This window comes from Lynx canadensis, chromosome C1, assembly GCF_007474595.2.
Source record: "Lynx canadensis isolate LIC74 chromosome C1, mLynCan4.pri.v2, whole genome shotgun sequence".
Taxonomy (NCBI): Eukaryota; Metazoa; Chordata; class Mammalia; order Carnivora; family Felidae; genus Lynx; species Lynx canadensis.
The window spans coordinates 55,990,601-56,266,649 of record NC_044310.1 but is presented as its reverse complement, the minus strand read 5'-3'; the positions used below and the strand labels follow the sequence as shown (position 1 = coordinate 56,266,649).

At 40.4% G+C, this 276,049-nt stretch overlaps 1 protein-coding gene and 1 pseudogene across 3 annotated transcripts; one reads left to right on the top strand and one right to left on the bottom strand.

Annotated features, from left to right (window-relative positions):
* Window positions 1-143,022: 143,022 nt before the first annotated feature.
* Window positions 143,023-143,744, bottom strand: LOC115519732 (annotated as a pseudogene).
* Window positions 143,745-171,571: 27,827 nt separating this feature from the next.
* Window positions 171,572-273,027, top strand: WLS (Wnt ligand secretion mediator). Of its 3 annotated transcripts, XR_003970755.2 has the most exons (14): window positions 171,647-171,988; window positions 214,314-214,586; window positions 240,110-240,234; window positions 244,950-245,111; window positions 246,428-246,564; window positions 249,461-249,629; window positions 249,846-249,923; window positions 250,953-251,050; window positions 251,421-251,484; window positions 253,657-253,800; window positions 254,976-255,059; window positions 261,604-261,757; window positions 268,964-269,052; window positions 272,078-272,167. XR_003970755.2 is itself a non-coding variant. In XM_030324539.2 (13 exons), the coding sequence occupies exons 1-13, from the start codon at window positions 171,883-171,885 to the stop codon at window positions 272,185-272,187; spliced, it is 1,704 nt and encodes a 567-aa protein (XP_030180399.1). In that variant the 5' UTR covers window positions 171,647-171,882; the 3' UTR covers window positions 272,188-273,027. The 3 variants fall into 3 exon arrangements, 2 of the variants coding, with proteins under 2 accessions (XP_030180400.1, XP_030180399.1); XM_030324539.2 differs by lacking the exon at window positions 268,964-269,052 and having other exon boundaries at window positions 272,078-273,027; XM_030324540.2 differs by lacking the exons at window positions 249,846-249,923; window positions 268,964-269,052 and having other exon boundaries at window positions 171,572-171,988; window positions 272,078-273,027.
* The last annotated feature ends 3,022 nt before the right edge of the window (window positions 273,028-276,049 follow it).

The window sequence follows — 276,049 nt, the reverse complement described above, 5'->3', positions numbered from 1 at the left end:
CAGAATGGGGATCTAATTCAAAATATCATCTGTATCTATTAGACACACTGAACTACTACCTGGAGGTATTTCACAATTTCATCATTAGATTACTACACTCTTTTGGACGATATCCAAGAAGTAGACATAGAGGAAATATTTCCCAATTCATTCAGAGGCCAATATTACCTTATAGCAATTTTAGACCAAAACATCACAAGAAAACTACAGACTGGTATCACTTTTATTTTATATGAAAAAAATGATCAATAAAATACTAGCAAACCAAATTCAACAATTCATAAAAAGTACTGTATCCAGTGGTATTTATCCTAAAAATTCAAGGTTGGTTTAACATTCAAAAATCAATAAATGTTGCGTACCATATTAATAAAGGACAAAACCACAAGATCATCTCAGTAGATGCAGACATAGCATTTGGAAACATTTAATAACTATTCAAAAAAAGGAAAAATATTACAAATAAAAAAGAATTTGTTCATCTAGGCAAAGAACATCTATGAAAAATACACAGTTCACATTATGCTTTATGATGAAATACTGAACTTTCCCCTGCCCCAAGACCAGGAACAAAAGAAGGATGCCTGTTTTCCCCACTACTATTCAGCATTGTACTGGAGCTTTTAGCTGCAGCAATTAGGCAAGGAAAAGAAAAGATAAAAGAAAGACTAAAGCCATCTCTATTCACAGATGACATAATTTCACATCAAAAACTACTAGAATTCACATCAAAAACTATTAGAACTAATAAACAGCTCCGCTAAGTTGCAGGATACAAGATCAATATACAAAAATTGGTTGTCTTTCTATACACTACCCAAAATAAAATAAATCCACTTACAAAAATATCAAAGAGAATTAAATACTTAGAAATGGACTTAATAAAAGAAGTTTCAAGACTCGTACACAGAAACTACAAAATACACTTGAGGCAAATTAAGTAAATGGAAAAACATCCCATGTTCTTGGATTTGAAGGTTTAATATTGTTAAGATGGCAATATAATCCAAATTACCCTACAGATTCAATGCAATCTATATCAAAACTCCAGCTGCTTTTAATCAGAAATTAACAAACTGATCCTAAAATTCATATGGAAATGTAAAAGACCGAGAATAGCCAGAGCAATCTTGAAAAGAAAGAGCAAAGTGAAGGGCTCATATGCTCCCATTTCAAAACCACAGTAATGAAGACAGTATGGTACTAGCATAAGGATAGACATACAGATCAAAGGAACAAAACAGACAGTTCAGAAAACAACCCTCACATTTGGTCAAATGATTTTCAACAAAGGTACCAAGACAATTCAATGAGGAAAAAAATTGTTTTTTCAACAAATGGTGCTATGAAAACTGGATATCCACATATAAAAGAATGAAACTGGACCCTTACTTCACAACATATACAAAAATTAACTCAAAATTGATCATATAACTAGATGTAAATACTCAAACTTCAAAACCCCTAGAAGAAATCATAAGGGTAAATTATAACCTTGGATAAGGCAATAGTTTCTTAGATGTGATACCAAAAGCATAAACAACAACAGAAAAATATAAATTGGACTTCACAGATACTTTTTACATTTGTGCCTCAAGAATACTATCAAGAAAGTAAAAAGACAACCCATAGAATGGGAGAAAATATTTACCAAAATATATCTGATAGGAACTTGTATATGACATATAATAGAATATGTAGTATATATTCTAATAACATTCCTAGAAATATTAGTACTAGAAATATTGGTGAAATTTTATTCACTTGATTTCAAAGCTAGCTTTAACAAAAGCTTAACATATAAAAATTATATGCATAATTATGTCCATTTCTTACTATACTTTTCATACAATAGAGAATGCATAATACTTAACATCCTTTTGTAATCACATAATCTTGAAATTCAAAGGACTTGAGAAGTCATCCAAACTAGCCTTTATCTGAAGTATAAATCTTCTTTTCCACATTTTAGGTAAGGGATTATATAATCTCTGTTTCAATTCCCTGGTGAAAGGAACCCATTATTTCTGAGACAATAGGTACCATTTATTTACAGATCTATTTGTGAGAAAGTCTTTACTAATTAAACCTACTTACATTAACATTATAAACAATAACTCTCTTACCAAGAAGAACAACAGAAAAATCTTGCTTTGTTCCAAGAAAGCAGTGCTTCTGAATATTTTTATGTTAGCCTTAAATAATAGGTATACTCAAAACATATAAACCACAATAACAAAAACAGCATGGTAACAGAGAATCACTAAGATATTAAAGTTTTGTGGTCTTACAAGTTAAATGGCAGAACCATAATCCCTCAAACTAGAAATGTGTTTAGGGTCATGTGTGAGGCAAGTCAAATGGGGACACTTTTTTTTTCCTGACTTCAGTGGAAGTTCCCTTACAGCTAACAGATTTAGCATTTAAGAAAAACATTAGTAAATTAAGATTACAGTATAATACCTAGAGTTTACTTAAAGTTATAAGTAAGCCTTTACTCAACGTAAATGTTGAAGATAAAGTTTATTGTAAGATAGGTAATGCAAGCACTTTGGAAGGCTCTGTTGCTATCCATAAATCTGTAAGCAAGCCTCTTCACCTCTCTGGTCCCCAGTGCCCTCAGATCAGAAGGACTGGACTATATGACCTTTATGGTTTCTTCTAACTTTGAAAATTCTGTATAGGATGGTAGAGCCTAGGGATAATTAGTTCTTTATAGACTTAGATAGTAACATCCTCAGTATTTACTGATTATCTACTGTGTGCCAGACTCTGTTCCAAGGACAGTGGTGAAACAAAATAGACAAATATCCCTGACCTTATGGGGCTTACCTTCAAGTGGGTTAGGCTTACCTTCTAGTGGGTTAAGCAGATAATGAGCAGTAAGTAAAAATAAGTATGCTCAATAATGGTTAGTGTTGAGAAGAAAATAATAAAGAAGGAAGAGGTATATGAAATATTGGGAAGGTACCAAAAAACTTTCTTTGTCTTGGAGGGAATCAAAATTTTAGATATGATGGCTAGAAAAGGTCTTAAGGAGGTAAAAATTTTAGTCCCGTTGGAGGGAAGAATCTGCAGCGGAGTGAACTAGGGGAGTATGAAGATGAAGGCAGAGAGGACTTGAGGATTAGGAGGAGGTTGGTGAGATCATGTGGACTTTTGGATTGCAAGTAATTGAAGAGTTGTACACAGAAGTGTAAGGTGATCTGGTTTACATTTCAATAACATCTCTTAAGTAGCTCTTCTGAGACTTGACTGAAATAGAGCAGAGCTAAAAATAAGGGGGCTGTTAAGAAGCTACTGCAATACTCCAAGGGAGACAGGATGAAGGTTTAGACTAAAGAAGTGGTAATGGTAATGAAGAAGAAGTGGTGATGAAGGTGATAGAAGTGGAGGAATATTGGATATACTGTGAAGATAGAGCCAAAACCACTTTCTGACAGACTAGGCTCAGGGGAGAGAGTGAAGAATCCAAGATAACACCATAATCTTTGCCCTGATCACCTGGAGGGATAGAATTATCATGAATGGAAATATCAGCATGGGAAGCAGGTTTAGTGACAAATACTAAGAACAGTTTTTGACATGGTAAATTTGAAATGTCTATAGAGATCCCATGGTATGTCAAGTAAGCCACTGGTTATAAATTTCTGGAGTTGAGGGAAGTTCAGGACTGAAGATGTATTTGATAGTTATCACTTCGTAAATGGTATTTAAAGCCATGAAATTAAATGAGATCATCTAGGGAAGGGACAGAGATACGAGAAGAAAGAGTTTCAAAGACTGAGCTCTGGGGCACTCCAACATTTAGAAGTCAGAGAGATGAGAAGAGATTAAGAAAATAGAAAATGAGTAGACAGAAATATAGGAGAAAAAAACAAACAATATGGGTGTTTTGGAAGCAAAGTGTTTTAAAACAAGTGAGTAATCAACGGTGTCACATGCTGCAATAGGTCAAGTTAAAGGATTGAGAATTGACCTCATCTTCTCATCAAACTTAGCAATATGGGAGTCATTAATAGACTTTGTTAAGAGCAGTTTCTGCATTCTTCTGGGAAAAGATACTTTATTGGAATAGCTACAAGAAATAATGAAGAGACAACTGAAAATATAAAGCATATAACATACATTCAATAAGTTTCTCTGCAAAGGGTCAATGAGATAATAGTGGGGGTGGTTGGGACAGACTTATATCCAAAAAAATTTTTTTTAATTAGAGAAATTATAGCACACTTAAATACTAAGAACGATCTGGTAGAGAGGGAAACATGATGATTCAGTTGAAAGAAAGGAACTCTTCTGGGACAATGTCCTCGAATAGACCAGAAAAAAAATGGGGAAAAAGAACACATATACATTGGATAAGTTTAGGAAGTTTAGTATCTATACAAAAAACTATTATAATGAATAGTCATGTAGTTTAAGCAGAGTAAGACAGGAAGATGGAAGATCATAGATATAAGGTCAGAGGTCACATAAGGTCAAGTCATTTGGGGAGTAGGAGAAAATAGGAGATAGTGGGTGCAAAGTAGAATGTGTGCAATTGAGATTATAGAGAGTTTGCAGTAAAGGATAGGACATTAGGATGAATGACCAAGGAAGGGTGAAGGAGATTAAGCAATTTACAATACCAGAACAAATGTACAATCATCTAAATAAATATTGAATTTCCCCCCAAATTATGGCAAGGGAATTTGGGGTGGGAAAAGAGTTATCTAACAGATAAAATGTTCAAGGAATAAAGGTTAACAACCTAGGAAGCGCTAAAATGATTACATTAGGAGGGACAATGGATGGCAAAATCTGATAACAGGAGATTCCAGTGGGTGTTTTTTATGGAGGAGAAAGAGAAGATGGCCTGAAAATGCCAGGCTCCATGGTATGTATGAGGTGCTTGGGAAAGAAAGCATTCACCACTTGAAAAGGCTGCAGAGATGCAATGTTAAAAGGGTAGAGCCATGTTTTGATTATGGAAAAAGGAGAAGAGAAACCTCACAAATGAGACTGATAATAAAGAGGATTTAACTGATGATTCGCATAGAATTCTAGAGTTTTAGTACATGGAGCTAGAAAAGATGAGGACAGAAGAGGCAATGCCTAGAGTAGGACAGAGACCTGGGAGTACATGAACAGTGATAAAGGATATCATGACATTACTTCTGATGCACCAAAAGCACAAAGTTGTTGAGAGGTTATGCACGTTTAGGAGAGAAAGCAAAAACTGCTCAGGGCATCACACCTGGCCCCTACTGACAGAGATGAGGAGTCCTATAGAAGAGTAGTCTCAGTTAAGGACACTGACACTCGAGCTTTGTTGACGATGGCTGCAATGATGGTCTTACCAGACACTTTCTTGACCCCTACCAAAGACAGTCTGACATGGGAGTAATCTTACTTACTTAACTCACTCACTCACTTTCTCTATGTACTCACTTTCTATGCTCAATGCATCTTTCTATGCATTAATCCTAATAATTAGATCCTAATGATTATATATTCATGATTAAATAAAGTACTACTTCACTACAAATAAACTCGAGACAGTGAGAGGTTAATGAATTTGTCCAACAGCTGGTAAGTACCAAAAAACAAGATTTGTACAAAGGCAGTCTGGCTCCAGAGTCTATGAGTTTAGTCACACTATAAGTTGACATTTCAGATGATGAAAGAAATGATAAAATGTAATGACTTCCCTCAAGTCCACCTATTGACTGACAAAGCCAGAATTATAAGAGAGCACAGGACTCTGAGTAGCCCTTGCTTCTTTGACATCACCCATGTCTTCCCTGATAATGATGTTATTAAAACTGTATCTACTTATACCTTTCATTGCAGAGGTAGTTCTTAGTGCAGGACCATAGCCTGCTACGAGAAGAGAACTTGAAATTAGCATTTCTATCATCTTTCTTGGACTGCTCATGGAATCAAGACACTATTTAGAATTGCTTCTGTACTGTTGAGTGCTCGGGAAAACAATAAAACTCATCTTGTGGAAGCCAGTATTCAAAATATCTCACATCGATACCATAGCATAGTTTTTGCTGCCAAAACAACCACCAATGACCAGAGTTAACTTGGGTACAACTGCATGGGCAACTGTGGCCATCATAAAAGCCTGGGCTCTCAGCCTCTGGAAAGATCTTCTGCCTGCAAGGAGGATAGATTTTAAAAATGAATTACTCTATAAGGCCTATTCTAAGAAATCTTTGTGGGTATCACTGGGTCAAAGGCAAAGGAAGTGGAGAAAAGTAAAACAAAACAAAACTTAATGAAAAATAAATCATCATTAATAACAAAAACAAAAATAAAGAATGCACTAAATAAGGCTATGGGTTAGAGAAGACAATTTTTAAAAATCTCTATATAGGGCACCTGGATGGCTCCGTTGGTTAAGCATCTGACTTTGGCTCAGGTCATGGTCTCATGGTTGGTGAGATTGACCCCCATGTCGGGTTCTGTGCTGACAGCTCAGAGCCTGGAGCCTGCTTCAGATTCTGTGTCTCCCTCTCTCTCTGCCCCTCTCCCTTGCCCCTCCCTCAGTTGCCCGCTCTCTCTCTCTCAAAAATAAACATTAAAAAAAATCTCTGTATAATAGAGTATCATAGAAAGGAGGTCACTTAGGAGCCATCCCTGGAATGTGTAATATATAATTAACTTTAATCCAGTGACATAAATAACTATACCAATAATAAAACTGTTCTTCCTATGTGCCATGCTAAGGGATTTGCATAATTTTGCATGTTCCATCCTCCTAACAAGCTAGAAAGGTTGGCATTATTATTTTTATTTTCCAGCAGAAGAAACTGAAACTCAGAAAGGCTAAATAATTTCCCATTTACAAGGCTAGGGTTTGAATCTGAATCCATCCATTTCCAAATCTTGTGATCTTAACTTTCCTGAAGCATGAAGAACATTCTTCAGAGAGAAAAAAATAAAAAATTGAATATAACCATGTCACGATATATTTTTTGCTATTTTTACTATTAGTTAGGGACATATCTAATTCTTTCAGAGACTAAGTACCAAGATGACTTAGACACGATTTTATTGATGGAGCTAATAAAAAAAAGACCGAAATATAAATATTACCTCTGCTTTTGATAACTCCCTCTCAAAGAAATTAAACTGAGCTTCACACGGGCATGGAAATGTCTCCTCTGGTCATTGTTTATTTCCCATTCTAGCCACAAAGCTAGGTACACTGAAACCACTCAGTAAATATTTGTTGAAGGAAAGTATGCTAAAAGACTCCATGGGTGCCAAGTCAAAAAGTATCAGAAACACTTATTTTGCTGAAGTTTTAAATAGAAAATACAGAAAGCCTATTAACTAACCAGACCTAAGCCTTTTCTGACAGCAGCTTAAAAGTCCAAGGTGACATCCCCGTGAGAGACTTGCTACATGATGCTGTGGGGTGTGTTTGGGAGAAACAGAATCAGGATGTTTCTGTGACTACACAATTGACAAAGTTGTTCCCTGTACGAGATGCCGCCATTATTTGCTACAATTCCAATCAGATGTCTGGTAAAAGAAAAACACAAAATCACCCCTTTGTCTTAAATAATTTCTACCTCTGTTCTTACCACTGCCAACAGCTTTGAAAGTGCATGCCGAGTCTTCCCTCATGAACAAGGCTGTGCAAATCTGCATTCCTTTTCACGTAAACCATAGCAAAGCAACAGGAGAACAACAACAACAGTAACAACAACAACAACAAACTTCCTACCTACTTCATTTTAAATAAGATATATAAATATATTTTCAGGCTCCAAAAAAGCATAAGGCTATCGAAAGCAACTGGGATGGGGCATCAGGGAAAAAGTGAAAGAAGCAGCAGAATAGAAAGAGGTCTTGGTATTCAAAATATTACCATGGCTTGCATGGCAAGCACAAAGCTTGCAAAAATGAGGGAAAAAACTAAGGTAAGAAGGGCTGGCAACCTTAGGCCTCCAAGATTTATTTGCTAAAAATCAGCTAAAAAGGTAGGGCTACACACAGTCAAGCCACAGTTGTGGAAGCTATCTGTCTCTGAAGGAGCAGCAAAGAAGAGCAGCATTAGGGCACGAAGCTGGCATGCTACTTTGGCCCCTCTGCTGACCCTCCTCAAATACACAAAAATAAATCCCCCCAAAATTGCTGACCCAGGAAATTCCAACTCAGTAATTAATCCAACTCAACTAGGACTGCCATAACAAAGTACCACAAACTGGGTAGCTCAAAATAATAGAAATTTATTATCTCACTGTTCTGGAAACCAGAAGTCTGAAATCGAGATATCTATCACCAGGGCCAGCCTCCCTCTGACCTATGAAGGGAATCCTTCCTTGCATCTTCCTGGCTTCTGGTGGCCCCAGGCATTTCTTGGCTTCTGACACGATGACCCGTATCCTCAGTCTTCAGATGGCATTCTCCCTGTATATCTTTACATAAGCTTCCCTCTGTGTGTGTCTGTTTCTGTGTCCAAATTTCCCCTTTTATAAGGATACCAGTCACATTGAATTAGAACCCACTCTAATAACCTTATTTTAAAACCCTTGTAAAAACCCTATTTCCAAATAAGATCACATTCAGAGGTATTGGGGTTAGGATTTCAATACATCGGGTGAGGGGATACAATTCAATCCATAACAATGAATACTAAGAGGAGACTAGCACGACATCAATGAAAGAAAAAAAAGGTGAAAAGTGCAACAAAACTGCCAAGAAATGAAAAACTCAGCACAAAAGGTACCATGTAGTAAAACACAAGTAATAAGAAACACGTGAGATTTTTATGAAGAGCACTTTATAACGCTGCTAAAAGATGAGAAAAAAATCAAAGGAAAGCTAGAGGGCGCAATAAAGATAGAAAAAATTATAATAATGATTTTCTGTATGCCTCTGAGTCTCTGCCAAAGTAACAGACCCTCTAAATGGTGGAGGTAAATGGCTGCCTACGGTAATGACAACAATTCTCAGCTTCCCTTCTAGCTTTGTTAACTTCTGAACAATGGGACATGAGCAGAATATGAGATAAGGTGAGATCTTGCCCTTAATATTAAGAAAATAATATCTTCCCCTACCACTTTCTTCTTTGATACTAACTCCAATGAGGGCATGGTACAGAGACACTTTTGACCTTGCAGATTAGGCAAAAGGCTAGGCCTAGAGAAGGAACAAGATGGAAAGAGACTGAGTATAATGTTGAAACTCAGCTGCCCCAGCCTCAGGAGTCAGGCCAGCACCTGCAAACCCACCCTCTAAACTGGCACTGGTTGTCCCAGGCTCTAGGCAGGCCTGCCCCAGTGCCAGATCATTGCCTGAAGTCCCTCTAGGAACCCCAGGGTTATTTTTATATTCACAATGAATTATTTATACTTTCATGTAAGTATATGCTTATATGTACATATATATTCATGTGCTGTATAATGGGTGTATACATATATAAAAATATATATTTTTTTTCATAAAAAGGATCTCGAATACTAATAAAAATATTTTTAGACAGTTCAATAGTGGAATGGAGATTCAGTAGAGTTAAATCAGGGATGGTGCAGGAAATTTCGTAGCTCCGTCTTATTCTCAAAGTGACTTCATTTAAATTAATTTGAATTAACACATCCAACATTGAAAATTGCCAAAGTATTAATCAATCACTACATTATTCTACCTTTTCTTTTTGGTGCTTATCAAATGTTAAATTGATATTTTCAAAGATATAAACAACAAATGTAAATTGGCCCATCTGACAAACAAGATCAAGTATTATTTTCAATATTTTCAATATCAAGTACTGATCAAGTATTATTTTCAAATATATATATCAAGTATTATTTTCAAATAAAAGTAATTACTTTAAAATATAAACTCAAGATTCTTTTAAGTGTATGACCACTTTGATTCTAAGAAGACTAGGTACTATTTTGGAAAAATAAAGCCATTTTCTCCATTTTTGCTTGGCTAAGCCAAAATCATTTATAAACTACCATAAAGATTTAATTTTAAAAGAATGTTACAGTTACAATAATGAGCACTTTTTCCTATTTACCAAAAACTAAGCTTCAGATCTAAAAGAAATCATGATAGGAAGCAGAAAGATTGAAATTTATGGGCCGGAGAACATTGTCATGAACAACTAATTTTTTATTCAGGTTACGTTCAAGAAAGTAAGAGAACAATGTACAAGTGGATACTCTTTTCACTTGAACTTCTGGTACAAAACCCTTGTCCATATTTACTTTGCAACAAATTAAAATATTTTAACTTCACACTAGTCTTGATCCCCTTCCAAGTGGTCTTTTGTTCTCATAACACAATGAAATGTTAGGTCTAGCTATGTCATTCCACAATTAAAACTCTTCATGGTTTCTCACTGCATTGAGGATCAAGTACAAGAACTTCAAATATTCAGAATCTCACTCACAGCCTACCTCCATACTTCATTTCCAAAATTTAACTTCAGTGACATTATAATTCTTATAGTTTCCCTTATTGATCATGTCTTCTCTTGCCTCTTTGCTTTTGCTCATGCTGCCCCCCTTGCCTGGGAAGCTAAATTTCACCTATCCCTATGCATTTCCCTCATTACTTCTACTCATCCTTTAAAATTTAGCAAAAACATCAACTTCTCCAATAAGTCATTTGTGACTTACTCAACAAGGCATCCACACACACACACACACACACACACACACACACACACAAAACACACAACCTCTTATTAGATGAGTCTTTTCTTTGTCCCCACATGTACCATACACCTTTCTGCTAAAGCACTTACCTACTGTTTTATGATTGTTTCTCTGTCTTCTCCACTAGATTTTAAACTTTTTGAGAATAGGATGTGTGTTTTGTTTATCTTTGTGTGTCTGCAGCTAGCACAGTGCACGGTCCTTAATAAGGACTTAAATATTCATTGAATGAGTGAATAAATTAACAAGTGAATGAGGACCAAATTGCTACTTGTACCTATGAAGCAAAATATCCATAAAATTTCAAGTATAAGTTTCTTGACCTTAAATATCCACTTGACTATTTCCAAGGGCCAACTGTGTAAGCCACTTACAAGGCTATCCACTTCCTTCTCTAAACATAGACTCAGTCTCTATCTGCTATTCTCTTGTCATGAGAGTTGCTAATAGTAAATATTTCTGTATATTTTCAATGCTTAAAGGAACCCTTGGTTCCTAAGCAAGTGGTGTTAGAATACTACCAATAGCATCTAAGAAAATAAAAGGTTAAGGTTTAAACATCCTAAGAAGCAAATTGACTATCAGTATGATATTAGCCCTTTCTCATCGTGGTTATAGCTATAGCCTTCATGGTAGAACCATTCCAGAACTGTTACATTTTTCACTAGAACCAGTCAATGTCTAACCTCCCATGAAATATGAGCCCCAAATATTTTAGAGCAGGTGGTCCCCATGGGGGTGAAACAACCCCAGCGGGATTATGGAAATATGTGAGGCACAACTGGGTCATCATGAAGATGGAAAAGGGGACACACTGATGACATTTAAGCCAATCCAGTTTTCTAGCAATTTAAGGGACAATTTGATCAAAGAAGAATAACTCTGTACTCTTCACGATCAAAATCTTGACACTTAGGTGAGTTAAAAACTCATTAATGACGTTAGAGACCAGAACATAACTCAATCTTATAAGAAGTCTAGTATATTTTTTCTTGATTTTAATATACACGGAAATTTCTGGGAATATATGACCATCTGAGGGAAGATTATCCTTTATTGGATTGAAATTTTGACTGTCAATAATTTCATATGATTATGTCACCGGTGACAAAAGAGCTTTGAGTGTAGCTAGTGTTTGAGGAGCTGAATTTTTAATTGGCATTTTTATAAGAAAGAAACCCAGTCTCAGTATCCTCTTATGGATATCGACAAGCACAAATGGAGTTCATGACAGGGAAAAGTAGTAGATATGTTTAGTTAGACACATTCAGAGGGCCTTGGGTTAGGATTTGGGCTTTGATCTGATAGGATATGAAAACTCATTGTTGATTCTTCAACAAATGAAGAAGGTGCAGAAGAAACTGCAATGGAATCATCTTAATGTCTACATCTGCAAAACCTACCAATGATTTCATCTCCCCATGAGGTTAATTACTCAGCAGACTGTAAAGGAGTAAGGGTCAGGAGCCCTGGGTACTAGCCCTATTTTGCTTCTTATAAGCTATGTAATCTGAAATGAGTCACACAAAATGCTCTGACATGAAGTTTGTCCACAAAGTTGGAAGAATTATATCTGCCCTATCAACCCTCAAAGACTGTTGTAAGACATATAAGATAACACATATAAACATCTTTGGTAAATTGAAGAGAAGGATGTAAACATAAGGCGCTAACTCAAATAATATAACTTAAATTTCAGAGTAATAAATGTCTCAATTAGCAGTAAACTTTAAATACCAAAAACTTAATTAAAAAAAAACTACCGGAAAGTACCAAAGAAGTAAAGTCAAGTTTACTCCTGTTATTAAAAGCAACTTTTTGTTATCCACACAGGTTGCTTGGGAAACCACCGCAAGCAAATTACAAATCCCTTGACTGCCAGCTCTGCTCACAACCATCTCTCTCTCTCTCTCTCTCTCTCTCTCTCTCTCTCTCTCTCACACACACACACACACACACACACACACACACACACTTCACGTTATTTCCTTAACACAGACTCACTTCACAAAATGTTCCTAGGAGTGGTCCCAACGCATTTTGAGCAGAGAATCAAAAGGTTGAGGGAGCCCGCTGGAAAAAGGAAGAGCAAATAGGGCCATACAGTTATGTCAAGTTCACCCTGTCTCCTGTAGTCAGAAAAGGAACTTTCGTTTAATTGCAGGAATAGTGGCCATGAGGAAACACCAATCCTAAAACATAAACAACAATAAACAAAAGGTCATCCATTGAAGTATTTGTTTGGAAGCCATGATGGAAACGACAGCTCTTCAATGTGCCCAGATCATTCGCCATCTGAAAAAAGTTTTTGATTCTCAAAAAAAACTCTGCAAGGTAGCAAAGTAAATATTCTTTGTTTATTCAAACCTTTCATTCAGCTAATATTAATTGAGCAACCACTATGTTTTAATTACTGTCTAGACCAGTAGAGCCTTCTGTGATGATGGAAATGTTCTATCTTGTGTTGTCCAATAGTGTAACCACTGGCCACATATGGCTACTGAGCGTTTTAAATGTGGCTAGCATGTCTTATTAAGCTTGTTTATAAACAAGACAACCTAGGCTCAACAAGCATATTACCTGCTTTCATCAAAATCTCCTTTCTCTAACCCACCATTTCTTCTCAAGGGTCAAAGCACAGCACTGAAGCTACTCTCTTTGCCTTACTCTGATTTTTATGTGTCCTTGAGCATGGCAACCTTGCTCTAACTAGCTGAGAAAACTCTCCCTTTATACCCCTAAAAGAAGTGTGCCTGTCCCCTCAGGATAGATTTCTAGTTTCCAGATTCTGATTACATCAAGACTGGTTTGTCTCATCATCTACCAAACTCAATATTTCCAACGTGTTGCTGACCACACTCTGGAGAAATTTATAATATATCTAGACCAGTGAGGCATAAATCTCTAGAAACCAGGAAATCAGATTGTCCTAAAAAATTTCATCCTAGGATGAGGAGAAAGGGAAGCATGCTAAACTAAGAAAGGATCATATGATAGAATTTTAAAAATGAGCAAAGAGAAAAGAAAAATAAAAAAGGATTCTTTGCGCATGTTTTTCCTAATCCTTGTGAGGGTATATAACACTGGCAGTGATATAAATACTAACAGCTAACATTTATTGAACACTTACTATGTATCAGGCTCTATTCTAAGTACATGTATTACATCATTTAATCTTTCCCCAACGCCTATTTCACAGATGAGAAAATGGAGGCACAAAGATGTTGTGTGACTTGCCTAAGGTCTCACTTCTTGTTAAGATGGAAGCTAGGTTTGGATCAAGGCAGGCTGTCTGCAGTCTTCATTCTCACCCACCAGTATTCAGCAGCTGCCACTACTGTACTAATTCTACCTCTAGCTATTCTCCTCTTCCTCCCCTCCCTCCTCCTCCTTCTACTATATTATACTACTACTACTCCCTCTGCCTCATACTGGTTAAGAGCACAGTCTCTGAAGTCAGACTGACTAGGTTAGAAGTCTAACCTCAGTACTCACTACTATTGACTTGGCAAATTACTTAACTATTCTTTGCCTTGGTCTCATCCCTGAAATGAGGGTGACTGTAGTATCTACTTCATAGGATTATTCTGATTATTAAATAAAGTAACGTATATATAACATTTGGAACAGGTTCTGGCACACAGCAAGAAGTCAATATATGTTTTTGTGTTACCATCTCAGTTGGGGCAATTTACATAGTCATCTGAAAGTTTGTTTGCAGTTTATTTTAATGGCATCTGCTTCAATTATTTCCTAGAACACTGGATCGGGGAAAATCATTAATTCCTTATCCAACAGGCTTTGGGGGGCCCTCCAAAATAATATAGCCAATGAAACATTTAACTAATAACACTAGATTTATTAAACCAGTTGTTCTTACACCTCTCTAGAAACTCAAAATTCATGATGTGTCCAGCGTATTCAAACATACCCACCGGATATTCTTTAAATATCTATGATGATGATACATGATTCAGTATAATTTGCCTCTTAATTACCATGAAAAATTTTAACTTAAGCACTAAACAACGACCTTCTAGAGAAAGTGAATTTGTCTGACACAGGAAAGTGCAGTATTTTAAAGCAACTGGCATAGCACTCAGTGCAGCCTAATTTTTACTTTGAGCTGTTGAAGATTTAGATGCTGAAAGAAGTTTCCCACTGCAGAACACTCTCAAACCCTGGGAATGGGACTAATATTCACATCATAGCATTCTCTCTAATGGAACTTAACTTGAAATTCTCTTTCAACCATAAAAACCCTTAGTCCTCTTACATGGTTGATAAAATGAGGTTTAGAGGAACTAGTTCAGATTATCATTGAAAATATCAGCCTTAGGAGACAGAGTACTTTGTCCTCTTGTAGCTTAGCTTCACAAGAAAAAAAGTGCTCCTGAAAAGTGTATCTTACCCTCGCAGATGAGCAAAACTTGTTACAAGTGTCATTCCGCATTCTGGCTTGAATTCATGGAATCAACTTCTATCTGTTAACCAGCTCAACATCTACAAAAAGAGATATGATCTTATGCCTTCATAACTCAACTAATTTAAATGTCTTTATGATTTTTGCAGAAATTTAGTTATAGTTTTAAATTTATGGGTAATTTAATTTAGTTAACGTCTGCCTTTTCCACTGCCAACTAAGTTCATGTGTCACATAGTACGTACCCAGTGATCGCTTGCTGAATAAATTAATAGATGAATTAACAAACAATTTAAAAACTCATTGTATCCTCATATTCATTCATTTACCTAACAAATATATTTTAGTCACTCCAAAGGATACAAATCTTGGTAAAGCAATAAGCTAATGGCCAGACCCCTTGCTTTCTTACACTATCAAAAAATAGCAATCCTGTGCCTTCGAATTTTGGTACCTACATAACCACCAATTATAATAGCTATTATTTTTTAACATGGTGCCAGACAATGTACATGAATATTGGATTAAATTCTTATAATGACATTATGAAATAGATGTTATCATTGTAAGCATTTTATAGATAAACAGACCTAGTGAGTACATAATTTACTAAAGGTCAACAGTCTTAAGCGGCTGAAAGGAGATTCAAAATCAGGATCATTGAATGGTAAAAGCTGTTTGTGACTCCTGTGGTTTTTCAGTTTCATAAGCATTTACTCCTGCTTGATAAACCTTTCTGAACTTCTTCATCTCAAAGATTTATTTCTACCATTAATTATTCTCCACTTCCATAGAATCCTGGAACTAGGCAATCATAGATTTTCAAACATTTCTAACATTTTCTTTCGCCCATGTGTTTGAAATATACTAACAGAGTTTAAAGATAAAAATCACATTTCCACAGGAGCTATAAAATCCCATGAAATTGGAGTAAGCTTGAAAATATGTCAGACTTCTAGCTCAAGTCACTCTCTACCTGATTAAATACAAAAATTTATAAAAGGGATAATTATTCACTATCACTAAGCTTTAACTTTTGGTGCCACATTTTAAAACTAATCTAAATGCTTGGAATAAATGCACCATAATTTTTAGTGAAAATGATTACTCACTTGTCCAAGCAATTATCTAGAAATAAGTTTACTCTTTTTCCCTTACCAATTTAAGATCTAGATAAGACTCAAAATTTTGACATACCAGTCCATTTAGCTCTTTGGGGCTATATAAACAATCATCACATTCCACAGGATCTTCAGGTAGATATCCATAATTTAATGTAAGAAAAATATTTTAAACTAGTTGTAGGCTTCCTCTTCAATAGGTGCAAAATAGTCAATACCACCACTAACTCTAAATGCAACAAAATTAAGGTATGAACAGGAAAAACTACAATTCAAGACATCAAATTATAGGTAAAAATTTAAGCCTGTAGATTAGAAAATAATTACATTCTCATATACACACTATATATTGTGTGCATATTTTACATCAAGAAAAAAATCCTACCTGATCTTGGCATCAGAAAGAATTGTGTTTCTCTTGGGGTGCCTGGGTGGCTCATTTGGTTAAGCATCTAACTTTGGCTCAGGTCATTATCTCACGATTTGTGGGTTGGGCCCTGCGTTGGGTTCTATGCTGACAGCTCAGAGCCTGGAGCCTGCTTTGGATTCTGTGTCTTCCTCTCTCTCTGCCCCTCCCTACTCATGCTCTTTCTTTCTCTCAAAAATAAATTTAATAAATAAATAAACAAACAAACAAATAAATAAATAAAACATTTAAAAATAAATGAAAGAATTGTGTTTCTCTTGAACAGCTGGACTTTTTTTAATATTTATTAATTTTTGAGAGACAGAAAAAGACAGAGAATGAGTGAGGGAGGGGCAGATAGAGAGGGAGACACAGAATCTGAAGCAGGCTCCAGTCTCTGAGCTGTCAGCACAGAGCCCAACCCAGGGCTCAAACTGTAAGATTGTGATCTGAGTTGAATGAAGTTAGACGCTTAACCAACTGAGCCACCCAGGCGCCCCACAACTGGACCGTTTTTAACTTATGTGACTTGTAAAATTAATTTGAATTCCTTTTGCTGCTCGTTGTTAGAAAGGTTAGAATCAGGTTTGTGTCTCAGTTATTGGAAATATTTAAGATGTTGTGGTAAACGTCTATTATGGACTCATTGCTCATTCTATTTTATGTTCCTACCCTACCTCTCTGCCATCTTCTTTTTATTTCTTTTAATTTTAATTATTCCTTATTTGAAATAACTTAATAAACTGCCTTAAAATACTTTTTAAAAACAACCTATTTCTTTCTTTCCAATCTTTATATTTTTTTCTTGCTTATTTTTTTTAATATTTTAATGTTTATTCATTTTTGAGAGACAGAGTGTGAATGGGGGAGGGGCAAAGAGAGAAGGAGACACAGAATCCGTAGCAAGCTCTAGGCTCTGAGCTGTCAGCACAGAGCCTGACGTAGGGCTTGAACCCACAAACTGAGAGATCATGACCTGAGCCAAAGTTGGATGCTTAACCAACTAAGCCACCCAGGTTCTCCTTTTCTTGCTTTATTATGCTGGATAGAACCACCAGTATAAGGCTAAAGTAATATGAAACATTCTTATTTACAGCCTCAGAGTGGTGGCTTTAACAGGATTTTCTTTTGTTTGTTTGTTTTGGTAAATACTCTTTATCAGCTTAAGGATGTTCCCTTCTGTTTCAGGTTTCCTGAGAGTTTTTATTATAAATGGATATTGACTGTTATCAAATGATTTTTCTGTGTCTATCAACCTATGATGTATCTTCTATATTATGTTGATGTGAATTCCATTCATTGTACAAATTTGCATTATTGGAAATAAACTCATTATTGGAAATATTTCGAATATTGCATTATTGGCTGGTTTTACTATTCTTTTTATAAATTCCTGGATTTGGTGTCACAATATTTTATTTAGGATTTTTATATCTAGATCAATAAAAAAAGATTGACTTAAGGGGTTTTTGTTTGTTTGTTTGTTTATCAAGCTCTTGTCAGGTTTTGTTATGAAAGTTATACAAATCTTACCCAAAAAAAGTTGGGAAGTGTTCTTTTTTCCTCCATATTCTAGAAAAGCTTGTGTGACATGCATTATTTCTTCCTTTACCTATTTTGAAAAACTCATTGGTGATGCTATTTGAACTTGAAGTTTCCTCTACAGAAAGGTTAAAAATTTCTTTGCCATTTGTAGAATTCCTTGATTTTGTATTTCTTCCATTACTTTTGGTAAGTTTTATTTTCCTAGAAATTTGTCTATTGTATTAAAATTTTCAAATTTACTGACATGAATTTGTTCATAATGCATCTCTGTGATCTTTTCAATATCCCCTTTTTCATGCTCTCATTTTTTATAGCATCTCACCTTTTGTCTTGACAACTAATACCTGATATTTACCAATATTATTATTTTTTCAAAGAGACTATATTTTTACTCTATTGATTTTTCAATTATATACTTGTTTTCCATTTCAGTATATTCTGCTTTTATTATTTATTTTCTTTCTCTGGCTTATTGTGATTTCAGTTTGTTGGCATTTTTCTAACATCTTGGAACGACTGCTTAGACCATTGGTCTGTTCTTTGTATGATTTCAATCTTCTGGATTTTGTTTGAGATGCTCAGGGTCACATCCCTAAGCCAGGGTGATCACCCAAGTTATGGCCATTGCACAATGCCTGGGTGGCTCAGCTGGTTGAGTGTCTGACTCTTGATTTTGGCTGCAGTCATGATCTCACAGCTTCTGGGATCCTGCCCTGCCCAGGGCTCTGAACTGACAGCACAGAGCCTGCTTGGGATTGTCTTTCTCCCTCTTTCTCTGCCCCTCTCCTGCTTACATGCCCCCCTCTTTCAAAATAAATAAATGAACATTAAAAAACCCTGATCCTTCTTCATAATGCTAAGATTACAATTGCTCAGTGTCCACAAGAATAGCCTGCAATTTACCCTGGGTTTTGAATACCACCTTTTGAAAGCAACTAAGCTGTTTTTCATCTCCTTTCCTACCAGGAATGCAGAATGGCTCCTCCCAGTTCTTCCAAAGAGTTATCTTCTTTTGTAGCAGCTATTACTAAAGCTGGCCCTGATAGGAACAATTTTGTTTACAATTCTACATTCCTCAGTCAGGCTAGAAATGAAAGCAGCTCCTGCTACACAAAAACCATATACAACTGCTAAAGTGAATGAGAGAAACAAACAAAATATATTGTTTGTCTGGTCTTAAGATTATATTGTCATATTTACCTTCTAGGTCAAAGTCCGAAGATTCATCTTATGAAACAGTAATATAAAACTTCTAAAAACATGATAATTCCCAATGCTGGCAAGAATGTAATGAAACTGGTCCTCTCCTATATTTCTGGAAGAATTATAAATGGGCATACCCTTCATTAAAATAAGTTGACAGCAGGTATCAACTTTTCAAAGGCTATTCTTGTGAAGACTGAGCAATTATAATCTGAGAATTTTGAAGAAGGATCAGTTTTTTTTATTTCAATATTCATTTATTTTGAGAGAGAGAGAGAGCAAAAGCGAGTGAGCAGGCATGTGAGCAGGAGAGGGACAGAGAAAGAAGAGGAAGGAGAATCCCAAGCAGGTTCTGTATTTCCTTCTGGGAATAATTTGCAAAAATGTATCAAGAGAAATAAGAAAATTAATAACCCTTTTATTCAGTAATTTCACTGTTTAGTAATCTAGTCTTTAAAAAATTTGCCATATGAGGGGCACCTGGGTGGTTCAGACAGTTAAGCGTAGGACTTCAGCTCAGGTCATGATCTCACGGTTCATAGGTTCGAGCCCCACACTGGACTCTGTGCTGACAGCCCAGAGCTCGGAGCCTGCTTCATACTCTGTGTCTCCCTCTCTCTCTCTCTTTCTGCTCCTTCCCTGCCTGCACTCTGTCTCTCAAAAATAAATAAACATTAAAAAAAATTACCAAATAAGTTTATTATAGTAGAATATTAGTGATAACCTAAATTTTCAATAAAAGAAATGATTAAGAAAATTATAATACATTTATAAAAATTTAATGTTATGCAGCCATTGGTAATGACTATGAAGATAACCTAGCAATTTAGGAAAATGCAGATGATACTGATGTAAAGTATAGCATACAATTTACAAAGACCACATGCATATTCTGATTATAAATATGTACACATATGTATATGAAGAGAAGACCAGAAAGAAATGTGTCAGAATAATAGTGATGTTTTGTCAGTATTATGTGTCATTGTTTTCCCTTTATTTGAATTTTGATTTTGTTTTCAAAGTTACTGTGATACTTCTTTAAGAAAAATATGTACATTTTCAAAGGAAAGAAAAAAATTCAGACATTTAAATTTATTTTTAGGTAACAGTTCTATAAATGGAATGCAATACATTAGATTATTAAAAATATCATTTTCTAAATCCTACATAAAAAAAAACTTTTAATTTGGAAGTTTCCTATGGGATTTTTATTGAAGATTATGATGTTATGTTGTATATCATTCTACCACTATACTTCTCATCTGGAAAAATGTCTGCCTGAGAAGAGAATCAGACATAAACTAATAAGTTCCACAGAAGACTTCACTAAAGACTTATAAAATAAAAATCAATTTCTATTAAAAAATTTACAATTTGAATGCACCTGGGTGGCTCAGTAAGTTGAACATCAATTCTCGATATCAGTTCAGAGTCATGGGATCAAACTATAAAACTATAAGCTATAAAATTATATTCTAAATTTTAAAATATTAAAATACTTTTAACATATTACTAAAATAGAGGTTTTAAAAATGGGAACAGTCATAAATTTAAAGAAAAGTGATTAGTAACTTACATTTTTCCTTTGTTTAAAATAATCTCAAAATTAAATGTACTCAAATACATTCTTTTGAAAGAGAGAGAGAGTGCACAGCAGGGGAAAGGGATAGAGGGAGATAAAGAGAATCCCAACCAGGCTCCACACTCAGCATGGATCCCTATGCAAGGCTTGATCCCAAGACCCTGGGATCATGACGAGCCAAAATCAAGAGTCCGAGTGATGCTTAACTGACTGAGCCACCCAGGTGCCCCTGTATTTATATACATTTTAAAGCAACTGTAATGAGCGGCACCTGGGTGGCTCAGTTGGTAGACTGACTTCAACTCAGGTCATGATTTCACAGCTCATGAGTTCGAGACCCTGCATCAGGCTCTGTGCTGACAGCTCACAGCCTGGAGCCTGCTTCGGATTCTGTGTCTCCCTCTCTCTCTGTTCCTCCCCTGCTCATACTCTGTCTCTCCCTCTCTCAAAAATAATTAAACATTAAAGTAACTGTAATGAAAACTCCTAGTAAATCAACAATATGTGGAAACATCTTTAACTTAATAAAAGTCATCTATTACAAACTAGCAGGATACATTAACTGTAGAAGTATTCTAATAAAATCTAAGTCAGGAATACTATTACCATTAGTAGTTAATATTGCCTGACTGTGCTAGGAAATACAATAAAGAATGTTGAAAGAGGGGTGCCTGAGTGGCTCAACTGGTTAAACGTCCAACTCTTGATCTTGGCTAGGTCATGATCGTGAGATCAAGCCCCCCATCACACTCTGCAGGAAGGAGAGTACTTGTCCTATCAGATATCAAAACATACAACAAATCCATAGTAATTAAAACTGTGTAGTATTTGGGGCGCCTGGGTGGCTTGGTCGGTTAAGCGTCCGACTTCGGCTCAGGTCATGATCTCACGGTCCGTGAGTTCGAGCCTCGCGTCGGGCTCTGTGCTGACAGCTCAGAGCCTGGAGCCTGTTTCAGATTCTGTGTCTCCCTCTCTCTCTGCTCCTCCCCTGTTCATGCTCTGTCTCTGTCTCAAAAATAAATAAACGTTAAAAAAAAATTAAAAAAAAAAACTGTGTAGTATTCAATGATTGATAAACAAATGAATAGGGGAGCTAAATAGTTGGTCCAGAGATAGATCCATGCATGTATGATAGGTTAATATAAAATAAAAGTGGTATTTCAAATCAGTGGGAAAAGTTCTTATCTTTTGAGAAAAAAAAAAATGATGTCAGATTTCTATCTCCCATAAAACACAAAAATGAATTCCATATTGGAATAGGGGCTTTCTTACATATGACAAACTCTAGAAGTCAACGACCAGAAAAAGGACAAAGATTTGAGTGTGAAAAAAGCAACACTTCCATAGAAGAAAAACTCTATGAACGAGTTAAAATCCACATAGTATGATAGAAAATATTTGTAGAATATAACAAACCAGCAGTTAATATCCCAAATATATAAAAAGCTCCTATGAATCAATGAATAACAACCAAAATTAACTAATAGATAAACTGGCAAAAATATAACATATACTTCATAGGATTAAAAAAGTAAAGATGTCTAATAAAAATATGGAAATGATTTTTAATAATGGTAATAATACAAAAATCATAGTTAATATACCAGTAGGGGTTGTTCTTCACTTGGAAGCTTAGGAAAAAAAAGAACTAAAAATGTTCAGTGTTGGTGAAGATGGGAAGAAGTTGGCACTCTTCTTTACTAACGATGGGGTGTGTATTTGTACAATATTTTGGTGGACAGTCACAAATTATCTAGTAAAATTTGTTTTTTTTCTTTAATTTTATTTTTCATGGAGATATAACATATATGCTCTCAAGCATATAAAGTGCACTAATATTACTTATGCAATTCACTGATTTTTTACACATGTATAATATCACGTAATTACCACCAGCATTAAGATATGGTAACTCCTGTCATCACAGATTAGTTTCACCTATTCTTGAATTTCATGTAAAAGAAATCATATAGTTAGTATTCATTTGTGTCTGATTTCTTTCAATTACATGTCTAAAAAATTCATCCATATAGCTGAGTGTATCAGTAGTTCAAATTCTTTGTCAGTTTCCAGGTGATAAACATTTAGATTATTTCTAATTCAAGGTTGATAGGAATAAAGCTATTGTGAATGTTCTTGCGTATGTCTTTTGGTGGGCATATATCCTCATTGCTGCATGATTGCTGTGTCATAGAGGTGGAAGATCTTTAGCTTTAATGGATATTCCCAAACCATTTTCCAAAGTGTTGTATTAATTTATATTCTCACAAACAAGATATGAGAGTTCCACTTGCACCATATGCTTCCCAACATTTGTTATTGCCAGTCTTTTAATTTCAGCCATTCTCATGAGGATGTGATGGTATCTCCTTGTGGCTTTAATTTGCATTTCCCAGGTAGGTAATGATGTTAAGCACCATTTCATATGCATAACTGGTCATTTGCATACCCATTTTTTGTGAAGCACTTCTTTCTAATAAAATGTGAAATGCACATACATGAATGAACCCAGTCCTTCCACTTCCATAAGTCTATTCTCCAAAAATATTCACCCTATTTCTGCAAGAAATTTGTATATTGAAGCATTGCTTATCATACCAAAACACTGGAAATAATGACACATTTTGTTTAGGGAAACAGAAGAAACTGGGTAGCTATCTCTAACTAAAACTAAAGCTATTTCTGAATCAGAAATTGTTTCAAGACAAGAATATTTTGTTAGTTGAATCTTTAATATATCCGAGGGCACTGGGGTGGCTCAGTCCATTAAGCGTCTAACTTCAGCTCAGGTCATGATCTCGTGGGTCCGTGGGTTTGAGCTTCATGTCTGGCTCTGTGCTGACAGCTCAGAGCCTGGAGCCTGCTTCAAATTCTATGTCTCCCTCTCTCTCTCCCTCTCTCTCTTCCCTTCCCCTGTTCACACTCTGTCTCTCTCAAAAATAAACATTAAAAATTATTTTAATATATCCACATGCTTTTTGCTTCTATTTTAAGGAGAAAAGCCATACTAATAATGAGCAGGAAAATCTACTACACATGCTCAAACTTTTTATTCTAATCCTGGGTCTTCCTTCTGAGAACAGTCCAGCGCCTGACCTGAGTGGCTCCTCTCTTTGCCCTCACAGCACTCTCTGCTCCCCATGATCATTACTCTTACATTAATTGCTCTCCCCTACCCATACTATACACCTCTTTTAGGTAGGGATAAAAGCTGATTCATTTTGATATCATATCCTCCAGCACCTAGCACAATGCCATGATGGACACTAAATACATATCTGTTGAATAGAACTAAATCTGAGAATAACAAAAATAGCAAAAGCCTGGACAAACAGCCAATCTCAAAATGACTGGTTTGTAGATTGCTATTGATTGAAATTATAGGTCATTTTGCAATGAACTTGTCACAGAGTCAACTAGCTTCCATGATTTTTAATATACAAATTTTAATCCTCCTTGCCTTGCTGTTTAGTACAGGAATGAGGATGTGACCCAAATCTGAGACAACCAGTTATAGAATATCTCCATGGCTGGGATGCCTGGGTGGCTCAGTCAGTAAAGCATCTGACTCTTGATCTCAGGGTTGTGAGTTCCAGCCTTACATTGGGTGTGGAGTCCACTGAAATTAATAATAATAATAATAATAATAATAGTATTACTAATACTACTACTAATAATAATAATATCTCTGTGGCCATAGTGCTATGACATAAGATGACCTTGTTAGAGCAAAGCTCAGGACCCTTGTGGAAGAGACTTGCTCTCGCTCTGATGTGAACAAAAAGGCATGTAGCCCTGGTTACAGGAAATGGCCATCTAGCAACCATCCAGGCAAACAGCCTGAGAACAAAGACTAAAACCAAAATAGAAGAGAAATATAACCAGGTCCTTGATCAAATGCTTGTTGTCTACATTACCAGTGGAATTTTTCATTTTGTGAGGCAATACATTTCCTTTCTCACTTAAGCCACTTTGGGTTATATTTTCTGGGTTTTTTTGCAAATGAAATTATCTTAACTAATACAAACTCTAAGAAGTTTACTTTAGGGGTGCCTGGGTGGCTCTGTGAGTTAGGTATCTGACTTCAACTTAGGTCATGATCTCACAGCTCATGGGTTCGAGCCCCATGTCAGGTTCTCCACTCTCAGTGCAGAGCTCTCTTGGGATTCTCTCTCTCTCTCTCTCTCTCTCTCTCTCTCTGTCCCTCCCCGACTCTCTTGCTCTCTCAAAAATACATAAATTTTTTTTTAAAAAGTTTACTTCAAAATCAAAATATCTGACCATGGACTCTCTTCAGAGATATTTCAAAGGCTATCTCAGCTCCAAATCCATTATAAAGCATTCTCAGACAACTCCAGGAGACACTTTTATCACCATCCTATAACTCCAGAGTACCTCTTGTTTATACCTCTCATTTATAGACGTTACTCTTTTGTAACACCTATTATATTGTTATATCAGTCTTCTCTTATTTTTTTAATTTTTTAATGTTTATTTATTTTTGAGAGAGAGAGACAGAGAGAGACAGAGAGACAGCACAAGTGGGAAGGGACAGAGAGAAAGGAAGACACAGAATGTGAAGCAGGCTCCAGGCTCTGAGCTGTCAGCACAGAGCCCAGCGCGGGGCTCGAATTCGTGAACTGTGAGATCATGACCTGAGCTGAAGTCAGACTGACGCTTAACTGACTGAGCCACCCAGCCTCCCCCTCTTATTATTTTTGTATATTGCATTCTTAATAATTGAGCTCATTGACTATCCTTGTGTTTTCTACAATATTTTGCAGGCAGTAGATTGCTGATTAAATTCAATTAAAAGTTAAATAATTCTTTAAGTTTTCTGTATCAGTCAGAAAGATAGACCTATGGTGTTGAAGGAAAATGTCAAAGCCAAACTATTGAAAATGTATAAATGACAACAGCACTTGAAATCACTTTAAATGTTTGCACTAGGGACTTAACCTAATTCCACATATGACACAAAACACTTTTCCATGTTATAATATGTAACAGAATACTAATGCTTTACCTAGTGCTACATTTTAGAGAACACTATGTATATAATACAGTGCCAGGCACCTTCTCCTTCTTGCCTCAAAGACTTTGTGCTTGTCTACACTTATAATCTGGTTTATTATTGCTCATCTTTTAGGAATAGATTTCCCTGAATCTGTAGATTAAAGTAGATTTCTTAATTATAAATTCTCACTATATCTACATATTTTCTTCATTGGGTCTATTACATTTGCCATTATATAAATATCTATGTTTAAATCCATCTGTTCTGCTAGACTATAGCATACACCAGAAAAGGGGCCAGAGCCATTTTACTCTCCTGTGTATTCACATTGACTAGAATGTGACTGGAAAATCCTCAATGAATACCTGTAGAATGAATTAACATTGCAGGAGATAGTTGCAGATTAACAATAAGTCCTCAAGAACAGTCAATGTAACTGTGCCCCTCATCTCTGCTGTCTTTGGTAATCAGCCAAAACACAAGCTTCTTTAATCCACTATTCCCTTACATGCTATCTTTTCCATACTATCCTACACTCCTTCCTCACTTGTGATTCTTCTTCCCATAGCTGTCCTACTTCTCAGGGCTCTGCAGAATTCTTGAGTTCCTCCAACAATCCTTTTTATATTCCCAACCTAGTTAAACAATGTTCCTCTGCCTTCCTAGTCTTACCAGAAACTTGGAATCCCCTATGAGAATTTGTCTTCCCCTCAGCCCCCTCAAGGCTATTTTGTCAAACTCCAAGTACCACAGAGTCCAGGCAGCACATGAGGGTAGGGGAAAGGATGGTTCTTCTATATCCCATTCTTGGTTTCGGCTCAGGTCATGATCTCATGGTTCATGAATTTGAGCTCTGTCTTGTGTTCCATGTGGTCAGCGCAGAGCCTGCTTGGGATTCTCTGTCTTCTCTCTTTCTGCCCCTGCCCCCCCCCCTTTCTCAGAATAAATAAACTTTAAAAAAAAAAAGAGCACATTAAAAAAAATTTGAGCTAATGGTTAAGTGCTATAAAGTGGGGTAAGAGCAAGTCAGTGGCTGACAGTGGGTGGGCTATAATAGATAGGAGGGTCGTAAAAAGCCCCTTCAAGAAGATGATACTTGAGAAGAGATATCAATGAAGAAAGAAAAAGCCACCGGCAGAGAGAAGAGCAATGTTCCAGCTCCCAAGGCAGGAAGGTATCACTGTATTCCAGGGGCAGCAAAAAGAATGATGTAGGTGGAAGAGAGTGAGCAAGGCTGGAAATGGTAAACATGAAGTTGTGTAGGCAGTAGCCAGAATATGTAGGACCTTGTAGGAGTTTGGATTTTTTTCTAAGTGAGATGGGGAGTCACTTGGGGTTTTGACGAAGATAGTAACTTGATCTAATGGTTTTAAAACATTATTCTGGTAGCTGTGTAGAGAATAGTCCAAAGTGGGGCAAACATGAAACTGAGTGGCCAGACATGACACTCAGTACACCCAAGGATGTGATGATGGGCAAGAAAAAGATTTAGAGGCACAGAGGAGAGTGATGAAGAACATGGACTCCAGCAATTCTACCTGGGTTTGAACCCTGGCTCCCCCTATCTTATGCTGGGTGACCACAGGCAACAATTTGATGTCTCTGTGTTTCAATTTATTTGTATATAAAAATAGGGATAATAGGGGCACCTGGGTGGCTCAGTTGGTTAAGTGCCCAACTTCGCTCAGGTCATGATCTCACAGTTCGTAGGTTCAAGCCCCACGTCAGGCTCTGTACTGACAGCTCAGAGCCTGGAGCCTGCTTCAGATTCTGTGTCTCCCTCTCTCTCTGCCTCTTACCCACTCACGCTCTGTCTCTCTGTCTCTCTCAAAAGTAAATAAACATTAAAAAAAAATTAAATAGGTATAATAACACCTATTTACTTCCTAGTGTTGCTGCAAAGATTAAATAAGTTAATACATATTCAATACTTAGACCCAGTGCCTGGCACAGAATAAACCAGTATAAATTTTATCTATAAGCATTCACAGACCTGGGTGGAAATCACAGGTGTATCAAATGGCATTGGAATTGATCATTTACAAAAGCTACAGTGAGTGTTAGTACAAGGTGCTGAGGAAGCACATAGGAAGAGTTCCTACCTAGTCTTAGCACAGTGATTGGGCACACAGTAGGTGCACAAATAATTATTTACTGTGATCAAATCATATGGTCTTTTCTTTTTCAGATGGATCTTTTGGGTATTAACTTTAATTCCATAAAAATGCTATTTCTGGTACACAAGAGTGATTAATCTCTTGGTTTATTTGTTATAATAGAAGTCATTTTTACTTTTAAGTATTTTCATTAATATTTTCTCTTAAGATCTTATAAATTTATTTAAGCCTAGTTATTCTTCTAAGAAAAAAAATGTTACCCCTTGATAACAAATAGATAACACATAAGATACAACGGTCTCTCCACATTTCCAAGTTGTGACTGCACCAATGATTTATTAAATGGACCCGCCACCTTTGGCCTAAAAGCATCATTGCCTTCCCTAATTTATTAGCAATGAGTCACCACAGCTCAAGAACATCTTACAGATTAGAGATGGGAATAAAATGAACCAAAACAAATGGACTTGTAAGAAAATGTAGTGAATGACTCCGTGTCATTACTAAAATACCACCACAGGAGGGCCCAGTGTCTTTCCTTGAGTGCGATGTGTTCTCCAGAAGAAAGACCTTTAAGCCTTGTGACTCCCAAGGACAAGCACATAAAGGAGATGAATCACTTTCCAGTTTTCATCAGTGAATCATGGTTGAGATCACCACTACTTAATTTGGGCTTTTCAAATGTATGAGTCATCACACAAGCCCCTGCATTCTAAATTAGAATGAGAACAGATCTCGTGATGTTCAGGCAAGTAGCTCTAAGGGGTCTTTCTTCCTGGAAGCAGGGCAGTTTGACGGGGACTGGAAGAACGGGTGCAGCACATCGGATGTGTTCCAGCCAGCCAGCTCAGGCCCTACACTATCACAGCAGCTCTCTGGAAATCAGCCCAATTGAGTCACGTCCTGAAGTTAGAGGATAGCGAGAACTCTGCCAAGGGTATAAGTAGTGTGCATAATAGCTCTGCTAAAACCACATGATCCAGAGACACTGTCAGGCACGGGGATCCTACCAACATAGCTCAGGTGTTTCCTTCTTATATCAAAGATGTTAGCACTTACACTTATCTCCTCTAATACAAGTCACACTGTCATCCCGGGAGAGTTCCACAATCCCATGGATGACCTACTGGACTCCCCAGCCCCTGGCTTCTTTGACCTTCTTAGTGCTAATAACCTTCATCTCACATGTCCCTCTCCCACCTCTCATATCTCATACTCCCACGTCCACCGCAGATTGCTATAGTCTTACCATTACTTGGAACCCTTCCCTCTCATAAAGCTTGAATTCAAACACTCCACTCACTGCAACCTTCTGCCTCTCTCATTCAGATACTACCATTCTATTATTCAAACTCGTCATGACTTCCACACACCCTCCTCTGTCTCCCAATGTCAGCCCCTCTTGTCGTCACTTCCTTTCCAATAATAGTTGCCACAGCAGTAGTAATAGCAATAAGTAAGTAAGAGCAATTTACAAGAGTAGTGACTTTTTTGAGTCCTAAGCATCTCCTTGCCTTCCCATCATTTAATTCTCAGGGCTACTCTGTGAACTAGATGTTGAGGGCCTCAGTCAAGCCCTCCATGCTAAGCCCATTCATTCAAGTTCTTGAACTGAATATGTAGACACCGTTCATTATATTACAGTGCAACTGCACACACTAGATGCCTAGCCATCATTCTAAAATCTAGGACAACGTGGCAAGATGGCACTGGTGGCTTAGTGAGGAACTGTACCTGGAACCTATCCGACTAGATACAGGTTTGTAAAAGGAGGTTTCCTCAGCCTTATAAAGTAATTACACTGAAGTCTGGGTGTGACATATTTTAGAATATAAGAGACTTGGTAAGCCCCTATGCAGGGCTTCCTGCAACCTGGTAGGACCTCATCCTGGTGAAGTGAAACATGACCACCATCAACGTAGGCAGTTGTTCTGTGAAGAGCTAAGGAAACCTGAGAAGCTACACTCACCTCACAGATCTTGGGTGAGATACCTGAAAATCCTTTGCTTAGCATGTATCCTTTGCTCTGATAACATCTATATGTTTATGTGTCAGAGTTTGCCAAGCCTCCAGCCTGACTGTCTCCTAATGTATTACTACAGATAAATTATTATCCTGGTTTTACAGATAAATAGTATAGCTTCTTATCACTTCAGCCATTCTCTTGCCAACAATTTCAGCTCCCTTCCCCAATGGTAATTTCATTGCACCCACCTGTCCAAACCTCTATCCAGCTGAGATTTGCCTCCTGTGTCCTGTAGAACAATACAAGCAAGTTCCTACTTGACATTTCCCTTTGGCTATCTCACATACTCTTCAAACTCAGCATGTCCAAAACTGAGCTCATCTCCTCCTCAATACTGCTCCAACTTGTTGACTGGTGCAGCCAGTCACCTAACCTCAAAAGTCCAAAACCTGCACGCGAACCTTTCTTCTTCCCCTTCTTCATAGCCCAGTTCCAAGCAAACACATGCTGATCATTTAGTCTCTATTATCTCTCAAGGCCATGCACTCCTTTTCATTACCACCATCACTCAGTTCAGATACCTTTAGTCTGGAAATCTGGTCTGATCGCCCTGCAGTTTGGTCTGCTCCCTGTAATTCATCTCTATACCGCAAACAGTTTTTTCTAAAGGGAAAACCTGGTAACATCCTATGCTTAATACTTTAAATTGTTTTTCCCACCATTTTCAAGATAAAGTTCACATTAGTATACGAGACCCTTTGTAAGCGGTCTGTATTTACCTCTTCATCTCTCTCTAGTCACTTGCCCCTTGCATTCTAGCTCCAGATACACTGAAATACTTGTAGGTCTATCAATTGCTCTCACACCTTCAAGTATATTTTATATGTATTTCCTGTGCTCAAACACACACACACACACACACACACACACACACATACACACACACACCACACTCATATCTGCCTACCTGTATATGCATAAACATTATATCCCAATTTAGTTGTTACTTCCTTGCTCCTCAGATCTGAAGAATTTCCTATCACCACCTCACTCTCAGGTTGGGATTAAGTAATCCTCATATGCATTCCTGTATTACCCAATCATAATAGTTAATACATCATATTACCATTATATATTTCCTTATTTCCCTCATCCAACATAAAGTCCCTGAAGAGCCAGAAATATTTATTATTCAATCCTCAGTGTTAATCCAATGTCAAGTAGTGCATATAAGGTGCCCAGTGATCATTTGTAGAAGTGATTTGGTCTGAGATCTCAACTCTCTGAGAATACATACTATCCAGGTATATATACTCCTCACAGAATTTCCCAGAGGGATAAAGCATTAAGGAGCTTAAAACTAGAGTTACCCCTCTTTATTATGGGCTTTTAAAAAATTTTTAGAATCGTATGTAACCTATGAAAATTCATTTAATCAGTGACCTATGAGATTGTCCTATAAACCTCTGGCTAGGCTGATTTTATATGGTTTACTAAAAATGTGATCTCTTTGGCTTAACAGTGTGTGTGTATGCGTGTGTGTGTGTGTGTGTGTGTGTGTGTGTTTAATTATACACACATATACTCACATTATTTTTCTACTGGTGTGTAACAAATTACCACAAACATAACTGTAAACAACACAAATTTATATCTCACAATTTCCAGGGGTCAGGTGTCCAATACACTTTAGGTGGCCCTCTGTTGAGGTTCTCAGAGATTGTATGAAATCAAGACGTTAGCTTAGTTTCTCATGAGGAGGTTCTAGGGAAGAATCTGTTTCCTAGCCCATTCAGGTTGTTGGCAGAATCTAGTTCTTGTGGTTGTAGCACTAAAGTCTCCATCTTCTTATTGGGGGCTGTTGGCCAGGGGTCACTGTCAACTCCAGAGGTTTCTCACAATCCTCAACATGTGGCTCCCTCTGTCTTCAAGCCACCAATGGTAAGTTGAATTCTTCTCATGCTTTGAATCTCTGACTTCTGCTTCTCCGACCACTCAGAGAAAAACTTTCATCTTAAAAGGTTTATGTGATTAGGACAGGCGTACCTGGATACCCTCACTCTCTTAAGGTCAACTGATTAGTAACCTTAATTTCATCTGTAAAATCCCTATTCCTATGTAATAAAATCAGAAAGTAACACCAGAGGGCAGAGATCAAGGACTAACTTAGAATGCTGCCAGAATACTTAGAATACTGTCCAACTTTTCTTCTTCTTATGAGGACACCAGTCATTAGATTAGGGTCTATGCTAATCGTGACCTCATCTTAGCTTGATTATACTTCCAAATAAGGTCACATTCACAGATTTGAGGTAAACATGATTTTAGGGAGGAATTATTCAACCCATTATATTATTTATCCTCGCATGAATTTCACAGTTTCACGCCATTAAACAAAAGCAACACCCACAAATCTTTTTGAGGTATCTCTTCTCCGTCTCTGGTTTCTGCTCAGATGGCTGAGGGACAATACCCCTAGGTTTCTCAGACACCCTCTGGTTTGATTGATGGGAGCCCTGTATCACACCCTTAATCTCCTAGAAGAGTCTTATGTATGACTGAATACTTTGACCTATTGGCCTTTCTGTTGTTTTGACAAAAAGATGAATAATCACACAACCCTCTATACCATGTTTTCAGAAGCCACTTCTGACATTTAAAATCTTTTACCATCTGGAATGGTTGAAACTTTTCACAATTATCCAGACTTTTATGTTTACCAGGATTTTTTTTCCCTTCAAAATATTTCTTTTTTCAATTAAGGAGTGCACCTGTTGTGATGAGCAAAGTGTGATGTATGGAACTGTTGAATCACTATATTGTACACCTGAAACTAATATAACACATATGTGAGCTTACTAGAATTAAAATAAAAGCTTAACAAAAATTAAATTACTTCTTTTTTCTTAGATTTTAGTATAAGCAGCAAGAAGAAACAAACAAGCTCCTTCAACCCTTTGCTTGGAAATTTCCTTAGCTATTATATCCAAGTTGTCACAAAATTCTGCTTTTGACATAACTAGAGGCTACAATTTTTTCTAAGCTTTCTGCCACCACATAAGGATTTTCCTCCTTCCTCCAGTTCCAATAACATGCTTTGTACTTCCTTCTGAGTCCTCACCAGCAGTGTTCTCAAAGCCCAAGTTCCTAATAACAGTCTGTTCATGGTGATTTATGATTTCTCCAAAACAATTTAAGTTTTCACTATAATGCTCAATTCCTTCTGAACTTTCATCAGCTGCATCTTCAGTGTCCATGTTTCTGCTAACAGTCTGTTCAAGGCAATTTTAAGTCTCTCCTATCATATTCCTCAAAATTCTTCCAGCCTCCAGTTATTGCCTGATTCCAAAGCCACTTCCAGACTTCAGATATTTATTATTGTGGGGCAGACCTCACTTTCAGGTACTGGAAAATCTATATTACTCTTTTATTGTGACATAATTACCACAAACTTAGCAGCTGTAAAGAACCCACCCTTACCATCACACAGTTTCTGTGGGTCTGTAGTCTGGGTTAGACCTGTCTTAGCTATGACCTGTGCTTTAGCTACGTCCTCTGCTTAGGATCTCAAATACTGAAATCAAGATGTTGGCTAAGCTGGAGGCTCTGTATGAGAATTTGTTTTCAAGTTCATTCACGTTGTTAGAAGAATCCAGTTCTTTCTAGCTGTAAGACTGAGGTCTCCATTCACTTTCTGGCTGTTGGCTAGGAGTAACTTCCAACTCCTACATATCACTGACATTCTTTTTTTTAAAAAAAAATTATTTATTTTGAGAGAGAGAGAGGGAGAGTATGTGCGCGCAAGTGGGGGCAGAGAGAGGGAAGAAGAAAATCTCAAGTAGGTTCCAAGTTGTCAGTGCAGAGCCCAATGTGGGGCTCAATCTCAGGAACCATGAGATCATGACCTGAGCTGAAATCAAGAGTTGGATGCTAAACTGACTGAGTCACCCAGGCACCCCATCACTCAAATTCTTCAACTTGTGGATCTCTCCATCTTCAAGCCAGCAATGTTGGCTGGAATGTTGAATTCCTCTCATGTTTTGAATCTCTGACTTTTACTTCTTCAACTAGGGAAAGAAAACTTTGCTTTTAAAGGATTCCTATCATTAGGTTAGGCCCACACCTGAATAACGTCCTTATTTTAAGGTCAACTGATTAGTAACTTAACTACCTCTATAAAATTCCTTTTTCTAGGTAACATCACGTAATCACAAGAATAACCCCATCTTGGAATTCTGCCTATTACATATCTTTGCACTAAAAATACTCTAAAAACATATCAATAGTAGTGACTCTGAGTTTTCATTTCTTTCTGCTTTTTTATTTTGTACAATTAAAAAATATATGACTTTGCAATCAAGAAAAATGCAAAATGATACCACCATTAGTTTAATTAAATCACTGTGGCCTTATAAAATCTTGGAGTTATCTGCTCACCCATTTGTAACGACGACAAGCGCATGAAGTACTGATTACAAAGATTGCATGGCCAATTTTCAGAAAGCTGGTTCTGTTGCATTGTAAGCTTTTCCTACAAACACAAGTACACACACGCATTTCTAATAAAATAGTCTTCTTGCTGTTGAGAATAGGTAGTTTAAAGTTGTGCCTGTCTTCTCACTCTATCTACTTTTATAGCAAAAAAATCACAATGCTAAGGCCCCATTAGGTATAACCAACTAGCTGCTTCCAACTGAAATAGCAGAGCAGGATTGCATAATGCAGTTGGTTTTTAGCTTCCCCACTCACTCGCCAAATGTTTATGAACTCCCACTACATGCCAAGAACTCGGGTACAGAGTTACAGATGGTACACTCTGAACTCAAATGAAGAGTTCAAAATTTCTCATTTTGCCCAATAGGCAAGTTTCTCATTTTGCTTAAATATTTATACCTTAAATATTAACTACCACATTTTGGAAGGCATTTAAGACATTCTAAAAGTGTCTTCACAATTAAACAAAAAGACACCGGCAGTCTAACCACTGTTTATTTCCTACTTCTTAAAAAACTGAAGTTAAAAAAAAAATTTGGCAAATTGTAATTTTTCTTCCAACATGACCTTTGGTTGACATTCTCTGGGCTATTTTGACAAATAAGAATCTGGCAAAAGACCAAAGTTAGATACCTTTGAGGTCACATACCTTTACGATCACATCTCTTTGTCTTCATCATCTGTTGTTTGGGAACATACCGTAGTTACCCCCAAATGCCACTTTGAAAAAAATCTTCTTGGCTTAACCTTAGCCCAACCCAGCCAATCCTCCAAATCAACCCAGCAGCAATTCTGGCAGACCTTGGAGAAATGGAACACCAGGCTGTTGTTCATGGGCTGTTTCCACTGGAGCATACTACATTTTACAGGGGAAAGATGATTAGTCGTTTAGAAGGTCTACTCCTTGAGCAGTGAAATATTATAGTGCAGCCTGACATTTTAACATAACTTCAAAATTCTTGACTAAATAAATTCCTAAACTTTACATTCAGTTACTGTTCTCCACCTGCTTACAATTACTCATCCTGCACTGCAACTCTCCTGGCCAGAATTGGAGCAGGTGGGACAACAAAGAAAAACCCAAAGAAGTTCAATGGGTCCTGGAGCTGAGGACAGGTAAGGAGGAAGAGCCCAGACTGACAGTGGTTCTTTGTCTATTCCCCTTTTCGAGTTCCTCTGCCCCATTTAACTGTCTTCCACTAGCTTCCTTGCCTTTCCTCATTTAAGAGATCTTCCTGGCCACCATTAATTCTCAAATGCTGCCCAAACATCCCCAATTTTTCATCCTTCTGCTAACACTGGCCCTTCAGGTGCTAAACATGTTGTGCTTCTGAGGGCTCAAAGTTAAAAGTCACATTTTATCAAGTACCTTTTCGATGTCAGGCCCAGAATTAGGCCGTGGGTATCAGGAAGGGAACTAGACCCACTCTCTACCTTCAAGGCCATGGAAGAAACAGTCACACACACAAGGGTCTACACTGCATTAAGTTTTTATGTGAGAGCACTAAATGTGGATTTATCCTGAATTGATGCACTAAGGGAGGCTAAATTTTAACACCCTTCAATACTACCAAACCTAATCAGGTACAAGACAACAAAAATTTTCCAAAAATATCTGGGTGTGTGTTGAATTTGAGGTAGGACTGCTTTCCAGGGAACACTAACAGTGGAACAAGTATATTTCTAGAAGAGGTTTGTATGTTAGGAGAAAGGGAGATCAAGTTTGTGAAAGAGGTGCATTGTGGGAGGTTTCAGGACATGCTATGTATCTGTTTATCTCAGTAAATTCATTGCTCAGAGATAAGAAGGAAGTATGAAATGAGTTTGTTTCACAAATATGGGAGGCAGGACATGAATAAATGCATTTCTAAATGCTTATCTTGGCGAAGAGCAATGCAGTGTGGCCTCTTTGCAAGTCAATACGTAGAACCATAGAGAAAGAATTGGTGAGGCCTAAGGTCATCCTCTTCCCCAACATCGTTGTAAAGCATTTGGAAAAAAATATGATATTCCCTTGCAATGTTATAAAGACTGCTCTTTGTAACATTATTATATGTCCTTCCCATGGAAAGTTCTCCCCATTCAATCTTTTTTTCATTACTAGCAACCAAAGACACATATTTGCAACCTAATTCTAGGGTTGAAGGCCATGAACTTGAAAGACAATTTTCAAAGTTGCATGTTTCAACCTATAATAAAAATGTTTTTGAAAAATGGGCTAGAAATAGCACAGATCCCACAAAGGGTGTGGCAACCCAGGCCAACTGGGGGATACAGGAATAGGGTGAGAGGAAACTTCAAAGTTTCCTCTGGAGGCTGGTCTCTCTTCATTCTTCTTTTACTCATTCCTTGCTCATTAATGGAATATTTATTATGAGCCACTTTTCCTTCTCCATGCCGGTCACTGTACTATGTCCTGGGATGTAGAAATGAATCAACAGTTCAACTGAGCTCCTCAAGATACTCTTCATCTAAGTCTGAGAACAGGAAGGTACATGATAGAGTATCAATTAGAGTATAATAGAGTATAATAGAGGAAGACAAAAACCAGGACAGGCACCAAGCCCCAAGGCATACAAAGGAGAGTGTACCTCCTTCACTAAAGTGAAGGGAGTCAAAGAAAGCTTCTTGGAAGAAAGAACATTTGAGTTGAATCTTGACAGTATTAAAAGATTTTCCTACGTGGAAGAGAGACATGACAGAAGAGAGAAGTATATACAAAGGCCTAGAGATAGGACACCTCACAAAATGCTGGGAAACAAGAATAACTCAGAACAGCTCTCTTCTTTCCTACCATCTTTGTATCACTAATGATGATGGTGATGATTTTAACTTTCTCATAACTCAATTCAGGCTGGTTATGAACTTACATGTCCCACTGGGGGTCTACCAACTACCACAGAACTACCCTTGTGTATCAATTACCTCTTTGTACAGGCTTTGCTGCTCTTGAGGTTTGCTTCCACAGTGTATCTGTGGGCTGGTTGAAAGTGACCATCCAACACTGGGAAGGACCTACTGACCCTGGGTTTGCCCTTTGGTAAGCCAGAAGGAACAGAATTCTAGCCATCCTTGAGGTTGTCTAGCTATTATGTCTGCCTCCCAGATTCCCAGCAAAGACCAGGAGGCCACCATGGCTGGTGAGGAAGAGCTTGGAAACAGCTTTCTCTGGACATTGAGAAGGAAGGGCCTTTAAGTGCTGACCATGTCCTCAGGAGAGTGTAATTCCACATCACACCAGCAAGGAGTCATAAGAACAAGACTGTGTTTTGTTCAGTCAATGTGCCACAAATTCTCCAACTACAAAGAAAAAAGGAAGAAGAAATGTAATTTAAGTTCTTAGAAAGTAGGGCAAAATTTCATTACAACATTTTAAAGGCAAAACTAAACAAAGCCAGCACCTTGCCTAAGCATAATGCAGCATGACCTATGATTAAATTGACTCCTTGGCCTGCTTCTGTGCCAGGGCTATCATGTGCATTCTTATAGGCCATAGAAATGGCCAATATTGATATTAATCTGCTTGTTAATCATTAACTTATCTAAATTTATTTTTTTTATGTTTTAAACAGCTTTATTGACATATAATTTACACATCAGAAGTTTCACTGCCCCCCCCCTAAAATTTGCCTCAGATTAAACGTACTGTTCAATGATCTTCAGTAAAATTAAATTTAGAGTCATCGCCACAATCCCATTTTAGAACATTTCCATCACCCCAAAAAGATCCCTCATGCCTATTTGCAGCCAAACCACTTTTCCACTTCCAGCTTGAGGCAACCACTAATCTACTTGCTGTCTCTATAGGTTTGCCTTTTCTGGACATTTGGTATAAATGGAATCTATAACAATAGATCTTTTGCATCTGGCTTTTTCCAATCAGCATAATGTTTTTGAGGTTCATCCATGTTGTAGTGGGTATCAATAGTTCATACCGTTTTATTGCTGAATAATATTTCATTATATGGGCATTATGGACATATCACATTTTATCTATTATACTTTTGCCTTAAATTCTATTTTACTTGACATTATTAGAGCTACTATAACTTTTTAAAAAAATATATGTATTTTTTTTTTTAATTTTTTTTAAGTTTATTTATTTATTTTGAGAGAGAGTGAGAGAGAGAGCAGGGGAGTAGCAGAGAGATAGGGAGAGAGAATCCCAAGCAGGGTCCACAATGTCTGTGCAGAGCCCAACGTGGGTCTTGAACTCACAAACTGCGAGATCAGGTCTTGTGCTAAAATAGTCATATGCTTAACCAACTGAGCCACCCAGGTATCCCATGCCACTATAACGTTTTTATGGTTACTGCTTTCATGATACATACACACACAGGTACACATATGTATATGTATATACATATATATATACACATATATATATACATACATACACACATTTTTTAAATATTATATTTTTTAAAGTTCTAGATTTCCAGAAAATTTACAAAAATTGTAAAATACAGAGTTTCCACACAACTCACATTAATTTTCCCCTATTATTAACATCTTACATTGGTATGGTACATTTATTAAAATTAATAAACTAATACTGATACACTATTATTAATTAAAGTCCATTCTTTAATCAGATTTCCTCAGTTTTTCTTTGTCCTTTTCTGATTCAGAATCCCATCCAGGAGGCCACATTACATTTGCTTATCATGTCTACTCATTCTCCCCTTGACATGAGAGTTTCTCAGACTTTCCTTGTTTTTGATGACTTTAACATATCTGAGGCATCCTGGCCAGGTACTTTGTGTAATGTCCCTCCATTATTATGTTTTCCTTGTGATTAGACTTGGGTTATGCATTTGAGAGGAAAACCACAAAGGTAAAGTGCCATTTTCATCACATCTTATCAAGTATATATACTATCAATATGACTTATAACTGTTGATGTTGAGCTTGCTTAGCTGACTGAGGTAAGTGTTTGTCAGGTTTCTCTCCTGTAAAGTTACTCATTTTCCCTTCCTTTTCATACCATACTCTTTGTAAGAAAGTCACTATATACAGCCCAAACTTGGAATTCTTCTGCATGGGAGGTCTGTCTCTTCACCCCAGTTAATATTTATTCAATCACTTATTTGTATCAGTATGGACTCATGGATACCCATTTTATAATTTGGATTATGGCCCAATAGTATATTACAAATTTTGTTGCTTAAATTATTCCAGCTTTGGCCACTGGGAGTTCTTTCATTTAGTTCCTGTGTCCCTCAGATGTATGTCCAACACTGTGGGTGTCTGTTTATTAGCTTGCTTTTGAACACTTCCTTACTTTCTGACACTGTAGGATGATCCAGGCTCATTTTGTATATTTCCTGTCCTAGTCCTAGAATCAACTAGTTCTCCAAGAAGCCCTGGTTCCTTTTATTGGTGAATGTCATTAGAAACCAAAATCTGGGCACTAAGTGTGCTAATTGCTACTGGCCTGCTCAGATGACAGAGCAAGGAAATATACATGTATGTACTAACCTGCACACATACACATCTCTGTATATAAACATCTATATTGATATTAAGCCTAACATGAGTTCATACTAATGTCTCAAACTCTAGTCCATTTCCACTTGAATCCTTCTGGCCCTCTCCTTTTGTTTATCAAGGATACATACTGTGGACATGACTTATCATTGTAACAGTGAGACATCACCTAACAGCTGACTCCCATATCATGACATCAGTTTACTTACCTGTTCAATTCCAGAATAGCAGTATCAGAATTGTTAAGCTGTATGCCCATGGGAAATAACTTTATCAATTAGTGACAGTGCATATGCATAGTTTCTTTTGTCACTATTTACAGACTTCATTCATTTCCAAAGTTACTTAGGTCAGCACCTCTTACCCAAGCCCCTTCAGTGAGGTTGTTTTACACATTTTTAAGACATACAAGAGAGACAGTGTTGTCACATACTGGATTCAATCCTCGGATTCCTCTACCTCCTAAATGATTTTTTAATATTTGCATAATTGAAGTTCACTCTCTTGGCTCTAAAGTTTTGACAAATGCATAGTGTCCTATATCCACAATTATATTACCACACAAAATTCTTTCAACACCCTAAAAAATTTCCTGTACTTCATCTACTGGGACTTCCCCTGCACTCCTATCTCCTGTCAACTCTGATCTTTTTTACTGTCTCTAGTTTTCTCTTTTCCAGATTGTCATATATTAGAATCATAGAGTATGCAGCCTTTTAAAAATGGTTTATTTCACTTAGTATATGCATTTAAAATTTATCATGCCTTTTTATGGCTTCATGTCTTTTTATCACTGAATAATATTTCACTCCACAGTTTACCTATTCACCTATTAAAGGACATTTTGGTTGTTTTCAGCTTTTGGCCATTGTAAATACAGCTACTATAAACATTCATGTGCAGGTTTTTTGTGATATAAGGCTTCAGATCAGTTGGATAAATATCTAGGAGCACATTGCTGGCTCATAAGATAAGATTATGTTTAGCTTTATAAGAAACTGCCAAACTGTCTTCCAATGAGTCCGTTTCTATGTACCCACCAGCAATAAATGAGAGTTCCTATCGCATCCTTACCAGCAACAGGTGTTGTCAGTTTCCAATATATGTTTGTCAAATGCTTTTACTTTCAACATATTTGTTGAAATTTTATTCGGATTTATATCATGCATTTTTTGTATTTCTGTTCTTCTTTTATTGCTTTTATTGTATTTAATATTTTCTAGTGCACCACTTAAATTCATTTGTAGGATGCTGTTATGAACTAAATGTTTGTGTCCCCCTAATGTTCATATGTTGAAGCTCTAATCCTCACTATGATGGTATTTAGAGGTGGGGCCTTTGTAAGGTAATTAGGTTTAAATGAGGTCATGAGGAAGGGCCTCCATATTGGGATTCATACCCTTATAGGAAGAGGAAAAGAGACCAGAATACTTCCTCTCTGCCATGTGAGGACAAGCAGCCATCTGTAAGCCAGGAAGAAGGTTCTCATCAGGAACTCAATCTGCAAGTACCTTGATCTTGGACTTATTCTCCAAAACTGTGAGAAATAAGTATCTGTTGTTTAAGCTGTTCGGTAAAGGGTATTACAGCAGCTTGAGCGGAGTAATACAGATGTCTTTTACTATATACATATATAATATGTACATATTATATATATATATATATATATATATATATATATATATATATTAGTTATTTTCTGGCATTATTTCTTAAATATTTTTCTTCCTCTTTCTGTCCTCTACTTCTGAAACACTTATGTTGGATCATTTGTTGGTACTCCTCAGGTCTCTGAGACTCTGTTCATTTTTCTTTCTGTAATTTCTCATAATTCTTGATGTATCTTCACTTTCACTGATTCATTTTATTCTGCCAGCTGAAATTTGTTATTGAGCCCCTTTAGTGAAATTTTCATTTCAATTATTGTACTTTTCAATTCCAGAATTTGTTTGATTGTTTAAATAATCTGTATTTCTTTATTGATATCCTCTATTTGATTAATCACTATTATTTTTCTCTTTATTTTTTAAGGTACTGGTTCCTTTAAACATGCTCATAATAATTGCTTTGAAGTCTTCCTCTGCTAAGTTCAATATATGGCCCCCTCAGAGAAAGTTTCTATTGATTGCTTTTGTAGGAGAAACAAAAAATTTTACCTCTACTCTCTTAGAGTCTCCAGTTGGGCCTGAGAATTAAATTGATATAACACACATTAACAAGAGAAATACAAATTTATTTAATATTAGTTTTACATGACACAGGAGACTACATAGTGAAATAAAAACCCAAAGCAGTAATAAAACCTAAATGCTTATATACTGACTGCATTGAATGAAGGGTGGCAATTGTGGAAAAGCAATTAAAATAAATGATGAGAACAAAGGAATATTGAGAGTTATTTTAACAAGGTTACTTTGTAGAGGATTCTCCTGGTCTTGACTCCCACTTCTGGTGACAAGGACGTTTCTTTCCTCCTGATATAGGGAAGGCAGCTCTACTTTCTGCTTCCAGAAGGAAAAAGGGAAAACAGAGTTCCCTTCTTACACTCACTATTTTTTAAGTTCCTTTAACTCAAAAATAATCAATATGCCAAGACAACTTCTTTTGGGGTGGCATGTCCTAAACCCTTTATTTCCCCCATCTGAGAAATTCCCCCAAAGTTCCACATATTAAAAGCTGAGCTGTTGACTGTGCAGAGAAGAAATGAGTTAGTAACTGACTGGCAAGGAATCTTTAAAGGAAGAGTAGAACATAGATTGGAACAAGAATGAATAAGCAGAAAAGAAAAAAATCTAAGCACATTTCTCCATATTCCATTAAACCAGTCTCCCATCCTTGGGAATAGTCCAATCCAATTAAAAAAAAAATAGTTGAGCCTCATACATCTGATGGAGAGTGTTTATCTTGTCCTTTAAAGGTGCAGATTAGACACTATTTTCCCATGTGATTTACACAGGAACAGCGTTCCCCACCAGTAATTGCACCAGCTCCTCCTAACTGGACCATCAGTGTGTCCAGGGCACATTTGTGGAATGAAACAGAGGCTAGACTATTAACTTCCATTTGAAGTGCTTCCAATGTTTGCACATTGAAGTTTGAACTCTGTTTCTATTATTACGGAAAGATTACAAACTGCCTTTTCCAGCTCAGCACTACCAAAGCCTGGGAAAAGGGGTCTCGATGCTGAAAAGAATTTAGAATTGTGGGTCTTCTAGGACATTGTGCCTAGTACACTTAGTATGTTTATGCGGCAGTACTTTATAAACAAAGGTGCCCAAGTTTGCGATTTGGCTTACATTTGAAGTAGAGCACCTGGTGACAGAAGGCATCAGGTATCCAAGTCCATATTGTCCTACCCATTTTTGAATCCTTCATATACCTCATCAAATAAGATCGGAATGAAATTTTTGATGCATCAGGTTGGTGTTTGGTGTGTTTTGTCATCTGTCATCTGTCACCTCCCATTTTCCATGCATTTATATCCATCCATAGGAACAGAATAGATTGTGAAGTATCTGATACAGAAGACTTATAGTTCAGGTTGGGCAGTTATGAGACTTGGTTTTGTTACCTGGCTAAAATACTGTGACCTAGTCCATAATTCTGGTCTAGCCATATGTAATCTTGGGTGTTGGGGAGCATAATTAGGGGAGCAACTAAGCCACCCCAGACTGCATAAGGGTGGCCTGTGAGCTAGCTGTAACATCTAGTGACTTGACATGTGTTTGTACTATAAGAGTCAGTGCCAGGGCCATCTATGACCTTTGTGAGGCTTGAAGACGTCACCTAGGGAGCCAAACCAGAGTTTTACTGTAATATTGCCTTGGTATGTCACCTAGGAAGGATCCAGCACCATTCCTGTTTTCAACACAGAGGGAAAAATTCCCTTCTAATGACTTTACCTGAGCAAAGAACAGTCCTTGAGAATCTTTAAATGTTTTCTCATGTCCGATTAGCAGAAGGGGAAACAAAGTGATATTGTTTTCATGGATGTGGATACCATACCCTGTCATATATCCATTTGCCAGAGGTAGTTCATATGGGCAGGAACAAAACTCATTTCAGGTTCTTTTGCATGATCTAGAGGTTGACATGACCAATAGCCAGACTAGTTAGTTAATGTGGCCAGTGTTTGGAAAACCAGAATAAGGGAATGTCAGGTCTATGCTTGACCTGTTGAAAAACACAGTGAGGGTTAATAAGAGCAAGACACAATTTGAAAAAAAGGCCATAGTGGAGGATCAGAGGGAGAATAAGACTGAGATAAGCAATCTTTAGTAAGCCTTTAAGTAAATGGTCAAAGAAAGAGGAGGCTTCACTTAAAGGAACAGTGTTGTTTTACTTTGTTTTATTTTTTGTTTTTGTAGACTAGGAGACTTAGTAGAAGGAGAAAATAGATGAAAGTATAGTTTCTAATCCATGTTCTTGGGGAGAGCTGTTTACTTCATGATATCATATGCTTCTTGGGCTTGGGAATTGATCCTAGAAATCCTTACTGTAAGGTTACCTGTAGGAATGGTCTTCCAGTTGTCTTGGGAGTGCTGATCTGGGTTTAGTTTGGCATAGCTTTTAGGAATTCAGGAGGATTTTTCTTTTGTTTTGATGGCAGTGTAAATGGTTACTGTACTTGATAAGGTCATTCTCAGTGAGACGGCAGAGTGTACTATCTTCTAAAAACCTTGCTCTTTCCACCTTCCCAGTGGAAACAGATGGTAAGGGATGTTTGGAGGTTGTGATTTTTTTTTTTTTTTTTTTTTTTTTTTTTACCTATTGATGATCTGTTCCAAGTATCCTAACTAATTCTTGTATATTGCTAATCATAATCTCACATTGCTCACTAAAGTCCCCATAATGTTCACTCAGTCTGGGAATGGAAGGTTTAGAGATGCCAGTAGGCATAGGGCAACCGAACTTTACTTTTCAAAAGGGGATAAACCATGTCCCCTATTTGGAGTATTCTAGATTTTTATAAGGGTAAGAGATAATATTTAAGCCCATTTTCTTGACAGACTTTTCCTAAAATCCTTTTTATGTCTTGAGTTTTATGTTCCACTTGTCCTATCATTGAGGTATGAAATGAGTACCTCAGAGGTTTTGCAAGCAGCAACTTATTTCTGCTGTCAAATGAGTTCTTTGATCTGATTCAATCCATAAAATGCCAAAACAAGGAAAAATCTAAGTTATTAATTTCTTTACTACTGTTGTGGCATCAGCACATCTAGTTCAATATCATTCGGTCCATCCACTAAACACATAGACAAGTACCATGCAGTGGGAATGGCCTAAAGCTGGAGGCAAATCTGTAAAATCCATTTGGAGTACTGCAAGGGGCAATGTGGGCCTTGGAAGACTTCCTAAAGCAAGTTGGTTTCTTCTGAAACTTTGGTGACATTTACAAGCAGTACACTGGGAAATAATTTGGTCAGAAATTGTGTGGATGCCAGAACAGAACCAATTATCTCTTAATTCCATTACTATCCCCCATCTGCACATATGTCCCCATTGATGGGAGATAAGTGCAAGCCGAAAGGTCAAAAGAAAAAGGACCACAGAAGTTCGCTTAGCACAATGTACAATCTGGTTAATTACTGGGCACGCTTTTGTATTCATTGTCTTTGTCAGATTTGGGGACATTTGATAATCAATAATATCAATCAAAGATAAGGCAAGTTTATAAATTGGGTAGTGATAAAATAGGGGGCCTATTTCGGGCTGTATGTTTAGCACCTTTGTCAGCCCTATTATTTCCTAGAGATACGGTATTGGTCTCCTTAGTATGAGGTGGACAATGAACAATTTTAGGTGGAGGTATATAGCCTATATTAGGACCAATCATATGCCCATTGGCAATAGGACTACCAACAGAGGTTAACAATCTGTGAGGTTTCTACACTGTGCCAACAGCATGGCTGACTCCAAAAGCATGTCTGGAGTCAATGCAAATAGTAGTTTTTCCTTTCATCAGTGTGCAAGCTTTAGTAAGATCTGTAAGTTTAGCAATTCAGTCTGATTTTACAGTGGGCAAAGAGTATGCCTTGTGTTTCATGTGGGGAACCTAAGGCATAACCAGTTATTATGTTTCCCCAGAAATGTCATTGACAGGAGTCACCGCAAAATGGAAGTAAGTCTGGGCTGTCTAAAGGGGCATCTAAGAAGCTTTCTGGTGGCTTTGGGACCAATTCTATAGTCACAAGGCAGTCACATGGAATCATCAGGGAGCAATAGAATAGTCAGATTTAAAGTGTTACAACGATGTAAGATGATGGAAAGACTGTTAGTAGGGCTTGTTCATAGGTGGTCTGTGGCCATGTAGAGATGCTGTGTCTTATGCACTTGTGAGAGAGCAGACACAGCATGGGGAGCATAGAAGTGAACAGGGGAGCCTAATATAAGAGTACTGGCCTCGTCAATTAGGGCAGCTGTCGCAGCTACCACAGATACCACACACAGGTACAGGACCATGCCTGCTGCTACAGGGTCCAACCGATATGAGAAATATGCTTTAGGACATATCTGAAAGGTAAAAGGTGGTTCTATAGCAATCCCATTATTTTCATGGCAATATAGCTGAAAAGATTTGTCAAAATTAGGTAAGTTGAGATCTGGGGGTGTGACAATGTTCATTTCAGAGCTTCGAAGAAAATTAATGCCTCTCCAGGGAGTGGGGGAGCCCCAGGAAATGGGCTTTGAGGTGGTATGGTGGGGAGAGCATGCAGGAGTTTAGCAAAAGCAACAAAGTTAAGAATCCATTGGTGACAATAGCCTGCTGCCCCTAGAAATATATGTGGTTGCATTTTTTTAGGGAGAGGAATGGACAAAATTGAGTCAAGGCATTTTGGAGTTAGCTTTTGAGTGCCTGAGATATCTCATGTCCTAAGTAGGTCACAGTTGTTTGTACCCATTGAAGTTTAGACTCTGGGAGGCTTTATGGCTGCTTTTAGTGCCTTTAGGAGAATGAGAGAATCTATAAGAGCACTGTGTGCAGTTTAGTTACAGAGTAAAAGGTCATCAACATACTGAACAAGTGTGGAGCCTCAGGTAAAGGCTACAGAATCTAAGTTGGCTTTAAGGACTTGGAAGAATATTGAGGGAGACTCAAAATATCCCTCAGGGATGTGAGTCTCCATGTCAACTGTCTCCCTCTAAAAATAAATGCAAAGAGAAATTGCAAGTCAGAATGCAATGGAATTGAAAAGAGGGCTCAGCAGACATCAATTACTGTAAACCAGGCTGCGTCAGCAGGAATCAAGGTAAGAATGGTAGCTGGATTAGAAACCACGGGTGGCGAGGAATTACAAAGGAGTTTATACCCTTAGATCTTGTACAAATGGACAGATTTCATTCCCATTTGAATAAAATCCCCCCCCCTTTTTTTTGGCAAGATTAGGATGTTACAGGGTGAGGAAGTAAAGATAAGAACACCCTGCTATAAAAAAAAAGTCTATTATATGTTCAATTCCTAATTCTGCCTCTCCTGAGGGGTATACTGTGCTACTAATAGGAAAAATTTGCTCTTTTTCCAGGAAACTTGCACAGGATCTACACTCACTCAGTGCAATCCAGTCTCATTTGCATGTGAGGCCCAGAGAGTAGTGGTGCAAATTTTAAGGTAGCATCTTCTTCAGAGGATTTTAATTTGAGACAGGTTTTCATTAAGGAAAGTAGCAAGCTTGAGGTTTAGTCCAAGGGCATGGAAATAAAAATGCCTTCCTTACAGCATTGTATGGTGGCATTAAGTTACACACCACCTCCCTAACTAAAAGATCACTGGTGAGGATTCAGAAATAAGAAAGGCATGAGGGGTATTAAGAGGGACTAAGGATATTGGGGTGGCCTGAGATATGGGTAATGGAATACATTGTCCAGACACTCCAGCAGCTTAAATAGAATCAGAGATGACAGCGATAATCCTGAGTGAGTGGTAGAGAGAACTGCACCGGTGTTACTTAAGAAGTACAGTTTCCAGGGGTGCCTGAGTGGCTCAGTAGGTTGAATATCCAACTCTTGATCTCAGCTCAGGCCATGATCTCGTGGTTTGTGGGATCAAGCCCCACGTTGGGCTCTGTGACCTGACAGAGGAGCCTGCTTGGGATTCTTTCTATCCCTCTCTCTCTCTGCCCATACCAGTGCTCTCGCGCATACTCTCTCTGTCAAAATAAATAAATAAACTTTAAAAACAATATACAGCTTCCAATCCTCAATTTTAAATTTAATAGTAGGTCCTGAGGTGTGACTGAGAATTAGTTTATCTCATCAATTAGTGGGGTATCATCCTACAGGCAGAGAAAAATGGACCTTCTGAGGGTGCTGGTGTTTAGGGAAATTGTCTGAGCCTCCTTTTACTTAAGTTCAGGATAATTGTTTTTCTGAGGCCCTAGTTTTTCACAATATCTGCAGAAGTCTGGAGGCAAATAGGGAAGGCCCTGTGATTGATGAGAAAAATGAGTGGACTCTGAGTTACTCTTAGAGTCATCATTTTTGCTCTCGTAAAGACTCAATATGCACAGCAATGACTGTTGATTTTAATATTTTGTCTTATTTTCCTATAAGCCATTTTCAAAGACTTATGTAGCTATATCAATAATAATACTGATACCTCCCCGGCCAGTGACACTATTTTGGGTTTGTCTCTTTATATCAGAGAGACTAAGGCAGAAATTCAAAGATTTCTATATTCTGGTGTTTCAGGGATTAATGTAATGTTTATAGAAAGTGTACCACAAAGGTCTTAGGATGTTCCCCTTCCTTTCGAGTGCATCTTTCAACTTTAAAACCAACTACCTTAGAGGAAAAGACCTCTATTATCCACACTATCAAGCTCTGACTATTGGCCTGGATGAGCCACTTGCAGGAGGGTCTGGGAGAAGTTCTGGCTACCTGTTTCCTCTGCTGGGGGTGATTTTCTTCCTGGGACCATCTAACCTATCTCACAACTACCATGTAACCATGGGTGGGAAGAATAACCCTGAATAGCCAGTCAAGGTCCCCTGAATGGAGGTGTAAAAGGCCACACATCTTTCTAACTCGTCTCTAAATGTGGCAGGATCAGGGCACCTGGGTGGCTCTGTTGTTTAAGTGTCTAACTCCTGATTTTGGCTCAGGTCATGATCTCACAAGTACATGAGTTTGAGCCCCACTTCAGGCTCTGCACTGGCAGTGTAGAGCCTGCTTCAGATTCTCTCTCTCCCTCTTTCTCTGCCCCTCCCCCACTCTTGCTCTCGAGTGTGTGCACTCTCTCCCTCTCTCTCGGTCTCAAAATAAATAAACCTAAAAAAAATTAGGGATGCCTGAGTGGTTCAGTCAGTTATGCATCTGATTCTTGATTTTGGCTCAGGTCATGATCTTGCGGTTCATGGGCTGAAGTCCCGCATTGGGTTCTGCACTGGCAGTGAGGAGCCTGCTTGGAATTCTCTCTCTCTCCCCGCCCTCCCCGACTCATGCTGTCTCTGTCTCTCAAAATAAATAAATAAACTTTAAAAAAAATTTTTTTTAATTAAAAATTTAAGTTTGGTAGGATCTTCTGGAATTAGAGGCAAAACAGCATACTTTGGAATTCTTTGGATCTGCTGTCCAAGGTACATGGATTCTCTGTGGGAGGGGTCCAGGATACACCCACAGGGTGGGGCACTGCATAGAAAGCCCTAGAGTTGACTGAGTTTGTTTTACTGAGCCGGGGGTAGTAGGAAGAGGTGTAAATTATGGCAAATTTATTTCCTGGCTGTCAGCATTTACATAAGTAACCTGTATATTCCAGGCCTGGAGATCAGGCCAGAGTGCTCTCTGTATATCTTGCAGAGAAAGGCAAGATAGGTGTTTAAGAGATTTTGAGGGCAAGTTGAAGGAGTTTTGAGAGTTAACAGAATTTGCTAAGGAGATAAGGTCAGATTTTGAGAAGAAGGGTTTGAGGGAGGGACTCAGAGATTCAGTAGATCATCTGAAGGGTCAGGGACAAGAAGTTGGGGGTACAGGGAGTATAAGTGGGTGGAGAAGGAAGATTTAAGTGGGTATGGATTAAAATTTTTGTTTTAAGCTTGATAAGGCTAGCCATTACATGCCATTGTGTCCACTATTTTTTTAAGTGTATTTATTTATTATTTTGAGAAAGAGAAAGAAAGTGCAAGCAGGGAGGAGGCAGAGAGGGGGCGAGGAGGGAAAGAATATCCCAAGCAGGCTCTGAACTGTCAGTGCAGGGTTCCAGCCCATGAACCGCCAGATCATGACCTGAGCCAAAGTTGGACACTTAATGGACTAAGCCACCCAGGTGCCCCAGTTGCGTCTTCTTTTTAATTTGATCTTCCCAGAAGTACTGATAAGACATTTGTTTAGTATGAGAGCTCTCTAAAATTTTTTCAAATATAGAAGTTTCTCCAATTCAAACAATCCATTATCTGCCCATTGACAAGTAGGATCTTCAAGGTTATATTTATTTCAGTAGTCACTCAATCCAATAAGCCTTTTTATGGAAAGATCCAGAGGTCACTTTCCAAGCATGGATGTAAGATGCAGCCCCACGATCCAAAAAGTTCACTTCTAGAGTGACCCTAAGTAAGCAAAGATCTTCAGCAAAGATCTTCATTGTCACAAATGATAACAGTGTTTGTGAAAACCGTGTCTCCAATGTCCCATAAGAACATGAAATTGCCCCAGTCCCAGACCTACTCATTTGTGACACAGGATAGGCAATACTTGGATGGGACTTCCCCCACACTAACAAGGCAGTGAAGGTTAAGGTGACTGGGGCCTTTTATTAAGACCAGTTCCCCTGAGAACTGGCATGGTTAGACAAAGAGAATGCTGCTTGTCACTTCTTGTCTTAGGTTTCCAGCCTGTTGGCTGGCCACCTTAATAAAACCCCACCACCTGTGCCCTACCCGCCCCCCACCAACACTGGCAGAGACCAAAGAGGATATTCTCAGTAGTCACAAGCTAAGATCTCAGGACATAAAATAAGATGAAAGGAGAAGATCAGCCAGTTGTTGGGTTTTTAGTTTGTGACCCACAGCAAAGTTTGTCCAAACAGATACTGACTTGATGAGAACTATAAACTTAGCAGTCTATGAGGCCAGCTCAAACAACAGGCTTCTTGGACCTATGTTTGTATTTTACCCTATAATTCTCCTCCTTATGACAAGTGACACAAAAGACAGAAACAAAGAAAAACAATGACCATCTCTGGGAGGAAGGAAATCAATCAAAAACAAGAGTATTTGGAAAGTACTGGAGTTGCTATACCCCAAGAACTAGCTTACACGAATGTTTTCCTCTGCCAATGTGAACTTGGAAAGAGAAAAGGACAAGAGGAGACTCTTCCCACTCTCATCTAACTGGAACGTACAGGCAGAGATCTGGGAGACTGACATGTAAGAACTCTTTACCTACTGCAGACTTTGTCAATGTCCCGGGATCTGTCGCTGCGGTCCCTGGAGTGAACAGTGTCCCAGCCAGTACAATCCCATTCTCATCTCCAGAAACTGTTGGGGAGGCAAAAGCTTTATCTCTACCCTCTTAAGGTTTCTGGGTAGGCCTGCCTAAGAATTAAATTTACATATGACCAATTAACAGTAGAAAAACATACAAATTTATTTAATGTTAGTTTATATGACATGGGCACCTTCATAAGGAAAAGAAGACCCAAAGAAGTAGCAAAACCTAAATACTTATATACTGGGTTGAACAAGAATGGCAATTGTGGAAAAGTAAAATAAATAAGGAGACTAAAAGAAGATAAGAGTTATTTTAACAAGGTGGGCTTGTACAGAATTCTCGTGACCCTGACTTCCACTTCTGGTGATAAGGATGTTTCTTTCCTCCTGGTCCTTCAACTTCTGCTGTCAGGAGGAAAAGGGGGAATCAGACTGCCTTTCTTGCACCTGCTATTTTTAAGTGCCTTTAATTCAAAATAATCAAAATGCCAAGTTGGCATATTTTGGGGTGGCATGTCCTGAACCCATTCATTTTTCTTCCTGTGTATGGGCACACTTTCCTGGGTTTATATTTGTTAATTTTGCTCTTTTTTTGCATATATTTTTTTAAATTGGAAATTCTACATAATATATGGTAGCAACTCTGGATTCTTATGCCCTCCAGGGGTAGTTGTTGTTGCTGATTTTTTTGTTTAATGACTTGCCAGGATTAACTCTGTAGAGTCTGTCTTCCCAATAGTGTGCAGCAATCAATGTTTGCTCTTTTTTTTTTTTTTAATGTATTTTTGTTTTATTTTTTAAGCCTGGCTCCCTAGGGGTCAGCACAGCTGAATGGTCAGCCAGTGATTGATTAGAGGTTATGCATTAACATCTTGTAAGGCTTCCACTCTTTGCCAATGGGGCTGTGTGTATTTAAGGAGTGTAATCAAAGTTCAGGCAGTTTACAGGTCTGCTCTAGCTTATTCTTCCCACATACTCAAGGCTTCACATTCATCAGAGGCAAGTAGATAGCCAAGGCCCTATCTGATCTTTCCTCTGTGTGAGTATATCCTGGAGCATGCATACAGTCTTCCAAATCACCATGGCTAAGTGAACACTTATGAAGGCCCACTATCACTATCTCAATCTCTGGATTTCCCTTTGAATTTTCTGGCTGGTCTGTCAGTCTACTGCTTATCCAAGCAGTATTGTGATCTCAGGCTAGCTGCAATATTGTCCTTCTTAAATTGTTTGCTATTATTCCTGGATTTTCCTATCATTTATGACAATACCCTTGGGTATCTGTGTTCCACTCCAAAGCAAGCCAGTCCCCTCTGAGGAGGAGGCTGTCAGTCCTCACAGCTTGCCATGCCCCCAGTAAAATCACTGAACAGCAGAGCTGGAACGTAGAATGGCAGAAGCCCCAGGATAAAATGCCACGACTCCCACCATTCTTACTGATGTTTAGGGGTTTTTCTTGAATAAATACTTCTCAACTAGATGGATGCCTTTGGTCAATTTTCAAAATCCTAAAATGGTTGTTTTTGACAGTTTTGTCTGGTTTTATATTTGCTTTTTGGGGAGAAGAAAATGATTGACTTCCTCACTCAACCATTCTAGAAGTCGCACTTCAAGTCAAAAATTTTGCTTTGGGTCAGGGGTCATTGTAACATTTCATTAGGACATGTGAACAAAGAAAAGATACGCAAAGTTTATGGACAAAATTATGAATGAGGAGGCATATGATATTTTAAATTAAAAATCAATATCTAAAAGATAAAACTGGGGTGCCTTATTGGCTTTGTTGGTTAAGTGTTCAACTCAACCTCAGCTCAGGTCGCTCTCAGGATCGTGAGTTCAAGCCCTACATTGGGCTCCATGCTGGGTGTGAAGGCTACTAAATCAATCAATCAATCAATCAATCAATAAATAAATAAATAAATAAGATAAAACTATATAGATCCAATGCAATTCCAGTTAAAATGCTAGAGGGATTCTTTTTTTTTTAATTTTTTTTAATGTTTTATTTATTTTTGGGAGAGAGAGAGAGACAAAGTGTGAGTGGGGGAGGGGAGAGAGAGAGGGAGACACAGAAACTGAAACAGGCTCCAGGCTCTGAGCTGTTAGCACAGAGCCCAATGGTGGGGCTCAAACCCACGAACCATGAGGTCATGACCTGAGCCGACGCCAGAAGCTTAACTGACTGAGCCATCCAGGCACCCCAAAAGGATTCTTGATAGAACCTGATTAGATAGTGTGGATATTGCCACAAGGACAAACCAATGGTACAGGTTAGAAAGCTCACAGATTGTGGTAGGCAGAATTCCAAGAATGACTCCCGATGATCCTCGCCCTTATGTAATATCCTTCACTTTGAATGAGGTCAAATATGATGAAATATCCCTCATATATGATTATGTTATATAGAAAGATGGAGATGATGTGAACAAATATAATCAAATCAAATGAGCCCTTTAAAAGCAGAGAATTTTCTCTGGCTGGCTGAAGAAAATGAACTCAGAGATTAGAAACATAATGAGAAATTGACATGCCTCTGCTGGCTTTGAACATGGAGGGTCACATGCCAAAGACTATGGGTTGCCTTGAGTTGCTAAGAGTGGACCAGGTTCATAGCCAAAGAAATGAGGACATTAATGCTATAGCCTCAAAGAATTGAATTCTGCCAACTATCTGAATAAGATTGAAAGCAGATTATTCTCCCGAACCTTCAGATAAGGGCCTGGCCCAGACAACACTTTCGACATTTAGGAAAACCCAGCTGAGCTGGACTTCTGATCCATAGAACTGTGAGGTAATAAATTGTGTTGTTTTACACCAAAACATTTGTGGTAATTTGTTACATAACTAATACACAGATCTATAGTTTTATAAATTTTGAATAAAATTGTATAAATCTTGATATATGACAGAGCTGACTTCACAGATCATTGATGAAGGAGGGGGAGGTCTATTCAATGAATAATTCTAGGACAAATGGTCAGACACACAGGAAAAAAAAAAAAAAGACCGGATCTCTACTTAAAATATGACCAGCAAATAGAAGCCCTTACATGTTTATAACAAATTTTAGAAGTACTTCATGAACCTGGGTTAAGGAATTCCTTACTCAAAGATTTAAAATACAGGAAAAGATTGAAAAATCAAGTACACACAAAAATTAAAATTCTGTTTATCAAAGGAAGGTCAACATTAAAAAAAAACTAAACAAGGAAGGAAAAGACAAGAAGTCTGAAAAGCACACGTGTATCGCGTCTCAGGAGTCACCAGGGAAGTGTATTTGAAGACAGGAAGTTGCCATCTGTGTTCAATTCTACTGAGAGGCAGACTTAGAGGAACACAGTAAAGTGTGCATTGGATTTAAAGACACAAACAACACTGGTGAAGAGAACAAGAGCCGTTTCAACCAAGTAGGAGGAAACCCAAGGTAGTGCATGGACTGCTTATACATCCCCTTCCAGAAAATGCGACACCTTCCTAAATACCCAAAATGCCACGGCACTTGCAAATTCCCAGTTGTCCTCAAATACCTAAGCATAGTAGAGACAGATTTCTATAACCGAAAAAGTATAATTATGACCTGTTTCACAATTTACTTAGCTGATTTCATGTGCTTTTGACAATTCTGTCATTTCTCTGAAATTTCTCCCATAACAGAATTGAGGCAATCTCTGCAGTCAAAATAGTTCTTTATTGTTTCTAGTCAAGCTGAGCTTTCTGGAGTGTCACGGGATAGATATGTGAGGTGCGTCCAGCCAGTGCTAAAATCCTACACCTCATATGTGTGCATGCAGCACACACATACAAAAAAAAAAATCTGAAATGAACCTTCCCTCTCTTCTTGCTCTCATTGTACCTTGCAAGGTTGACCTAATCGGTCATTTTGACCTCACTACTTCAATAAAAAGAAGTCAGGTTAGGAAGTGCAGGGCACAGGAACAGAGGCCTATTCCCCTGCTCCCTCAGTAGGGGTCGTACTTCAACCCATGGAACTTTGAAAATATTCCCCTTCCTCAAAATTACTCTCCTCCAGCAAAAACAGCTTCTAAACTACAGACACTCTGGATGTGCAAAAGGATTTCAAAATTTCACTAATGAAGATTATAATTAAAATATTTAAATAGGTTTTTAATTTTCTTTCTGGGCTATGCTATTTCCTAGTCCTCTCCAGGAGCTGCTATTGTTCAACCCTGACAGAATTCTCTGTTAAAAATTATAGCCTGCTGCCTTTCAGCATCTTCATTAAAATGCAATGCTGCCAGATATATCTGCATGCATATGAATGAAGCATCTATAGAATAATTAAGTCATGAATAACACATTGCTGAGCACGGCTTTTCCTGAATAGGGAAAGAATGTTATTTATGAACCCAGAGATTTTATATTATATGAAAAATAATTGGCAATAATAAGTATTATTTGAGGGCTCGTTAATTTAAATTATGATTGCCCTGTTATAGACTCCTTTTTTAATAAAATGGCCATTTACATTGGAAAATGAGTGTGAATTTATGTGCTATTTTTCTTCATTTTGCTCAAAAGGCCACCCAAAAGCTTTTTGGCAATGAGGATTGCATAATTTGAGAATCTTCTTTTAGATCTATTATAAACAAAAGGTCATTAGCATCCCAGCAACTTTACAGGCCTGGGTTCAAACTCATAGCAACATATCAATGGAAAAACATAGATACTATTCTTAAGCACTTCTTAGGTTTTTTCAAGGAATATTGTAGAAGCAAACACTGAGGTTCCCTGAATTCAGCCCTCCCCCAATGCAGTGTGTTTGAGCCATGAAGCAGTTCTTTTAGGAAAGGCCCCTAAGTTTAGTAATGACCATATTCTAGAGTTAATCTGTGCTGTAGTTTCAGTTCTGCACCCTCCTAGGATTCTTAGCCATAAGGCACTGTGTGCTAAAGTCACAGAGGCAGAGGCAGAGAAAGAGTAAGAGAGAAGGCAGAGGAACGGGGATACAAGACTTAAGGTGTAACATCTCTTCCTTCTTGACCTCCCTCAGGTCCCTTGGTTGATTCTCTTTCTTCATCACAGTTCCTCGTGACTCATTTCACATTTCACCTTTTCCTTCTCTTCCAACAGCCAGCACATGTAGCAAATTCTCCCTGAGCAAGGGGTAGAGTCAAACGTCAAGGGAGCAAACAAGGGACATCTACTGAGTCCCCAGGGAGCTGAAGATCTCCTGTAAATCTTGGGAACCCATTTCCTCCTTTCCAATTTTCCCTTCAAGGGGCCTGTCTGCTCTCCTCCTTTTGTACCTGGATTGTATACAACAGCTTCCCCTCTAGCACCCTGCCCACAATCTCTCATGCTCCCATCCAGTGCCCCACCTTGCCTTTCTATCCTCCACACCCCACCCAATACAAGTACATGCCCCAAACCATCTCTGACTACATGATTTCAGTGATAAAAACTCAGCGGTGACTTCTCATGGCACTGAGGATCAATTCCAAACCACTCAACATGGTCCAAACGCCCTGTAAGACCTGGCTGCAGATAACCTCTCTGCCGAGCCCCACATGGTCCCCTCCCTCCAGAATTACTCCAGTAAATTACCAGAATTACTCACCACTCCTTGAGTTCATCATGTTCCACATCCTCACACATATTGTTTCTCTAAATGACATCTGTTCCTGCTTAAACTTTCAGCTCAATACCCTGCTGGTCCTGCAAGCATTCCCTGACCATCCCCACTCTTGCTGGTTTTGATGCCTCTGATGGCACCCCAGGTATCACATTTACACCTCTAGGAGACCGGTTTCTTGCAGCACAATTGTGGATTTGCAATTGTTAATTTGCTTGTCTGTTTTCCCTGCTAGAGTATAGTCTCCTTGAAGGTAGAAAAGCGTTTTTTTCAACTTTGTATTCTTATCACTGGTACCAGTGCATAGTTATAAAAGTTACTTGAAGGAAAGAATGAGCTATATATAGGACAATGCAGGATGAGGTAGGAGTTGTCACCTTCTGCTTTATATGGCAGTGAGTAAAAGCATAGGTTCTTGGAGACCAGATGGCTTGGGTTTACACTTTGACTCTACTATTTGCCAAATGACAATAAATTATCTTGTTCCTCTGAGCATCCATTTCTTAATCTATAAGATTATATTACATATAGTATACATATAATATATATATTATATATAATGTATATATGTATGTATATACAATGTGTATATATATATTGTGTATATATATATTATACATAATGTGTATATATATGTATATGTATAATATATATGCTGGTATCTCACAGAGTTATTTGAACATTAAATTAAGTGAAAGAATATAAGTGTTTAGTGGGGGCTGGCACATAGAATGCAATCAGTAATGATAGCTATTAGTATTCTTGTTACTACTTTTATTACTATTATAAAACATAGCTAATAAAAACTCAAAAAGCCATTTGGGGTGGGGTGGGATGTGTTGGCCTTCATTTTAAAGGTTCATGATATCATTAAAATAGAATACTAGACCCCTAAGTAATCTATAACAAAATATCATAACTAAAACAGCACAAGCAGACTGGCAGACCAAATTTATTTTGCTACTCCCTCTGGTTCTTCGGTCATAGTGTGGTTGGGAGAAGGATCCTCTACTTTAATTGTAATAGTTAAATTGCATCTCTTTATGTTTGTTCCCACACTCACCGAACACATATCTTTCAAGAGGCACTGTGCTTAGTACTAAGCGAAGAGTTTATTTTTTTAATATGAAATTTATTGTCAAATTGGTTTCCATACAACACCCAGTGCTCATCCCAACAGGTGCCCTCCTCAATGCCCATCACCCACCCTCCCCACCCTCCCATCCCCCATCAACCCTCAGTTTGTTCTCAGTTTTTAAGAGTCTCTTATGGTTTGGCTCTCTCCTTCTCTAACTTTTTTTTTCCTTCCCCTCCCCCACGGTCTTCTGTTAAGTTTCTCAGGATCCACATAAGAGTGAAAACATACGGTATCTGTCCTTCTCTGTATGATTTATTTCAATAAGTGAAGAGTTTAAACAGCACCGAATAACTCTAGAATATGGTCATTACTAAGCATTACTAAGATGATACCCTGACCCCTGAATCAGAAGGTCTGGCTTAACTATGGCATTCACAAGTGGAGTAACAATGGGCAAGTCATATCTATTTGGGCATCCATTGTTCCCTCACCTACATAATGAGAAAGGTAGACTATCTGACCTAAGGTTCCTCACACCACTAAAATCATAATTACAAGTGGAAGTAGGGACCCCATCTTACCAAAAAATTGTCACTGCAGTGGGACTAAACTATTACAGTATAAATGACCTGGTTCTGTCCATTTGGTCCCCTCTCTCCCTGCTCTCATATCGCCAGGCTAATACTTAGAGTTCATGTAATGGAGTCCCCAGAATGGGGGAGGTGTCAAAAATACAAAAGCTGACTGGGTGGTTATTTAGAGTAAGAGCGGAGAGAGCTGCAAAGTGACAGAGCAGGTGGATGGAGAGGAAGAGTAGGAGAAGATTGAGAAAGACGGTAGAGATGGAGTGACAGACAGGGAAAAGTTACTGGGTGCTACCAGAGGTAGCCAGGGATGTTCATGAGTTGCCACTGGATACAATCTCTAGTCCCATTTATGCCCTTCAAGAGAAGCACGTGAAACAGATTCTGAAGGACTGTACTTCCCGGGATGCAGCATCTCCTGAAAGATTGGACCAAATGAGTCAAAGTGTCAGTGGACAGAAAGAAGCGCCAACTGGAACACCCACAAACGTGTACTCTGAACACGTATTTAATTTTCAGGGCAAAGAAGATCCATGAAATATGCTCGGGGTGGCTTCAGAACACTTAAAAAATTAAATTTTTGTCATTTTAGAGACAAAGAAAAGAGAAGAGTGGTGAACTTCATCATCATCCAACAGTAAGACGGTTGGATGAAATCAATCCATTTAAATGACCTAATCAACAAAACCAAACAAAGTATTCTAATATTGTGGATGGGAAATTATTTCACAAACATGTTAGGATTACCCAGAAAGTTTATTTTTTTTCCTCTTTTTGTTTCATTTTTATTTATTTTTTTATTTTTTAATGTGTTTTTTATTTATTTTTTGAGAGAGAGAGAGGGAGCACAAGCGGGGGAGGGGCAGAGACAGGGGGGGATAGAGAATCTGAAGCAGGCTCTGCACTGACAGCAGTGAGCCCAATGTGGGTCTCAAACTCACAAACTGTCAGATCATGACCTGAGCAGAAGTCAGATGCTCAACCAACGGAGCCACCCAAGCACCCCTCTCTTTTTGTTTTCACAGATGATAATAAGGCAGGTAACATGGTCTCTGTTTTAAGAAAGGTATGACTACCTTTCTACTCAATATAGCAGACCCTTTAGCTGGATTTTTAAGGAAACTAAATGTCAGTTGGGTAAACAACATGTGTGAAGACACAGAATCTGATGAATTCAGAGAACCATAAATCATTTAGTAATACTAATAGGGGACTGTGGTCATTAGGGTTATTAGATCTGCATTTTAGAAAGATTATTCTGGTCGCAGAGTGGAGGACGGCATGGAAGGAAGCAAGACCAGGGAGTCCAGACTGGGATAAGAACCCAGATGAGAAACAATGGGAACCTGAACCAGACAATGGAGTTGAGAATGAAGTGCGGATAAAAGACCGGTGTGAGCCCCAGCTTTTGCACTTACTATACATGTGCTCTTGGGCAAACTACTTCTCCAAACCTGAATTTCATAATCTAGAAAATGTGAATAAGAGTACATAGAGCTGTTAAAGAATTTTAAAAAGACAAGGCATACAAAGCATTCAGCACAGTTCCTGGAATGAAAAATATAGACCTGGAAGTAATCAGTAAATGTGTGTGAGTTAAATGAGATGGCCCAAATATCAGATACGGAAGAGAAAAGCAGAGGGTCAAGGTTGTCCTCATTAAAACAGTGGATCTCTGACTCCTGAAACCCTAACCCTCCGGCTGCTACAGAATCCCACTGCTTCCTCAAGGAAGATAAAACCCACACCATGTAAATGCTGGTACCGCCACTACCAACCAGCTATTGCTTTTTGGCAGCTCTGTCTATGGCTCGTTTTTGGAACCAGGAGCAAGAAAGGAGAGAAAAGAAAGTGTAAGTGAAGCCCTCTGGTCTGCCTTCTTGATAAATCCCACCATCCCTCACTAGGCTTACTGAAGCTGGATGGTTTTTCTCAGTTGCTCAGATGGGATGGAAAAATGAGGTCTGCCTTTTTATTCTGTTTTGATTTTTAGATTTAATTAGTGTTGTTTCTGGGGAATTCATTGCTTTAATTAATGATGTGCCCTGAATCTCTTAAGTGAAGAATGCCACTGCAAACATGAATATGTAATGAGTACAACTTTCTTTACCCCAGCTGAGGAGGGTGGCTGTTGCTTGGCTATCACCTCTCAGTACAAGTACAAGGACCTCAGGTACTAAAAGGAGCTGGGCTACAAGGTTTTATTTGTGTATCTGTTTTTTTCAGCTCGAGTGCTCTTTTGTTTTATTTAAAAGCTGGGTCCATTAACAAGGAAACCAGAGAGAAAAAAATAATCAGCTTGCTTTGGTGTACTTTTAGACCTTCTCTTAACTGCTTATAAATCAATAAGCTAAGTTCTAAATCAGGGTTTCTCAATCTCAGCACATTTTGGACCAGATAATTCTTCATTGTAGGATGCTGTGCTGTGTATCATAGGATGTTTAGCAGAACCTCTGACCTCTAACCAGCAGACTCCAGTAGCATTTCCCATTTGTGACAGTCAAAAATTGTCTCCAGATAATGGCAGATGTCTCCTGGAAGCAAAATTGCCCCCAGTGGAGAACCATAGGTCTAAATGAAGGACTTAATTTACAGGAAGGCAAAGGCAAGGCATATTAATCAACAATAAACATATGTGTATTGAAAATTTGCAAAATAGTGTTTGGTGTGGTGAAAAATACAAAAATGCTAGAAGTATTATGCAATATTAGGAAAGACCTTGGACTAACAGTCTAGATCCACATCTGCTGCATACAAGCTATGTGTCCTTGAGAAATTCACTTACCTTTTCTGCATTTCCTCATCTTGCTAAGGAACAAGATTGAGAAATGTAAAGTGAAAAGATATATGTATTTGCAACTGGATGACTCATCTTAGTAGCGTTATCTAAAAGCCTCTAGTGATGAACAAAAGGTCTTTGTTCTCCAGTCTGATCCGTTCAACATTTTTATTATGACTTATATGAATGAGGACACAACTGATGTGTTGATCAAATGTAAATACAACACGTACTTGGAATGGTCTCTAGCTGGGTGAGAGTACCAGAGCTTGAGATGCTATGGAAAAGCCACATCTAGGGGTGCCTGGCTGGCTCAGTCAGTAGAGCACGTGACTATTGATCTCAGGGTCATGAATTCAAGCCCCACATTGGGTGTGGCGCCTACTTAAAACAACAACAACAACAACAACAACAACAACAACAATTTTACCAAAAAAAGCCACATCTAAGCAAAAGATATTTGTGTATACATAATGTAAAGCCATGCATTGGAACTCAGAAATTCATACCATAGCACAAATACCAATTTGGGGAAGTCATTGTGTATACGGGTGAGCAAGAAGGAGAGTAGGAGATGATGAGATAATAGATATAGGAGTTCAATTATATAGGGTCTCCTAGCTCATATTAAGATAACTTTGTCATTTACTCTGAGACGGAAAGTCATTTGAGGGTTTGAAGAAAGGAGTAACTGATTGGCCCAATTTTTATTTTATCAGATTACTTTGGTTGCTGCATTGAGTATAAGTTAAATGGGGATAAGGACAGAAACAGGGAGAACAATTAGGCTACTGCAATAAGCCAGGAGAGACATTATAGCAGCTTGGACAAGGATAACAGGGAGTACAACAGATCGGACCTGGGATATCAGAAAAAGAAAGGAGTCTATATGACTCTAAGATTTTAGATTTAATAAGATGGAAAGATGGAGGGCCATGAGCTAAGATGGGGTAGGCAAGCTAAATGATTTAAAGGTAACATGAAAAGAGAACATCTGTGAAGGCAGAATTTGACGCACTCTATAAAAGTTTTGGATGAAAGCCAAGAGGTAGAGTGCATAGATACCACCATCTGATTCAGGATAAGAAAGCAGTGGCACCAAAAGAGTGGGTAAATGTGTGAGACAGCGGCTCAGTAATAATACCAACCTTTGCTCCTACTTCCTGTGAGCCAGACACTGTTAAGGACTTTGCTACCATTGTTACAGCAAATACTCGGCGCCCAGGAAGAGACAAGCCACACGTACTCGGGGAATCAGAAACGACTATTTACTGTGCACCAGTGCCGGCCCAGCAGAGTCACCTCCAAAGGTTGAGCCCCGAACCTTGGCATCGGCCTTTTATGGCTGGGATGGTAGGGGGTTGAGAGACAAAAGAAAAAGGGGAGGGGCCCTTATCAGTGGTGCTACACAGGTAGTTGGTGGAGGCAGGAGGCAAACAAGATGACAGAAGCCAAAAGTATGCAAGGGGAGTATCCAGCCTTGGGCATCTGGCTGTTCCCTTTTATCTTGTTTTTATTAGCTTTTCTTCTCACCATTATCTCGTTTAATCCTCAAATCAGTCCCATTTCACATATGAGAAAATCAGAGTTTGTAAGTGATTAAGCTACGCAGAGGTTGGTCTGAGTTCAGACCGGCAAAACTGATAACTCTGAGTGAGTTAAGGTTAACTTTCCTGTTGTTTTACTCTTGCTTCAACCAGTAAGCCAAGAGAAAACAAACAAACAAACAAACAAACAAACAAAACCAAAACACACATAAAAGCAAGATGGGGGAATCCCTGTGTAGCTCAGTCAGTTAGGCATCTGACTCTTGATTTCGGCTCAGGTCATGATCTCACGGTTCATGAGATTGAGCCCCATGTCCATCCAGCTCCATGCTGACAGCACAGAGCCTGCTTGGGATTCTCTCTCTACCTCTCTCTCTGCCCCTCCCCAGCTCATGCATGATCTCTCTCTCAAAGTAAATAAACTTTAAAAAAATAAATAAAAGACAAATGAAAAGAGATAAAACTCTCTAGCAACATTTTTTCTCAAGGAACCAGCCTAAAGTGAAATCATTTCAGCAACTCATGTAGTTGGGAGATCCTCCAGGTTGGAAGAATCTGCAATACTTTACTTGCCCTTTAATCCTTTTCAAGGTGGAAGGACCTTTAGACCCTAGTGTCAAGGCTCCAGCTTCATAATTTTTGGTTAGGCCACTGTTATCTAATCTATCTCCATTTTTTGGTTCTTGCTTGGGCAAGGTGCCCATGTGAGCCTCCATGCCATGCCATTGCCATTACTGTGGCCATGGCCCGCCACAGTAGTGAGCTAGGATTTGAATGTGGGCAATCTGACTCCTAAGCCCGGTCTAAATAACTGCCTCCACACTATGTGCACATAAAAGCATTAAAGAAGAGACTCCAAACCCATTTGGAAAAATGAAGTTGAGAAAATGTAAACCTCAGATATGGCACGGATTAGGTGACAAATAAAGTAACTTCAAATGTCTAGAACATAAGACTACCTCTTTGCCAGCCTGTTGGGTTGGTGAGCTATGATAAAATACAGGAAAGAATTGGAGAGGGATTGTTATTATTACATGTTTCTGCAGGGCAGAAATCCAAATCGCAACTACGTCTTCTGCAATGGGGATATCCTCTGTTCTAGATCTTATTCAACTTTCTTGTCTCCAAATAAACCGTAAGAGTAGTGTGTGAACATATTGTTTCTGCTTCCAGAATACCTTCTCTTATCCTCTTTTCTCCTAGATAATAACAACTTCAAGACTTGACTGAGAGACCACCTTTTCTGTAAAGCCATTCAGAATACCACTCCTCTATCCAGTCAGCTTTGAGCTCTCCCTTTCTCTCTGATCCCAGAGACAGCCTCTTGGACCTGCTTTGTTCATCTGATTGTTACATATATTTATTTACTTACAGGTTTCCTCCAACAATATACCATTTCCTTGGATTGCTGATGATTTTTTTTCTGAGCTCTTTTCCAAGATGCTGATACAAAATGCTGTCTGACTGTTCTGAGTTTCATTTATCTAAGTAAATGGCTGGCTATCACAAGCAAGGTGAACTGGAAAATGAGATGGTGGTGGCAGGGTGGGGGGAGGAGTTTGTATCGGAGGCCCTTGCAATAGTCCAAATGTATAGAGGACTTGAATTTGAATGAAGATGAGAATGGGAAACATGAGGAATAAAGGAAAAATGCAAGATATGTGGGAGTTCAAGACATAAGCATACAAGAAAAGATAAAAAGGATCTTTCTAAATGAATGGGCATTTCTGGCAATACGGCTTTATAAACATTAAATGAGACCGCTTGTAATAAAACGCACCAGAAAATGCTAAGGAAAAAACATTTTCTTATTGCAAAAAAATTTTTTTTTAATGTATAAGAGAGCTGGTGGGAAGGAACAGAATTACTCAAAGGAGTCCAATAATGCACAAAAAGTTAAGTTAATGCAAGAGCCAACCTTTTCCTTGGGGTACTTGCTGATTCCTGGCGGCCTAAAATCTGAATTTTAATGAGTTTCTGCAAGCAGGAGACACAGTCAGAGACCTAAGTAGAGTGGGAGGTTGAATCAAAGACTCTTCCATAAAGTCAGGACCACCAAAGGGTAATACCCTCAACGAGTGAACTAGAAATAGGGAGTCTCTCTCTCCCTATAGAGAGACTCTTGGTGATACTTGCCTTTCTCAGCCTTAGCTTTGTGTGAAAAGGAAAAATATGAAAATAAAAGAAAAAGTAATGCTTCCCCTGGGAATTCCTCATAAAACGTATTCTCATGGTTTAAAGGTGAAAATCTACACTGCATATATTTGAAACCCTAAGCCAAAGGTAAACTGACCCTTGGTTGATAGTGCTCCCAGAAACCTGGCAGAAAAATTAAATCCACTGTAGAGAAATTAATTTTAGGCACAGACTCGAAGAAAATTCTCAGAGATAAAATTCTAAGATATATAAGTTCACAATAAAAAATTATGGAACTGAGAGGCACCTGGGTGTCTCAGTCGGTTGAGTGCCCACTTCGGCTCAGGTTATGATCTCACGGTTCATGGGTTTGAACCCAACATCAGGCTTTGCACTGACAGCACAGAACTTTCTTCAGATTCTCTACCTCACTCTCTGCCCCTTCACCACTCGCGGTCTCTCTCTCTCTCTCTCTCAAATGTAAACACTAATTAAAAAAAACATATTTTTTGAATTGTTGAACTGAGAAGGAAACAAACCATGATGAATAAAAGTTAGCAGGCAGAATACATAGAATAAGACAATAAAGACTAGGTGTTGGAATAACCAGGCCCCAAATATTAAATGAGTATGTTTAATATGTTTCAAAAAACAAAAACAAGCATTGAAATACTGCAAAGGCACAAGAGACTATAAGAATTGGACAGCGTGGGGCGCCTGGGTGGCGCAGTCGGTTAAGCGTCCGACTTCAGCCAGGTCACGATCTCGCGGTCCGTGAGTTCGAGCCCCGCGTCGGGCTCTGGGCTGATGGCTCAGAGCCTGGAGCCTGTTTCCGATTCTGTGTCTCCCTCTCTCTCTGCCCCTCCCCCGTTCATGCTCTGTCTCTCTCTGTCCCCCAAAAAAATAAATAAACGTTGAAAAAAAAAAATTAAAAAAAAAAAGAATTGGACAGCGAGATTTAAAATAGAACCACATACAAATTCTAGAAACAGAAAAAAAAAATCAAAATCAAAAGCAGCAGATTAGACTCAGCAGTGGAGAGAGTTAGTGAATTGGAAGATAGATATTAAAACAAAAATTTACAAATCACTACCCAGAAAGACAAAGGAAACTATGAAGTAGAGGATAAGACAACTGAAGGAGATAGTGAGAAAGTCTGCCTTACTCAATGAATTGGTAAGAAAACTCTGAAGGGAATATGAGCTCTATCAACTGCAAAATTCAGGTGACTTCAAAAACTGGCCCCTGCTATGCAGATTATTAATATTAAAAGAGCATGGGTAATTGCTGAGTTCCAAAGCGGAGAGGAAAGTCTGCCAACTTGAGGCAAAAGGTAGATGAAAGGGAAAGTCTGACCATCCTCTTCTCCCTTCTCACTGAAATCAATAGTGTCATATTGATACAATCCCAAAAGAAGTGGGGAGCTGGGTCCTAAAAGCCACAGGCCTAAGGATAAACTTATAATGGGACCATGGCACAGGGGATGATAGGTTTTCTGGAAGCAGCATTGATTGTTGCTCATTCTCCCTGCTCATATAAACCCTGCTCAATTAAAACAATCTAGAAAATAATTATATCCACCCTTCCTCCTTGTCAGAAATGGCCAAAGATCTGCCCCTAAGAGAAGGTGTGAGAAGCCCATCTTCTGTGTCCCAGTTGTGAACATCCTTATGCAGAAATAATCACATGGAAGAACAGAAGGGGGCAAGCTTCTTCTGTACAGGTCCAGATAGCAAGTATTTTAAATTTGAAGGCCATATGATTTGTATTGAAACTACTAAACTCTACCTTTGTAATGCAAAAGCAGCCACAGACAATGCATACGCAAATGAGCATGGCTATGTTGCAATAAAATTTTACTTACAAAAACAGCTGGTGGGCTACAATTGGTAACCCCTTATCTACAAGTACAAATACTGGCAGCATTCAAAAAATGAAACTATACTAAAATGATATTTTAATGGTCACTCATTTTTAAACTCACGCCAATATGATAACTGAGGAAAAACATGCTCTAGCACTTGGGCATTGTGATAATATAAAAGCCTGGGAAATACAACCCAGTGAGTCACAGTGGCCCAATTTAAACCATATACTCATAAAGGATAAAGTGACCAAGTGGTTAAGGCAATAGTCTGCTAAACAACGTACACATGCTGATACAGATCTTAACAGATGGAGTGAAAATGACTCTTTCAGAAGGCACTACATGTGGCAAAAACTTTGTTATTTTCACACAGTGAAAGTCATTCACTTCTGAGTAAGAGATACCTTGATGTACAGGCGGAGAAGAAATCCCAAAGGAAGCACAGCATTAGAAAGCAGATGATGTTGAAGGAGGCTTACCACAGTGCCCTTTCCTTTGGATTCTGCCCCTGCTATTATAAAAGGTTATTCATGTCATTTTATCACACCTCTAGCTTCAAACAAACAAAGATTTCCCGGAAAATCAGAATTTCATGATTTTGTTATTATAAATACAACGTAATATTTTCTTTTTCCATTTGGAACAAAATGGGTGTGTCTTACAAATTTTCATTTTCTTTTCTTTGGAAAACTCAAGAAATAGAAACAGAAAAAGAATTGTAAAATTTTTAGAGTAAAAGTGTTTTTTATTTTCAGATAAATTTTTCATCATGCAAAATAATGGTTGATATCACTTACTGTTTACAATGTCCAGGCACCATTCTAAACACAGTATGTGTATTATCTTACTTAGTCCTCATAACTCAATAAAGTGGACACTATAACTGATTTGCAAGATATATGTGACAGCCACTTAAGACATCGATTTTACTTCATTTTCGTGGCTTTCCTCATATCCACTCAAAAATGCCAATATTAAACTCAGTAAAGAACTTATTGTGTGAGACCACAAAAGTCTGAGGAAATTAGAATGGTTCATTTTCCCAATTCTTGTAGCCTTCCTTACTAGGGGAAAAGAGATAAAGATAAAATAAGCTGAAGTCAGATCCAAGTTCCTAGATGTTAGAATTTGCTACATGAACCTTTACTTCCTCACTGCTTGTTTGGGGGCTCCATGAGACAGACAGCTATATTATTGTGGGGCTGCAAGAAGTGGGGACTTGTACCTTGCTTGCCAATTTCTTGTCAGCTGAGCCTTAGGGCTTGCTACCAGAACTTGGGTAAAGGAATATGAGGAGGAAGGGATGAGTACTGGCGAGGTCAGGCAGAAGAGGGCAAGGCTCAGACCCCAACTTCTTCCCACCACACATACACCATGTTTCCTGAGAGATGTGAACAACAGGATCACAACCACCCCCACTGACCTCAAGAACAGGAAGACAAGGATATCAAAATATGGACAGGAAGGGAAGGTTTTTACCTAATGGATCATGTTCACCAGAGATGTAGGTAAGATGGCTGTCAAATGGAAGATGCCACCAATTACTTAATGGAAACCGCAGATGCCTAGATAGCTGCTCAGAGACAAGTCTATCACCATCCAGACCTGTACAGACCTAAAGTTCTCCCTCAACAGGAGACTTGGAATGAGCTTGATCAATGGCGATGACCAATTGAGGAGTGTGCAGTTCATTAGCCAACACCAACATCTAGGTGATCATGAAACGATCTGTCCCCCAACACTACTTCTTCCAGAAACAATGAAAGGAAGGAGGATAATATTTCACACCTCTTTTTTCCACTATTATCTCCCAACCAAATGTGTGTGTCAGTTCAGATCCTCCAGGAAACAGACAATTAATTGGGGGGGCGGGGGGGGGGGAACAACTATGAAGAATAAAGGGGAAGGAATAGTAAATGGAAAAAGCCTTCCAACCATGATGCCACCTGACAGTTGTAAAAGGAGAGGAAAGAAGGAGGATTGGGTAGGTAGTTATAGATCTCAGTACAGTACAGATCTCAGAAAGTCTTGAGCAGACCAATGGGGCACCCCAGAGCCAAGTTTACCCATTCAAGAAGCCCTCTATTGGGTAGGAATGGCCCAGCTGTAGTACTTCTGCCATGTTGTTGTTGGCTTGGAGCAGCCCAAAGAGCATGTAGGCTCCTTGACACAGACACCTCAACGGATCCCAAAGGTACGGCATCTGGAAGCTGTCAGCTAACTATTCTCTTCGCAGCATATTCTCACATCAAGAAAAATACGAGCAACATACACCACAAGATCTATGATGTCTAATCTGGGATGATGGATTGGGCTTCAAACTTGGACATTAGAGTGAACTTATAAAGATTTTGCTCCAATTATAAAGATTTTACTAGGGGAGTAAGACCAGTCGCAACCTCTTCATTCACCATGTTTTAAGAAAGAACTAGGAAACCTGGTACATCTACTCTATATCAATTCTTTTATATATTCATTTCCTCCCACTCACTGCCTCCTCTCACCATTCAACCACATACCTGTCCTAAGAACACCTTCTCTGGTATCAAGACCACATTCTGCCAGATGGCAGTGCAAGTAATAATTTAAGTAATAATTTAAGACCAGTCGCAACCTCTTCATTCACCATGTTTTAAGAAAGAACTAGGAAACCTGGTACATCTACTCTATATCAATTCTTTTATATATTCATTTCCTCCCACTCACTGCCTCCTCTCACCATTCAACCACATACCTGTCCTAAGAACACCTTCTCTGGTATCAAGACCACATTCTGCCAGATGGCAGTGCAAGTAATAATTTAAGTATAGCTGGGACGTTGCTTTTAGTAATTGATAAAAGGATGTGTAATTTTTTTTTATCAGTTTTTGTCTTAGCATCTCATTCTTGTTTTAAAAAATTTTAAACGTGGCCAAGAAAGAGAAATCATCCCTAATTCGGGATAGATCTCAAATCAAGATATGAGAGGCTATTATAGCATTACTGAACCTAATCAAAGGGGCCAGAGAAGGTTTATTTGAAGAAATAGTTCAAAGTTAAGATCTTACAAGGGGAGGGAAGCACACAGTCCAGGCAGAAGAATTTACATGTACAGGGGCTCTGAGTGACTGAGGTAGGGTTGTAAAATGAGACTAGAAAGGTAGTTGAAAATCAGACATTCTCACATAAGTTTCATTATCCTAAGAGTAACGATAGGGTTTTAATCAGAAGAATGGGATAGAAGAAGGATGATATTATGAAATTTGTACTTTGAAAAAAAATCTCTCTGGATAAAGAATAGAGAACAGATTAGAGGATGCATGAGGGGATACTCAGAGATACTTAGGACATTTTGTTTATTTGTTTCATTTTGTTTTGCTTTGTTTTGTTTTAGAGCTTAAGTGAAAGATGAGACCATCTTGGACAAAGAGAAGTAGATGGATTCAAGAAATATTTACTTGGCAAAATATCCAAAACTCACTGGTGGACCAGATATGGGGCTTAAGAAAGAAAAGGGTGTTGGGGCACCTGAGTGACTCAGTCATCGAGCATCCAACTCTTGATTTCAGCTCAGGTTATGATCTCATAGTTCGTGGGATTGAGCCCCACTTCAGGTTCTGTGCTGAGAGCAAGAAGCCTGCTCAAGATTCTCTCTCTCCCTCTCTCTCTCTGGCCCTCCCCTGCTGGCTCACATACTCTCTTTCTCAAAAATAAACAAATAACCAAAAAAAAAAAAAAGGGAGAGAGAGAGAGAGAGTGAGAGGTGTCAAGATGACTCATAGGTTTCTAGCTAGAGGCCCAGATAGATGGAATGATAATGATATTCACTAAAATAATAAATAACAAAAGAGAACCAAGATGGAGGACAAGGCTATGAGTTCAGAATTAAACAGTTTACCAGTTAGGAATCTTTTAATTGATAGTGACTAAAAAACCAAAGTCAACCTCACTTGAAGAAAGAAAAAAATGTGGTATCTCATGTAATTGTAAAATTTATAAGTATGGCTGGCTAGGGGGCACCTGGGTGGCTCAGTCCATAAAGCATCTGACTTCAGCCCAAGTCATGATCTCATGGCTCATGAGTTCAAGCCCCGCGCTGGGCTCCATGCTGACAGCTCAGAGCCTAGAGCCTGTTTCAGATTCTGTGTCTCCCTCTCCCTTTGCCCCTACCCTGCTTGCGTTCTGTCTCTCTCTCTCTCAAAAATAAACAAACATTAAACATAATTTAATAAGTACCGCTAGCATTACCAGTGGCCTCATTTAAGAATACAGTGATATCACCAGGATCCATCTCTCAATTCTACTTCCTCTAGATTGGCTATATTTTCAAACATTGCGTGGTGGCTCCCGGCGGCTTCAGGTGCACATCATCACAAGACTTCATTCAGTGCAAGAGGAAATTCTCTTTGCAAAAAGTTAAACAAAAAATTCCAAAATCAAGTCTCTTTATCCTTTATGGTCTTGATTTGGGCAGAGATCAAACCCTGAACCAATCACTATTGCTAAGATGATAATATGTGCTCATTGGATCCTGCTAAGTCATCCTCAAAAAGAAGTTCATGGCTAAAAATGGAGGAGGGTTATATATCCCAAAACAAAATCAGGCATTATTGCCACAAAAAGGGTAGTGGACATAAGTAGTGAAACCAAAAGATAACTATCTCTTATAGGTAAATATGATTTCTGAGGTTAATAACAGTCAGAATATGGTGGACATTTAAGAAAATCTAAACCTCACTGATAAACAAGGTGCAGTTAAAATCAGCTCTGAGCTTTGGCAGAGGTCAAGACTATGGGCTTTCAGTGACAACTGGCTTGATACAGGAGCACAGACTGCAAGGGGCAAAAGCGACATAAGATACAACCAAGAAAATCCATTTTTTAATAAAGATTCTCTGGAAAATCCATCAGGTATCTTGCTGTGGCATAATCAAAATTGATTTTCTTTCTATTTATGTTTGATTCACATTACACGATATGGGTTCAGTCAGTCTGTCTTACTTTTTCAATTTTTTAAGTATTCCTCCAGATAGCAATAGAAATATAATCTAAAATGGACAAAAGCAGGAGGGAGTGCAGCTTCTTTATTTCCTGTTGTATCAGCCAAACCTATTTCTATCTGGGAAAACTAACTGGTACACAAAAAAACCCTTTTGGGGGCTGTCTTGGAATGACTGAAAATGAAAAATAGTTTCCACTAGAGGGTGCTAAGTCTCAAAATAAAAATACAAACCAAGTACAGTACTTTCGATTTTCCCATACTTTTCAATATTCATTGAGCAACTAATAATTGTATTAGCCTGGATTCCCCAGAAAGCAGAGCCTGAGGCAAAGCTTATGTGCTACTACTCTATTATAGAATGTACTCCCAGGAAGCAAGAATGAGGGAAAAGGAGAAGGCGGCTGGGAAAAAGAGCCAATCCAAGAAGACACATTACTGCACAGGTCACCTCTTGAACACACTGATTCCTAGATCTTATGGTACCTTCCACTACAAAGCCATATAAAAGCTGCTTCATAGAACTGACTATCCAGACTGGTTCAATCTTCCATTGTCAAAGTTTCACCCAGTGGGCACTAATTCACTCCATATGTCTGAGTTGCATGTTTGTGGACACTGAGCATATTTTCAGTGTCTCATGCCAGTGACTACAGAACAGAAGGTGAGAGATACACAGAAACGGAAAAAGCAAAGATGATGTCAGATTATTCTGTGGAACTGGTCCCAGTTCATGCACAGCTAGGTATTCAGTGCCTACGTCTGGAACAAGTGGCCGTAGGCCTCAGAGACAAGCAGGAAGCACACAAAAGGTGTCTGACATGATGAACAATGTTCAAAATAAACAATACACAACTGAAAGGGAAAATAAATACCTTACCAAAGATTTAATGCCATGCAAACAGCAGTTGGAGAATGTCCTTTGACAGTAAACATTAATTACACATCCTGTTTAACAAGACAGTTAGTTGTGAGTTTCTCAGGTATTTTTTTAATGTTTATTTATTTTTGAGAGACAGAGAGACAGAGAGAGAGAGAGAGAGAGAGAGAGAGAGAGAGAGAGAGAGAACAAGTGGGGGAGGGACAGAGAGAGAGAGGGGCGGGGGACAGAGAATCCAAAGCAGGCTCCAGGCTCTGAGCTGTCAGCACAGAGCCTGACATGGGGCTCAAACCCACAAACTGTGACATCATGACCTGAGCCAAAGTTGGATGCTTAACTGACTGAGCCACCTAGGCACCCCCTTAGGTACTTCTTAGTTGAAAACAGATTGCATTAGACTTGTTAAGAAATCAGTTTTGTTATTTATCCCCGAATTAATCTTATTTCCTTTGCCAAATAAATGCCATATTGTGATTGAATAAACAGAGTTATTTTTTTAAGAATGAGAACTTTTGAATTGTTTTCAAGTTGATTCATTTGGGGATATTTATAACTTTTACTGTGGCATTAGAAACAGATAGACTATAACAAGAAGACAGTTAAGCTGTGTCTTTAAACAACTATTGCACAATACTACAAGCTTGTTTTACATTTGTCCACTTAATAAATCAAGCCAATTTTGTATAGAAGGATTTGTCTAACTGCCATAATAATTTTCACCCATTTATTCTACCTGTTAGATAATACTTGTTCTAGATCCTCTTCTGTTCATTTTAACACTTTAAATGTTAAATTTAAAGCCATTTTCAAATAGGCTTTTTATTTGGAAGTAATTCCATGCTTCCAAAAGGTGGAAAAAATAATGGGGCACTTGGGTGGCTCAGTTGGTTAAGCGTCCAACTTCGGCTCAGGTCATAATCTCGCTGTTTGTGGGTTCGAGCCCCATGTCGGGCTCTGTGCTGACAGCTCAGAGCCTGGACCCTGCTTCAGATTCTGTGTCTCCCTCTCTCTCTCTGCCCCTCCCCTATTCATGCTCTGTCTCTCTCTATCTCTCAATAATAAATAAATAAATGTTTAAAAAAATTTTTTTAAGTTGCAAAAATAAAAATAGTACAAATGAATACCCATGCACTCATTATAGAGATCTGCCCATTGCTAACATTTTACCGTTATATATGGTTGTAGTTCGTGACTCTTTACCCCTAAATAATTCAAAGTGTATTTCCCAAGAATAGGGATAGCCTATCAAATAATCAATTATATTGTCAATCAATTATACTGTCCAATTCCAATATTATTAGTTAACCTACTAATGTCTTTTATACCATTTCTCCAATAGAGGACCCAGTCTAGGGTCAGGTACTGTTTTTAGTTGTAATGTTGCCTCAGTCTCCCTTGGTCTAGAATAGTTCCACAGTCTTTGCTTTTCGTGAACTTAACATTACTGAAGAATATAGTCCCATCTCCCTTTTTTCTCTCATTTTATGATTGTCTAATGTGTCCATGTGATTAAATATATTCTCAGCCAGAGCATGCATAGGCTATGTTATGTCCTTCTGAGGGTATCACAATTGGAGCCCAATCACTTCCGTCTGTCCCTCACTGGAAATAATTTTGATCGTCTGGTCAAGGTGTTATCTCACTTCTCTGCTATGTACTTACTGCTATTTAAATTCCTCCTTATAATAAGCAATATGCGAGAAGACACTAAAAATCCATACAAATATCCTGCTGCTAAGCAAAATTTCCTTCTGAATTTAGCATCTGTTGATGATGCTTGCCTCATCCAATCTTGACTATGATGGTTATAAAATTTACGATTTACTACAGAACAGTCAGTCCTTGGCATTCTACTATAAGCAAGAATCCTTCTTTCTCCTCCATATATCTTCCATCAGTATGGACTCATGAATTTCTATGCTTTTCAATAGTTTAGAATTCATTACTGTACTTAATTATTTTATTGTTTAAATTATCCCAGATTTGGCCAGCAGGAGCCCTTCAGAGCTAGCTCCTGCATCCTTATGATTCTTTTTTTGGTAGCATTTCCTAACTACCTGGTATAATAAGATATTCCAGAACCATCTTGATCCTAACTTGCTCCAATTCTGCAATCAGCCATTTTTCTAAGGAGCCCTACTTTCTTTTGGTGGGGAATCATATTAGAAATCAAGACTTGGGTGATATGTGTGCTCACTCCTACCATTGGGGGAGAGAGGGTCTTTACTTCCTGGCTTTTTCAACCAGAGCCAAGAAACTATGCATACCCAGGCACACAAATATGCATATATACATAAATATATTAAAATACATGGACATATAAAGATATGTATACATCCATTTTTTTTAAGAACTCAATGGGGCGCCTGGGTGGCGCAGTCGGTTAAGCGTCCGACTTCAGCCAGGTCACGATCTCGCGGTCCGGGAGTTCGAGCCCCGCGTCAGGCTCTGGGCTGATGGCTCAGAGCCTGGAGCCTGTTTCCGATTCTGTGTCTCCCTCTCTCTCTGCCCCTCGCCCGTTCATGCTCTGTCTCTCTCTGTCCCAAAAATAAACAAACGTAGAAAAAAAATTTAAAAAAAAAAAAAAAAGAATAACTCAAGGGTCCACACTGAAATTTCCAGTAACTCATGCCTACAGTGTTTTTTCTTGCTTTTCTATATTCCACAGTTGTATGTCCCTTCTTCCACAAAGAGAATCCTGATTTCCAACATCATATTTATTCAATTGTTGAGTCCAATAGTACATCCTCAATAGTTTCAGAATTTCTTCTCCAATAGTACTATAATAAACAAAACTACTAAGAAGAGTTCAGAATTTATTTCCAATCCTAACCCCCGAAAGGATTGAGACCATTATTCTATGCCCTGCCCCTAAGTGTCTTCTTTGATAACTCCCAAATCTACCCTTCGCTCCACACCTTCCAAACCCCATTTTCATATTAACAACTATGTGCTTGATACCCCATCTAGGCAGGAGATCAATATATCCAAAACTTAATTTTTCTTCAACAAGCCTGTCCATCCTTCTGCCTTATTCCTATTCTTTTAGCCTTATTCAATTTCAAAATTTTGGATTTAATCTTCATCTCCTTTTTTCCCCCACTTCCTAGCACCCCATCTCTCAAGCAAAGTAGAAAGGACACAAGATTTGGAGCTCCACAGACTTGAAATCAATCTCAGCTATTCTATGTAGTTGTGATATCAGGAAAATCACCTCACCTCTTGGAGTACTAGTTTCCTCATCTTTAAACAGGAGAATAACAATACATACTCTGCAAGGCTTTTATGAAGATTACAAGAAGGAGATTTTGCAAAGTGCCCAGCTTTGGCACATAGAACTCTATGTATATAGATCCCCACGTCACCCCCAGATACTTTCCAAGACCTGTATGGTCAATATATTTTGACCATAAATTGGTATCTCTAGAAAACTCCAGAATCTCTTTTCACCCTCCTTTAACCCCAAACCTCAAGGAACAGAGTTGGTCAAATCCCAGAAACTATACTGGATCACATTTCTAAAGAGAGAAGATGGTAAGTGGTTAAAGACTGACCTCACTTGTAGGTAATCAATTACAGTCAGTAAGCAGTGCTAAAGGGTAGCTTGGGGTGGGGGCCCCTAACTTTCCCCCAAATCCCCATCAGCACACCCACCACACCTAAATTTTTGAAAATGATAATTTTATATGGACAGTTGATATTTTGGTCAATTTTATATATACTTCCAGTAAGGCATATTTTTAAAACCTTTGCTATTTTTATTATTCTGTAACAAACAGGATAGCCACGTCCTGGCCCTCTCTCTCCCCAGATACCTATCAGCACCCTTCTTGATAGAACATATTACCTCCTTTCCTATTGCTTCTCCTTTAGGGTTGTGCCACTGTATAAACTGTCCCATATACAGCTCTCCAAAAAAATCTTCCTAAAGTGTAACTTCACACATGCCATGCTCCTATCCATCAAAACTTTCCTTCACTTCCAACTGTTCAAAGAAAATAAACAAATTCCTCTTCCAAGCCCTTTGCACTCAGGTCCCAAACTAGCTCCTATGTCTCATGGTTCCCCAAATTACAGCCTATACCTTAATTCTAGCCAAAATGGATTATCTGCTATTTCCCAAATTGTTCTCATACTTTTTCTTTCATGCGGTTCACTCTTCCTGGATGTCTTTTATTATCAGATCACTTGCCTTTCGAAAGCCTATCGGTCCTTCAAGATCCATCCTCAGTACTACTTTCTCCCTGATGGCTTTTTTTTTTTTTTTAACTTACACTGGTTTTAGTTAGGGAAAAGAAATAGTTGGTTTTTTCTGTATGTATTTATCAAAAAAACAAACAAACAAACAACACTTACTTATCTAGAATTTGGAAGAAACTGGGACCGGGAGTAAAATAATTGGCACCTGATAATATACTGTGAGGGCTTGATACTTTAGCCTCAACAGACCCAAGTCATTCTTGGTGGACCCTAATTTCACTATCAAATAGCCTTGAACAAGTAATCTCTTTGGCCTATGTTTATCATCAATAAAAGAGACATAAAAAATATCTTCTTTGGAGAATTGTTGTGGAAAATAGAAATAATCTTACACATGGTAGCCTGTTTGTCACTGTTGCTGAACATGCTTAATAAATGTCTCAGATGAGTTAGGATCCAAGAGAGACCAGATTCCAATCCCAACACCGTCAACACCTTGAACAATTCACTTCTTCTCTCTAGGCATCCTTCCCTCCCATCCTGTGTAAATCAAGGTGATAAATAAAACCTGTGTCCTCTGACTCTGAGTCAACCTGGTAGTTCATCCCAAGCTGCAGGGTCCTTAGTTTAGGCCCATACTTTGTGTCGCCACTAGCCGGCAGGATTGCCACATGGTTGCTTGGCCACTCCCTATTTCCATCCCCATCTCCAGGAAGAACTTGCCTTCAGAATTCGGGACCAAAACAAACAGAATATTCCAGCCCGGCAGTAGCCAAGACTTTGAAATGGAGTCTTATCAGGCTATAAAAGGAGATGGGAAAGCAAAGTCTCTAGCGCCTTTCTGCAAAGAAGACACTGATTTGTCTCAAGCCCAGAGGAGCAACTAGGACTCCAAGAGTCAAGTGACATCTCTCCAGCCCATCTACTACATGACAGATGCCCTTGTAGAGACCTACAGGTGACCCAGGCCAACACCAGGGCACCCTTTGAAGAATTTGACGCTGAGTACCTCAGAAACCACTTCGCATGCCTTGTATGATACTTGTGAAAAGGTGAGATTTGGACTTATAATGTCCAAATGTGTAGGTAACTCACTTTAATTTCTCCAATCCTGTTTTCTCCTTTGTAAAACTAGCATAAACCAGGTTTCTGAACTTGCTCTGTCTCCCAGGGCTGCAGGCCGTGCAGAATCCTAGAAAGAATATGGGCTTTATGAATACACAGACTTGCTTCAAATCCTGTTCTTGTCATTTATATGAACCCAAAAAAAGTCTTCTAAGTTTCCTCATCTACAAAATGGAGATAGAAAACCTTTTATTTCACAGTGCTTTCTGAGAATGAAATCAAATAGAGTCAGGACAATGGCACATATAGAGGCTCAATAATGTTAGATCTCATCCCTGATTATAAAAATACAAAACAGCATGGTTCCATAATCATTAAAAATTTATACACATGCATAGAAAGGATAAAATCAAAACACATATATCAAACAGTATTGACTTCCAGTGTGTACCCCTCTGTCATTTCTGTTTTCTAAAATGAACCATTATTACTGTTGTCACTTGTTTTTTTTTTTTATTGTGGTAAAATACATGTAACATAAAATCAACCATTTTAACCATTTTTAAGTATACAGTTCTATAGGATGATGTAATTCCCACTGTTGTGCAACCACCTGCCATGCCACCATCCATCTCTAGACCCCTCTTATCATTCCACACTCAGAATCCGTACCCATTAAATTACAACCCCCATGATCCCTTTACCCTGTCCCTAGAAACTACCATTCTGCTTTGTCTCTACGAATTTGACTATTCTAGCTAGACACTTCATATAAGTGGAATCATACAATATTTGTCCTTTTTTTGTCTGGCTTACTTCTTATTTCACTTAGCATGATGCTGTCAATGTTCATCCACGTTGTAGCATGTATCAGAATATCCCTCTTTTTTAAGGCTGAGTAGTGTTCCATTCTAGAGATATATCACATTTTGTTTATCCATTTATTCATCAATAGATATTTGGATTACTTCCACTTTCTGGCTATTGCGAATAAGGTGAACACTGGTATGCAAATATTGGTTCAAGTCCCTGCCTTCAGTCTTTTCGTTACATACCCAGAAGCAGAATTGCTAGGTCATATGGTAATTCTACATTGAATTTTTTGAGGAATGACCATACTGTTTTCCACAGTGGCTTCATAATTTTACGTTCCTTTTTTTTTTTTTTTAATAATAGCCACCCTAATGGTGGGTAGTGGTATCTCATTATGGCTGTTGCATTTACCTAATGTGCTGATTTGCATTTCCCTAAAGATTCATGAAACGGAGCATCCTTTCATGTTGTTAAGAAACTTAAAAAAAATATTTTTCTACTAAACAAATGGATATATTATGGACTAGAATATAACATTCATATAAATTTTCAAGTTAAACCATGAGACCTCAAAGAAATTTCCCATATTGGGTGGACATCTTTGATCTACGCCCCTGTATTTCCCAGGAGATGCCATTCGTTCTCCTTGCTTCAATTTTCCTCTACCATGGGGATGGGTCTGGGGACAGTTTGAAAAAAGCCTTCTTGTCCCTGAGTTCAATCAGGAGAAGAGAAGGTGTAATAAATCAGAAAGACCACAGCTACCTGACAAGATAGCATTTAATAAAAGAAAGTTTCTAGAGGCATCTGGGTGGCTCAGTCAGTTAAGCGTCCAAGTATTGGTTCTAGCTCCAATCATAATCTCATGGTTTGTGGGATCGAGCCCCACATGGGGCTCTGTGCCAACAGTGTGGAGCCTGCTTGGAATTCCCTGTCTCTGCTTCCTTCTCTCTCTGCCCCTCCCCTGCTCACTCTCTCTCACAATAAATAATTTTTTTTAAGAGAGACATTTTCCAAAGGAAAGTCAGCCCAAAATTAAAATGAAATCAATTTAATAAATATGTAAGGCATGTGGAAGGAAGCCATTCTGCATGCGTGTGATCAAGTTACTCTTCATGAAGAAGTGAGTAAAACAGACACAGCCTAACGAGTATCACTGATGGAAGAGAGGACCACAGGAAGTGTCATAGAAGGATCTAAAACTAAGGAGTGCAGTAAACACAGAGCCAGATGCTGAACTGATACGTCAGGAACTACAGAGGGAGACAGACCAGGGGCTAAAAGGAACACATAGAGCAGGTTGTCCTAAACATCTGTCTGTGGGCAAATGATAGCTAATCAGCAGTGAAAAGAGAAAAATAAGAACGTTCTCCTGAGTTTTTTATAAAGCCAAATTTACTCCACATGGGAACTACCACAAGGGATTAAATGTCCTTTCTTTTATAAAATAAAAAATAGTTTTAATGAACCAAAATAAAAGGTGCAAGCCCACATCATTTCTCAAATTTTATTGTGACTTTTTTTTTTCGTCTGTGACATTTCAGTTCTCCTAGCACTTTAGGAATTGCCAGCAAGGAGCAAGAAGTAGGGATAAGCCATGGAGAAGGGCCAGGTGGTCAAGGTGAGTTAAGGCCCACAGAAGGCTTGGTTTAGGAACTCCCACCTCTTCCAGACAGGGCCCTTGTATGACCTGATATATGCAGCCTCTTTCTTCACTCCCATCCTTCCAAGCCAGAGACATGCATTTAAAGAGGCAGGAATCTGCTAACATCTTTCAGATTTTTCTGACCCAACCTCTAGAGAAGGGTTGGCAAACTTTTTCTGTAAGGGGCCAGATAACAAACTTTTTAGGCTTTGTGGGCCACATGATCTCTGTCACGACTACTCAATGCTGGCATTGTAGTGCAAAAGCAGCCACAGATAATACATAAACAAATGGATGCAGCTGTGTTCCCCTGAAACTTCATTTACAAAAATAGGCAGAAGCCTAGATTTGGTTCACAAGACACAGTTTGCCAAGGGGTACTCTAAAGAGCAGAGAGGAGAACCTTATAAAACCCAGATCGGACTCGGCAATAAAAATAGATTGTGGTCATTTTATACACGTGAAATTTGTGGCATATGGAAATGTGTGGTTTTGAGTCCAGCTTAAACAGATGTTTTCTGAGCATCATTATCATCATCATTGCTAGAACTTTATGATGATAGTTGACCCTCGAACAATGTAGGAGTTAGGGATGTCAACGCTCTGTGGGTTTGAAAATCCACATATAACTTTTGACTCCCCTAAAACTTAACTGGTAATAGCCTAGTGTTGACTGGAAGCTTTACCTACAACATTAATGGTCAATTAACACATATTTTGTATGTTCCATATATTAATACTGTATCCTTTTCAGTAAAGTAAGCTAGAGTAAAGAAAATGTCATTAGGAAAATTATAAGGAAGAGAAAATACATTTATAGTACTATATGTATATTTATTAAAAAGAAATCCACTTATAAGTGGACCTGCGCAGTTCAAACCCATTTTGTTCAAGCATCAACTGTAATTGCTATACATCAAGCAATATACTAAAAATACCATATGAATTAGTTTACTTAACTCTCACAAGCACACTATATGCTGATATCACCAGAAGTTTCACTTTAGATCTAAGGGAATTGAGGAATTGGGAGGTTCAGTAACTTGCTTAGGCCCACTCAGTTGGTGAGCAGTGGGGCTGTGGTTCATAAAGCAGAATGTGGACTTCTGCTTCCAGCCATGGTGAGATGAGATTTACCTTCCCACCTTAAACAACTAAAACACTGAACACAATCCATGAAATAATGGTTTTCAGATATTCAGTAGCTGGCAGAGCAGGACAATGACCCCAATGAGAAGGTAAATCAAGAGGTAAGCCCAAGGATGCCCCTGCTTACTGTCTGCAGAATTTCCAGGCTATACCAAAGGAAAGAGGTTTGAGGACACAGAGCGTGAATGGAGTTCCTGGAGGCCAAAGCAGCTAAAGTTTCTGAGGCAAGAAACTGAAGAAGAGAGAGCTGCACAGAAAGAAACTCCAGAGAGATACAGAGGATTCCCCTTGCATCTTTAGCTGAGTACTAATCAGCACATGTGTGTAAGGAAACTGCTGACCCAGAGACAGAATGATCAAAGACGAGCACTTCCCAGGCTCACCCAGGGTTGGGAATATTTTATGTTCCTTCCAGCCAGAGTAAAAAGATCTCCTAATATTTGCCTCCTCAAAAAAATACCACCTTAGTAGTAGGGTTGTATCAACCCTACACTAAAGGCTGTTCTGGACCCGCCTAAGAAAAATTAAATCAAAAGGATCAATTTGTTTCCAAGTAACTTGGAATTTTGCATTCCCACAAAAAAAAAGAAAAAAAAGCCTAAAAAATATCTAAAGGATTGAAAAACAAATCTGCAACCAGCAACATACAATTCACAATGTCTTCCACCCAACAAAAAATTAACACGCATTCAAAGAAGCAGGAAAATATGACCCAAAACCTGAGGGGAAAAAAATCAGTCAATAAAAACAGATACAGAAATACCACAGATGATGTAAATAATAAACAAGGAGGTTAAGACAGCTTCTATAAATATACTCCATATGTTCAAAATGGTGGAGCAAAGCATAAGCATGATAAGAAATTAAGGATATGAAAAAGACCTCAACGATAGAAAACAAGCAATGGCAATCTCTGAGATGAAAGGTCACTCAACCAGTAAGTGGCAGACCTGAGATTACACCCCTGGATGGACTCCAAGTTGTGGTGCTCATTACATTACTGGAACAGTTTTGTAGCAAAGAAGACTGATCACAGAAGGCAAATCAAGCACCATTTTCTTAATTAAACCAATTGGTTCACACATGCAAGTAGCATTTTAAAAATTTCCCTGAATATATCAGAACTATCTTCTGCTTACACTGCGCTGTGGGGATCAAGGCTTAGTAGCCACTGACGTGCATAATCTCTGACAATCAAAGTAGAGGGTACTAGGAAAAGAAACAGAATAACAACCACTGCTACACAAGTGTAAATCTAACCACACCCAGGTGAATTTGTTTAGTTTCTTTCTTGTTGAGAATAGTCACCCTTTGGTTTGTTTGTTTTTCAGACAAACGTATATAATAAAAGTTCATTAATTGTGCTTCAGTTCAGGAACTACTCAGATGGTATCGAGAACTTCTTGATCCATGAAGGACATAAGAGGCATTAAAGAAAGACAAGACACTATTTTTTTTTAAGGTTTTACCTTTAAGTAATCTCTACACCCAACATGGGGCTTGAACTTACAACACAGAGCAGGAGTTGCATGCTCTAACAACTGAGCCAGACAGGCACCCCAAGAAGACACTACTGTTAATGGGAGAAGATCTTGCCTATCCCCAGGGGAAGTCAACCTGATTCTGGCACCCACATTCCACCACAGTGGGGCTGGAGCTCATCATGTGGCCTTTTAGGATTTTTTGAGGGCAATATCTAACCAGTGAAAAAGAATAAAGAGTTTTCAAGTCCCTTTGCCGTGTTTATTTTCACATTACACATTGCCAACCACCCTTGAGTTTATCTATTTAGGTAAAGCAGACTAAGTAAGACCATAGTTCCATATGTAATGCAGCACATCTTACAATTAGACACCATCTTGAAGATTATGTAGTCCCCTCCTGCCATTTCACAGGTGAAGACACCAAGGCCACAACCATAGATGATAATGGCAGAGCTAGAACTAAAACCTCTACTTCTCAGAGAATTGGAGGACATGGAGGAAGAACCGGCTGTATCCTTCAGAGCTGTTGGTTACTGGGTCAGATCCTTAGCCTTTCTAAATGGAACTAATACCTTCTGTGGATTACATGAGATAATATATGGATGTTGCTTTAAGTTTACATTTATTTCAGTGGCTGCCACACAGGAAAAGCTTACTAAATGAGCTTAATGCTCCCCCCACCCCAAACTTGTTGACTAGTATCCTCTCTAACAGAGGGCCCTGTTGGAATCTACTCAAAATTAGAAAAAGCCAACCATCCTGAGAGCCTAATAAACATGGATATTTTCAAAGTCTAGGTAAAATAATTGAGGTGAAGTCTCAGGAAGGTATAACCAGAATACAACTGATGGTGGGAAAAGAGCTGTGGCCTAATGAATTTTATTTTAATCTTCCTAAAGAAAGATGACAATGGAAGGGGATCTGCAGAGGAACTAAAAAAAGGGCCAGAAAAGAACATAAACTGGCCATGTTGCCTCCAGTTTTGTCCAAGAGAGGTGATGCCATGAGCTGGATGATATTGGTTGTTACATTCATCCAGGGAATGCTTTCTTTTCTGATTCTGTGCTTTCGAAACACCTGAGAGTAATAAGTGTTAGAACAATATCCTTGCCTTCTCAACCTCTAGTTCTCCCCTCTTTCCCTCCCCTCCCCTTCTCTCTCCTCTCCTCTGGCTTCCTCTCCCCTCCTCTCCCTTTATCTTCCTCCCTTACCCTCCTCAGACCCACTCTATCCAGGACCATGTGGTATGCAGATGTAAAACCAATGCATTCATTTGGCTACCCTAAGAGGAAATCAGCCTCAGAATGAATACAACACTGTAGGAGGCAGAGGTAAGGCACACGAGCATGCACACATATACACACACACAACAAACAAACAAGTAAAACCAGAACTTGATAAAATGGCTGAGTACCTAAGTCAGTAGAACTCCCCATTACATTCTGCTTTGGATTTCCAAACATAGAAACCATCAACCCCCACCACTACTGCCACCGTTCATGTCATGCATTTTGAAATGCAGTTCCTGTTACTTACAACAAAATGCAACCTAATGAGTCAGCATTGGATTATCGTGAGGACTTTCCCACATAAGAGACAATGTACCAATCAGCCAGCATACATATTTGGTCCAACTGAAAGATCGCTTTCAAACAAAACTAACAAATTAGCATTAAGTTTTATGTTGAGGTCATATATGACTTTGTTTAACATGATTCATTTACTTACTGTGTGGGATGTGTCTTCTAGACTCTCTAAGTGGTCATTTCTAGCAATACCAACAATTTCACATTTCTGAACCTACAGATCTAAGGGCCAGACCGTAAAACGTGGCCACCATGCTCCCGTGTTGCACTTGTGTGATCCAGACTAAGTATCTGCTCTGTTCATCTCATCTCTCTCCTTTACAGCATCCAGTTCACAAAACTCCCATTACAGTGCCCTTTCCACCATGCCTCATTCTCATTAGGTGGTTAATTACATCATGAGCTTGAAAGTAATAAAACAGCATTTCTTACTTTTTGTTAATTCAGATAGGCCTGCCCTCCAATTAGTGCAAATTATCGAGGTTTTATTATATACATACATATGTGTTTGTGTTTGCAAAGTTTCATTGATGAATAATGACTATGCAGCCACCCACGGACCAGATGGAAATGATTGGAGATCATTAAATACAACATTGTTAGGTCATTTCCAGCATGTAATCAGCAACAATGGCTGTGGTTAGACTTGTTACATAAACAGATGGAGGAGAGGATGACTCACTGAGTGCAGAATTACTGAGGCCTTAGGTGTCCCCAACAGGGCTTACAAGAAATAAGCTTGGGGACTGCTAGCATGGCTTAGGTGGTGCCTAGGTTGAAGGAATGATAACAAGAGCTGGGTCTGCTCATTGCATGTTGACCATAGCTTGAAGTTATGAAGAGACTCTCCCTTCTCTTCCTTCCTTCCTTGCCTTATGTCCGTTTGTTCTTTCTTTCTTTTCTTTCTCTCTCTCTCTCTCTCTCTTTCATGTTTATTTTGAGAGAGAAAGAAAGAGAGTGTGTGAGTGGGGAGGAGCAGAGAGGGGGAGAGAGAATTCCAAGCAGGCTCCGCACTGTAAGTGCAGGGCCCAATGCAGGGCTCGATCCGGCGAACAGTGAGCCAAGATCAAGAGACAAATGCTTAACCGACTGAGCCACCCAGGTGCCCCTATGTTCTTCTTTCTTAAAAACACTTATCGAATGTGCCACTCACTGGGCTGTTTATTTAAAAAGACAGTCCCAGGGTGCCTGGCTGACTCAGTCAATAGAGGATGTGACTCTTAATCTCAGGGTTGTGAGTTCAAGCCCCCATATAGGGCGTGGAACCTCCTCAAAAATAAATAAATAAATAAATAAATAAATAAATAAATAAATAAATAAATAAAATTTTTAAAAATTAAAAGGACAGTGCTAACTTCTGCCACACTATTTCCCGATTCCATGGCCTTACTCAAGTAAATTAACTTCCAGAAGGTCAATTTCTGCATTTAAAACTGAAGATAAAGTTGCCCTCCATGCCTCTACTCCAGAGTTGCTTTGAAAATACAACGAAATTAGTGAGATAAAAGGAAGGAAACCCCTGGGGAGCTGCTATTATTATGCCGTGTCCAGCACCGCTGTAGCCCTCTAGCACATAATGTCATACTTGTGCCTTGCTTCTAAGCACATTTTCCCTAACGCTTATGTAGTACTTTATGTGTGACGTTTGTTACCAAAAAATCAGGTTTAAGTCCCAGCTCTACCATTTAATAGCTGTGCAGCACTGGGCAAATCTCTCAAAGTCTCTGGGCTTCAAGAGATTATTGAGAGGAATTAGGTTAGGAAGGAAAGGAGGAAGGACAGAAGGGAAGGAGTAAGGGAGGAGGGGGAAAAGGAAAGTAGATAGGTAGGTTTTTGGTTGCAAGGGCCATCTTTAAAAAAGAGAGAACATTTATTTTCAGGATTTATATTGTCTGGAGGAGGAACAAGAAGGTGACAGGACTTAAGATCCCTCTGAGAACCAGACAATTCTTTCAAATTCTTTCTCATTGCATCTATTTCTCTCCACCTATCTGGTTAGTGCTCACTGTATAATCTAGAGGAATCCTGAAGCAAACCAATCTGGGTAAGTTAGCAAATCATTATGGCCTCCATGAAACAGAGGCCCCCCACACAAGATTGTCTCTAAACAAGCCCACACTGGCTCAATCCATGGCCACTCCTGCTCAAAGAACAGTCAAGCACTACTCTTCTGATTAAGGGGCTGTAGATGGGCCAAGGGATACTGTATGTGGCAGGAAACATCACTGACATTTCCAAAATAAGTCAGGAACACAGAGTACACTGTGTTGAGAAAGAAGCAGTAAATAGAAACTGCCCCCTGAGTACTCTGAGGGTATATTTAATGGTGTCCCATAGAAGGTGCCATGGCTTAGGGAAAAAGAGGTTAGGTTCCAGTCAGAAAATAATTTTCCTTGCTTAAAGTTTCCCTTCATTGCAGCAAATAGAGAAAAAAAGAAAGTTAACATGTATGGGGGGGAGAGGATGGGAGAGAACAGAGGAGGCAAGTACCATATATAAACTCAGGACCCAGAGTATAGAGATGAAGTAAGGGAAACAGAGATGAAACACCCCGCAACCATTCCCACAGCACAAAGGCAGGCAGCCAGCATTTTGCAGCAGGTTTGGGGGGATTCCAGTCTCCTGATGATAAATACTGATGATAAAATTTGATACTCAATGGGAATCCTGAGTAATACCATAAGTAATTCCTACTAAGTGCCCTAACAAATATGCACAGAGTAACTTGGGAACAAAGAGTGTGGGACACCAGAGGAAAATCAGAGGAAGCTGGAAGAAGATAAAACTAAACTGTATCAAAATCAAGCCTAACCTCCTCAACAATACCTGTCTGCTATGAATTGAATTGTGCTTCCCCACAAAAAGATATGTTGGTACTAACTCCCAGTCCCTCAGTACCTCAGAATGTGACCTTATTTTAAAATAAGGTCTGGGGTACCTAGGTGGCTCAGTTGCTTGAGTGTCTGACTCTGGATTTCGGCTCAGGTCATGATCTCATGGTTTGTGAGTTCGAGCCCTGCATCAGGCTCTGTGCCGACAGTGCAAAGCCTGCTTGAGATTTTCTCTCTCCCTCTCTCTTGCTCCTCCCCTGTTCGTTCTCTCTCTCTCTCTCTCTCTCTCTCTCTCTCTCTCTCTCTCTCTCAAAAGAAACCTTAAAAAATAATAAGGTCTTCACAGAAGTATTCAAGTTAACGTAAGATCATTAGGGTGTGCTTATATAATCCAATACAACAGGCAGTCTTATAAAAAGAGGAAATTTGGACACTGAGACAGGCACACATAGAAGGAAAATGATGTGAAGACACAGAGGGAATGACATCCACCAGCCAAAGATGGCCCGCAAACTACCAGAATTTAGAGAGACTTGGAACTCTCTCAGAATTTAGAGAGACTTGGATCTCCCTTAAATCCTTCAGAAGCAACTAACCCTTCCAACTCCTTGCTTTCAGACCTCTACCCTAAATTTCTGTTGCTTAAGCCACCTAGGTTATGGTATTTATTTATGGCATCCCCAGATCAGCAATATACTATCTAAGGACGTTTATCAGTTCCTCAGGGAAGAGGAGAATAGAAAGTGACAGAACCTCATTGATAAGTACACATTCTTATTGCTTATAAATTATCTTATCATACTGTTTTTGTACAGTGTATAGGTTCTCAAGCTCCAATATAAATTCAGTCCTTCCAGCCCTGAGTTGGAAGCTCTCTAGCATCTATTCTAAATATCTGAACTTGGTGTCTTCTACCTGAGTATTACAGTCTCGATTCCAGTAGCTGCAGTAGTCAAAGCCAGAATTCCTCTTTAAATGAGAATGACTCTTTAATATGGCTTTTATTTTTACTGTCCAAGTGGGCTATATGATACAGAAGCACCCTAAAGACTGTGAAATACTAAGAAATAACAAGAACACATATCCCACTGATAAAAAATATTCTATTTTATGTCTCTTCCTTATCTACAAAGACAGCTGTATGAAAATCCTATAAAACTCCAGGAAAGTGGTACCATGGCAAAAGTTCTATTACACCAGAATTACCCTAACAGTAACACACAAAATCCCCTCTGAGAATTCATTTCCCCTTTCCCCTCACCACCCTTCATACAACTGCATCATCATCTAGATGAGTTAGAGGAAGTCTCTCTGTGGCAAATTCTGGTAAGTGCTCCTCAGTATATCTACTCTTCTTTTTTTAGTTAGCCTGTAAATTTTATCTGGAGGCATAACCTCCCAAAGTGAAGACAGACTTTCCAGCTTCCACATATGTGCTCCTGTGTGATTAAGTTCTGACCAGTGGCAGGCAAGTAGAAGTGTTGAATGTGGTTTCTCTAAAAAGGGAACACGTGTGATCAGTATCCTTCTGTCTTCCTGGTTGGAACATAGACACGATAGCTGCTTCTTATAACACGATCCCTAAGTCATCCACTGAGGATGGTGTAACAACATGACAGAGGGAGGCCAGGCCTTTGCCACTGTGTATGCCTACCCTGGACTGCCAACACCGGTACATTTTTGTCAAGAGAGAATGACAATTCTGTATTGTTTAAGTCATGATTATTCTAGGATTTTTATAACATGCAGTCAAGATTCATCCTAAATGATTCAGTGCCTTGGAATACAAAGAACAGAAAACTTACGTTGCAATGGTCCAAAGAATATGGAAGCTTATCTCACATAAGGAGAAATCCAGAAGTCAGGCAGCCCCAAGACCGGTTAATTCAGCAATTTAGGGAGGTCCAAGCACCCAGATTTGGGCATCTTTCTGGCCTATTTCCCACTGCTTCCCCACAACACCTTATACTTCAGGCCTGATGAACTACTGCTGGTTCTCTAAATACGCCATGCTCTTTTAAGTCTCCTTTCACTTAAATACACTGTGGCTTCTCCTTGGAATACTCTTCCTTCCCTTTTTAGCTGGTGTCTTAATCAGCTCAGGCTGCCATAATAAAATTGCACAGACTGAGTAACTTAACACAAATTTATTTTCTCACAGTTTCTAGAAGCCCAAGATCAAGGTTCTGGCCAATTCAGTTTCTGGTGAGGACCCTCTTCCTGGCTTGCAGAAGGCCACCTTCTCCTTATGTCCTCACATGGCCTTTCCTTAGTGCCTGGGGTGCCAGGAGAAAAGGGAGTTAGCTCTCTGGTGTCTCTCCTCATAGGGACACTAATCCTTTTAGATCAGGACTCCACTTTGATGGTGTTATCTAACCTCAAGTATTTTGGTAAAAGCCCTACCTCCAAATACAGCCACATTGGGAGTTAGGGCTTCAACATGTGGATTTGGGGAGGACACAAACATTCAGTTTATAACACCTGGAAATCTCCTCTTAATCCTCTAAGATCTAAAAAAACTTCATCTCCTTTTGGAAAGCCTTCCCAGACTTGAGAATTAGATGTCTCCCCTTCAGTTTCCACATTAGTTCCTATCATGCAGTGCTGATCCGATTGAACAATGATTAAATACATATTTGTCCCCTCCTTGTCAGTCCACAAGAGTCTTAAAAGCAAGGACAGTAGTTTGTTTGTTTTATACACCTAACACCTAGGACAGCACCTGGCACAAAGTTGGTGTTTAACAAAGGTCTAAGGAAGAGGGAGAGAAAGAAACATCACATCTTTAGAAGATAATGTAATCTGTATTCCAAATGAATTACAATTGAATTACAAATGAATTACAAATTACAAATGAATGCCAGAACATCCATCATCCACTGGATTTGTCTTAATGATATATAAATTCAATTTCCAGATTACTAAACTTGGTGTAGTGGGTAAGCATCAGGATTAAAATGCTGTCTTCCAACTTAGTGTCTATATGACTTGATTAATTACTTCCTATGGTAAATCTTAAATGATTCTAAATTCCTTGATGTCCCTCCTATTCCCTTCTCCTTGAATCTTGGCTGGTCTTAAAGACTTGCCTGTGGTAAAGTCACCTTCTGGGGGTTCTGAGGCTATATCATAAGAAGACTTGCAGCTTCAGCTCAGGCCTCTGAAATCCTTGTTCTCAGAGTGCTGGGGCACCATGCAAGAGGCCCACCTACCCTGAGTCCAACATGCTATGAGGAAACTCAAGCTGGCCATGCAGAGAAAGAGATGCCTGAGCAGCACCCAGACAATAAGTCACCCCCACCGTAACGAGCCTGACTCTGCTATGCCCTGTTCAAATCCATGACCTAAAGCAGCAAGAGGTAACAGTATTATTGTTGTTCTAGGCCAATAAGTGTTGGAGTAGTTTGTTAAGAGGTAATAGATGATGAAACACTACTGGGCCTCAGTGTTCTTGACTAAAAATGAAGATAAGAACAGTTTCCAGCTCTCGGCACTACGATAAAAGTTAAACAGGTTAGAATTTATAAAGCACTTAAAACAATACCCAGCCCAAAGTAAGTGCTAATAAATATTAGATATTTCTATTTGACTTCTTTATGTTTGGTTTCCATAGATCAAAACCATTTTGTTTTGGCAAATTTAATGATGGCTTAACTTAGGCAGTGGAACTCGGTTCACACCCTGTTATAGGTTAAGGCGATCTCTTGCTGAGAATCTGTAGGTGGAGAGGGTGGAAGGAACAAGCCCCTGCCCCAATTACCAATGAATCATCTCCCCAAGACATCAGACTATGGCCTGGGCCTGAGAGAGGCCTCCTAGTAAGCTTCCAAATTTTCTGTTTACACGGCTGGAGTTTTTTCTTTTCCTCCTCCCTCCTGGGATAATTTGACACTAATGGGCAAAACTATTGAGGGTGGAAATTGTTGGTCTTTTCTCCCCATGTGCCTGGAATCCAGCTTCAGAGGAGGAGAAATACAAACATGACACTAATGGACTTCCCTTGTTCTCAGTTCTTCTCATTTCAAGACAGCAGTCCCCTTGGCATCAGGGCTCCTCACTTCAGATCCATTAGCGCCGGGCAAATGAGCCGTGTGGTTTCTCTCATCTCCTGCCCATAAACCACCACACGTACCTCTCTCCTGACCCCTCCCTCTAGTTAACATTGTTTAACAGACTCAAGGACACAGTTGCGGTTCTTTTCTTCCTAGAAGAACAAAATGTGCTAATGCTCCTGGTGCTGGCCATCTGGGTCGGTGGGCTGTTAGATGCTCTCTCTTTTAAGATGTTATCGATAGTCTGTTACTGAGCACCTGGGTGATGGAAAGGGCCCCTGGGAGCCCACTGACACCCCTGTGTTCCTCCACTGACACCTCCTGGCACAACCCATTTACTCTCCTTGGACTTCCCAACCAGGCCCTGATTTTACTGGCTCTGGGCAGCATCAGGATCCTGAGCTGCTGGGGTTCGGAGGCCGGGGCAGGGTGCGCAGAAGAGGGACCCAGGACTTAGACTTAAACAGCTAGTACCCTAACTCAGCTAGCTTATGAGAAAAGGGGAAGCATTTATGGGCTGGGCTGGATTTTTAAGTAGCATCTGGAGTATAGGAAAGTGTTTCAGTTTTAAAACTGCATACCTGGGTCTCAGGCCCGCTTGGCCTTATACTAGCTGTCTGATGTTGGGTAAGCTATCTAGATCTCAGCCTGCTTAGTTCTTTAAATGGGAATAAACTATTTAGCTTAGAGGACAACTTTGACAGTTGGACGAGATGAGGTTTTACCTTTATGCTATACAGCATCTGGGAAGGAATGCAGATATCGACCATTACCAGAAAGAGCCTGGTTTTCTTGTAGCTGGATCACAAACACACTTGGAATTCAGAGGATGTTGCAAACGTTTTTTGCTACTGTTCCTAACAGGTTGTCTTTCAGTCCACAAAGAATCTGCAATCTCTATTTCCTCTTTACTTCCTTTTTCCTTTCTAGCCTTTGCCCTGGGTCCCAGCCACAGGTAGGGTCTGTCCCTCGTGGCTGAGCCTGAGACAAGCCATATTCCAGGCACCTTCTGCGTGGAGCTCCTGAAATGAAACAAGACTCTTGCTGATCCTGATTGTCTCCTTAGCATAGCTTGGATGTATAATAACATTGAAAGATCTGTCCCATTGAAAGAATGGGACCAATTTAAAGGGACAGAGAGGTGCACCCTGACCAAGATGGGAAGCACCTAACACATAGTAGGCATTTAATAATGACCCTGCTTCCTCTAACTAAATCTTTACTAATTCTTCAGCCTACCAAATGTATGACCGGGGGCAAGCTGCTTAACCTCTTATGCCTCAGTTTTCTCATCTGTAAAATAGGGATACTAATAGAAGCTAGGTCATGCATGGGGTTGTTACAGAAATATGATGAGTTATACACATAAAACTCAGAATGATGCCCAGAAAATAATAAATAACATATAAGGGTTTGTTGGTATTATTGTTATTATTCGCTATTTTAATTGCTTTTTTTTTTTTCTGAAATTGGGTTTCAGGGCACCTGGCTGGCTCAGTCAGCAGAGCATGCAACTCTTGATCTCAGGGTTGTAAGCTCGAGCTTGGGTGTAGAGACTTCTTAAAAATAAAATCTTTTAATAAAATGAAATAGGCTTCCATCTAGGTTAACACAATTTAAAACTGAAGGTTCAAACAATTCAGTCTCTCCCTTCTCTCTCCTTATTTATAGATTTTAAAAAGTTGTTTCATTTGTTCAAAATCCCATTTGTTGTGGTGCAGGGTGACAGACTGGGAGCCTACAGGTCTGAGGTCTTCAGGCTCAGCCACTGTGTGACCTGAGGCAAGGCACCTGGCCACCTGCTCCTCCCTTTTATCCTCCATGACTCACTCTTAGCAGGTGATCTGTGGCATCAATTCACCTTCAGGCCAGGAGAATGGCAGGGCCCCTTTGATACTGAATCCCCGTGTTTCTCCTTCACCCTTGATTCCAGGCAAGACTGAAAGCAGCCTGTTTTCAAACTGTTCAATTCTCAAGAGAGGAGGAAAACCTGCCTTCAAACATAGCTTACTGCCTTTCCCCAAGATAAGCACCGCCCCCAACCAAGGCTCCCTGATTATCAAACATGTCAGCAGTATTCTAAGAATCCTGTATAAAATAAGCAAACCAGTCCTCCGGGAAGACCTGAGGGATTGCTTTGAATAAAGTGAATAAGGCTTAATGCATAAATGGATACGTCCTCATTAAGCTGCAGATGCTGGAATCACCAGGACAGTGACCCTCACTCAGGAGGTGCTGCCCCTCTGTGGGTGGGGGTCACCAGGGAGCATAATTGTCTAGCCTCTGTGGAATACTTGCCTCCAACATCTTTATATTCTCATCGTGATACCTGTAGAATTACGATTTTTTTCTTTCTTTCTTTCCTTTAACCTCTCTTTCCATAGTAGTCTCGAGCCCCTGCTATGCACCAGATTCTGTGCTTACTGACAGTTACATAAGGAAGATTAAGACATGCTTCTCGCTTTCAAAAAATTCACACATCAGCAGGAAAAACTAAAATGTAAAGAATTCTATAATACAATGCCAGGCTAAATCTGGTTTCCCTGTTAACACTCTAATGGCACTTAGTACTTTGCCTTCCTATAACTTGTCATAAGTTAGAAAATGTATTTGTCTTTTCCAGTAATTAATTCTGCTCTCCCTCTCCCTCCTGCACAGTATAGGCTGTGATGCTTTGAGCTAATATTTACTTAGTACGGATTATATCGCAGACACTAGTTTAAGTCTTACATATATCAACTCTTAATCTTCACAACCACTTTAAGATGAATGTCCTAATATTATTCTCATTTTACAGATGAGGAACTCAGACATGGAGAAATTGAGTAACATGCTAGAGGTCACACAGCTGTTAAGAGTCAGAGCCAGGTCTTAAACCTAAGCAGTATGGCTTCAGACCCCCGCTCTTAGTTCTACATTAAAGGGAAGACATCAAAGCTTTTTTAAAGGTGATAGATATGTACATGATACAGTCTAGAGAGATCTCCTTGTAAAATTATGGTGTTCTGGTAATGTGGGTAAACTTTAATTTGTCTGGAAAATCCATTCATGCAGAATCCCTAGTGACAAGTGCAAGTAAGTGAGGTATTGCAGTGTATACAAAAGACGAAGAAGGGGGAAATGGCAGCATTTAGATCAGATTAAGAAAAAGAACATTTGTTGAGAGGCACCTGGGTGCTGCAGTTGGTTAAGCATCTGACTCTTGGTTTCGGTTCAGGTCGTGATCTCATGTTCATGAGTTTGAGCCCCGCACTGGGCTCTGCACTGACAGTGTGGAGCCTGCTTGGTACTCTCTGTCTCCCTCTCTCTCTGCCCCTCTTCTGCTCACTCTCTATCCCTCTTGCCAAAAAAAAATAAAAATAAAAATAAATAAATAAATAAATACATACATACATACATACATACATACATAAACAAACAAAAAAAAGGACATTTACTGCAAAGCAAGTCTATGTGTAGAACTGAAAAATGCAACTATCCGAAGAGCACAGGGCTGTACCTTATCAGATTTCTGACTTGATCTAAATTTATAACTATGAAAACCAAGAAAATTGGTCAACTATTGCCTAAAGAAAACCCACTCTGAGTGTTATACCAATTCAAGTCATTGTCAGTCTGTGGGCAACAAGTACTTCTCTGGTAGACCCTTACCATCTCATCAATTGAAATAGCAAAATGCCTATCAAAAATAAAAGATTCCTTTATGCAACCATGTAATCAAAAGACTTACTAAATTCAAAACTGTTTAACTATTCTGTGCCTTATGAAAGTATCACACAGAGACTTTTTATCTTGATGTGTTAAATTCTTGTTGGTAGTTTAAAGCATGAGGCCACACCAATTAGGTTTTGACCCCAGATCTCTTACTAATTGTCTACATAGATTTTAACACATCATTTAGCCTCTATTAGTATCAATTTACTTAACTGCAAAATTAGGAGACTGAAATGGATTGTTTTTAAGACTCTTTTGCTCTCCTCTAACATTCTGAAATTTGATGATGTATTAAGCCTTTCTATATCTTTGTATAATGGTTTATTTTCATTCAGTTATGTTAGAAAATATTCATGCTTGACTCCACTTCAAATTCTTTCCATGAGTATTTACTATAATAAAAACCACCGAATTCACTTAGAAAATAAACTGAGGTAGTGGGGTGCCTGGACAGTTCAGTTGGTTTTGTGTCTGACTCTTGATTTTGGCTCAGGTCATGATCTCACTGTTTGTGAGATAAAGTCGCTGCATTAGGCTCTGTGCTAACAGCACAGAATCTGCCTGGGATTCTCTCTTCCTCTCTCTCTGCCCCCCTTCGCCCCGCCCTAAATAAATAAATAAACACACTTTAAAAAAATAAAAGAAACTGGGAATTATGATTTGTGCCCAACAAAGTCATGCGGTTCTCAGAGCATCAATAAATAGATGAGTTCAGGACATCTGATACAGAGATTACTGGTGTTTACAAATGCCAGGGTTCTGCTTTTCTTCTGGACACAGAGCTGGACCACATCCTGCAGTTAGCTGAGGCCATGTGTCTGAACGTCCACCAATGGGATGTGAACCTATGTGGCATGAGCCAGTTCCAGGCTGAAATATAAAAACCTCCTTCACGTATTCCTGGTCCTCCTTCCCCAACCACTTCCCCAACCACTAGCTAAATAGACAGAATCTGGAAGGTAGTGAAGGAATACAGAACTAAGACAAAAAGAAGTTTGCTCCCGAATGACTATGTAGATCAGAATGCTATTGGGTGGTCACATGAAAGGGAAAAGAAAATACCTATTGTGTTAAACTATTGAATTTGGGCAACAGCCTACCCTGACCAATACATCATCCTTTTAGATTTTTATCCAAGTGAAATTGCATTTTAGTGAACATCTGGTTCAACCCTGAAGGAAGGCATTCGCACAAAATGGTAAGTATGAGGACTTCTGCTGTGACACCCCTAACACCTTATCCTGCCATCTTACACATGGTCGCCCTAGTTTGCCAGTCATCCACGGGCACTTTCAGCACCTCACCTGCTGCTCCCTATCCAGCCCTTCCACAGCTTCCTAATGCTCCATTATCCAAACCTCCTCTCTCATAAGTGCGGCTGAGCTGTTCTTCATTTGTGTTTGCGTTTGTTATTTTCTATGACATAACTTGCAAAACATGTTGAGTTTTCTAATCTGTCACATTATTGACGAATGTTTCATCGCAGTTAAGACTGAAAGCTGTTTAAGAAAGCTGTCTGTAGGGGCGCCTGGGTGGCTCAGTCGGTTAAGCGTCCGACTTCAGCCAGGTCACGATCTCGCGGTCCGTGAGTTCGAGCCCCGCGTCGGGCTCTGGGCTGATGGCTCAGAGCCTGGAGCCTGCTTCCGATTCTGTGTCTCCCTCTCTCTCTGCCCCTCCCCCATTCGTGCTCTGTCTCTCTCTGTCTCAAGAATAAATAAAACGTTAAAAAAATTTAAAAAAAAAAAAAAAAAAAAAAGAAAGCTGTCTGTAGATTGATCTATTTCTCCTTGCACTTCTATCAGTTTTTGCCACATGTATTTTGAAGCTCTATCATTAGGTGCACGTGTGTTTAAGATTATAATGTACTCCTGATGCAATGACCCCTTTATCATAATGAAATGACATTGATTATTCATGGTAATATTCTTTTCTCTGAAAAGTACTTTGCCTCCCTGCTCCACTGCCTGGAAACTCTTTAAAGGCAGGAAGATGGGACAATTACATAGCTTGCCTCATGTGTTTCCCATCTCAAGAATTACTGCCTTTTGTTGCCTGTTGTCCAGTGTCTTAAAAACTATTGCGTCACATATTTTAGCTAGTTTTGGTTTGTTTTGGCCAGGAAGGTAAATCTGGTCCCTGTTATCCCAATCTTAATCTGAAAGGAAAGTCAAAAATGCTTTTATACATCATTTCATTTGTTCCTCAGAGGAACCCTCACAAGGTGACTCTTATTATCCTTTTTTTTTTTTAATCAAAATACTGAGTCTCAGAGAGGCTGCGTAATTGGCCTAAAGTTACACAGTTAATAAAACTAACTGATGTACATGGAAAGGTCAAGATTGGGTGATAGGTGCATCAGTTTTCTGAAACTAAAATTAGGCACATGCCATGAGATTATTTACATAATAAATCTCAAAACAATTAAAAAAAAACAAAATGGTCATGCCTGGGTGGCTCAGTCGGTAAAGCATCCAACTCTTGATTTTGGTTCAGGTCATGATCTCAGGGTTCATGAGACTGAGCCCTGCACTGGGCTCTGAGCTGACAGCCCAAAGCCTGCTTGGGATTCTCTCTCTCCCTCTCTCTCTGCCCTTCCCCCACTCACATGCGCGCGCTCTCTCTCTCTCTCTCTCTCAAAATAAACTTTAAAAAAATCAAAATCCTTGTTAGTACACATGTAGTAATTTGCCTTACCTGGCCATAGTTGCAGTACATGAAATGAGGTCTGTCTCAGCAAATCTGGGCTACAAGTTCAAAATATTTGATGGGAAGGATGATGAGATATTATAGCCAGTGAGACTGGACAAAGGATAAAAGTTAATGACACTTATTTCAGGTAGGTATTGGTCCTGCCATATTTTTAAAATATTCTCTGAGCCATTAATCACAAAGGAAATGTCTTCAGTATTCATGGAAACACTTAAAAGAAACAAATAACTAACGTGTTTTTTTTAATCCCCTATTTTCTTTTGCCTATTGGAATGAAGCAGAAGTAAATCATCTGGAATGGCTTGGGAGGGGCCATCCAAAATAGATGATTCCATTTATGCTACAAACACAGTAGTACGTAGGGTACAAATGCCTCAGTTTAGCAATGTTCTCCAGTGGGCTGGGCGGGAACAATGGGAAAGCCTAGTTCAAAGGTGCCTTCTTCTTTTAAAGTACCTATCATGGTGTCTGACACATCAGATTCCGTTCAGCAAGTGTGCATCCCCTTCCTTTCTTTCCAACCAGAATAGATCAGACCAAATACTATCTCTGTCACAAAGGAAGCAGCAACTCAAGGACATGCAGGCAAGGCTGGATGAGGAGGCTTAATTTGTTTTTATCTTGGAGATCCTTCCATTGACACTAATTAATCTCTCCCTACAACTTGGAAGGTTAGCAAACCTCTTTTAAAATAGCAGCAATATAATGCTCCCTAAATGGGATTTTAACTAATGTACAATAATTACTCTTATCATAACAGCATCTCTTTAGCACATTCAGAAGAGAACCTCGCCTGTCTGCCCTAAGTGGTGTTATTAGAGGGAGGAGAGTGTTTTTCCTGTCCATTCATGCTCCAGCTGCCATTTAGCTGCATTCTGTGGGGACAATGATCCTTGCCTTTCATGGAGTGCAGATGGAAATGCAGAAGTGCGGCATTCAGAGAGATTCTGCTGTCTGCCAACAATTCTAGTCAGCCCTTCTCTTTGGAAAGGCTTAATATTTCCGAGCTGTTATGAAAACTTCCTTTAAAAAGAAAACTGCTTTCTGAGTTGACTATTGCCCAGAAATAGAGGTTAGAAGTGGGGAGCTGCCACAGCAGACCTGGCCTTTACATAAAGTGCCTTTTTCATTTGTTCAAATGCAGAGAATGTTCGCATGAACCAAAACTCAGTTGCCCAAAAATCTAATTGGAGAGCTCATGTTGCCATTGAACACAGTTGCAGGGAAGCATCTGCTTAGACTCAGCCCCTCTGCAACCTACTGACGTCTTAAAAGCATGGGCCTTTAACATCATATCAGGCCTGTGTTCAAATCTTAACCTGCCATGTATAGACATGGCCTCAAAGGCAGTGCTGTGCCGTAGAACTTCTGCCAACACAGTGATGTTTCTGTATCTTTGCCGTCTGGTAGAATAGCCACTAACTACATGTAGCTATTGAGCACTTGAAATGTGGCTAATGAAACTGTAACACTGAATTTTTATGTATTTTTTACTTTAATTCATTTAAATTAAAAAGCCACATGGGTTTAGCAGCTACTCTTTTGGAAAGCACATCTCTAAGATAAAAACAAGCTGTTGCATCTTGTACCTCCTCCCATTAAGAAAGACTTGCGCCAGGGAGCTTGGCTGGCTCAGTTAGTGGAGCATGCAACTCTTGATCTCGGGGTTGTAAGTTTGAGCCCCACATTTGGTGTAGGGATTACCTAAAAATAAAAATCTTTTAAAAAACATTAGAGGGGTGTCTGGGTGGCTCAGTCGGTTAAGTGTCCAACTTTGGCTTAGGTCATGATCTCACGGTTCATGGGTTCGAGCTCCACGTCAGGCTCTGTGCTGACAGCTCAGAGCCTGGAGCCTGCTTTGGATTCTATGTCTCCCTCTCTCTCTGCCCCTTCCCTGCTTACACTCTGTGTGTCTCTCTCTCAAAAATAAATAAACATTAAAAAATTAAAAATAAAATAAAAATAAATTAGAAACAAAAAAAGAGTTGTGCCTTCAAGCACTGAGTTGGCCTCTTTAGGTTCTGAAGAAACATAAGATAATGGGGAACATTTTTTATGTATGATATAAATGGGGAGCCATTTATAAGATGGCTCAGATGGCTGCCGGCTTCATATAGGACCCAAAGCAAGAGAGGAGTTTGCAGGAAGTTGAGACTCTGGGCCCACTTGCTCTCCCACTCTGACTATAAACTGAAGGTAGCAGTGGCAGGTGAGAATGCTGGATGGAGGACCAGGCAAGTCCCAATAGGAGAGTCGCAACATAATCTCCTAGAACTTGAGGGTAAAGCCATGTCATTTGTAGCACTGAACAACTATCTGTTTGAAAATCAACACCCGACATTCTACCCAGACCCTAGGAGGGACTAAGTACTAATATCAAGGACTATGTGACCAGAGCTTCCCATCATATGCTGGATATTGTTTGATCCACTGTGTTGTAAGTTCAAGCAAGTGCAACACAATCTATGGAAACAGTACATTGGGGATTGGGTCCAACTAATTCAACAAGGTACAAGTAAATTGCAAGTGACTCAGACTCCCACTCACCTATCTTTATTGTATAATTATCTCTCCTAAAACTCAAACCTATAGCTCATAGTGGGATTCCCTACAACCAATTGTCAAAGAGGAAAGAATCTGGGCTTGGTTCACAGATGGGTTAGTATAATATGCTGGTGCTGACTGAAAATGGCCAACTACCATTACAGTTTCACTCAGAGGTATTTCTAGAGGACAACAGTGAAGAGAAATACTCCCAGGGGGCAGAGCTGCTAGCAGTACACTTGGTCACCGAATTCTAATGGAGGGAGATGTAACATGAGATACTTAGACTCCTGGTAAGAGGTTGCATGACTTGGCTAGCTGTCGAGGGGCCTCAAACGAACAACACTGGAAGATTTAGCACAACTAGTTCTGGGGAAGATGTATGCAAATGAATTAATAGAAGTGAGGATGAAGCATTCAGACCTTTGTGTCTCACCACAATGCTCATTAGAGAGTGTTCACTGCAGAGGAGGCTCTCAACAGTTAAGGGAACAGGATGACTTCCTATAGATATCATCATTTGCCCCATGCCTTAGCAACCTCAAAACTCATGAAATGGGCCAATCAACAGAATGGCCACACAGTAGGACTAAAGACACTAGATGGTCCTAACAGCATGGACATCCTCTCATCAAGACAGATACAGCTGCTGCCATGGTGAATATCCAGTTTCCCAGGAAAAGAGACTAACTCTGAGCGGACATTATGGCACCATCCCTCGAGGCAACCTAAAGGTTGGCAGTAGACAAATACAATGGGCCACCTCTACCATGAAAAGGATAGTGATTTTGTCTCACTGAAATAGAAATCTAGTTAGGATGTCAATTTGCCTTCCCTTGCCCTTCCCTCAGCATCACCATCCACCAGCTCACAGGATACCTGATCTATTAGCATTTGTTCTATACACCACTTTTTGGAGCAAAATCACTATTTATGCCAAAAGAAGTGTTGCAGTGGATGCAGTTACATGAATCACTCATCTAACTACATAGACCTTCACCAGGAGAAGCTGTCTGATAGAACACTGGAGAGCCCCATGTAGCTAAGGTTGCCAGGTCAGGATTGGTTGCTGTCCTCTAGGATGGAGAGTATGTGCTGATTAATGGCATATACACAGTGATGCTTTATTTTAAATAGCATGAATACTGGGGCGCCTGGGTGGCTCAGTCGGTTAAGCGGCCGACTTCGGCTCAGGTCATGATTTCACGGTCCGTGAGTTCGAGCCCCACATCGGGCTCTGTGCTGACAGCTCAGAGCCTGGAGCCTGTTTCAGATTCTGTGTCTCCCTCTCTCTGACCCTCCCCCGTTCATGCTCTGTCTCTCTCTGTCTCAAAAATAAATAAACGTTAAAAAAATTATAAATAGCATGAATACATGGGTATGAGAAGCACAGGGTGAAAATAAAATGGGTTCTTTTACCATATTTCTAAAACTCATAGAATTTGTACTTTCCAATCATAGGTTCTACAAGGTTAGAGACTGTGGTTCCTGGGGACCAGATGGGTAGGGTGGGATGGGAGAATGCTTCTATTGCATGACACAGAAAGGTTCCTGCTGAACTTAAAGGTGTGACCTACCTGTTCACTTTGAGCTCCTTGTACCAGGAAACAATAGGCAAGAAAGGAGTTATTGCCTTGTCAAGGGTAACTGACCTTCATTATCATGAGAAGGAATCCAGAATTACTTCTATGTAATAGGGATAAAAAAAGGATGTGTCAGGAACCCAGGAATTCACTATGGGATCTCTTTGTGGTTTTATGCTGAACAAATAATCAATTGTAGCAACCATAGCTTGACAAAGGCAAGGCAACTATGGATACATACCCTCAGGGATGAGAATCCATGTCATTCCAGCAGGCAAGCAACTGAAGGTGATGGAATTCTAGAATAGATGGAGAAGAAGGGAGATGATATTTATTATACTCTTGGAACCAACTGAAGCTGACAGCATGCTGTTCTCACCAAACAAAAGAAAGAGAGAGATCACTGTATGTGGTAGACAGGTATCATGACAGCACATGGGTTGATGTGAATAGTGCAAGGGGGTGGATTGTTTCATATACCACTTATGGCTGCTTCAGATTCTCTCGACCTCTGTAGTTACCAAACTATTCCAGCACCAATAGCCGACATATTGACAAACTCTGGTTGGATTCTGACAAACCTAATGTGGGCACCACCTAACAGAATTTTACACATGTCCACACAATGCACATCTTGCCTCCTACTCCAGTTGATGCTGAAGGATGAGATGACGTGGGACCTGCTAGGTACCACATAGCACAACCTGGAAGTGCAAAAGAATTAATATCCTAGGAAGCAAACTTCTGACCACTAAGAAATGGAAGCACATGGATAAATTCTCCCTCTTTTCTGCCCAGGAAGGACTGACTTAAGAAGCAATTGTTTTGAGGATTCTGGGAAGATGGCGGCGTAGGAGGACGCTGGGCTCACCGCGCGTCCTGCTGATCACTTAGATTCCACTTACACCTGCCTAAATAACCCAGAAAACCGCCAGAGGATTAGCAGAACGGAGTCACCAGACCCAAGTGCAGACGAGAGGCCCACGGAAGAGGGTAGGAAGGGCGGCGAGGCGGTGCGCGCTCCACGGACTGGCGGGAGGGAGCCGGGGCGGAAGGGCGGCTCGTCAGCCAAGCAGAGCCCCCGAGTCTGGCTGGCAAAAGCGGAGGGGCCTGACTGACTGTGTTCCGACAGCAAGCGCGACTTAGCGTCTGGGAGGTCATAAGTTAACAGCTCTGCTCGGAAAGCGGGAAGGCCGGAGGACAAAGGGAGGGTGAGCTGCGGAGCCCCCAGACGACAGAGCTCAGTTTGGCGGGGAACAAAGGTGCTCGCCAGCGCCATCTCCCCCGCCCATCCCCCAGCCAAAATCCCAAAGGGAACCGGTTCCGGCCAGGGAAATTGCTTGCTCCGCGCAAACACCCAACTCTGTGCTTCTGCGGAGCCAAACCTCCGGCAGCGGATCTGACTCCCTCCGGCTGCCACAGGGCCCCTCCTGAAGTGGATCACCTAAGGAGAAGCGAGCTAAGCCTGCCCCCCCTGCCGCCGTGCACCTTGCCTTCCCACCCCAGCTAATACGCCAGATCCCCAGCATCACAAGCCTGGCAGTGTGCAAGTAGCCCAGACAGGCCACGCCACCCCACAGTGAATCCCGCCCCTAGGAGAGGGGAAGAGAAGGCACACACCAGTCTGACTGTGGCCCCAGCGGTGGGCTGGGGGCAGACATCAGGTCGGACTGCGGCCCCGCCCACCAACTCCAGTTATACACCACAGCACAGGGGAAGTGCCCTGCAGGCCCTCACCACACCAGGGACTATCCAAAATGACCAAGCGGAAGAATTCCCCTCAGAAGAATCTCCAGGAAATAACAACAGCTAATGAGCTGATCAAAAAGGATTTAAATAATATAACAGAAAGTGAATTTAGAATAATAGTCATAAAATTAATCGCTGGGCTGGAAAACAGCATACAGAACAGCAGAGAATCTCTTGCTACAGAGATCAAGGGACTAAGGAACAGTCACGAGGAGCTCAAAAACGCTTTAAATGAAATGCAAAACAAAATGGAAACCACCACGGCTCGGATGGAAGAGGCAGAGGAGAGAATAGGTGAACTAGAAGATAAAGTTATGGAAAAAGAGGAAGCTGAGAAAAAGAGAGATAAAAAAATCCAGGAGTATGAGGGGAAAATTAGAGAACTAAGTGATACACTAAAAAGAAATAATATACGCATAATTGGTATCCCAGAGGAGGAAGAGAGAGGGAAAGGTGCTGAAGGGGTACTTGAAGAAATCATAGCTGAGAACTTCCCTGAACTGGGGAAGGAAAAAGGCATTGAAATCCAAGAGGCACAGAGAACTCCCTTCACGTAACTTGAATCGATCTTCTGCACGACATATCATAGTGAAACTGGCAAAATACAAGGATAAAGAGAAAATTCTGAAAGCAGCAAGGGGTAAACGTGCCCTCACATATAAAGGGAGACCTATAAGACTCGTGACTGATCTTTCTTTTGAAACTTGGCAGGCCAGAAAGAATTGGCACGAGATTTTCAGGGTGCTAGACAGCAAAAATATGCAGCCGAGAATCCTTTATCCAGCAAGTCTGTCATTTAGAATAGAAGGAGAGATAAAGGTCTTCCCAAACAAACAAAAACTGAAGGAATTTGTCACCACTAAACCAGCCCTACAAGAGATCCTAAGGGGGACCCTGTGAGACAAAGTACCAGAGACATCACTACAAGCATAAAACATACAGACATCACAATGACTCTAAACCCGTATCTTTCTATAATAACACTGAATGTAAATGGATTAAATGCACCAACCAAAAGACATAGGGTATCAGAATGGATAAAAAAACAAGACCCATCTATTTGCTGTCTACAAGAGACTCATTTTAGACCTGAGGACACCTTTAGATTCAGAGTGAGGGGATGGAGAACTATTTATCATGCTACTGGAAGCCAAAAGAAAGCTGGAGTAGCCATACTTATATCAGACAAACTAGACTTTAAATTAAAGGCTGTAACAAGAGATGAAGAAGGACATTATATAATAGTTACAGGGTCTATCCATCAGGAAGACCTAACAATTATAAATGTCTATGCGCCGAATACCGGAGCCCCCAAATATATAAAACAATTACTCATAAACAGAAGCAACCTTATTGATAAGAATGTGGTAATTGCTGGGAACTTTAACACCCCACTTACAGAAATGGATAGATCATCTAGACACACGGTCAATAAAGAAACAAGGGCCCTGAATGAGACACTGGATCAGATGGACTTGACAGATATATTTAGAACTCTGCATCCCAAAGCAACAGAATATACTTTCTTCTCGAGTGCACATGGAACATTCTCCAAGATAGATCATATACTGGGTCACAAAACAGCCCTTCATAAGTTTACAAGAATTGAAATTATACCATGCATACTTTCAGACCACAATGCTATGAAGCTTGAAATCAACCACAGGAAAAAGTCTGGAAAACCTCCAAAAGCATGGAGGTTAAAGAACACCCTACTAACGAATGAGTGGGTCAACCAGGCAATTAGAGAAGAAATCAAAAAATATATGGAAACAAACGAAAATGAAAACACAACAATCCAAACGCTTTGGGACGCAGCGAAGGCAGTCCTGAGAGGAAAATACATTGCAATCCAGGCCTATCTCAAGAAACAAGAAAAATCCCAAATACAAAATCTAACAGCACACCTAAAGGAAATAGAAGCAGAACAGCAAAGGCAGCCTAAACCCAGCAGAAGAAGAGAAGTAATAAAGATCAGAGCAGAAATAAACAATATAGAATCTAAAAAAACTGTAGAGCAGATCAACGAAACCAAGAGTTGGTTTTTTGAAAAAATAAACAAAATTGACAAACCTCTAGCCAGGCTTCTCAAAAAGAAAAGGGAGATGACCCAAATAGATAAAATCATGAATGAAAATGGAATTATTACAACCAATCCCTCAGAGATACAAACAATTATCAGGGAATACTATGAAAAATTATATGCCAACAAATTGGACAACCTGGAAGAAATGGACACATTCCTGAACACCCACACTCTTCCAAAACTCAATCAGGAGGAAAGAGAAAGCTTGAACAGACCCATAACCAGCGAAGAAACTGAATCGGTTATCAAAAATCTCCCAACAAATAAGAGTCCAGGACCAGATGGCTTCCCAGGGGAGTTCTACCAGACGTTTAAAGCAGAGATAATACCTATCCTTCTCAAGCTATTCCAAGAAATAGAAAGGGAAGGAAAACTTCCAGACTCCTTCTATGAAGCCAGTATTACTTTGATTCCTAAACCAGACAGAGACCCAGTAAAAAAAGAGAACTACAGGCCAATATCCCTGATGAATATGGATGCAAAAATTCTCAATAAGATACTAGCAAATCGAATTCAACAGCATATAAAAAGAATGATTCACCATGATCAAGTGGGATTCATTCCTGGGATGCAGGGCTGGTTCAACATTCGCAAATCAATCAACGTGATACATCACATTAACAAAAAAAAAGAGAAGAACCATATGATCCTGTCAATCGATGCAGAAAAGGCCTTTGACAAAATCCAGCACCCTTTCTTAATAAAAACCCTTGAGAAAGTCGGGATAGAAGGAACATACTTAAAGATCATAAAAGCCATTTATGAAAAGCCCACAGCTAACATCATCCTCAACGGGGAAAAACTGAGAGCTTTTTCCCTGAGATCAGGAACACGACAGGGATGCCCACTCTCACCGTTGTTGTTTAACATAGTGCTGGAAGTTCTAGCATCAGCAATCAGACAACAAAAGGAAATCAAAGGCATCAAAATTGGCAAAGATGAAGTCAAGCTTTCGCTTTTTGCAGATGACATATTATACATGGAAAATCCGATAGACTCCACCAAAAGTCTGCTAGAACTGATACATGAATTCAGCAAAGTTGCAGGATACAAAATCAATGTACAGAAATCAGTTGCATTCTTATACACTAACAATGAAGCCACAGAAAGACAAATAAAGAAACTGATCCCATTCACAATTGCACCAAGAAGCATAAAATACCTAGGAATAAATCTAACCAAAGATGTAAAGGATCTGTATGCTGAAAACTATAGAAAGCTTATGAAGGTAATTGAAGAAGATTTAAAGAAATGGAAAGACATTCCCTGCTCATGGATTGGAAAAATAAATATTGTCAAAATGTCAATACTACCCAAAGCTATCTACACATTCAATGCAATCCCAATCAAAATTGCACCAGCATTCTTCTCGAAACTAGAACAAGCAATCCTAAAATTCATATGGAACCACAAAAGGCCCCGAATAGCCAAAGGAATTTTGAAGAAGAAGACCAAAGCAGGAGGCATCACAATCCCAGACTTTAGCCTCTACTACAAAGCTGTCATCATCAAGACAGCATGGTATTGGCACAAAAACAGACACACAGACCAATGGAATAGAATAGAAACCCCAGAACTAGACCCACAAACGTATGGCCAACTCATCTTTGACAAAGCAGGAAAGAACATCCAATGGAAAAAAGACAGCCTCTTTAACAAATGGTGCTGGGAGAACTGGACAGCAACATGCAGAAGGTTGAAACTAGACCACTTTCTCACACCATTTACAAAAATAAACTCAAAATGGATAAAGGACCTAAATGTGAGACAGGAAACCATCAAAACCTTAGAGGAGAAAGCAGGAAAAGACCTCTCTGACCTCAGCCGTAGCAATCTCTTACTCGACACATCCCCAAAGGCAAGGGAATTAAAAGCAAAAGTGAATTACTGGGACCTTATGAAGATAAAAAGCTTCTGCACAGCAAAGGAAACAACCAACAAAACTAAAAGGCAACCAACGGAATGGGAAAAGATATTTGCAAATGACATATCGGACAAAGGGCTAGTATCTAAAATCTATAAAGAGCTCACCAAAGTCCACACCCGAAAAACAAATAACCCAGTGAAGAAATGGGCAGAAAACATGAATAGACACTTCTCTAAAGAAGACATCCAGATGGCCAACAGGCACATGAAAAGATGTTCAGCGTCGCTCCTTATCAGGGAAATACAAATCAAAACCACACTCAGGTATCACCTCACGCCAGTCAGAGTGGCCAAAATGAACCAATCAGGAGACTATAGATGCTGGAGAGGATGTGGAGAAACGGGAACCCTCTTGCACTGTTGGTGGGAATGCAAATTGGTGCAGCCGCTCTGGAAAGCAGTGTGGAGGTTCCTCAGAAAATTAAAAATAGACCTACCCTATGACCCAGCAATAGCACTGCTAGGAATTTACCCAAGGGATACAGGAGTACTGATGCATAGGGGCACTTGTACCCCAATGTTCATAGCAGCACTCTCAACAATAGCCAAATTATGGAAAGAGCCTAAATGTCCATCAACTGATGAATGGATAAAGAAATTGTGGTTTATATACACAATGGAATACTACGTGGCAATGAGAAAAAATGAAATATGGCCTTTTGTAGCAACGTGGATGGAACTGGAGAGTGTGATGCTAAGTGAAATAAGCCATACAGAGAAAGACAGATACCATATGGTTTCACTCTTATGTGGATCCTGAGAAACTTAACAGGAACCCATGGGGGAGGGGAAGGAAAAAAAAAAAACAAAAAGGACGTTAGAGTGGGAGAGAGCCAAAGCATAAGAGACTGTTAAAAACTGAGAACAAACTGAGGGTTGATGGGGGGTGGGAGGGAGGGGAGGGTGGGTGATGGGTATTGAGGAGGGCACCTTTTGGGATGAGCACTGGGTGTTGAATGGAAACCAATTTGTCAATAAATTTCATATATAAAAAAAAAATAAAAAATAAATTAAAAAAAAATAAATAAATGAAGCAATTGTTTTTATGGTCTCTCAGAAAGTCCCATGAGATTAGGTAACAGACACACTTGATACCACATACAACCAGCTTAATAATGCACCTTTTCATCAGCTCTTCCCCCAATATCCCTATCTTGCTCTCCTCCTTCTTCAGCCCTGCTGTCTAGGATTAGGAGAACCCAAACCAAGGGAGAATGGAATTACTGAGATTTTCTGGATGTGTGTGTATGTATGTGTACACAGTACACACACACACACACACACACACACACACACACTAGATGCAAGAAAACAGGGGGCTATGTTTAAACATCCTATGAAGAATAATGTTAATATGCATCTGTCCACTTCAGGGAGGCAGCCTCAACTCTTGCTTACTCATTGTCTGTCAATTCCAACTCATCTATCCTTCAGACCTCACCCAAATTTTTCAGATGGCAGCACCAGCAAACACATAGAGGTCCCCAGAAGAGGAGAAGGCCATAAAGAAAAGGAAATGAATACTGACTAAGCACTGTGCCACATATACTCCATATATTATCCACTTTTCACAAGTAGGAGGTATTATTATCTCTATTTTACAGAGGAAGGAATAGGAGTGCAGACCAACACCACCCAATTACCAAGTGGCTGAATATCAAACTCATATTTTTTTCCCACTAATGTAATTTCTACAAACTGGATTCTTTTATTCAGGACCAGAGTTGTGTTAAGATACTCTGTGTCGTGACCTTATTTGACTCAGAGAAAAAGAAGGCTGGTATTTGGGGAAGAAAAAAAAAAAACCTCCCACAAACTATCTTGGCAAAAGCAGAAGTTAAATACAGTTATATGTAAAAGAGGAAAATAAAAGAGAACAGAGAAAGTCAGAAGCTTAGACTGCATTTGTCCAGATCAATAGTTTACCAATAGTGTGACACAGAACACCTATGTATCCAACAATCTGTATGTGTAACTAGTTTTTTTTATCAACATGCTCAATACACTTTGGCTATCACTAAAGATATTCTGTTTAGCCAAGCCCACTGATTAAGCATTGCATTCAGTGGCTTATGTAACATGATGTAGTCAGAGCAAAACTTGCTCTGAACCAGAAAGATTTGTATCACAGATTCAAGCAGGTACCAAAGAAAGAAGTGTTTGCTGGAACACTTGAGAACATTGTCCTCTGTGTATATAAAAAAGAGTAGTTAGGATATTCAAATTTTCTAGCAAACAGCAACAGCAATGCTGGAAGATCAAGGGAATACTGAATAAAAATTAAAATGTAAGACAATATTATTCTCTGTAGTTCAGACTGATCGATAATGACTGCTAACTTGTTTACTGCTGTTGGATGAATCTTTTAATCCTTTTAAGTCCTGCAACTAAAAATACCAGGAACATGAAAAGTGTGAGAATTACTGTTCTAAGAAACCTATTTATGTAACCAGACTTGCCACCTCACCTAAACTGAGAAACAAATGGGAAACCCGGCTTGTTAAAGCAATTTATTGTGTTCAAAAACCACCTTTCCCCACCAGTACAACCAAAAGAAAAATAAGGGGCACTTGGGTGGCTCAGTTGGTTAGGTGACCCACTCCTGATTTGGGCTCAGGTCATCATCTTGAGGTTCGTGAGTTCAAGCCCTGTGTCGGGCTCTGTGCTGACAGAGCAGAGCCTGTGTGGGAGTCATTCTCTCTCTCTCTCTCTCTCTCTCTCTCTCTCTCTCTCTCTCTCTGCCTCTCCTGTGCACTATCTTTCTCAAAATAAGTAAAATAAACTTAAAAAAGAAGAAGAAGAAGAAGACTAGTGAGACAGAAATCTACATTCATGGAGCTTTCTGTCAGAATCAGCAGCATTCCTTTGAGACAGGTGACTCACCTGGGCCCAAGTGGCCCAGAAACCCTGAAGGGCAGAAGACACCATTCACTAAAAATATATTTGGGACGTAGAAAATCTAAAAATGAAATTCTCTGAGACCTGGGCAGCAGTTACAACATACATTAGAAAGGGCCAGAACAGGGTCTCCTGGGTGGCTCAGTCAGTTAAGCCTCTAACTTTGGCTCAGGTCATGGTCTTATGGTTCATGAGTTTGAGTCCTGCATCAGGCTCTGTGCTGACAGCTGGGACCCTGGAGCTTGCTTCAGATTCCACGTCTCCCTCTCTTTCTATCTCTCTGCCCCTCCCGTTTGTGAGCGCTCTCTCTCTCTCTCTCTCTCTCTCTCTCTCTCTCTCTCTCAAAAATAAATAAGCATTAAAAACTGTTTTTAAATAAAGAAAGGGCCAGAACAGGCACACCTGGGTGGCTCAGTCAGTTAAATGTCTGACTCTTGGTTCCAGCTTGCATCATGGTCTCACAGTTCTGAGTTCAAGCCTGGCATTGAGGCTCTGTGCTAAAAGTGCAGAGCCTGCTTGGGATATCTCTCTCCCTTTTTCTCTCTGCCCCTCTCCAGCTTGCGTGCTCGCTCTTGCTCGCTCTCTATCTCTCCCTCTCAAAAATAAATATATATAAAAAAATCTTTTTAAAGAAAGGGCCAGAACAGGCTTCGAAAGAAGAAAGCCAGGATTTTGCTTTGACCTGGCCCTTCTGTCTCTATTTTGTAGCACATGAAGGGAGTCTGCAGAGTGTAGAGGCTTTCTTCAGTAGATCCCACATTTGCTGAAGAGCAGAGGTGAAACGAGCCACCAAACGCTCCAGAGAGGCTCTGAAACAAGTCAAGCCCCCTGGTCAGGCAGAGACTGAAGAAGCTGTTATTGACCCTACAAATTGACTACAGCACTTTCAGGAGAGTTGGCTGCAGTTTCCTTTGCAAGATTTAACCACAACAAGGAGACAAGTTTCACTTGCTAAAATCTCTTCTTTCACACTGCTGTCCTTTTATCAAGATTTGATGACAACTCAATATGCAGCATTGGCTTCCACATTTGGCTCCTGAAAATAACAACTGACAAGTGAAAAGTGGCCCATGGTGAAAAGGGTATGAAAGGTGCTAGATGAAAACAGTAACTCCACCATTTACTGTTTGGGTAACAACTCTCTGAGCTTCAGACTGATCTCAGTTAAATAGGGAAAAAAATGATACTTGCCTTACAATAGTATTATGAGAATGATTTTATGTAAAGGGTCCAGCCTGTAGTGGATGCTCAATAAATGTTAATTCTCTACTCTGATTACAGTTAAATTCCATGTCTCCTTTAATCCTCACAGCTTTCTAAGGAATATAGTCAGGTATCCTCACATAATAGACCAAAGAAACTGACACTGATCAGTTTATCATTGTGGTGAACGATAGAATTAAGGGTTGTCTCCACGTCTTTTTAAACTCCTAATGTCTTTGCTCCTTTATACGGTCATCAGGTTCTGATTAATTTATTCATTCAGCAAACATTTTTTTCAGTGCCTAATAAGCACCAGATATTAGAAATAAAGGACTCAAAGAACCAACAAATCTCTTTCCTTGTGGAATTTCTATTCTAGTGAGTGGACCATGTCAGAAGGAAAATGAAGTGGGGGGATGGGGGGCTGAGTGTGTGTGCTAATTTAAAGCAGTTGGTCTGGAAAAGGTTCGGATAAGCTGAATTTTGAGCAGAACTGAAAGAATAAGGAATGAGCCAATATAGATATATAAGTGATTATGTTTCAGGCAGAGGAAACCATCAAGTACAAAGGGCCTGAGGTAGGAACATTCTGCTTCCATCAAAGGAATATCAGAGAGATTCTGGCTCTGCACTTGCATTAATATCTTGATTCTTGTGGATCCCTTCAAAAGAAAATGAAGGAAACAGAGTGTGGCCAAGCTGAACCTTAAATCTGATAGGTTTGGGTTGAGTTAAAAAACGTCATTTTCCACTTTTGTCTATTGCTTCCCTCAAACCTATTCCCAGCACTCCCAAAGTGTAGACAGGGGGCTGATTTGAAAGCTAGACAAATAGAAATTCTACTGAACAAATAGAAAGTCCTCATATCTCGTCAGTACTGGATGACTTATAAAGCCCTCCCATAGTCACTACACCATTGAATCCTTCTGACAGCCCTATAAGAAAAGAAGGCAGGACAGGAACTATTGTCCCCAATTGACTAGTAAGGAAACTGAAATTCAAATTACTACTATTGCCCAATAAAACCACTGTTAAATGCAGAGTCTACATTAAAATCACTAGAATGTGGGTCTTCTGGTTTCTACACACAATGCTATTTAATAATAACAACTGCCATCTATTGAACACTGTATACCTAATGTTCTATGAATAGTTCATATAAATTATCTTATTCACTATTTACAAATGCCTATGAGATGCATGTATTTCCCCTATTTTATAAATGAAGAAACACTCAGAAAGTTTAAGTAATTCAATTATACCTCAATAAAGCTGAAATTAAAAAATAATAAAGTTCTTATATTGACTTCAAAAAAAAAGGTTAAATAAATTGTCCTTCTGATACTTTTGGGAGATTTAGCCAGGATCAACCTTGCCCCAGTGGGTGCTGTTGAGTGTCATATAGAGAAGTTTGGGTTTACAAATGGATTTTGACACAGTTGACCACTTCTTCACTCTTACCACACTTACCTCTCCAAGCTTTTTTATTTTTCCCCCTAGAGACATCACTTAAGATTCTCCTCCTACCTCAAGGCCATGGCTTTTTAGTTTCTACTACTAATTCCTTTTCCTCTATAATCATCTTAATTTTGGAGTCCCCAAGGGCAGATTCTGGGCCCTTTTTCATTCTTCCTCTCCCTAGATGGTTTTACCCATCCCCTTGGATTCAAATATAAACAGTTTCTAAAGATCCTTAAACTTCTGTCTCCAGCTTAGCAGTTCATCTGAGCTCTAGAGTTTCTTCCACATCCAATGACTTTCTGGCATATCTGCCTGCTGGTTTCACCAACATCTCAAACTAAACGTTTCTGAAATGAAAACATATGAGTCCCTCTTCACTCAACTCCTAAACTGATCATATCACAGTCTTCCCTTTCTCTGAAAATGACAGACCACCAGTTGTTAAGCCAGAAATTATGATTTTTTCCTTTCTCTCACTATCAGCAAATGCTATTGCTCTGTCTCCAAACTAAATCCTGAGACTCTCTAGTCCTCTCTGCCCTAAGCCACTATCCATTTTCATCTATGTCACCTCCTAGCTCTCCTACTGTGCCAACTCTTAGCCTTCTCCCATCAGCTCTTTTTTACATTGATTTTTTTGAAAATAAAAACCAGCTTATGTCACTCCCCTTATTTCAAAGCCCCCAGTGACTTCCCATAGATGCAGCAAATTTTCAAGTTTCCCCTTCCTTCCTTCATTATACTCCAGTCATGCTGGCTTTCTAGAAGCTCTTAAACTTTCCAGTTCTTTCGCACCTCAGCACCCTTGGTGCTGCCTCTGTCCGGAGAGCTTCTCTTTTGACTATTCATGTGGCTGTTTTTTTGGTCTCATCTTGAACCCCGTCTCCTATGGGAAGCCCTTCCTAACTATTAGAGTCTCTGTCACAGCACCATGCTTACTTTCCCCACCACGCTTACCACAACCTGTAATTATCTTTTTTTGTTTATGTATTTATTGCCTGACCTCACATGAGGGCAAGGTTTTGTTTGTCTTGTCACTATCACGATACAGTCTCTATACATATGTGTCCTCAGCACACAAAGTTCAGTAGATATTTATGGAGTGAATGAAAGAACAAATAAATGAATCTCAGTTTTCATTTTGCAGGCCTCCATTTCCATAGAAATTATGTCGTAGTTATGTTTATCCTCTGTGGTCTGCTACTCTGAAAACTTGGGGAGGCATCCCAGTGATGAAGTCATGTAGAAATGAGCTGTGGTCAGGACCTAACTCCTATTAAATAAGAACAAAGAGGACAAACCATATTGACTCAAAAGAACCCAGGCCGTTAGGCCAGGTGCCAGAAGTTTTTGCTTTTTCATTTCCTTAGGTATATAACAGACTTGAGTTTCTGAGAAGTCATCCAAGATATGACCATATATTACAAAATCCATTTCACTTAGCCCTTAGACACATGTCATGCTCCATCTCAATATCAGCCAGATGTCTCATCAGCATTTACAGGGTTGGAGGTCATATCTGATCCAGGTCTTCATGTTTGTCACCAAAGTAGGCAATGCAACAATATAATCATAATAACTATTTGTCTTATGTTAAGAGCCTACTGCATGACAAGTACTGCTGGTACTAGGTGCTCTGTGTGTTCTTTTCTTGGTTAATCTTTGCAACAAATGAGGAAGATTCTTTGCCCAACCAATAGACGAAGAACCTGAAGCTCAGAGACGTTACATTATTTGCTCTGATGCCAGGCTTACAGCTGATAAGAGATAAAGCAGAGACTGAACTCAAGGTTTCTGATTCCAGAGGGAGCATTATTAAAACTATACTGTATTGCCTTTTGGAAAAAAGAAATCACACCGTCGTATTTGTATTAAATTATTTAAATCATTGGGCATACCGTATTTTCTGACCAACTCGCGAAATATGATTCTCTTTTTAAGATGCAATCTGTATAAGCTCTCTGGCTCTCCACTATTCCTCGAGGGTGAAATACTATCAGTGATGCTGTCACAGGAAACCATCTTTACTTACCTTCTCTGGGTAAACAACTGGCTCATAGACATTAGAGATTCCTCTTACCTGAAGACTCCTCAAAGAGGAAATGAATCCACTTCAGTAATGATTTGAAGAAACCTAGATTTCATAAAGTTGCTGATAAGGTCTCCACAAAGGAAAGAAGAAGGTACCATTATTCCATTGCTCATTTTCTCTCTGGAGCTTTAACTTAAGATTTCATTTGAAGCTTGAAAACTACTGCCCTTGAGAAAAGAGAAAGGGAAAAAAAAGAAGAGGGAAAGAAGGAAGGAAAGAAGGAAGGAAGGAAGGAAAGGGAGGGGAGAAAGGAAAGGAAGGAAAGGGAGAGGAGAAAGGAAAGGAAGGGAAGGGAAGGGAAGGGAAGGGAAGGGAAGGGAAGGGAAGGGAAGGGAAGGGAAGGGAAGGAAAGGAAAGAAGAATCTTTTTTTTTCTTGGAATGGCTTATACAATTAAGTCATCCTGACACCCTATGTGACAGAAAGAGATGGGAAATAGTAGACAAAGAATGGTGTCTCCTTAGCAAGAAAGGTGAAAATAGATGTGTTCCAGCCCCAGAAAGAAAGTTAGGTTGAATGAGAATATAAACTTCTTCAGCTAGAATATCTACATAGATGTGAGAGAATAAGAGCAATGTTTTAAACAAAATCAAAGAATAAGATCTTGTATACAGATAGTCTTCCACTTTTGTAAAGAACTTCTAGAAAAGCACACTAAAGTTGTATGAGTAAAAGTTCAACAAGAAGTCATGCAAACAATGTGAGAGGAGGTCAATCCACAGAAAATTAAATGTATTAGAAAATTCCTAAGGACACTTTAGATGATATACTGCTAACATTTCACATATATTCTTAGATTTGGTTTTTCCTCTGTAATTTAACAGTTGTCCTCCTTATGTCCAATGGATGACTACCTGAGACTTTCAGTATATCTAATGACTTAGATTTACTAAATCTAATGATTTACTGCTCCTTTCTAGCCACACATTCTCTCTAGGTAAATTCCTGTAGACCTATGGCTTTAAATCATATCCATATGCCCTTGACTCTTAAAGCTTCATTGCTAACCCTGATATTTCACCAAAGCACCTTTACTGGTATTTCTAAATCCCTACCTAACATCTCCAATAAGATGTATAGTATGAACCCTAAACTTGAAATATCCAAAGCAATGTTCTCATTCCCCGAAATTTGATCACTCTGCAATTTTTCATCTCAGGAAATGACTACACCACATATTGCTAAAAACAAACAGCTCTTGGAGTTATCCTTGCCTCCTCTCTGTTCTTCACATTCCACACACATCCAATGTTGGCTTTACCTCCAAATGTTATAATAGTCATCCACTTCTCCCAGTCTCCTCTGCTACCACTCTAGTCTAAGCCACCATTATTTCTCCACTAGATGCAATGCAATAGCTTCCTAACTCATCTCCCTGCTGTTGTTCTCACCCACCTTCACATAATTTGCTCTCTAGACAGCAAAGCTAAAAACATAAATCAGACCATATTACTCTCTGCTTACAACTTCCCAGAGGTTTCCAATTATACCAAGAATAAAGTCCAAACTCCTTGCTATGGTCTAGAACAGAGCAGTCCAAACCAAGCCATTTAGTAAGGTGTGAAACCAATGTTCTGGGGCAGGATCAGCATTTTAAAATAAAATAAAATAGAAAATATCAGAGTTTATTGTATGTAGTAAGAATAAATATTATCTCATGAAACTTCTCTTTCAGATGTGTGTGTGTGTGTGTGTGTGTGTGTGTGTGTGTAGTGGAATGCAATGTCAAATGTATTTTCTCTGGGAAATGCGTTTGAAAGCCACTGGCCTACAAGATCTTAAAGATCTGCTGGCTCACATCTCCTGCCTAATCTCCCATCCCACTTTCTGCTCATTCAACATACTCCATCGCTTCCAGCCTCTTTATTGTGCCCTCAAAGAGAAGCTTCTTCCCATCTCGGGTCCTTGGCACTTGCCTGGAATGCCTTACTTCCTATTATTTGCATGGATGGTTCCTTCTTACCATTCAGGTTACCATTCACATATCACCTGCTCTGAAAGCCCATCCTCTAGGGGCACCTTGGTGGTTCAGTCAGTTGAGCATCTGACTCTTGGCTGAGGTCACAATCTCATGGTTAGTGGGACTGAGCCCCAGGTCAAGCTCTGCAACTGATGGTCAGGCTCCGGGTTAACAGTGTGGAGCCTGCTTGGGATTCTCTCTCCCTCTCTCTGCCCCTCTTCTCTCTCTCTCTCTCTCTCTCTCTCTCTCTCTCTCTCTCTCCCTCTCTCAATAAATAAACATTAAAAAAAAAAAAAGAAAGCCCGTCCTGTCACTAATCTAAAGCAGCATCACCACTTCTCTATCACATTACCCTGTTTTATTTCCTTATGCTGCTAACCATGATCTTGCATATTTATTTGTTTGTACATGATCTTTCTCAGCCCTCCTGACGTAAATTACATAATGCAGGGATCTTAGCTGTTCTGTTTGCCACATTCCGCCACTTATAACAGCATCTCAATAAGTACGGTTGATAGACTATTGACTATTTCAGTTTTACACATGTTTGTATAAAATAAGGACAGCTTATAATGAAATGCTTAAATAATTATAGTAGCACTGCTGTGAAAACAAAGATGCTGTGGCTAACACCGCACAGGGACTGGCAGGCAGGACCCGTGGGAGAGCCTGAGCGGCTCATTTGCCAGTCAATTGAGGAAAACCCAAATTCAGTGTACAAAAATGCAATTTCTTGGCCCGTAAAATATGAAACCTCAGAGTGGTTGACAATGAGCATCAAATATTTAGGGACATTGTCATAGTTTTTGTCTAGTGCCCTGTGGTTCCTGACAACAAAAATCCTTAAAAATAAAAGCGTTCAGCGTGAATTCCCTTCAGATATCATGGAACCAAAAGTAAAATCTGCATCCAACACCTTCGATCCTGAATGGAGGAGGAGGGACACAGGAAGGCAAGTAAATAGTAGCAACTGTCAAGAATGACAAGATGAGGGCAGGGTCAGAATGGAAACTGCCCTGGGGAGCCAGGCCCAGAAGGAGACTCTGGAGCCTCAGAAAAAGGGACCCATATTCCCTTCACAGCCCCACCCAGCAGACTCCTTCAAGGGGTTATTAGGATTATCTCCTCAATCTTTATTTAATTCTTTCCAGGTGCCCAATCACAAAGGGGCTTGTGTGCTAAGCTGAGGCATTTGAACTTTCTTCTAGGTGGTTTGGGGAAACTCTGAAGAGTTTAAGAGGGGAGTGACCCATTGGGGTGTCTCTCCTAGAGCCCTCCTCCTGGCTGCAGTGTGGATGGGGGGTTGGAGCTCTGCCGGTTGGAAGCTGGAAGTTATATGGCAGGCTCTCCAGGCGAGAAGCAACAGAGAGCCTAGAGAGCCTCAACAGAAGCAAGGGGTTGGTGGGAACCGGAGGTTGTACGGAGGGACAGACCCTTGTGGGAATCTGACTCCTCCTACTTACCAGTTACCACTTCCAGTCTGTGACCCCGTGCTGGTTAGGAATTTCTAAGCCTCTTTGTCCTCTCTATAAAATAAAGCAGAGAATGGCACCAACTTCAGAGATCCCTGTGAGGATTTAATGTGATAATGCATGTAAACTCTTAGTGCCTGCATAGTAAGTGCTCAACAAACGTTAGTTACTATTTTAGTCAGGTACTATTATTATTTTTGAGTACCATGGGAGGCACCGAAGCGGACCGAGACAGACCCCTCATCCAGCAAAACAAAATACCGTGGGCCTGTCACAATGCTCTGCAAATACGAAAAAGCCACAGCTTAATCTTGCTTGCCAGCGGCGAAGGCTTCGCAGAGATGCACCTGGAGCCCTGAGTGAAAAGTAAACCGCATTCTGAAAGGCAGTGGACTTAGACTGAAAACTGCAACTCAGTCGAATGCAAACAGAGCGAAACTGGTCCTGACTGGGGTGAGTGTCTGACGGCGCCGGTGGGGTGGGGGTGGGGAGAGTCAGAATCCGGGCACAGGGCACTTTACCTCTGGCTCCTCCTTTCTGAAACACGGCTCCAATCTTAAGCTAGCAGGAGAGGCCGCAGGGGTCCAGGCCCACAAAAGGTCGGGGGTTGAGGGCCCCTCAGCACAGGTTTTTGTCTGCAAACCCAGTTTCCGAGGTGCCTAAAAGTGTACAAATAGTGAAGACAGGCCCAGCCGAGCCAATTCATTACCTCGCCTCCGTGCTGCATGCTGATTATTTGCTCTCCATATCACCTCTCCTCAGGGGGCTCAAAGGAATCAGCAAATCCCCCGCATCAGAGCTACGAATCCCCAGCACAACCCATTCACACACAGCGGGGTGGCTGGGGATTAATTGGAGGGGGAATGTTGTGAATTCCAGAGAGTTCTTTCTCTTTGCCTCACAGCCGGTGGCCGGGGATATTGCTACATGAAAGCTTCCCTGTCAGTATCAATCATCATTGCCTGGGCTGCAACATTCCAGAGAATGAATTGGCCTCATTTGGTAACTCAACTAGAGTTGGGAGGTGGGGGTGGGGGTCATTCCTGAGGGGCCACATTTGTGGGCCCTAATTCTTGTTCCATAAGTGGTTTCAAAGCAAACAGAAACCTAGAAGGCCCAGCTTTCTTTTTCTGGGTTCCCTCCCTTAGCGATGTTAGAGATGGAGTGGATCTGGAAGACGGGTGGGAAAGGGGTGGTACCTGTGTTAGGGCCTGGCAGGAAATTAGCTTGGGCAAAGCCTTGGCTGAGAGCAGAGAGGCAGCCCAATAGCCGCTCCCCCCCCCCCCCCCCCTCCCCCGGGTTTCTCTTACTGCTTTGATTCCAGGCCGACTTTCTCCTCCCATCCCCAGGCTGCTCCACAGGAGGCCTGTGGGCTCTCCCCCACCTCCCTGCCGAATGGGGCCCAGTGCCTAGAAGTCTGTGAACCCAAACTCCTCGGGTACCCTCCTGGAGGAGGGCAGATAACAAGAAATGCAAACGTCAAACCTTTTCCTCAAGTTAGCAAATGCTGGGAGCCCACAGAAAGGACAAGGAGGAGCCTCTTCCTGGGATTTCACATCTGAAGTCTACAGACTCAAACCTTTTCCCGGTTCTTATTTTTTTAAATGCCAAGACTTCCAGGCTGCCTTCTCCACTCATCCACCCCCTCAACCCACCCCCCTGCCCTTTCCACCACCAACCTGCTCTAGCTCCTTCTGAGCACCTCTCTTCACTTCTAGTCCCTCCCTCTGGGAGGGAAAAAAAAAAAAAGTGAATTCTGCAAAAAAGAATTTCCTGAAACTCCCATCAAGTCAAGAGCTCAAAGCGTGCACCCTAGGGAATCCAGGCGTCCAGGCCGCTGCTCACTGGGAGAGGTGCCCAACCTGACAGTCCTGGGAGGCTGGAGCCCCCAGCTGGACTCTGTTCACCTATTCTGGGGCCTGTGACCCCAGGGAAGCGGCCAGGCTCCTGCTTAGTGCATCCATAAGATGGATGGTGGTAATCACTGCTCTGCCTCCCTCTTAGGATTGTGTATGGATTAATGAAAGAAGAGATTAAAAAGTGATTTGTAAAGCGCTCAGTGTAAGGTATTATGATTATTAAATTATCTCATTGGGCCCAGTATTGGGCATGTTAGTGATCTTTGTAAAAGCCTCACTCTGCATCTACCTGCCTCTGTCCAGGAGAGTGCTGGTAAAATGTGCCCTGGGAGGGAGAGAGATTAAAATGCTATGCCAATATATACAAAGAAAAACCCAGACAAAAAGCAAGATCATTATTATTTTTGAAAATAAAAACAGTGTGATAACCTTTCAGTATCTCAAATTACATATGCCCACAATGTGACACTACCTCTTGTGGGTGTTATCCTAAGCCAATAGTCCATTTTCTGGGGGTTCCTTAACATAGCAACAGACAAACCTTGGCCTGAAAAGCAGAAGACTCTGTGTAATATTGAGCAAGTTGTTTCTCCTCTCCAGGCCTCAGTTTCCCCACCTCTAAAATATGTAAGTAGCACCGGGCTTCTTTAAGATCTTATCCCACTCTTCTGTCTTGTAATTCCTTGGATGCCTCCAGTAGGCATCCTAACTTAGCAACAGTTGGGGCTCCAAGGTCATTTCATACTTGATAGAATATCAAAGAGTTTAATCCTCATCCTGGGATAAAGGACTAAGTGAGCAAACAATACAAAATCATGCCAGCCACTTAGGGACTCTTAATTCTACTTAATCATAACGAGAATTTTTCAACATTTGGAGACTGCTCTGGGGAAAAGCATGACATAATGCCTCCAACACTTAGAGCTGTGCCATTGGCACAGAATCTCCATCACAATTAGCAGTTTTCTTACCCCAAATGCTTTAATACAAAGTGCCTGCTTCACTTAGTAACTCCACTCAACAAGCTGACACCTGAAAACCACAGCCTAGGTGTTGCCAAGGTTCCTAAAGAACACGAGTCCACACTCCTCACCATTTCATCTCCCCAAATCTGAATGAACTCTCATCTAGTTTCAGACTCAGGGTTTTTATTGCCCAGCTGCACACGTCTGCCTAGAGAGACACTTTCCCGTCCTTTACAGCTGCTTGCTGTCAGCCGGCTTGTCTGTCCTCAGTGGGAACTTTCAGGTTCAAGTCTCTGTCTGGGGAGTCCATATACAGCCTTGGCTATTATTCTGATGGATCGTTTTAATTCTTTCCACTTTGATCATGTCAGTTTCCACAACAAACAAGGCTCACCAGAAGCATTCCTGGTCTCACAAAGGCAAACACACTTGGCTTTGCATCATAAGCCAGAGGCCAGAACTCTTCTGCTTTTGCTTCAAGGCTAGTTTAACCCTTGGTTGCACAAGTTTTCCAGTTAACCCTTTTTACCTTTCATTCCCTGCAACCATTGACGTGTTCATCTCCTCCGGAGCAATGCAATGATTTCCAGTCTTTAATTAATTAAGGATCCAAGTGGCAGATGCAGTTCACACACACTGGAGCCAAGCCCTGGCTAAGAAGATTCTTTTGCTCCAAATGCTCTGCAGTTCACTGAGAGTAACTTCGGCTAGTAAAAATAGCTTTGTCGACTAAGTTGCCAGGAGCCATTTTAAATCATTGAAAATATTATCTCATTTAATATTGGCAAAGTATTAAGGTGAAATGGGAATTATGTTGACTTCCTAAGTAAAGAAACATAGGAGTTAGAAGCTAAGCTTTCTGTCCAAGATGACACTGCCAGCCTGGAATGGTGCAGGGGTCTTAACCTGGATTTGTCTGGCCTCCGGGGCAGGCCCTAATGCTGAAATGTTAAATGTTAGACGTTAGCACTCCTTAGGCTGTAGTAGAAAGAGTTCTTGACGGACAGTAAAGAGGCCAACGTCTCTGTGGCCACTTCCATCAAATCCATTTTCTCTATGCCTTGATTTCACTACCAGCAAATTGAAGATAGAATTAAATCAGTTTTTTTCCAAACCTCAGTCATTCACTTTATTACTCATACCACTCATATTATTATTTAATAACTATTCTTCCTTAAATCAATGTACTTTTAAAAACTAAGTATTTTTAAGTAAGTTAAACTTAAAAACCAACATGACTTGCTCTAAATAGATGGTAATAATAAAAATGAGATGATTAAAAATAATAACGTTAAATTCTAGCTAGACACTCTTGCCAGCCGTAGGCTAGCTCTAAGACTTAGGCTAACCTTATGTTAAATTGGAAAATATGCAAGTTAGTTAAAGACATTGCAGTTAGTTAAAGTATATTGAAGACATATTAACAAATACACTCTGAGACTTTCTCCTCAATGTAACCAGGTGGGAAGAGACTCCAACTGGAAACACCTTTCTCACTACCTTACTCAATGTTACTTAACATCAGTAAGTACTTGAGGTAGTACTTAACAATGGTACTACCTCAAGTTATCTCACCTAAAATTGTTTTACATACAACCAGAAGTCCCCATCTCGTATGTGAGCAGATGATAGATACTGTGTTTCTCTCTGAGCATTTCCAACTCTGAAACACTTCAATTCTAACTAGAAAAGTTAATATTAACGCCTATTAAATTTGAAACTTAATTCACTAGCATTCAGTGAGTACTCACTGACCTGCAGAGAAAGGAAAATAGGAAGAGATCTTGACAATAAACAATCACTGTTATCAATTTCTTTAAACAGCAAAATAAATGAAGACTTTTCTTTGGGAAGTGTCTTCGAGGACTACAAAGTATATTACCCCATAGCCATGTAAGAATTTTGTGTATTTGCTAGGGTATGCACCAGTAGGTTTTCAAAGTGTGGTTGAAGTCCCTGGGGATAACCAACATCCTTTCAGGTCAAAACTATTTTCAAACTTTGTTTTTAGTGTTTTTATTATTTATTTTTGAGAGAGAGACATAGTGTGAGCAGGGGAAAGACAGAGAGAGAGAATGAGACATAGAACCCAAAGCAGGCTCTGGGCTGTCAGCACAGAGTTTGACATGGGGCTCGAACACAGGAACCATGAGATCATGAAGTTGGACGCTTAACCAACTAAGCCACCCAGGTGCCCCAAAACTATTTTCATGATAATACTAAGATGTTCATGCCTTTTTCACTAAGTTTCCCAGAGGCTACGTGAAGTGAGATACTACAACAGATGGAATGCAGAAGTAGACATGAGAATCCAGCTGTCTTCCATTGACACAAATATTAAAAAGATTTGCAGAATGCTAAACAATGCCATTCTTCTCACTGAATTTATTTGGGAAAACACAGTCATTTTTCATAAAAATGAAGTTATTTACGTTAACATATAATGAATGCGTCATTGTTATTTTAAGACAAGTATTTTTAAATGTACCAATTTAACTTCTCATGCAGTAAACACTGGTAGATAGAATTCACATAAACAAAAGCTCTTTAGAACCTCAGTAATTCTTAAGAGTAGAAAGAGGTCCTGTAGCAAAAATGGTTGGGAATGTCTGAGGCCATTAAAAACAGCAGGCCTAGTGTACATCAGCTGGAATATGAAATGAGCGAAGTCAAAAGTAGTTCATTATAGAATTACCCATAATGGGGAGGAGTAAGAAAGAGCCATGCAGTTAGCAATAATGAATTATTATATTTAGTAATAATGAACAGTTAGCACTTCTCAAATGATCAACTCAGGGACATCATTTCTGATTGTGACAAGGGAAAATTAAGAAATTAAGAAGAGGGCACCTGAGTGGCTCAGTCAGTTGAGTGTTCAAGTCTTGATTTTGGCTCAGGTCATGATACCAGGGTCATGGGATCAAGTCCCAAGTCAGGCTCTGTGCAGAGTGTGGAGCCTGGTTAGTATTCTCTTTCCCTCTCCCTTTGCCCGTGTCCCCTCTTGTGCTCGCTCGCTCTCTCTAAAATTGAATAGATAAATAAATAGAAAATAATAAAAGGAATTAAGAATCTAGTAACCAGAAAATGTTATATGTGTGTGTGTGTGTGTGTGTGTGTGTGTGTATATGCGTGTGTGTGTGTGTGTGTGTGTGTATAACAGGGAAATAATTTTGAATTCCAAACATTGTGACTGCAGCAATGTAAAACATGTCTGCTAGTACACACACCTAAAATGGGAATGTGAAAAATGGAGACTTGGCTTGGGAAGTTTGCATAGGAAAATTTGTTCTTTTACAAATTACTTTTAATGGTGTCCCCACATGGCTTATATAATCACTATAAAGTGGTAAAGTTTAATTTCTTGTCTGTTGAAAAACTGCTGAAAGGTTGGGACACTTAAAGCCATGGTTCTCGGATCACATGGCTGACTAAATCAACAAGTTAGGCCAATGTACCTTAGCTATTTTACTAGCTGAATCCCATCAGTTTTATAGCCATAAGTTGTCACTATCAGTTGAGACCATGGCCAAAAAATATAATTGTCAATTAGTGTGTTTCATGTAGATAAGGCCAAAGTGTATTCATACCTATACTAAATGTCTCACTCTCATTTTGATTCCGGGAGCTCAATTTACAAAGAGAATTAACATTTCTCTTTATTTTAAGTGGTTTCTATGGATACCTTCGATGAAGCATTTCATTCACATCTATCCAATTTAAGCTTCTTATTTTAATTTAAATACATTTTCCATTCCTCCAGAATTTGGATATGATATCTGCAGTTCATTTTCTGGACTTAACCTACAAAAAGCATTTATGCACACAAAATTTTAAATTAATATGTTTAAAGGTTTAAAAAGAGACACTCCTGCAATACAGAAAGTCATAATCTCAGAATTGGAATTCTATTTTTATTTGCCTCATACTCACTCAAAACCTGACCTGTAATCTAGAAAATCATGTTTTCTGATTTTGGTTTTTTGGGGTCATTATTGGGTGGGTTTTTTCCTCCCCTTTCTTGATCTCATTTATTGTTATACTGCAGTTTTCTTACTTAGCATAGATGGGATTAAAACTTTTTTAGGTTCTAGTACACTTAAAATTTAATAATACTTTAGTAAATACATAGTGTAGAAAAATTGGGGGAAAAGTTTTTTTAAAGAATACAACCTCAGGGGCGCCTGGGTGACACAGTCAGTTCAGTGTCTGACTTGGCTCAGGTCATGATCTCACTTCTCTTGGGTTCAAGCCCCATGTCAGGCTCTGTGCTGACAGCTCAGAGCCTGGAGCCTGCTTTGGATTCTGTGTCTCCCTCTCTCTCTCTGTCCCTCCCCCATTCATGCTTGCTCTCTCTCTCTCTCTCTCAAAAATAAGCATTTAAAAAAAAGAATACAACTTCAGATAACTGATAAAATGTTGCCAGCATTTGCTAATCAATAAACACTTAAAAAAATTCCCTTTTCCAAGAAAAATTTATATATATATATATATATATATATATATATATATATATATATACCTGTTAGGAAGAGATCTGATGTCATCTCTAACTACAAATCTTTAATTCATTTATTATGCAAGTTTTATATGTCTCAGCCTAGAAACCAAAGTCTTCCACATATGATTCCAGACTCCTGCCAGTTTTATCCACCACCCCTCCCTACACAGACCCACTACACTACAAACTGGCCTACTGAGTTCTGGGGATGAGTCTCCTTGCTACCTCCGGTTTTTACACTTACCATTCTCTCTCCCCTTAAAATACCTCCTTCAGTTTCCCTCCTGTCTGTTAACTGAAATCTTATCCAGGCCCCAAAACAGATGACCAATGTCACTCCCCTTTCTTGACCCTCCCAAATAGAAGTGCCCACTCTTCTCTTGATGGCCACAGCCTCATTACTCTATCCCATGGTTTCTAAGATTCATTTTTGTACTTGCTTTATCCCCTACTTCAAAATAAAAACTCCTTTAAATTTTTTATATTTTTAATAAGTAATGCATACATACAATAATCATGCAGTTCAGAAGTCACCAAAGGATATTTGAGGAAACATGTCTGCTTCCTACCCTCCTCACCAGTTCTCCTCCCCAGAGGCACCCAATGTTACCAATTCCTTGCATATCTTTTCAGAGATAGTCTGTATAAGTGTGGATATGCGTGTGTGTGTGTGAGTGTGTGTGTGTGTGTGTGTGTGTGTGTATGCACACAAATGGCAGTATACTTTCATGTTATTTTGCAGGGTGGGCACATCATGTTGGGCAGGTTGTGCCTTAACCAAGGGCACCCAGTGGAAAGGGTGTTTTTTGGGGGGCTGGAATCCAGCTGTGCTTCCCTGGCCAAGCTGTATGCTCTGTGGTCCTGCTCTGTACATCCTAAAGAAACAGGCTTTCTTCAAATTTCCACAAATGCTCCTTCGAGGCTAGCAGTGGTCCTAGTGTGTATTTTTATTTCATTTTTAATTTTCACTTTGTTGTAAAATATTTTTGTTGTTTTCTTCACTTTGCACTATTACAAGAAAGAGCTTGTGTTACAAATCCATGTTTAAACACTGTCATTGGGGGAGAAAGATTAATTTCCAAAACCTGTTTTCAAGCACTGGCCTATTTCTTTAGACTTGCCAATTTGTTTTTTATTTTTTTATTTTTTTTATTTTTTTTTAACATTTATTTTTGAGAGAGAGACAAAGCGTGAGTGGGGTCAGGGCAGAGAGAGAGGGAGACGCAGAATCCGAAGCAGGCTCCATGCTCCAAGCTGTCAGCACAGAGCCTGATGTGGGGCTCGAACCCACGAACCATGAGATCATGACCTGAGCTGAAGTCAGATGCTTAACCAACTGAACCACCCAGGCGCCCCTAGACTTGCCAATTTAGAAGTCGTCCGTGGATATGATATACTAAGCTGATGTTATTGTTTTCAAATAAAATATCCATGAAAAGGCTTCAGAAATGATGAAAATATCAATGATCATATTTATTATAATGGTTATTATTCTTTGAGTTTATTAAATCTAAAAAAATGTTAATTTAATAATTAAACATTTTTCTTTTCCCCAAATTAGTCTAGGACATTTGAGGGGAAAAAGTACTACCTCCCTACCCTAAGGGCTCATTGGGTGTCAGTTGCAGAACATGTCAAAATCCAAGATTCTTACAGTTTCGGAAAAAAATTTATTTTTAATGCTTCTCACTCCAGGGGTCCCTTTTGATGTATTTCTGCCCTCATTTCCAATAGTTAAATCTAAACCTGTGTTTCTTCTTAGAAAATTCATCATTCCACTTTGGAGCCTGAGATTTGGAAGCCAGGACCATGGCTCCTGGATATGAGAACCCAGAGATTCATTCTTATATCCAACCACCTATATTTATTTTATAAACCTATCTAGATTATAAACCTTAGATACATCCCTCTAAGAACTTTTTTTTAAGTTTATTTATTTATTTTGAGAGAGAGAGAGAGGACAGAGAACGAGCAGGGAAGGGGCAGAGAGAGAGAATCCCAAGCAGTCTCCACACTCAGTGCAAAGCCCAACACAGGGCTCGATCATGCAACAGTGAGATCATGACCCGAGCTGATCAAGAGTCAGTCGCTTAACCAACTGAGCCACCCAGGTGCTGCAGAATTTTATTTTAAATGGTCCTGCCACTCTGTTTGGGGATGTTACATTTAGGTCAGAATCTCTGGAAGACAGGGGCACCTGGCTGTCTCAGTCAGTGGAGCGTGCAACTCCTGATCTTGGGGTCATGAGTTCGAGCCCCATGTTGGGAATAGAGATTACTTTAAAAAATAAAATCTTCAAAAAAAATTTTTTTAAATAAAAAATAAATAAAAATCAAGTAATGTGCCAGCAATCATCTGCAAACCCAATGCTGGCCCTTATGCTGTTTCTCACACTCAGTTCTCTTCTGACCTCAGGCTCAGAGAAGAGTGAGCAAGATGATGACGGTGAAGATGATAAACAGAAGGAGAAGAAGAAGCTATGAACTTAGTGGTTAACTTTTTCAGGTCTCCAAATGCCAGGGAGCCAAAAGTGCCCTGTGAAAACATCCTGCTTAATTTAAGGTAAGGTGTGTCCCTGGCATAGTTTTCATAAAGTAAAATTAAGTATTAAGACATTATCGCCTTTCTTTACGTTGAAGGGGCCTAGAAGACTTCACTATGGCATAAAAATTATGTTGAACTGAAGGCATTTGAGAAGGCCTTTTTCCTTAACTCCCTTATGTGACTAAGAGCAGAGCCTCCCAAAAGAACACAAGAGGACTCAGTTGTCATAAATCCCCTAACCCTTGGGAGCAACCAGGAAAGCTTGACTCTTTTCTGTTGTTGTTGTTGTTGTTTAAGTTGTATTTAAGTAATCTTTACATGCCACGTGGGGTTGAAACTCAAGACCCTGAGATCAAGAGTTGCATGCTCTTCTGACTGAGCCAGCCAGGCACCGTGGAAAACATGACTCTAATGACTGGTGAATAGAAATCAGAACCACATCTAAACAGATATTGTCATAGAACTGTCTTATCCCCTATCTATTCTCATAAGGGCCCATTTATCTTTCCTAAAAGTTATTTATTTTCCATAATGATGTATACACTTGTATTACTCCCTCATATTATAATCTATGTATTTTAAAGGCAAAGACTAGGAGGGGCACCTGGCTGGCTCAGTCATTTAGGTGTCCAGCTCTTGATTTTGGCTCAGGTCATGATCAGATTCCTGAGTTCAAGCCCCAGGCTGGGCTCTCCACTGACAGTGCAGGGCCTGCTTGGGATTCTCTCTCCCTCTCTCTTTGTCCCTCCCTTGCTTGCACTTTCTCTCTCTATAGATATAGATATAGATACAGATATAGATAGATAAATAAACTTAAAAAAATTTTTTTAAATAAAGACAAAAACTAGATCTAGCCTATCTTTGGGTGACAATACCAAGACAGTATTTTGTGTATATAATAGAGATCAGGTAGGAAGAAAACTTACCTAAGGGCCCTAGCATTATGAATTGGAGTAGTTCCTAAGGTGGTCAGTTCTTAACTATTAGCTTGGACAAGTCCCTTTTCATTCTCAGCCTCAGCTTTCTCCTTTGCAAAATAAGAATCCTAGCACTTGCGTGGAAAACCCAGAGATTAGAAGAGCCATCCCATTTAGGCATCTAACAGAAAGTCTAGGACATCAAAGACATGCTGTAAAGTTAGTTCCTCTGATCCCTCCCGCCTCCTGAGCACGCACCTGAACAGTGAGGAAGTTCAGCAGTCCTCACATCTGGATCCAACCACCCTCTCTCCTACTCAAGTGAAAATTCCCCAAATAAGAGTTTTTCTTAATAGGCAATGGATGATAGGCAAAATCCCTTCCAAGGCCATAAACAGTCAAAATGTCAGGACTTCTGGAAACTGCCAAGCTCTTGTTCTGGGCATACTGTTATATTAGCTTACCAGTTACCTTAGTGTCTCCTGGGTCAGCCAAGAGAGGGGACTGGAATGGTGGTGGGGGTGGTAGAATGGGTTGAGCTGGTACAGTGGGGCTGGAGAAAGGAGGGATGAAAGAGGTCACCACACCAGTCGGCTATGCCACCAAAGGGAGGTCTATGGTAATGAGAACAGTGACCTGGTTTCTCTGGGAATATATATGAAGTATGTGATTTTGGCCTCTGTGTGAACCTGTGAGTCCATGTTCATGTGTGCAGGTGAATCGCACAGGAGAAATCCATGCACTCATGCATTCATTCTTGTGTTCATATTCATCAAATTAAATGAGCTTTTTAAAATGCCCCAAGTTCTGGCAGTGGGGGAGGGGGAAGATAAATAAGAGATCCCCCACCTATAAGAGTCTGACTACAATTTGTTTACACTCTGTTGGAGACAAAGGAGTAAATGCTTTGCAGGGCTTGTTCTATGAGAAGTTAGCCCCAAGCACTAGGAAACTTACCCAGGAAAAGAAAGAAGTTCTAAATTTTTTTTTTTTCAACGTTTATTTATTTTTGGGACAGAGAGAGACAGCATGAACGGGGGAGGGGCAGAGAGAGAGGGAGACACAGAATCAGAAACAGGCTCCAGGCTCTGAGCCATCAGCCCAGGGCCTGACGCGGGGCTCGAACTCACGGACCGCGAGATCGTGACCTGGCTGAAGTCGGACGCTTAACCGACTGCGCCACCCAGGCGCCCCAAGAAAGAAGTTCTAAACTGGGAGTTTTTTCTCTGCAGGTTCTACAAATACATTTAGCTTCATATATTCCCCTTCTCAACCCCTCCCCACCCCAGGAATTCATTTGGAAATAGAAACAAACTTAGTGAGACCTTCACCCACCCCCACCCCCCTCCCCTGCCTTTTGACATGTGCTGAAAAGCCAGTACTATGTACTGGCTCTTTCCTCTCTCTTCCTCCACCAATTTCCAGCAAAATAAAAATGTCTTTGAGTTACAGCGTTTCCCCTTGTCAGTTGTGGTAGATTGTAGACTCCGAGGCACTGGCACAGGACCTAGCACACAGGAAAGCCTCAGAAAACGTAGTCCGAGTGTTGTAAATTAGTGAAATGGTTTCATTTGTAGAAGGGAGATACCGCCTTCTCATTCTCGGTGCTATTGTGAGAGTAGCCTTACCGTGAGCCTGGCCTTGAGAAGCACTTCATACATGGTAGGTGGTATTGTTAATATCAATACTTAACAGTTTAGTGGATTATACGAAAACATTTAAAATATTTATTTTTGCTTTTACAGTAAAGAGAGAGAAAAAGAAAGAAAAACCATTCAGGCCATAATTAAAACCATGTGGGGCACTCCACGGCTCTGTTTTCCAGACCTCTGCAAGAGCACTACATATTGTTTCCTCCTTTTAGCCAAATTCCAAGATCTAAGAGTTACCCCCAGGAGAGAGCATGCCTTTCCAGGCAGTGGCCATTATCTTGCAAACCTCTGTTATCTAAACAAATTGTCTCCTTGGCTCCACGTTTGGATTAGTAAATAACCACACCTGAGGACAGGGCAGTCAGGCCCTCTGCTATTTACAAAAGATTCCAGTCCCTTGGGTCACAGCCTAGTGCCTGAGGAACCCAAGTAACAGCGTTTCCAAGGGCTGCCTCACTCAGGACTCACGACTTTGACTCCTTTGCCTCCCAGGCAATTGCTAACCACAGAATTCCCCACTGCCAGGTCTCCTGGCCAGTGTGCAAACCAGTGTGGTTCCCAGGTCTGATCCTAAACCAGCAGCTCACATCTTCCTTTGCTGAGATTACCCTGTAAAGGCAAAGTCTGAGTCATCTGCAAATGCCACCGTTGGATTTGTTATTAGTATGGGAAGTGGATTATTTACTAGCATTTGTGAGAAACATCTGGACTGCCACCTCAAACTGGAAGACTTGATTTTACCCCCTCACTCCAACTGTCACCAACAACGTTAGAAATGAGGCTGGACCCCAAAATCAAAGGCACATGCAAGGTTTTATTGGCGTTAGAGCTTGAGCTGAAGGGACACCCAACAATAACAAAATAGTTATGCTGGCCTCCTAGAACAGCAGGGATGTCCTACCTATGTAAAGAAACTTCCCTTTCAGGTTCCCATTCCCGCACAATATGCCAATGAGGGAAAGAAAAAGAAAAAAACCTTGTCTTGATTGGTTGGAAGGGCCTCGTTCTGATTGGTCAATATCTGGGTCCTCTGTATGAAGTCCAGCTGGTGTATAGGGTCCCATTCTGGCCTCTTTCTGGTTCTGCTTTGTAAAAGAAGCGGTTTAAACAATAACAGCCATCAGACAGTGCCTTAGGTGCATAATGTTTTTCAGTTTGCGCTTGTTCCCGTGGTCCCTGTCTTAAGGCTACCCGGATTTTCATTTTGAAAAGCTGACTTCTGGGCCTGATGCTACAGTTCTCCCAGTTCAAAAACATCACCCACACAGTAGATACACAAGAAACAGTTTCAATTAATGAAGAAAATGTCATTGGGGTCTTAACCTGAATGAAGACATTTACCTATCTAGGTAGAAGATCATGCTTGGCAAGATAGACTCTCAGGCTACCTGTTTAGAAAGAAAACCTGTAAAGAAATTATACCTGGCAGGCAGTAGGCACTTTTTAAAAGTTTGATTCACAATGGTAGGGCCAGAGGGACCGTGTGTGTGTATATGTGTGTGTGTGTGTGTGTGTATGTATATACATATATATGTATTCTTTATGTAATTGAAAATTTTTATATATAAAAAAGACAAAAGGAAATATGACAAAATGCTAACATATATTTTCATGTTGTGGAAATATATATTATGTCTGTTCTTTTCTATATTCTATATTTTTCAAAAAATTCTCAAAATTAAACAAAGAGGATGTTGCCTAGATTTGCTCATCTAGAGAATCTGGACTAAAGGGCACCAGAATTCTTTCATAAAGGCAGAAGTGGCTTCTGCTGATTCATTCATTCATTCATTCATTCATCTATCTGCTGGCTCTTTTTTAAAATATAGCCTGGGTCCTATATCCCTCACAACAACCTTACATGTCAGGTATTATAATAGTCATTTTACAAATGAAACCAATAAATGAGGTGCAGAAAAGTTAGCTAGCTCAAGATCACACCGCTGTATATACTGAATAGGGCTTCCCACAGCCCTCCTCTTTAACTACTATCATGATGAACTGGAACCACGGAAATTGCCATCATTGAATAGAGTACCTAGCATAGTCCTGTCTCCTGTCTTCTTCCTGGAATCAGAGCTGAGCTAGAGAATTTTTATGTTTTCTCAAAGGCAGTGTTTCTGAACATTTGTTTTTTTCATTATCATATCCTTTAAGGAGACTTTTTAGACTTTTTTTATTTCCTAATTTCCCCCTCCCTGTAAACTTTATTTTAATTAAGTTTTTTTTAATGTTTTTGTTTTATTTTTGAGAGACAGAGCGCTAGTGGGGGAGGGGCAGAGAGAGAGGGAGACACAGAATGTGAAGCAGGCTCCAGGCTCTGAGCTGTCAGCACAGAGCCCGACGCAGGGCTTGAACTCACAAACTGTGAGATCATGACCTAAGTGGAAGTCAGATGCTTAACTGACTGAGTCACCCAGGTGCCCCCCTGTAAACTTTTAATACTACAGATATACTGTTTACCTATTTATGTACTGGGCAGGGACACAAACCATTGTAGTATCTGGTTGTCTCATTCTCCAAGAACCAATTTTTACCTCCTTGGCAATAATGTCCTCTGCTAAGAATACAGGTTCTAAGGAAGCCGATATCAAGAATTTCTCAAGGCCTTTTATATTGCCACTGTTTATCCACCTGTTACAAAAACATGAAATGAAACAAAAGCTCCTACCTGGGCTGAAATCACAGGAAATACAGCATTGGAAGAATTTCAGTTTTTTCTCCCCCACTTCTAAGGTGATGTGTTTGAGGGGTGGCTGCGGGTGTGTTCTGAGAGAATGGGGAATGTGGAACACCAAAGTAACTGCCTTGGAGCTGGGGATTCCAGTCGTCCTTATTACACAGAGTCAGTTTTCAATTATGTCCGCTAATGAGGTCCAGCAATAGGATGGGTAATTAAAATCCACAAAGAATTCCCAAACCTCATTTAGAAAAATATTTCAAGCTCCTTCTTGAGCCTGTGAACATGTAAGAACCAGACTGGGATAACTGTTCATTTTCTTCTATTGTTTCCAGACTCAGATGGAATGGGAATAACAATCATGCCAGGTTCCTCTTTGTATTTATTTACTCAGGACCTTCTCTTTACCAAGCACTTTACACGTCTCATTCACCGAGGTGTCTTGTTAAGCCCATAGGCTCTATATGTGGTGAGTATCAATCATCCTTTCTATTTAAAGAAATGAAAACCTACTTCCCCAAAGGGCTGGGAAATGGCAGAATCAGGGTTCAAGCTCAGGTGTTTCTAATTCCAAGTACATTCCTTTATGGTATCTTCAAAGCCTTATGAAAAAGTTAGACCTGGAAAATGTTCAATTCAATGGAATTCAGTGCATTTTGAATTGTTGATCAATTCAAATGTTAATAATTTGAGCTTTAAAGTTAGATTGACTGGATTTATTTTTTTCTAATCATGTGTCCATAAGCATTTCTAATGTCTCTTGTGTTTCTCTCAACAGTCTAATCAGTAAAACCATTGTAAGGAGGATTAGATGATACAATGTTTTCAAGCACCTAGTACTACATCTGCATCAAAATATCCTGTTTCCTGCCCCATCCATTAGCCCTTATATCATTTATTTGGCTTTTGTCCTATGCTGCCCTGCATTGTTACCTCTCAGTTTACAGTATCTGTCTGGCCTTCTTAGCCAAATCGTAGGAACTCTGGGATCACAAGCAGTTCTCATGAAGGTGGTTCTCAAATTTTCAAATTGGTATTTTTTCAATGTATGAAACTGGATACACTACACATTGACACTCCGAAAATGACAGTTCTAAGCTAATTTTAGACTTCTACACATCACCCAATGAGCAAGAACTTGAACTCTCAAATGGTGGTGTCTCTTGCCAGGATGACGACCATTTTTGTTTATTCTCTTATATGCATAGTTTATTGCATTTGTCCTTCTAATTTTATAACAAGTGCAAAACAGTGACAAAAAAAGTGATAAATAAGATGGTGAGGTGATAAAAAAACATCACCTAAATGGCAGATCTATATCCTCAACTGAATGTTCATTGAACTTCAACCTATATCTGCATTCAACTTTGGAGGATAAGAATAAAATGCAAGGTTATCATGAAACATTGGGATTCTCTTCTCAGGCTCTGCCAAAATGGACAGAGTGGTGGTAGGAGACATGAAGAAATCTTTAGGTTATGAATTGTCAGTATATGTAAAAATCATTGCTATGACTCAAATGTCCAGAGGAGTTCAAGGCTGAGAGAACTATTGCCGAGAGTAAAGCTCACACTGATCCCTGGGAACACAGGCCAAAGTTCAATTTCCTTTGACATAATGTTTTTAACAAAAAAATAATACAATAAAATCATCATCGTAAACTCATACTCAATCTCCTGCACAAGTGCATTTGCAAATCCTTTTTCACACAACGAAATGATTTTTTTTTCTATTTACAAGATGCCGTTTTTAGAAACTCAGTTCTTCAAGAGCAAAAATATCTGTTTTGTGCACCTATGTGCTCCAAGCACACAGATCCCTGCACAATCACTTAATAAATATCTACTGAATATAATTCAATTAAACTGAAGTTGAAAGAAGATATTACTTTATAAAATTACTTACTATATTCCACATTCTCTGTGTTTAATAATCATGTGAGCCTTGTGTAACCCAGGAGTTTAAGAAAATCTAAAATGGAGAATACACTTAGGATTTTCTTATTTTAGGTCTTTGGGTCCAGATACATACTGAGTTAGGTTCTGTCTCGCATTACGTATGCAATATTGATCAAGTCATTAAACCTGAACCTGATTTAAAATAGATAAATAGTAACACATTTATGTACCAAACTATTGATTTATTTATATATCCATCTCATGGTTAGGACAGCTTATAAGAATACATAAAATGAACCAAAACATATTCATACACATAAGTACTAAGAAAATATAGGTTAGATAAGAAGCTATGATAAAGAAAAAAGCCTCAGTTTTTTCATTTGTAAGTTAAGAAATGACACCAGCCACACAGGTTGATGTGAGTATCGCATGTGATATTAACTTGTTAAGGTTAACACAATTTTTTTTTTTTGAGAGGAAGAGCACGAGCGGGGGAGGGGCAGAGAGAGAGGGGGACACAGGAACAGAAGCAGGCTCTGCACTGAGAACAGTGAGCCCGATATGGGGCGCGAACTCATAAATCATGAGATCATAACCTGAGCCGAAGTCGGATGCTCAACCTACCTAGCCACCGAGGTGCCTCAAGGTTAACACATTTTAAACCTTTTAGCTGTTGCAGTCATAATCGTAATCTTAAAGGCGAGTAGCGTAACTTCATGTTTCTACTTACACACCACACCATTGGTGGCATTAATCTCCCCTCTCCACTGTAATCTTCACAATGGTTGTAGATGCTCAGTGGGTTTTCAGTACTGAGGGTGACACTGTGTTGTAGATTATCTGCAAACACAGCCAGCAACAACACTTCCTATTCCCTCACATCTGCTGGGTCTCTCATCCAGAAGCAGTCTGTTTTCCTTTCTCTTAAATCTGGGAGGGCCTTGTGACTTGCTTTGACCAAGAGAATGGAACAGAAATAACACTGCACCAAGTTTTGTGAAGCATTGAAGCTTGTATTCTCACTCTGGGAGTCCTGAGACACCATGTAAAGGAGTCCATGTACCCTACAGGAAAGAGAAGCCATATGGAAAGAAATCGGCCTGGCCATCCCTGGCCATTCCAGCCACCCCAGCTGGAGCTTCAGACATGTGAGTGAAGCTAGCTGAAATCATCCAGCCCAGGTGAACCATCCCAGCAAAAACCATATGGAGCAGAGATAAAGTTGCTGCCACCAAGTCCTGCCCAAATTGGAGAGTCATTAGCAAAAATATGGTTATTGTTATTATTTTTTTTTTAATTTTTTTTAAACGTTTATTTATTTTTTGAGAGACAGAGCATGAGCTGGGAAGGGGACAGAGAGAGAGGGAAAGTCACAGATTCTGAAGCAGGCTCCAGGCTCCGAGCCGTCAACACAGAGCCCGACGTGGGGCTTGAACCCATGAACCATGAGATCGTGACCTGAGCCGAAGTTGGCCACCCAACCGACTAAGCCACCCGGGTGCCCCTGGTTATTGTTATTTTAAGCCACTAATTTGGGGGATGTTCCCTAGTCTGCAATTGATCAACAGGGTGGTTTTCCCTGGGCAGAACTCTAGCCTCAGAAGGGGCTATCCAATAGAGACAGTTTTGTCTCAGTTTTTATCTCATGTCCTGAGCAACTTCCTCTTTATTTTGTCAATTGCCACTCCACTACCTGTCCTATCTGCTATCCATGGGTTTTCTTTTTTTTTTTTTAAGTTTGTATTTTTATTTTGAGAGACAGAGAGTACACAGGGGAGGGGCAAAGAGAGAGGGAGAGAGAGAATCCCAAGCAAGCTCTGCACTATCAGCACAGAGCCCGATGTGGGGCTCGACCCCACCACTGTGAGATCATGACCTGAGCCAAAATCAAGAGTGGAATGCTTAACTGACTGAGCCAGCCAGGCACCCCACTATTATCCATGGATTTTCAAGGAAGATCAGTGATGTTGTATAAAAGACCTTAATGCCCTCAGAGAAGACTACCAGATGTGCATATTAGGTAGGTGGAGATAACATGTAAAACTCCTTTGTTTGGCAATAGAGAAATGAAAAGACGGGCCCTTTATAGACCAAATATTAGAAATCGGATGTCACAGTGGCTTGCTTGCATTAGGCAAGAAGGAAGGAAAGAAGAAGGAAAATGACATTAGTCAGTCTCAGTAGCCCCCAATGAGATATTGGTATTGCACAGGAAATACAACCACACTTCCCTTATAAAATGGTAAAGAAGATTAACACACACACAAACATGCCCTTTTTATTCCCAGTTTTAATGTATTGTACAATCAATATTTTAATGACAAGGAAAAGAATAAAATAAGCCACAATCAACTATCTCCATTTGCCAAGTTCCTTTCCAGTCATTTTCCATGCCCATTAACTGTAAGCCCTTATTTTTAGCTGGTTAATTATCCAACTTCTCTTGCACAGGCCCAAAGACCAATATGAACCCAAAGCAATGAGGGAGGCAAGAAACGGAAAAATAAAGGAACTGTGCTCTTTATCTCCATGGAGGCATGGAGTGAAGGTGTTAATGGTTAATTTATCTCTTCATTTATTCAGTCAATGAACATTATTGCAAGTATTTTAAGTACTTTCCATTTCTTAACATTCTTCAGCTGTGTAATTACTTGTTCATTGGTCTTCTGCCCAATTAGACTGTAAGCTATACATGACCAGATCTGTTTTATCTAATTCACTACTGTTTTTCCAGCATTTAATATAATGCTTAGCACTTCAGAGGCATTAAGTAAATATTTGTTGGATTAAAGCAGGGGAATTGCAAGTCTAGAGAACACATTTACCAAACTAGAGATGGAAAGGAAGAAGTAAGAAGAAATGGTGGTTGTTAAATTAAATAGTGTCTGAGAGTCTATATATTAAAATGAGAGCATGCTTGCCCTAATGTACTTTAAGATGAATGTGGTCTATTTGATTAATGCTGCTAGTTAGAATTTGGGTCTTCTGGAAAAAAAATAATGAAACCATCTCCGGAGACATTGTGTATTCAGTTCATTTAATATTTATATTGAACTTCTTAACTCAGCATCCTCAAGGAGACCAAAAATGATCATTGCAATGTGCAGAGTGATACTCTGGAGGATGGGGTAAGAGCACTCCCCACTCTCCCAGTCCCAGATAAATCAACATAGATTGAGTTAAATATAGGTACTTTCCTAAGGGGTGGAGTGAGTACTCCAGATATTCAGAAAAGAAATATCCTTTCTTTTTTTTTTTAATTTTTTTTAACATTTATTCATTTTTTTGAGAGAGAGGGAGACAGAGCGTGAGCAAGGGAGGGGGACACAGAATCTGAAGCAGGCTCTGGGCTCTGAGGTGTCAGCACGGAGCCCGACGCAGGGTTTGAACTCACGGAGGGTGACATCATGACCCGAGCTGAAGCCAGACGCTCAAACAACTGAGCCCCCCGGGCACCCCAAGAAATATCCTTTCTTATCTCTTTCTCCATAAGACTTCAGCCCAGGCTTAAAAAGGAGGTTTGCTCTTACAAGGAATAATAACCATATAAGTTAGGGTAGAGGTCAAAAAGGGACGCGCAAATTCAATGGCTTAAATAAGATACAATTTTATCTGCTCTCTCATAATAGTCTACAGGTAGGCAGACCAGGTGAGGAGACAGCTGTGCTCTAACAAAATAATTGAGACCTACTTTCCTTCTATCCTGTTGATTCATCATCCTCTACTAAAGCAGTACTTTTCAAATGTTAATGTGCATTTAAATCACCTGAGGATCTTGCTAAATGCAGATTCGGTGGGCCTAGAATGGGGCCCAAGATTCTGTATTTCTAAAAAGCATCCAGGTGAGGGGGGTACCCGGCTGGCTCAGTTGGAAGAGCATGTGACTCTTGATCTCAGGATCATGAGTTTGAACCCCATGTTGGGGGTTACTAAAATTAAAAAAAAAAAAAAAACTTAAAAAAATCATTATAAAGAAATAAAAAGGATCCAGGTGATGCTGATGGTGCTAGTCCAAGGACTACGCTTTGGGTAGCAGAGCCCTAGAGCACTGTCATTATGTGCGTGGTCAAAGCCGGGTGGCTGGCACATCTTGTTTACAGTTCTCAGGAAGGAAAAAGAAAACAAGTCCAGGGCAAGAAGTTTCCTTTCAGCAAACAATGTGGGAATAATATACGCACCTTCTGTTTACATTAAAAAGTTAAAGCCTGGGCGGCTAGCAAATGTGCTTAATCTCTAGCTGGCAGCCACATTACCAGCAACAAAGTGTGGAATAGAGGGGAAAGGCGCTATCACCATGGTGAAAAGAGAGACTGGATATTGGGGAACAGTTAGCAGCCTGCACCACAAAAACCAAGAAGGCAGGAGCTTCTATTCAAGCAATAGGATGAAATGAAGCACCAAGAAGTAGGATGTATGAGCTAGGTGTTATTCTGACACCCGTGAAGACAGTTTTAGTGAAAAGCTGTTGGATCAGAAGCCAAGGGGCGGTGAAAGCCTTCCATGTTGTTTTTAACTTCCGGATCGTTTTGCCTGAACAACCTCTGTGACTTGTTCCTGGGGGTCCTGAAAATATGACAGGTAAGTGAGAACAACTCAGAGACTTTTAGAGACAGTGGGTGGATTCTGATATCTACCTGCGGTTTGAGAAAATAAATGTAAAAAAAAATCAAGAACATAACTAAGGAAGACATTAGGCCAAATGTTAAGATAATTCTAGCATAAATTAGGAACTTCTGGAATTATTTAACATGAACTTATATCTCTATGACTATCAGTTTACCCAGGACCTCTATTGAAATTTATGTGTTTCTGACAGCATCAGAAACATAATTCATTGTCCACCCTCTGGATAGACAAATTTTCTTAGAACCTTCAGCTGACTATTAATTTTAGGAATGTCCAGTAAAGAAAATTACATAACCTTTTCTGATATCCCCACCCCATTTCAACATTTAATTATCCTGTAGTTTTTAATATTTATTTATTTATTTAATTGAGGGGGAGGGAGAGGAGGGGGGGAGAGTAAGCCGGGAGGGGCAGAGAGAGAGAGTGAGAGGGAAATCCCAAGCAGGCTCCACACTATTACTGCAGAGCCCGACACGGGGCTCTAACCCACAAAACTGGGAAATCATGACCTGAGCTGAAACCAAGAGTTAGACACTTAACCGAGTGAGCCACCAGGCACCTCTAATTATCTTCTATTTTCACAAGATCCCTTTTGTATCTAATCTAGTTGAAGTAACTACTTTGGAACTCTTCTGAGATTGAAAGTGGCATTGTTAAAATTATGCCAGGACAATAGATGGGCTCAGGTCATGATCTCACGGTTCATGAGTTCAAGCCCCGCGTCAGGCTCTGTGCTGACAGCTCGGAACCTGGAGCCTGCTTCGAATTCTGTGTCTCCCTTTCTCCCTCTGCCCCTCCCCCGCTTGTGCTCTATCTCTCCCTCAAAAATAAATAAACATTAAAAAAAAAGAGAGAAAATGTTGTGAACTATGTAGACTTTTTTGTAGGAAAAAAACCAAAAAAACCCAGCTACTTGAGGATACTTGCCCTGAAGTCACAGTATGCACATAGAACATTGTAGATGTTTCTCTAGCAAAAAAAGAGAAAAACTCAGTGTGTTATATATTTCCATTTATGCTTTTCTTTTAAATGAAGGAAGCAAACAACTGGTTGAGATATTGAGAAAAGAAATAAGATCCTTTCTTATCTTTTTTCACATGGCTCTGGCAGACATTAAAAAATAGATTGTAAACTCTGGTCCATTGTGACCATAAAGCTTATTGCATCATTTGGTAATTCCTATGTAGGATTCTGTTACCAGAAGAAGCAGGGAGAGTAAGAGTGATGGGCGGACAAAAATACAAATACTATCATACTGGACAAGTGATAAAAGCTGTTAGAGTGGTGTGGAATGTGTGTGGAACTTACCCCAGTGATATTGGCAGTCTGAGCAGGAACTGCCCTCCAAGATGAGAGTTTGGGTTGTGTCTGGAGAGGAATGTTATATGGAAGGTGTTAACTCAGAATCACATAGCCTAGAGTAGTATGAAAAAAAAAACATTATGCAGGAAAGGGAGCTAAGAAAAAAATCAAATGTAGCCTTAAGCCACAGAGACTCAAATGGAAGCATAAATATGGTAATGCATAAGATAAAGACAGTGAAGTGAGAAATGAGGGGCTGAGTGGTCAAGGTCAGGCATTTCTATATATGACTTTTTTTTTTTTCAACGTTTATGTATTTTTGGGACAGAGAGAGACAGAGCATGAACGAGGGAGGGGCAGAGAGAGAGGGAGACACAGAATCGGAAACAGGCTCCAGGCTCTGAGCCATCAGCCCAGAGCCTGACGCGGGGCTCGAACTCACGGACCGTGAGATCGTGACCTGGCTGAAGTCGGACGCTTAACCGACTGCGCCACCCAGGCGCCCCATATATATGACTTTTTAAATATTGCACATCGGGTAGAGAATTTTTCTTTCAAATGTGGGTTCTGGTTTGTTTCACCATAGTGGAAAATACTCCTTAATTAAGTTGCAAGGTACCAAATAAGATGAATTTGTCATTTTTTAATGTCTAACTTATTTGTTACTCTTAGAAAATCTCATTTTTAACATTTTTATTATTTATTTATTTATTTATTTATTTATTTATTTATTTGAGAGAGAGAGAGAGAGCATGTGAGCAAAAGCAGGGGAGGGGAAGAGAGGCAGGGAGAGAGAGAATCCCGTGCTGTCAGCATAGACCCTGATGTGGGGCTTGAACTCATGAACCGTGAGATCATGACCTGAGCCAAAATCAAGAGTCAGATGCTTGACCAACCTAGCCACTGAGGTGCCCCAGAAAATCTCAGTTTTGACTTGATTCAGAGGTAGAAAATCTCAGAGAAGACAGCCTCCATCTCTTGGCAATCTGTTCCTGGTGGGTTTGTTTGGCCTCCATCTCTTGGCAATCTGTTCCTGGTGGGTTTGTTTGGCCTCCTTCATTCTCTTGACCAAAAATTTAGTATACTCTGCAACGTCTTCCTTATTCTTCTTAGTACACTGTTTCTTTAGAGCAATATGCCAACACTTGTGTTGGGGGACACATGGGGTAACAAGACTGAATCTTGGGCACTTTGGTTCTAGGTTTCTTACCTTCTCTGTGTAGCGGCTTCCTCACAACATGCTGGTGGACATCATCTTCTTTAGAGAGATTGAAAAGTTTGCAGATTCTGCTAGCTCTTTTGAGCCCCAGGTGACAAGACACAGTAGTATCAGTGAATCCAGGAATATCCTTCTCCCCTTTTTTACAATGACCAAGTTGAGAACATTGAGATGGGCAAATGAACAGATTTGCATTTTTTCCTCCAGTCCTCCTTGCTCTGTAGAAGTCAGCAGCAAGTGGACATAGCCAAGGGTCAAGACACCCTGCTTCATGGAGAAGCCTTGTTTTTCATTGCCACCACTGACTCAGACCACATAACCCTCCATTCTTCACCCAGAGCGTCAGCAGCAACTTCTGTGGTCATACATTTCTCATAAAAGGTAGGAAGTTTGTGTTCATCATCCACTTCAGTGAGTTTCTGGCAGCGAGTAGCTGGGAAAGAGATGTTCATCTTCATCCTGAAGCAGCCCACTGCCTCCGAGGCACCCTGAAAGAGAGCATGAATTTGTCATTTCAAGGAATTATAAACCATGTCTTGAGACAGGAGGTCACTTCTCTAGACTCCCTACTGCCTGAGCAAGAGGCATGAAACCAGCAAGGAAGCCACTAGGAGGCAACACTGGTGGTACTGTGGAGGAGAGCTGCACTTGAGTATTCACCCTTTCTATGCTCTATCTAATGCCACCAACACTATCAATAACCTTTAAATGTGCTGCTTCCCAGCAGAGTTGTGATGTGCGATAAAGCTTTGTTGGATGAATGGATGATTGGTGTTTTTATGTCTTTGTCCCCCCCACCCTTCAAATGTAAACACAGCCTGAAGGTCCAACCATCCCTCTCTTACCACTTCATAGCAACCAAGCCTAGAACCTCAATCAGACCTAAAGACCTCCTTTCAGTATTTTCTACTAACAAACTTCTGTTTGTTCAACTTGTTGATGGCTATATTTCTCTTTGCATTCCCTTTCAGGACCAACAGGACTAATTTCTGGGATATAAAGTATAGTTAACCAGCTTGAATTACAGATACAGAGCCCAACTACCAAGCATGGGTCAAGGGCTTACTGTAGCGGACACTGAGTAGCTATACACCAAATCTATTTTTTCTCCTTCCTGGAAGCTTTTCCAGCCTTGTTTGTAATTAAATGTGATCCTCTTTTAGCTAATGGAGTGTGAGCAAAAGTGATAAGTGCTAATTGTAGACCTGTCCAATAACCTTCCATCCCTCCATAACATACCATCTTTGTTTTCTATTTCCCTGGCTTAGTGACAAGAAGCATGGTGAGCTGGGAGCCCACAGGTCAGAATAGCAGACCCACAAGATAAAAGAAGCCCTAAATCTTTACTTGGAGGAGAGACACTTGCCAGTCAGATACCTCTTTTGGACTTTATATGAGTGAGAAATGAACATGTTTTGTATTATGTTACTGAGATGCTAGTATCTATCTGCTAAAGCAACTAGCATTACCCTAACTGAATCATATACACACAAAGAAAGAATCATGGAAATTACAGCTCGAAAGCACTTTAGAAATCAAATCCAATGCTCAACATTCAGAAAGGTGAAATGATTCCCCAAGAGTAACAATCTGGTACCAGAACCTACGTGTTATATATTAGTCAGGATGAACTGAAACTGCAGTAAACAAAAAGAGTAATGTATTGGCTCATTTTATTGAAAAATTCATGGGTAGGGCTGAATCCAGACGCTGAGACAATGTTATCCTGATTTGGCCTCTGAGTGAGCTCTGTTCCATGAGGTGGTCTCTGTTCCCACGAAGGCTCTCCACTTCTGGGAGAAAACTGTTTCCTGGCAGCTCCAAGATATAACCCCGACAGAGTGGAAGTTTTTCTTTGCCCACACTTTAAACAAAAATCTTGTAATAATTGCTTCTGATTGACCTGGCCTTGTCATATACCCATCTCTGAACTAAATGATGCAGCCACCACCCTATTGACTAGCTACGTGGCATCAGCCTCAATCATAAGATCTATAAAAGCCAGAGGTCAGGGTTCTTACCCAACTTTACTAGATGCACCCTCTCTCTTTCACAAGAGCATTAACTATGCATTTATTGGGGCACCTGGGGGAGCTCAGTGGGTTAAGCATCCAACTTCAAGTCAGGTCATGATCTCATGGTTCATGAGTTCGAATCCCACATTGGGTTCCATGCTGATGGTGCAGAGTCTTCTTGGGATTCTGTCTCTCTCCCTCTCTGCCCCTCCCCCACTTACTTGCACACATGTGCACATACAGTCTCTCTCTCTCTCTCTCTCTCAAAACTAAATAAATAAACTTAAAAAGAACAATGCATTTATTCGTTGAACATTTACAATATGCTAGACTCTGTGTAGACTGCTATAGTGGATAAAAAGAACAAGATACAGGTCCTTCACTCTACTCTCTATCCTGTGTGTCTGATAAAACATATACACAAATAATTACCTGGCCACCAACCAACAATAAAAAAAAAAAACTGACTATCTGTCATAACAAGGATATACTTAGAGTTTATGATTATTATTTCCTGCTATAGGACCACATGTTTGTTTAAATCCACAGAGAGAAAGGGGCACCTGGGTGGCTCAGTTGGTTAAGCATCCAACTTAGGTTCATGATTCGTGGGTCTGAACTTCCCATCAGGCTCTGTGCTGAGAGCTCATAGCCTGGAGCCTGCTCTGGATTCTGTGTCTCCCTCTCTCTCTGCCCCTCCCCCACTCACACTCTGTCTCTCTCTCTCTCTCTCTCTCTTTGAAAAAAATAAAAATAAATCCACAGAGAATCAATGCCGCTAAGAAGAGTAGACATGGTTAAACTAAGGGATTAAAGAAAGACAAATTGAAACATAGTTGGGTAGAGTATAATAAACCTGGTTTTTCCTTGCAATTCCAAATTCCAACTTTAACTGCCAAAACAAAATGCCCAATTTACCAAAAGTAATTTAGACAAGGTAGAAGTGTATTTCTCGGGGTGCCTGGGTGGCTCAGTTGGTAGTGTCCCACTCTTGATCTTGGCTCAGGTCATGATCTCACAGTATGAGTTCAAGCCCCACATCAGGCTCTGCACTGATGGCATGGAGCCTGCTTGGGATTCTATCTCTCCTTCTCTCTCTCCTTCTCCCTCTCCCTCTCTCTCTCTATCTCTCAGTCTCTCTCTCAAAACATAAATAAGTTAAAAAAAAAAAAAAAGAAGTGTATTTCTCTCTCATAAAACATCCTAACTAAATAGGGGATAATAAAGGTAGCTTCTTAATGTTAAAGCCTGAAGTTCCTTCTGTCTCTGCCATTTAGGATGGTGTTGTTCTCTCCCCATGGTTGAAGATGAACTGCTAATACATATCCTTAGTCAGCATCTGAGCAAAGAGAAAGAGGGCAAGATTCAGCAGAAAGACATGGTTTTTGCTTCTAAAGGTACAACCCAGAGGCTGCAAACATCACTTCTGTTCATATCGCATTGACTACAAGGAAGTTTGAGGAATATCTTTTGTAGCTGGGAATTCTAGTAAACAGCAAAGAGAGTGGATACCAAGGAACTATTAGCAACCATGCAACATAATAGAAATAATCACCTAATCTATCAATGAGTTATAAGGGAGAACCTATAAGCATTCTTTAGTCAAGTTGTATCATAGGAAACCAAGGTCCAGAGAGGTTGAGTGATTTGCCTAAGGTCACATAGCAAATTACAGAGGGAGCCAGGACACAAATTAGTATCAGTCAACTTTGAATGGTAGACTGTTAATGTCATCTTGTGCTGTCTTTCAAAGTGCTTTTTTACATAAAGTTGTGAAGAGGAAATAGTATAGACATCAATGAGAGTTTTTGTAAGAAATGTCAAAAGGCAAAATACTGATTTTTTTTCATTGCACAGTTGATAGAGCTTATATAGATTTTAAAGTATTTAGTTGTGTTATTTAATGCAAACTAATATGCTGTCGTAAAAATTTAAATACTATACAACTTGTTAAAAGTGAAAATCTTCCCCTTCCCAGGAGTAACCACTGTTAACAACTAGTACAGCTCTGCTTATAGAGATTTTCAAAGGTTCTTTTGTCTATTCCTAAAGTGAGAGTGTTCCCAACAATTTTTTTTTTTTTTTTTTTTTTTTTGTAGAACCAGAAAAACGGAATGGAAAGTAGATCAGCAGAACCATTCTCAGTCACTGAAATTGAGGTGGTTTTTGGCTGGGAAACTTTGGGGGTCCCTGAGGCCAGGCAGCAGAGAATAAGTTCCAGCACTGGCTATGAGGTGGGGCACATCTATACTTGTCATCTTGCCGACACCAGGACTGGTTACTTAGCACCAATTCTTCCATCTCCATAACCTAGCTCTCCCTACCCAAGCTGGTATATTCCTAATGACACTACTTTATTTCCCCCAAGAAGACTGACTTCCACAGTCAAGTATACTGGGTGGAAAATATTAAGGTGGCAGTGTGGGGACAGGAAGAGCATGAGTTTTCTGTGTTATTTCCTAACGATTCAGAAGTGACAGCCCCAGGAGTTTCTCTGTATCCCCAGTTCACTCTGTCTCTCTACGAGATAGCATGTGCTGAAAGGCAGGCAATCTTGCACCACCATTTACTATATGTGTGCCTTATAGCAAGTCATTTAGTTCTGAACCTAAATTTCTTTTTTTTTTTAATTTTTTAATGTTTATTTATTTCTAGGAGAGAGAGAGACAGACAGACAGACAGAGAGAGCATGAGGGAGGAAGGAGCAGAGAGAGAGGGAGACACAGAATCCAAAGCAGGCTCCAGACTCTGATCTATCAGCACAGAGCCTGATGCAGGGCCTGAATCCACAAACCACAAGATCACAACCTGAGCTGGAAGTGGGACACTTAACCAACTGAGATACCCAGGTGCCCCATGAGCCTAAATTTCTTTATGGTGACTAGGGACAATCTCACAGGGTTAAGAAAATTAGTGACATGTTGTGTATGAACAGTACTGCCTTATAAGCCTTTGTGGAAACGAAGCTTCAAGACTCTGCTGTCAATGGGCTAGACTACCTTTCTCTTGATTCAAGTAATTCCTAGTATCAAAAAGAGTAAACAAACTCATATACCATTGACATTAGTGCCAACAGACACATAATTGTGATTTATAAAAAGATTTTGAGAAATGAGGACACAACAACAAAAATTATTAGACCAAAACCTAACATTCTCAATTCTTTAGGGACTTAGCAGGCGTCAGATTATAGACTTGAATTGCCCTGGGTATTTTTAGCATTAATAATAGGAGTCTTTTTCATGAATAGACAATAATTCTATAATATTATTCTTGATCTCAGAGAGCCTAGTCCTTTTTGTTGTTGTTTTTATTATGACTTCTACTTCTATTATTTTTACTTTTAGTTCTGAAGTTTCATGAAGATTTTCTGGACAAAAAGAGAAATGAGATCGAGGAAGCCTATAGGACTAACAGTCAGCAGGTACCATTAGTTCAGCCTAAAGGTGATGGTTGAAGGCTGGCCTCTTTTCTGATTAATCAGCACCTATACCAGTGCTAATAGTGAGTTTTGTATTAAAAAAGCAAATGTCAGGGGCGCCTGGGTGGCTCAGTCGGTTAAGCGCCGACTTCGACTCAGGTCATGATCTCACGGTCCGTGAGTTCAAGCCCCGCGTCGGGCTCTGTGCTGACAGCTCGGAGCCTGTGTCTCCCTCTCTCTGACCCTCCCCTGTTCATGCTCTGTCTCTCTCTGTCTCAAAAATAAATAAACGTTAAAAAAAAAAATGTTTTATAAAAAAAAAAAGCAAATGTCAGTTTGAAAGCCAATTCATTCTGGAGGAGAGTAGTTTAAGTAAACTTAAAACATCTTCATTTTATTTTGGTACAGAGTTTTAAATCAAATGCAGATATGTTTTTCAACTCCCCAAACAAATGTCATTTACAAGCTAACTAAACTGCATAGAATTGTCCTTGAGTCTTGGTGCTCTGTTGTTAATAGTTTGGGGTCGCTTATAAAAGAAACAAATGAATCACCCTCCTCCACTGCTCCTCTCCCTGCAAAGAAACCCAACAAACAAAACCAGTGGGTGTCATTAATGTACTAACCCTTGTTCCTTACAGACACAGGGGACATATTTGTCTTCCAAAGAATACAAACATTTAATCCTTTTCATTCCCTCAGAGATATTCCTCAATCTACATTTTCTGTTTAAATTTGAAAAGCTCTAAACAGAGATATGTATATATTGATTGATAAGTATTTGAAAAGAGTGATTTGTGAATCATTATTAGGTTTATTGTTATTGTTGTTTTTGAAACATTTTAAGCCAGTGACTAATAAAACTAAGATTTCTCAGCTTTTTGAGAGAGAGAGAGAGAGAGAGAGATACATGGAGCATGAGCAGGGAAGGGACAGAGATAGAGAGGGAGACACAGAATCCGAAGCAGGCTCCAGGCTCCAAGCTGTCAGCCCAGAGCCTGACACAGGGCTAGAACCCATGAACCGTGAGGTCATGACCTAGGCCGAAGTCAGATGTTTAACCAACTGAGCCACCCAAGCACCCCAGATTTCCCAGCTTTTTCAAGCAAACATTAGAAATTCTTCCCATTTCTTAGCCTCCAATAATTTATCCTCTATTCATAGGACACTAAGAAAAGACAGCATGAGGAATCAGTTAATTTAGAAACTCCTTCTCTGTCATTTATACATATAGAAACCAGATATATAGACATGTAGAAACCAAATTATGAGGAAAACAAGATCAGAGAATTCCATCATATTTCTATAATGACTAATGCAAACAATAAATTATTTAAGTCACTAAATCTTCCAAGTCTAAGCATAGCTTACATAAATGAAGAATAAAGGTCAAGCTTATTTGATTCTATTTTTAAAGTTTATTTTTACTTATTTTGAGAGAGAGAGAGCAAGCATGCATGGGGGAGGGGCAGCCAAGTGGAGAGACAGAATCCCAAACTCTGTCAGTGGAGAATCCCTCGCTGTCAGTGGATAGCCCAACTTGGGGCTCGATCTCACAAACCATGAGGTTATGACCTAAGCCAAAATCAAGAATTGGACGCCCAACCTTGGCACCCCAAGGTCAAGCTTATTTTGAACTATGAGTTATTCTCCTATTGATACTTTTCTACAATACACTGAAATCTTCACTTGTTATGTTTTAGATGTGAGATTGTGGATGATCAATTGCTTTGTTTTTACTTCAAACATTTTTTTGACTAATGTATACTACTAAAATTGGAATTTTTAAATTAGAAAAATAAATAAAATATTATAAAGTCACTTCTATCATTGCAATGCCGATGTGTGTACTAAAATGTTGATCCCACTGCTTTGCCAAGCTCCAAAGAAATCTGAAATGTAAGAATGGATGTGTTCATTTTGCCATTGTCCTCTACTGTTCAATTCAATTAATCTTAGAATTTTTTGATGAAATCTATCTGTGTTGGCAAGATATCATAATTCTGAAGTCAGCCTACTTTCACAAAATTGAATATTCCTCTTATGCAGTAAGTCTCAGGAAGGTAACAAGAGCCAAATTATTCAACCTAGAAAGAGCCTGAATCAACTCTAGTGGAAGCTAAAATTCATAATTTAATTTAATTTTGTGTTATACTCATTTTATGAACTTTATTTTTATTTTAGAGAGAGAGAGTGAGAGAGCAGGGGAGGGGCAGAGGGAGAGAGAGAGAGAGGGAGGGAGAGAGAGAGGATCTCAAGCAGGCTCTGTGCTCAGTGCAGAGCTTGACGTGGGGCTTGATCCCAGGACCCTGGGATCATGACCTGAGACGAAATCAAGCCAGACATTCAACCGACTGAGCTACCCAGACACCCCATCATTTTATGAAGTTTTAGTTAAAGAATTGGGCACCTGATTCTGACCAGGAAATGAAGCAAGGACTTAGGCACATTTTCTTTAAACAAGGAAGGTTCATATTTCTGATAGTGATATAACCATTAAGGCAATTTGTTACTTTTGATATTTAACAACCAGATAATTTCTAAAAAAGATTGACTAATGACTAACATCAGTCAGAGGAACTCTACTAGTTAATTAAAATCCCCAAAAGGAAATATCACAGCAATCTTCTTCAGTATAATTTATGAAATCAGTCAATGAGACTGAAATCAAAATTTGCCCTCATGGTAGAGATGACTGGTTTATTGTGAACTCTGAATATCAGCAGTTAAGTACAGCAAAATTAGACAAGAAATAGTTAAAACATGATAGCGTTCAGGGATTTAATTAATTTCCACCATTAAAATGATTATTTCAAACTTATATTTCAATGCTTATGTTTCAACCTGTTAAGGGAAAAGCCTCTATTGACTGTCTCAACAAATGCAAAATGTTTATGACTTTTTCCCTAAGAATTGGGGCTAGAAGTTATTAGAAACTTATTAGCAGGAAAAATAACAGGGGTAACTGCAATAAAAATCATTTTTTGTGTGTGTTTTGTATATTTTACTGGATACTAATACCACCTATGTAAAGCAGAATAGCCTAATGTTGAAGAATATAGATCTGTATCAGAATCCTGGAATCAAATCTTGGCTCTGCCAATTATTAGTGATAAAACCTTTAACAAGTTAATATAACCCATCTGAGACTCCGTTTCTTCATCTGTAAAATGGGAATATCTCATTGCATGTTATAATGATTATATAAAATGCAAAACTACAGTTTCTTATTCAAAACCCTAAGGCCAAGTGTGTTTCAAAATTTAGAGAGCATGTTTACAAAAGGAAATATAGTTTATATACTGTATATTATGCAATACCTCCAACAGAGGTTGGGATAGCAGTCCAAAATCAAATACATTGTGTTAGTCAGCTATTGCCTCAGTATTTCCACATTAACAAAACACTCCCAAACTCAAAGGCTTACAAAAGCAATTGTATGTTTTTCTTACTTATAGATCTGTGGGTCAGAAGGGATGACTGCTTCAGGCTGCTGGTCATCTGGGCTCAGCCAGGATTGGCTGTGTCTTTTCCAGATTGCAGTTTGGAGAGGCTATCCTCTCACTACTCTCACTCTTCTCACTCTTCTTGGATCAGCAATTTCCTGGGGCAGGCTTCCTCATGTCAAATCATAGGAACAAGAGACACAGGGACAAGCCAAACTCAAATCCCACAAGTGACTTAGAGCCCTTGCCCTGCTCTCATCACCTCCAGTCATGTTCCCAAAGCAAGTCATATGGCTAAGTCTGAAGTTAGGGTAATATTTTTTAGAAGGAAGCAAGTGAATTATTTCTGTAAAGTACTCAAATCTATTATACATGCTGCCTTGTCTTCAGTAAAACATATAAATATATTCACATTAAGTGGGATAAACACATATTATAAATAACCTCATGATAGTTTGGTTTTCAGAACATTTTGGATTTCACATTCATAGTTAAGACATTGTGGATCAGTAATGTACTTAGTATAGGTCCTGATATTGGTCTTTTTCTGGGCTTTGTGATACCTGGAAACTTAACTATTGGAAGCTTTTCCCCATGTTATGCCAAACAGAATGTATCTGTATTCCCTCTTGAGTAGATGAATGAAATTGCATTGCAACTGGTTAAATGACCGCATCTAGATTCTACTGATGCCTAAACATTTCTTAATTTTATTAATGTTTATTTATTTTGAGAGAGAGAGTGAGAGAGATCACAATGGGGGAGCAGCAGAAAGAGAGGGAGAGAGAGAATACCAAGCAAGCTCCTGGCTGTCACTGTAGAACCTGACGTAGGCCTGGATCTCACTAACCTTGAGATCATGACCTGAGATAAAATCAAGAATCCGATGCTTAACCAACTGAGCCACTCAGGTGCCCCTTTTAAACATTTTTAAACTAATATTTATTTATTTTGAGACAGAGAGAGAGAAAGAAAGGGAGAACTTGGTGTTTTGTTTTCTTTTTTTAAAGTTTAGTTATTTTGAGAGAGAGAGAGAGACAGTAAAAGAGAGCATGCAAGCACAAGAGAGGCAGAGAGAGACAAAGAGTGAGAGAATCTGCACTGTCAGTGCACAGTCTGATGCGGGCTCAAACTCAAACTGTGAGATCATGACCTGAGCTGAAATCAAGGGTCGGATACTTAACTCAGTGAGTCGCCCAGGTGCCCCTCTTTTACTTTATTTTTTTTTGAGTTTTATTTATTTAAGTGATCTCTACACCCAACATGGGGTTCAAACTCACGACCCTGAGATCAAGAGTCAGATGCTCTACTGACTGACCTAGCCAGGCACCCTAATTGTAATTAATTCACTTTACAGTTTGCTTTTTGAATGTGAAAGCCAATAATATTTCTTTAAGTCTGAAATACACAACTGTAAATATAACATAGTGCTTAAACTTCACATTTATAGCTAATTTAATCCTCTTAATGACTCTGTGAGTTAGGCACTTTTATGATCCTCAGTTTGCTATCCTCAGATAAAGAAACAAGCATAGACACTCTAAAACTTTAATCAAATTCACATACCTTGGAAGGTGCAGAATTGAGGCTCAAATCCAGATGGCTCTCACTGTCTTCTCCTTTCTATTAACCTTGGGCTAAACATTTTTGTAAACACAGAGAACCTCAGTTTCTCAACAACCCACTCTGGATTTAAAAAGTCCCTGTTTGCACATGAATATAGGACTTCTCCAGCTATCTTTCAAAATTTGGAAAACCTAGTCACTACTTTACTGTCTGTCAATGCCATTTACCTGTGAGCTACAGAAAATCTGGAAAACCATGTGATGTATCATTTTCCAAGTATCTGGCATAATGCCTGGCATATAATAGGCACCAAGTAAATATTTATTGAACAAAAGGAATGAGTACGTTACACATAAGTAACTAATGTTTCCTAAACATGAGCCTTCAAGTTAGTGGTTTTTAAAATTTCAAACCAGTCATGTAGTGTTTCCTCTCTTGTCCATTTACTTTGCGATTTCTACTCCTGAGACTAGGTGCTGCAGTAAGGATGGCCTCCTTGGTGCTCACAGCAGGCCAAAGCTACTGCTAGCACCTGATCCCTAATGTTCTCCACAGCACCTGGCTTTTTCAGATTTCATCTACTTCTTTTGCGGCCCCCACAGGACCTAACAGAAGCTCCAGACCCATAGGAGGCACATAAGAAAAACACTTGTTCATTTGGATTATAACATCCCTGAAGCCGGTTTACCTATGCAAGCCAATTGTGAAAAGGCTTAAGGAGTTAAGCCCCAGGGACATTCCTGCCATTCAGTTAGTACATTTCATCCACTCCTACTCTGTTATCTCTCTGCTTCAAGAACATCTGAACAATTTCAGGTTTGTTAATTAAACTTCACATTCTCCGTTTATTAACTAATGCATCCTATCATGTTTTTAACCAGAGTGAGACAGTTACTTAGACTTCAATAATGTGCTCCCCAAATAAAGAAAAAACAATGTTAGCCTCAAGTTATACTAAGGCCAAATAATAATTAGCGACTATACTATTTTTTGTATTTCCTTAAGTTACCTGAGAATCATGTTTCTAAGGAGATATGAAGTAGAGGCGTGGACTTATGTTTAAAGTAGAATATTGCCCAATAATAGTGCTGTCTACTATATACTTATCCCTAACCCTTCTTGCCTAGATTGTAATTAAAAGAGAGGGTTATTATAACTTCATGGTTATTACTTGTTTCATGTTACAGTAGGTTGGTTGATGTCCTCTTGAAAAAAAAAAACTCAACTTTAAGCTGAGGCATTTTTCTAAATACCCCAATGCAATTCTTATGTGCCAAAATTACGATTTCTCAAGTTTTGGAAGAAGATTAAGTAAATCCAGAGATGTATGAAAGAAAAACAATAGAAAACAATACTGCTGAATTACTTGCAATTGAACCAGACAAGATTCAAAGTGAATTGCATTTATTTTTCAAGCTAGATCATGAAGAAATAGTAAGTCAAAAATAAGTAAAACGAGAGAAACTTTTTATGTTCTCAAAGATTTCTTGGCGATTTTCTGGGACTTTAAAAACTGACGCACACACACAATTAACACAAACTTCCCATGGCTTTTAAAAATTGGCTATTTTAGGGGCGCCTGGGTGGCGCAGTCGGTTAAGCGTCCGACTTCAGCCAGGTCACGATCTCGCGGTCCGGGAGTTCGAGCCCCGCGTCAGACTCTGGGCTGATGGCTCAGAGCCTGGAGCCTGTTTCCGATTCTGTGTCTCCCTCTCTCTCTGCTCCTCCCCCGTTCATGCTCTGTCTCTCTCTGTCCCAAAAATAAATAAACGTTGAAAAAAAAAATTTAAAAATTGGCTATTTTATTACAATAATAGTACAGGTTCGATATTTTAAAAATTAACAGAATGGAAAGGTACAAGGTCAAGGAAAATTTCCCTGCCTAGTACTTTGTAATCCTACTTTCTGGAGAAAACCACTGGTAACATTTTCTTCCTTTTATAGCCATTGAAAATATTTCACTTTTACTATTTGTATTTGTTTTGCTAGGGCCACCATAACACAATACCACAGACCGGGTGGCTTTAACAACAGAAATTTATTTTCCCACAGTGCTGGGGTCAGAAGCCCGAGACCAAGTGTTCACAGGGTCATGTTCTTCTAAGGCAGCTCTCCTTGGGTTGTGGGTGGCTGTTCTCTCCCTTGGTCTGTATGTGCTCTTTCCTCTCTGTTCTAATCTCTTCTTATCGGCACATCAGTCAGATTGGATTAAGGCCACTTTAAGTGCCTCATCTCAATTTAGCCACTTCTTTAAACATCCTCTCTCCAAATACAATCACATTCTGGGGTTCAGGGCTTCAACACATGAATTTGGGGGAGACAGTTCGGCCCATAACACTATTAAAAGCAATACTACAACAAAATTGTAAAATTCCTGTACATACATCTGAAAACTTTTGCAGGTATATGAGAAGGATAAATGTCAAAATGGACATCAAAAGATATGCTCATTAGTAACTTGGAAAGATATTTATAAATTCTCTATAAAAGGTTTGTAATAACTTATACAATTGACAATACATAGAAATACCTATTTCCCTTCAGCCTTGAGCCTACCTAACCTTTTAATTTTTTAATTGTACAGAAAATATGACAGTTTATTCTTGTTTTAATTTGTACACTTTAAAACATTAATATGGTTGGGTATCTCTTCTCACATTAATTGTCTAAAATATTTTTTCCATGAACCCCATACCAATTTTTTTCTATTGAATTACTTATCTTTTGTTTACTTACTTGTGAGAATGTTTTCTGTATTAAAGATGGTTTGTCATATGTATGGCAAATATTTTTTTCAATCAGTTTTTGTCTTTCCTTTTGTACTGCATAGAGATTTAAAATTGATACAAATTTAAAATATTATGATATAATTTCAGATATTAACTTTTCCTGTAAGCTTGATGTTTTTCTTTTCTTTTTAATACGTTTTTTTTTTTATTTTTGAGAGAGAGAGTGTGAGCAGGGGAGGGGCAGAGAGAGAGGGAGACACAGAATCGAAGCAGGTTCCAGGCTCTGAGCTGTCAGCACAGAGCCCGATGTGGGGCTTGAACCCACGAACTGTGAAATCATGACCTGAGCTGAAGTCAGACACCCAACCGACTCAGCCACCCAGGTGCCCCTTGATGTCTTTGAAAATACTCAGAAAGGTCTTTCCCATGCGAAAATTATTTGTGAACTAATATTATCCTATGTTTTCTTCTATATATTTTATGTTGTTGTTGTTGTTTTCATATTTTAGTATGGAAGGAAAAGAAGAGAATTCAGCTTTATGTTCTTTAAGCATTTGGCCAGTCTTACCAACATTGTTTATTCAACAATTCATATTGCCTCATTTACTAAAGTGCAACTTTTATCATTTATTAAATTCTGATAATGAGGATGATTTATGGATTTTCTCATTTGTCTCATTTATCTGTTTGTCTAGTCCAAGATCAGGGAAACACAGTTTTAAATATTTTATCTATTATTTCCCTCATGAGTCTTCTCTTTTAGAATTTTTTCTGATGTGTATTTTTTTAATGTTTATTTCTGAGAGAGAGAGAGCATGTGCAGGAGGGGTGGAGAGTATCCCAAGCAGGCTCCAAGCTGACAGCAGTGAACCATAACAATGTAGGGCTTAAATTCATGAACCATGAGACCATGACCCAAGCCAAAGTCAGATGCTCAACCAACTGAGCCACCCAGGCACCCCTCTTACATGTATTTTTTATATGTATTTTAGTATCATTTAGTTTAAGTTAAAAAAAAAAGTCCTGGGGTGTCTGGGTGGCTCAGTCAGTTAAATCCAACTTTGACTCAGATCATGATCTCACAGTTTGTGGGTTCGAGCCCCATGTCGGACTCTCTGCTGACAGCTCAGAGACTGGAGCCAACTTCAAATTCTGTGTCTCCCTCTCTCTTTACTTGTGCTCTCTCTCTCTCTCTCTCTCAAAAATAAATAAACATTAAAAAAAAATTTTAATAAGAAAAAATCGAAAAGCCTTGTTCATATCTTCGATTGATTCAAAGATAACTGATGTCATTCTAAATATTGAATCCTCTATCCAAATTAAGGATGTCTTTACATTTATTAAATTTTTATATATATATACATCAGAGGACTTTTACATTTCTATGCTTTATTATCACATTCATTCCTGGAATTTCACCTCTTCATAGTGATTGTGAATGAAACATTTCTTTCCATTCTATTTTCTGAGAGACAATCATTATTTGAAAGTAAAGTAATTGACTTGGCTTTTATATTAAATTTGTGATTACCATTTTAATGAATTCTTTTATATCTTGAAATAATTTTTGAGTTGTTTGTATTTTTTTATTTTAATTTTAATGAGTTTATTTATTTATTCTGAGCAAGAGAGAGCACACCAGTGGGGGAGAAGGGCAGAGGAAGAGAGAGAAAGAATCTCAAGCAGGCTTCATGCTGAGCATGGAGTATTTGTATTTTTAAGGTTTACAATTACATCAATTACGAATAATTATAAGTTTGTTTCCTTCTTGCCTTATTTTTATTTTCTTATTCAATTGCATTGGCTAGTATTTCCAAAACAAATACCAAATAATAGGTGGTGACTTTTCAATTCAGCAATGCACTGGAATTAGCCATTATAATAAGACAAGAAAACAAAATAAAAGCTATAAAGTTTGGAGAGCAAGAAGTAAAATTATCATTATATATGACGATTGCTCATGTAAAAATGAAAAAAATCTACAAATAAATTATAATAAATTAATTTTACAAGGTCACTGGAAAGAAGATCAATATAGAAAAACAAATATATATATATATATACACACACACACACAAACTATACAATCTATATACAATAGATTATATATATATGTGTGTGTATAATTATATATATGTGTGTGTGTGTGTGTGTATAAATATATAAAACACTACCAAACAAGAACATAAAAATTTTAAATTATCATTACTTATGTGTGACTTACTCATTTGGTCATTCATTTTGTTCAACAAATATTTACTTGGTGCCTATTATATGCCAGGCATTATGCCAGATACTTGGAATATGATATATCACATGGTCTTCCTGATTTTCAGGAGCTCACAGCAAATATTTAGAAATAAATCTAACAAAAGATGTGCAAGACCTGTTCCCTAAAAATTACAAAATATGACTGAAAGAATCTGAAGAAAATTCAAATCAATAGAAGAAATCCTATGCTTATTGATGAGAAAGTTTAATATATGAAGATGTCATTTCCTACACGATTGACTCATGCAATCCTGTATTTGTAGATAAAGTCTTAAAAGAGTTGATTAAGTTAAAAGAGACCATTAGGAAGGGGCTCTAATCCAATATGATGGATGACCTTACATGAAGACAAGGAGACACCAGGGGTGTAAGCACACAAAGTGAAGACCATGTCAAGAGGAACTGAGAGTGGCTATCTGAAGGCCAGGAGAGAGGCCTCAGAGGAATGCTATCCTGCCAGCACCTTGATGTTGTACTTCCAGCCTCCAGAACTGTGAGAAAATAAATTTCTGTTGCTTAAGCCACCCAGTCTGTTCTGTGGTATTTTATTATGGCTTCTGTAGCAAACAAGTATAATATTCATTTATAGGAATTAATCAATGTGTACATGTGTGATTTATATAGTTTACTGTATGTAAGTTACATATATACCGGTCTAAACAAACAAACAAACAAACAAATAAATAAAGTTTCCTTCTGGCAATCAACCCAACTTATCTCCAGCACAATCTACTTGTCATCACAAACCTGTCTCACAGTTCATCCACCATCTTCTACATGGCTCATCACAATTTCTGATTGTTTTTGAACTCCACCCTAGCCTTGTCAAGCTACAGCACTTTGCTCTACGTTTCCATGACAAGGAGAGAAATGGTTGTGTGTGTGTAGGTGAAATTAGTATGATTTTGTTATTTTGGACACTTTGGTGAGCAACAAATTATTGGATCTAGAAATGCACCAATAACTTTCTGAGTAGCCCTTGATTTCTGCTTTCCTCTCCTTGTACTTCTGTTTTCCCATATGAAAAACAGTGATAATTATAATTGGACAGACCTCCAAGGTTGTGAAGATTACTGAGATATTATCTTAAAATTGTACAGAATTGGTGCTACACAAACAGGAGAAGGTGTTATTATTCTCTGTCTAGTAATAAACATGGTTTCAAATGATAGCTTTTAAAGATCTATAGTCATAATAAGAACATCACTTATCCACCCTTGTTATGTTCCTACCTCCCATAGCCATAGGTATCCAAAGCAAAATGCTGAAGACATTCTGACATACCACATCTTCAGCTGGATGTATCAGCTTTAGAAGTTACTGTTCCTTGATTTTAACCTTGCCCATCTATATTTTCCTTTTTTGTCTACCTGGAGATTACCTACTCACCTTCTAAAACTTATCTGAAGTTATGTTTTTCTCTAAAGACTTATCAGAACTCCTTTTTCTCCAATATAAAAAATCAGTCTCTCGTTTTCCAGCTTTCTGTTGCCAATGTACCCTTATGTGTCAATCCCATGACAATGACAACTGCTACTATTCATTATAGCTGCCCTTCGTGTTACCATGTTCTAGGCACTGATCAGAGTTCTTTATTTACATTAAAACTTAAAGTCTTGGGGCACCTGGGTGGCTCAGTGGGTTGAGCGTCCGACTTCGGCTCAGGTCATGATCTCGCGGTCTGTGAGTTCGACACCCGCGTCGGGCTCTGTGCTGACAGCTCAGAGCCTGGAGCCTGTTTCAGATTCTGTATCTCCCTCTCTCTCTGCCCCTCCCCCGCTCATGCTCTGTCTCTCTCTCTCTCTCTCTGTCAAAAATAAATAAACATAAAAAAAAACTTAAAGTCTTGGCATCAATCATATGATATAGGTACTATGAAAAAGAATACAGCACAAATAGTTTAAATAAATTTCCTAAAGTCATGTGGCAAAACTAGGCTTTGAACAAAGTCTGTCTGGGTCTTGAATTTGTTCTTTTAACCTCTGTGCAATCCTACATGTCACACTTCATTGTATTTGTTAGCTTTAATGTCCTTTCTATTTCCTAGGTTTTTATTTTCTTGAGAGAAGAAACATTTTTGGAAGTATTTAATGTCTTGCATACAGTAGGTGTTCAATAAATGTTTGCTGAATGGGTGGAAGGTGGAATGAATAAAGAGATCCTCACTTTCATACTGCAAAGTTACCTGTTGTAAGTACCATTTGAAGTACATATTTTTTATTATTGTATTTTAGTTATGTGTTATATTCTATGTATCTATGCATCTATGTATTAATGTATCCATGTATCTATGTATGTATGTATGTATGTATCCATCCATCCATCTCGTTTGGAACAGTGCCCGTTACACTGTAAATATAAGTGTTTGGTATTATTATGATGATGTATTATTTATGAGGCTGGGCAGATGATATTCTCAGCATCTGTTGATCATGGTTATAAAAGAGAAGTCTAGGATGATTTCTAGGTTTCCACTTGGGTCTCAGGATAGCCAGCACTTTGGAATAGGTTACGTAGGGGAGGAATACCACAGAATCATAGCTTGGTGAAACTACCTTAGGTCAACTGGCCTATTCTAGTGATTATGTTATAAGGAGAAATACATGAGCTAGACTGTGAATTATACACAATAATGTACAGATAAATGTCTTGGTAAGTCCAAGAATAAGAAATAATCTAAAGTAGCAAGATCTTAATCAGTTAGATTTTACTGTATGTGGACTTTATCCTTAGGCTTTATTTGTAGGCAATAGGAAGATATTGCAGAGTTATATTCAGAAAGTGAAGAAAACAGATCTGTATTTTATAATGATCACACTTTGGAGACTGTATGCCGACTGGATTACCTATAGTAAGAAACCAGAGATTGGAGAGTTGATAGGGAAGATCTTCAATAAGTCCAAGTTGGAAAGACGATGAGGGTCTGGACTTGCAGAGAGGTGGGAGGGTGGAGAGGAGAGGCTAGCTCATGTATAAAAGAGGTAGAATCTGGTCTGGATAACTGATTGGATGTGTGGGTAATGAATCAAGGATGGCCTTGAGGTATGCAACTTGGGTGACTGGTTGGAGAGTTGGGCAGTTAACTGAGATAGGGAAGGCATCTGCTTGATTTGGATGTGAGTGTAGTTTGTCTAGGAAGAGATGTCTAGGAAGCATAAGCTCTTTGAGTCTAAAGTTGAGGCAAGAGGTCAGAGCTGAAGATACAGATTTGCTCATAGACCCTCTGGGAAGGGATGAGGTAAAGGAGAGAATGGTGAGGAAAATTAACTTTCAGAGAGTGGGCAGAAGAAATGGAACCAATGAGAGAGAGCAAAGGGGATGTTAGAGAAGTAAGGGAACTGAAAGAGCAGATTTTTTGAAGCTGAGGAGGTGAGATTGTTTCCCAAAGGATGAGTGTTAAATTTCAGAGACATCAAATAGGATGAACACCAAAGAGGTCATTGGTGATCTTTGTCAGAGCAGAGCCAATGGAATGTTGGGTCTGGAATCTAGATTGTCTGCAGGGGGTCAGGAAGGGAATGGGAGGTGAGATTATAGAGCCAGCAAATGTGAAGTGTTATTTTCAGAAATTCGATTTACAATTAAAGGAAAGAAGTTTGTGAAGATTATGAATTAAGGAGAATGCAGAGCTGAGAAGGATATTTTTTAGGTTGGAGAAGATTTGAAAGTAAGATTGAGGAAAGATATGAAAGGATGTCATTAAAGAAGCAAGTTATAGAAGCTGATACAAGATCATTAATAATAATAGCTAACATTTACTGAGTGTGTACCATGTGCTAAGTGCTTTATCTGGTAAGTACTTTTCATGTGCTAACTCATACAATCCCCATTCTTACCCTGGCAGGGGCTAAACAGGACATACGCCCTTAGCTATTAGGCTATGCTGGGCAGCTCTCTAAAATAGCTCTAAGAGCATAAGGACAGGTGGATGTGCTTAAGTAAAGGTATATACTTTGCCCAAGAGGTCGTTCATTGTTTCCTTGGAGATCAGGCATAGGAAAATATTAATCAGGTTGGAGTGTTTATATCTGATGGCTCGTTCTCCTGACCTACCCAGTAAAATAGAACATCTGTTTTGAGAAGAAGGTGAAGAGGCAAAAATCTGGAAGTAGAAAGCTCTAAGAGAATTGCTGCAAAGCCAAGGATTCCACTAGAATTAAATAAAAACACTTCTGAGTACAACAGCCTTTTTATCTTAAAAATTTTGTGACCTACTGGAATAGATAAGACAAATCCCCAAATGACTGCAGTATTGGGGTAGCATGTGTAAAGGGACACAACAGACCTAGCTATATGAGGGTTTACCCAAGGTAGATACTGTATCTGCTTAGGAGGAAAAAAGGATCAAAAAAGTATCTCAAAGTATGTGTGATACTTGAAAGACAGAATTTCAACAGGCAGTCCTGAGGCTTGCCATCCCATTCTTTCTAAGTAACAGCAGGGTTGTTCAAGGAGAGAGAGCTGTCAACAGGATTACAGGAAAGTGGGGTTGAGGACAATACACCATCATGGGAGAAAGAGCCCCTAAACAGAGCAGAACAGGAAAACAAGGACTGAAGGCCTTGAACCTCAGTTTTCTGACTAAATAATGGCAGCCACCGGTAAGATTACCCTCTGCCTCCTCCTCTAGTTCCTCATTATTGAGGGCTTATCAAATTCCTGGCACCTTGATAAGCACTTTATGCATTGAATGTATTCAATCCTCACCACAGCTTCTGTGAAGATGCCATCATCTCCACATTTACAGGTGGCTTAGCTGAGGCTCAAAGAGGTCAAGCTATGTGACCAAGGTCCCACAGTTCCACCAGGTCTGTTTGATCCTTATCCTTGCTTCTCACACTGCCTCCAATAATCACGCAGCAACACCTAGCACACAGGAGCGGCTCAATAAATTACTAATGAATAATAATAGTAATAATTACTCATATGTAGATAAATTTGGGGAATTTATCAAGATGTGTAATGTGAACAAAACCCACAGTGCCCTTGTGGGAGTGGCAGGAGAGGGGAAAATATATATATTTTAAGTAGGCTTCACATGCAGCGTGGAACCCAATGCGGGGCTTGAACTCATGACCCTGAGATCAAGACCTGAGCTGAGATCAAGGGTTGGATGCTCAACTGAGGCACCCAGTCCCCTCAAGACACTATTTTAAATACTTAACACAAATTATCCCATTTAATATTTATAACAATCACATATGGGGAAAGTATTTTTTTAATTTGTTAATGTTTATTTTTAAAATCTTTTTTAAATGTTTTATTTATTAATTTTGAGACAGAGAGAGAGAGAGAGAGAAAGAGAGAGAGCATGAGCAGGGAGGAGGCAGAGAGAGAGGGAGACACAGAATCCAAAACTGGCTCTAGGCTCTGAGCCGTTCAGTGCAGAGCCTGATGTGGGGCTCGAACCCATGAACCATGAGATCATGACCTGAGCTGAAGTCAGATGCTTAACTGACTGAACCACCCAGGGGCCCCAAATGTTTATATATTTATTTTGAGAGAGAGATACAAGCAGGGGAGGGGCAGAGAGAAAGGGAGAAAGAGAGAATTCCAAGCAGGCTTCACACTGTCAGCACAGAGCCCCATGTGGGGATTGAATTCAAAAACTGTGAGATCACACCCAAGCCAAAATCAAGAGTCAAGCACTCAGGTGCACCTGGGTGGCTCAGTTGGTTGAGCATCCGACTTTGACTCAGGTCATGATCTCGCACTCCATGAGTTTGAGCCCCACATCAGGCTCTGTGCTGACAGCTCAGATCCTAGAGCCTGCTGTGGATTCTGTGTCTCCCTCTCTCCACCCTTCACCTGCTCTCTCTCTCTCTCTCTCTCTCTCTCAAAAGTAAATAAATAAATAAAAAAAAAAGGGTCAGACACTCAACTGACTAAACCACCCAGGTGCCCTGGGGAGAGTATTTTTTTATTTTTAAAAATTTATTATTATTATTTTTTAAGTAGCTCTATGTCCAACATGGGGCTTGAACTCACCACCCTGAGATCAAGAGTCACTTGCTCTACTGACTGAGCCAGCCAGGCACCCCTGGGGAGAGTATTATTATTCCCATTTTACAGATGAGGGCACAGAGTGACCAAAAAAAATTACCCTAGCTAGCCTAGACATACAACTAGTAAGTGGCAAAGTCAGGACTCAGACCACAGGTAGTCTGGCTCCAGAGCCCATGCTTCTCTCTGCCATACTGTGCTGACTCCAGAGTGTGGAGGACCTTGTGCACTAAGCCAAGGAAAGCACCTGCTGTCCTTTCTCTTTCTCCACCTGAGGTCTCCTCCTTGCCTCCTACACCAGGGATTCTTTAGGACCGACTCTCTTGGCTAATACAGCTGTTGCATCATGCACACACACCTGCCATGAGAAGTTTGGTGAGAGAGAGAGCCTATCTGTCTTTTTTGTATTTGTATCCCAGCACTTGCCAGATACCTGGCATATGGCAAACATGTAATAAATATTTATGAAAGAAATGAAAGAAAACATCATCAAGTCATTCAGGCTCCAGAGTTCTTATAAAAGGAAGACACATATCAGAAATTGGGAATTTTTACCCCCATACATTTTTACATTAAGATGAATAATATTGATCAAGCCACTTCAAATCCTTGGCCAAGAGGGTCTTTGTTAGGGACTTACATGATGACTACAAAATAAATAACCAAACAAAAGTACTTTAGGAATCAGTACTTTAGGAATCTGTGGAGGGCCTTCCTTTCTGAACCCGTAGATAGCTGGGGACCATAACGTGTTCCTTCATCATTTACTCATTTAACAAAACTTATGTGCCAACTCTATGCTCTGGTGCTGAGTGTTATCTACACATCACTGGATCATTGTCCAAGGAGGTGTATCTTGGCCTGGCCAGACTCTCCTCCCACTGCCACTCTCCATGGGAAAAAGCAGATGGAGAGGTACTTGTGAGCAGGACGAAGTACGTGGTGAAATGGCGAGGGAGCACAGTCATGAGGGCAAGGTGGGCGGGACAGAAGCATTCAGCACAGACCCCATAAGGCCTACACTATGGAAACTGGCAAAGAGAGAAAGACTTTTCCCTACCTCTTCTCCAGGAACCAAGCACATGTGATCTTGGAGGTTTAAACACTGGCACATCCCAGCCCTCTGCAGCAGTCTCTTTCAAGCCTGGGAAACAACGGGGGCCTGGCTGACTACTTCAAGTTGTCAGCTGCCTCCCACCAGAGGCCTCTGGAAACCTATAAAGTTTTTTTTTTACTTTGCCCTTCCAAGTTGCCTGGGTTCAAAAAGCAATTTCATAAGAGACAATAATTAAGGGTTTTATAGTTCTTTTTTTTTTCTATTTGGGAACAGAAACCTTCTCCCTTATAACATGCAAAATATTCATTGAGTGCCCACTCTGTGTCAGGCTCTGACCTAGGCACTTTGTAACATATGTTTAATGCTTACCACAGCCTATGAAGTTAGTATTAGCATCTTCTTTTGTTTTAAGAAATAAGAAGAGTAAGCCTCAGAAAGCTAAGTAATTCTCTTATTTATTTACACAACCGTAAGATTTAAAGCTGTGATTGAATAAACCTAATGTCTGAAATGTATGCGGAATGTCAAAGAAAAGATGTAAAGCTGGGTGCTGATGTGTAAAAAGGGAGGCAGTGGTGGGATATTTATTAAACTATTTCATCAAAAAAGATCACCTTAATGTACTGGTCTTCTAAGCTCTGGGTTCTGAACGTTCCTAACCAAGATTAGTGTGTGAAAGGAGGTGCTAGCAAAGCTGTTGTATTTACATACAAAATAAGACAATGGGGATCACAGAGAAAGAAGGGAAGGATGGTTGGGGGTGGGGGAAGAAAAGGATTTTAAAAGAAGCTGTGAATATATATATATATATATATATATATATATATATATATATATATTCCTGTATGTATACTGAGTGAAAAGTGACACTGAATAATAGAGTAAGAACCCAAAGTGCCTGCTCACATTCACAGGCACTAACTACAAGAAAATGCCAACAACAGAAGAGCCCCGGGGATGCCATTTATGGGTAAAAGCTATTTATGAGAATGAGAAGACTGGAGTGGGATTATTACTCTTGTTAGGTCCCTCTGGGAAGTAAATTAGGTGTTTGAGTAGGTATATGCAATTCTTTTAGATCTCTGCATTACATTTATTTCAATGACAATAATGGAATGCTGCCCTTGGCTTCCAAAGTGGGCTTTCTCAGCTCCAGGAACTGAGTCCTCCTCTGTGCAAGGTGCAGTGCTGGGGCTGTAAGAGAGACAAAGGCTCTGGTCACACTTTCCTTGTGTTTAAGCAGCTTGCAAACCAGGGTGACAATACAGCACATATATAGATATATGTGAAAACTACAGCCCAGGTTACATATGCCAGATAGGAATTTGTCAGTATATGCTATATAGGAATTTGGGGGGTGGGGGCAGGGCTGGTGGCAGTTAATTTACCTTCACTTACTCATTTATTCATCCATTTATTCATTCATCCATTCAATAAATATGCCTTGAACATCAGTATATTCTTCCATAAGACAAACCCTTCAAATAAAATGATGGATAAATCAGGATCTCCAACTTAAAGTCTTGTGAAATAGAATTGGAATGATCCAATGCTGTTGGAAAAGTTGGATTGCACTCTTGGATTATCCAGTGTCTGGGACAATCTACCTCAGGACCCACAACAAGTGCTTTACTGGTGATTGGAAGTATTTTTTAGAATAGAATGTTTCTGTTTCAATTTTACCTACTGTTGTTCAGAGTTCCATACTAGATGTTAACCTTTCTAAAGCCCTTCTCAAGTAGAGTTAATCTCTCACACTGTTCCTAAAATATGCCTCGAAAAATAATGATAATGTGGTAACATTTTAGAGCTGAGGAAGAACCAATTAATGATCAGTTTTACTAGTTTTTAATGCAAGGTTATCGGTTTCCCTTAAGGGTTCTTCAGTATAATCATCATCACCATGTCTTGCAAGAATACCATGAGGCAGATGTTGCCATTATCTGCATTTTATTTATTTACTTTTATTTATTTATTTATTTATTTATTTATTTATTTATTTATTTTTAACGTTTATTTACTTTTTGAGACAGAGAGAGACAGAGCATGAACGCGGGAGGGTCAGAGAGAGGGAGACACAGAATCTGAAACAGGCTCCAGGCTCTGAGCTGTCAGCACAGAGCCCGACGCGGGGCTCGAACTCACAGACTGCGAGATCATGACCTGAGCCGAAGTCGGCCGCTTAACGACTGAGCTACCCTGGTGCCCCGATTATCTGCATTTTAGAGACAAAAAAGCTAAGCTTCGGAGTGCTAGGTAACTGTAGTGGCCCATAATCACATATAACAAGCAAGGGGCAGAGCTGGGGTCTAAGCTCCATTCCAAACCCAGAGAACTCAAACACTCATGCTCTTTTCAACTTGTGTGTGTTATTCCCTTGGGAAATAAGGATCTGACAGTCATTTTAAATTTTTAAAAACATATCATAGAAATTATAAATTTTTCTTGAAGCAGCTCATGGTGATAAATACTGAAAATGTCTGTTCCACACACAGTTTGGTAATATTGGTCATCTCATGAGAGTTAGAAGAGTTGATTAGCAATTAGAAATATTAAAAAAATTTTTTTTAATGTTTGTTTATTTTTGAGAGAGAGAGAGTGACAGAGTGCGAGCAGGGGAGGGGCAGAGAGAGAGAGAGTGAAACACAGAATCCAAAGCAGGCTCCAGACTCTGAGCTGTCAGCACGGAGCCTGACATAGAGCTCAAACTCATGAGCCATGAGATCATGACCTGAGCTGAAGTCGGACGCTCAACTCACTGAGCCACCCAGGTGCCCCAGAAATATTTCTTTTTAATTAAAATGGTTATCTAATAAGTGCCATTTAAAAATAGGGGACCACCCTTGTGGGGAAACAGTATTTTATTCCAATAATCTCATTTTCAGATGGGGAAACTGGTACCAAAGAAGTGAGACCAGTTACTCTAAAGAGATGCACTTGTGAACCAAGGGAGTAGAGTGTGTTGTAGCAGTTAATAGAAAAATGACTTGAGGAGGGTCACCTGGGTGACTCAGTGGGTTAAGTGGCCGACATTGCCTCAGGTCATGATCTCACGGTTCGTGGGTTCGAGCCCCATGTCAGGCTCTGTGCAGACAGCTCAGACCCTGGAGCCTGCTTCAGATTCTGTGTCTCTCTCTCTCTCTCTGCCCTACCCCACTCATGTTCTGTCTCTCTCTCTCCCTCTCTCTCAAAAATAAATAAACATTAAATTTTTTTTTTAAAAAAGGAAAAATGACTGAAGGAGCTTGCTAATGTTAAACAAATATAGTACACTCCCTTATCTGTGGGATGTATGTTCCATGATCCCCAGTGGATGCCTGAAATCGCAGATAATACCAAACCCTGTATATACTATGTCTTATCCTATGTGTATATACCTATGATAAAGTTGGGTACAGTAAGAGATTAACAACAATAACTAATAATGGAATAAAACAATTATAACAATATACTGTAATTAAAGCTATGTGAATGTAGTCTTTCAAAATACCTTATTGTACTGTACTCAGCCTTCTTGTGATGAGGTGAGATGATAAAATGCCTTTGTGTTGACAGGAAGTGAGGTGAATGACAAAGGCATTGTATTGTAGCATTAGGCTACTTATTGACCTTCTGACAATAGGTCAGAAGGATCATCTGCTTTCAGACCATCAGACTGCAGTTGACTGCAGGTAACTGAAACCACAGAAAACTAAACCCTGGATAAGGGGGGGATGACGATAAACCAATTCAACGTTCTTGTGGCTGCACTTCATATTTGAAGTTCATAGAATACCATTTCTGTCTTCTTAAATAGAGAAACTTAATATCAAATGGAGAGTAAATCTTGATAGTGAATCCTATCAACCTTAATTAAAAAAAAATTCCTTGGTATTAAAAAGAAATTCGAACCCAAAGGCATCATTATTATCCAAATGTGTGGAAGTTGGTAGCTTGCTGAGATAAGAACACAGAATGTGGAGTTAACTAGCAGCAGAGGTGAGAAAGGCATTCCTACTTCTTTTTATGATGTCCTGGGACCTACTCCAGTCAAGGGGAAGAAAAGTGATGTAAGCTCTGAAAAGGTAAAGAAGGAAGGCAAATATCCCACACTGTTCTATCTGTGTTTGGTACCAAACACTTCTGACCACTACTGTTGACAGCAATTCTGTGTGCTGCTTCCCATCTGATCTGGTGTTCTCCAAAGTAAAGGTCATTAATCACTATTCAGTGAATAACAGCTGGATGTGGGCTCCTCCAGGACAGGAGTGTCTTCATATCTTGGTATCCTCAAGGGCTTAAAACAGAAAGCCTGGAACAGGTTAAGGGCTCAATATGTGAGCCCTATTGGTTAAAAGGTTGAAGGAATGAATGGATAAATAGCAACTATATCCCCAGAACTCTTAAAAACTGTTAGACTCCAAGGAGATGGGTTTTCAATGCATAAAGTATGGTACCCATCTTTGAGGAGTGTCTAGTCTAGCTGGAGACTAGAAATGAATACTTCTATTAAGTGTAATCTGCATGGTATCTTCCATAAGGGCAATGCAAGTTCAAAAATAGAGCAGAGAAGAGAGGATTTGGGGTATTCCCTTGGCATAAAGAGGCTGTGGATAGAGGGAAGGGACAAGAAGCCAGGTGTCTAAGGAATGGTGGGTGGTAGAAACCTTGTTTGTGTAGGAGTGGGGGGTGACCAAACCAAGGGTCTGTTGGGCAAATGAGTTGTGCTGATCAAGTGACCTATTTATGGAACATGGAAAAACCAGGTCCAGGGATTTAGGCTTGATAGAACAGGAAATCTCTGAAGAGTCTCAGCTTCCTTCTCCTCGAGAAGTTAAGTGTAAATATAAGTATATCCTCACAAAGAGACAACAAACATTGCAACTAAATAAGTGTACCATCTAAATCAAATAAGGTCTCTTTCAGGCTTTTGAAATGCAAACCGTGGGCTTGCTTTCACATTCATTTATTCATTCCACAAAAGTTTATGGAGGACCTACAAGACCTAGAATTTTGTTAGGCACCACGGGGGGTGGGGGTGGGGTTCAAAGATGAATAAAACTCGGTCCCTATCCCCCAGGAGTTTACAGCTCTGTGGAGACAAACATGTACACACAGGTCCTCACAATAGGAGCTAAGAAAGTAAACACGAGTTGTAGGGGTTTATAGTTCAGGGAAATACTACACGGAGGTGATTTGGAAACTTAGGTGACGAGCTGGTTTTTAAATGAGGTTTAAAACTCCGACGGAGCAGAATATATATATTTAAGGGCCAGGGTCAAGGCTTTGGAAACTCATGCAATGGGGGATAATGAACAGTGGTCTGACTTGGCTGGAGCACAGGATTCCTCCAGGGGTGCAGCGGAGGAAATTTAGCTGTGTATGCGCCCAATACTAAGGCTGGGACCAGGTCGAAGGAAGCCGAAGACTATTCTGCATCTCTGTGCTTTGACTTAAGCATCTTTGGGTCCCTTTAAAAAATTCTGATCTTTCCCAAAGAGAGTTCTAGCAGTTGCGGGTGGGGCCCGTTTCCTAAAGTCAACGCGTAAGTTAAAGGTCTGCAAAGCTGTCCATGGGTGATTTAAATCTCGCACCAGAAAAGGAAACGTGAGAGGCGGGGTAGGGGGAACCCACTTAACAACAACATCAACCCCCAAACGACACCAGCCCCAGGCGGGACAGGCTGCCAGACAGACCGGGGTCGGGACGCCAGCACCCTCCGGAGCTCGGAGCCCCGCACAGGCGGGCAACGGGGAGAGGAAGAGAGAGAGGGAGGGAGGGAGGGAGGAAGCGCGAGAGGGAGGGAGGAAGAAAGGGAGGGAGGCAGGCAGCGTCATGTGATCCGCTTCCCTGCTCCTTTAAGCGTCCACAGGCGGCGGAGCGGCCACAATCACAGCTCCGGGCATTGGGGGAGCCCGAGCCGGCTGCGCCGGGGGAATCCGTGCGGGCGCCGTGCGTCCCGGTCCCATCCTCGCCGCGCTCCCGCACCCCTGAAGTTTTGCAGCGCCCAGAAAGGAGGCGAGGGAGGAGGGAGCCTGAGAGAAGAGGGGGCAAATAGCACACCCTAAAACATTTATTTCAAGGAGGAAAGAAAAAGGGGGGCGCAAAAATGGCTGGGGCAATTATAGAAAACATGAGCACCAAGAAGCTGTGCATTGTTGGTGGGATTCTGCTCGTGTTCCAAATCATCGCCTTTCTGGTGGGAGGCTTGATTGGTAAGTGCGAGAGCTGCAAACTTTTCCCCCTTTCTCTCTTTTCGGGCCCCTTCCCTCTTTGCCTCTCGGGCTACTTGTTACAGTATCACTGCCTTGCTTCTATGATCTAATTAGTCCGGCTATTGTGCTTAAGAAAGCAGAGCTCCATGGGGCTCCGTGGGGCACAATCCAGTCTAGTGGCTAAGAGAAAAGGAGGGGAAAAAGTTTTGGCCTAGTTTCAGTATCCACTTGAAAGGAAGGAGGGGGGTGGCGGGGGTGGGAATCTTAAGCATGGCGACGGATCGCGCGAGGAAGCGCTGGGTTACAAAGTTGATTGCTGCTCCCCCCGCTTTTTCCCGCGTTCCCCCCTTTTCCTCTCCGTTCCCTCCCAATCAGCTCCCGGAGGGCAACGTAATCGACTTTATTGGGAACAACAGAAGAGTCAGGGAACTGCGCCCGGCGCTAACCCGGAGTCCTGCTACGGGGCTGTGATCGTTGCCTGTGTAAACCCATTTGGTCGTCTCAGCTAGGGGGTGAGAGTTTGCGTTTTGGGGTCCCAGCCTTCGCGCCCGCTGCTTCCTCACCGCACCCCACCCCCACCCCCCACCGCGGACGCGGACGGGTCTGCGAGGTGGGCCCGGAGGCGAGATGCCGTGGGGTGCGGTGGGAGAAAGTCCTTGGCTGGCGCTGCGGGAAGTTGGAGAGGTCGGAAGGGAAAAGCGTATCCGTAAGGTGTTGCTCTTGGCCTCCTGCCCTCTCGCGAATCTCCCCTCCCCCACTTCTCAGAGCCCGCAGAACTGGGGATTCTGAAGCCCCCAGTCCTCCCAGGGCGCCTAGCAGAGCGCCTCCCGCCTCCCGCCCCCGCCGCGGCTCCCCGCAGGTGACAGCTCTCCGGCCCCCGGCGACGGCGCCTCCCCTGGCGAGCGCGGCCCGGACCTCTGGGAGCCAAACAGGCTTCCGAGTGAAGAAGATGGTCTCACGGATCTTCCACTCGGAAAAACTCCCTCTTGGCTGTCTCTCCGTCTTCATCCATCCTCCAGCCTCGCCGCACACTCGCGTCCCCTTCCCCCTTGGGATTTAGGACATCCCGGTACAAACTTCAGTGCCAACTTTGCAACGGGCGCGGATGGGGTGGTTTTGCTTTCTTCGCGGACCTGCGAAACTTTGCGGAGTGGAGAGTCCGCGGAGGGGCTTTCTCCGCCCGTCCCTTTGCGAGAGTCAGCGACGCGCGGGCGCCGTCGTCGGCGTGGTGGTGAGAGCCGCACAGGCTTGGGCACCTCGAGCCCTGTGTGTGCCGTTTTGTCTCCAGACTTGGGTCTGATGCGAACAAATTAAAGGGAGTCTGGTTCTGTAAATCACTGTAACATCCAAGCTAATTGTTTTAAACAAAGGAGAGTGGGTGAAGCTTCACCGAGGCAGAAATTTCTGGAGGAGATCATGCCTTTCTCTCTGCGTATGTATCCACAAAGCAGAAAGGGGTTCGGAGTTTTACAAGCCCGTATTCTCAATTTGGGCCAAACAGCTTAATCTTTTTGTTCCTGGAACCCTCACCTCTCAAATACATACACGCGCGCGCACACACACAACGGGGTTTGGCTTTCCTGTTAAGAGCTCCTGTTTGGCTACGTACAATCTCCATGTTTCCCTGTATTGGATTTTTCGAGGCTCTTAATACATTCTCTGCTGGGAGCTGAAGGCAGCCTTCCCTGTGCCCTCACAGTGATTATGCAGCGGTTACAATTACACCTCTTGTCTCCCTTGATGAGCAGTTGCAGTTAGATGCCATTGGATCTTGTGTGATTTCAGTGGCAGACCATAATTAAAATTTCTTGCACCTTGTGCTTTCAGAATTAAATTGGCCTATTATCCCTGTCTGACCTTCATCCTCTTTGAGGTTTTTGCACAAGCAGCGAACCATTACACATAGTTCCCTGGTGTTTGTTGGTGTGGGTTTCTTTTTCTTTTCCTAAGAAGCTGATCTCCTAGCCTCGAAGAGCCCATTATCCACTGTTGTGGGTTTCTTAGGGCGCTTCCGGAACTAGTATAATTTCTGGGATGTTAGTACTGTGGAGCAAAGGTGCAAAGACACTGGTGAGTGGCTGCTGGACATTAACGTTGCTGTAGGATCAGAACAGTTTTATATTCAAAGGGGTTTGCCTAGAGTAAGTGGTGCCAGGAGTTGTTTTAACCAGAGAATTTGGTTGGTGACCATACTTGATAACCATCGCAAAAAGTTAGTGATAGGTCCTAACTCCAACTAGATTCTTCTCAATAAACTGTTGCAGTTCCAATTTCCTTGGAAAAGGAAAAAAAAAAAAAAAAAAACATCTATAACACTTCTTGGGGGGGAGTTGTGTAAATTTACTCCTTAGCTCCCCTCCTTCCTCAGTTGCCAAGACATGTCCTCTGCTCTGGCCATAGTAGACTGCAAAGATCAGATTCAGTTCACCTTCAACACTAAATAGTGACTTAGCCTTTGTCTCAACTGTTTAGACAGTATTTATGTTTGTTTGTTTGTTTTTGCTGTTAAATCAAGGAACTTGGGTACACTACAAGACCCGCAAATGGGAAATAAATATCAACAAAAGGTAAGTGCAGTGTTTTCCTACCAGACTTCCCTAAAATGAAAAGCAGGTGAAACTGAGCAAAGCCTGGAACTTCAACAAAGTGGCAAGTGGAATCAGTAGTTGAAGCAGTTTGTAGGCTGGAAAGTTGAAGTAAAGTTCAGAAACCTCTTCCTCCACTCTTCTCAGTGAGAAGAGAACTCCACTGATAAGTAGGAAGTCAGGGGTGTGTGTGTGTGTGTGTGTGTGTGTGTGTGTGTGTGTGTGTGAGATGGGGGGGATGACTTCACTTCTTTTTAATGCGTCTGCAGAGGCTAATTGAGAAAGTGATATAAACATAATTTACATTTCTTTTTGATCATTGTTGGTTCCCATGAAAGGAAACATGGCAACCTAGAAAGGGGAGGCTCTGAATGGCAAAGTTCCTGATTATAAAAGTACTCCATACACGTATATACAAAACAAAAACAACCATCCATCCCCCCCACCACCAAACAGTCATGACAAACCATGCATCCCAAAGTGACCAGGGAAATCAGTTAACCAACAAGTTTCATTTTCTTCATTGGTAGATCAATGAGTTCAAAGTCTCTAGTTACAAAATTGTATGAATGTTTCAATACTTGGAGAATTTTGTATGCTGTTTTTACACTGGCATTTGGTTGCAGCCTTCTAGAATTGGTGGGGGAAATTTAGACATCAGATAAAAAGCAGATAGGAGGGATTGGGTTTTGGTTTAGCCAGCTTACACACTTCCCTACCCCAATGGCCTTTCGAGAACCAAGTTTTTGTTTTGTTTCCTGCTTGTTTTGTTTGTTAGTTTTTCTTGTGCCAGTGTCTGTATACTGCACACCTTTAATGGTATTTTGTAAAAAGGCTCTAGAACACAATATCTTATAAGGTGGAATTTGGGGTATTTAAAATTTTGCTGAATTATGCCATGCTTTTATAAAAACTTTGAACCAGTATAAAATGATGCATCTTATTGTTTTCTTATGTGTTGAGAAGGTTTCTTAAGTAGCTAGCTTCTTTAGAATTTAGAATGTATTTAAAAACTTAAGAACCCCTAAAGGAAAAGAAACTATTTTTAAAGATGTAGCCTAATCTTTATCCTCCTTGAAAATAAGCCTGCAGAAAATGCAAAAAATAATTTCCCTTTGATTTCATGTTTGGTGAATTTAGTTCATGGAGAGGCAGCTGCAGGGGTGGTGGAAGGGGGGAAGGGAAGGAGAACCATGTGCCCTGAAACAAGAGTGCAGCCTACTAAAAATTGTGAACTTGAATCCCTGGCCCATTATGTGCAATTTGCTCAGCTTCAAATTAGTCATGTCTGGGGGATATAATGGTTGAAAAAAGCAGGTCACTGTTCCCACCTGTTCTAAAACTGTTAAGAGTATGAAGATCAGAACTGAATGAATAAAAAATGATTGCATTGTTTTAAGCATAGCATAAATGAGAATATTCCAAACTTAAACTCCAGAGAAGTATCAACAAATTGCCAATATTATATCTTCAGTGAGAATTGCTTTCTTTCAAAAGCTTACCATACCAGTAGTCTTTTTTGTTTTGTTTTTTAATGCTGAGAATGTTATGTGTACATATAAGCATATATAATCACTTAATTTTTACATGGACTTCTCTATTGCTTTTCAGTGATATAACCCATATTATTGTGCTATTACTATTTAAATGGGAACTATTGATAATCTTGTTTGTGGTCCATTCTTGTGAATTTTTGTTTCTGCTATTCTTATTTGGAAGTTCAAGGATTTTAAGAAATAAAATTACACAGAATTAATGTAAAGGCTAGGCGGAGCATGCAAAGGTTTGCTTCCCAGTACATTAGGTTTTAAGCTCGTGGTATTTATTATATTTTAGCATATTTTAATAATGTGATGCCAGTAATCCTGCAGTGTTTGGGTGTCTGGTGAAAATCTCAACAAGAACTAATCACTTGGCTTTTGGTTGATGTTAGCCCACATTACTTTCTGTATTTGATTCTCCTTTTTTATTTTGTAAAATTTTGTATCTGACTGAACCATGTCATTTTTTTTTCTTTGTTAAACTACCCGAGTGTCTAATGTGGTTTGTAGGAGTACTGTGCAATCTCAAAAATTCTTCTTGTAAAAGGTGGGAAATTTTTTATAGCTGATATTACATTACTTTACTTTTAAACTTAACTACCTACTTGGTTATTACAACAAAATCATGCTTGTTCTAACAATCTCAAACCAAGCTTTCATCTAATCCTTCCATAGAGCCTGTCTGGCCTTCTTTTGGTACTTTCCCTTTTTCTTATTCAAAGTGAGAAACATTTCCTTGAGATAATCATGCAGAGTATGGCTTTGTAAGGTTTTCAAATCTCCTGCCTGGAACTCAGATCTAGACTCAAAGCCTTTCCTAGCTAGTTGACATTTTGCAATAATTTGGCATTAAAAAAAAATTTTTTTAATCCATATAGACTGAGGAAAGAATCTTACCTTATCTTCCTCATAAAGGTGTTTCTATGGAGATTTGGAATTTGAGATTGTATGAAAGTTCTTAGGTAGGGTTCATACCTAACATGTAAAATATTGATTTGAGCCTGCTGTGTGCCCAGGATAGGGCTGCAATGCTGATTGGGGGTTAGGAAAGAGGGAACTTGAAGTCTGAGTAACCTAGGAGAGCTAGAGGTAGAAGAGAGCCCTTCTTAATCCAAGTCCACCAGCAAAGGATTTCCTGTGATGACGTTTGTAGCATCAAGATAATTCTCACTTACTGGGAATCTGAGAACACATGAAATGAGAAACACTGTTAATTATACTATCAAATAATTTTATTAATATTTCATCTTGAAATAAATTTATTACTAAAATAATTTAACAGATGTTCAACATTAGTTAAGGTCTGGCACACAGTGCACATTTATCTAATTTAATCCATGCAAAGCCTTGCCAGATTGGTGGTGGTATACCTATTTTACATGTAAGTAATTTGGGATTACCTAGCTAGTCAGGGTCAAAGTTCTGAATGGGCTCCAGTGGATCTGACATCAGAGCCACAGTCCTCCACCATCAGGTTATCCTGCCCCCACCTCTCAAAGCCTTGACTTTTAAGATTGAATAAATGTGGTTTAAAGCCAGAAAGATGATGAGTAACATTTCAAATGCAACTGCTTTCTCATTTTAATCATTAGGTAACGTAGCAAATGGAAAAAAATCAAATATGATGAATGAAATGGAGTTCAGCTTTACATAACTGCCTGGCCAAGGCTATGGGAGGACACCTTTGGAGAAGTCTGCCTATGCCCATCCGACCAATTTCTTACAGGTTCTAACTAGTTCCTATAATCGTGTGAATCATCCATTTGGCTGAGCAGCCAAGTTCATTATCCATAAAAGCGTTTGAGTTCTGCCCCTTTAAGGAAGATTAGTCGATTTTATTTTCTCAGGTTAGTGGTTTTAACATAGTTATGTAGTTATATATGTCTGGACTTTTCCAAAGGAAGCAGAGAGAAGGAAATCAGCTGTGGTTGGAGAGGATTTTCGAGGGTGTGGATTGGCAGTGATGGTCAAGCAGTTGAAAGAAGAGCCTTTTACTCAGAGTTGAAAATTCTGTTCCCCAAAGGATAATTTCTGTTTGTGTACACACCCATGCATAATAATGAGAGCATTTCAAACTAGAGGTTTCCATGCTGACACCATGAATAGGTACATTTTGTTCTTTGGGAAAACTGCTGATAGACTTTTGTCTATTCAAAGATTTACTGCTCTCAATTTTGATAGAGGCTGTAACAGATGATAAGAGATGGGGAACATCAAGACGTGAAATGATCGTGTCTGTTTCATTTATGACTTGTGTCTTCTCTGGGGTGTTGTGATGGTAGCCTAATAGAATACACGGATGTGCCAGAGGTGGACATTTCTGAGAGAACGTGTCTGGATAGGGAGGGGGATGGGAGTGGAGAGGAACTTGAGGTGTTGGCATTTTCAAACTGATGATGAAATGTTTTGCAATTACCATTCTCATAATAGGGCTAATCTAAAAGGATTACTAAATAGCAGAAAAGAGCAACTCATGTTTTAGAACACAAAAATTCTTAGGCTCACCTTTTCACCTTTTACTGCTACCTCTTTTCCCCGCTTCCCCCATGTTCTACCTCTAATTAAATTTTATATGGGAGCAAAAGTAATAATCAGATTGTCATCAGACCAGTAGTGAGGGATTTGGTTTATTATGATTTGTTGCTTTTTGAGGATTTATTGGGTGGCAGTGGAAAAAGTATTTTACTTGTATTGATTCGTTTAATGATCATAGCAACCTAGAGAAGCAGATGCTTTCTCCAGTTTTCAGATAGATTAGATGCTCATTTAAGGAACTTTTCAGAGGTGACAGAGGTAGTAAAGAAGAGGGCAGGCACTCAAGTGCATGATCTTTGAATTCTAAAAGATGTTGTAAGTCTAATGCCACTCTCCTATTGTACCTTTAATTCCTATAGGAAACAAGGTGCGGAGTGTGATAAAATTGACTCTACACAGGTTTGATAGAAGATGGAAGCTTAGTTTCCCCTTTTTCTGTTTCTACCTCTTTCCAAAACCACATACTCCCGTCACTGCACGGGTACTAATAATCATTGTCTTGTTTACTTCCTAAACAGATGATCCTGACTTTGAATACAGCAGCCACTGTAAATGTTGACCAGTGCTTGCAGGCCATGCTGGGGGCGGGGGTGAGGGTGCAGGCCTGAGAAAATAATACCTCAGCTCCCTCCAAAGAGAAATTATTACACATAGCAAAGAGGAACTGAAAATTGTTATTGAAAATGTGTCACAATAACCAACCTCCTGAATGCCCGGAAGGCTGCCTGGACTTAGCATACAGAAGAGATCCTGAATATAGCTATTGACTACAGGTGAGGGGAAGGAAGATGGGGGTAGAATATGAACTCAGGAAAGAAAAACTAAGGCCTTTATAGACATACAAGGCCATCTCTTTGGGACACAGCTTGTATTTGGATTTCCAAAACCTTTTTCCGATACCACCCACTTCCCGCATACTGAGCTAGTGTTTCTGTCTCCTCTGACTTTTAAAGTCCTGGGCCTCCAAGGGCAATTTTCTGCTCCCTCTTTTTCCTTCCTACTCCATTCTGTTAACATTTCCAGGTAAAGAGGTGTTCTTTCTTCACTAGCCCCTAGGAATTATAGGGCCTTCTTAAACTTCTGGTTAATTCCCTGGGTTAACTCAGCAGCTTTATCCACAAATACACGTTTCCAAGAAAGCAGAGGTAATTGAAAGAAGATGCCAAGTTATTACATTTGTTTTGGCAAAGTGTTATGATTTTTCATTAGAAAGAAGGTAATGGATCTGTAAATGGCTGGCTCAGTTTCTTTGCAAACCCCAGATTAATAAGGCTAAGCTCTTGAGATCTGGTTGGGGGGGGCAGTAAACTGCTGCTTTAGCCCTGGCTGAGCCCCTCCCAAAGAGAGAGCTCCTGATCTTAAGGCAGTATCACACGGTGGAGAGAAACCTGACTGGAACTGCAGAACCCACCTGTGGTCTCAATGATCTCAAGTCACAAAAGCCCCTTGGCATCTCCCTCCTCAACCGTGATGTGGGACAGAGCCCTCCTACATTATGGATGATGGCTTGAGGAGCCACCCTGTCCAGGACATGGCACCCCTTGGGGTGTCTCACTGAACCAGGCCCACCAAAAATGTGATTCCCAGAGGACTTTTCATTGAAGCCATCTGCTTAACCCCATATCCATCTCTCCTACTTTTCTTTGGTTCCTCTCTGTTCCTAGATGTGGGGCAGCTTAACTACAACATTGTTTATATTCTACTCTTTTTCTAGCACCCCCAGATTCAGTGACCCAAAACATACCTGGTTTGGATATGAGAGTGTACAGAGAGGTCATCCTGCTTTCTCACATTAATTCTGTTATCACGGAATGTCTCATAATGAGCCTTCCCCAAAAGGTAGATATTAACAAGTTGTAGATTACTAGTAAATAAGAATGCGAGTCTAAATCATTGTCCTAAAGCACGCACATTTTATTCCAGGAGAACTCCTCATGCTTTGACTCGAGGTCTGTTCATTACTTTTACTTTACTTTATACACAGTTTAAAAAAATATTTAAGTAATCTGTACTCCCAATGTGGAAATGTGGGTCTCATACAAACAACCCCAACATCAAGAGTTGCATGGTCCACCCACTGAGCCAGCCAGCTGTCCCTGCCTTTTTTTTTTCTTTGTTTATTTGTTTTGAGAGAGAAAGAGAGCACTAGAGGGTCAGAAAGAGAGGGAGTGAGAGAGAATCCCAAGCAGGCTCTGCATCACCAGCGCAGAGCCTGACGCAGGGCCTGAACTCACAAACCATGTCATAACCTGAGCCAAAATCAGGAGTCAGATGCTTAACCAACTGAGCCATCTAGGTGCCCCTGGTTTATACACAATTTTAGTAGAGATTTAGTAAGCCATTTTCTAAGTGCACAACAGTTGGCACGATTTGTTACCAAAATTCATTGGTAGCAGAGAGATGCAGGAGTGTAGTAGGTAACATCAGGACAAAGTCCCAGGATTCTGGGACTCTGGGATCTAGGCGAGGCATTCCATACCTCAGTAGCCCCCTTTGGTGGCATCATTACTTTATAAGCTGATATGGTAATTGGTTCTGCTCTAAAGCTGTGTGCTCTTATTACTTGCCATGAGTGCCACTTGTTGGGTCCACTTTATCTGTATATATTGATGGTATTTGGCCTCAATGGAAGCTGTGGGGCTTTTGCTATTAAATTTTAAAAAGGGTCTTGGAGACCATCTTGTCCTACCTCCTTGGAAGAGGAATCAGAGTCCCAGGAAAAGGAAGGGACTCGGTTTATACAGATGAGGCTGAGCCATGGCTTGGACTCAGATTCAAATGCTAATCAGCACTGTGCTTCTGAGTTTCAGGGTGAAGATCATGGGAAGGCCATAGAGCTAATGAGCAGAAAATTCCCACCTTGTGGTTCTTACAGTTCTATTGACTTTTCTGTTACTCGAAAATAAAACAGCAATAACTTTAACGTCTTCTCCCTCTTAATATCTGTATACTTAATATTCTTAGCAATAGAATTACAGGTAGCGTTATGCTGTTCTTTTGTTTTTTAATTTTTTTTAACGTTTATTTTCTTTATTTTCAGAGAGAGAGTTATAGGGTGCGAGTAGGAGAGGCAGGGAGAGAGGGAGAGAATCCCAAGCAGGCTCCACGACAACGCAGAACCCAACATGGGGCTCTAAGTCAGATCATGACTGGAGCCAAAACCAAGAGTCAGATGCTTCACTGACTGCTATTCGGGCGCCCCAGTGTTACGCTGTTGTGTGTGAATTTTTAAGAACACCACAGAATTTAAAACAACTAAATTCCTTCCTTGCTTGCTGAGTATGCTACATGCCCTAACTCTTACTTGAAAAATGTTGTACATTTGAAACATAAAAACAAAACAAAACAGGGGTGCCTGGGTGGCTCAGTGGGTTAAGCCTCTGGCTCTTGATCAGGTCAAGATCTCATGGTTCGTGAATTCTAGCCTGGTCTGGCTCTGTGCTGACAGCAAGAAGATTGCTTGTGATTCTCTCTCTCCCTGTTTCTCTGCCCCTCCCCTGCGCACGCGCTCTCTCTCTCTCTCTCTCTCTCTCTCTCTCTCTCTCTCAAAGTAAATAAACTTAAAAAAAACAATAAAACAAAAGACAACAACAACCCAAGACTATGGCCCTTACTAATCCAATCAAAGTACTGTCCTTGTGTTTAGTTTTAAGACTTAATCAATCTGAGGCTCCCTTGTCTAAAGTCTGTGACTAACTTTTGTGCTTTCAGGGAATGTTTGTGGCAGGCATGATTCTGAAGTTGTAGTGAGTTTGGGGGAAGTGACATGCCCTATTTTTTTGGTCTTTTTGCATACAAAAGAGAACAAAATTGTTCATTCTTCATCTCTGCCACCTCTTTACTCTGAAGGTAATTGCAAGCAGAAAATTCAAATTGGGAAAATAGGGTTGAGAGCCCCATGATGTTATAATTGCCATCCATATTTTCGTGATTCTAGGGGTACAAGGGTTATATTGTAAATTGTTACTCCTGCCTTTTTGTTGAAAGTGAGCAGAATCACAAAGCACTGTGTTTTTTCTGCATCCTCTGCGTTAGTGGGAATGAATATGGACTTTTTAATTGAGGTGTATTTAACCTACATCATATTAGTTTCAGGTGTAACATAATGGTTCAATATTTGTATGCCCTGTGAAATAACCACAATAAGTCTGGTTACCACACAAAGTTACAAAATAGTTTTTTCTTGTGATGAGAACTTTAAAAAAATTTTTTTTTTGAGAGAGAGAGAGAGCATCAGTGTGAATAGAAGGAGGGGCAGAGAGAGGGGGAGAGAAAGTATCCCAAGCAGGCTCCGTATCATCAGCACACAGCCTGATGTGGGGCTCAAACCCATGAACCATGAGATCATGACCAGAGCCAAAATCAAGAGTTAGACGCTTAACCAGCTGAGCCACCCAGGTGCCCCAGTGATGAGAACTTTTAAAATTTACTCTTTTAGCAACTTTCAAATATGCAATACAATATTATTGACTGTAGTCACCATGCTGCACACTAATTACATCCCCATGCTTCATTTTAGAACTGGGAGTTTGTACCACTTGACCTTTTTCATCAGTTTTGCCTAGCCCCTATTGCCTTCCCCTCTGGTAACTACCAGTCTATTCTCTGTGTCTATTAGTTCTGTTTTGTTTGTTCATTGGTTTTGGAATTTAGATGCCATGTGTATGTATAAATGAAATCATACGGTATTTGTCTTTGTCTGACGTATTTTACTTAGCATAACACATTCAAGATCCACCTGTGTTGTTGCAAATGGCAAGACCTCACTCTTTTTTATGGCTCAGCAGTATTCCATTGTGTATATACACCACACCCTCTTTATCCATTCATCTATCAGTGGACACTTAGAATGTTTCCATATCTTGACTATTGTAAATAATGCTGCAATGATTATGGGGGTGAATATATTTTTTTGAATTAGTGTTTTCATTTTCTTTGGATAAATACTCAGAAGTGGAATTACTGGATCATATGGTCATTTAATTTTTAATAGTTTGAGGAACATTCATAGGTTTTCCACTGTTTTACAGAGTGGCTGCCCTAACTTACATTGTAACAGTGCGCAAGGGTTCTCTTTATTCCACATCTTTGCCAGTGCTTGTTATTTCTTGTCTTTTTGATACTAGCCATTCTAACAGGTGTGCAGTGATATCTCACTGTGGTTTTGATTTGCACTTCTGTGACAATTAGTTATGTTGAACATCTTTTCATGTGTCTGTTAGCCATCTGTATGTCTTCTTTAGAAAAGTGCCTATTCAAATGGTTCTCTGCTCATTTTAAAATCAGATTGTTTGTTTTGTGTGTGTATCTGTGTGTGTGTGTGTGTGTGTGTGTGTGTGTGTGTGTGTGTCGTTGCTGATGTTATTGAGTTGTATGAGTTCTGGGGTTATTTTAAGATTTTTTTTTTTAAGTAGGCGCCATTCCCTGCATGGAACCGAATGTGAGGCTCGAACTGACAACTCTGAGATCAAGAGTCACATGCTCTACTGACTAAGTCAGTTAGGTGCCCTGAGTTCTTCATGTATTTTGGATATTAACCTCTTTTTGGATATATGTTTTGCAAATAATTCAGTAGATTTCATTTTCATTTTGTTGATGGTTTCCTTTGCTGCACAGAAACTTTTTAGTTTGATGTAGCCCCACTTGTTTATTTTTGCTTTTGTTGCCCTTGCCTTTGAAGTCAGATCCAAAAAATCATTGCCAAGATCAATGTCAAGGAGCTTACCAACTATATTTTCTTCTAAGAGTTTTATGGTTTCAGGTCGTACATTCAAGTCTTTAATCCATCTTGAGTTTATTTTTGTGCGTGGTGTAGGATAGTAATCTAATTTCATTCTTTTGCACGTGGCTGTCCAGTTTTCCCATTTACTGAAGAGACCGTCCTTTCCCCATTGTATATCCTTACTTCAAATCATAACTTTTATGTCTCTGTTTAACATGCTTGCCTTTAGGTGATCACAACCAAAAAGTTGGATTCCACATTTTATTAAATCCAGCCCTTTCTCAAGGCAAATCATGCCTTTTTCAGGCCCTGTTCTTTTTCACTCTGGGTTCTTATAGATTTTATCTGCTCTCATTTAGGTTGTAACTCGCCCGAGAACGGAATGCCTTAAATGTGGAAAAGACACGTCCCCACATTCCTTTCTTTTCTCTGTTCTGTTGAGCTAGTTCTGGCTTGTGTAAAATGGGCTCCAACTTTAGCCCCAGCTTGCCTGGGCCCAGGGAAGTTGTAGATAAGAATTTTACTGAGGGTTTGAAAAGACTGTGCCATGGGCCTCGCTGTCATTTATAGAACACACCTCTATAAGCTTGGAAGGAATCAGCTTCTTCAGAAGTGGGGGTGGTGTGGGGCGTGGCTGGGACTGGCAACCCTGGGACCTTAGACATCCTTTGAGTCACTCTTCCTCTTCATTTTACAAAGTTTGCAGAGAGCTGGTGTTAAATCCCTGGCACGATTCTAACATGCCCAAACAGAAGAGAGTTTTGTGCTCTGAGAACATGATATTTCTGGATAATAGTTGATGAAAGAAAAAGAAACAGGATAATTTGTAGACACAAGATTTTTAAACTAAAAGGACACTTAAGGTCACCTTTCAATTGGCATGTTTCTTTTTTTCTAGGTATCAGAAGAATCCCTCCCTTCCCCCTCCTCCCTACCTCACCCACCTGTTAAAAAAGGGAAAGAAAGAAAATATAGTTTGGGAGAAGGATCAGCAGTATGTGTGGGATTTGAACAAAATCCTCATGAGTATATATTTGAGACAACACTTTTTCCTGGGGGACTTGGGTTAGGTACAGATACCAGCTCCATCCAGGGAAGTCCTGTGTCTCATTGTAGAGTAGTCTCCTGGCTACTCTACAATAATTTTGAAATTTTGCAGTAATTTTGAAATGCTGCAATAATTTTGAAAATTTCCTTTGAGGACTTGGGCTTCTTATCGCATTTCTAGGAAACACTATAAACAGCATGGTGTTGGTTCCAGGTTTTCCTGTTTCTGTTTTTGATAAATGTACTGATCCTTCCATTCAAAGTGATCAGATTTCTAACTGATGGCCTGTAGTTTTATGTTTAATCAATGGGTGTGATCTGGTTTATTATCAAACTTGCTTTGTAACTTGGACAAGCCATTTATATGCTGTGAGCCTCAATTTCCTCATCTAAAGGACACCTGGCTAGCTCAATCAGTAGAGTGTGTAACTCTTGATCGCAGGATAGTGTGTGTAAGTCCCACACTGGGTGTAGAGCTTACTTAAATAAATAAATAAAACTTTCTCCTTCATAAAAAGGTTGTAGGGTTTAATGAGAGAACATAAGTTACCTATATATATGTGTTGGATCAATCCATATATGTTAACTATTTGCCTTATTTACAAGTTGTCACTAATTAACTTCTCAAGATTCTTTCTTTCTTTTTCTCTTTTCTTTCTTTCTTTCTTTCTTTCTTTCTTTCTTTCTTTCTTTCTTTCTTTCTTTCTTTCTTTCTTTCTTGTCATCCTCTGTCTGGTTAGGATCATAGCAGGTCATTTCTGCTTCTTAGTGGATTATATAAAATTAAAACCCAGCAACCCTGCTTGATAGCCTTCTATTAGGCACAATGCATGCTGCCCAACAATTTAAGAAGCATGTCATTTACCCATTTGGTGAATTAGAGCGATTAACTTTTGATCCAGTTAGTGATAGTTTACACCAAGGTTTAATTTGAATCTTAAATTTTGCTTTTAAAATGCTGGATGAGTTTTCACGACTCTTTACAGCATGGATAAGCCCAGGTAGCAAGACTTTTAAATGGATATTACTCAATACATGGAAGAGATCTGGATTCCATCCATGCTTGCTGCAAAGTGAATCCCAGTTGTTCTGTTTTAAATTATAAAATTGAAGTCGTTATCCGTTGGGAATTTTTTTTGCTTCTAGATATAACGTAAATGACAAAGACCTTTGAAAGTCAAGCTTCGAGGAAAAAAATGATTCTTTTTCTTATAAAATATTAACTACTTCTGACACATTAGCTAGAATTATAATGCTATTTCGTAAGAAATTATGAACAAAAAGTAAAGATAAAAATATAACCTCTGTAAGACTGTAAGCTGCATGAGAGCAAGGAATATCTAATTTGCTTGCCTTCATCTTTTTTTTCAAAGTTTATTTATTTTGAGAAGAGAAAGAGAGCATGCAGGGGAGGGGCAGAGAAAGAAGGGGAGAGAGAAGCTTAAGCAGGCTCTGCGCTGTCAGCCCAGATTCCGAAATGGGGCTTGATCTCATGAACTGTGAGGTCATGACCTGAGCTGATATCAAGAGTCGGACTCTTACCTGACTAAGCCACCCAAGTGCCCCTGCTTACTTTTCTCTTGACTGGTTACAGCAGGGTAGTGCAATATAGGTGACCAGAAAAACTTCTAGAAGAAAGAAAGAAATGCCTTGCCTTTGGACCTACTGCAGAAGTAGCTAAAATGCTCCAACTTTAAGGTCTGCCCTAAGACTTTAACATTATAGTCCAAACTACTCTCTTATAATTTAAATGAGAGAAAGGTTTCTTATTATTCACTTGAACTTAAAAGATGGTGCCACCTTCATGGTTTGTATGCTTCCATTTATAAAAGTGTATAATTTTTGGAGTTCTGGAAAGGGACCTTCACCTATTATATTGTGGAAACTAAGGCCTAGAGAAGTCACAGTGACACAATAAGATTTGAATGAAATGTCCTGACCACTAGTGGAGTGTTTCATTGCCCTAGCCTGTGGTTACACTGATTACTATTATGTCTAATCTATGTATTTGGTCTTTACTTGGCCATAAGGGTAGAAAATTGACTGTGACTGCTTGCCCTTACTGGTTGATAAAGTTTGCTGGGAGGAAGGGAACACACACTACTATCTGTATTTCCAGACTTTGAATATTCAAATGAGAATACTGAATGATAGTGGCAGTTTTGCATTTTATTGTCTTTAAGAAGTAAATGTGTTTCTTCTCCATGAGGGCTGGTTTTTAGGGGCTTCTTTCAGAAGACCGTGTAGTTTGTTTTATTTTTTATAAATTTTTAAAGACGGGAAATTCATCTTTCAGAGCTTTCCTCCTAAGAATTTTGTGGAAGTAGGGGCGCCTGGGTGGCTCAGTCGGTTAAGTGTCGGAATTCAGCTCAGGTCATGATCTCAAAGTCCTTGAGTTCGAGCCCTGCGTCAGGCTCTGTGCTGACAGCTCTTGGAGCCTGCTTCGGATTCTGTGTGTCTCTCTCTCCCTGCCCCTCCCTTGCTCATGCTCTGTCTCTCTCTGTCTCAAAAATAAATAAAAACATTAAAAAAAAATTTTGCAGGTGTTACTTGTGCCTGTTCGTAGAGATCAGTAATATATTTATTATGTTGGCTTTTCTAACTGACTGCCCTTGACAAGAAAGCCTAATACATTCCAATAACCACCTCTGCGGGCCATTGTGTTCGGCTGGCTGACGGGTGTGTGGGAATGAATTCCTCCATGAGGTCCTCCAGGCTCCTGAAGGGTACTGAGCCGCCCTGAGCTGAATGTGCGCCTGCGGGCAAAGAGGAACTGAGCCTGTTGACTGGCTAGTGGAGCAGGTGAAGATAGGAAGAGAGATTTAGGGAGCAGATGTAAACTGAGAGGGAAGGAAGCAAAAGCCAAGGAGAAAGCCACGCGGAAGCCGGACTTGGACTTCTCTTAGAGGAGGGAGTATTGCGGGGGGGGTGGAGGGGGGAGGCTGCTCAGAGCAGCATCTAGTAAGGGGGGGGAGGGAGGCGGTGGCTTTGGGAGAATGTTAGGGGCTTGAAAGAAAGGCGGCCAGGAGTGCCTCCTCCAGCTGGTCATGATGTCATCCTGTACTCCCTCTAAAATAATGATACTTGTTTTTTTTCTATGGCCCCATCCAGGACTGTAAAGACTGGGTAAAACCCCACTGGCAACCGGAGTTTACTATTCTAAACATAAGAAAGAACTGTGGGGTTGGGAGCACGGGATGCATATCTCAGCTCTTCCACATGCTGCCTCTGTGGCCCTGAGGAAATTACTGCCTCTTAGAGCCTAAGTTTCCTTGTCTCTCAAATTGGTAAAATGGGAGCAGTAATGCTCACCTCTTGACGTTTCTGAGAGTTAAATGACACAATAAGTGAAAAGATGAAATAAGAAAGTGAAAAGTGCCCGGCACATGGTAGACACTTACCATGTGCTAGGTACTGTTTATGCTAGGTACTGTTTTACTATCGATGTTATTCTTTTAACCCAGGAGGGAGTTCCTGTTGTTGAATCACCCATGGTCCTTTGGGAGGCTCGCATAGAAGGTTTTCTGCCTGCTCCGAACTTGGCCATCCTGGTTCAGAGAGATGTAGATGCTTCTAGAGTCAGTTTTATGTTGCGTGTGTACATTTAAAATGTACATGTGCTTTTGTTATCTCCCAGTTTATTTATTTTTTTGAACAAGAATACAATGATGTGAAAGGTATTAAAAACAAAGAAAAAAAACCTCCTGACATCCATCATTTTAATACAGTTCCATGCTAATGTTTTATTCTTTCACTTCCTGTGACTGAACATCGCCAATTTTATATAAAAAAGTATAAAAGCCTACTTAGCAGAGGCTGAAAAGTTTATTGTTTACACCTCCACCAATTGTATGTTTACTTTGGAAATGCAGCAGTCAGCTCCTCCTCTCCTCCTTCTAAACTTTCCTCTGATACTTAACTCAAGATTGCTTGTTGAACCATTGAACCATGGGAAATTCATTTTCAAAATCTGCTTAATTGCTGTGAGACTTTTAATTTGTTCTGGATGATGGTGCTAATGTCTGGGAACTGGGACTGAAGCCCTCCGAAGTTGTTAATTCAATCAGCCGCTGCGCCCTTGCCATGCCTAATGAAGGAGGGGGGGCATCCAGATCCTTCTCACAAAGAGGTTGGGTCCCTCCTGACCACCTTGTCAAAGATGAATAAGAGAGGCCCCACAGTTAGGTCGAACACTTGGGGCAAATTACCAGGGTGTCAGTCCACATTATCCAAAGCCCTGGGTTGTACTTCCCCAAATAATTATTAAGTAGGTTTTATGTAGGACCCCAGAGTTTTAAGGCATGGATGGGTTCCATGTGCCTGTTGCTCACACCTGCTAATCTTCAAAATTCTTTAATGACTGCAATTCTGTTTTGGCTCTGTCTATAATCTGTAAGATCATAAACATCTCCCCCAGACTATTGATATTCCCGTTAACCACTGAAGTTTTCCGTGGCGAGACTGGTGAAAGCTTGCTCTGTCCTCATGATAAATTAGCTTGTTTATTCCTCTTCTGCTTATTTCTATCCTGCTGTTGATTAGTGTAATGAAGCAGAAGTCCATTGTGTATGTTCATTGGGTAGCGATCCTCTGGCACCAAAGGGGGTAATTGAGTAGAAAGGCAGAATGCTGTTGGTGCATGGGAGAAGTTAACACCACATGAGGTCACCAGGCTTCAAGCTTTAATCAATGTGGACACAATGCAATTGAGATTTTGAAAAGGGTTTGTTTATAGTGTGAGAGTAAGGGTCAGTAGTTAATTTGAAATGCTGTAGGTGTGTTTTCCTTGAACCAAGAAGGTACAGAGCATGTGTCATAGAGGATTGTAAATATCCTCAAGGGAGGGATGTAATTGCGGTAGAGGTTTAAAAAGAAGGGCATTTAAGAACTTCAGTGCACTTATTATTGATCCATCCATGCTTTATTTAAAACTTTTACCGTTCTTCAAAATGGGAAAGAGACTGTAGAAGAAACACTATATACGTCTCTAGCACAGAGGCACAGCGCTACCAAGAAACAAGTTTTGTTTTTGTTTTTGTTTTTGTTTTTTTTTTTAAAGCAGTGATTTCCTTTGGGACGATATTTGGAGCGCTATAACATATTGCTAGTATTAGTACTGTGTGCTAATTCTAAAAGAATTCTCACTCTCAGAAGTTTACATCTTCTGGGATTTTTAATTGCTGTGGCTTGAATGAGATAGTACGAAAACCGTTAACCCCTCTACTTGTTCATGCTGCTGCCCTTTTCCATTGCAGGCTCCCATTGATACCAGGCATGCCTGTCTGCTTCTTGGATTATCTTTGGCATTTCTCTCCATTATTTCATTACCTCAGTTTCAACAGTTAGAAACACCATAGTTTTGTGATCACTCTGGGTGATCTGAAAGTAGAGAAGGCCCTGTCCTGTTGCAGGGAGACTTTGCAGGCCAACATCTGTTTTTCACAGATGACTATGGGAAAAGAACAGAAAGTCGGTGGTAGAGCCAGAGGCTTGACATGGACTCTCAGGTGTTTTGCTGAATATATGTCAAATGTAGGTGATGAATTTATACTCTTACAACCTCACATTTGGATGGTGCTTTTATCCGTCTTCAAAGCACTTGCATAGACATCATCTCACTTGACCTTACCAGTGGTACTCCAGGATAGGCCTCTGGTTCACCAGGGATAGTCACATTTTAAAGTTATGGAAACTTAGAGGGAGAATAGCTGTGTTTGTGGTGAGTTTTGTTTGAGAAAGTTTGACTTGGTGAGATTTGTTTGCGGTGGAATTACTCTGGGGATTTGAAGTTTAATTGCTATATGATGATACGAGGAAGATAGGGAAAAAAGCTTAATTTTTTTTTCAATATATGAAGTTTATTGTCAAATTTAATTTTTTTTTACACAGAGAATTGTCATAGAAGTCACTGTATATTAGCCAAGCATTGCTTTTTGAGGTGTCGCCAAGAAAAATCAACGCCATCAGTGGTCCATCTTCTTCACCTTACCTGGTGTAACACTCAGTTGCTCCCATAAACAACTATTAAACAAATATAGAAGGAATCTCTCTTTGAAGGAACAACAAATTTCAGCCTACTCAGAGTATTCAGATGTTTTGATCTTTTTCCTTGGCATAATCAGGGTCGACCCTGTGGTAAATCTTTTTTTTTTTTTTTTTTTTCAACGTTTATTTATTTTTGGGACAGAGAGAGACAGAGCATGAACGGATGAACGGGGGAGGGGCAGAGAGAGAGGGAGACACAGAATCGGAAACAGGCTCCAGGCTCTGAGCCATCAGCCCAGAGCCCGACGCGGGGCTCGAACTCACGGACCGCGAGATCGTGACCTGGCTGAAGTCGGACGCTTAACCGACTGCGCCACCCAGGCGCCCCCCGACCCTGTGGTAAATCTTAAGAAGGAGGTACGCAGTGCCTAGATGAGAGTGAAACTAATTTACGAGGTTTAACTAGTGAATGGTGCTATGGTGTGGTCATTCACTGCATTAACACTTCTGTCTGCCTTCCTCCCTTATTTATGTCCTGCTAGTAAATATGCAGCAAAAGGCCATTTTTGATGTTGCTTTGATATCTGTTGGAATGGATGTACCATAATTAAGTTACCCAATTTCCTATTGGTGGACATAGATGGTATTTCCAGTGTGGGGACTGTATATTAGCAACACTGGGGAAGACTTCCTTGTAGTTAAATTCTTATTCATACCCTTAATTATTTCCTTAGAAACTTCACTTCTGTGAATTTATCTTAGGTCAAAAGGCATGGTCATTTTTTAAAATGTTTATTTGTTTATTTTTGAGAGAGAGAGAGCGAGAGAGAGACCGCACAAGCAGGGGAGGGGCAGAGAGAGAGAGAGAGAGAGAGACAGAGAATCCAAATCAGGCTCCAGGCTCTGAGCTGTCAGCACAGAGCCCAATGCGGGGCTCAAAACCACGAACTGTGAGATCATGACCTGAGCCGAAGTGAGACATTTAACTTACTGAGCCATCCAGGCACCCCAGAAGGCATGCTTATTTTTAAAGATTTTGATTGAGACTGCCAACTTGCCTTTCACAGATTAGTGATAATCACCATATCACCCATTAGTCAAATCTGGAAGTGTCCATCTCCCTGCATCTTAGCCAGTACTGGGCATTGTTTTTATTTAGAAAAAAATTCTAATGTGCCAAGAATGTCTTTTAATTTATGTGTCTTTGAGTATTGGTAAGGATGAATCTCTTTTCATATGCTTTCTGGCTATTCTTTTGTGACCTTCCTTCATGGTTACTTCCTTCATTTATTTCTATCCCTGTAATATAACTTCTTAGAGATTAGAGAAGGAAGGAAGACTTATTGGGGAGGATGGTTCAGCCTAATTCTGTTGATGGAAGGACCCTGAGTTTCCTTGTTGCACTCATTCCTCTCCACTCTGCATCTGTGGTTGAAAAGAATCTTCACCTTATAAACTTCACAGGTGAAGTTTCACTCTCATCTAGGCACTCTATACCTCCTTCTGAAGATTTAGCACAGGGTTGACCCTGATTATGCCAAGGAAAAAGATCAGTTAACCAAGCCATAATGAACACGTGGCTCAAGTTAGTCTACTCACAGTGAATTCTGAAGCTTGTTGGATGCCACAGAGAGATGTCTTCTCTTTTTCCTACTGAACTTCAATCCAGATAATATGAGCCTAGAACTGTTGGGAGTCCTTCTAATGAAGCCTGAGAATGAAGCTAATAAAATATAAGGTAGAATTCAGTGACTGTAGAGAAGCGAGATCTGTTCACATAATTTGATTTCTCAAAACAACCACTATCTAAAGACTATTCTATCTCTGGACATTTTCAGCTTCAGCTTACTAATTGATTGATTAATTTTTGCTAAAGCAACTTTGAGCAAGATTTCCATTTCTCTTACAGCCAAAAGACTCCAGACTGATGTACTTTCTGTGTCTTGGTTTAAAGATAGGTTGATGGAGACTATTACTATATTGCATAAGGTGTATCTTGAGAGTTTGCTCATGTTTCATGGAATAAGTCTTCTGTAACAATAAAAAATAAAATCAGGTATGGAACCAACCTTTGTGAGGCATAGCTCATCCAACCAGAGTGGTAGAGGAAATGGTGTGTGTGTGTGTGTGTGTGTGTGTGTGTGTGTGTGTATTGTACCACTGTTGGAGCATCAAGTGGCTGGTGAAGATCATTAGTGACACTTCCTGGAACTTGGCCAGGCTGTTGGCTTTGAAGTGAAGCTCATTGCAACACATGCTCCTGCTGAGCTGGATGTCTGTGTGAAATGGATGGCAACAGGATGTCCCAGCAGATAAAATGAGGTTCTTGAAGGCATAGGAAAAGCTTTAATGACTGCCCAAGCAGAGCAGTATTTCTGGGGATGGTTGGGAAACTTGAGTAGATGTTACAATGGCTTGAGGTTTCTTTAGGACATCCAAGAGTCTGTGAAGCAGAACAAAGAATGAGCCAGCATGTTACTGTAGTCCCTGAACTGGTTTAGTGATGGGCTAACAGAAGGAAGTGCACACATGGTTCTTGCCTTCGAGCAACATAAATTTGATTGGAGAGACAGGATCAATAACATTAGACAGTTTGTCGTTAAAGTCAAAGTTGGGTGAAATAGAGTGTGTTCTAAGCATTTTTTAGATCAGATAAAAAGGTTTTTTTTTTTTTTTTTGAAGAACTAGAGAGTTTGACCTGGGCCTTTGAAGTCTGGGTGGTCATTTGAAACACAACTTGATGTGCATAATCCACAATAAGACTCACCTCGTTTAAGGCACTAAATTAAAAATGAGCTTAATAGAAAAAGGTATGAACAGAGTATCAAGAGATCTGACTCTGGCTTCTTTTGCCTCCTTAGACTTCTCACTCAATCCCCATGCTTCTTCTTACCTTTATTATTTGCTAATTGGACATGGTAATGCTTTCCCTTGGCAAATAGAAACATGTCTTTATAAAGCCAAATATGTTGGCCTTTCCACCCATTTCTTTCCTTTTTATTAGAAAATCCTCAGTAAATCCTCAGAATCTTTAGGCTACCTACAGATTAGAAATTTGTTTAGATGGTGACTAAGGTCTATTTTAGTACTTTGCTGAATTCTGAGGAATGTAAGGAGGCACAAAACATGATGATCTGTTCATCTGTGGTGTTATGGAAAGAAATCACTGGATGTGAAATGAATGAGTCTGGGAATTGACCACTCGCCAGCTGTGAGACAAGGTTTGCTTTTAGGATCCCATCTGTAACCGACCATAGATCTGTGGGATCCATGACAGTGATGTAGAAGAAGATGAAGATGGTGCTTATCTTTTGCAATGCACCAAAAACAAAGTGGCTGTGTTTTAGTTGATTAAAGTATGCAGGACATCTATATAAGAATATTGTTAATAAAACAGAACAGCATATTACAAAAAGAAATATTAATTGAACATTTACTGTGTGCCCGGAATATGCAAAGTGTTTTATACACGTGATCTCAACTACTGAGGTGGTTGAGTTGGAACAAGAATCTTTGTCTCACTTTTGTTTTTATGTTTAAAGATCTTAGAGACCGGAGGATCCTTAAAGCAGTGTTTTGGACTTCCTTAACTTGTTAATTGTATTAAAAAAGAACCCAAAACCTTTATTCTAAAAGCAATGGATTTTGGGGGATAAAACCTGGAGGTGGTTGTAAATTGACCAGAAGGTTTACAAATACCCATAAGGACAGGCATTATGTTAGACATTGTGGGCAGGTCCATTCACCAAGGCCTTCCGTCGGTATTTTCCTTTGTGAACTCTTTTGCTGAATGTCCCATCATCCTTTGTTGAGATGAGGTCCTGTTCATCCTGTCTGCTTTCACGACATGAATGTTTTAGGAACTCTCCACAGACTGGCTGGATTGTCTCTCTGGGCTATGAACAGATTGTGTGGGTGATGAGACAAGTAGGTAAAGACTCAGCAGTCAACAAAGCGAGTGGAAAGCTCTTTCTCTGGCTTTCAGAATGGAGCTTGGACACAAAGGAAACTTCGTTAATCATGCCTCCTTTGTAATCAGAATGGTGGAGGCATTTTTTTCAGCCCACTATTATTTTGTCTTCTGTCTCGTCTGAGTTAAACCAATTGTTATAGCTAATTGAGGGGTTAAAAATTTCCCAGACACAGCCAGGCAGAATCAACTTCACTTGATAAAGGAGTGGGTCAGTTCTGATTGGAAAACCAATTCAGGTGTGGGCCAAGTTTCCTGCAGTCATGGCACTGGTCTGGTAGGATACCCTTGTCCAAAATCTACATGGTGGCAGCTTTGTGCTTAGATGATGAAAATTTCATGTGTGTGTGAGAAATGTGGAAGAGATGGGTAAGACTTGGCGGTTTTGATGAGTTTACAAGATCCAATCACTTTTTAGTACTAAGTCCCTAAAATAAGCACTGAATGGAAAACTTCAAGCATCTCAATTTACCAAGGAACCTTGGACAACTGACTTGTTTAATCTTTCTATAGTTGCTTTCTTAGAAATCAAAGAAGGATAGTAATCTTTGGTATCCACTTAACCAGCATTGTGTAAAATAATGAGACTGTAAATGCTTTGAGTGCCCTGGAGATGAAGAGATAGGGAACATTCTCTTAAGTATTATTCATATTTAATATGGAAAGATGAATCAGAATAATTTTTTTAAACCTGTTATGCTTTCAGCACCTTTCTTTTATAAGGGAAGTTGTGTGCCTTAACAGAGGTTGACTTTGTAACAATTTAATTTTCCAAGACAGGTCCTGCAAATTTACAATGTGGTTGATTTTCCAAGAGGAAAGTTTGAGGTTAGCCCTGTCCTCTCTCCATTCCCTGACTCTAGTGGTTAGATGTTTTATAATGAATTGTTGGTTGAGGGTGAATCAAGGGTAGTGAAACCAAAGACAATATTAGTGTTTTATGAGACAGCTGATCAACGATAACTCTAGCTATCCCCTAACTGTGTGTTTGCCTATTTTCTTTTTTTTTTAAGTTTATTTATTTATTTTTGAGAGAGAGAGAGAGAGAGAGAGAGAGAGACAAAGAGACAGAGTATTCAAGCAGGCTCTGCACTGCCAGTGAAGAAACCGAAAGGGGGCTTGATCTCGTGAACTGTGAGATCATGACCTGAGCCCAAATCAAGGGTTGGATGCTTAGCCGACTGAGCCACCCAGGCACCCCTTGCCTATTTTCTTTAAATGGAAATTTGAAACCAAAATAGTGAGAAGTGGCTGTAATTTCCAAGAAAGAGGCACCACAATGTTTTAGGGTTGGAAGAAGAAAAAGAGCTGCCTGATTCTTGGTCTATTTTTTCTTTTTTACCCCCAATACCCTATCCCTTGGTTATCTGTTTAGAGCAGAAGGAGAAAAATCCCCCACAAAGTCTGATCTGATCTCACCTAAATATTTTCTTCCCAGGCATGATTGGAGTTTACCTCTCCTATTATGGTGATAAGCTACTACTGATGCTTTCTGCCCAGTGGAGACTCCACCGCCCCTATGTGCTGTTTGTGTGTTTTCAACAGGAATTGACTATTTCACGGTTCTTCATAGAAACAGATTCTTGTTTTGTAAGGGGCCTGGGAATTTGTCTAGTCCAGCCTCACCCATACTGGGGTCTCCCAACAGGGATGGCCTCCCTCCATCACCCTCCCATTGCAGTGATGAGTTAGCTGTTCTTTAGACAGCATGTTTAATTTTTTGATCCAGTTGAAACACTATGATGGTTCAATGTTCTTTCTTATCATTTAGTGGAAAGCTGGCTTCCATTACCACGTCGTAATTTCCACTCACAAATCCTGGGTTTTCCTTTTGAAATAATCTAGAACATGTGCTTCCCTTCTGTTAGACAGTGGTCTTTGAAATCACTGAAAATGATTACCATTTCTGTCTGTTGACTTTCTGTTTTCTAGGTGAAAAACCTCTGGTGTAGACTCCTTACCATACTTGCTGTCCCTCTTTGGTGATTGTATTCCCAGTCAAGATTATCTCAGCTACTATGGCAACCAGCTACTGCTTGTTGTTTCTACTTAAGAGGAAACCACCATTTTCCTGTTTTCAGTAGAAAATCTGTAATTTAGGAGGCAACATGCTAATGTCCTTAGAACAAAAGAATTTGTATTTCTGGTGGTCAGCTTATTGCACACAACCTTGAGTTTTGCAATTCTCTGTGCACTGGCCTCACCATATTAACTCCTATACCTTATACCAAATGCATTTCCCAAATATCTCTCTGCATTGGTTTTTCTCACTAAGAGACATAGTGTGGCATGAGACAAAGAAAGACTGTAGGCTCAGATGAGTTTAGGTTCAAACCCCAGTTCAGTTGCTTACTGGCTGTGACCTTGGATGAGTTATTTACATTTCAGAGCCTCATTTTACTTATCTCTAAGTAGAGATTATATCTACCACTTCTGTATAAGAATGAAAATCAAGTTAAATCCCCTAGCCCAATACGAGGTACATAAGAAATTTCCAACAAATAGTAGCTGTTGTAATAATTTATATTTTGTAGATGACAGCCTGATGCAGACAATCCAGCAGGTAGGCAGCTGCAGTGGTTGAGAACTTGATATCCCTGTAGTTGCAAATTCTGAAAAGGGAGTGTCACAGAATGGCTTGTGAGGTATAAATATTTCTTCTAAGCCTGGGTGATTGGGATAAAACAGGGGTTCTCAACTAAGAGCAGTTTTGTCCACAAGGGGATATTTGGCAATGTCTGGAGACAGTTTTGATTTTCATGACTTGCTGGGGGAGGAGGGAAAATGCTACTAGCAACTAGTGGTACGAACAGCTAGCATCCTACAATGCACAGCAGCCTGCAGTGCAGCAGATGGCTCCCAAACAGTTATCCAACCCCAAATGTCAGTAGTGCCTAGGTTGAGAAACCCTGAGATAGAAGGACAGGAGCAAGACATCCAGGAATACTAAGAAGGAATTGGCAGGTGTAACTGTCTGATGACGAGGAGCCCCGGCTTCAGACAAAATATTGAAATAAGATGATGACTAGTGTAGCTATGGCTCTAACCTCATTTAGTCTAGCCTCACCATCCTAATGTGCCTTTCTAAGATGTCAATCCTTTCCAGCTTCCCAATGTCATGTGCTAGTTAAATAAATCCTGCCAAAGGTTTATATGAGGTTTTTGTGCCTGTTATCTTATTTTCTTATGCTGACCCTACTAAAGACATGAATGACCTGATTGGTCTAGTCTTGATGTAGTCATTCTGTCACAGAAACGGACAACCAACAGAAATAAGTTTAATACGATGTAATAACTTCAGTTATTTATTTCTACTGCCAAAACATGGTGAAATTCCCCTTTCCTTTCCCATCCACTTTGATGCTTCTAGCCTCTCTTCTAAAATCTATAAAAGACTGATTCGCCTCTGATAAAACTGCTTCCCCAGCCTAAGCCTATTTCTTCTACTGGCCCCTTTCTCTTGATTGTGTATCATGAAAACCCAGAGAGTCCATCTAGTGACAGCTGAACTCTCATGGGGGCAGGGGCAGGTGAGGGTGTGCAACAGAACAGGCAAAAAGTATTCTCTGTATCTGTAGGGAAGAGGGAAAGGAGTAGAGAAGACGTGTTAACATTTCTGGCTATAATTATTTTGTAAGAATAACTTTATAAAAATAAAACAGTTTATAAAAATAACTGTGGAGAAAAGGTGTTATAGTCCCATTTCACTGTGTAGAAAACTAAGGGCTAATTTTGTGCTCCCTCAAACAACAATACTCCTAGGGTATTTCTCAGGGAATGACATCTGAAACATGCAAGTTAAAGTTCTTTATGGAATCATCTCTGAGTTGGGGCCAGTCACTGAGTGACAAGGAGAACCTCTGTTTTTAATGACCCAAGATCCAGACCTTCTAGTTCTCTAAATGTTGGTTAATACATCCCTCAGGGGAAGATGACAGGCTAGAGAAAGGGCAGTATGTTGCCATCTCCCACCAGATTATTCTTCTCCATCTGTCGACAGCATTGTTATTGCCAAGTTAACATTTAAGTCCTCAATATGTGCAAGGTGCTGAAATAGGCTCTTCCTATTAATTATTTTATCTTCACAAGAAATCTATGGGGTGGGAACTCCTAGTAAAATTTTACAAAAAGGAAACTGGCATTCTGTAAAGCTCTGTAAGTTCCCCAACTGAATTGCTAGTAAGTAATAGAACTGGGATTTGAATCCAAGTTTTGCTTGTTTTGTTTGTTTGTTTGTTTGGTTGGTTGGTTTTGGGGTTTTTTGTTTTTGTTTTTGCATTGACAGCTTTTGCTTTTAACTTCTCTTATTCTGATCTTGTAGAATATTTCATGTTTCTTCAGCAACATAAAGAACCTTCCTGTAAAAGCAGTTCCCTTGCTGCATTGTGATCATTGTTTTTCTCCTGTGGAGTAGTTTTGTGTAAAGAGTAATCTGGGTAAATTTTGAAATATATTAAGAATCCAACAGTTTAAATGGAAAATTCGAATGAATGTTAGGAGTTGATGTCTCATTAGCAAATTTTGTCAATGATCTTTTGGCTTAGGGCAGTGTGTGCCACAACTTCCATTTCTTCTGAATAATAGACCCAGCTCTGGTGAGCTTATTTCTATCATCCTGAAAAATAGAGGTTGGACATGCTCCAGATTATTTCATTGTATTGGAATGTCTTTGTGTTGTAGTATACTGTGAGTGTACGGGCCACTGGCTGGAAGCTGGAATGGAGTTTTGCTTTTTCATCCACTAAACAATTTCATTATGATTGGATTGGACCCACCTTCCCATGGTTTATATTATGAAGATACATTTCATCATGCTGAATACATCAATATGAAGTTTTACAGTTGGCTCTTGTTTGCCCTTGCTTTCTAGCTCAGTTCAGTGGTCTCACCAGTAGTTGGAAGATAGAAAACACCCAGAGACCCTTCTGACCCCTAACAGCAAAAGAACAGAGTAGGATGACTAAGGTCTCTTCCTCTAACAGATGTGAACATCCAAAGGAAATGAGGGGACAAGGGGCCTAGATGGACAAGGCTTGGCAGCCTCTACTCTTGGCATATAAATTGACCCTAATTTAAAAGGATATGTTTTAACCTTAAAAGAATGACTTTTGCCATAACATAGAGTATAGAAATTCCCTTAAGACTCATGGAATTTCTAAGTCAGAAGTGACTAACAGTTAAAATACCACCTTTCACAGTTGAGAGAACTGGGACCCAGTGTTGATCAAATAATTTGCCTGGTTAGTCATATATCCAGCGCTAGAACTCAGCAATCCTGCTTCGTGGGATAATTCATTCTGCCAAGTTTCTTCTCAAATCTGCAGTAGTTCAGGAATAGCAGACCAGTTTGTGGCCCCGAACTGGAACGGTAAATGTGTGAAGGGGTGTCATGGAATGTTAATGCTGAAGAAAGCCCTACAGGCTGTTTTTTTTCTAGTGCTCTAATGTCCTCTGCACGCTTTGCACTCACCAAGTGTTACCGGCAGGAACACCTGTATGCACACAGGTGTGTCTGTTCATTGTCTTCAACTGGTGACCTTAGGATCCTCAGATTTTACTGATCTCAGATTTCCTTCCTTAGAACCTGCAACTTTGGGACTACCTAGAATAAATCTAATTTCTCTTCCAAATCTCAATCATTCACGTATTTGACCTTTTATCTGTAACCCCTTCCCTCTGGCCCCCTCTAAACTGAGCTGTTTTCTGTAACAAGATGTCAGCTTCTACATATTCTACCTGTGACAGGATTTATTTTCCTTTGATTCCTTTCCTAGCAAATAACATTACCATCCATCTGCTACCCATGCAAGAAACGTGGGAACATCCTTGACTTCTCTTTCTCACTCACATCCCACACGGATCAATAGCGTCTGTAAATTCTTCCTCCTAAATAGTGCTTCCTTCCTACTCATGATTGCATCTATCTGTCATCATTTCAGAATTCCTGTGTGTCGTCTCAAAAAGTCTGGTACCCATCCCATGCTCCACAGTTCCTTCACACCGGGTCTTCCATTGCTTTTCTTTGCTAGTTCTTTGGGAACTTCCATATATGATTCATTAGACCAGTGAGAAAAATGCCTTTAGAGCTGCTGGGTAAATAAACCATTCGTGTAGCTGAGCTTTGCCCAAATTTCTGTCTGGGCCTATTTTGTAGATGTGACCTCAAAAGTAGGATTTGATGCCTTTAGAAGGGGTGTTTGCTTTTCTCTCTAATAAGACTTGTTTGGAGGATATTAATGAAATGGCCAGAATTTTCCCTCTGTGTGTTCATAAGAATATAGATTTTGCCATTAAATCTTCAAATATGCAGTCATGAATTCTATACATTTAAGGCAAAGGTGTGAACATTTTATCTCATTTTGTCTCCAGTTTTCTTTCTAGCATGCAGGCATTGATCTCCATAGGGCAGTACTCAAATAGGATAAATCACTCAAATAAGTTAGTCCTACTTTTGAGAACCTCAGTTTTCAGAAAAGATGCTTGAGAGTAGTTGCCTAAACATGCTCCCACAATTTTAATGTTGGCTACAATCCCTTTGGGAGAAATTTTTCAGAAATTACCATGTTTTTCAGGGCTCCTGGGTGGCTCAGTCGGTTAAGTGTCCAACTCTCGGTTTGTCTTGGTAAGTGTCCAACTCTCAGGTCATGATCTCATAGTTTCATGAGTTTGAGTCCCACGTCAGGCTCCGCACTGGCAGTGTGGAGCCTACTTGGGATTCTCTCTCTCTCTCTGTCTCTCTCTCTGTCTCTCTGTCTCTCTTTCTCTCTCTCTCTCCCTCTCTCTCTGCCCTGCCCCCACTTATGTTGTCTCTCTCTCAAAAAATAAACTCAAAAAATTTTTTACAAAGAAATTACCATGTTTTTGCTTGCCGGTTGTCTGTCTCATACACATTCTTTTGATGTGTAAATTTACTTTCTTTCCTGTGGACTGGGATGATAGTATTTCAGTTTAGGAAAAGTTCATTTTGTTGTTGTTGTTGTTGTTGTTGTTGTTTGTTTGGGTTTTTTAAAGTTAATTTCTTTTTAGTAATCTCTATACCCAATGTGGGGCTCGAACTTACAACCCTGAGATCAAGGGTCATGTGCTCTGTCTACTGAGCCAGCCAGGTGCCCCTAAATCAGCATAATTTAATGTTAATGTGTTTATTATGACAAAAAGACCCTTTAATTCAGGTTTGGAGGATGCACATGTTCAAATCTCTATGCTTGGTGTCACAAGGAGCAATAAAAATGTGGTCCCTCCTCTCAGGAGCTTGTAATTCTGTAGGGTTCAGAAGATAAGTTTGCAAATAAAGTGGACATATAATAAGGACATAGACCAGATGATCTTGGCATCAGAGGAAGTAAGGATCATTTGTTACTGAAGGGATATTGGTGAAGGCCTCAGGTGCTGGCACATTATAGGCATTTAACAAATTGAATGAAGGAGGTGGCACTTGAGATAGAACCTAGAACTAATGAAAATATTAAAATATTTAACAGTCGTGTGGTGATTTTACTTATTTTTGTTATTTCAGGCTTTTAAAAAAACCCAACATTTCCTAAGAGTATGACTGTTAAATTTGCAGTTTACCCTTAAAATTTACCTCTCTGCCTTCAATTCTAGGGAATTCAGAAGTTCTAAGGTCTTACCTTTTCTTTGAATAATCAGGGATTATTCCTGGCATTTGTGAAATTCCAGATAAAGCCATTAATAAGCCTTGTTGACCTTAGCTTGTACTATCCAGCACTGAAGTTCTGACCCTTCAGAATGCCAATGGCCCCTTTTGTTTTTTTAATTGCTTTGCGTTGTTCTGAACAACAGAATAGAGAGAAAAATAAATCAGTAAATTGCATGAAGCTTTCTATTGGGCCGTACAGCCTCCATTCCCTAGTATTTCACGTGTGTGAATGGGAGACTTTATCATTTTGGTGTCACTGAGAAAACCTTCGTTAGTTCAGGCTTTTATCTATTTGGTGACTTCCTGAATGTTTCCATGGATGGAGAACTTGCCCTTTCCTGAGTCAAGTTGTGCCATTGTTTGCTTACCCAAATTGTCTAGCCTACCTCTAGCTTGTATCCTTGGCCCTTATTCTGCCTACAAGATCTGTCATAGAGTCATCCATGGCAGCTCTGTCATGTGTTCCTGAGTTGGATTTTCTCTAGGCTGAAATTCTAGCCTAGAATCTGAACCCCAGTAAGTTATGGGAGAGTAGCCATTAGTTTCTGTCTGTGCTTTTTGGGAGCTTCTTTCCACCACGCCTTTATGGTACTCTCTGGAGGTACTTTGTCACCGACTGAGTCTCCCAAATGAGCTATCCTGATGGTTCCCTTTATGTGGTGCCCAGTCCAACGCTGGGTAGTGTCTTGTTGGTGGAGCTTCAGCAAGTTCCCGATGGCCCCAGTCAGTCTTTCTCATCCATCTCTTTGCTCTACACATTACCTCTCAGGTAATTTGAGAGAGCTAATTAATAGTGTGAGCTAATAATCGAGCAATGGAGAGGCAATGTGATGTAGTGGAAGGAGCGTTGGTGGTTTTAGTCTGAGCTCTGCCGCTTGCTGGTGGGACACAACCCATCAATCTTCTCCTGCGCGGTAGGGGTCATTGTAATGATTTATCTGTTTACTGTGAGGATTTGATGACCCAAGCATGTGAAAGTGCTTTGTACGATGTAATGTGCAGTCCACATATTAGTTAGTGTTTGTGTTAGTGTTTGTGACAATATTGACAAAAGGAGAATATCTGTGATTTATGAATAATCAATTAGAAGTAACAACTGTGTGAAATTTATAGAGTGTGACAGGTACTCCAGAACAAAGCAGCTGTTTCTCCTACCATGTTTAATTTGGGGCTTTCCTAACCCTAAAATTTTAATGCCAAAATGTGCCGGTGGCGAGCTTGCTCATGAAGTGGGGCCGGTTGCCCACCTTTTTGTCACCCCTACGGCTGCAGCTCTGCCAGAGCAGCTTTGGGGGCCCCTCCCAGGGCTCAGAGATTTCCCACACAAGAGCTGGTTCATCCTCCATGCTGGGTTTATGAGATCATAGCCAAGGTAGTAAATTATAAGATGCTATAATTCACTTTCCATAGGTGGTCTTGGCTACATTCCATAGCCTTTTGGCTAAAAGGTGGCTGATTTTGAAGCACTGGCACAAACTCAAAAATTCAGCCCAGATGACTGGTTAGCCGAGCAGTGAGCAATAACATCAACAGATGAGCCATTTGGTTTTTCTGTGGAGGTCTTTTGTGTTTACTTCATGTGCATTTAATTTTTACTGTTTTGAGTATTTCTGGAGTGATGGAGAAATAGTAATTGCAGGCGTTTTTCACAGACAGAGGTTAGAAAAAGTAATTTGATGTACTTACATTGAAGTGATTTAGTTTTTCTTTGCTGCTAGATGTTAAAGGTGGGGGTCAGGTTTTTAATCTGAATTCAGGGTTTGGGATTTCTCTCCCAATTAGCACGTCTAATGGTCAACAGATTTTATGTACCCTTTGGTGCCAGCCTGTTTATGTGCATTTTATTTTTTTTCATAAAGATTTTTAACCCCCCCCCCCCCCCCCACTCCAAGCCAAAACTACACCAGTCTTGAGCCTAAAGTAATCTCATGTTTACCACAGCATTTCAGATACTATGTAAGAGTTTGGCTCTGTGTCCCAAAGCACTCTAATTTTTTTCCTCTTGGTTCCAACGTTCCTCATTTCCACGGGATCCAAGCCAGGCAAATAATGGAAGCCAAGTGGTGCTGCTTGCTTGCCGCGTAGGTTCTGACAAATATAGAGTAATTCTTCTATTCTTCAAAGCTGTTACATCTTTGGCTCCAGAACAATGGAGTTTGCAGGCCAAGCATTTAAAATCCTCATCAGCCTGAGATGTAAAACATATAATATTTTTCAATATTTTTTTATCAGAATGAATTACACGAGCATGTGCTGTAATTTCCGAAACTTTGCCGTCAAAATGGCTGTGTCATTTATGCGTGAGTTTACGTGGTAGGGACCTATTAGTAAGTGCTTGACTTTTGTGAGTGCGGTACAAATTACTTTGCATGCAGCTTGGCTGTGTGGTGTGTGTGTATGTGTGTTTGTGTGTTTTGGTGGTAGTAGTTTAGAGGAATGTTCTGCTGTGTTTAAAAATTTAGCTTTCCTAGAACAGATGTTAGCATAATTAACTACTTACTGAAAATTGCTGGCAAGAACGAATTACATTTCACTTAGCATACCCCATTACATGCACTAGGGCATAGCTAGGATAATTCAGAAAATCACCTCTCCAGGTCTTGGCCCTCTAGACTCACTTTCAGCTGCCCAGTAATTGAGATTGAATTGTGAAATAATATTTCACTTAGTAATCTAGTGAGATTTAATTGGTATGGTTGAAATATAGGAGAATTTCATTTTCAAAGTCAGTGGCAGAAGTGGAGTGAATGTCCTGACCATTACAACTTCAGAGCAATTTCAGTAGAGGAATTAACAGACTGAGTCAGTTAATTCCGAGGCACTAAGTCAGTTTAACACAAGTATTTACACTTTCTTTAGCTAAAACTTTTGAAACTGTTATTATAATGGGACATTCTACAACTTGGATACCTGCTGTAGCAGATACTAAGAAATCTTTTTAGGAACTGACCTAGAGGGAACGGTAAGCAGAATTGGCTCAAAGAATTGCTAGTCGTCTAAAAACCTCCCAACTCAACCAGATAATATGATCTGGCTACTTCGTTTGTACAGTATACCCCACATGTTTCCTTTTAACTAGAAATAAAGCAGGAGGTTTTTGAGCTTGAGAAAGGGAGACAGAATCTCTGAGGGAACTCAATTTAACACATTTAAAAGCTAATTTCTAAATTTAGCTGAAGTTTCTTTTAGGTTAAATAAGTGCTTTCTGGGGCCTTTGAATAAAAACTGTACTTGTACAAATAACAGAAATTTATCTGGTCTCCTTGGTTTCTGCCACCTATGTTCCTTTTCCTTTCTTTTCTGCTCCTCTCCTTGAGGCACATCAAAAAATCCTCAACACTCCCTGGAGTTATCCAAGGGCCCAAATACCCAATACATTTCATATAAGTTCTCATTAAGGCAAACATAGATATTCAGATAGGCAAAGTATAGAAGCAATTTGAGTGTCTGATATTTAATGAATTATAAATCCATTTCATTGTGAAACAGTAGAAATTCCTCTACATTACAAAGGGAAAAGTAGTTTTTAGCTACCTTTAGCTTTGTAGCTCAGGTGAATGTTGTGGAGGCTTACATTATCCAGCTACTGCTTTTGTTCTCTACTTTTCTAGATATGGACTGCAGCCAAGTAATTCTTAGTGTGCCCCCAACATTAATCCTCTCCTTTTAAATCAGCCTCAATTCTTCTTTTAAAATAAAGTCTAGGGGTGCCTGGGTGGCTCAGTTAAGCATTTGACTCTTGATTTCAGCTCAGGTCATGATCTCACGGTTAAACATTAAAAAAAAATAAAGTCTTGGGGCACTTGGGTGGCTCAATTGGTTAAACGTCCCACTTCGGCTTAGGTCATGCTCTCACAGTTCATGGGTTTGAGCCCTGCTTCAGGCTCTGTGCTGACAGCTTGGAGCCTGGAACCTGCTATGGATTCTGTGTTTCTCTCACCTGCGCGTTCTCTCTCTCTCTCTCTCTCTCTCTCTCTCTGCCCTTCCCCTGCTCACGCTCTGTCTCTCTCACTCCCTCAAAAATAAATAAACATTGGGGTGCCTGGGTGGCTCAGGCCATTAAGCGTCCAACTTTGGCTCAGATCATGATCTCACGGTTCATGAGTTCGAGCCCCACATCGGGCTCTGTGCTGACAGCTCAGAACCTGGAGCCTGCTTCAGATTCTGCGTCTCCCTCTCTCTCTCTGCCCCTCCCCCACTCACACGCTGTCTGTCTGTCTCTCTCTCTCTCTCAAAAATAAACATTAAAAAAATTTTTTTAAAGAAACATTTAAAAATTTTTTTAAATGAAGTCTAATATCTACTTTCTATTTTCTAATATCCAAAATCTTTTAGGAATGAGGTAGAAAATAAATAAATGACATAAAACACAGATAAATAAACCAAGCATTTGTATTTTTATGGGTGTGAAGAGCATGACAGCAGATTTTTAACTGTCACTAGATTTCAAGAGTTAGAGCAACCTCCTTGAGTCAGTAGAAGAAGGTATCTGTTAGCAATTATGTATACATTGTTTAAATCAGGGTGTGTAGTTCTGTTTTCATTTCTGTCAGCTAATTGCTATGGTGAAAGTAAAATTCTCTGAAATATTTCTTAAATACATTTGGCCATTTTTACCTAAAATCATTACTTTTTCAAACTGAGGAGTTCTGATTATTAATGTTCATAAACATAACTTACCTTGTTTTTACATGCAGTTTTCTTTCTTTTTGTTTTTTAAGTTTATTTACTTATTTTGAGAGAGAGCCTGAGAGAGAACAAGCGGGGAAGGGGCACAGAGAAGGAGAGACAGAATCCCAAGAAGGCTCTGCACCATCAGCCCGTAGCCCAAGGCAGGGCTCAAACTCATGAACTGTGAGAGCATGACCTGAATTGAGATCAAGAGTCAGATGCTTAACCGACTGTGCCACCCAGGTGCCCCATGACTTACCCTTTTAACTGGTCTGTTCTGCACATTGCTTCCCCTTATAGCCCAAAGCAGATTAATCTTTAAATATCACCTTTGTTGCAGGAATATATTCTTCCTCTGGTTTAGGTGATCTAGACTTCAAAGGGGCTCCTGGAAGGCCCAGTTGCCAGGATAGAAGGCAGACCTTCTCCATTCCCTCCCCACCACCCTCCTCCTTTTCTTTCCAGGAGAGTTCATGGCGAGCCTCGTGGCTACCTACAGGACAGAGATGGTGTCTCAGAAAGAAAGAGCCCCCTAAATACAACTCTCTGTTATTTGTGGATCTTTCTTTATTCTTCCTTACATCGCTCTGTAGAGTGGAGCAGAGCTGGTAGGGAGCAGAAGCCGAAGCACCCTAGTAGAAGGATGCCGCTAATTAGAGGAAGCACACAAAGTTAGGCTGATGCTACATTTTCAACTATCAAATGATCTTTTTATAAATTTTAATACTCAAACTCAGACATCTGCAGAACTTACTATGATATGCTAGATATCCTGTGATCTGGCACAAGCTCTTCTTCAGTGTCTTCCCCACTCGGCTGTCCCCCTTTTCCCTCTGGCCAACTGACACGTGCTCTCTTTCAAGGCTAAGTCCAGGCCTCCTGAAGTAGTACCGCCAACCCCACCCCTCTTTACTGCTGGTGCATCCTGCGCAAACCTCTGTCCAAGCAAGTTTCAATCAGGATGTACTTCTCTGCCAACTTCTCAGCCTCCCACACTCAACTGTGAGCAACTCGGGGTCTGGGACTGTCATTTGACTCTATCTTTAGTTAGCACAATGCCCGCATAATAATGATATTCCTAGATAATTGCTAAAGGAAGCTTCTTTACTTGTAATAAAGCAAAGAAAGAAATAGTCTGTGCTGGCTTAAACGGAGACCATGTGTCATGTTAGCATGTTGTTTTAATTTTATTTTAACTTTTCTAGGAGCCAACTAAGTCTTGTATCTCTGTCCAACTCTTTAATGACAGGTTCTGGAGGGAGTAGGGGCTAATGATTTGATGTTGACTCAACTTTGAGCATGATAGCGGTAGTGGTTGGCTAGATGGTAATTTGTAAACTGGACAGCCATTTGAGATGCTATAACAGGAAGCTGGCTGGAGTCAATGAATATTGTTCCAAAAGGAGTACAGGTTTAGTCATTGTTCACTTACATTTTTACTCAAGGTTATGTTGTAATGATGACTGGAATTTTTACCTCATTCTAGCGAATTCATTTCTCTTACCTCCCAAGTATCTTTCTGTTGCCCTTTCTCAGGTAATGTCAGGATAAATGTAGCATCCGAAATTATAATTACTTTTTACTGTGAATTATTTATTGCCCGTTAACCCCATCATTTGTACATTTCACATGGCTGGAAAGCTGATGTCTATTGGGTTCACTGTAGCATCGAAGAGTACCTAGTGCAAAGTAGGTACTTAAGACATATTTGGTGAATGTAGTATGAACCTTTGTAATTTATGTTAATTGAAGAGCCACTGAATTTTCAAAGAAGCTTCAAGATGAGTTTGTGCAGTTTTTCACCACCTCGAGTTAGAAGTCTTATTGATTTCATATCCCTTTAAAATTAAATGTCATATAGTATCACATTTCACAATTCCTGTACTGTAGCAGAGAGGTGGAGGAGGCCAAAAATACTGGCAGTTGAAGTCCAGATAAGGAAAGAAAAAATGGCCCATGTTTGACATAGTAAACGGAGCTGAACTCAAAACAGGTCAGAGTTTTCAATGAATAACTTGTGGTTTTATGACTTCTTTGCATGATCTAAATGCGGTCTTAAGCTACCACGAGTTAACCAATCCACAGTGCCTGGGCAAATTCACTTTTGGCCAGATTGCTCTGACTACTAAATTGCCCTGATGTTAAAGTAGCTTTTGGCCCATTTTTTTTCTCCCCAAGTAAATGCTATGGATGGGTAGAGGGGACATTTATAATGTGTGCTGAGGCAGCTGGGTGATATTGCATTACTATCCTAGGAATACTGAGGAGTGGTTATTTTTAGCTTTCACCTGAGCAAACATGACTCAGTTTGTTGACCTGAATCCATCCAGCCCCTTCTTAAATATACAAACTCTATTAATCCTTAAACCACGCTAGTGACTAAGTAGGGCCTTCATTACATATACCTGTTAGTTGATTGTGGCTTCTTCAAAGGTTGCAGATAATTTCAACATCTTCCATTTTATTCTTTTCTCTTACAGTAATATCCTTCATACTTCTTTTTTTTTAATTTAAAGACAGAAAGTAAACTTTTTTTAAATTTTAGACACTGTTTTACGATGCATGTAGTCACAATTTTGTCTGTAGCTAGTGAAAACACTTTCTATTAGGTATTATCTTTGTTTTTAGTTCTCTGATAGGCTTTCTACCTAAAGAAACACCTGGGAATTCACTTTTAACTGTTGTAGGAGATTGTCCTAAGTTGTAAATATATTATTGCGAGAACATGAACTGTCCATGTTTGGATATCAGAATGTCTTTTTTACTTTCTCAAACAATACAAATATTTTGTGTTTTGAGCACTACTGGAAAAATTGAAGATGTTGAATTATCTTTAGGTATTTAAGGTATGTAAAAGGTTTTTGAGACTAGAGACTAGTCTCAAAATTTATTTATTCATGTGTAGAAAAATATTTGTGATTCCCATAGTATAACTTGAGATGCACTTGAGGCTTCTCCAAGTTCATTGCCATGAGATTTATGAAAATATTAGTATTCCTGGGATTTTTTTTCTTTATGCAAGATACACTAGACTAATGAAAGAATGAAAATAATTCAGGCCGCTACAAAGGCAGGCGTTCACTGTGTCCATTAAAAATGCAGCCTTTGTGCCCGTAAAGTGTTCAGCTTCTCTGTTATTAAGTTTGGAATGTGGTTTTGGAGCTTAGCTGAGGAACTCAGCTAGTTATTTTTCATTTTGGTCTAAGGAGGGAGAGACTTGTTTTTCAAAGTGGAGGGGGGGGGAGGGAAGAAATTAAAAAAGGTTAGGTTCATTTTAGAAGAATCGAAGTTTTAAAATGTAGTAACTATTTTCTGCAGCAAATAGTCAGTTTGAGTATGTTAGCCAAAAATAGAATTCATGACTTTTGTCTCCCTGTTTATTTCTCCAGCCACATTAAAAAGCATTCAGTTAAATGTGCCATTTAGTTTTTCTAATGTCAGAGGGCTATTTGGCTGAGTCAGCATAACCAAAGTTTGATCGATTCATATTTCTAATAAGCTAGAAGTCTGACTTTATGTGGATTACATGTAAAATGTCTTCGTGATACAGCTTTGGGTTTTATTTTTTATTTTTTTTAATTTTTTTTTAACGTTTTTATTTTTTGAGACAGAGAGAGACAGAGCATGAACGGGGGAGGGGCAGAGAGAGAGGGAGACACAGAATCAGAAGCAGGCTCCAGGCTCTGAGCCATCAGCCCAGAGCCCAACTTGGGGCTCGAACTCACGGACCACGAGATCGTGACCTGAGCTGAAGTCGGACACTTAACCGACTGAGCCACCCAGGCGCCCCACAGCTTTGGGTTTTAAAGAAAACCTTCCCTTGCATGGATTTGTGGTGCTTCTGTGGTGTACTGAAAGACTTTCAGCTAGAGTTCAGTTGTGCTGTGTTTCTGGGTAAGTTTTAGTAGACATTGCCCCAACTCTCTGCAAACATAACATTTTACTACTCAAAATTTACCATTAGGACAGATATTTAGGGATAGAAAAATGTGTATTTGAGCATTAGAAGCAGGGCAAATATTAATAATGTACCCTTTTGCCTCCTAAGTGACTTTCCTCTTGCTTTACATATTTCTCTAGGTGTTATCTGATCTCTATTACAAAAGGAATGATTTCTGCTCCTAAAAGGTCTGAAAGTACAGTATGCCAATTATAATATGCACAGAATTAGACGTTTAAACTTGCATAATTTATAATGTTTTCCTTTCCCTGCTCATTTCCAGAGATAAGTTTTATAAATACATTTTAAAAATATATTGTAATACCAGGACCCACATGATGAAAACTGTGAAAATTATCAAAGAAATATAAACATGAACTCTAGTTAATGGAGAAGCAATCGTTGTTCTTGGATAGGAAAACTAAATGTTGAGAAAGGATGCCAATTCTGTCCACATTCATTTGTAGATTTAATGAAATTTCAGTCAAATCCCAGCGAAAGGATAAAAAGGATAAACTTGAATGGATTTGTGGAGGGGATTACCCTAGCAGATACTGATACAAACCATCATTTTATTGGATTCAAAACAATGTTGTATTGAGCCATGATGTGACAGTCCAATACATGAAATAGAGCAGATTTTCCAAAAACATCTATTTGGTTTACATGAGATAAAGGCAGTATCCTAAATCAACAAGAAAGGAGAGTCTGTTCAGTAAAGAATAATTTAAATATTTAGAAAAAATAAAACTTAGAACCTCACTTCATCTTTTACATCAAAACAAATTTCATATGGACCAACTATTTAAATATTTAAGAAAAAAAGAAATTGTAAAAAAAATAACTAGAAATTAACAAAGGTGGCTGTTCATTGAATTTGGATATAAAGAAAGTCTAAGCACAAAATCATGAGAAAAAGCAAAACAGACATTCTATATAAAATCTGGAACTTCTCTAGATTTAAGTATGCCATAAACAAATTTAGACAGCAGATGGGAAAGTTAAGGTAAGTTACTAGCAAAAAATATTAGGCAAATAATTATTTATAGACAACCTTTATAAGCGAGGGGGATTTTGAGAAATTAAATTTGGTGTTATCATGTGACTGATTATTTTGCAAACACTGGTTGAAAATTTTTAATCATATAAAAATGTAATAGCTAATTTTTGTACTTTTCATGTGCTCAAACACTGTTCACAGTACATACTTTTCATGTTAACTCTAATGTATACAATGACTCACAGAAGTACATATTATTGTTTTTAAAAACATTTTTTAATGTTTATTTATTTTTGACAGAGAGAGAGAGAGAGAGAGAGACAGAGCATGAGCGGGGAAGGGGCAGAGAGAGAGGGAGACACAGACTCTGAGACAGGCTCCGGGCTCTGAGCTGTCAGCACAGAGCCTGACGCAGGGCTTGAACTCACAGACTGCGAGATGGTGACCTGAGCTGAAGTCGGACGCCCAACCGACTGAGCCACCCAAGTGCCCCAGAAGTACATACTATTGTTATTGCCATTTAAGAGATGAAAAAATACACATAGAGAGCTTTAGTAATTCACCCAAAAATTTCCTAGTGTGAATGAGTGGTGACACAGGTAGGAATTAGGGAATCAGGATGGGGCACCAGGCAGGTTGGCCTGGAGCTGGTGGTACTTACCACTGAACTACTCTGCTTCTTTAAGTGAATGAAAAGAAAAAGCTACAAACCTATGTATGTTGTGATCCTGTTTTATAGAAATATATGTTAATATGTATGTATTTTAAAGTCATATAATTCGTTTGTAATTTTTTATCTAATTACACACTCATAGAAAAGACAGTGTTTTGATATTTTTCCAACAGTGTTACTTCCCTCTAGTGGGATTTTGGGTGAATGTTGTTTTGAACTTTAAGATTTCTGTATTTTACAGATTTTCTTTTATAATCACCTAACTGTTTTACAATCACAAAACAGTGTTTTGATTTTTTTTTTTAATGTTACGTAGTTCAGGTGTGATGATGTCTATTGAAATGCACAGATCAAAAGCATGGCTTTTATATATCTCTGAAGTAGCAGTCAGTGTTTCAGTTTCTACTCTGATAGGTACCATACTAAGTGAGGGCCTGAGGTCAACATAGTTCTCTCTCTCGATCAAAAGCAGGGTTAGAACTAAGGAGAATCTTAGAAACCTACTGTCTTGGTCAATCTTAGAAACTAACCATCTTGTTTCTCAGATGAGTGTCCTGAAACCACTAGATTTAACCAATTTACCCAAGATGAACTGACAGTAAGTTGTTCAACCAGGCTTCAGACGCAGGACTTCTGACTTCAGACACTGTGCTCTGTGAAGTCCCAGAACCCTCCAAGCCCTGAGGCCTGTGGGAACTGAAGCACAGTTGATTTTTGTGACATTTGTTTGGAGTAAGGAAGTAACGGAACCAAAGTGGTTACAAATACATTCTTTCAATAAAAGTGATGGTGATTGAAGACATAATGGGAAGGCTCTTAGAGATACTTTATGACACCTGTGGAGGTCACTGAAGGATCCTCACCTGGATTTGGGGGATCCCTAGATATTACTGATCCCAATTATAGAAGGCGATATAAAAATTGGGGACAAATGTTAGCCAAAAATGAGCACTTCAGTGGATGATTTTTTTAAATCAGAAAACATTTTCTTTTCAGCTCCAGGGCCCACGACGGCAGTGTCCTACATGTCAGTGAAATGTGTGGATGTCCGTAAAAACCATCACAAGACAAAATGGTTAATGCCTTGGGGACCCAACCAATGCGACAAGATCCGAGACATCGAGGAAGCAATTCCAAGGGAAATTGAAGCCAATGACATTGTGTTTTCTGTCCACATTCCCCTTCCCTCCATGGAGATGAGTCCTTGGTTCCAATTCATGCTGTTTATCCTGCAGCTGGACATTGCATTCAAGCTGAACAACCAAATCAGTAAGTGTTCTCTCTTATCCCTTTACTACTTTGGAGATTTTTCCCTTCAGGTTCTTTCGGAGCCAGTTCTAATAACAGAAAATGAAAACATTAATAGCAGAAAATTACTGACTACTTGCTAGGCACTCTTCTGAATATCCTACTTTTACTAATCCATTTCATATTCCTAGCAATTTTGTGAGATAAGTCTTATTATTTCATTTTACAGATAGAAACCTTGGGCATCAGTGAGGTTGCTTAAGGTCAGGTGAGAGAGTGGAAGGGCTAGGATTCAAACCCATGCAGCTTGGCTTCAAAGTCTTGCCCTAAACACCAAGCTTTCTCACCTTTCTAGTGTTAAGAAGGAACTCATCCCAGCAGAGAGATTTGAGGATTTCTTAAAGGTCCCATGTTGAGAAAAGCCATCATATTAGTCAAGATCCCTGTCAAAATGGGAATGTCAACCCATGAGCACCCATTTTCCCATAAAACTAGGGTTTTGTTTGTTTGTTTTTTTGTTTGTTGTGTGTGTGTGTATGTGTGTTAGCTTACTCACTTGTGGTTCAAGACTCTGAGGACATGAGACATATACACATTGCATGAGCAGGAGATTACTGGATGATTTCTGGAAGACAGATCTATGTGTGGCATCTGAGAACAATATAGGGAAACTTAGGTTGAGAAGGAAGAAAACACTTTTTTTTAATGTTTTATTTATTTTTGAGAGAGAGAGAGAGCGTGCAAGTGAGGGAGATGCAGAGAGGGAGGGGACAGAGGATCTGATGTTGGGGCTTAAACTCACAAACCTTGAGATCATGACCTGAGCCGAAGTCGGGTACTCAAGCAACTGAGCCACCCAGGTGCCCCTAGGAAGAAAACATTTTTTACTGACACAGGATCCAGGGTGAGATGGAAAGAGGAAAAGGTGTGTTGGAGTCCTCTCTGCCTGAGGCATGTCCATGGATTAAAGCATCACTGTTTCCAATTCTTATTTTCCTGTATAGGCAATAATCTCAATATTTAATCATTAATTTCATTTTCTACAGGAGTTACCAATACATGTGCTTGATTGGCCTCTTATTGGGAACAAAAAGATATGCTAAGATGACTTTCCAGAATGGAGAGCATCTTCCATTCATTCAGTCTCTTACCCATTATTTCAAACTGTTGTGGAGTGCCTGCTACCACTAGGCATTGTGCTGATGGCTAGACATATGGATACGGATACAGATGAAGACACTGTCCTTTAAGGGGTTTATAGTCAAGTGGCAATGATGAGCAAATAAACAATCATTCTAGTATGATGTGCTAGGGGCTGCAACCACGGTGTGCACAGGAGGCTGTGGAAATACAAAGAAAAGTCTTTAGAACGTGGAAAGGGAAGACTGCCTTGGCACACACGTACATGTGTGTATATACGTGCGTGTGTGTGTATAGAAGTAAGCAAATAGATATTTAAAGTGAGTGTCAAAGAGTGAAAACCCAGATGAGGAGTTGGGGGTGAGGGTGGGGACAAATAAAAGAACATTCAAGCTAGAAGGAATGGCTGATATGAAGGTCCAGATTTGCACAGCCTGAAGCATTCCATGGTGTATTTTGTATTTCACATGTTCACATTCTCTTGCCTATTTGCCTTCTTCATTGTTTGTGTAACACATGTACTCATTCACTCATTCAAACTTCATTATGTCCCAACCGTATGTTAAACACTAAGTACTAAGGATACAAGACTGAACAAGAACATGTTCTTTTAAGGAGTTGGGAAAGACAGTGTTTGGGAGACATTTGACTTACCAAAAAGAAAGATATGTGCTACAATGAGAGGAATATGCAATGTTGTGACACTGTGATTTGTAAGAAATGTGTATTTGGTCATTCAGATCACCAAAATATACTTCTCATATATATTTGGTCTTTATCCAGTTCCTTGCTTACAGTTCCCACAACCCTTGGAATTTCCTGAGTGATAAGAACAATGGGAGCATCTTTTGTTATAATATTTGGTGCATCAATCCATAAAGGTGAAATGGGTGTCTCGTTCATAACAAGCCCCTTTCCACCACAACTGGGCTTATATACTGATGTGACTTTTGGAAAGCACTAAGGGTGGGGGCTGGTTGCCAGGGGAACCAAGCATGAAAACTCTTGATTTTCAGGGAGGGGAGAGGAGCTGGAGGTCGACTCAGTCACCAATAGCCAAAGATTTAATGAGTCATGCCTATGTAATGAGACCTCCATAAAAACCCCAAAGGAAGGGATTTCAGAGAGCTCCCAGGTTGGGAAACCAGAACACCTCCTATGCTACCCTGCTGGGCCCCAAGGTTTATGAGGAAACAAGGAATTCCTTCCTTCCTTCCTTCCTTCCTTCCTTCCTTCCTTCCTTCCTTCCTTCCTTCCTTCCTTCCTTCCTTCCTTCCTTCCTTTTTAACGTTTGTTTATTTTTGAGAGCGATTGGGAGGAGCAGACAAAGACAGTGAATCTGAAGCGAGCTCTGCGCCGGGACTTGAACTCATGAACCATGAGATCATGACCTGAACCAAAGTAGGACACTCAACCCACTGAGACACCCAGGCGCCCCCAAGAATGAATTTCACTAGGGACCTTGCCCCATGTAACTCTGATCTGGCTGTTGATTCATATCCTTTGTAATAAATTGGTAATCTAGTGAGTTAATGGGTTTTCTGAATTCTTTGAACTGCTCTAGCAGATTAAACCCAAGTAGGGTTTTGTGGGAACCTCTAATTTTATAGCCAGTTGGTCAGAAGTACAGGTAGCACCCTGGGCCTGAGATTGGCATGTAAAGCGGAAGGTGCTCTGTGGAACTGAGCCCTTACCCTTTGGGATTAGGTGCCATCTCCAGTTAGATAGTGTCAGAATTGAGTTGTGTTGTAGGACACTCTGCTGGTGTCAGAGAATTGTTGGATATGGGAGTACCCACTCCCAATACCCACACACAAACGCACGCGCGCACACACACACACACACACACACACACACACCCTATTTGGTGATGAGAACCTATTATATATATGTTAACAACTTCACAAATGAATTACTTCCCAGAAAATATTAATCCTAAATATTAAAAATGCCTTCAGTGGTGAGGCTTTAACTTAAACATTTTTATATGTAAATGAATTTCAACGTCTTCTGTTTTTTTCTCTCTCAAGTATGTATTCTGCCTCCAAAATATATTTTATCTGCATCTAGAAAAAAGATTGTACTAAAGATTCTTACCTTAAAAAATTGTTAAATTTCTTGTAACATGAGGGCTCATACCTGATGGGGGCAGACTAAAAAATTAAGATCAGCAACTAATAGCTCCTTCAATGAATGTATAAAGTAACTGACACCGTAGAGCCATCAAGAAAACCAGGTCAATAAAATACTTTTTTGGGGCAGTAGCTATAGGTGAGAGCTGTTAACTTTAATATGAGAAGGTTACATGTTAGGTTTGTGGGAATATTTTTTCCCTACATTTATTCTCTATACCTTTGTTTACGGACACTGAGGAAGGCATCAATTAAATAGTGATTACTTGTCTGCTTATAGAGAGATTTTTAATTGTAATAATATTTATAAGACGCTGGAGGTCTATGTTTTCCTCTGATCCTATGTTAACACATGAGACTGCTGTCTACTTTTTATATTTTATCATTAGTTTGGATGCCTTTCTGGCAGAAGCAGTAGGACAAGAAAGAAGGGATCAGGGGTGTGGTAAATAGGATCCTATTATATGTGAATGACTTCCTGCTTATCAGAGATTCAGCTGTAACAATATTACCTCAAATGTAAGGAGAAGTCAGGACCAATTCTATTTTTTTCTTTAAACTTTCTTAGGCAGCCGATGAAATGAGTTCCAGATTTCAAATAAGAGATTTTACCTATTTGATATGTAAAATTTTTCTCTATCTAATAAACATACCTTTGAAGAATCTTTGAGCAGATAAAATAATCTAAGAATTATGTATTGTATTTTAATTTGAAAGGGAGAGCACCACTGGGGAAGAGGGAGTGTGGGGGGGGGGCGGTGCGGGGAGAGAAAGAGAGAATATGAATATCTTAAGCAGGCTCCACACTCAGCATGGAGCCCGATGAGGGGTTCTATCCCATGACTGTGGTATCATGACCTGAGTTGAAATCAAGAGTCAGACATTCAACCAACTGAGCCACCCAGATGCCCTAAGAATTATATATTTTAAATGACGTTTAGTCATTTGATACTAAATGTATATTCTTTTCAGACTTTTCCATTTAAGGTAATACTGGTTTTAGCTAGAATTTGAGATCTTGACAAACCCTCAGGAACTGGAAAATATTGACTTACTCTTTAAAAGCTTGTCATTATGTAATCAGTTCTAAGATTCATCAGATTGATGCCTTCGGGGGGGGGGGAGTGATGACATTCTAGGGAAATTTATAGTGACAAAAGTGGTTAGAGAATGTATATTATATTTGATTATTGACAAAGAAGATAGTCTATGTACCTTATGTAAAAAAGGTAATCCGTGTTTGAAAAAGCAACTTTAAACAGAACCCCTATTTTTCACCTTTTAAACATAAACATTTTACAACCTACAATTGTCCTTCAGTGATAAGTATGGAAAGCAGTAGGCGGTTCAGCTTTGAAGTGGTGATAGTTTTAAAACAACAGGCTGGGGGCGCCTGGGTGGCTCAGTGGGACTTTGGCTTAGGTCCTGATCTCATGGTTTGTGAGTTCAAGCTCCGCATCAGGCTCTATGCTGTCAGCTCGGAACCTGGAGCCTGCTTTGGATTCTGTGTCTCCCTCTCTCTCTGTCCCTTCCCCGCTCTCACTCTGTCTCCCTCTGTCTCAAAAATAAAGATTAAAGAAAAAAAATCAAAAAGAAAACCCAATACGCTGTAAGAGCTGGGGAGGGGAGTCCCATTCAAGGGAATCTAGAGACCTATAGATGCTTAGAAACAGGAATAATTGACCTTTCAGTGAAATACCAATGACAAATTCCTAGCAGACCTATCTGTCAAAAATCTGTGATTGAGTTGTTGCTAACTTTTTTCTGAACCTTTCAAAGCCTTGGAATTAACCTGTTTGTCAGGGCACAAACATGGTGCTTCTGTAGAGTTGTAAGGGACACAGGACTTCAGTTTTTACCACATAGAGGAAATGGAGAGAGTATGAGTATACAAAAGGGTGTCCGAGAAAAGTCAGGTGAAACATCTGGTATCTGGATATATGGTTAATCACTGCAAACAATGAATGCTTATCTGTGTGATGGGCTTAGATTTTATGTGACACCAAATTCTGTTATTTGAAAATATCCTCTAAAGTGGGTGTATCTCATTCTTTTTAAAGTGTATTATCAGTCACTCGATTTATGTATGCATTTGTGAAAGACAGGTTTGGATTGGCTAAGATGGTGCCCACTTGTTAAAAGGAATTTCACTCTACTGATTACAACTGCAAGTCACATACTTAGCATAACCTCAGACTCTCCATGGGGCTTCTTTTGAGGAACCTGGGTGCAGAGATCAAAGAAACTTTTTTTTTTTTGACATGCATCTACCACGCTTTCAAATCTACAGGCTGTTGAAGTAGAAGCACCGAGATTCATTGGCAGAGAGCCTTAAGATAGATTGATCTGTGTCGAGTACTAAATCTAGAATTTTAAGGGGTTTGAAAATTCCTTACACTGAAGAAATAATGGTAAATGCTGTGTGTTAAGAAAAGCCAGCACATCTATTCTGTTCTTAGGTAATGAAGTCATTGTCTTGCCTTGAGCCACTGCGATCGAGTGTTAAGTTTTATTTGCTTGTTTCATTACTGTAAATGACTGCATGAAATGATGGAATTATTTCTGTAACTGACAAGTGATTTTTCTTCTCTCAAACTGAAAACATTTCTATAAAAACATATTTCTAGTCAAAAAAATAATTAGAATGATAATATTACCCAGTTTTCAAGTTCAATAGCTGAGAGTTCTGCTTCACTTTTTACAAAGTGACTGTGCTCTTCCATTTGTACACCTGTTATGGAATGTTAGATAGACACCACACACAAAGACAATTAGAATAAAAGAACAATCTGTTGACTGTAAAAAACAGTCATGTTATCCAGAATGATTAGGGGTGAATTTATAGGAGGAAGAAAGTCTGTGAACTCATTCTTAGCCATTAGCAAGAATCTTGGTTCTTAAGTCTAGGTTTCCAGATGCCTTTTGGGAAGATTCCACAAAGAGAGCTTAATGGGGGAGAGGATTCCATATGCCATAGAACTACAACTGCTAATGATGGATGGAACCAGGCCATTGGTAAAATGGTATTCATGCGGCTGGAGTTCCGTGCTTTATCAGATAGTCTTTTTTAACAAAATATGTTGAAGCAACTACGGAGAAGAAATGTAATTCTACCCTCCCATTACTTTCAAAAAGAGACCGTATTTGAGTCATGACCATGTGACAGTCTCTGTTTTTAAGAAACATTTCTGATTGGATAATTTTTATTACAGGCTGGTGTCATCAATATTTTTTCAGTTACCTTTTATATTTCTTTACCTACCTTACTCAGAGTCAGTGTGAACAAAAATGACTTCAGATTTTCCCTCTGCCTTCTCCTCCCCAAAAAAGATAAACTGAAAAAGCTCAAAATACATCAAAAAGATCCAGGAGACTTAAATGTGGTGGGGCTTGAGGAGGTGGGTAAAAGATAGGGAGGTTATCAATATTTGAGATGAGCTTATGTGACCAGTTGGCTTTCTTCATGTGGAGTTCTGTGCCCCCTTAAAACCAAGGCAAGAACCTAGAATTTTCTAGTATGAATCAGCCTTAACTACTGACTTAGGATAGAAAGAAACTAAAATCACGGGAGAAGAATATATTTTGTTGATTAACCAGAACAGTAGAGATTAGGAACATCGTGTTTGTTTGCTTTCATTTATGGATTATCTTTCCCTTTGAGGGACTCTCTTCAGCCACAACTTTGGAATTAACCATTGTGAACAGGTTTATATTGGCAGGAACATGGGAACCTGTGACTTTGTTTTATTCGGGTGTGATTATTGGTAAGCTCATTACTTGGATAGCATCACTATAAACTCTCTGGATCTCCATTATCTGGCTCAAAGGTTTTGTGTTATGTATATCCAAGAGAAGAAATACAGCCTAGAAACAGAATTGGGCTCCTCTAAAACCTTCCCATGATTTTTAAATTAATGTTTATAGTTTGGTATATCCAGTCCCTCCTATTTCCTTCCGGTTATCCATTGGCTTGCGGGTCAATTTAACATTGGAAAGTAGATTGTATCAGGTTAGTTTCTAGTCATAACAAAACATACTCATCTATGGTTTGAATAATTTATAGTAATTGTTATTAAACCTCAGCTGTGTGATTGCAGACTTTGAGCACTGCAAGGAACGTAAAATGCTGCTAGTCTAGTAATCTTCAACCAAGAAGCCTTATGGGTGGACTTCAAGGGCCAGGGAAGCCCCCTGGTATTCTGTGTAAAACTCCAGTCATATTTATTGTATCTATTTTTAGACTAAGAGGGTTTGTGGCTTTTGTCAAGTTTTCAAGTTGGGTACTTGTCCCAGAAATGTTAAAGGACTAATCTTTTAATTTACTGGACGAAGAAACCTTACACCCTGAGATACTTGCCCACTGTAGCATAGCTGGCTGAATACAAAGCAGGATCTCCTAGTTGTACATCAACCATGTAGGTAGGTGGATGGTACACAGCAACAAGTACACAACTTATACAGGTCAGTGAGCCTTCTACCAAACAGCACCCAAATATTCTTGGACAGAAGTTGCACTGGTCTTTCTAAGATGGTGCATTTTCTATTTTTCTCTCTTAGATCTCCCAATCTGTAGTTCAGCGAATGTACTGCAGTCTAGAATCTGTTTATAGTACCACAGCTGCAGATCACCCACGTGTCTGATTTCCTGCTCTGAGTTTAGAATATAAACGAGGAGATTCTCTTTGCATCCATAACAAGTATATCCTGGTTACTAAAATAAATCCTGGTGACATCAATGAAGAATGTGAATAGCAAAGCAGCTAGCAGCAACAGATTCCTTGATGGCACCCCCACTATATATAAGGTGTTTAGTTTTTTTTTCTTTTTTTTTTTTTAACCTCCTCTTCTGACTTTGGGTATTCTTGTCAGTATTTAAATGCCAGTCAGTCATCACATAGCTAATGTGAGGTTGTTTTCCCCAGAATCATACTTCAATTTTGGTTAACTTAAGAAAATATAAAGAAAAACGATTTTCTGGATTATGCTTTTCAAAACAAAAGTAAGTTAGATGGGGGAAGGAAAATCCTCTGTTCAACAAAGCAGAATTCTACTTGCAAAAGTGCCAGGGACTCTACATTTGAAAAAAAAAAAAATTTCCCTTAATATCTACCCATTGTCTCCACACTGAGGCTAGATATGGTTCCAGTTCCTCTTTTGCTTTAGTAAATTAGTACTAATAGTGTTAGTTGGAGAGGTAGTAGTAATTCTTTAGAGCAAGAGGAGGTTCTGGTTTTTAAATTTTTGTGGTCGAGGTTATTTCCTAAAATAATTGTTCAAGGAATCTGTCTTTCCTGCCTTACCTGTTATTCATATTATGGCCATAAGGGAAGTTCAGACCTAACCTAACAAAGGTTATATCTTCTTTACAGGTAAGGTTTGGGGGAAGATTGAAAATATTGAAATTTTATATGTATTCTAATTTAAATATTTAAATTTAAATTTTTAAATATTCAAAATATTTAAATCCAGCATCTTAAAAAAAATGTTGCTGCCACACAGTTGAAGTCGTCTCTTGAAGTATGGAGCAGCTTAACACTGGTAGTAATCAAGCAAAAGCTTGTTGGAGTGGAGAGAATCGTAATGGTGACCACAGTGATACTTTGCACTGGGTGGTGCTGATGGTTGTCTTTGTGACCAGCCATTCGCTTTGGCTTCATACCATTTTCTTGCAGAACTAGCATATTTCCTGTCCCTCAGAGTGCGGGCTTCCACCACACCAGCTAAGTGGGCTGCTGGCCACACGACCAGCCCCCCAGCCGCAGCTGATTGGATTAGGATGGGCCCTCGACCTAAGGAGAGCAATCAGATTCTCTCTTGTGCAACATTGGGATTCAGTATTTCTAGGCCGACCTTTACTGACATCTAAATGAGAAGCCCTGAGGGCTCCCTGGGCAACCATCATTCACCACATGGATGGAGAAGCCACAGAGTGGGGAAAACCAGGTGCAAAGAGACAAGTGGAGGTGAAGGTCTATGGGGTGTAATTACAATCGACTACAAAAGATGACTTTCTTCCTCGTTCTAGTCCCTCAGGTTTGGTAGTGCTTTCTGCCCTCAAATTTCTTGAGATACCCTTGTTTCCATCCAGCTGATTTTTTTTTTTTTTTTTTTTTTTTTTTTTTAATTTTTTAATGTTTATTTATTTTTGAGAGAGAGAGAGAGCTGGGGAGGGGCAGAGAGAGAGGGAAACACAGAATCCAAAGCAGGCTCCACACTCTGAGCTGTCAGCACTGAGCCCGATGCGGTGCTCGAACCCACAAACTGTGAGATCGTGACCTGAGCCAAAGTCGGATGCTTAACTGACAGAGCCACCCAGGCTCCTTCCAGCTGATTTCTTTCTACCTAGTGCGGGTGAAATCCTGCTACCTGCAACCGAATCTTCTCTGATCAAGACAACTTTACTTTTATTTCATCTGATCATATCAACAGGTCCCTCTGGCAGAGTGAGGAAATTGACATATTCAGAGTCTTACAGCTGAGAAATAGAGGGGTTATAAGCAAAAATGATCTCTGGAGTCCAGTGCCTTGACCCCACCCCCAGTCTGTCTGTAGTGCTACGGAGCATCTCCCTGTTCTGAACAGGAAATTATACCAGATGACTCCTGAGGTCCTATCACTCCAGCTCTCTTTTGCTCCTAGTCCATGACTCACTTAAGATTCTTTTGCTTTATAAAAATCTTATGAGTATCCCTTCAGCATTATAAATAGGTGACTTCACAGACCCTCAAGTATGAACCATTTTTGAAGATGCCCCTCTGCTAGTGGGTGAGCTTAGTGTTGACATGAGTGAGTTTTCTAGTATTTTATTTTGTTATGTGTTTACCTTGCGTTCATTTCTAGTCCTTGGGTAGGCAGACAGGGTTGGTGTACTGGAAGTGTATTTTTAGTCTGACATTAAAAAATGTATCATAGACACCAACACAGGAAGCAGTTTTTAGGTGAGTCAGTGTATAAATAACCTCAAAGAGTTTTCATAAAAGGAAGGTCGATCTTTTAATTCAACAGTCCGGCTTCTGAGTCCCTCTTCCCAACTTCCTTCATTCATTGAGTGGTCATTTATTGGGCTTCTACTACGTGCTGGCATTTTTTGGACTTAGGATTTAAGATACAAAGTTAAGTCCTTATCCTTTATACTACAGTTTCAAAAAACCTCATGGCCCTTCTTTGTTACTTCTCTCTATCCTGCAAGACTGAATTTTGAAGGCAGGGACTGTATCTTGTTCATCTTTTTGTCTCCATACTTAGCATAGCCCCAGGCTGTGTAAATACTCAAGATGTACTCAAAATAACTAATTAGGAGCTCAGTCTAGTGCAGAGAGAAAGAAATTAAAAATTACACCAATGTGTTCAGTGCTAAGTGCCTAGAGTATTCCATAAACAAAGAAGGGGAAATGATTAACTTAACTGAGAAGGTAATTTTTTAACCAAGTCCTGAAGGGTGGAATCTTCAAGGAGATGTTGAAATTTGTGACTAATATATGATGGCAAAGAAACAGTCCAAGAGTAGCTGAATTTTGTTCTAGGAAACCAGAGTGTTTGGGCTAAATTCTTGACCTGACACTTATAAGTTTTGTGACACCTTTGGTAAGTTAATGAACTTCCTTGTACTTCATTTTCTTCATCTATAAAATAGAGGTGTGTAATTGTAGTGCCACCCTTATAAGATTGTTTTAAGGATGAAACTAGCATAATACTTACGCAGCTTTTACATAGTAAGTGCTTGGTACATGGTCAATGCTCAGTAAAGTTGAGTTCTTATTATTCTTGGACTCAAGCAGAAAGGAGTGTGAGTTCTGGAGAGAACGTAGAAGTCCAGAAAGGAAGATAGCAGGGCTGAGTGTGCAATACAAGGACCTGGGTGGTTGCTGGCAATAGGCCTTTCATTACTTCAGGACAGTGGTTCTTAACTTTGGATCCAGGACCTTGACCTTCAGAGAAGAATGTGCATAAGTCCCATTGAGACATCTTGTATTCATGTTTCAACTGAACCCCCAGAGGTTATCCGTGAATCTTTAGGTAAGAGCTCCAACTTCATGATATTGGTGGACCCCATGAGTTTCAAATTACATGTTGATCAGTACTTAAGCAATCGGAGAACACCCTAAAATAGAAGATGTGGGAAATTTTCAGCATCCTTAGGAGAATATGCCCACGAGGCATGGTATAATTACATTTGACTGTAAATGTGTGTTAACATATAAATTAAAATGTTTTGGAATAGGATAATAATTTAAGATGAGAGTAGAAGTGTATGGGACACAACCTCTCAAAGCTCTGCAGACTGAAACTATGGCAGTGACTTCTCCAGGGTCACCTCGTTAATAGGTGAGGAAGTCAGGGCCAAGATACCTATTTTCCCACCATGAAATGCTGTGAAAGAACATGTATGTGAAGGACAGAGAGCCCATTTGTTAGCCTGGAGAAGAATTCATATTGGAGAGAAAAGATAAGCTCCTAAAAGACTGAGGGGGCAGTTAGTGAGTTGCATTGATGGCCAGGCAAAGAAATTTGGAGTTTGATCCTTAAGAAAAGGAATTTAAAATCACGTATCCAGTGCTGAAATAAAATGTGGAATTCAGGATTTGAGATTCGTAGCTTGTTCTTTGTATTATGCAGCAGCTGGAAATCGCATTTCTTTTTTTTTTTTTTTCCATTTGGACTTCTCACACGGTGGTATTCCCGACGGGAGGGCATCTGTGAACTTTTTAATGGGAGAAGTCGTAAAGCTGGGTTAGGGCTGCTCGCTCGAGGCTGGCTGCCTTCGGAGGCAGGTAAAATCTGACTCCCCTTTTGCTTTTCAGCTACAGACACAGCCATCGCTGCCACCACCAGCTGAGTGACTCGGAATCTAGGGGTTGCCAGTAATTGTGGGTTTAAGTCACAGAGGAAAAAGATAAGAGAAGAGCAAGGCTGGTTTTTCCACAATTAAATGTTGCCTCTCGGGCTTCTCTGACGGCAGGAATCCAAGAGGTCAGGAACCACCAGCCATATTATTTTTCTCCCTGGCTGCCTGCCTTCATTTGTATCCCCTCCTCATTCATGGGAACGAAGAAAAGGTGGGTTGGAAATAAAAAGCTTGTTCTAGCCTACTTTTTCCTTTACGAAACTTGTCAGAAACAAAGCTTTCCCGTGAAACAGACGGAATCCCTTCTGCTAGCTGGCTAGTCCTGCTGGCAGCAAAAAGATATTTTGGGGTGAGGGGAGACAAACACTGTTGAAATGTACTATTGTCCTTTTATAGTTATGATGGTTGTTTCTCGAGTACTGCCGTGTACTCTGGGATTTTTGTATTTGCTACTGTTTAACTCTTACATTCGTCAGACTGGAGTTTTTATCCCTTGTCACTCTAATGCCTTTACAAGTGGCCTGAGGGCAGGGATTGTTTTATTGTTCTTTGTTTTTGCCACAATGCCGCAAGTGCAGAATGCAGCTCAGCAGCTGGTGGTGTGTTAGATTTCTACATTCGTGAAATGTTAGAACTAGATGGACCTTAGTTTGATCCAACTTCAGTAATTAATGAAAGAATACGATGCATAAAATACTCAAATGGTACAGCTATTAAGTGGCTTTACCTAGACCAAGAAACAGGGCTCCTAACTCAACTGATCTGTGACATAATGGCAAACAACTTGAGCTGTGGAGTCAGGCACACTTGAGTTCATAGTTTGCCTCTCTCCCGCTCTAGCAGTATGATCACAGGCCTCATTTTCCTCGTGTTGAGACAGCAGATAATCAATCATCTGTGTCAGGCTGGCATGTATGTGTCTGAAAATGTTTACACATCTGAATATGTCTGCATGGAGTAGGCACTCAAAAGTTGGAGCTTTTAAAAATCGTTGTTTTATTTCTTTTGAAAATACGATATCTTCTTGGGGCACCTGGGTGGCTCAGTCAGTTAAGCCTCTGACTTCAGCTGAGGTCATGATCTTGCACTCAGTGAGTTCGGGCCCCATGTCGGGCTCTGTGCTGACAGCTCAGAGCCTGGAGCTTGCTTCGGATTCTGTGTCTCCTTCTCTCTCTGCCCCTCTGCCTCTCATGCTCTGTCTCTGTCTCTGTCCCTCTCTCTCTCAAAAATAAATAAACATTAAAAAATTAAAAATACAATACCTTCTTTATACAAAAACTCCCATTTCTATGGTCTCTTCAGTATCAGAAAATATAGCCTAGTTCCTCTTGATTAGAACCTAGGAGAGAGAGCAGGTTAATATAGGGCTCTTAGGTGCATCCTGGAATGGACTAGAAATGAAAATTGTCGCCCCCCCCCCCCCCACAGGAAATAAGGGTCACCCCTCTGTGCAAAGGACTTTGGTGGTTTGTTCAGCAGTTAGTAAAGGAGTGCCTGCCTGCTGAGCAAAGAACCTAGAGGTTGGGGTAGTGAGGGAACAAGTCAGCAGGCCCGGCTTGCCTCAGAGGTGATAGGAACATAAATGAGTATAAGTGATGTGATGAGAGGCAGGGAGGCCACGGGCTGCCCAGACTTTGTGTTGTAGAGGCAAAGGGGGTGCCAACAACACCTGAAGGGCAAGAGAAGTTATTTCAAAGGAGAGACTGAGGGAGATATCAGGAGGGAAAGAGAAGAAAAAGGAGCATGTTCGTGCAGGTGTCTTATATTGAGGGAGGGGCAGTGGAGGTCTTCTGGGGCTCAACCAAGGGTGGTTTTGATTTTGCTTCCTTCTTTCTCTTTCTCTCTCCTTGTCACGGACACATCACCTCCCCCCCCCCCCCCCCCTTTGTGCTGTAAGGAGTCTGTCCATCTTCTGGAAGGCTGGGTGGCAGGCAGCCCAATATCGTCTCATTGCTGTTTGGAGCCTGAGTCTGGGGAAGGCCCTTGCTGATTGATCAAGGGTAGGCCCTCATCTGCAAATAGAGCCCCAAATCCTGAATTCCCCACACAAATCCTCTGTGTGAAGAACACTGGCCTGAATCCAGCAATAACACAGCTGTTGAAACAGCTTAGTCACCAGGGCAATGGAGGCAGTGCGGCAGGGGAATGCTGGGGTACAGTGCTCCGACATTTAGCTGGCTGGGAGCCCCCCTGAGAGCCGGTGCTGCAGAGAATCTGCTTCCCGCCCACAGGCATTCCCTTGTTTCTTTGAAGCGCAACCATAATCCCCTCCCTGGGGAGGCCAGAATGAGGAGAGAAACTAAAACATTCTAGGACCCAGAAGAGGAAAAGAAACGGTCACTCCTTTTAGACACCTGGTTTTTCCCTCTTAACGATCCTTGTTAATTTCTTGGATAACTTTTTTTTTCTCTGCCCCAGGCTAGGCAGTATGATTTAGATGTGGTGGTAGGAGTGGGGAATGTGTTCATTTACCTTATCCAGAAAATGTAGTGACTTACTCAGCTTGTGGGTGTCCAGGTGATGCACGGAGAAGTTAAGAGGGCAAGTCTTGGCCCTTCTGCCTGATCTTGCTTGGATTCCTGTAGCAGCTTTGTCTGCCAGAGCTCTTGTCTGAAGGACTCTAGGCAGATCTGGGCAAAATACTTAGCTGATTTCATCAGGATTTGGGGAGGACTAATAAACTGCCACCAAGTGACCCCATTCCTCTTCCAGCTCTTTGAAGAGCTGACCTTTGTGTTTTCTCTTTATCCTGGACTACTTCTGCCCTGTTTGTTTTGGAAGTTGTTAAGTTAAATTAGCCATCCCTTTCCTTTCCTGGTTACTGTATGAGAATGCAGCTGTCAGTCTGTGAACTCTGCCATCTATTTTTAGATTCAGTGTGAATGAAGCTCTCTTCTCTAATTGCTTTCCGAGAGAAGGGGTGGGGGCGAGAGGAAGAGGCAGGTAGATTTCTGTAACCATCAAATCAGCTATTCTAAATGCTGTGTACGTTGACAGTGTCCTGGGGAGAAAGCAAAGAAGCCCACTGTGTGTTTTGCTCCCTTGGCTGTCAAGTTTGTTTTCTCTCCGCATTTATGTTGATTATGGTCAAATGGGAAAGAGCTATTGCCATGTTTGCTTTCCAGTGTTTTAACACTTGCCAGCTTGAATGGTTCTGATTTCTCAAGCATTCTTAGGCAAAGATCGGTTCATTGTTGAATTCAGATTACTTGGAAAACAGGGATGGTTCTTCTGGTGATAGTTTCTACGAGATTAGGTAATCTTAAGTATGCTGAGAGCTGTGTCAGTGCAGTGGGCCTGAGTTTTCTCTAGATCTCTCTATGCTAATGTCCCCACCCTCTCACACAGCTGCGGGGCCTCTTTGCGTAAACATCTTTCTAAACAAAATGCTACAGCATTCAGAGCAAGCTTCTTCCCTTTGTCATCAGACCCTTCCTGCTTGCCCTCCTTGCCCATTCTCTCCACTCCCATTCTCTGCCATATTGAGTTAGTTGATTTCTCAATTTCTCTGACTTCATGATATTGTTTATGCTTCCATGGCTTTTTATTCATGCAGTTCCCTCTGCCTGTAAATCTTTCTCTTCATTACCTAATGAACTCTTACTCATCCTGTAAGTTACAGTTAAACATCACCTCTTATGGATGAGGTGATCCGGAAGATTATGTATTCTGTGCTATATTCTTTGACCCCCTAGCCAGCACTCTTGACATCTTTGTACTGACGGTATACTTTATATTCAAATGTAGTACTAACCACATGTGATTATACTTATTTGTGTTTATGCCTGGCTTCCCTACGCTACTGTAAACAATTAAGAGCAAACTTCACATTTTATGTCTTTTTTTTTTTTTATCCCCCACTATTGTGCATGGAAACTAGCAGGTGCTTAAAAATATTTGGTGGAAAGAAAAAATGAATTGGATGGAATGGTCTACCTAGCATTAGGGGTTTCAGAGGTATATTGATTCCCTCTTGGCAGCACCGGGTATTATGGGTTCTCAGTTCCTCATGAACTTCCTTTCCAACTTGGCAAAGGAGGCTTGAGTAGATTACCAAAGACATGACATGTCTTTTGGTCAGTGAGTGCCGTACCTCAGTGAGTGCTGTACAGGTTTTCTTCTCTGGAATCTGTTGCAAGTAATCCCACCTATTCCCTTATCCCTACACACTTGGGATATAGACCTCAAAGGCCAACCCTTTTATTGCTTTGCTAATCATTAAACTCAGAGAAATTCTTTGGTTTCTAGCCCCTGAGGTTGCATCTTGTTTCCTCCTTTGCCCCCACTAGCCCTCTCAGGCAGAATATTTATGCAGCTCCATATTATAATTTAGACAGACATGGGGAAAGGAGACACTACCTCCCTCAGGATGACTTCCCTTAAAAGCTCTCCTTTCACCCTGGGGAACAGGTACATTGTTCTTCAGTAGGACCATTGGGCCAACTTTGAGGAATCTTTCTGAGGGGTGTGTGTGTGTGTGTATGTGTACATGTATGCATATGTGTGGGAGTAGGAAAAGGGCAGCAGGCCCTGGGGAAAGAATGAATGCCACCAAAACAGAGCAAACTATAGACCACACATGTGGGGTATAGAAATGGTGGAGTAACAGAAGAAATTTTGGGTCATAGAAGTATTTGGAGAAAGAAGGGTGGTGTTAATTTGGCAGATACTTACTGAATGTCTGTTCTGTAAAGACCTGGGTGATAAGAGTGGTGAAAGAGACTGAGGCAGTCCCTGGCTTTCGGGAACTTCTCCGTCTTCGTGGGAGGTGGGTAGGGAGAGAAACGGTCAGGTAGTTGGACTGTAGGAGGTTAAGTGTTACAGTGATGGATGCACAGGGTGCGAGGGCCACTTCTTCAAGTTTTAGTGAGCGAGGGAAGGCAGGATTAAGTCTATCAAATTTTAGAAGACGAACAGGAGTCTGGCATGAGTGGGGATGCAGAGTGCTATCCTCAGCTCAGAATAAAAGGAACCTTTTTCTAATTCATCCGCTCAGAGGCGACACCTTTTTAAAATTTGGGGTGCTGGCAGGGACCTTGAGTATAGCCAGTGTAGTTAACCTTGAATAGCAGCTAGCATTTACTGAGTGTTTGCTGTATATGCCAGGGCCGTGCTCAGCAATTCATGTGCATTATCTCATTTAATCGTCCCAACTGTAGGAGATGGGCATTACCGCTGTCCTCATCTGTAGATAGAAGAGTTGGGTGACTTGCCCATCATTGCACAGGCACAAGTGGTCTAGGTGGGCTACAATTCCAGGCTGTCACCCATATTCCAAGGCTGGAGGCGGAGTGGCAGGCTACACTCAAGGTGACCTGCCACCTGGGTGACAGGAGTAGGGAAGAACTCCTAAAATATGAACCTAGAATACCAACCAGGGGCCAGAAATTAGCCTTTTATGCCATTCAGGGAGTTCCAGATCTTATTTTATTTATTTTATTTTTAGTTTTTTAAAAAAAAAATTTTTTTTAATGTTTATTTATTTTTGAGACAGAGAGAGACAGAGAATGAATGGGGGAGGGGTAGAGAGAGAGGGAGACACAGAATCGGAAGCAGGCTCCAGGCTCTGAGCCATCAGCCCAGAGCCTGATGCGGGGCTCGAACTCACGAACCGTGAGATCGTGACCTGAGCTGAAGTCGGACGCTCAACCGACTGAGCCACTCAGGCGCCCCTATTTTTAGTTTTAAATGTTTATTTATTTGAGAGAGAGAGGACTCACAAGAGGGGGAGGGACGGAGAAAGGGAGACAGGGGATCCAAAGCAGGCTGTGCACTGTCAGCAGAGAGCCTGATGTGGGGCTCGAGCTCACAAACCATGAAATCATGACCTGAACTGAAGTCAGACACTTAACTGACTGAGCCACCAGGGTGCCTCAAGGAGTTTCAACTTTTAAACATTTTAAGGAGGACCATGTAAAGGCATTGAAAGTATTTCAGAAGTCATCTCCCTGGCTGTAGTGTGGAGAACAGACAGGAATGGGGCATGTGGTTGAGTTATTTAGGCCCGAGAGCATGGTGGCCTTGAGCAAGAGGAGTGACTGTGAGGAGAGAGAGGGGAATAAATCTGCAAGACTTGATGAGCAGATTGTGTACCAGCTTTGGTTGTTTGGCTTTCTGAACCGTGGAAGTAGAGACCTCCAGTGGGAAGTGAGTCTGCAGGTTTGAAACTCCGGAGGGAAATCTGAACTTGAGAGGGGCTGGTGACACACCTCTCAGGGCAAGTGAAGTGAGTGAGAAGAGAGCCCCTCTCCAACCTGGCGAACACCAATGGATGTAGTTTTACTATATCCCGTGGTACTTCAGACTCATTCGTTTATGAAACAGTTATATCCCCAGCTCCTTTTCCAAATGTATAGCCTTTAAGCAGTACAGTAGGGATAAGTGGATGTTTTCTGAGTTGTCACTTTGCAAAAGGCCCAATGGGAGGAACGTTTCCCCCATTGCATATTTCAGACTGCTTACTTCAACTAGGAGATGGTGCTTCACATTACAGCAAGGGATCATTTTGACAATGCTTAGCAAAATGTCTTCTTACACGCGGAAAATATTTCTCCAGAATGCAAATGCTTGACGTGATGGAGAAAAACGACAGAGGTAATGTGAACTAAACTGTTAGGCTGGTTTGCGAAATAATTGTACTCATTCATTTTTATAACTGTGCACACCCAGGCCTGTAGGGCATCTTAAGAAAACAGCCAGGGCCAAATTTATAATTAGCTGAGTCCATTTTTGCCTGGCTTAACCATGGATGTAGGACAGGGTTGGTTTTGTTATTTCCTTAATTGAAAGCGTCAAGAAAATACAAGCCAGGTCAGAGAGTTTTTGATTGGGGAAGGAACGCTGGCATAAATAACCCCAGATTATATGTCTGCTGGAGGCTGGGAGGAGGCTGGTCTGTGCGGCCTCCTTCTGAGGTTACCCAAACAAGCTCTGTTGACTGGCGGCTCTCCTATGGAATGTGGGAGTGCATGTGAGCATTTTGAAATTTCTTTAATTTCTTCCCAGGGCAAAGGCCCAGGAAAACCAAGGTTTCTCAGGGAACCTAAAAGCTTCTGACAACCATAACATAATTCTTTATTTCCTCTTAATGTAACTTGCCCTCCCCTTTCTCCCCTTTATTTCCCGGTAACCGGTCAACCCAACCATCCTAAACCAGGGTGGAAGGGGAACTAGTATTTTTAAGTACTTGTGTACCAAATGGTCCTGTCAACAGCCTAGGGAAGTAGGTCCCATGATTTCTATTTTGCATGTGCAAACTGAGACTCATTCAAGGTCACTCATCCAGAAAGACGTAAAGATAGAATTCCGAAACAGATCTCTTTGGCCCACAGGCTCTACTATCTTGACTGGAAAATGCCCATTTCAAGAAGTCTAAATGAGAAGCATCCTGATCACTTCCTCAATGAATCTTCATCTTTTATTGCTTCACCCCACCGGGATCCATTCTTAATGTTAAACAGCTGCCCTAGATATCCTGCGGTGCTCAGATTCTTCCTATTTGTCTCCCCAACCATTTCTTGCTTTATGCAAAGGACTTGCTCCCCTCTCTGGCTTTCTTCTTGTCTTTGGAAAACTGATTGGCAAATGCTTTTCTCATGAAGGGCAGGGCAGGGCCGTTTAACTGAGAAGGTAACATGATTCCTAAGGATATGATTGGTCAATGCTTCCCAATATGGAAAGGCATAGATCTTTCCACCTGCAGTAATACTCTACAGTCTGAGTCTGCACCTACAGAACCATGGAGTGCAGATTTCCTCATGTCAGAGCACCACCCCCATAACAGGATGAAAATAGTAAATGTGAAGAACCACAGTGCCTTTCCACACCTCCTTTCCCAGTATTCCAAATGAATTTTCCACCCAACTAAAATGTGTCTCCAAAGCCATTTGAGAAATGTGAAGCTTGGACAGCCCACAGAATAGCAAAGCTGCTGGTTTGGTATAGGTGTGGAAAACCATGGGTTTCAAATCTACAAATGCCCTATATTGATACCTTACCACTTTTCCCCATGGAACAGGTATAACCAGTGTCCTCGTTTTATAGGGATCGTTCTCCAGGTGCCAGGGGTAGCCTTGGCCTTCCTGCCATTCTCCCAGGGAGTTCAAATTGGATTCTTCACTTTCATTATCTCTGGGGGTGTTGGGGGAAGGGGGGCAGTATTGCCCACGCAGTATCCCGGGAGTCATGAAACCGGTGTTTTATTACATGCAACATAGTCATTAAAGCTGAACTTTATTTCTGAGTCCATTGGAGGCAGAAGAGAAAATGATTCAGGGGGCTGACTTCACAGCTTTGCTGGGTTTCTCTGGCCGGTGCTTTCCTGTTTCTGAGTTCTGTGTTCCAGGTTTGGATAGGGGTTCATAGTGGGAAGTTCGATGTTCCTGAGACCTGGTAATGATGTTGAATTAAAGGTAGGTTATTAGATTTTCAGTTCCCTAATAAAATGATAAAAACAGTAGCTAATCCTTCATGCTTTCTGCAGTGTTCTAAGTATTTTTTTCCCACGTGGTAACTAACTTAATGGTCACAAAATCCTAAGAGACAAGTCCTGTTCCAGCAGGGTTAGAAGCCTGAGCATATGTGCCAGGGGGTGATATCACAAAGTCCAGTAAGGGAAGGTCAGAGGGTCACTTGAACCTGCCATTCTCCCTGTGGTTTCTGTTTTTTAAGTACACTATGAAAGACAGCCAAAAGGTATAGGACTGCAGTTCATGAAACTCTAGAAGCTTGATTCTGATGTTTCTAGAAGTGGGGCTTTTGTAGTCTTGACTTCTCTAGCTCAGGAATGATGACACCTGTCCCAGACAGCACAGGAAGTAAGTGATTGTGAGGATGAGGCGAAACATGTGATACAGTTTGTGAACAGTAATAGAAAGTTTTAGAAAGAACTTCACTTGATGGTGGAACAGAAAGAAAAGAATGGTGGTGTGAAGGCAGTATGAAAAGTGTCACCTCCACAGTATCACCCAGATCACATGATATTTCATTAGCTGAACTGCACAGAGAGTTTCATTTTGTTGTAGCTTAGTTTTTGTTTTTAGTGAATTAATTACAGACATTTAAAAATGGAGAGAGGTTTCGTAACAATTTGCATTTCTGCTTTGTCTTGAAAAAAGCAGAAGGTCTGGTGAGACCGACCTGTACTGCTTCATGATGGCTGTGGTCTGGAGCTACAAGCGGCGGCCTCCAACAGACAGGCTTAGTGCCACATCCAGACCCACCCTGTCCCTGATCTCCCATGTGGTTAGGGGCAGACTACAACATGAACTTAGCTGGCCCCAGGCTTCCAGCTCCATCATGTCACGTCACATCACGTTCTTAGGGCATGTCACACTTCCCCAGTCAGGTTTCTGAAATGGTGCTGTGTAGCTCAGATGAGAGAATTCCAGACACACTGCAAGCCATGCTCATGGCCTCCAAAGCACTACATATTTCTCTCCCGTAGAAAGCTGCAAAGGCTTTGGTTAGAGTTGAGTAGCCCGTGTTACCGCAGTGTGCTTGATTCAGGTGTCAAGTTTCATTTTGTTTGTTTTTAAAGTAAGCTCTACGCTCAACTTGGGGCTTAAACTCTGGACCCTGAGATCAAGAGTTACACCGTCTGCCAACTGAGCCAGCCATGTGCCCCCTGTTAAGTTTCTTTTGAAGTCTGCTGTTTTCTACCAACAAAGGTAGTTGAGGGTAGTTGGGTTTCGGGGTGACCCAGACCCAGGTTTAAGTCCCAACTCTGTCGTTTACTAGCCATGTATTCTTGGGAAATTTCTAACCTCTTAGGCACAGGATGGATGCCAGGCGTCAAGGAGAGGGTGTCTGCTTAGAGCCTGTGTTTTTGCTGAAGACTTACTTACTCATCTTTTGTGACTAGTTTGATGAGCTACTTTTAATACCAAGTAGTCAGTCTTCTCTAAGCAATGTAAAAAAAAGATAATTGTGTTTTAAGGCAATTTGAAAATGGTTGTCTCCCTCCCATTACCAACAACAGTATGATTTCAGGCAAATTACTTAATACCCGAGGACCTCAGCTAATTCACTAATCAAAAGGAAATATCTGTGCCCCACTTCATAGAGTTTGTTGGGAACATTAAATGATATCATTTAAATGAAAGCGCGGAAGTCATATGGGCTTAAATACAGAGTAATCAGACATGAAAGCAGTGTTTAAAATTTGTTTGCTTTTAACAGCGTACTTTAAAACAGTTTTTCCTTTAGGGATTCCCAACAGATGGGAATAACTCTTAAAGCTGGGAGAAGGCCAGGAGGTGAGTCTGTCTGGCCTTCCCTCCCCCTCAGGCACCTGTTCTGATGAAGCTCACCCCTAACATTTGGGCCCAAGGCAAGAGTGCCTAAGAAAGCATAGCTGTCATATGTCTAAATACCTAAAAGTGATAAATCAGGCCAACAAATTGTTAAGCCAAGTTAAGTTCTACTATCTGATTATAACATTTGCCTTCATAATGCACTGGAAAGCCAGGTTTGAATTTCGGATTCTTCCACTTCTTGGAATTCTGTGCCAAAATGGGACTGACCAAGGAGTTGTGGGCCCCTAAATGCCTTTTCTTTCCACCCCTGGCTCCATCCCCTACAGAAAAGGAGCTTTGAGTGTTATGTGTATGGACACCCCAACCTCCTTGCTCCATCTCTGACTGTATCCTACAAAGAGTAGCCTCTGACCACTCTTGAGTCCAGGGGGTGCGCAAGTGGTTGTATAGTTCCCCTTAGGAGGCCAGATCTGGGGAAGACCCCCCCACCAAGGCCATGGAGATAGGCTCAGAGCTATCAGGGTAGGGTATTCTGGGGTCCTGAGTTCTTGGAGCATATTCTAATTTTTTTTCACTTTTTAGATTTATTATTGAGAGACAGAGACAGAGCATGAGTATGAGAGGGGCAGAGAGAGGGAGAGACATAGAATCTGAAGCAGGCTCCAGGCTCTGAGCCATCAGCACAAAGCCCAATGCGGGGCTCGAACCCATGGATCACGAGATCATGACCTGAGCTGAAGTCGGCTGTTTAACCGACTGAGCCACCCAGGAGCCCCAAGCATATTCTAAAAGTAGGGGTAAGGGGTTTAGGCCCTCGGTGGGCATGTCCCTTTCACTTGAGGGTTTCTCTTCCTGTGAGAAAGGGAATAGTTAGAAGAGGGCCAGAAAGTAGGGCCCTTTAAAATTTGGATCTCAAATTAAGGGCCCTTCCTGCCAATATCTAAGGCCAGTGCTACTCTGAACCCTGGGGCCCCAAGAAGCCCAGTGTGTGGACTGATATCTTCTTTTACAGCTTTTCATATTTATACTCTTGAGTCCTGTGGTTCTGGAAGTGTTCTTTCAACACAACATAGCTGAAAGTCCCAATTGCTAATGCCAGTTTTAGAAATGAAAAGGATGTAGGGGCGCCTGGGTGGCCCAGTTGGCTAAGCGTCCGACTCTTGATTTCAGCTCAGGTCATGATCTCACAGTTCGTGGGTTCAAGCCCTGCATCAGGCTCTGCATTGTCAGTGTAGAGCCTACTTAGGATTCTGTCTCCCTCCCTCTCTGCCCCTCCTCCACTTGCTCGTGCTCTTTTTCAAAGTAAATAAATAAACTTTAGGAAAAAAAAAAAAAAAGAAATGAAAAGGATGAAAAAGCTTGGTGTCTAATATGAGAGCTCTGGCCAGTTCATTCTGTTGACCACTGAGGCTGTCAAGCAAGGAGCAGCTGTGGCCAGGTTGAGCCCCAACCAAGAGGACATACAAACTCTGTAAGCATTTTTTCTGTCAAGCTGGGTATCGCACAGTTTCTTATGTAGAGACTTGTACTTCCCTGTTTTCAGCCCTGAGTCTCTGCACTGCCTGGTGTCTCCAAGTCCAGAGTTTCTCCTCAAACTGTGCAGAGACAGGCAGATATAGAAGACCTGGAGATCCAATGATTTTGTGTACAAACTTTGAGCCGGTTACCCTGTTGTCGGCACCATGCCTCACCTGTCTTCTGCAACACTGGTGTTTTCAAATTTTGAGTTCCTTGGGGGTCTACTGGACATGATGGCTCACTTTCCCACAGTAGCCCTTCTGTTGCAGTTTAGGCTGTGCCCCTCTCTCTGGCTGTCAGGAAGCCCTATTTCATGTATCTTTCATTTTTTTAAAAGTTGCTGCAATCCCTGATCTGCTCGTGTCATTACCACTTTTTCCCCTTGTGATTTAATATCCTTTGAATTCCTTTACTGTTTGTTCTGTGGCATTTCAGGAGGGAGAGGAGGAAAATAGGAATGGCCAATTCACCATGTTTGAGGATTTAAATAGTACTAAGAAAGTAGCAGGGCACTGGTGTTCATTGAGGGTTTCATCTACATCCAGATGGCCTCAGATCCCTCCTTTCTTGCATTCTTTCTTTCTCTTTCTGGATTTCAGAGAACTTGGGGTTCACATTGTCAGATTGGCTTCAGTCACACTGGGCCAGTGGATGGAAAGCCCTAATTTTCCTAACAGCAGTTATCATCTGTTTCTAGAGCCTAGAATTGAACCCCATCTCATAACGCCAGTGAAAGCTGGTTCTCCAATCATTTTGGAAATGTGATCTGTGTGGTTTTTTTTCCCCAATTAAGACTCTCCTGTTCTTGAACTTGCTCGGCACAGTTTAAGACAGACATAACGGATAGATGCAATTTTTATTCATCTCGTCTCCTTAGTGAGTTCTGTGGTGAGTTAAACCCATTTATGGTTCTTACTGATATGGAAGTACATGTGAATATTCATTTGCACAATGATGTGCTTATTATTATATTCTTATCTGTGCATATATAAGTCTTTAATTTTGGAAAAATCCTTCATCTTTTACGTTAACTTTCCCCTCCATTTGCAGAAGGGGTTTTGAGTTTTTGAGAAATAAAAGATCCCATTTTTGAGAACTTCTTTGGGAGTAATTTTAAGAAAGACGCCTTGAGACTAGAGTGTGTTACAAAGGCAGCACAGAGCGTACTTAAATCATGTCTCTGAGCGGTGGTTATTTTTATCAGATAGGAGAGAAAACACAGGCAGATGAAGTATGGGTTTCAGGTACCTAAGGCACTTCTGTGGAAGAAGGACCTCACGTTCCATGTAACTCCTCTGGGCAGGCCTTAGGACCTGTGTTGCAAGTCTCAGGAAGATAAGTGCTGATCATGAGTCACAATCTGACCACTTGAGCTGCTTCAGAGAGAGTTAGACCCCTGTCTCTGGAGGAGTTTACATGAAAGCTGTTTGACTCTTTGGCAGAGAGGTTAAGGAAGGGACCGAGCATCCAACTTCAACATTCACCCTATGACTTTTAAGTTTCAGATTTGGAAACTTGGATCTGGAGTTTGAGAGAAATGAATATATATTGTTTTGTCTTCGTTTCCATGGCAGAGCCTATGAGAATTTTTGAACTGTTTCCAAAATACCTTCCCAGATGCCATTTCTGAATTGTGCATCCTTTCTCTTGCAGGAGAAAATGCAGAAGTTTCCATGGATGTTTCCCTGGCTTACCGTGATGATGTGTTTGCTGAATGGACTGAAATGGCCCATGAGAGAGTGCCCCGGAAACTCAAATGTACCTTCACATCCCCCAAGGTAGGATGCCTTGGTGTCTAAGTTGATAGGGTTTTTATTTGGGTTCCAGGTATTTGGGAAGATTTACTTTACAGCTCACAGGTATGTTCCTTAGTATGAATGACCCACAAAGGTTAGTCGTCATCCTTTGTCTTAGTAGAGAAAAGGGCAATGTGGTGATTGTATGTCCCTGTTCAGGAAGAAGGAACAGAAGAAAGAATGTCTGTTTGAAGTGATATGGTTGTTTCTCTGAAATCGCTCCATACAAATAAACCCTTGGTTCTTAAGCACTGAGAGTGTCTGAAGAATGTTGCTAAGTTATTTTGAGGTGTGAGAATCTGTTCATATTGGATCAATGCTTGTGTCTGCTTCTCTGATTCTTAGGCATTCCTTTGTTGCCAGAGTTAATGTGCAGGTACAAAGACTAAAAATCCCAGTGAATACCACATACAAAAAGAGGCCCTGAGGGAGGAAACCTAATTTCATTTGAGACCTGGGTCTTCTAACCCATTTTTAAGGCTCTCCCTTCTCTGGTTCATCCAGGAGGACTCTTTCAACCACCCACAGGAGGGAGGTTACTCTCCTGCATTGAAAATAAGGAGACATTTTGTTTTGGGCAAAGGCCTTTAATTTTATGATTCCTCATAAATGAAAATGCAAAGATTGACTCAGTGACCCTCAAAGGATAGTAGGATTTGATGGTATAAGGACCAGGTCACAGTTAGCCAGGGGCCCTTTTCATTGCCAAGTGCTGTCCCCACACACACCTTCCCAGGTTCTGACTCCCCTGCCCGTACTGACTAAAGTTTCTGTGAAGATGAAATGGAGCCATGGTTATTGTCACTCATGGTTACATTCCTTAAGGGTATTGACATGGAGCACCATCAGCGAGGTGACCTCTGATGTCCCTTCAGGTACAGAAATTGTCTCATTTTTTTCTGTGTGAAGTGCATGAGAGACCCAACAGCACTGAAACACATTCTTGATTACGTCATCTGGCATCTTCGGATCAGTTGCTTTTAAAGGACTTGGGCAGCTTTGTAATACCTGCTTCATCGATCAGTTTAGTACTTCTTCTCTCCTAGCATTGGCCTTTCCTGGCCTCACTTTTGGCTATCGCTGCAAAGATGGGGTGTCCTGTGGAATGAATGGTGGGAATGGTAGGTTGAAGCTTCTGGGTATCATGCCCCAGCTGTCCACCCTACACTGAAGAGGAGTAAGATGGGGAAGGGCAGGTTCATAGTATTACCATTTAGTTAAAAGTGTGGATTTGGAACAAAACACACTTGGCTTCAGTTCCAGGCTGTATCACTTACTGACTGCATGGCCTTAGGCAAACGTACTTAATCTGTCCAAGCTTAATTTTCTCATCTGCAAAGTAGGATAATAATAGCTGCTTTGGGTTTCTTTATAAGGATTAAATGAGATGGTGGACACAAGCAGGGTGACCTTATTATGTCATATCCTCTCTGGGATATGTTTGGGAATGAAAGAGGAGGTTTCACCAGGTGGGCCACCAGGACTGTTGTGGGCAACCCATACACCCTACATATAGGGGAACCTGGTATTTATGAACTCTCCCTTCCCCAGGTTCCCTAGACCAGAACTACAGAAAGTGTGGTCTGAGGACCAGCAACACCAGTATGACCTCGGAGCTTGTAGGAAATGCAGATTCCCAGGCCTGGTTCACACCCAAAACCTAGTAAGTCAAAATCTCAGGGTATAGGACCAAGGAATCTGTGTTTTAACAGGATTTCAACTCCTGCAGTTTCATGAAGTTTAAATGTCACTGCCCTAGACCCTCTGCTGTCTGCCAAATGTAGTACCATCCCCTAAAAAAATCATCTGGAATTGTTTGGGGGTAGGTACTTGGGGGTAATCTGTAGGTGAAAGTGAATGGTAGGGAGAAACCTGAGGTAGCAGGAGAGAGGAATATCTGACATTTTCAAATCTTTATATGCAGTGGGAAAAATTAATTAAAACCTTTCTGTCACTGCAAGTTGATTGCATCTTTCAGAGGTGAGACTGGTTGGATATCTAAGCTCAAGTATATGAAGCTTTGGGGTATGGAATTTCATCCTCAGAAAAGGGAAAAGTCATTTCTTGCCTCACTTACACACTTGGAGGGCGCTGAGAAGCAGAGTGAGGGGGAGGTCATTAAGAACCCTGGAACTGCTTCTTAATGATGGCTGCTTAATTATCTTTAGGATGTGTTGATCCCTTTCAAGAAAGATATTAAACCTTGAAAAGTGTGAAGGAAATGAATCATCAAATCTCTGCTTTTTGATTGCAGTGAAATTTAGTCTTGAGTCTGAAGATTAAATGAGAAATTGCTTTAAAGCTTTTTAGTCCCTGGTGGATTGTGAGTTGGGAAAAAAAAAAAAGTCAAGTTGCCACCTGCTGTAATTTGTCCTAATTAGCCAGTCTCATGCTGGAGTTGGGGGAGGACTAAGGGGGGATGGGGAAAGGAAGGGGGGGAGTGCCTTTCTTCCTAAATGCCCTAAATACTGGCAGAGGCAGAACCTTGGTGCATAAGGATAAGTTCCCAACAGGAGACAGTGAATTTGTCTCGGAGACAGGTAGGCCAGGCCAAGATCCCAGAATCTGGTGTGCCTAATTTGTTGAAGGTAAATTTGTCTCATGAAGTGGTAGTGTTACCCTCTCTATAAGGACGAGGAAGTGGAGGACACTGAGAGAACCGTGAATGGGGAATTAGAAGGAACCCTGGAGATCTTGTTTTACTTAGGAGGAAAGTGAGGCTGAATGAGGCAGATGACCTTCTCAAGGAATCCAGCAGGGGGCCAGATCAGGGCTAGAATAGAAGTCTCCTGACGTGACGTTCAGTGCCTTCCCTACCACAGACACATGCCTCAGTACATGTCTGGGGCAACATCACTGTTTTCTCTCTGCTGTACTTGAGGGTCCTCTTCCCCATCAGAGTTAGAGGCTGGATTTGGAAGACCTATGTCCCCCAACCCAGTACTACTACTACTTTGGGACCTTGGGCGAGAAATACAATCAAGTCAGTGGCAATAGACTAAGTAAGTTTTGTTCCCTTCCCTCTCAAAACCTCAATTTCTAGAAATAAAACAAGACCCTGAAGGAAAGCACATAAGAAAATTCTTTCTTGCCGTTAACATAGAGGATAATTAACTTCTTCGGTGTGGATTAATCTGAGGCCAAATTTGAGCAGGGTAGTTCCTGCAGAGCCCCAATACTTGCCCTGATTTATAAGTGTAAAGGAAAGGAGTAGAGAGGAGAGAAGGAATCTACATAAGAAGAATCATCCAGTCTGCAACTGAAGTTTGGAAAAGAAGCAAAAAGCTTTCGACAGAAGAATTGTTTTAAATCTCATAAGCCTAGTCTAGTCAACTGATAGTTCTGAAAGAGTCCTTCAAACCTTAGTGGATGAAAAACTATTATGATTGATTTGTAATGTCTGCTATGAGTAAGGAAGGGAAGAGTGGAAGCATAAAAGCCAGGTATTAGCCTGTTGTACCTTTTGTCTCTGTCTCTATACAAAATTCTGTTTATTGCACTCTAAGCTCTGTCCAATAAAGAATTCTCCAAGATCACCAAAGGGTGAGAGACTCTTCATACACCAGTCGGATTGTGGATTATTTGTTATCTTCCTTCTGATTTCTCCACTGGACTTTTTACTCTAAAGATATACAAAAAAATTATGTTGGTCCTGAGAATATAGGCTTAGGAACAGCAAATTAGGTCTTCCCTATCACTTGGTTAAGAGGTGTACAACAGGAAAATACTGAAGCTGGCATATAAACCCTACATCGATGGCAGACACTCATCTCTTTTATCAGGGAAAAGTCCCTAGCTACTAAAGCCGATGCCTCTACATGCACATATTTACTCCTCTACCCTGACCCCTCAGCAGGGCCACATAGCCAGGAGTCCTGGTGAGGTAGAGAAGAATTTAGTTTTCAAAAGCAACCTGCACCCCTACTCTTTAATGTCTCACAACCATGCTTTCTGAGCAGTAGCTCTTCAATCATTGGCAGGAAGTCCAAGAGGCTTTTCTAGAAATTGGGCTAAATTTGGCTTAATTAAAATTTCTGCTCCCTTCTGCCATCTAACCTCTTGGGCAGTTAGGAAGCTTCAGAGGCAGAAAATTCCAAGTTGGCACCTCTGACAACCTAATCCCATTATTACCTTTTATCCCTTCTATCTTCCCCAAATTCTAAGTGTTCCTTGACTTGCTTCTTTTTCTATCAAATCAATAAAAGGAAGATATTTTCACCTTCTTGTGGCTTCAGGCAAAAGCCGTGAAAATAATTACTCTTGGCATCCAAGAGTGTGATGAACATTTCAGAAGTCGACTGTTCCATACAGCCAACAGTCATGGAATAGTAGTGGTCTCCCATGATGTGCTGCAAATAAAAAGCCCTTATAGGCCTGGTAGACCAGGTTATTCTGATGTGAAGCTTAATGCGGATTGAAGAACTGAGAAAGTATTTGCTAAGAGAGGAGATTTCTGTTTTTTATCTAAAATTTTCTGGTTCCACTTCAAATGTGGCTGGGTCTTTTTTTGGGGGGGGGGGGTGGAGGGAGCAGCCATTGGATACCATGCCTCCAGTGTGCCCTATTATCTGTAGCTCTGAGGTATACCTTTAAGCATTAGCTTTTCAGCATTGGTGATATGAGGTGAAGGTAAGGCAATTTAGACATAGTCTGTTGGAAATAGTGATTCTGTCTCAAACTCTCTGCTCTTCTTCCAGACCCCAGAGTATGAGGGTCGTTACTATGAATGTGATGTCCTTCCTTTTATGGAAATCGGGTCTGTAGCTCATAAGTACTACCTTCTGAACATCCGGCTGCCTGTGAATGAGAAGAAGAAAATCAATGTTGGAATTGGGGAAATAAAGGATATTCAGTTGGTGGTAAGTGAATCTACTGGGTCCAGGCAGCATGTGACATTAGAACACCGGCTCAGAACGGTGGTTTGTGAGCATGTGTGTTGGAAAGTAACTCTATCTCACCCTTGGAATCTCCGTGTGCCCACTGCGTCACCTGAGAAATAGAAATGATGGCTGAGATTTAAATTGACATGAGAGATTACAGAAATGGAAAGTAATGCAGTTATTGTACCCATTTAAGATTTTATTATAATGGTCATGATTGTGTAATAATACCAAGATAAAAGTAATTTTTCTTTATATGTCTCACCTTGCAAGGACAAATGTTTCTTTTTTTTTTTTTTTAAGTTTATTTATTTGTTTTGAGAGGGAGAGCAGTGGAGGGGCAGAGAGGGAGAAAGAGAATCCCAAACAGACTCCACGCTGTCAGCACAGCACCCTATGTGGGGCTCAAACTCGCAAACTGTGAGATCATGACCTGAGCCAAAACCAAAAGTCAGATGCTTAACCAACTGAGCCACCCAGGCACCCCCCTCCTCTTTCTTTTCTTTTTTCTTTTTTTTTTCTTTTTTAAGTTTATTTCAAGCACAAATGTTAAAGGTAGCAATGGTGTTTTTTAGGTTCTTTCCATTTTATTTGTTTAACAGGCAAAAAAAAAAAAAAAAAATAGAACATGGACCAAGAGTCTTTTTTATCTAAAAAAGTCACATAAGAAATGCACATTTATTGTAGAAAATTAGGAAGCAAAAGTAAACACAAAAAATAACATAAAAATTGCCCATAATATCTAGAGAAATAATCACTGTTGAGGTTTTGATATATCTCCCTACAGACTTTTTCTATACAGATAGAAAGATACATGCATATAGTTTTTCCAAACAAAAAAAAGTCATACTCAACTGACTTCTTTGTTCCTTGCTTTTTTTTTGTTTAATAGTATATTGTGAATATAATATAAATATACTTTGCAATACTGTGTAGCATTCCACTGTATAGATTTACCTTAACACATTTTACTGTCCCAACATTTTGGGAGCTATCTTAAAATAGCTCCAATTTTTCAATAAAAAAGTCTCACAGAAAAATCTTTAATCATGCTCTTAGTGATTCCCTTTGTATAGAGTGGGTCCATTTTTTTTGCCTTTTATTTAGATTTCTTACAGTGCCTGAGGAGGGGGCAGGGGAAGGGTGAAGAGGGTACATGCTATGAATATTAAAGCTCTTGATCTTGAAAGTTCAGCAGAAAAGATCTCTTTTCACTTCTCCCCAAAATGCGTTTTCTGGTAGAAAATAACACTAAGATATAGTCACCTTCAAAATTATGATTGGTCTTTGTCTAGGGAATCCATCAAAATGGAGGCTTCACCAAGGTGTGGTTTGCAATGAAGACCTTCCTTACGCCCAGCATCTTCATCATTATGGTGTGGTATTGGAGGAGGATCACTATGATGTCCCGACCCCCAGTGCTTCTAGAAAAGTAAGAACTGATTTCAGAGCACTCTTAAAGAACACTGGCATTCTAGATCTGCCTGCCATGGTCCTGGTTTTGCTGGGGTTTAGTTCAAGTGGTCATTGTGGTACTTAGGCAGGTGATTAGACCAGGAATCATCCTGGACTCTTTTTACTCCTTCAGCTTTCACACGCAACTTATTATTAAATCCTAAGGATTAAACCTCTCTCACATTTCTGTTTCTCTATTCTGTCTTTGCTCTTCATTCCCGTGGTCTGAGTCAGATACTTCTCTCTGTCACTGTGGACAAACTGCCTTGCTCCTAAGCCCAACCCTCTCACCTCCATAAAGATGATATGCTCGTAGATATATCCCCTTTCTGTCCCACATTACTGACTTTTCCTTTCTGCTAGATTATTCCCATTAACATGCAAACACACTATACCATTTCACATTCTTAGACAAAACTCGTGATTTTCCTATTTCCCCCTGAAGCCACCACACCGTCTCTCTACTCCTCTTCATATCAAAACTCCTCAAAAATTTTGTCCGTATATCTCCTCCACCTGTTCTTTCTTGGGCCCATTCCACCCCTCAGTAAAACTGCTCTTGACAGGATCTCCAGTGACCTTCACATTCTAAATCCAATGGTCACTTCTCAGTTCTCACTTGACTCATCACCAGTATTCGATGTAATTGGTCATTTCCTTTTTCTTCACAGAGCCTTCTTCACCCTTCTCATGGTTATTCTCCTCCTTTGCTGATCATCACTGTCTCCAGTGCTGTTTCCAGCCATCTTTTCAACCTCTTAAACTTGGGAGCCAGTGCTCAGTCTTTGGGCCTCTTCTCTTTATTAGCTATGCCTGTTCCCAGAGTGATGTCGTCTAGTCTTGTGGTCTTAAAAATCACCTACACTCTGATGACTCTTAATTTATATCCTCAACTTCAGCCTCTCTCAGCCCTCAACCCAAATATTCCAGCTGTTTACTTAACATCTTCACTTGCACAAAAATGTAACACATGCAAAGAACAACATTTTATTTCCTCTGCTTCAAACTTGCCCCTCTCTTAGGCATCCCCACTGAAGGAAATGGCAGCTCCATCCTTTCAGCTGCTCAGGTTAGAGAAGTAGGAGTCATCCTTTACTTCTTTTTTTCACACCCCTCATCCAACCCAGCTGGAAATCTCACCGTATCCATTGCTACCACCATAGTCTAACTCACTTTCACTTCTCATTTCTCACCTGGATGACTAGAAATAGCCTCTCAATTGCTCTTCTTGCTTCCACTCTTGTCCTTCCTATAGTCTATTCTCATAGCAGCCAGTGTTCACTTTCAAGTATAAATCAGATCTTGTCACTCCTCTGCTCAAAGCTCTCTGTTGGCTTTTCATTTCAAATCCTCTGATTTCATCTCCGATCCTCTCTACCATTTACCATCCCCCTTGATGATGCTTAGACATACCTGGTATGCTCCCACCCCATGGCCTTTGCACTGCTGTTCTCTTCGTCTGAAATGCTCTTTCCTAGATATCTCTGTAGCCCAATTCCTCATTTTCTTCAGGCCCTGTCATAATATCTCTTATCTTAGAGACTTTTTCCTGTCCACCTTATGTAAAGTAGTATTCCTTCTTTCTTCATTTTCTTACCTTGATTTATTTTTCTTCATTATATTCTATATTTATTTGTTATCTTTCCTCCCAGACCCATCCTCTCACCCCTGCTGAATGCAAGCATCGTTAGAGCAGGATCTTTGCCTACGTTGTTTACTACTATATCCCCAGCATCTAGAATAGTGACTGGCACATAGTAGGAACTCAAGAAATATGAATGTGTTGAATGAATGAATGAATGAATGATATCATTCCACTGCTTAACCTTCTTATTGGATCCTCAGTCCTTTTAAGATAAATTTCAAGTTCTCTGATGGGGTAGGCAAGTTTCTTCATGAACTCAGCTTTTTTTTTTTTTTTTTTTTTTTTTTTACTTATTTAGTGTCATGTCCTGTCATTTCCTGGTATGTGCTACATGCAGATCCCCAAATGCTTCAGGCTGTTCCAGGCTTCTGTGCCTCCATCCAGGCTTTTCCCTTTGCTTGAAATGTCCTTCCACCTCCCCAATCTTGACTCCCAGCTCTCTCGGTTTCTGTCTCTGCCAAAGTTAGAAGTCCGTGTGGCAGCCTGTGCACACTTCTGTCATATCACTTGTCACACTTTATTTGGCTCAGCCACTACATATATCTCCTTGAGTAGAAGAGGGCTACTCTCTTAGGTATCTCTAGTCCTAACAAAATGCCTGGTATGTCATCTCTGCTTAATTAACCCTTGTATTTCATAGGTATGAATGGAAGTATGAATAAATCAGTGACAAAACGCATGAACTTGATAGAGCAGTGGCAATTAATAGTACAATAGGGAAAAAACAAAATAAAAACTAAACACACAGCTAAAAGAAGTATTTCATGTTGTTTGGAGTGATTTATTATTGAAACAATCATGCTTGTTCCTAGTTGCTGACGATATCATAATAATGATGATGATGAGTGTTCTTAATGATCAGGTTAATGATTACCTGAATAGGTAAGCGGGGATAATTATGTTCAAAGAGGTCTGCTTAAGAAGGCAAAGGCGGGGGAAAACATTGTAGGAAGCTCTTAATCTGATTTGGTACCAGAATAAAGTTCAGGGCATTAAGGAGGTTAGGTTCAATTACATAGAAAATGTTAATGTAACACTCCTTCGTTCTGCAGTGGTGCTAACAAAATAAGACATTTTGCATCTCTGTAGAAAGGAGAGCTAAGAAACTGATCATATGGCTTCAGTCCTAATATGAAACATCTCATTTCCCAAAACTGGGTTTGTTTTTTTTTTTAAATCTGCCTCCCAGATGAATAAAGTGGTTTTCCTGATATTCTCTCATGATCAGAGTTATCTTTGCCCTTGGGATTTCCATGACTTTTATCAACATCCCGGTGGAGTGGTTTTCCATTGGATTTGATTGGACCTGGATGCTGCTGTTTGGTGACATCCGACAGGGCATCTTCTATGCGATGCTTCTCTCCTTCTGGATCATCTTCTGTGGCGAGCACATGATGGTAAGAGCCTCCTGATGGAGGAAGGGACTAGAAGGAAGGGTCTGGAGTCAGACCGTTGGTTCAGATTCCTACTCTACCACTTACGAACTAGCCTGGTGGCCTTAGGCAAGTGATTTAATCACTCAGAATTTCAGGTTTCTTGTCTGTAAGATGGAGTTTAAAGGCCTAAAGCATAGAGTTTTGTGAGATTTAAATGAGATGATGTATTTTTTACAGAAAGTAAACACACAAATGTCAACAATTACCACCATTTCCTCTGCTTTGGCTTCAGCTCTTCTTGTCCCCAGGACCAAGGTAACCCCCAGTGAATGTGGGCCTGGCTCTTTCCCACTGGCAACTTATCCAGGTGGCCTAGTAACCCCTATTACCTCCCTGGTCTCAGTTTGCACAGGCATCAAATCATATTTCAGGCGGGACTGAAGGTACCATGGATAAAAATAAGAATGGTGCAGTCATCATGTTGTGGCTAAGGTGATGTGCCAGCTGGAGCTTGGTCCTCCTGTCAGGCACAATCAGCTTCGTAGTAGTGGACTGTTTTTAAATCCCATAATGGTTTGATCACTGCTTCTGAAGACTTGCAGCCCTTGTAGGAGCAGTGAGAGGAGAGAGAGGTGTTAGCTTACAGCTGGGGTAGCCATAAGGGCCCCTCCAGCAGTGATGCACTGAGAATGAGCCCTCACAGCAGGGACAGGAGTACAGGAGACTCAGGTAGAGCAGCCCAGCCTACCATGGTGGAGTGCCCAGAGTGAGTTGTGTGCAGTGTTCCCACCTGGGCTCCAGCCTGGCTGCTACAATTTGTCTTCTGCCTTTCCCTGTTTTCTCACTTTATATTCCTTCATTCTCTGTCTCTTGGTATCTTTCCGTATCTCTCAAGAGGAACCACTCTTGATTTTAATGAAGATAGGGAGAATATATGTCTATTATCCTAACCATGAGAGATATTGATATATCTCTTGCCATATTTTAATGCCTTAGAGTTTTTATTTTGTCCTCTGGCACCACCCACCTGATCAAACACAAGTGTTTAGTCACATAGGAATTCAACTCTGAATGAGTCCTTTTACAGACCATAGATCTTCCACTGCTGAGGGAACAAGACCTTTCTTTGGGTTCCCATAGCATCCTGTTCCTATTACTGTGAGGGCCCCTATGGGTGGGCTGATAACAATGAGCTCCTTTGGAACAAAGATTTTGGTCTTACTCATTCTCCTCTGCCTAGAGCCTAGCGTGATGCTTGATATACAACAGGTGTTTGAATGACTGACTTAACTATAGAAGTGCTTTGCTTTCCCCTGTCTCATTTCTCAATTTGGTTTTCCTCAGGATCAGCATGAGCGGAATCACATAGCAGGGTATTGGAAGCAAGTTGGACCAATTGCTGTTGGCTCTTTCTGCCTCTTCATATTTGATATGTGTGAGAGGTGAGCAGGTGCCTGTGGGGTCCTGGGCTAACCCTAACCCTAACATGTGCATCCCTATGTCCACTCCAGCTCCTTTAGAGGTATTCAAAGAGGGGAAGGGTGGCCGGGAGCCTATGGGGTGAAAGCACTGGACATGGTCACATCCTCAGATAAAGATTGGGATTAAATCAAAGACAAAGCCCTTTATAGATGGAAGATATTTGTGCTGGCCCTATCCTTCAGACTCTGTTTCTCTTTAAGTCTGCCAGCCTTTCTTAGTCTAAATACAGCTCCCCACCCCTCTGGCTGTGAGAAACTAAGAATGTGTAAAAAGAAAGTTCCCCTCTGCCTCTGTATTAATTGTGTCTTTCCATATCGTTTTTCTTTGTAGAGGGGTACAACTCACGAATCCCTTCTACAGTATCTGGACTACAGATGTTGGAACAGAGCTGGCTGTATCCTTCCTTGCTGGGTTCAGGGTTTCATTTCTTGTCATAGCCACCTGGTCCCTCAAGATGATTTTCTAAGTCCTGCTAATGTTCTCCATGTGTGCTCGGCCAGAGCTTTGATCCTCAGACCAATGATAACGGTGCAATTAAGGCAAATAAGAAGAAGAATGAATGCTTGCTTTTAAGCCCTGTGAGAGGAGGCAAAATGAAGAAGTTGCAGTGCGTCCTCACAGCAGATGGATCAGAGTTGCTAGTCTTACCACAGCCTGTCTAAATGATCTATACGCTTGTTTACTGCAGACTCCGGCATGGCTAGCTTTTCCCTGCAGCCACAGAGGCTCATATCTGGGCCCCTGTGGGAGAGCCCGTTTCCAAAGTCATCTGTGTGCGCGACTTCTCACAGTGACCTTGGTGTGCCAGCGTACGTGCTACTGCCATTCCTTTCTGAGACTGCATGGATATAAGGCTAAGGTGATTAGTTCCAGGGGAGTTGCCGACGCTTCTGGTTGGTTGGTGTAAACTCTGTCTGAGTCATCTTCATGAAGCAGAAGCGACGGTCTTAGCTTATCCCCTTTAGGATGCTGGATTTAAATATTTTATCTTCCTGAATAATACGTCAAGAGCTTTGGGAGAAAAAGACTCTCCTCTGGAGTGGGGAGAAAGGCTGGAGTTGTATTATTTCCTGATGGATAATATCTTGTCACGTGCTGGTAAATAATGCTTTGTTCGGCCATGATGTTTATCTGGTCTTCTTAGTGTCACAAGAACTTTGTGAGCAAACTGATTCAGTAGTATCATTACCTTAAAGATGAGAGAGTTGATCTCACCATGACTCCCATCCTTCCTCTCCAAAATGTGAGCTGCACAACACGGGAAGTGCTCATAATGTTAAGTCTACTTCAACCTTTTCATTGTACAGATATGATGGAGGTCCAGGGAGGCAAATAAAATGTCAGGTTTCCTCATTCCAGGGTACTGTTGGCTTTATGGAAGAAGGAGAAACTGCATTAAATGTATTACTTAATGAAATATACATGCTGAGTTCACACTTGTTAAAATTTTTTAAAATATGCAACTTGGGGTAGAGTTGGAGCAGAAAGGACTTGCCCTGTCTCCCAAGCCAGCTCAGTGTACCCCAAGCCTTGGTGGTTCTCAAGTTGAGCTTTAAAGATAGGCCTCAGGGGCGCCTGGGTGGCGCAGTCGGTTAAGCGTCCGACTTCAGCCAGGTCACGATCTCGCGGTCCGTGAGTTCGAGCCCCGTGTCAGGCTCTGGGCTGATGGCTCAGAGCCTGGAGCCTGTTTCCTATTCTGTGTCTCCCTCTCTCTCTGCCCCTCCCTCGTTCATGCTCTGTCTCTCTCTGTCCCAAAAATAAATAAAAGTTGAAAAAAAAAATTTAAAGATAGGCCTCAGGGTTGCCCTGATCAGTTTCAATGTATATACTGCCCCACCCTCATCTCCCAATTTGGCCATCTGTCCTTCTGCCCCCTGTCCCATTTGACAAGATTTTTCTTGTGGTAACAGAAGATTGCAAACAGAATTTCCTCCCTGGTTTTACTTCAAGGACTTAGGTGCCATGCCCAGCATCCCTTCTAGCTGCTGTGGCTGCTCCCATCCCCCACTCCATCACTTCCTGATTCCAGGGTGTCTCAGTCTTCTTATAAAAATCCAAGGACTAACTAGCCCATTGGTTCTTAAACGATCCCTGCTCTTGGTTTCCCTGCTCTTGAAAAATCTGATTTCATATATCTTCAGTGAAACCTGGGCTGCATTTTAACACTTCAGGTGATTTTAATGCAGCATTCTACCTGATCAGTAATTTGCAACTGATATCCAGTATTTTAGTGCTTTTCAAATTTATTGTACATACATATCTCCCGGGGATCTTAAGAGGCAGATTCTGATTTCGTAGGTCTAAGGTGGGCCCTGGGATCTGCATTTCTCACAAGCAAGACTCCATTCCTCTTCTTCCTTGCTTCAGAGAGCAATTTGGTTCATTCTATTCTGTTGTACTTCTGTGTCAGAAAATCTCTATCACTGGCATTAGAATACCAGTTTTAATGTTTTATCCTCCTGAAAATTGCCCAACTATTTGGAGACAGAGGGTGTTGTTGCCAACAGAGCTGAGACATGCTTGTGTCCCCAGCTAGCCTGCCATTTCCTTTACTGGAAACCATCAGATGGCCTTCATCATTGTGGCTGGCATCTGCCTCTGCCTCTACTTCCTGTTTCTGTGCTTCATGGTGTTTCAGGTGTTTCGGAACATCAGTGGGAAGCAGTCCAGCCTGCCAGCCATGAGCAAAGTCCGGCGGCTGCACTATGAGGTGAGCAAATCTCTTGGCTCATGCAGGATCTGGTTACTCAGTGTCTCCTGCTTGATATGTAAACACCTACCACACACCTATACCTGGAGATTAGAAGCCATTATTTCAAATACACATCGAGAGGTTCTCATGTAATGTAGGAGCTCTGGGCAAAATAAGAGGCTAAATCCGACCCTAAAAACACCTAGCTGGCCTGCGTGGATCTTGGAGTTTTCTGTGGTATATATGTCTTTCTGTCCTCAGTAGGGGTGAACTTGTTCAGCAGGTTCTTCAGCTTTGGGGTGGAATGTGGGTGATACTAGATGGGAGATTTGACTAGGGCAGAATCAGCCTTGAGACTGGGCTTCAGCCCAGGTGATCTGATTTTTAGACTCCCAAGAGGCTACATTTCCCCTAAAATATCCAGCAGGTGATCAGATAGAATTCGGTAATTTCTGTTTATATATTATGCATCTCATTCAAGGGAAAACACTCAACATCCTCTAATCTCTAATACAAGCAACACATTCTTAATTTTTCAAGGATCCCTTGGACTCATGCCTAAGTGGCTGTCCTTGGAGAGACATGGGCCTAATTCCTCCGTGAAAAGAAACAGAAACTGCAGAACCCCAGGGTTTTTATATGCAGTGGATCTGCAACTAAGCACCCCTGAATAAGAGGTGTCTCTCCCTGAAACACAGGTTCCCTTAAATCCTGCTCTCAGGAAACCCTGGGCACTTGCTGAAGCTTTGCCTGTCTCTAGAGCTGGAGTGACACATGAGAAAATTCAACCAAATCCACTTCATGTTGATTAATATGCACATTTCTTTTTGTTCACTGGAGCAGAATTTTATTACAACCGCAGAAAACTTGGATTTGGTGACTTTGAACCCTTGCAGAGAAGCATAACCAGCTTAGCAGGGAAATTAGCAGCCTCACCACGTGCTGTGAATATAATTTTCCCAGGCTCTGGTATCACTGTTTCATGAGAGATAAGAACATAAGAAATATTTGGCCTAATAAATTTTTCAGCCACATTCACCTCTGCAGGAGAAATGTTACTGTGTGAAATTATTTTACTAGTCACTCTTAGGGATTTGGTTTTATAGATTTCTTTAAAATTAGTTTTTTATAGATTTATATATTGAGTACCAGCTGGGAGAGTGTTAAGCTACTCTTTTTCTCCTTCCTAACAGGGGCTGATTTTCAGGTTCAAGTTCCTCATGTTGATAACCTTGGCCTGTGCTGCTATGACTGTCATTTTCTTCATCGTTAGTCAGGTAAGTGGATCCTGAACAGTCAGGGTGAGAATGTGCTGGAGAGGTGCCTCTACTCTGCATAGAAAATTCTAGAGAGCCGCTGAGGAAGGAGCAGGGAGGCTATAATGCTGGGCAGCTCTTCAAACCATGTTTTTTAAGGGACATTCCACCTGGCCAGAGGTGGACAGAATTTTCCCTTTCAGTACAGCCTCACGGGAAGAAGAAGTTGCTGAATAAATTAAAAGCCTGCAGCCAGATGGAAGGGCACTTATTTCATTTAGTTGAGAATACACTTTTCAAGCCCTATAGCAGAACAGCAATAAGCAAGTATCAGTTTGATTTGATCCTTATCTAGCATTAACATAGATCCTTTTACAGTCCATCAGCCATTCTTTGCAGTAATTATATTGCCACTTAAACATGAAATATAATTCACAAGTCCCCTTGATAGAATCTTACCTTTCTGCTGGTTATTTCCAAAACTCAAACTTTTGCTCTCTTGATGACCTCAATAATGGTAATAATGTTTAAATATTGGTAACTGGTTTTGGAAAGTGGAAAGTACTGTTTAAATCTGACACGCTACCTTTCTGTCATTCATTGGAACTTCACAAAAATCCTGTGGGGAAGTAGGGTAAGTTTTGCTATCCCAGTTGCTAAGATGTGAAATCGAATGGCCTTAGAGACATTTCCCATTTGTGCTCTTTTCCAGCCGGGTAGGATTGTGGATGGGTTATTTCACAGTTCTAAGGTTGAATTTTCTTATATGTAGAACGGATGTTCTGCAAAAGGTGGCTGTAAGGATCACGGGCAGCAATGCTTGCAAAGTAATTTGCAGAGTGCCTGGCACGTCGTGGGCAGGAATAGCTGTGCTCTTGTGAATAAAAAAAAAGGGGGGGGGGGGTAAATATTGTGCCAAAGGACATTCAGTAAGTTAGGGACCAGAACCCAGTCCTTTTGACTTTTTCTTTTCTTTTTTTGCCAACTGTTCTGTCCTCTCTGTATTTGGCCCAAACTGAGAATGTAAGTAGTGCAGATAGAGCCTTAGGATGCAGATTTGTCTTGTTCTGCTAGCTTATTTCCTCAGAGGGTCTCCTGTGCTTTTTTGTGCCATAGACCAACCCCCTTGGGCAACCTGGTGGAGGCTGTGGGCTTCTTCTTGGAATGTTTTTAAATGAGTAAAATAAGAACTTTGGACTTCAAAGGGAATCAGATATATAGGTATTTGCAATTATATATGTTACAGGTATTACAGATCTATATCTATAATTGTGATTGATACGAAATTATGATTTCTATTGGTGGCAGAATTATCAGTGGTGCTAATATTAACAGGAACTTGTTTTCTACATTCATAAATGAAAGAAATGGTAACTTTCAGTTAGAAACGGGTGAAAATAAAGATATAATTGTTCTCATTCCGGTTCATGGACCTCTTGAACTTTATGGAAGGACACCCAAGGGCGCCTCTGACCCAAGTTAGGAGTCCCTCGAGCCATGTGGGCTCTGCCCACTGGGCAGTGTTAGTGTTGCTGTTGAAGGCTGACGTGAATGTGGAAAAAAAAAATAAAACAAATATGCATATCTGTCTTCGTAAGTTCAGCTTACCACGTCTGCTGTGACCTACACCAGTGCTGTGTTTGTATCAGACTGTTTGTTTATAAAGCCTTGGAAATTTCACTCACCACTCCAAATGCAGTAAAAATATTTCAAATTCTGAATGAGTTTTTTATTCAACCAGCTGAGACTCAAACAAGGGTGTCTGAGGCCTGACTTATCCTTTGGCCAGTTCCCTCGTGTGACCAAAGTGTCCAGCCCCAGTGCCGCGGTAACGCGCTGTGGTACTTAATATGGCCAGTTGGGGGAGTCCGAGAGAGCAGGTGTGCTTGGAGAAAAAGAACCTCAAGTTAAACTGGACTGAAGAATGAAAGGCAATCCCAAGATATGTTCCCAGGGAGGCAGAAAGAAAGGGCACTTTTGGTCCTAACAACATGTGTCTGCCACCTTAGAAAGCTGAAGCCACACCACCACAGTCCCCATGCCACTTACCCTCCTGCCTCTGCAGAGGGTCCCTTCCACCTGAAGTCAAGAAGGGACAACTGGCCGATCTTTGAGGTACCTATGTGTTTCCCGAATTTAGCCTTGTATATGTTAGATAGCGCACCTTTTTACAGCAAGGTAGGCCAATTCTTCTAAGGAGCAGAGTTTGTGGCTTTTCTTTGGAGAAAAAGATTAATATTCCATTGCCCCAGTATTTTCTAACATAGCTCCAGCCTGTGGCTGTCTTTTTATATCTGCCGCGACAGTCAGCCCGGAGTGGATTTCTACTCCAAGGGGGTAGCAGCGAGTTCTTTTGGATTCCATTAGCTCCTCACATTCCTCCTGCTGGGTTATTTTTTTAAGGTTTATTTATAGATATCTAAGACGTTTTCAGGCATAACTCTCAATGTCCCAGGTACTGTACTAATATAGTCATCAGAGGATTTATTTTTTAATGTCATTTTGGAATGTCTCAGCAATGAGCTCACCTGAAAGAAAACCTATTGGGTAACTTTTTGAAATAGATCCCAGCCTTAGGTAAAAGGAATGTATTAAAACTCCCATTATACTCTCGGGCTTGCTGAGAGAGCTTGCATTTAAGCCCCATGAAATATAATGCGAGGGGATCTCGCCAGGATATTGAAGCTCTGAGGCCAGGAATGAAGGGCTAACAGGAAGCTGTGGAATGCAGTGACCTTGAGGCTTTGTAGCTGGGTCCTGAGGGGCAGTCTTTTAATGCCTGCCATTTTAATGGCCTCAGTCATAGCAACCGAGAGATGGTACATCACAGTCTGGTATTTTAGCCCCTTCCCTCTGGAAAAGAAAGAGGCGTTCCGTTTAGAGGTAGCGGACAGTAGGGAACAGAAGTGCAATGCAGGGAAGAAGGTCACCAACCTTCACTAAGGGGACCCCCAGGTGCCTGACATTCAGGTCAAGCCACATGCAGCAAACTCCCAGAGAGCCTGTCCCCGGCTCTTTTGTGTGTGTGTGTGATCACTTCATTCTGTCACTTACGGAGGAAATGTTTCCAGTAAGAGAGCCTGTGTCTGGGATTTGGAAATCTTGTTGTTAAGTGGAATGTTGGTTGTCAAGACTACTGGGTGTAAAGGGATTTGACCTTCACTTGGCTCCAGGGGTATAATTGGGTGGTTTCACACAAAAGTAAATTGTTCAAATGTTAAATCAGGAAAAACAGGGACTTTTAGAAACAAGACTTATGCAGGGGGAAGATGATTTTCTTTTCTTTTCTTTTTTTTTCACTGGGGGCTATCTGATTTTTTTCTCCAGAAGTTAAAAGAGGGTGAGTGTCACCTCTCTGCCTTGGCATTAATAAGATTTTGGATTTACAGGGCCTGCCTGCTCTGTTGAGGCTGCTTACTGTGGTTCACATTGGTGGGAATGTGCTCAGAGCTCAGGAGGTCTCAGGCAGGAATAATTGAGGGAGGAGAAGGGCAGGCACACACAGTCGAGTGACACTGTGTATACAGCTCACTTATGCAAATTCAACTCTTTGCCCTCAGCAGGAAATAATACATTTAGAGATGACAAATTATGGGTACGGGTAATTCTGCAACTCCATGCTAAACAAGGTGCATGTGTCTCACAGCAGACATGAGACAGGGGCACGAATCTGCTGTGGCTCCTCAGGCCACCTGAGGTACCCCTCATGGTATGAGCATTCTCATTTCAGTGGTTCTACTGTAAAGTTGTATTTTGCATATATATCCAGTTTATTATACCATACATTACTATGTCTAGGATATATAGTGCGTATATATTGCTATACGGATTTGAATATATGAACCTGTGTATAATAATGTGCATTATGGTTAATTAAGTGAGTTTTCAAAGGAAGTTTGGTCTTCCGCAATAGTGGCTTCATATGCCAACTTAACACACTCACCCCTGTTTACAATAATATTCCTACTGTTGAGAATACCTTCTTTTGGAGTCAGAGCCATGACTTGCTGGCTGAGCAATCTTGGGCGAGATAACGTACCTCCCTATGGCATAGTTTACCATATGTTGAGTGGAAATATTACCTGCCTACCTCATAAAGCTGTTATTAAGACTGATCTCTTCCATGTAAAATTCTTACTGTAGTGCCTGACATATTGGCTTTGAATAAATGTCAACTATCATTATCTTTGTTATTATTTTAAAATGTCTTAGCTTTGCTAATATCTGTGTTAGAGAGCAATATTTAAGTGAAATAACACTACCCATTGACGTCTTACTTCTAAGTAAAAGTATCATTATTTACTATGGAATGCAATATTTTCTCTTTACTTTGCAATCTGATATTTTCTTAGAGTGACTGTTTCTATCCTCCCTTTCTATTTCCATGCATTTGCGCTTGCATTCCTGCACATGCCAGTACTTTTGTCCATATTCATTCAACAACCGTCTGTCTGTCGAGTACCATTGTGTACCAGGAATACAGGTGACTGTTTTCTTGAGATCAGTCATGCCAGTCCTGACAAGAATCCATTTCAGCAAAATTCAGTACTGAGTATTCCCAGCGTATGTCATTGGAAGTAGGGTCTCTTGAAGGCCTTTCCCTTATTGAGGGACCCGCCGCCTTAACAGAGTGGAAGAAAATCAGAACTGTCTTACTCCATTTTACCGACAGTTCCCGTCCCAGCCTCCCCTCCTCCATCACACAGAACGGTTCTCTTTGTTATGACAGCAGGTACATATATTTCCAGGAACTATCTTAAGACTTCCTCTCCTCTTCCATTATATTCATTAAAAATCATCTTAAGTGTGCCCTAAGTACTGTAATTTTTATAAAGTTAGGATATTCTTCTTTAAAGTAAGAAGAGTGACATTTGGAGACATTGCTAAAAAGTCAGCCCTAAGTAGCTTGAATGCTTGTACATTGTTCTAAAATCAATAATGGCTATGAAATTCTTCTTGGCCAAAAAATATTCCTGAGCACATCATATCAAGTGAATTGTTTTTGAAAATAAGTAAGAGTTTGCAATGGTGGTTTATGCATCACAAAAATGAAAAATTATGTGTCACCAAGGCCAAACTAAAACTGGTAAGTCTACAGTTAACTTAATTAACTGACACTCCAGGTATTTCAAAAGGAAACACCTGTACTTACAGCTTTATTATGCCTGGAGCCCCTGGGGTTGCGGGCTATAAAGACGGTGTCAAATGAATACAGATACCATCTGTATCAGATACAAATGAATAGATTACCATCTTACACTTTAGCTCCAAGAAGGGTCTCCTAGAGATGGTTTACATAATGCAGTCTCATTAAGTTATCACAGGAACATTTGTCCAGTATTCTTTTACTCCCATTTAAGATTTCCTGTAGCAAGCAGAAGTGGTCAGAGTCGTTTCATTGATCTCAGAGCTGGCACAACTGTTTAGTCACTCGGGTCAACAGTTCTGTTGACAGTTCTTAGTGTAATCCATATGTCATCAGACAGCCCTCAAAACAATTATCAAGTCATTAACATAGACAAAATCAGCCTCAAAACATTCTTGTAGAATTATAAAGCATATGAGAGCTTCATAATTACCTTCATGAGTGACTTACATAGAGTGACAATGTAAGACCTAAGATTTATTGTGTTTACTGTGTGTCAGGACATTTCTAGGAATATGGTTACTTAATTCTCCTCAGTAACCCTGCAAGTTTTTATATTGCCCTTAAGGTCATTGAAGTTCAGAGTCTTCATCTTAACTTCACTTACATTAAGCAGAGAGTGCGTGGTAAAGTCTGCATTGAATCCCGTCTCTGACCCCAAGCCTGTGTCTCCCTGCTTCCCCACTCTGCCCCACTAAGGAAAGCGACTCACTCTCACTCATTTGCTTCTTTAATCAGCTTGTCTTCATTGAGCCACTGTGATGCGTCAGGCACCGAGGGTATGGCAGTAAACAAGTCAGAAATGGTTTCTGCCTACAGGGCGTTACATCTAGCTGGGAAGACAGACAGAAGAGGAGTTATAGTTATGGATAAGTGTGAGACTCAAACACAATTTCTTTTTTTTTTTAATTTTTTTTTAACGTTTATTTATTTTTGAGACAGAGAGAGACAGAGCATGAACAGGGGAGGAGCAGAGAGAGAGGGAGACACAGAATCTGAAACAGGCTCCAGGCTCTGAGCTGTCAGCACAGAGCCCGACGCAGGGCTCGAACTCACGGACCGTGAGATCATGACCTGAGCCGAAGTCAGACGCTTAACCGACCAAGCCACCCAGGCGCCCCCAAACACAATTTCTTTAAATTAAGGCTAACTATGTACTGCTGTTCAAGGAAGAGATACTCTCCGGGTGATTCTGATATACAGCCAATGTGAGAACTACTGACTTTGTACCTGACACACAGTAAGCCCTCAGTGAACCTAAATCCATACTGGTATGATTTAGATTTTAAAAGGAGTCTTACATGGCCCTTTAGTTTTCCTGGAGATTAGAAGACATTTGGTTTTTGTGTGGGTTGGCTCCTGTCTTGGCGTTATGTTTCTTCTTGGTTCTAATTGTATGTCACTGTCCTTTTTCCATAGGTGACTGAAGGCCACTGGAAGTGGGGCGGCGTCACAGTCCAAGTGAACAGTGCCTTTTTCACAGGCATCTATGGAATGTGGAACCTGTATGTCTTTGCTCTGATGTTCCTATATGCACCATCCCATAAGAACTACGGGGAAGACCAGTCCAATGGTGAGTTTCAGTCTCTTTAGAACAGCTGTATTCAGGATATAGGCTTCAGTCTCTTCAAGGCTCACATAGCAAAGGCTCTGGGTTCCCCAGGCAAACTTTCCCTCCAAATGTCAATGAGTGCCCCTAGGGACTGGAGAGCCATAAGACAAAAAGTCGTCTTCTTTTTTTGTTTTTAATGTTTTATTTATTTATTTTTTTTTTAATTTTTTTTTTCAACGTTTATTTATTTTTGGGACAGAGAGAGACAGAGCATGAACGGGGGAGGGGCAGAGAGAGAGGGAGACACAGAATCGGAAACAGGGTCCAGGCTCCGAGCCATCAGCCCAGAGCCCGACGCGGGGCTCGAACTCACGGACCGCGAGATGGTGACCTGGCTGAAGTCGGACGCTTAACCGACTGCGCCACCCAGGCGCCCCTGTTTTATTTATTTTTGAGAGAGCACAAGCAGGGGAGGGACAGAGAGAGAGGGACCAAGGCTCTGAAGCAGGCTCTGCGCTGACAGCAGAGAGCCCTATATGATGGGCTTGAACTCATGAACCACAAGATCATGACCTGAGCTGAAGTAGGATGCTCAACTGAGCCACCCAGGTGCCCATCTTCTACTTTCTTAAGCTTTAAGTATTAGGGTTACTGCATTCTAGCCTGAAACATGTGCCAGTTTTAGTATAAAACTTAAATTTGCTTTCCTTAATTTTTTGAGCAAAAGTGACTATTGGAGATTATGCCATATTTATTCTTCTAGTTTGAGAGGCAAAATCTTAAGGTGTCATGTAGAATGGAACTAGGCCCTGAGATTTGAAGATTGAGCTGGATTCATTTTTTTCTCCTGCTCATTCTTCTGCAAGGCTGTTTGTTGACCTGCATCCAGACCAATAGCTATTTACCTACCTGTCTCCATGGCCTTCTTCTTAAGGGCAGTTGGTTCTACCAGGAGCCTTAGGGAACTTAGCCAGTCCGGTTATTTTGTAAGTGATGAAACTGAGGCCCAGAGAAAGGAAGGGCTTGCCTGGGGTTTCTCTGCCAGCCATAACAGAAGGAAATGACTGTCACTGCCTAGGCCATGCTCTTAACTTGGAATAGGTGCCCTGCTAAGTGACAGATCTGAGAGCTCCTTTTTCTTTTGAATACTTAGTCCTACACTGTTTGGCTGCACCCTTATTCTTCCTTCTCTTTTTCACACCTGCTTTACCTTAGCCATTTACTTGCTATTCCTCAAATATAAGGTGTTCTTTCTCAAATCAGAGCTAGTGCCCTTCACTGCCTTGGAGCAGAGATCAGGGCTTGAAGGTCTGCATGTGTGCTATGGCACCACAGGTGGGTCTTTCTCATAGGAAGTTCTTACCATGTGTGTGTTGAATGAATGGATTCATATCCTATGTGCATTTGGGCCCAATAAAACCCTACCCATCTTTTGGGCACATTCAAAATGGTTCCTTTTTCTTGAAACCTATTCCTCATCACTCTAGTTGCAGATCAGCAAACCGTGTTCAATAGAATATTGTTGCCATAGGATGTTGATAGGTTTTAGTAGTCAATTTGAGAATCATTGGGTTTTTAATCAGCATTAATGAGGTTTTTATTTAAAACATCTTAATGCCTTTAGTACATTAATTTTTACTGTAAGTCATTTTAAATGGGTAGGAGGAATAGTGTTTCCCCAGATTACTTTTTTATAAAGTTTATTTATTTTGATAGAGAAAGAGAGAGAGGGAATGAGCTGGGGAGGGGCAGAGAGAGAGGGAGAGAGAGGATCGCAAGCAGCCTTAACACGGTCAGCACGGAGCCCAATGCGGGGCTTGAATTCACGAACCATGAGATCATGACCTGAGCCCAAATCAAGAGTTGGATGTTTAACTGACTGAGCCACCCAGATGCCCCTCCAAATTGTTAAACCGTTTGGCACCGGACCCCTTTTTCCAGGCACTGTATTTGTTTGGAACTAGTGTTCTAAGGAACAGGCCTGGGGGAACATGATTACACATTTCATATGACACTGCATAAATGTAATAGATGAGTTTGCCTGTGCCTTCCCTTTCCTGCTGGAATATTAACTCCTTAAGAGCCAAGGACAGGTTCTCAAGGGTGGTTTGAAAGTGTTGATTCAATTAATGCTTCAGAAATAAGAGTTCTAGATTAGTTTTCATATTTCACAGATGGGCCAATGGTCTTGAGAGTTGGTGTAAAAGGACGGGGTGATGACATGAGAGGAGATGATGTGGGAAGTGAAGGGCATCTGTGCTGAGGGTTGGGATAGTGACTAGTCTCAACCACCATCCACCTCCAGTACTATACCTGCCGCTTCTGTGCAAGAGCATCCTTCAGGCCGGTCTTCCTCCCTCTTCCTTGGCTGGTCACACTCAGTGTGGGAAATGGGGGCACATGGCCTCTCAAACAGTGGACCTTCATAACACCAGCAGGAAGGGACTCTGGGCTTGTGAACGAGAATCTTGATTTCATTTCATGGTCATCCTGTTGGACTTTGACAGAAATCATATGGACATGTGTGTGACTTGAGAATATTAAGCAGGAACCCAATAGGTGAAGTTCCTCCCTTCCAGGGAAATACCACATAAAGCAGTCGCTGGACTTCCTGGGAAGTTGGAATAATACTACTAATGGGTAGTAGTTATTGAATTCTGACTGTGTGCTAGGCTGCTCTATGTAAAGTATTATGGTTGTTTTTTGCTATGTGACGAGTGGCAGACTGCTTAACCTCTCTGTGTACCATTTCTCCCAACTGTAAGTGATCTCTTAAAGTCTTTTGGAACCATAAAATTCTGTGGTTCTCTTCCTTCCCATTGGCAAAGAAGGAGCAAAAGAGCACCTCCTGTCCTAAGGTGGCAGCCCAGAGGGTGATTCCGTCATAGGTAAGAGGTTTCCAAACACTGGTGCGAATTTGCCCATCCCGGCACTTTTAGGTACCTGAGAGGCCAGAGCCATGGCCCAGCCTGCAGTGGGAGGATGACTGCCCGCCATGCTATTGGGCCAGAGGCTTGATGTGCAAGCCAGATGTCAGGCAGCTCCCATTAGGACTTCTTACTCTGCACAACAGCCACCCCCTGAGGCTTGAAACCTTGCAGTTGAGAATAGCACTTGATCTGTTCCCCATCAGAGTTTTTTTGTTTGAAGGCAGCTTGACCTGTAATTTCACAAAAAGTTCAAAAGCTAGTTCTCAGCAGGTGGTCATATCCCCCAAATCCCTTGCCAACTGGTGTTCAGAAGTATTCATGGTTTTGTTTTGATTTTTTTTCTTTTGGATGTCACTATGACTGGGACATACCACTAGCATTTAGTGGCCAGATTCTAGGGATGCTAAATATCCTTCAATGAGCAAAACAGTCCCTTGTACTAGAGAATTACCCTGCCTAAAATGCCGATAGAACCCATGTTGAAAAACATTCTTCAAGCAGTTTCATGGGTAGACTTTTTTGGGACCCTGTTCTGATCATAAACACAAGTCACACAGTTGAGTAGTTCTGTGATGGTGACATGATCAGCTGTGACTTCACAGCAGCCCACGAGCACCTGGCAGTTTGTTGTGCCCTTCCCTTCCCATGGTCACATGGTACTGTGACCTTGTGCATTTGGAAGGGAGTCTTCCATGTTGGGTTCTCTGATCATTTTCCTTCTCTACCCTCTTTCACTTTTCATCTCTTCATCTGTTGCCAGACCACACAATGTCTCCTAGGAACTATGGAGCATTTGCCAAAATTTTGAAGCTCCTTGGAAAGAGCTAGTTTGGAATATCACATAGAAACCTAGAAAATGAACTTCTGTATTTTAAAATTCTCTGGGTCTCTGGATGACATCCCTTTTCCTCCCCCAGCCTTCCCCTGCTCCTCTTCCTTTCTCGTGGAAAGTTTTTATTTTTAAGTTGGCTTGGGCTCCCCCACACCCCCACCACCTTGCTTTTAAGGTCTGGAGCCAAGAATTCAGTTCTCTTGCTATGGAGAATGAATCCCAGGTTTGTGGTGCTTTTTGCCTTCGTGAGACGGATCCTGGAGAGACCTCTGGAAAAAGCTCCTTTCCAGGAAGTTGGCAGGCAGTTTCTGATGCAGCCAAAGGGGATAAGGAAAGAGAAAGAACATTGAGAGGGGTTGTTTTGTTTGGACGTGGAAAGAGATGCCAAGTGTCAGGAGGGAGTGGGTAGGGAGGAAATGAAAGCAGAGAGCATAGATTTTGTTTCTCCCTTTTGGTCAAGGAATAAACTGACAGAAACAAAGCAGATGGCAGGTTCTAGAAAGGGTCAGCTTCCTAAGAGTGTTTGTTTTTCTTATATATATATTTTTCTCTTTTATTGTGTGCATCAGGAAGCGACCCTTAGAAATGAACCACTCAGTGCTTCAGTATTTAGCACTGTGTCAGGTTTGATAAGATGGAGTGACATGAAGCCCAAAGGAGTGACTAAGACAGAGTCCCTGCTCTCATGGAGAGCTGGTAGCCTTGTCTGAGAGACCAGGCTTCCTTGACTGCCTCCTGAAACTCGGGATATGGCAGAACATCTCCAGGCCAGAATTCCCTCATGTTTTTAGCAGCTCACTGGTGCTGCAAGGATGTGAAGCTCTATGGGTTCCATCTTTTTGGTTGATTTACCATAGCTGCTGGTACCAACATGTTTACATGGATCAATTTTATATACATACATATATATATGACTCTGTATCTATGTACATATGTTTATATATAAACATTTTATGTGTATGTGTACATATATGTATACACATATACAAACATATATGTAAATTTTTTTAATCTGGCAGAGATATTTTAGAACTCTCTTTCAAGGACCATTCACATTTTCTGCCCTGCTCCTGCTGCCTTTTCATTAAAGTTGTTCTTTTTTACCTGTTTCCAATAGCAATTTGTGAGTCATTCTGGATGTCTTCCCAGGCAGGAATGGATCTCAGCTAACCTTAGGTTGGAGTGAAGACAGCATCTCCCAGGGGTTCAGCATCGATGTCCTGCACACACGACGAACTGTCCAAATCCTTTCAGACATCAATTCTCGTGGGAAAAAAAGTTGGAGTTGCTTATAAAGTCAGACGATTCTTAATAATAGCTTTGATTTTTGTGTTCTTTCGTCTATAGAATTCTTGTCAGAAGGTTTTAGAAAAAAACTGAGGAACGGAATTCCTGACTGGATGACTATGACGAAGGGAACAGGAGACACTCTAATTGCCAACCGGTTCCTTTCTATTTCTATTCGCACTAAATGTCTTCTGTCTGACACACTCATTCTGCTGGAAGCCACAGCAGCAGCCCCAGGTCCCATGTCATGGAGCTCACTACCACACTGCGTCAATTTTACTGCCAGAGGCTTCTAAGGTCTCCTGCTGCTTGTTTCACAGAAAAGGTGGCTTTGGCTTTTGTTGCCTCAGTAAATGTTTGGTTTGAGTCATGAGGCTCTGACAGTGGCTGCCTTTTATTGAGGCCTTCCCCTTGGTTGCATGTTAGATGACCCACCCATGGCTAGCCTGGCTTCTCGATGTCTGTGAGCAGTGATGGAAATGGTCTTACCACCAGGGCTGGGCTCAGACTTGGAAGTGGGTCTCAGTAGCCTTTTCCCATTTTCTAATGAAGTTCACAAGCAGGTCACAAGCCATCATTAGCCTAGCACCTCTTGCTCTGTTATTTGTAGTTGGGCACTTTCTGTCTCCTGCCTCTCCCAAGGTTGCTGTCCCTCCAGTGACCTGATCTCTCCTTTCCCAGGCAAAGTAGATCATTTTTTCCAGGTCTTGGAATTACCATCACTCCACTATAATAGGAGGTACCTCAGTCACTGTTTCCCTCAGTTACTTTTGGGGGAGTAACTTTCTGCTTCCCAAATGTATCAGTTTGGCAAGGCTGCTGTTACAAATACTGCAGACTAGGAGGCTTAAACAATAGAGATTCATTTATTTTCTCACAGTTCTGAAGGCTAGAAGTCCAAGTTCAAGGTATCCCCAGGATTGATTTCTTCTGCAGTTTCTTTCCTTGGCTTGTAGATGGCCATCTTCTCTCTACGTCTTAACGTAGCCTTCGCTCTGTGTGTATGTGTATCCTCATCTCCTTTTCGTATGAGGACATAGGTCATATTGGATTAGAGCCCACCCCAATGACCTCATTTTAACGTAATTACCTCTTTAAACACCTCATGTCCAAATATAGTCACATTCTGAGGTAGTGGGTGGGAATTAGGACTTTAACACATAAATTTGGGGAGGGTATAATTCAGCCGATAACATTAAGATTTCACTCACAGCTTCTAGGTTTTATTGTGTCCACCCTCTTGCAATTGCCCAGAACTTGGTATCTGGAGGCACTTTGGAGGTGGGTGGGGAATGGCTCATCCCAAGCTTGCTATAAACCACCTCATTGTTTTTCTCCTTCTGCCATGAACCAGCCTGGACTTTATTACAGAGAGTTATCTTTTGAGCTTAGCTTTGAAGAATAGGAGGTCAGTAGGTATGGGACTAGAGAAAATTCCACAAGAAAGAATGAAGTCAAGAGTGTTACAGAAAGAACATAAGGTTTGGAGGTAGACATAGGCCGTTTGGAATCCTGGCTCCAGTATGTACTGAGTATGACCTAAAGAAATATAAACTCATGGTATGGGAGCTTTCTGGCTTCTGGATCTGGGTAATGGGGTGTTCACTTGCCTTAGTGGTGGTTGTGAGGCTAGAATTAAGTAGCCCCTTTCATATTCTAAGACTGGTTGTCTCCCAGATTCTGTGAAATAATCTTGGAATTATCTTAGCAGTTTTCCTTCCTTTTATACTAAAGTAGCCGCAGATAGGCAAGGGATGGGCATTAAAATGCAGCCAGTCGTAGGGAATTGTGGTTATTGTTGTCTCGTTATAGTGCAGTTTATATAGCTTTGTGTGTCCCCAGGATGCATTCCAGCCAGTTAGAATCCAGTAGCAAGCAGCTACATACCTGTGGGTGCGATATCACAAATATGGATCCGTTGATAGTCCTCGGTGATTAAATCCAATGCCAGAGACTGGTCTCATTTTGCAACGGCTAGACACAAACAAGCCTTCATCTCCTTGTTAATTATCTGAGAGGAGCTGACACCATAACCAGGGAAAGAGACTTACTGCAAACTGAAGAATTCTTTTCTTTACCTTTCTTAATGTATTTTTTTCCCTTGTATTCTTCCCCTCCCCGCTAAGTATGTAACATACTGCATTTTCGGAAAGGCTTTTTTTTTTTTTTTTGTCTTAGATGGAAAGAGACTCCGAGCATGTTTGTGCACTGAGTAGCAGGAGCCAAGAAAGAAGGAGAATAACAGATGGAGCAAGACCTTGGCAGAAGTAGGAGTTGATGGAATTTGGAGGGAATGGAGGGATCCCCACTCCTGCCATGTTACTGCCATATTCCCACATTTACCCCCTAAGGCGGAGGGGGGGCGGGGTTAGCCTTCAGGATACAATAAAAGCACATGTGAATCATAGAGTTTGCTAGCCAGAGACCCATTGGCTGGGTCCTCATCCCAGCTCTACCAGGAGCAAACTGGGCCGCATTAGAGAATAATTTCTCTAATCGTCTATTTGAGCCTCAATGTCTTCCTGTCTTACAAAGAAATACAGGGCATGCTGAGCCCCTAATAGTGCATACAATAAATACTCATAAATAACAACTCTCCTTACTATCAGTGCACTGATATTGTATACTATAAATTCTTGTTTATCAAACGCAAAAGTAAAATTAATATGCTGAACAATTCATCCAGATTATTGCGTGTATATATTTATGACCATAACACGTTACGTGTGGATTCATACTTTGCTGGCAGACTCATTGGCTGTTGGAAACTAGAATATTTACAAAAGAATCAACATAGCCTAAAGGTTGAGAACCTGGATTCTGGAGCCTTATTGTTCTGGTTTGAATCCCACATAATTTACTAATCTGGCCCTTGGGCAAGTTACTTAACCTCTCTGTGCCTCAGTGTTTTCATCAGTAGAATGAGAATGATGACAGTATTTCTGTCAAAGGTCTGGTATGAGGATTAAATACATTAGTATTTAGAACAGTGTCAGGTACATGATAAACACTATAACATGGGTACTCATTAAAATAAAGAAGCCAGGGGCGCCTGGGTGGCTCCGTTGGTTAAGCATCCGACTTTGGCTCAGGTCATGGTCTCAGGGTTCATGGGTTCGAGCCCTGCGTTGGGCTCTGTGCTAACAGCTCAGAGCCTGGAGCCTGCTTCAGATTCTGTGTGTGTGTGTGTCTTTCTCTCTGTTCTTCCCTCTCTCACTCTCTCTCTCTCTCTCTCTCTCTCTCTCAAAAATAAACATTTAAAAAAAATTTTAAAAAAAATAAAGAAGCCAAAGTTATTTTGGCTCAAGTGATCTGTAGAATCATATACATTTTTTAGGACATGCTAATTAGAATCACATTCTAAGCTTAAAGAATTAGCATCTTGGGTTCAAAACCTCGGTAGAATTACATTCTAGTGTCTATTTTTAAGTCTTTGGTGAAAGGGATTCTTTAGGTAAACACTAGGAGATGCTAATGAATTTACTGGGGTGGGCGGGGCTCTCTTTGAAAGTTTGATGACTCACACAGACATGCAGATCTGACAGTGGCTTTGAAGTTTTGATGGCTCACCCAGATATGCAAATCAAGAACTAGTTTTGACCAAGAAATTTGAGGCCTCTGCATTATGGTAGACTGAGAAGTGGGCTAGAAGTTGCAGTAGTGAGAATGCAAGCTAGTGACCTGGGGAAATTTACTTGTTGTACAAATCACGGTTCAGCATGACACCAGGGGGTCCTGTGTAAAGCGTCTGCAGCCTTTGCACCCAACTGGTCTGTGCCCTTGCCCGAAGGACGATGAAGCTGGATGTGCCGGAGGCTGGGCTGATACCCCCTTTATTACTTGCTCTGCCCCTAGTCCTGTGGATTGGACCCTTACCTCAGTAGCCCCAAGTAACCATTAGCAGTCCTCTGCAACAGCTTAGGACTGCTGCTGAAAGTAGGGTCTCTTAGGTAGAGAGTCACAGACTAGCATTTAATAAGACCGATTGATCTGCACAGCTGCTGGGAAATGGGTCTACAGTGAAAAACTAATACATGTGGCACATGTGAAAGGTGCCATGCAGCCTGTGGGACCAGTGTGTGGGGTTACTCCTGGGGTTCTGAGACCATGAGATTCACTGATGCTCAGCAATTCTTAGACTAGTGATAAGACATTAGTTGTAAGTGTAGGGCCAAAGTCGCTTCTAAGTTTCAGTCCCAGTTGAAAGCAGCACTTATTTATTTAATTCTGTGGTTTGATTTAGGAAACATTTTAGTTCCCCAAAATATGAAATCGTGCGTACATGGTATAAATATAAAAATCACAGACATAACCAGCACCCCTTTCTGTAAATACCCAAATCCATGTGTATGCCCCTTAGACAACAGTCCTTAAACAGTTAGGTCCTGATGTTTTCCATTTTCCCTTTGCCAATTATACATTCATTTAATTTGTGTCCTGGCAGGTAGGAGAATGCTTTAATTTACAGAAACTTATTTTTTCTTGCTGGTGGAGAAAAGATTACATTATTCCATTTTAGCAGAGGAACACCTCTGTCACTGATGATGAGTCCAAAACACTGGTGTTGTATATGGAATCCTGGGGGCAGCAGAAAATTCAGAACACATTTCTGGTACTTTTTTCCTGGAGAAGAAAACTCTTAAATGTTTCTAAATGTGTTACGTGTATTCCCTGCCCAATCTGTTGGTAAATATAGGCAGGTCTTGTTTCCCTTCACGTGGCGTAGCTGCTTTGTCAATTACTCACATGGAGTGGGTACGTGCCTCCCTCCCCATCACTGGGGAGGCGTGCGGTGCTGGCTTAGCCCACAGCAGAGACCTTAGAGTCAGACTTTCCTTCCCTGGCCTAGTTCCCGGCTCTGTCATGTGTCTGCCCCTTTACCTGGGGCAGTTACCTTACTTCCCTCCCTGTTTCCTCGTCTGTAAAGCTGCCATGATCAGAGTGCTCACCTGGGCTGGCTCTCGTGAGGATTAAATATGATTACATATAAAACATTGCGAATAGCGTCGGGTACAAAGTAAGTTCTCATTAAATGTTAATAATTACTACAAATGATAATAAGCATTATGCTGACTCATCCATCATTCATATCTCTTCTCTGGGAGAAGAATGCTGTGAAACTACTGCAGAGTCTTGAGGAAAAAGGTTAGGAGTTAGCCCTACGTGTGGGGGCCCTGGTTGTCTCTATAAGCTCAGGATGTGAAAGAGGGCTGGGGTCAGGGCAGTTGTTACTGAGGTGCATCCTGTCTTTCTTCTTCCCTGAACACATCTAACACCAAAACCCTCTTTCAGGTGATCTGGGTGTCCACAGTGGGGAAGAACTCCAGCTCACCACCACCATCACCCATGTGGACGGACCCACCGAGATCTACAAGCTGACCCGCAAAGAGGCCCAGGAGTAAGAGGCTGCAGCACCTGGCTGGGACTGTCCCCCCACATCCCAGCCCCTCTAACCAGAGCGGGGAGTGTGCCAGAGAGAGCTCGGGTGCAAAGGAATGCTTGAGGCTCTTAGCTGGGGTTTCTTCTTGGATCCGCGGCATGGACATTTGTCAGCTTGCCTTCTGACTGTAGCTCTCACAGGAGGATTCCTGCAGCCACTAATGCATTGTGTATAACAAAACCTCTGATATGACACATTTTCTGTGATCATTGTTAATTAGTGACATAGTAACATCTGTAGCAGGTGGTTAGTAAACCTCATGTGTTGGGGGTGTTTTCCTTGGGGGATGGTTTGGGCCAGATGGGGTCTATATGGAGTGGAATTATTTGACTCTTTTTCCTGTTTTAGATTCTAGGATAGATTTTAACATTTTTGCAGCCCAGGATAGGCTGATGTCATAGTCTTCTCAATCCTAGTCTGTGACCACTTGTGTTTTTTTTTTTTCTATTTATATCACCAAGTAGCCTATTGAGTTAATATTTAAGTTGTCGATAGATATGTGTCCCTATTTTTTAATGGCATAATATAAAATAACTGAATCTCATGAGAAGGTCTGTTACGCCAGGGGCATTTCAGCTTTGAAACCAAATCTGTGTATCCAATACTAACCAGTCTGTTGGATGTGGGTTTTAAAAAAATGTTTGCTAAACTACCCAAGTAGGATTTACTGTATTAAATGGCCTTTGGGTCTGAAAAGCTTTTTTAACCTCTTGCTTAAAATGTGTTTTCTTTTGATAAGATGCTTCCAACAGCCTCCAAAAGTGTAGATCTGATCATTTAAATAAACCTGTACATGTACGCACATATGTATATGCACACGTCGCCCTCCTGCCCTACCAGCACACATGCCCGCAGGTTCTTTTCCCTGCTGAGTCTATGGGGTGGGGAACAGGTTGGGAAATAGCTTTATGAAAAATTAAAATATTTTGCCACCAAATCAGAGTGCTTGGGGATGGTATCTGTGTCTGGAAAGAGGGTAATATTTTCTGTGCTGGGTGGTTAACCACTGTTCCCACTCCTCCACCCCGGCGGGACAGTGAGTGGCCACAGGGGCGGGGAAGGAAAGTTCTAGGACATACAAGCAGACAGCTGCCCCCACCACCTTATTCTCACTTCCCCAGTAGCCTGTTTCATTGTATTTTACCTCTGCCTTCCGAGAGACAGCGTGGTATGGCAGAGAGAAAGGATACTGGATCTGATGTTAGAAGGCTCAGTTTCCTGTCAAAGGTCTCTCATTAACAATGTGACCTGGTTGAAGCCACCTGACCTCGGTGTTCCCTCACCTACAAGCTGGAATTCATAAACTTTAACTGCTTCGTGGGCTTGCGGTGCCTATATGGAAATGTCTCTTAAACTCTAAGCCATATAAATGTGTTCTTCCTGGAATCCAAAATCAATTTTGTGAGTATTTTTCAGACACACACTCCTGCAGGTCTGAGGCACAGTCCATTTAACGTACCCTGATTTTGGCTAAAGTCATGCTGAGCCGCGATGGAAAGAAATATACTTTGGCTTTGGCTCTTCTCCCAGGCCTTTTCCTGTCCTGGTAAACAAGGGATGGTGTATGATCCAATGCCTTCAATATCCACTTTCTGATCGACCACTGTGGTGCCAGGAATTCAGTGTAACTTGTGCCTAGTGGTCTGGAAGGGAAGATGAACATAAAATGTGACTAGTGGTCTCCTCTCCAAAAGGATGGAGGAAGAGTTTCTTCTAAGGACATAGGCCTTCAAGGAGTAAGATTTCACCAAGGTGAAAGGGCAGAGGGAACAGCAGTACCAAAATCCTAGAGGATGTGAAGAACAGAGAATGTTTGAATGAGGCTGGTCCTCAGGCCTGGCTGGCCCACGGAAGAAGTGGAAATAGCAGATGAGCCCTATGCACCTTGAGCCACAATGGGAAGGGCTTTTAGTGCTGTGGTAAGAGCTGTAGCCCTACCCTAAGGTTTTAGGCAGAAAAGTGGTAAGATCAGAATGAACACCAGAGCATGGAGAAGCTAGATAAGCCCAGCAAAGAGATCACAAAGGCCAGAACCAGGGTGATAGTAGAGGACATGGAGAGGCAGGGAATTATTTGGAGATAAAACTGACATGGTTTGAGTGTTCTGAATGAGAGTCTCATAAAAGTCGAGAGCAGAGTCCAATCTCAAGCCCTTGCTGTGTGAGGGAATGGTAGGGCCCTTGATGGAATTGGAGATACCTAGAGATGTGTCTGTGGGTCTATTACTTAAAGGTCTATAAGTAGTAGAAGACAACTAGCAACCTTAGCCAAAAGAAGGACTTTACTAGCACTTTCCTAGAGTATTTCATTGATCCACGAAAAAGTGGAATTAAACAGAAAGATGAGCAACTGGGACAACTCTAAGAGACCCAAGCGCTAGGAATTCACGGACCTTTCCCCTAAAGCTGTACCATTTACAACTAGTCCAAGTCTCTGTCTCACTGCAAAACTAGGAGGGAGTATGCGAGTGGCTCTGCCTCAGGCAGGTGCCTGTCCTTTCGCCAATCAACTGTGTTCAGGAAGTCAAGTCAAATAGCTGCTAGTGGCTCACCCTGTGGATTGGGGTTAGTTTCCAGAGAATCCATTTTGAACTGGACAAACAGAAAAGATCTGCCAAAATGAGGATGATAAGCTTGGATTTGCCTGGGCTGAGTTTTTTTTTTTTTTTTTTTATATGAAGTTTATTGACAAATTGGTTTCCATACAACACCCAGTGCTCATCCCAAAAGGTGCCCTCCTCAATACCCATCACCCACCCGCCCCTCCCTCCCACCCCCCATCAACCCTCAGTTTGTTCTCAGTTTTTAACAGTCTCTTATGCTTTGGCTCTCTCCCACTCTAACCTCTTTTTTTTTTTTTCCTTCCCCTCCCCCATGGGTTCCTGTTAAGTTTCTCAGGATCCACATAAGAGTGAAACCATATGGTATCTGTCTTTCTCTGTATGGCTTATTTCACTTAGCATTACACTCTCCAGTTCCATCCACGTTGCTACAAAAGGCCATATTTCATTTTTTCTCATTGCCACGTAGTATTCCATTGTGTATATAAACCACAATTTCTTTATCCATTCATCAGTTGGCGGACATTTAGGCTCTTTCCATAATTTGGCTATTGTTGAGAGTGCTGCTATGAACATTGGGGTACAAGTGCCCCTATGCATCAGTACTCCTGTATCCCTTGGGTAGATTCCTAGCAGTGCTATTGCTGGGTCATAGGGTAGGTCTATTTTTAATTTTCTGAGGAACCTCCACACTGCTTTCCAGAGCGGCTGCACCAATTTGCATTCCCACCAACAGTGCAAGAGGGTTCCCGTTTCTCCACATCCTCTCCAGCATCTATAGTCTCCTGATTGGTTCATTTTGGCCACTCTGACTGGCGTGAGGTGATACCTGAGTGTGGTTTTGATTTGTATTTCCCTGATAAGGAGCGACGCTGAACATCTTTTCATGTGCCTGTTGGCCATCTGGATGTCTTCTTTAGAGAAGTGTCTATTCATGTTTTCTGCCCATTTCTTCACTGGGTTATTTGTTTTTCGGGTGTGGAGTTTGGTGAGCTCTTTACAGATTTTGGATACTAGCCCTTTGTCCGATATGTCATTTGCAAATATCTTTTCCCATTCCGTTGGTTGCCTTTTAGTTTTGTTGGTTGTTTCCTTTGCTGTGCAGAAGCTTTTTATCTTCATAAGGTCCCAGTAATTCACTTTTGCTTTTAATTCCCTTGCCTTTGGGGATGTGTCGAGTAAGAGATTGCTACGGCTGAGGTCAGAGAGGTCTTTTCCTGCTTTCTCCTCTAAGGTTCTGATGGTTTCCTGTCTCACATTTAGG

What these genes read in the sequence shown, in the direction of transcription:
- WLS (XM_030324539.2), top strand. Translation starts at nt 171,883, where the DNA reads ATGGCTGGGGCAATTATAGAAAACATGAGCACCAAGAAGCTGTGCATT. An exon ending in ATGTTGGAACAGAGCTGGCT is followed by an intron (nt 251,485 to 253,656) that starts GTATCCTTCCTT and finishes GGAAACCATCAG; the next exon opens with ATGGCCTTCATCATTGTGGC. An exon ending in TTTTCTTCATCGTTAGTCAG is followed by an intron (nt 255,060 to 261,603) that starts GTAAGTGGATCC and finishes CTTTTTCCATAG; the next exon opens with GTGACTGAAGGCCACTGGAA.